Source organism: Crinia signifera, chromosome 1 (genome assembly GCF_055691185.1).
Source record: "Crinia signifera chromosome 1, ASM5569118v1, whole genome shotgun sequence".
Taxonomy (NCBI): Eukaryota; Metazoa; Chordata; class Amphibia; order Anura; family Myobatrachidae; genus Crinia; species Crinia signifera.
Window position 1 is genome coordinate 36,091,128 of NC_139217.1, and position 288,358 is coordinate 36,379,485.

Below are 288,358 nucleotides of genomic sequence, written 5' to 3' on the forward strand. Positions count from 1 at the left end.
GCGGTTTCCCGCTCGGTGGTGATCGGTGCTGTACTTAACAGCACCGATCACCACCGATCTCTGTGTTACCGAGCGGCTTAGCCGCCGGTAACACAGAAAACGCTGCAACTGGCTGTTCATGCAGATCACACTGGAGAAAATATTCCATCCATTCCACTGAGATAATAACATCGTACATCGGGTGACTATTCCTGCAATAATGTTATCTTCTTCCTGAGAGTAATTACATGTAACTGTATAATCGCTCACTACCAGGTCGGATGTAGAGTTTTGTGTCTCAGATCGGCAGAGTGTCACATACAGGACCAGCAACAAAAACACAATAAGTAAAAGATTTAGCCCCATTGTTACAGATAATCAGGTGCATGTGAGATGGTTTCTTCTCTCCCCAATCCCAGCACTGACAGCTGCATAGGAGTAGTATGGAATATGCAGGGCACAGGGTAACAGGAGCTAGTGGGAGCCTTATATATATTGCAGGTTACGCTTCTGTCATGGACTAATAAAAATACAACAGTGCAAATAGAACATTTTTTTCTAGAAATTACACCACCATGGGCTGATATACATAGAAGCTGTTTCAGGTTTTTCATATTACAATATAGTCAGTATTTTAAACAGTTGCTCATAAGGTATTTAATGTGGAATAAATAATTTACAAAGGAAACTTTATGTTGCTGCCTTACATCACCTGGTACCAATGGTTTTTGCCACTTACAGCCTTAACCAACAATACAGTTGGGGCCTCATTCTGAGCTGCACCCCAATGACCATGACACGCAGATTTATTACCTTATTCCAATGTCAGCATCTGTGCTCCTAAGGCTTAGAGTTGGCGTAGATAGTGTGTGTGTGTGTGTGTGTGTGTGTGGGGGGGGGGTAGAAATTATAGTACAGTTAATGCCATCGTACCCTAAAAAAAATCGCAATACAATGGCATGCAAAACAATGCGATAACTACGTGGGAAAAGAGCAGTGCATAAATTACTTAGTAAGATTGCATCACATCGCAGGCATCGTATGGCACTACAACGGGTCATGCATTGCGATGCGATCTCTGTACGCAGAAAGAAAACCGAAGGCTGTTTAAGCAGTAGGTGTCATAAACCACGTACCTGAGCTGCTGGCACTTTAAGTAGCAATTTGTTAGGATCTGACTTTGTAGGGATTAGCCAATCAGGGATTGGGGTGGAGCTGTCTATGCTTAAGGCAGAAGGAAGTTAAGGTGAACTTCCTCTATGATCCTGCTTTCCTAGGAGAAGGTAGTGCTGTATCATTGCTCCCTGTTCGTCCTCCATCTTGTTTTCTCTATTCACCCATTTTACGATTTCACTACTTTCTCTCCTGACTTTCTTCCTCTCTCTTTATACAGTGCCCCTCTCTGGTTAGTAGTACTGACTGGCCACGGCCTAAGTCATGCCGCGCCCCAGCCGAGTTGCCCGCCCCCTCCACGTTACCGCAATGCTGCTGTGGCCTCCCCAGCTGCTGCACCGCCGGCCCCTGGTCCTGCGACCCGCGGGCGTGGTGGTCGGCGGCGGGGGGGTACTTGGGCTGCGCGCCCCGTCTCGGCAGCTACCGATGACGCGGCACCGCGTGGCGCGGCACCGCAGCAGAGTACAGCGCGGCCTCCTCCGGCGGCTCGCAGGAGGGGGGAGGGGGTCAGGGGTCAGCCGACGGGGTGGCTAGCAGGGCTGTAAGGGGGTGTGGGGGTCAGGGGGCGGGCAACTCCAGGCCCGTCCTGGGGTTTTGAGGCTGGACACTAGCAACACGGGGGCGGAGCGTCCGTCCGGTATACCGATGCTGGCTAGGAGGGCGCTGCCGGGGCCTGTGGGTCCTGTAGTGGCTCCGATGGTGGACAACCCTGTGATTTCTCTCCCACTGCCTGCTCCTGATGCGCTGGGCATGTCCCCTCTGCGCAGGGCAAGGGTTCAGTGGCTGAGCAGAGCCAGGCGTCTGTCCCAGTGTGTGCGCAGGGTCTCTCTGTGCCTGTGGTGTCTCCCCCGGAAACGGTAGCACCGGTGGGGTCTTCCCCTCCGGATGTCAACAGACCAGGCTGGGTCTGCTGTGTTTGCTGTGCAGCGCTTAGGATGACACATACTGGCAGTGTGCGGGTTACCGAGGGCGCCATGTATATGCTGTCTGGTAGCCATTAGTTCAGTGTAATAAAGCTCCAGCAGTTTCTTGCATCTTAGTAGTGACCCCACACTGGGCTATGTACTGGCCACATGGTCCCCCTACTTGGTGACCCGCTACGAATGAGCAGCAGTAAGTACATGCTGTGGCCACTGGCAGGGGAGCAGACAGTTCTTGCTGCTGCTGTTAGGTGATGTCTCCCTGCAGCTCGCCTCCTGTGTTGTGCAGGGGGGGTGGGGGATGGGGCCTAGTGAATTGTTTTGCCCAGGGGCCCGCGCTTCTGTTAAGATGGCCCTGATATGTGTGGAACTGTGGTGGCATATCTGGCACTGGGGGCATATATGTGTGGCACTGTGGGGGCAAATATGTGTGGCACTGTGGAGGCATATGATATCTGGCACTGTGGGGGCATATTAGTAATGGGCATCAGTTGTGCGGTGCAATGAGCATTATGGTGTGGGGCATAATGTGTAACGGGCATTATGGCATGGGTCATATGTATTGGGTGTGTGATGCGTAACAGGCATTACTGTGTAAATTTTGGCCATGTGCCTTCGGCGTGCAATATTCCAGCCACTCCCCCCTAGTGTCATATGACCACACCCATGACCACACCCCTGACCACACCCATTTTTCGCCGCGTGCCTTCGGCGCGCAGCACAGTACCACTGAGTCATTTTTTCTACTTGCACCACTGCTTAGTTCTAGTGCTGTGCGTTTATAGTGGTGGCGGTGCTGCGGCTTAGGGCCTAGCTGTTGGCGGCAAAGAACCGTCTTGTATATTTGAAATCATGTGAGGATAGTGGGGTATGCTCTCCCGGCATTCGATATGTCGTCAGCACATGCACCTGGACAGGGGATGGGCTGCACCATCCGGACGGGTGGGTGTGGATGGGAGAGTTTAAACACCAGCGATGTTTGAATGGTGTGTGTGATCTTTACCCCCTCCTTTCTATGACCGTCTCTAGGGCCGCCTACCACTTAATAGTCAGATATATATAAATGTCAATTAATAAATTTGACAATATATTTTAAATGCCAGCACTCTTGTCTGTCTCTTTATTTTATTGTTAAGTTTAGTTATAAGTTAAATAAGTTTGGTTAAAGTGTGCGGCAAAAGGGTTGCCGATGGTGAGTTTAAGAAAACCGAAGGCTGTTTAAGCAGGAGGTGTCATAAACCACCGAAGGTACCTGAGCTGCTGGCACTTTAAGTAGCAAGTTGTTAGGATCTGACTTTGTAGGTATAAGCCAATTAGGGATTGGGGTGGAGCTGTCTATGCTTAAGGCAGAAGGAAGTTAAGGTGAACTACCTATATGATCCAGCTTTCCCCTCCCTCCCATCCCTATTTCTCTCCTTTTCAGGCGGCGGTAAAGAACAGTCTTGTATATTGGAAATCATGTGAGGATAGTGAGGTGCGCTCTCCCGGCATTTAATATGTCGTCAGCACATGCCCCTGGACAGGGGATGGGCTGCACCATTCGGACGGGTGGGTGTGGATGGGAGAGTTTGAACACCAGCGATGTTTGAATGGTGTGTATGAATGGTGTGTATGATCTTTACCCCCTTTTTTCTATGACCGTTCTTTAGGGCCGCCTACCACTTAATAGTCATATATATATAAACTAGGTGATTCATCGCGCCCTACGGGCGCTCTTCACACCATCGTAAGGGGCTGCGCCCCCTTAATTTGTGAACGTTTGTATATGAGAAATATGGTTAGAATTGTATGAAAGATGCCCTGTATTGCAACTTAGGTGTCCGCGAATCGCGGGAGGGGGGGTCGCGGAGGGTGCCGCGAATTGCAGGAGGGGGGGTCGCGGGGGGTGCCGCGAATTGCAGGAGGGGGGGGGGTTGTGGGGGGGTGGATGCTGCGAATCGCGGGAGGGGAGGGATTGCAGAGAATCGCGGGAGGGGGGTCGCGGGGTGTGTTGCCGCAAATCGCAGGAGGGGGTTACGGGGGCGGGGGTTGCGCGGCGAATCATGGTAGGGGGGGTCGCGGGGGATGTGCCGTGAATCACGGGAGGGGGGGTCACGGGGTGGGGTGCCGAGAATCGCGGGGGTGTGTGTGTGTGCCGTGAATCGCGGGAGTGGGGGTTGCGGGGGGGATGTGACGCGAATCGCCACAAGAAAAAATCAACACAGAAAGGTCAACACATGTAAATGTTGACATAAGTGTGGCACTTCATTGGTGTCCATGTCGACACATGAGAATGAATATGAAAACATTCAAAAAATGAAAAAAAAAATTCAAAAACTCAGGTCAACCTTTTTCATTGTCGACCATAGCCATGTCAGTGTTTTCCATGTGCAATTTAATTCTGGAGCTGCCGCGAATCACGGGGGGTGCCGCGAATTGCGGGAGGGGGGGGTCGCGGGGTTGGGTGCCGCGAATCGCGGGAGGGCGGGGTTCACAGGGGTTCCGGTGGGGGGTTGCCGCGAATTGCGGGAGGTGGGGGGTCACGGGGGGTGCCGCGAATCGCGGGAGGGGGGTTTGCGGGGGGTGTGACGCGAATCGCCACAAGAAAAACTCAACACAGAAAGGTCAACACATGTAAATGTTGACATAACTGTGCCACTTCATTGGTGTCCATGTTGACACATGACAATGAATATGAAAACATTCAAAAAATGAAATAAATCTTCAAAAACTCATGTCAACCTTTTTCATTGTCGACCATAGCCGTGCCAGTGTTTTGCATGTGCCATTTAATCCTGGGGCTGCCGCGAATCGCGGGGGGTGCCGTGATTTGCGGGAGGGGGGGGTTGCGGGGGGTGGGTGCCGCGAATCGCGGGAGAGCGGGGTTCATGGGGGTTCCGGTGGGGGGTTGCTGCGAATTGCGGGAGGGGGGGTCGCGGGGGGGTGCCGGGGTGCCGCGAATCGCCGGAGGGGGGGTTGCGGGGGGTGTGACGCGAATCGCCACAAGAAAAAAATCAACACAGAAAGGTCAACACATGTAAATGTTGACATAAGTGTGGCACTTCATTGGTGTCCATGTCGACACATGAGAATGAATATGAAAATATTCAAAAAATGACAAAAAAACTTCAAAAACTCATGTCAACCTTTTTCATTGTCGACCATAGCCATGTCAGTGTTTTTTTCATGTGCAATTTAATTCTGGAGCTGCCGCGAATCACGGGGGGGTGCCGCGAATTGCGGGAGGGGGGGTCGCGGGGGTGGGTGCCGCGAATCGCGGGAGGGCGGGGTTCACAGGGGTTCCGGTGGGGGGTTGCCGCGAATTTCGGGAGGTGGGGGGTCACGGGGGGTGCCACGAATCGCGGGAGGGGGGGTTGCGGGGGGTGTGACGCGAATCGCCACAAGAAAAAATCAACACAGAAAGGTTAACACATGTAAATGTTGACATAAGTGTGCCACTTCATTGGTGTCCATGTCGACACATGACAATGAATATGAAAAAATTAAAAAAATTAAAAATAAATCTTCAAAAACTCATGTCAACCTTTTTCATTGTCGACCATAGCCATGTCAGTGTTTTGCATGTGCCATTTAATCCTGGGGCTGCTGCGAATTGCAGGGGGGGGGGGTGCCGCGAATCGCGGGAGGGGGGTCGCAGGGGGGGTGCCGCCAATCATGCAAGGGGGGGTCGCGGGGGGGTCCTTTTTGCCGCGAATCGCGGGAGGGAGGTCGCGGGGGGGGGGTGTTTTTTTCCGCGAATCGGGGGGGGGGGGGGTCAGGGGGGAGGGTTTACAGCGATTCGCGGGAGGGGGGGGTCGCGGGGTGGTGGTTATGCCGCGAATTGCGGGAGGGGTCGTGGGGGGGTTCTTTTTGCAGCGAATCGCGGGAGGGGGGGTCGCGGGGGTGTTTTTGCTGCGAATCGCGGTAGGGAGGGTCACGGGGGAGCGGGTATTTTTGCCGCAAATCGCGGGAGGGGGGCGCACGGGGGGGGGGGGGAGGTTTTGCCGCAAATCGCGGGAGGGGGGCGCTCACCTGATGGCTGTGGAGTAGCAGTGCTGGGCAACATGGGAAGGCAGTGGGTGTCTGGCACTGTCTGTGGGCTCACTGGGCTGGTTCTCTGTCACATACCTCCCAACATGACCCTCTCCAGGAGGGACACAATGCTCTGTTTCTAGACTTCCCCTTAATGTATGATTGCCATCACCTGTTTTAAACAGGTTAATTTCTCAGAAAGGTGTTCAGCACAGATGAAGGCAATCACACATTAAGAGGAAAGTCCAGGAACAGAGCGTTATAGACACAGACACCCACTTTGAGTGACAGATGTAGCCAAATATATAGGAGATGTCAATTAATAAATTTGACAATAAATTTTAAACGCCAGCACTTGTGTCTGTCTCTTTATTTTAGTGTTAAGTTTAGTTATAAGTTAAATAAGTTTGGTTAAAGTGTGCGACAAAAGGGTTGCCGATGGTGAGTTTATAGCCCACTAAGCAAATTGCTTAGTGTGCGCCCGGGAAATACATAAGTACCCAACTGACCCCCCTCCCTTTGCAGCAACTACCTCTAACGCTGCTTTCAGACCGCATCTCTGGCTTTGACCCTGTATTTGGAAACGTTTCCAAAAACGGGTCTGCCAGATAAAACCCCTTTCACACCGCAGCACTTAAACGGTATATTACCGTTTAAGTGCCGATTTTTTGACATTTGCAGACCCGTTTTTGGAAACTTTCCAAATACAGGGTCAAAGCCAGTGCAGCCTTCAGCCCTCCCCTCCGTGCAGCTCCCCCCTCGCGCGTTTCGACGCCCCCCGCGCATGTCGACGCTCCCCCCCCCCCCCCCCCCCCCCGTCGACTTACCCCGTGCCGGTACCTCCGTTGTGGATCCCGGCACTGCAGCTCAGTATGCTCGGAAAGCACTTATGAAAAAAGTGTCTTCCAGAAAATGGCTGCCCCATAGGAAACCCTGTTTAAAAAAACTGTCTTTCGTATGGGGGCAGCCATTTTCTGAAAGACACTTTTTTCATAAGTGCTTTCCGAGCATACTGAGCTGCAGTGCCGGGAACCACAACGGAGATACCGGCACTGGGTAAGTCGACACGGGGGGGGGGGGAGCGCCGACACGCGGGGGGGCGTCGACACGCGCGCGGCGGATGTCGACGCGCGCGTGGGGGGGGCTCCAGTGCTGTGAATACTTAATGAGCGCTCATTAAGTATTCACTGTGCTGAATTTAGGACCCAGCTCATTGGCTGGGTCCTAAATACCGTTTCAGAACCGATTTTGAGCCTAAAATACCGGTTCTGAAACGGGTAGGACCCTGCATTTTAACCGGTTAGAAAAAACGTTTTTTTCTAACCGGTTAAGTGGTCCTGCACCTTTCAGACCGCACACATTACCGTTTTAAAACGGTAAAAAAACGGCAATATACCGTTTTTAAAGTGCGGTCTGAAAGGGGCATAATTCTTTGCCTACCTCCCCCCCCCTTCTGCTTTTTCCTCATCACATCTACCATCCGCAGATACATCCCCCAGACATCCATTTGAGATTCCCTTGTCTTTCCTTCGATCACCTGACAGCCCCAATATTGCAAGAGGAGGTAGAGTCAGGTATTAAACATTTAAAGCCTAACAAAGCTCCTGGTCCAGATGGTTACTGCAGTGCATTTTATAAACTCCTGTCTCTGAAAATAAGCCCGATATTAACCCAAGTGTATAATTCCCTTCTCCAAATTAATACCCCACCTCCACACTTTAACTCTGCTGTTCTTAAGATCCTACCTAAACCAGGAAGGGACCATCCCTACCTGGTTTTTATCGCCCAATTTCACTCCTCAACTTGGATTATAAAATCCTGGCAAGACTAGTAAAACAAAATTTACAAAAAAGTATACATAGGGCTTACATGTCCCCATCCAACCACACTCACTTCGATTCTTCAATTGATGCTGCATGCTCCAGATGCAGGACCACGAGAGCCGACTTCGACCACTGCCTATGGGATTGCCCGAAAATCAGACGCTTCTGGAGTAAGGTGTATATGTTTATTAATAACCACCATTTTGCAAGATTATCAGGAAAATCCACCACTCGTTCCAAATGGAAACAATGGGTCTACCCTCTTCTCCCAAACTCTCTTCCCCAGCGACGACATGGTCATATTGGCGGGAGTATATAACATCGACAGAAGGGGCATCCCTATTATTTGACATGGTCTAATTTATTGAAGAAAATACCTGGTTTATTCCTTTTATTATAATCACATCTTATTAGAATTGTAAACATAGAAACATAGAATTTGACGGCAGATAAGAACCACTTGGCCCATCTAGTCTGCCCCTTTTTTTAAACATGTTACCTCAAACCATATTTGATCCTTATTTTTTTGTAAGGATATCAATATGCTTATCCCAAGCATGTTTAAATTGTACTACTGTATTTGCATCTACCACCTCTGTTGGGAGGCTATTCCACTTATCTACTACTCTTTCTGTGATAAAATTCTTCCTCACATTTCCCCTGAATCTTCCTCCCTCTAGTTTCAGTGCATGTCCTCGTGTTCTGTTGCTCCTCTTCCTGTGAAGAATGTCTCCCACCTGTACCTTGTTAAAGCCCTTGATATATTTGAAAGTTTCTATCATGTCCCCCCTTTCCCTTCTCTGCTCTAAAGTATACATATTAAGATCTTTTAGTCTATCCTGGTACGTTTTGTGATGTAGGCCATGCACAATTTTAGTTGCTCTTCTTTGTACAGTCTCTAATGTATTTATATCCTTCTGGAGATATGGCCTCCAGAACTGAACACAATACTCTAGGTGAGGTCGTACCAATGACCTATACAGTGGCATTATTACTTCTTTCTTTCTACTGCTGATACCTCTCCCTATGCAACCAAGCATCTGACTTGCCTTCTTCATTGCTTTGTTACATTGCCTACCTGCTTTTAAGTCCCCTGAAATAGTGACACCTAGATCCCTCTCTTCCTCTGTAGTTTCCATTATAGTGCCATTTATACTATATTGAGTCTTTGGATTTCTGAGACCCAAGTGCATGATTTTGCATTTTTTGGCATTAAACTGTTGCCATTCTCTTGACCATTTCTCTAATCTGCCTAGATCCTCAATCATTTGTTTTACCCCTCCTGGTGTGTCTACCCTGTTGCATACCTTTGTGTCATCTGCAAAAAGGCACATTTTACCCTCAATTCCATTTGCAATATCACCAATAAAGATATTAAAAATCACCGGTCCAAGTACAGATCCCTGGGGTACTCCACTTGTAACCTTTCCCTCCTTTGACTGTACTCCGTTTACTACAACTCTCTGTTTTCTATATCTTAGAGCTTTCAAGTTTATTTAACAGTCTGCGATGTGGGACAGTGTCAAAAGCTTTACTAAAGTCTAGATAAGCTATATCTACAGCCCCACCTTGATCTATTACTTTAGTCACCCAGTCAAAAAAGTCAATAAGATTTGTTTGACATGATCTTCCCCCAGTAAACCCATGCTGTTTTGGATCCTGTAAATTGCTGGTTTAGAGATAATCTACAACTCTTTGTTTTAAGAGTGTTTCCATCAATTTCCCTACTACTGATGTAAGGCTCACTGGTCGATAGTTGCTTACCTCTTCCTTGCTTCCACTTTTGTGCAGTTGGACTACATTCACTGTTTTCCAGTCCTCTGGGATTACTCCAGTAGCTAGTGACTGGTTGAATAATTATGTTATTGGTTTTACCAGCTCCCCTTTAAGCTCTTTTAGTATCCTTGGATGTATCCCATCTGGCCCCATTGATTTATCCACTTTCAGTTTTGAGAGTTCTGTGAGGACTTTCTCCTCTGTAAATGTACTTGTCTCTCCCTCAGTTTTCTGACTATACTTGCAACTTAACTGTGGCCCCTTCCCCTCTCTTTCAGCAGTGAATACTGAGCAGAAATAATTATTAATATTATCTGCTATTACATTGTCCCCCTCAAGAAAACTTCCACTCTCTGTCTTCAGTCTAATTATTCCACTTTTTGTTTTTCTCCTTTCACTTATATACAGTACCTAAAAAAAAGTGTTCCCCCCTTTACCCACTGATTGGGCCATTTTCTCTTCAGCCTGTGCTTTTGCACATCTGATTACCTTCTTAGCCTTATTCTGTCTAACAAGATCTTATTGTCGACTCTGTTCACACCTTTGTATTAGGTACTATTACTAGGACTTACAATGTTTATTCTGTCTATATTTAAACCGAAGTATGTTGGATTTTGTCCCCCCCTCCCTCCCTCCCTCCTTTTGTTCTGTACCCATTTCCCCTTCCGTGTGTAACGGAACAAATCCTTTAATAAAAATTATATAAAAAAAAAAAAGAGAGGGCCATTTGTTAGGGATTCCACATAGGAGAGATTACAGCCATCCAGTCTGCAGAGGACCAAAGAGTATATTAGAGTCTTCTATATGAGAAAGGGTCTGATCTTGAAAATATTTTTTAAATAAAAGGCAGTTTTGTGAGAGGTGCTGAAAGTGTGGATTTATGATAACAGAGGAATCAAGGATTACACAGTGAACTTTTGCAGTGCCATCGTTAGAAAATTAGATTGTGGGAGGTGAGATTTTGCAGGATGGTAGGAAGAGGATCAGCTCAGTCTTAGACATGTTTAGTTTAAGAAAGTACTGGGACATCCAAGAAGAATATCAGAGAGACATTTGGAGACACAAGTAAGGAGAGCATGAGAAAGGTCAAGGAAAAAAGATAGATTTAAGTATCATCAGCGTAGAGATGATATTGGAAGTCAAAAGAGCTAAATAGTTCAACTAAAGAGGATGTATAGAGAGAGAATAGGAGAGGACCAAGAACAGAACCTTGAGGACACCTACTGTTAATAGAAGTCAGGAGGCAGGTGTTTGCCTTTTAAAAAGACCACCTGCATGATCCAGAAACTGCACCGTATCCTGGCATAAAATAACCCATCCAGATATCCGCAAAGCCCCTGAACAGGGCGCAATCCAAACCAGCACTCCTCTGAAAAGGGGACACCATTCTTCAAACTCAAGGGAAGGCACCAGAAAAGGTCAAAGTGAGTACCTCCAGCGGCCTGGTACCATCTATGCACAACCGCACACCAGTGAGGACTTCTTTGGGACCTTAGCCACACACCCTATACAAATTGAAGGTGAGATGCAATATCTAACAAATTTGATTGGTTTGAATAAGTGGACTTGGATGAGGAATTAGCCAGTCATTAGCAATTGGATCCAAGCAGAGAGTGGTTTATTTTAGTGCATTTTTTCAATTGAATGTAACAGTGTTTACAGTTCATTTTTATCATTGTATACAATAAATGTACTACATTTTCAGCCAATCCCACCCATGACATTATTATATTAGCGCTGCTTTCTTATATGCTTTTGTCTATTGTGTAATTTTGGTGGCCCACTATAGCCACATCTGTGCAGCTGCTTACCCAAACACAGTCTGAGAGACAACCCGCAATAGCGCCAGGTACACCATATCCATTGGTAAAACAATCTTGAAGTCAGGAGGATGTGGAATCATGAGTGAGGACCGAAAATAAATGATCAGAGAGGTAGAAGGACAGCCAAGAGAGGGCAGTAGCAGCCAAACCTAGGGTGTAATTGAATAGGTGGTCCACAATGTCAAAAGCAGCAGAGAAGTCTAGAATAGTAGGTAAAGAATTGTTGATCTTAGATTTTGCAGCATGGAGATCATGCAGACTTTTGTGAGTTTCAGTGGAATAGACACAAAATGGAAGCCAGACTGGGATGGGTCAATTAAAGAGTGGGAGGAGAGAAAGGAAGTTGCAGACAATATGCTCAGGGAGTTTGAAAGCAAAAGGGAGGAGATAAATGGGTCAGTGGCTGGAGAGAGAGTTTGGATCAAGGGTAGGTTTTTTAAGGGTAGGGAAGACAAGAGTATGCTTGGAGACAGAGGAGGCAATGACTGATTAGAGGGAGAGACTGAAGAGGTGGGCTAGATGGGAACAGGCAGTGGGAGAGAGGTAGGGGAAAAGGCATGAGGGGATAAGGTTAGATGGGAAGTTGGTGAGTGGGGAGGAATGGATGAGGGCCACGACTTCTTCACCAGATACTTGAGAGAAGGATGTCAGGGTTGGTAAGAGGAATGAAGGATGACTGTAAGGATAAGGAGATGGTTGGTTTCTGATGGCTTATATTGAAAAGTTGACACAGGAAAGGCCACAGGGAGTGAAATTAAAGAAAGAAAGGTCCATTAGTGACAGGCAGAAAGGTGTATTGCAATTTTTTCATTATAGATAGATATATACATAAATATTTAATGTAATGGTGTTTATTGATCTCCTAATGACAAGAATTTAATATTTTGATTTAAAGGTCTTTGTTTCCCTGCATACATGTTCTTTGCTGTTCATTTCAGGTCTCATCAGTATATTGTAGCATTTAGGGAAAAACATGCTAGCTAATATCCCAATACATGAGGCTAATATAGCAAACACCTCTACAATGACCATCTGTTTCCCCTTACTGCTCAGATAGGCTGGAATGGCACAGACCCACACACTGCAGAACACCAGCATGCTGAATGTGATGTACTTGGCCTCATTATAGATGTCCGGTAATGTCCTCACCATGAAAGCCAGAACAAAGCTCACAGCTGCCAGGAATCCCATGTAACCCAACATGAAATAAAAGGCCAGCACCAAACCCTCATTACATTGGATGATGATAGTCCCAGGATATGTGTCCATGTTGTACTCTTGAAATGGAGGAGAGACTGACAACCATATGACACCATTCAGGACCTGGACAGATGAGCAGATCACCACTAAGGAATTTGGTAATTTGACTCCAATCCATCTTCTCCAGTAACTTCCAGGTCTTGTGGCCTTAAAAGCGATGCAAACCATTATAGTCTTGGCCAGGACTGAGGACACAGCGATAGTAAATATGATTCCAAAGCAGATCTGCCGCAGCATGCAGGTTATATCCACTGGGCGACCAAGGAAGAGAAATACACAGAGTAAACTCAACTCTAGAGAGATGAGAAGAACAAAGCTGAGATTCCGGTTATTAGCTCTGACAATCTGGTTTTTGCGGAAAAATATAAATATTCCAAATATGATTACAAGTATTACAGAAAATAATACAGCTATACTAGAGAAAACCAAAGTTATAGAGTTCACTTCATATGAAAGAAACTCTTGTGATTTCGAAACGCAGATGTTTTTAGCATCATTGGGCCATTCAGTGTTGGGACATTTCACACAATTTTCATTGTCTATGGAAAAAAAATGACATAAAATATGGCATTAATCAGTTATCTCAATCTCTCTCTTTCTTACTCTTAGAGAAAATAAAGGAAAATCTTGTGGGCAGATTGTATTTGAGAGCAATGCTAGTTGCTGTTGGGTAGCATGTGGGATGAATGTGAGCGCATTCCTTGTGGGCGGGACCATATGCTGATGAACAGGTGGTGGCATTTGCATGAAAATCCACTGTCAACGTAATATGTGATAGAAATATTGTAGCAATGGTGTTGCCCTCATACTTTTTCAATTATATCCCTGTCTATATTTTCCGCTCCCCTTATTATATATTTTGGCCAATTATAGCCCCCTTTTTGCAGGCAACTCTGCAATTGCTGCAATTAATATTTTTCGCACAAAATTAACTAGACTGAAAAGTTATTGCTACTTTAAATCAAGTTGTAATAATAAAAACTATGTCCACATACTGTATGTAATGTTTTTTTTTTTTTTTTCTTAATTTTTAGATCAATGCTTATCTGTTCTGCATCCTGTCTGCACCCTTTAGTATGTCTTTTCTAGGGAAATGCTCCGACCTTGGTGTAGGAGGGGGGCTGCCGCTGGCCATGATACCGCCCCCTACTCCACTATCACCACTGTTGGTGCCCTCCGGTTCCCACTGCCACTGTTTCCACCCCCCACTGGTCCTGCCATGGTCACAGGACCGGCACATGTGGAGTACTGTAGCTTCCTCAGTATTCTATGGTCTGCACAGACTCTATGGCCTGCTTCAGCAGCAGCCCATAGAAGCTAAAATATGGTATTGGCTCCTGTACACTGCAGATGACAGGCACCGAGACCAGTGCATGCACAGTATCAGCCTCAGAACTGCGCATGTGCAGACCCCAAATTCTATGGGTTGCAGCCATAGCAGCCCATTGATGCATCCCAGGGGAAGGGAACACCTCTCAATAGTACTGACCTGGCTGAATGGCAGGTCAAACTTCAAATAGGAAGTCACTGCCAGTCACAGTGAATCTAGTGCATTCTCACAGACTGCATCTGGCTTCACTTATTCAGAGCACAGTGGCAGATTTTACCTGGAGCGACTGCAGTCATGCAGCCCATAGGTTAAAAACTACCACTGCTTTTTTATACTACTTTCTACCTTTTATTTTAATGCAGTGAATGCCTTTGTTTCCTCATATATCCTATAAGGAGTATGGGTGTGGGTCCAGTTTTCCTAAGGTGTGCCTGACTTGATTCTCAGCCTACTGCCCATGTACCAGTTAATGATTTTGTAAATCCTCCCATTTTTCTGTGGAAGCATGAAAGGGTTGACCCTTACCCAATGTTCCTTTTCTCTTGTGTGCTGAAACCTTTTTCTTCTAAGAACACATCCAGATATAATTTGCCTTAAGGGCCCCATACACTGTGCGATTTGGGTCCAGTGAATCGGGCTGAGAAATAATGTGAAATCGGCCCAAATAGCATGTGTGTGACATCTGATCTGATATGTGGTCCTATGTGCATCAGATCGGAGCCAGAGATCAGACATGCTGCATGTAAGATATTTGGGTCGGACCCTCTCCCGGCAGTAGGGAACGGGGATCCTATGCGATACATCACATGCAGAAGTACCACAGTACCTAGGGGAGGAGTTGCATACTGTATGGGGGCCTTTAAGCTGGGTAATAACATTGATAACGTTGTGTAATATGCTGATGTGGTTGCCATGGTGGTGGTTATTTGACCATGAATGAGTTCATTTCCTTGGTATTATTATTAGTAGTATTTATTATTTCCTAACTTAGGGCCTTATTCTAGTTCACTCTTTCTGACAAAATCCTTCTCAGATGGACAAAACCATACGCACTGCAGGTGGGGCAGATGTAACTTGTGCAGAGAGAATTAGATTTGGGTGGGGTTTTACTTCAAAGTGAGATCTATATTGCAGTGTAAAAATAAAGCAACCAGTATTTACCCTGCACAGAAACAAAATAACCCAAATCTAATTCCATCTGCACATTTTACATCTGCTCCCCTGCAGTACACATGGTTTTGTCCATCTAAGAAGGATTTTGACAGAAAGAGTGAACTAGAATAAGGCCCTTAGTTGCAGATAAGAGCAACTTGACTCGTTTGCCTTTTTTTAACTTATTGCATCTTTTTCGATGATAATGTCTTTAAAAAGCAATTAAAACTACTCAACTTAAAAAAAATGTCACCGGGTGCTGGATTCTAATTAAGGTTTGTTGTATGACAAATTCAATATTTATTTATTTTGTCAAAATAGCTACTTGAATGAATTAATGTGAATTCATTTTCTCCCCTTCAATTGTACTTGAAAAGCAAAATATAAAAAAATTGTATCCATATACTGTACCAGATATTTCTCCCTCTGAGCACGGCACACAATTATAGCAACATTCATGGTATCCTTCCTTTGTTGCTTTTCTGAATCCATCCAAACACTTCTCAGAACATTGCCCATGTGGCATCTATTGAAAAAAATATATTTTCCAGCAGTTTAACTGAACATTCCAACATTTCTCCATCTTTTTACATTTTGCATGTGGGAGTGATGTTTTCAGTCTGCACATGTGGGGGGCGGGTGGCTGATTACATGACGTCAACTGCTCACCCAGTCTTTGGGCAGGCACACAGTCTCCACTGATGGATTTTTGCATGGCCTGAAGAATCATTTGATGGTTGGTGTTTATAGGCAGGTTGCGCTGTGTATTACCACTTTCCATAAGAGGCATAGAAACGGCTTACCCACTTAGACTCTCATGGTGATGTCTGATATCTGGCATTGCCAAACGAAAAATGGTAAGGGCATGCCAGAGATACTGTCAGTGGCCCGAAAAATATTGGGACAGCGACTGCATGTCAATGTCAGAGGATAGAGGACCAGCAAAAATCCATTCTAGGCTATATATACACCTACAGATGGGGCATGGCTCATCTTTGCAGGGGATGGCGATGGCGACGCCAGCTGCTATCCCCCGCCAGCCACCATCTGTATAGCGAGAAGGGGACGCGTGCGCAGGAGAGGCGCGCGCGTCGCGCTTCCAGCGCTTCCCCCAGGTAACCGCCGGCTTGTTGGTGGTCACCCGGGGTCCCCGCCGCCTGCCCGCACACCCCCCTAACCCTGTCCGTCTCCCTGAAGCGGAGACGGACAGGGTTCCCGTCGCCCCGCCGACGGAGATTGAGACGCACGCGCGTCTCAGTCATAGGGCGAGCCGGGCTGCTGGCGGATCGCCAGCGGTGACGTTCTGGCGATTCTCCAGCAAAGAAGAGCCCGGCCCCATCTGTATTATATAGGAAAAGAATTAGGAATGCACCTCACTCAAGCACAGTGGTTAATGATTTCTGTTTTGTGCACGGTTCTCCAACACTTTGAACTTGTCACATATGAAGTCAGTTCAGACACTGCCAGCTTAAGTCAGGCCATTCCACTCATCAGGGTTTTGCAGAAGCAGCTGGAGAAAATGGAGGAGGAGCTAAAACAGAACAATCATGTTAAGTATGTGGGACTTGTAGAAGAAGCCGGTCATGCTCATGACAAGGATTCTAGGGTGGTCAATCTGTTAAAATCAAAACACTACATTTTGGCCACCCTGCTCAATCCTAAATTCAAAGTCTACATTGTATTTTTCTTTTCAGTGGACACAAGTCTGCAGAGGTGCAAAACTGTTAGTTTAAGTGGAGCGTGACACAGCAACAGTTCTTCCTTCATTTATCCCACAACTGGGGCTGCGGGGAAAAAGCTGCATTTTCATAGCAGGACCACTCGCAGTGATGCAGGGCAGTCAGGAGCAAGTTTGGCATTCTAGTGTAGACTGAAAGAGCTTCCTACTGTACAATTACTGACATGGCTACTGTCACTGCATATGATGTTATTACCATTGAAAGAAAAATGGAGGATTCTATCGGTGACAGTATCCAAGTGGACATTTCAGACAGTCCATATCTATACTGGCAGGAAAAAAAGAGGCCCTTGTACACACTGGCTTTATGTTACCTAAGTTTCCCCCTCTCCAGTGTGTGCTCCAAAAAAAGTTTGTAGTGCAGCCAGGAACCTTATCAGCAATCAGTGTAGGAGGTTGCTTCCAGAAAACGTGGAGAAGATGATGTTTATCAAAATGAATTACAATTTCCTCCAGATAGAACAACAATTGCCTCTGTGAGGATGAGGATGTGCACAACACTGAGGAGGAGTCTTTTTACTAGACATAGGGGGTGGGATGCAGATATAAACTATGGGCATGTAAGACAGAGTAGTAAAACTAGAGTCAGTAAGAAATCAATAGATCATCGAGATCACAACCTAGCCTTAACAGAAAAATAAACATACACTGAAATGCTTACTGGCTAATGCAAGAAGCTTACCAGGAAAAATCGGGGAACTGGAAACTGTGGTCATGAGGGACGATTATAATATCATTGGTATAACAGAAACATGGTGTAATGAGTCGCACAATTGGGCATTAAACATGGAGGGATATATTCTCTACAGAAAAGACAGGGAAAATAGAAGTGGCGGGGGTGTGTGCCTTTATGTAACAGTGTGAGAAAGATATGAGCTCAGGTATAGATGAAGATAACATGGAGGCCGCATGGGCAGAGATAACTGATAATAACAAAAAAACTAATAATAAAATCTTAATAGGGGTATGCTACAGACCACCGTATGTGAACTTAAGGGAGGAGTCTCTACTTCTCAACCAAATCAAAAAATCGTCAGATCAGGGGCAGGTACTAATTATGGGGGATTTTAACTTACCAGACATTGATTGGATAAACGAGACATGTCAGCAAAAAGCAGTGGGTTTCTAAACTTACTCAAAGATCAGTTTATCGGGGGGCAGGGCCACGGCGGTGCAGGAGTGAGGAAGTGGGAGAGCGAGCTCCCTGACATGAACTAAACCTAGTACACCTGCGGACCCGTCCAAGAATCTGATGCCCAGACAGAGTGCCTAAACCTGGGGGACAGATATACCTGGTGCCCGCGGGTCGTCCGGAGGAGTGTGGAGTCCTGAGGTGTGCTGGACGGAGCAAGTAGTGACAGCCGGCACCTGAGAGCGCGAGGCGAGAGACGGACACGCCGGGGGTGCAGGGGGGCGCAGAGGAGTGACGCAAGCAGGAAGCCGCGAGCCGGCGCATCCTCCCTCCTACCCGGCACACAGCGTGGAGCTGAGCGGCACGTGTCACCGGGAGGCAGCGTCAAACAGCAGCTAACAGGAGGGCTGAGCTGGCGCAGGCTGAGGAAGAAGCCACCTCCTCCCCAGCTCAAACAGGAGGAAGTACGGAGGTACTGGAGGCAGCGGCAGGTGCAAACAGGAGGCTGGGCAGGCGAAGGCTGTGAGAGAGCTATCCTCTCCCTGCCCGGGAACGGAGCCCTGAAACTCAGCAGCCACTTGGCAGACGCGAGAGGTGACAGACGGAGGTGTGAGCAAGCCTGGCGAGGGGTGGCATGATAGCATCCAACACAGACTCTTCACTGCCACTATATTGCAAGGCCGCCAAGTAGCCCCACAGAAGCCCAACAAAGGGGATACCTGATCTGTGCCCCTTGCCGAATGGAACACAGCCAGCAGAGAACAAGAGCAGGCGCAAGGAGGGGAATACCCCTATACAACAAATCCATAGAATTCCTCAGCAGAAAGTAAAGCGATATTTGAACCTCAATGTCCAGGAAGCAACAAGCCGGTGCAGTATAATATTTGCATTACTATTACTATCTGTGACTTTGCATGCATTATCTCTGGCTCTAAATACCTGTACAAGGGGACAGAAAGTAAAGTGATATTTTGAAATTTCAAAGCCTTAGAAGCAACAAGCTGGTGCAGTATAATATTTGCATTACTATTACTATCTGTTTACAAGCATTATTTCTGGCTCTAAATACCTGTGTGGCACATAAAAGGTAACTGAGATAGAGAAGGTCGGTGTGCCCTAAGCAGTATAAGGGGACATTTTGACAACCTGGACCTGCTCCTATATAAAATGGGAAAAACAGGTAATACATCAGCTGCTGCTCAGTTAGAGAGGTGTGCCCGCAACCAGAGCGGAAATACGGCACAAACCCCCACATCTACACCGCAGGCCACCCCAACTAAAAATAAGAGCCCAACCCCAGTACCGGAGATTACACTCCAACAGGTATTAGAGGCAATAAATAATTCTGAACAACGCTTGTCCGTACAAATCAATGAAGTGCAGCAAGATATGGCCGCAATAAAAACTGAGCTAAAGGCAACCACGGAGAGGATTAAAGAGGCAGAGGTCCGCATATCAGCACTTGAGGATACCAACAATCACTGGTCAAATAAATAAAATAAGATGGCCCTGCAAATCTCAGAAATGAGGAGCAAGATGCTGGATGTGGAGGGAAGACTTAGAAGGAACAACCTTCGTTTTGTGGGTCTGCCGGAGCATGAGGAAGGAGCAGATGCATCCAAGTTTATTGTAGAATGGCTTTGTGTAAAATTTGGGAAATCTTCATTCACTGGTCACTTTTCGGTTGAAAGGGCACACAGGGTGCCATTTCGGCCTCTACCACCCGGTGCCCCTCCTAGAACTCTGATTGCCAAGATCTTAAACTTCCAGGATCGGGACACCATATTGCGTCTGATACGCGTGAAAGGGCCTTTGGAGCACAATGGGGTTAAAATCTCAGTGTTCCCAGACTTTGCGTTGGAAGTACAAAAAGACAGAGCAAAATGTGTTGAAATAAAAAGAAGACTGCGAGAACAGGATATAAAATACTCAATGGCTTTCCCCTCTAAGTTAAGGGTAATATACAAAGACGAGACACTGTTTTTCTCCACACCCAACGAGGCGGCTAAATGGTTGGGTAAAATATCCCCAGGCGGTCGGCAGCTGGCGGACTGTTAATATACGGGACACTGCAGGGGGAAAAAAAATAGATATGTCATGTCAGGGAGCCCCCTGCAAATTGGTGGCTTTACTGGTGTAGCCCCCTAAAAAAGAGGGATTTTATTGTTCTTTCTTGTTTTTTTTGTTTTTTCTCTTTTTTTGGTTGTTGTTAGTTTTTTTTTTGGGGGGGGGTAGAGGAATAGGTATGCCTAGGGATAAAGGGTATACAGGGAGGAGGGAGGGATATATGTGGGGAGGTTTCAATGTATGTTATTTAGTCTATGTATGTTATTATGTAGGTACAAGCTCATACTCGGGGGGACACGTAAGGGGGTATATGAATGTGGGGTGGTATGGAAGAAATGATGTCTGTAATTGCCTGCCCGTACTAGAGAGCAATAAACCTCAGGAAGAGGGGCATGAGGGAAAGGGAATTAGAAAATGGAACATATGCGGGCTAAATGATAAAATAAAAAGGTCCCTTGTGTTAAACCAACTTAGGCAATACGGGGCAGACATAATGTGTCTGACAGAAACACATTTAGTGGGTCGGGAAGTTAATGGCCCTTAAAAAATTATGGGTCGGCCATATGTATCATGCCCCATTCATGTCCTCATCCAGGGGAGTCTGAGTTTTAGTAAGGAAAACCCTATCCTTTACCTGTAACAGGGTATCTATCGACCCCGGGGGATGCTATGTTTTTATTGATTGTGTGATTAATACAATGCAAATGTTATTATTGTCAATATACATTCCGCCGCCATTTGCATACAAAGTCTTGATTAAGGCCTCAGAGTTTGTGGCCCTCTCCCCACTTTCGTCAGTACTATGCATGGGTGACTTCAATAACGTCTTGAACCCCCAGCTAGACAGGTGGAGGAGTGTTTCATCGGGAGCAGACAAAGGAAATATGGGCTTCTCCAACTTTATTAAGGATATAGGATGGGTAGATCCTTGGCGAGAGCAGAATCCAAGTGCACAACAGTATTCCTGCTTCTCAGCCACCTATGTAGCATTTTCCAGGATCGACATGATGTTGGTATCCAGGGAATTCATACCATTGATTCACAGGATCGAGTACAAATCGAGGGGAACATCAGATCATTCCCCAGTATATATGGAATTCGCCGAGCCTAATGAAAGGGGGTGTAACTTTTGGAAACTCAATCCTATGTGGCTGCGAAGTATTGATCAAAACACGGATCTAGTGAGTCAGTGGCAGGAGTTCTGGGAAAGAAATCTGGGAACTGGTAGTCTGCCTATAATATGGGATACTTTCAAGGCGTTTATGAGGGGAACATTTAGAAAGCAAATACCCGAGGTTAAAAGGAAAAGTAGAGAACATATACAGGCAAAAGAGAAGGAATGTGCTGACAAGGAAATAGAATATCGCATGAAAAAGTCCAATACATCATATTTAGAGTGGCAGGAGACCCAGTCAGCCTGGCTTGAGGCTGTTAAAAAGGCCAATCTTAATAGAATGTTTCATAGAGCCATACAAAAGTACCAAAACGCTGATCGCTCAGGGAAAGACTTAGCCTACCTAGCACAGGTAGAGAACCCTCCAAATAGCATACCAATGATTAAAAATCAAGCAGGGGTAATTGTGAACACGCCTGCACAGATAGGGGGCGCCTTTGAGGCATACTTTACCCAGCTATATGAAAGTAGGTTAGAACACGATGCAAGGGAAATAAAAAGCTACCTGGGAAACATACAACTACCTAAGCTAAATGCGGAAGACTCTTTGGAGATTGACACCCCCCTAGAAATTGAAGAAGTAAGGAAAGCCATAAAGTCCCTACCCAGCGGGAAAGCCCCAGGATTGGACGGCATCCCAGCTGAGGTTTATAAAAACTATACAGAGGTACTCGCACCCATATTATATGACACTCCTAGGGGTAGCTTCGAGACGGGGGCCGTTCCGAAATCCATGACTGAGGCCAAAATAATTGTATTATTAAAACCAGGCAAGAACCCATTGGAGATGGATGCATATAGGCCTATTTCCCTCATCTCTTCCGAGGCAAAGGTATTGGCCAAAATTCTTGCAGAAAGGCTGAGCAAGCATATCTTTAAATTGATCCATACAGATCAATACCGCTAGGGTATCCGTAAACGGCTGGACGTCTCCTTCTTTCCAACTCGCCAGGGGGACAAGGTAGGGGTGTCCGCTCTCCCCTGTCTTGTTCGCCCTGGCGATCGAACCCCTAGCATGCTTGATTAGGCAATATCCAGGCGATATAGGTTTCGGGGGGGGGGGGGTAGGCCAGATGGAGAGGATCTCATTGACTTATTAATTTTCTTAAAGCAATATACAATATCTCTCCCTTTAATTCTGAAGTGGATTGAGGAATTCGGGAACTTCACCGGTTTTAGGATCAATAAGACCAAAACAATAATCTTTCCAGTAGGAGACCCAGGGAATTATCCCTTATCCTCTCCATCACCGTTACAATGGGTTACAACTTTTAAGTATCTCGGTATCTATATATCCTGGGATCCTAAAGAGTTTATTCTATTGAACATACAACCGTTTTTCAAGTGGATAGGAAAAAAAAATCTTGGAGTAAACTGCCGCTGATCGCGGCAGGAAGGGTCAATTTAGTGAAGATGACAGTTCTTCCTAAGTTTTTGTATATTTTACAACAATCAACAATACACCTCCCAAAATCACTATTTAGAAAACTTAATAGTATTATATCGTCATTCATTTGGAACGGAACCCGTCCGAAGATCCAACCTAACAACCTAATGAGGTCAAGGACAGACGAGGCATGGGGCTCCCCGACTTCAGGAGATATTATATTGCCTCACAGGCAGCGCAATTAAGATCATGGTTAAGAGAGGAGGAATATGGGAACCAAATGGCCAGAGCACTAGTAGCAGTCTCTACACCAGACATCGGCCCTCTACATAGGATTATTCAGGGCAATAAATGCCCTGGGGACCTACCCCTAGTTACACAGGCAATGAAAATATGGCAGGAAATAAATCAAAATATGGGAACAACTGATCTAGACAAGGAATATCGAATAGAATATCTTTTAACATCTAGGGAAGCTTAAGATCTACAGATTAGAGAAGTATGGGTTTCCTTTTCAGTGACCAATCTTACTCAGGTTTATGGTACAGGGGGAGTTAAAACCTTCCTGCAGCTAAAAGAGGAGTACAATTTACCAAGGACATTCTTCTTTCATTATCTCCAATTGAGAAGCACCTTAGAAGCATATTTTCCCAACTCTCCCCCCGAGTTCGGAGAATCCCCGATTAAAAAAATCATTAAATCAATAGATAAAAAAAAGTAGTGTCAAGGATTTATGGAAACTCGGGAAAAAAGAAGTATATAGATGGTTTAACATCACTAAGGGGGAAATGGGAGGAGGATCTGGGGGAACTTAGCGAAGAGGAATGGGTAGCTGCAAAAGCTGTAGTGGCTAAAGCCATGAACTCGCTTCATATCCAACAGACCCAACTACTCATCCTCCACAGATCTTACATGACAGCTACGAAACTTGCAAAATTTGCCGGGAGGGCATCGTCAAACTGCCCCAAATGTGGAATCCTTCCAGGGAAATTTATACATTTAATGTGGGAATGTGGACTGGTCGCCGAGTTTTGGGATAAAGTGATACAAGCCATAGTGGCTACTGGGATTGTGGAAGCGATTCTCCTCCCAAAGTGTTGTATGTTAGGAGTAGTTGCAGGTAGAGGCGGGCCAAACGAGAAAATGTATGTCAACAGCTTTTGCTCTATAGCGAAGGTAATGGTGGGGAGAGCATGGATGTCTAACATAGCCCCAGACTATGAGGCCTGGAAATCACGAGTAAACTATGTTATTGAACAGGAGAAACACTTAGCACACGGTCGGAATACACTAAGTAAATTTCACAAAGTCTGGAATCACTGGATACAATCACCCGTGTATAAGGAAATTAATTTACACTAATTTACACAGAAAAAAAATAAATAAATAAATAAATAAATATTTTAAAAAAATACATTCTAGCAAAATTCATCAGTAGGGCACACAAATGATTACACGTCTGTTGACATTTATAACACTAGAAAATAATTTGAATAAGAGGAAAACGAAGTGACGACCAGGCACAGAGAAAGAGCTAGGAAGAACCATCCATTGTTTATTTATCTCACACCCAATGCTAAGAGTAAAAGAGCAGGAGAATACATATGTATATGTTTGCTGAGGTAGGGAATACTGAGAGAGGAGAAAACTGGTGAATAAACGGGAGTCCCCCCATAAACCCCACAGGGCAAGCAGGGTTAAGTATAAGAACTGATAGGGCATATAAGCTGAGAAATGAAAAAGGGAAAACAACCCCTGTGAACCTCCATGTGATAGATGAGTGCATATACCTATGAATTGTGTTGGAAATAGCGAACTGATTAAGGGTAAACCCTCCCCAGTGTATCCCTTCAGGATAAGTGAGTGAATGTACCTAAGTAGTGTAATTGTATTGTAATTAAATGTACGTTTGTTATGTAATTGTTATTTTGTAAAATTAAATAAAGATGATAAAAATAAAAAAAAAAGATCAGTTTATCCCAGAAACGGTAGACGCTCCTTGGCCCTTATTCTGATCGGTGCGGCCCGATCAGAAATATGCGGTGATGTCCGTCTTGGCGAATCCCCGCCTTCCGTACGGATCGCCACCTCCGTCCGTATGCGGATATGTGGCGGTCCGCATGAATGTGGACGGGGATACGCCTCCTCCATGGTGGGAGCAGCCCCTGCATTCGATGGTCGCTGAACATCGAATGCAGGGCCGCACGCTCCACCAGGTCCCGCAACACAAGACCACACGGACACTTGTCCGTGTGAAATCTTGTATGGGGGCGGGCAGCTGACATCCGGTGATGTCAGATGCCCGCCCCGTTCCCACGCGTCATGGCCTCATTACCATGCATACGCCCCGCGTTTGCATGGGAACGCCCATGAAACGCGGGGCGTATGCATAGGGTAATGAGGCTAAGTAGCCCCTCACGCCCCTCTACGCCCCCTGTGCGGCGTATAAAGAATCCATGCGGCGAAACCGCCTGCACATGCGCAGAATGACCTCTGCACATGCGCAGACGATAAACATCGGCGGCCCGTACGCAAGCGGGAATATCCGCACCGATCAGAATAAGGGCCCTAATGAGGCACTATTGGATTTCGTATTAACAAATAACATAGATTTAGTTTCAAACACCAAAGTCATTGAACATCTAGGGAACAGTGACCACAACATGGTTTCACTGGAAATCAACTTCTGTAAACTTCAACATACAGGACCGGCAAAAATACTAAACTTCAGAAAAGCTAACTTCGAATCATTCAGGGAAGCTCTAAAAGAAATTGAGAGGGAAGCGGTATTTGAGGGGAAGAATGCAGAGGAAATGTGGGATACACTAAAAAATGTGATCAAATCACTAACAATTAAATACATACCAAAAGTCAATAAGGGTAAATTCAATAAAAAAGTCATCATGGTTGGACAAAAAAGTTAGGACAGCAATCAACAATAAAACTAGGGCATTTAAATTCTATAAAGACATTGTAAATGAGGAGGCATTCAACAAGTACAAAGACTCAAACACAATTTGTAAAGGCGTAATCAAAGTAGCTAAAAGGGAAAATGAAGAGCGCATAGCCACTGAAAGCAAAACCAATCCCAAGAAGTTTTTCAAGTATATTAATAGTAAATGAATAAATAAAGATAGCATAGGCCCATTAATCTATATCAATGGTAAAAGTGTTACAGAGGATAAGGGAAAAGCAGAACTGTTAAATGAGTTCTTCTGATTAGTGTTTACTAGATTTTGCTAAAGCTTTTGATACAGTGCCTCACAAGAGGTTGATAAATAAAATGGAGGACCTGGGATTAGGGGCAAGAATTTGTAGATGGCTAGGAAATTGGCTGTGTAATAGAGAACAAAGAGTGGTTGTGAACAGTGGCATATCAAATATGATACCAGTACTAAATGGAGTGCCACAGGTTTCGGTACTAGGGCCCATTTTATTTAACACATTTATTAATGATATTGGGCTAGGATTACTCAGCAATGTATCCATCTTTGTTGATGACAAAAAAACAATTAGAGTTATTACATCAACCGAGGAAGTCTTCGAGCTTCTGAATGATTTTAACAATCTAGATGAGTGGGCAAAAAAATGGAAGATGAGGTTGTGGATAAATGGGGGTGTGGTGTTAGGGTGCCGTGCTTTGGACTATCTAGTGTTCTAGGCTGCGGGGTGTACGTAGGTACACTACAATACCTAGATGCATAACAGTAATTGGGGTACACCCTAGGGTGTCACTCCGCGCTCTCAGTTATTATGGGTAATTTCTCCACAATGTTCAAATGATAACTCTGACTAGTAAGGTAAGTTCAATTGAATATTTGGTACTTGTTTCCTAGCACGGCCACAATCGTGAGTAATCGTGTCCCTTAATTAACACTCCCTGGTGCTGCCTGTCCTATGTGTGACATATTCTGTCTTGACAAAGATCCCTGTGGCGGATCGAAACGTCGACATACATGATGATTGATTAAACCATCTATTTCAACTTGCTCTGATCTCGTGTTGGTGAGTGCCTGCTTCCAGCAAACAGATACATATATATATATATATATATATATATATATATATATATATATATATACACACATATATATATATATATATACACATATATATATATATATATATATACATATATATATATATATATATATATATATATCATTCCAAGTGCCCGGCACTCCTGTGGATGTCTTTTAATAGTGACCCGGTGCCTTCCTTGTAGCTTAGGTAAGCTCTTGTAGATGCTGGGATGGATATAGACGGCACTCTCGGATTTAGTGAAGCAAAGAAAATTTATTGTGGCTCCAACATGTTTCGGGCGCAGCCCGTCCTCAGGGAACAATTCACACAGTGCAAGTGAACATATAAATACACAAACCAAGCAGAAAAAACCCGCCCCCCACCTCATCAGCCCACAACCACTCTCACCTGCGGACTCCCCTGCTGGCCGTCTCACCTGTCGCCAGCAGGAGAGTCCGCAGGTGAGAGTGGTTGTGGGCTGATGAGGTGGGGGGCGGGTTTTTTCTGCTTGGTTTGTGTATTTATATGTTCACTTGCACTGTGTGAATTGTTCCCTGAGGACGGGCTGCGCCCGAAACATGTTGGAGCCACAATAAATTTTCTTTGCTTCACTAAATCCGAGAGTGCCGCCTATATCCATCCCAGCATATATATATATATATATATATATATATATATATATATATATATACATACTAGGTGATTCATCGCGCCCTACGGGCGCTCTTCACACCGTCGTAAGGGGCTGCGCCCCCTTAATTTGTGAACGTTTGTATATGAGAAATATGGTTAGAATTGTATGAAAGATGCCCTGTATTGCAACTTAGGTGTCCGCGAATCGCGGGAGGGGGGGTCGCGGAGGGTGCTGCGGAGGGTGCCGCGAATTGCAGGAGGGGGGGTTGTGAGGGGGTGGATGCTGCGAATCGCGGGAGGGGAGGGATTGCAGAGAATCGCGGGAGGGGGGTCGCGGGGTGGGTTGCCGCAAATTGCGGGAGGGGGGTTACGGGGGCGGGGGTTGCGGCAAATTATGGTAGGGGGGGTCGCGGGGGGTGTGCCGTGAATCACGGGAGGGGGGGTCACGGGGTGGGGTGCCGAGAATCGCGGGGGGGTGTGTGTGTGCCGTGAATCGCGGGAGTGGGGGTTGCGGGGGGGTGGGGGGATGTGACGCGAATCGCCACAAGAAAAAATCAACACAGAAAGGTCAACACATGTAAATGTTGACATAAGTGTGGCACTTCATTGGTGTCCATGTCGACACATGAGAATGAATATGAAAACATTCAAAAAATGGAAAAAAAAACTTCAAAAACTCATGTCAACCTTTTTCATTGTCGACCATAGCCATGTCAGTGTTTTCCATGTGCAAATTAATTCTGGAGCTGCCGCGAATCACGGGGGGGTGCCGCGAATTGCGGGAGGGGGGGTCGCGTGGGTGGGTGCCGCGAATCGCGGGAGGGGGGGTTACGGGGCGGGGGTTGCGGCGAATCATGGGAGGGGGGGTCGCGGGGGTGTGCCGTGAATCACGGGAGGGGGGGTCACGGGGTTGGGTGCCGAGAATCACGGGGGAGGTGTGTGTGTGCCGTGAATCGCGGGAGTGGGGGTTGTGGGGGGGGGGGTGGGGGTGGGGTGACGCAAATCGCCACAAGAAAAAAATCAACACAGAAAGGTCAACACATGTAAATGTTGACATAAGTGTGGCACTTCATTGGTGTCCATGTCGACACATGAGAATGAATATGAAAATATTCAAAAAATGAAAAAAAAAACTTCAAAAACTCATGTCAACCTTTTTCATTGTCGACCATAGCCATGTCGGTGTTTTCCATGTGCAATTTAATTCTGGAGCTGCCGCGAATTGCGGGAGGGGGGGGTCGCGGGGTTTGGTGCCGCGAATCGCGGGTGGGCGGGGTTCACAGGGGTTCCGGTGGGGGGTTGCCACGAATTGCGGGAGGTGGGGGGTCACGGGGGGTGCCGCGAATCGCGGGAGGGGGGGTTGCGGGGGGGTGTGACGCGAATCGCCACAAGAAAAAATCAACACAGAAAGGTCAACACATGTAAATGTTGACATAAGTGTGCCACTTCATTGGTGTCCATGTTGACACATGACAATGAATATGAAAACATTCAAAAAATGAAATAAATCTTCAAAAACTCATGTCAACCTTTTTCATTGTCGACCATAGCCGTGCCAGTGTTTTGCATGTGCCATTTAATCCTGGGGCTGCCGCGAATCGCGGGGGGTGCCGCGATTTGCGGGAGGGGGGGTTGCGGGGGGTGGGTGCCACGAATCGCGGGAGAGCGGGGTTCATGGGGGTTCCGGTGGGGGGTTGCCGCGAATTGCGGGAGGGGGGGGGGGGTCGCGGGGGGGGGGGGGTGCCGGGGTGCCGCGAATCGCCGGAGGGGGGGTTGCGGGGGGTGTGACGCGAATCGCCACAAGAAAAAAATCAACACAGAAAGGTCAACACATGTAAATGTTGACATAAGTGTGCCACTTCATTGGTGTCCTGTCGACACATGAGAATGAATATGAAAATATTCAAAAAATGACAAAAAAACTTCAAAAACTCATGTCAACCTTTTTCATTGTCGACCATAGCCATGTCAGTGTTTTCCATGTGCAATTTAATTCTGGAGCTGCCGCGAATCACGGGGGGGTGCCGCGAATCGCGGGAGGGCGGGGTTCACAGGGGTTCCGGTGGGGGGTTGCCGCGAATTGCGGGAGGTGAGGTGTCACGGGGGGTGCCGCGAATCGCGGGAGGGGGGGTTGCGGGGGGTGTGACGCGAATCGCCACAAGAAAAAATCAACACAGAAAGGTCAACACATGTAAATGTTGACATAAGTGTGCCACTTCATTGGTGTCCATGTCGACACATGACAATGAATATGAAAAAATTAAAAAAAAAAACTCATGTCAACCTTTTTCATTGTCGACCATAGCCATGTCAGTGTTTTGCATGTGCCATTTAATCCTGGGGCTGCTGCGAATTGCGGGGGGGTGCCGCGAATCGCGGGAGGGGGGTCGCAGGGGGGGTGCCGCCAATCGTGCAAGGGGGGGTCGCGGGGGGTTCTTTTTGCCGCGAATCGCGGGAGGGAGGTCGCGGGGGAGGGTTTGCCGCGATTCGCGGGAGGGGGGGTCGCGGGGTGGTGGTTATGCCGCGAATTGCGGGAGGGGTCGTGGGGGGGTTCTTTTTGCAGCGAATCGTGGGAGGGGGGTCGCGGGGGTTCTTTTTGCTGCGAATCGCGGTAGGGGGGGTCGCGGGGGAGCGGGTGTTTTTGCCGCGAATCGCGGGAGGGCGCGCGTGGGGGAGGTTTTGCCGCAAATCGTGGGAGGGGGGCGCTCACCTGGTGGCTGTGGAGTAGCAGTGCTGGGCAACATGGGAAGGCAGTGGGTGTCTGGCACTGTCTGTGGGCTCACTGGGCTGGTTCTCTGTCACATACCTCCCAACATGACCCTCTCCAGGAGGGACACAATGCTCTGTTTCTAGATTTCCCCTTAATGTATGATTGCCATCACCTGTTTTAAACAGGTTAATTTCTCAGAAAGGTGTTCAGCACAGATGAAGGCAATCACACATTAAGAGGAAAGTCCAGGAACAGAGCGTTATAGACACAGACACCCACTTTGAGTGACAGATGTAGCCAAATATATAGGAGATATATACATACACATATATACATATATATATATATATATATATATATATATATATATATATATATATATATATATATATATATATTCCATTGACAAAAAACCTTACGGTTTCACATGTCCCATTAAGGCTTCTTACACATGATCTCGCATTTCTGAAACCTGTTGTAACTCTTCCACTCAAACGCCAAAAAGCAATGAAATTCTGATCATTAAGGCTGACGCCTTAATGGACGTGTTCCTTGCGCAATACAGATATGGTACGCCATCACAGCCTGTGGGTAAGTGCAGATTCAGCACTCTCACAGAGTGAGATTGCTGTCACTCACACAATGGTGGAGCTGCTAATTTACAGATTTGTGTGCTCATTGGAATACACACATGCAGTCTATGCAACTGAAGGTCTGAGCAGTTATGTGGCACACTCATCCTAATAAGTACCTGCAATCATCTAAAACTGTCTAGCCCACTGAATTACTATAGTTTTCATTCTAGCACCCGCCATCTTTGAAAACCCATGCAGTTCCTCTTCCCTGCCTGGGGTGTATCTGTCTGCTGTAGTGCTTCTAGCACAGTGTGATCTGTATATCAGCACTGCAAACCAGACCTGTGCAAGAAACACTACAGCAGACAGCAGACAGCCCAGACAGGGTAGAGGATCTGCATGGGTTTTCAAAGATAGCGAGTGCAAGAATAAACACTATTACTAGAACTATCCCACTGAGAGTCCAAAATCTCTCACACTCACTACCTATATCCATTTAATTTAGTATTCACATGCAGTTACCAGAAACATCTTTCATAATTGCAAAAACTATAATACTTCCAACTACTATGCATCTACACTTTCTTCTCCCACCTTCATGCTGCTCTGTCTTCCCCGATACCTACTGCTGTGTGTATTCACTCATCTGCACCAATGTGTCTTTCCCCATCTGCGCTGCCCTGTCTTTCCACACAGATGCCACTGGCTTCCCCTCTATTAGTGATACTCTGTCTCCCCCTCCATCCATGCTGCTCTGCCCGCCTCATCCATGACACAGTTTCCTTCCATCTCTACTGCTGTCTCCCCTCTCCATCTGTACTACTCTGTTTTCCCTTTATCCCCTTTTCTCCGAACCCCCTCCCCCATCAGTGCTGTCTTTCCTCCAACTGCTCCTCTGTTTCCCACCCAATCGCATCATTCTGCCTTACCTTCCCCAATCTGTGCCACTGTTTTCCACCCATCTGCTTCGTTAGTCCCCTATCAGTGCTGCTTAGCCTTCCTACCATCTACGCATTTCTATTCCTTCCCATCTGCACCACACTGCCTCCTACCCCAATCAACACCACTTTTACCCCATCCTCTCGGCTCTGTTTACTGCTCAGACCTTCAGTTGCATAGACTGCATGTGTGTATTCCAATGAGCACACAAATCTGTGAATTAGCAACTCCACCATTGTGTGAGTGACAGCAATCTCACTCTGTGAGAGTGCTGTGTGAAGGATGGGCATTGGCGATAAAAGTGAATTGTGACATCCTCTACTCCACAGTAATTAATGTACATTTTAGCCCTATTGTTCCCTATGTATGTCTGTATTTCCCAGGACTTTATTCATGTAAGCATTATACCATTGAGACCATTTGCCCGTGGTTACGTCACTGCCTCCAGGTAATGTTCTTAGTAAACTGTGATGGTATCATGAATAAGGGATTTGTGACTATGAAGTTAATTATGGCAGTCTTCCCAAATGCGTATTACTTAAATATTGTAACTGTGTATGTGGAGACAAATGGTCCGGCTAGAAGCGACCAAATGCTTAGATTAGAATCTGTTCAGTTTGTGTATAGTTTTTGGTTCAGGGATCAAAGGACCTCTTTATAGGCTGTTTAGTAACAGAGACAACAGGTAGTGGCAGAGACATACACTTCCCCCCCCCAAATAACAAGAGGCTAAGGATGGATAACACCAGGGTCAGTCTCCAGAGAAGAGATCTGTTTACATGAAGGTGTGAAATCCCTCACATACACAAGCTTCAAAGCCAGATGAAGGGAGTGAGTTAATCAGCCCCTGGAAAGGTAATAGGAGACCCTGTTATATTCATACAACTGCACCCAGCATAGGAAGGGTTAAGAATTCCTGAGGGAGGGGGAGAGGGGTGCCTTTGGGATGTAAGTTGGTGTTTGCAGGAAGAGAGGGGAGAGATGTGAATGAGAGCTGAAGGAGAAGAGAGGAGGAAGGAGGTTAGTCGCAGTCTTAAGGTTCAGAGGTATGCTCTACCTGGGTCTTGTGGAACGCCTCATCCTCGCTTCTGTGGAGTTGCCAGTGTTTTGTGGACTTACAGTTTTCTGCTATCACAGCTGTGTGGATAAGTGATAGTTTGCCCTGTGGAACTGATCTGGGACTGTGACTATACAAGGACTGTCTGTTTGGGCCTGCTACCTGAATATCTTTCTACTCTGCAATTTACCTTTGCCACTGTTTATTGTCTATTTGTGCGTGCTGTGGAAAATAAACCGTTCTTCTGGTTTCATCTGCTCGGTGTCTGAGTGATTGAAGAATCCCGTATCTTCACATTTGGCGGCAGCAGCGGGATCACTCAGACACCAACCTTCGAGCAACGAGTCATAAACACCTCAGGGAATGGATCCAGCACCACTATGCTACCGATACAGCAAAAAGGATCAACTGCAGGATCTGTGCCGTACGAGGCAGATTGAGTTTGAGGCATTGGACACCAGAGCAGCATTAATGGCAAAGCTGGCACAATGGGACCAAGAACACCCTGGACAGGAGGACGATGAGGACCCCGTCCTAGAGCGGAACGAGGTGCAGGGGGCCAACAGGACAAATGCTTCAGGGGCTGCGCTGCCTGTTGGAAATGCAGATCAGTTGCAGGACTTGCTGGCAGCTCTGGGACAAGGAGCCTCAGTTTTGGGAGCTGCATTGGGGTTGCAGTCCTCTATACCCACTACGGCAGCATCAGTAAGCCAGGTGGCCAGGCTGAGATATAATGACATCCCACCTTTTGATGATGCCGGTTCGGATATTGATACCCATTTGCAGATGTTTGAATCTGTTATGACTTTGCATGGAATTGAGGCAGCAGAGTGGCCTCGATTTCTGTTCCCCAGTCTGAGAGGAAGGGCTCTGGAAGCATTCCATGCCCTGAGCCCAGAGCAGGTGCTGGTATATGAGGAGGTACGGAGTGTCCTGCTTGCTAGATATGCGGTGACTGCTGAATCATACCGTGTGAAGTTTCGCACCATAACCCGAAAAGGCGATTCTTCATTTACAGAGTTTAATACCCTGTTGCGGAGGAACTGTGATAAGTGGCTGTCCGTGAAGCAGGCCCTTACTGTAAAAGATATTAAAAATGCTTTTATCTTGGAGCAGCTGCTGAACAAGATGCCTCTTGAGATCAGAGAGTGGGTAGCAGATCGGACCCCTACCACCCCCGAGAAAGCGGCACAACTAGCGGATGAGTTCACAGCTAACAGGCCTCGGTGGAGAGGGGCCAACATCGAGGAAAAGACCAATCTCCGACGGGCCCAGCCAGATCGGGATCTACCGGCGGCCCCCCAACGCCCAGCTCCACAGCCCCCCAACCCCCGGCCTTGGGGACCCGAGCTACCAGGAGCCCGTCGCTGCTACAACTGTGACAAGGTGGGTCATGTCCGCCGAGATTGCCCCCGGGGAAGAGGACCATTTCCAGGTGCCCGACATGCCTTGCCTCGAGTAGCTGTGTGCCAGGAACCATCATTTGGGGGAAGGGGAGGGGAGTACTGTCCTGATGCGCCAGAGGCGGAGGAAGTAGTATACCAGGTGGAGGTGGTAGCAGCTATTGGAAAAGCCACCCCGGATAACATGAAGCCACATCTACAGCCTGTAAAAGTTAATGGGAAGGAACTGCAGGGGTTAAGAGATTCGGGTGCCTCCATCACCCTTATCCGCCCAGAATTAATCCCCCCCTGCCAACTACTTAAGCAACGGAAAATTAAGATCTCCATGGCAGGGGGGCAGATCACTGTCATCCCCATGGCCCGGGTACACTTGGATTGGGGTCAGGACTCTGGGGAAGTGAACGTGGGACTTCTGGAAGGGCTCCCCACCCATGTTATTCTAGGAAATGATTTGGGTGGTGGATTGGCCAGTTGTTTCGTGGGAGCTATCACCCGGAGCCAGTCACAGGCTGGAGAGATAGCACCTGAGGGCCCTCTCCCGCCAGCACCAGGAATTACTGCTACAGCCCCTGAGCCACCGCCGGTGAGTAACATGGTACCAGACTTGCTTGACTGTGACGTGAATCTGGGGGAGGTAGATAGAGTGGAATTTAGGGAAGCCCAACAAACAGATCCGTCCCTAGCTAGCCTCCGCAGGGCAGCAGGACGGAGTGATTGGGGAACTCAGGAGGATCGCATTCAGTGGGAGGAGGGGAGACTGTACAGGGTGCCAGCAAAAGCAGACCCATTAGAGCCCGAAGTCCCTAGGAAACAGTTAATTGTTCCCCAGCAGTACCGTGCGCGATTGCTAGCACTTGCCCATGACATCCCCTCAGCAGGCCATTTAGGGATTCGTAAAACCCGGGCCCGACTGCTGCGGCACTTCTTCTGGCCAGGGATAAACCAGGAGGTAAGACAGTATAGAGAGTCATGTGGGGTCTGTCAACGCCTCGGGGGACCCCCACGTCGTGTCCCCCTACAACCCATGCCTGTGATCAGTGAGCCATTCAAGAGAGTGGCCATGGACATTGTTGGGCCTTTTAAGAAACCGAGCAGAACAGGAAAGAAATACATACTGACTGTGGTTGACTATGCGACTAGGTACCCAGAGGCGGTGGCGCTGGCATCCATAGATGCTGAGCATATTGCCCAGGCTCTCATGGATATCTTTAGTCGTGTGGGATTTCCCGAAGAAGTGGTCACCGACCAAGGTGCGCAATTTCAAGGGGACTTACTGCAGACCATATGGGCCAAATTTGGGGTCCATCCCTTTCGCACCACTGCCTATCACCCCCAAACAAACGGATTGTGTGAGTGATTTAATGCGACCCTTAAGCAGTTGCTACGGGCATATGCTGAATCAGAGGGGGGAGACTGGGAGAAATCCTTGCAACAGCTGCTATTCGCATACCGCGAAGTAAGGCAAGATTCTACCGGGTTCTCCCCTTTTGAGTTACTATATGCCAGAAGGGTCCGGGGTCCTCTCGACTTAGTCAGGGAAAGCTGGGAAGGATCATTCCAGGAACCGGAGGTTCCGGTCTTAGAATATGTGGCCCAAATGAGGGAGAGACTGCAAAGGCTAATGCAGCTTGCGCATGACCATATGCTGGAGGCACAGGGAAGGCAGTGCCACTATTACAACCAGCATGCACGTGAACGGGAGTTGGAAGTGGGTCAGAAAGTGATGGTACTGGTACCTGTACGAAAGCACAAGTTACAGGCGACCTGGGCAGGGCCATATACTGTAGTGGACCGACAGGGGCAGGTAGATTATATCATTGCCCTAGATCAAACCGGGAAGCGGGTGGGCACCTACCACATAAATAGATTAAAAAAATATGTCACCAGGGAAATAGGGGCTGTGGCAATCTGCTGCCCACCAATGGATGACCCAGAGACTGACCCTATCCCTGACATTCTGGCAGCAACCAAGAAGGATGTGGGGGTGGAGGCCGTGCCCATAGGCACACAGTTAACTGAAACCCAGACCCGACAAATGAGGAAGGTTTTGGAGCTAGTGGGGCCTCAGTTCACTAGCAGGCCGGGACGCACTCATGTAGCAGCCCATCATGTCGACACCGGAGCAACTCGGCCCATTAGGCAACCAGCATATCGGCTGAATCCCGAGGTGCTCAATATGATGAAAAAAGAGGTAGACGAAATGCTGGCGCTTGGGGTCATTGTGCCATCAAATAGTCCCTGGGCCTCCAGCGTGGTCTTAGTGCCCAAAAAGGATGGGAGTACACGCTTCTGCGTGGACTATAGGAAGCTGAATGAGGTGACAGTGACAGACGCATACCCCATGCCCCGGGTAGATGAGCTGTTAGACAGGTTGGGGATGGCTCGCTATGTGTCCACCCTGGACCTTAGCAAGGGGTACTGGCAGATACCCCTTACCAGAGAGGCACAGGAGAGGTCAGCGTTCAATACCCCATTTGGGCTTTTTGAATTTACTGTCATGCCCTTCGGGATGAAGAATGCCCCTGCCACCTTCCAGCGTACAGTAGATCGCATACTGACAGGGTGTCAGGAGTTTGCCCAGGCCTACCTGGATGATATAGCAATTTTTAGTGAGACCTGGGATCATCATCTGCAGCATGTAGCCCAGGTTTTAGCAGAGATTAGCCAGGCAGGGTTGACAATCAGACCGGATAAGTGTCAGATGGGGATGGCAGAGGTGCTGTACCTTGGCCACAGGGTTGGGGGAGGCCGTATTCGTCCAGAACCAGCAAAAATTGAGGCCATTCTGAAGTGGCCTCACCCCACTAACCAAAAACAGGTACGTGCCTTCCTGGGCACAGCGGGGTACTATCGTAAATTTGTTCCTCAGTACAGCACCATTGCCAAACCACTGACTGACCTAACGACCAAGAAGTACACCCGAAACATTGACTGGACCCCTGACTGCGAGCAGGCTTTCTCCCAGCTTAAGGACATCTTGTCCCGGTCCCCAGTGTTAGCCGCCCCTGACTTCCGCCGGCGGTTCATTGTGCAAACAGATGCTTCAGCTTGTGGAATAGGAGCTGTGCTAAGTCAAATAGGGGAGGATGGGTGTGAGCACCCAGTTGCCTTTATTTCCCGAAAACTAGTTGCCCGCGAGATAGCCTACGCCACCATTGAAAAGGAGTGCCTAGCCATCGTCTGGGCACTAAAGAAGTTGCAGCCCTATGTGTATGGGCGTGAGTTTTCAGTGGTAACAGATCATAACCCCCTTAGTTTTCTACAACGTACAGCCGGAGACAATGGACGGTTACTGAGGTGGAGCTTAGCCCTACAACTGTACAACTTCTCTATTTCTCACAAAAAGGGTAAAGATCATGGAAACGCCGATGGCCTATCCCGTCAGCAGGAACCAGACCCAGTGCCACCTAACACCAGGAGACCAGCCCTTGCCATTACCCAGGACACCAGGAACATGGACTAAAATGTGGGGGAGGAAATGTGAAGGATGGGCATTGGCGATAAAAGTGAATTGTGACATCCTCTACTCCACAGTAATTAATGTACATTTTAGCCCTATTGTTCCCTATGTATGTCTGTATTTCCCAGGACTTTATTCATGTAAGCATTATACCATTGAGACCATTTGCCCGTGGTTACGTCACTGCCTCCAGGTAATGTTCTTAGTAAACTGTGATGGTATCATGAATAAGGGATTTGTGACTATGAAGTTAATTATGGCAGTCTTCCCAAATGCGTATTACTTAAATATTGTAACTGTGTATGTGGAGACAAATGGTCCGGCTAGAAGCGACCAAATGCTTAGATTAGAATCTGTTCAGTTTGTGTATAGTTTTTGGTTCAGGGATCAAAGGACCTCTTTATAGGCTGTTTAGTAACAGAGACAACAGGTAGTGGCAGAGACATACACTTCCCCCCCCCAAATAACAAGAGGCTAAGGATGGATAACACCAGGGTCAGTCTCCAGAGAAGAGATCTGTTTACATGAAGGTGTGAAATCCCTCACATACACAAGCTTCAAAGCCAGATGAAGGGAGTGAGTTAATCAGCCCCTGGAAAGGTAATAGGAGACCCTGTTATATTCATACAACTGCACCCAGCATAGGAAGGGTTAAGAATTCCTGAGGGAGGGGGAGAGGGGTGCCTTTGGGATGTAAGTTGGTGTTTGCAGGAAGAGAGGGGAGAGATGTGAATGAGAGCTGAAGGAGAAGAGAGGAGGAAGGAGGTTAGTCGCAGTCTTAAGGTTCAGAGGTATGCTCTACCTGGGTCTTGTGGAACGCCTCATCCTCGCTTCTGTGGAGTTGCCAGTGTTTTGTGGACTTACAGTTTTCTGCTATCACAGCTGTGTGGATAAGTGATAGTTTGCCCTGTGGAACTGATCTGGGACTGTGACTATACAAGGACTGTCTGTTTGGGCCTGCTACCTGAATATCTTTCTACTCTGCAATTTACCTTTGCCACTGTTTATTGTCTATTTGTGCGTGCTGTGGAAAATAAACCGTTCTTCTGGTTTCATCTGCTCGGTGTCTGAGTGATTGAAGAATCCCGTATCTTCACATGCTGAATCTGCACTTACCCACAGGCTGTGATGGTGTACCATATCTGTATTGCGCAAGAAACACGTCCATTAAGGCGTCAGCCTTAATGATCAGAATTTCATTGCTTTTTGGCGTTTGAGTGGAAGAGTTACAACAGGTTTTAGAAATGCCAGATCATGTGTAAGAAGCCTTAATGGGACATGTGAAACCGTAAGGTTTTTTGTCAATGGAATTTCAAAGATTTTTTTCAATTTTTTTTTTTTTTATTCAGAAATGTAAAATTTACTGTAAGAGTAAACATTGGATTTTTAAAAATGTTTAACAATAACACACCCTTGGCAACAAGCATTACCACTGGCTACACGCATTACAAACCCCTGGCAAGGAGTATGACACCCGTCCCAGAGCATGAAAGCACTGGCAATGATGACACCCAGTGTGTAGAAGCTATACTTTAGGACATAATGTATCCTGGGCATTGCAGTGTGGAGCATATGGTGCAGGGGACATTACTGTATGGGGCTTAATATGGTGAAAAAATGTTTTTCCTGTGGTGGCAAAGGTGAGGCCATGTCCATTTTAATGAGATCACGCCCCTTGCCTGGGGCAGAGATCAAATTACAAATGATATATACATGACACGCTGACCCTACCAGGTCATGGATCAGCTGCGGGTGTGTGAGTATGTATGGATAGGCTACATATATGTGTGTGTGTGCGCGTATGTAAGAATGTATGGATAGGCTATGGGTGTGTGTGTGTCAATGATGCCTACCTATACATGACACGCTGACCCTACCAGGTCATGGAACTTTACCAGGCTGGGGGTTCCTCCCGGAGATGGGGACCAGTCTGCTCCTTCTGTCTGACTTGATGGTTCCCCTCCAGCAGTGAGTTCCAGGCAGCCGCTCCCCTCTTCCCCGGTGTCCGCAGATACTGAGCGGGAACACAGAGCCAGGTCTCCCCCTTCTGGCATGGCAGTGGTGCTGTCTCCAGAATGGATCGCCGGAGATAAGGTGAGTGTCGATGGGGTGACCAGGGCGGCAGGCTCCCTGTGGAGGGCTGCTGCGCATGTGCCTCCTCCCATGGTCCTCCCTGCAAAGGACCAGGACAGGAGCTACACATGACTCGTGCATGCTCAGCAGCCCTCCCGGGGCCATTTTGGTTTTGTGCAATGATCAAGTTTGTTTTTTGGGTACGATCAAATTCTGCTAAGAGAAATGTGACCAATTTTAGTCTAAAAAAAAGGGAAGGAGGTAATGAGTCACACCATACCTCTGGTGCTATATTGAATAAAAATAATAATAGCCAAGGAAAGCCGCATATGACAACAAGCAAACCAGCTTGTAAGAAATAAAAGATAATTGGAAAACACACACAGCATTAGCAATTATACCTTTTATTAACCCCTTCCCGACATATGACGTACATTTATGTCATATGCCGGTTGCGGGGGAATCAAGCCAGCTCACGGAGTGAGCTGGCTTGAAAGAGAGCAGGTAATGGCTGTATATTACAGCCAGGTACCTGCTCTCACGGACACGAGCGGCGAGTTCGCCGATCGTGGCCGTTTAACCCTTTAAGCACCGCGGGCAAAGCGCCCGCAGTGCTTAAATAGCTGATCGGAGGGGGGGCGCCCCCCTCCGGCGCCGATCGGGGCCCCCCGCGGCGAGATCGGAGGGTGCCGATCGGTTGCCATGGCAGCCAGGGGTCTAATGTAGACCCCTGTGCTGGCCATGTCAGCATTCCTATTACATCCTGCCTGAGGCAGGATGTAATAGGAAGTGCTGAAAATCACTATGTTCAGCCATAGAGCTCTATGGCTGAACCTAGTACAGGCGATCGCGCCCCCTAGTGGTCAAGTACACTAGGGGGCCTTGTAGTAAAAGTAAAAAAAAAAAAAATATTAAAAGTTCAAATCACCCCCCTTTCCCCATTTCACAAATAAAAATAAATAAAAAATAAAAAAATAAACATATTTGGTATCGCCGCGTTCCTAAAAGTCTGATCTATTAAAATATAACATTAGTTATCCCGCACGGTTAAAGGCGTAAACGGAAAATAATTCCCAACGCCAAAACTAAGTTTTTTGGTCGCATTGCCTACCCAAAAAAATGTAACTAAAAGAGATCAGAAAGTCGCACATATCCCATAATGGTATTAATAAAAAAGTACACTTCAGCCCGCAAAAAATGAGCCCTCACCCAGGTCCGTAGGTGGAAAAATAAAAAAGTTATAAGCCGCAGAACATGGCGACGCGACGCAAATTAGAAAAACCGTAAAATTTTCTATTTTTTTTTTAGTGGTAAAACGTAACGAAAACTATATAAGTTTGGTATCACCGGAATCGTAATGACCCATAGAATAAAGATAACCCATCATTTTAAACGAACTATGAACTCCAAAAAAACCGTAACCAGCGAAAAATTGTGGAATTGCGTTTTTTTTTCCTTTTTACCCCACATTGAATTATTTCCTGATTCCCCAGAATATTATACGGTATAGTAAATGGTACCATTAAAAAGTACAACTTGTCCCGCAAAAAAAAAGCCCTCATGTGTCTATATAGCCGGAAAATTAAAAAAGTTACGCTTATTTGAACGCGAGGAGGAAAAAAAAAAAAGTTAAGAAAAAACGCCCCGTCGGGAAGGGGTTAAAGTTGAAAACTAAATGTAATATAGGTCCCCCTTTTAAATAATGGCACAAGACTCAGTTCAATTGAAATAACAAAAATATTTTATAAACACATAAGAAAGTCATATACAAAAAGATACATAAATCACATGTAATTAATGGTAAAACAATGTAACCTAAGGTGCTGGTGTCCCAATTAATTAAAAGTAATAAACGTATCAGCAGCAGACCTCACTTGAAGCTCAGGCAGGATGGTTATGGAGCTGGTGGAAAAGAGCTGGGTCATGGTCAGAGCCCACAGCGGACAGAGGAATCCGCACTGGTGCAGGCAGGTGCAGTGCCGGGGGTGCGGGAGTAGAAGGGGGGTTAGTTGAGGTCTGATAGAGCAGGCAGTAGTAGGAAGGAAGCCACAGTGAGAGCCTAGCCGGTTTGTGCAGAACGGTTAGGGGCGGTCAGCGGTTGAGAAGCCCCCGAGCAAATGAAAGCTACCGGTCACTGGTCGGCCTCGTGAGAGGTGCGGGCAGGAGGTGTGGGGGAAGAAGGCCGCAAGGGCCAGTGAGAAGGGGACAGTGTACACATGGGGTCACTGAAGGGATAGGGGGGTCAGTATACATGGGGGCACTGAGGGGGTTATAGGCTGCGGGGTGTGTATGGTTAGGGTAATAGGCTGTGGGGGGTATGGTTAGGGTTATAGGCTGCGGGGGGTTCTATGGTTAGGGTTATAGGCAGTGGGGTGTGTGTATGGTTAGGGTTATAGGCTAAGGGGGGGGTGTATGGTTAGGGTTATAGGCTGCGGGGGGTGTGTGTGTATGGTTAGGGTTATAGGCTGCAGGGTGTTTGTATGGTTAGGGCAATAGGCTGCTGGGGGGTGTACGGTTAGGGTTATAGGCTGCGGGGTGTGTGTGTATGGGTAGGGTTATACTCTGAGGGGTGTGTATGGTTAGCAGAGGCAGAACTCTGGGAGGCAATGGAGTCATCTGCCGCCGGGCTCCTGCCCTCTAGGGGGCACCTCTCCACCACTGCCAGTTTAAATCCATTAATTGAGAGCCATCAAAATCACTTCTGTGGCTGAGTTCTGAAATATATATATGTGTTCTCTCTCTCTCTCTCTGTATATGTATATACAGTATATAATATATATTTCATAAGAGACTATATATATTTTGAATAACGTTGTGTGTGTGTGTGGGGGGGGGAGTGGCACCAATATTCATCTGGCCTCCGGGCAACTGGGACAAACTTACGCCACTGATGGTTAGGGTAATAGGCTGCGGGAATGTGTTTGTGTGTGTGTGTATGGTTAGGGTTATAGGCTGCGGGGTGTATGGGTAGGGTTTTAGGCTGCGGGGGTGGAGTGTATGGTTAGGGTTATAAGCTGGGGGGGTGTATAGTTAAGATTATATGCTGCGCGGTGTGTATGGTTAGGGTAATAGACTGCGGGGTGTGTGTATGGTTAGGGTTATAGGCTGCGGGATGTGTGTGTATGGTTAGGGTTATAGGCTGTGGGGTGTGTATGGTTAGTGTAATAGGCTGCAGGGGGAGGTGTATGTTTCGGGTTATAGGCTGCAGGCTGTGTGTTTGATTAGGGTTATAGGCTGCAGGGGCTGTGTATGGTTAGGGTTATAGGCTGCAGTGTGTGTGTGTGTGTGTGTGTGTTATGGTTAGGTTCATAGGCTGCAGGGTGTGTGTGTTTATGGTTAGGGTTATAGGCTGCAGGGTGTGTGTATGGTTAGTGTTATAGGCTGCGAGGTGTGTGTGTGTGTATGGTTAGGGTTATAGGCTGCAGGGTGTGTGTATGGTTAGTTTTATAGGCTGCGAGGTGTGTGTGTGTATGGTTAGGGTTATAGGCTGCAGGGTGTGTGTATGGTCAGGATAATAGGCTGCGGGGGGGGTGTGTATGGTTAGTGTTATTGGGGGGAGGTGTATGGTTAGGGTTATAGGCTGTGGGGTGTGTATGGTTAGGGTTATAGGCTGGGGGTGTATGGTTAGGGTTACAGGCTGCGGTGTGTGTGTGTATGTGTGGTTAGGGTTATAGGCTGCGGGGTGTGTGTGTGTGTGGTTAGGGTAAAAGGCTGCGGGGTGTGTGTATGGTTAGGGTTATAGGCTGCGGTGTGTTTATATGGTTAGGTTTATAGGCTGCAGGGTGTGTATGGTTAGTGTTATAGGCTGTGGGGTGTGTGTATGGTTAGGGTTATACAGTAGGCTGCGGGGTGTGTATGGTTAGGGTTATAGGCTGTGGGGGGTGTGCATGGTTAGGGTTATAGGCTGTGGGGGGTGTGCATGGTTAGGGTTATAGGTTGTTGGGGGTGTGCATGGTTAGGGTTATAGGCTGTGGGGGGTGTGCATGGTTAGGGTTATAGGCTGTGGGGGGTGTGCATGGTTAGGGTTATAGGTTGTTGGGGGTGTGCATGGTTAGGGTTATAGGCTGTGGGGGGTGTGTATGGTTAGGGTTAAAGGCTGCCGGGGGGGGGGGGGGGTGTATGGTTAGGGTATAGGCTGCGGGGTGTGTGTGTGTGTATGGTTAGAGTTATAGGCTGTGGGGTGTTTATGGTTAGGCTAATAGGCTTCGGGGTGTGTATGGTTAGGGTTATAGGCGGGGGGTGTATTGTTAGGGTTATAGGCTGTGGGGGGGGGGGTGTGCATGGTTAGGGTTATACTGTAGGCTGCGGGGTGTGTGTGTATTGATAGGGTTATAGGCTGCAGGGTGTGTGTATGGTTAGGGTTATAGGCTGCAGGGTGTGTGTATGGTTAGGGTTATAGGCTGCAGGGTGTGTATGGTTAGGGTTATAGGGTGTGGGGGGTGTGCATGGTTAGTGTTATAGGCTGTGGGGTGTATATGGTTAGGGTAATAGGCTGCAGGGGGGGTGTATGGTTAGGGTTTTAGGCTGCCAGTGGTGTGTATGGTTAGGGATATAGGCTGCAGGGTGCGTGTATTGTTAGTGTTATAGGCTGCAGGGTGTTTATGGTTAAGTTAATAGGCTGCAGGGGGGAGGTGTATGGTTAGTGTTATAGGCTGCAGGGTGTGTGCATGGTTAGTATCATAGGCTGCAGGGTGTTTATGGTTAAGTTAATAGGCTGTGGGTGGGGTGTGTATGGTTAGGGTAACAGGCTGCGGGGGGGGGTGTATGGTTAGGGTTACAGGCTGTGGGGTGTGTGTATGGTTAGGGTTATAGGCTGCGCGGTGTGTATGGTTAGGGTTATAGGCTGCAGGGGTGTGTGTGTCAGTGGCGTAACTATAGTCCCGCAGCCCCCGCGGTGGCGGGGAGGCGCTAGGCAGGTGTGGGCGCCTGGGGGGTCTGCAGGACTATAGTTACCACCTGGTCCCGACTCCCGACTCCTGCCCTCCCCCTCCTTACCCCATTGCCGCCGGCGCCGCTGCCTCTAACCCGACACACAGATCTGTGTCGGGTGACGGGCGGTCCCCGGCTCCAGCTGCAGTGCTAATATAATAAGAGACGCTCGGAAAATGGCTGCCCCCATAATGCTGTGTCCGAGATCTGCATGTTGGGTTAGAGGCAGAAGCGCCGGCGGGAATGGGGACGGGTAAGGAGGGAGTTAATATTTCGGGGGGGGGGGGGGGCGCCCGAAATGTCCGGCGGGGGGGAGCAAAAAAAGTAGTTACGCCTCTGGTGTGTGTGTATGGGTAGGGTTATAGGCTGTGGAATGTGTATGTAGTAGCTACTAACCTGGCCCACTGTGCTTCAAAGGAGGCTGCTTCTGGGGGACACTCTGAATGATTCACCTCTCTGCAACTCTTCATTCATCCTGTCCGGTCCTCTGGTTCCTGGTTCCCTGCAGCCTTCTTCCCCCTCAGCTCTTCAGTGCACTCTCCTGAGCTTTCTAACCTTCTGCTGCTGGCACCGCGCGGTTCTCCTCTTCTGCTCCCCTCCAGCAGCCAGGACTGGAACGGCTCAGAGCAGTGTGAAACGTGTCCTGTGCAGTAGTAGAGACATTGAAGAAATCATGATGACTTGCGCCGTGAACGCAAATCCTGGGAATCCCGCGGCTGGCTTGCAGGGGGGGGGGGTGTCCGCATACTTCCCCACTGCGTACACAGGGGGAGGGGCACAGCGTACACATGGGGGGGGCACAGCGTACACACGGGGGGCATGTCGGGCACAGAAAACACACGGGGGCACAGCGTACACACGAGGGCACAGCTTACACACGGGGGCACTGGGAGGTGGACAGTGCAAAAACGGGGGGGGCAGCATACACACGAGGGGCACAGCGTACACACGTGGGGCACTGGGGAGGGTCAACGTACACACGGGGGGCACAGCGTACACACGGGGCATAGGGTACATACAAGGACAGTGGGGGGACAGGGTACACATGAATTCTATCATGATCTCCATATCTAAATTAAGTCTGCAATATATAAAAAATTGACATAAATATGATTAGTTGGTAATTATACAGATGAGAATCAAAGGGTGAGAAAAAAATGGCGTGGGGTTCCCCCTCCTGAGCATAACCAGCCCCGGGCTCATTGAGTCGGACATTGTTCCAAAAATACAGGGGACAAAAAGTTTAGGGTTCCCCCGTATTTCTGAAACCAGCCCCGGACTCTTGGGCCGGTTCTGGTTCCAAAAATACGGGGGACTAAAGAACTGGGGGTTCCCCATTATTTTGGAACCAGCACCGGGCTCCAACAGCCTGTGGTGTCATGCCACAGCCGGGGGACACTTTTTACGTAAGGTCCCCCGGCCGTATCATGCTCATTGTGGCTGGTCAGCCCTGGATGGGTTCACTGGGGGAGATGGGACCCCCCCAATAAAGGAGTCACCCCCCCATAATAGGCTTCACCCTTCCAGGGCTGAAGCCCGGGGCTGTCCCCGGCATCCCTGAGCGGTGGACGCCGGGCTGATATGGTACAATCGCGCAAACAAAACATTGCTTTTTGCAGGTGAACTACAAGTCCCAGCAGGCATCCCCCCGCATGCTTGGACCTGGCGAACCACAAATCCCAGCATGCGGCGGGCCATTAATGGGAACCCTTGGACTTGTAGTCCACCTGCAAAAAGAATGTTGAAATAAAACAGACACAGTGAAAAGTAAAAGTTTATTGTACACACACTAATTTTACACCTCTACTTATAAATTTCAGGTTCCAGCGTTGCCTCTCTTGTCCTGCAGCAGCTCACCCCACACTGACTGGGGGGGGGGGGGGTGTGCTTTGGAAGCATTCAGCCCTGATTGGCTTTTGGTCCTTGTTACCAAAATACGGGGGACAAAATGAGTAGGGGTCCCCCGTATTTCAAGAACCAGCACGGGTCCAGCCAGAAAGCAGGGTAATGCCACAGCCGGGGGGAAACTTTTTATACAAGTCCCCCCTGCCAAAGCATTCTCCCCCTGACCGGTCAGCATGGGCAGGAATCCTGGGAAAGTGGGGACTCCCCCTCTAGAACTTACCTGCCCATGCTGTAGCCCAGGGCTGTACCCGATGGCCGTGGGCTGTGGCCATCGGGCTGATGTAAAATGTAAAAAAAGAACAAACTATTGTGTATTGCTGTGGAACTACAAGACCCAGCAAGCCTGCACCGCATGGTGGGACTTGGAGAACCACAAGTCCCACCATGCAGGGCAATAAAGGGCCCGCTGGGACTTGTAGTCCCACATCAGTACAAATAGTTAAATAAACACACACACACACACCTGAAAAATAAAACTTTAATGCATACAGAGCCCATTCATATAGACATTCCTCCCAACAGTCCCGATTTTAGCGGGACAGTCCCGATTATTAGGGCCTGCCCCGCTGTCCCACCCGCGGGTGGCAGTGTCCCGCGGTGAGGGGGGGCTGTTGGGAGTCCCCCCTGTCGGCTGCTAAGCAGCGGGGAATAAACGCTGTGCGCATGCGCACAGCGTCTATTCCCGCAGCCAGGGGGCTGGGGGCATGGCTAGAGGCTCCAAGAGCCTCTGGGTCATGCCCCCATAGCAGCAAAATGGGGGCGTGGCCTCGAAGGAGAGCTGCGGTGTAGGCCACGCCCCCTAAATTAGACCACGCCCCGGAAATTTTGGCGCACCTTCGGCGCGCAGCGGCTGTGTCCCGGGTCTGGCGCACAGAAAGTTGGGAGGTATGATTTAGATACTTACCTATGTTGCTAGTAGTTTGGTCCCCTTGTTCAGTAGTATCCAGGTGGTGTTCCTGTTGAAAGAAATCCTACTCACCAACCATCTTCATTAAATAACAAGTGTGTAACTGGAGATGGGGGTGGTGCAGGGTGAGAGAATATGCAGGGTGAGAGTAGGACGTGGGGTGGCAGAGGGTGCAGGAAGGGGGACGCAGAGTGGTGTAGGATGCGTGATGGCGGAGGATGCAGGGAGGGGGAATACAGAGTGGCGTAGGATGCAGGGAGGGGGGATGCAGGGTGGTGTAGGATGCGGGGTGGTGGATGATGCAGGGAGGGGGAATACAGAGTGGCGTAGGATGCAGAAAGGGGGGACGCAGGGTGGTGTAGGATGTGAGGTGGTGGAGGATGTGAACAATGCAGGGAGGGGGGATGCAGAGTGGCATAGGATGCGGGGTGGTGGAGGATGCAGGGAGGGGGAATACAGAGTGGCGTAGAATGCAGGGAGGGTTGACGCAGGGTGGTGTAGGATGAGGGATGGCAGAGGATGCAGGGAGGGGGAATACAGAGTGGCGTAGGATGCAGAGAGGGGGGACGCAGGGTGGTGTAGGATGCGGGGTAATGGAGGATTCAGGGAGGGGGAATAAAGAGTGGCGTAGGATGCAGTGAGGGGACGCAGAGTGGTGTAGGATGCGGGGTGGTGGAGGATGCAGGGAGGGGGGATGCAGAGTGGCGTAGGATGCAGGGAGGGGGGACGAAGAGTGCCGTAGGAGGCTGGGTAGCATAGGATGCAGGGAGGGGGAATACAGAGTGGCGTAGGATGCAGAGAGGGGGGACGCAGGGTGGTGTAGGATGCGGGGTGGTGGAGGATGCAGGGAGGGGGAATACAGAGTGGCGCAGTATGCAGGGAGGGGGGACGCAGGGTGGTGTAGGACGTGGGGTGGCGGAGGATGCAGGGAGGGAGGGAGGAGGGATGCAGGGAGGGAGGAGGGATGCAGGGAGGGAGGAGGGATTCAGGAGGGGAGGACTTTAGTGAAGTTGGGTGATGCAGGGTGGGGAGGACTTTAGTGAAGTTGGGTGATGCAGGGTGGGGTGGACTTTAGTGAAGTTGGGTGATGCAGAGTGGGGTGTACTTGTGGAAAAAATGGGAGCATTGAAGTTCAACATACTGAGCATTAATTAAAATCCTATTTACCTGGCTGGCTCCAGCGAGTCCAACAGCAGCAGGAAAGGGACACCAAACACAGGCACGTCAGGGCAGGGAAGGGACCCAGGCACACCCCACCTGGGTGCACGTTGGTGGTAGGAAGAGACCCGGGAGCACCCTGCACAGCGATTGAGGAAAGAAGCATTGTTATCAGCAGCACTGCGACCACTACATTTATACATATAGATAGATATACCTAGTATATAACACATATATAAATATACATCTAAAAAATATAAATAAATATGCCTAAATATAGACCTATAGATAAATATGCAGATACATATATATATAGCTATATAGATGTGTGTATATATATATATATATATATATAATATATATGTGTGTATATATATATATATATATATATATATATATATATACACCCCGCCGTCCCCCCTGTCCTTGCCCGTCTCCCTGAAGTGGAGATGGTCATGGACCTGCAGCGGTGCCGTCCGGAAACTGGGACCCGGGTGTGTGTGTGTGTGAGACGCACGCACGTCCCAGTCAGATGGAAAGCCTCTGCGCCGGTGATCACCAGCGGAGACATGCTGACAATCCCCGGCCAAAGAAGAGAGGCGCTCCATCTGTATATATATACATATACATACATATACCTATACATACATATTACATATACATACATATTACATATACCGAGACATACATATTACATATACCTATACATACATATTACAAATACATACATATTACATATACCTAGACATACCTATTACATATACCTATACATACATAAACATATACATCCATACATATATATATATATATATATATATATATATATATATATATATATATATATATACACGATTGTGCGGTCCGGCACTCACGCCAATAGGTCAGCTGCCCCGATGCCCATCAAACAATGGGATATTTGGGAAGAAATGACTGGCACTCCAGGGTCTTGGTAAAAAAGCAGTGTATTCACAGCAGGTGATAAACAACCAACGTTTCGAAACGTTGGTTGTTTATCACCTGCTGTGAATACACTGCTTTTTTACCAAGACCCTGGAGTGCCAGTCATTTCTTCCCAAATATATATATATATATATATATATATATATATATATATATATATATATCTAGAAGAAGGCAGAGAGAAGGCGCTTCATGGTGCAGTATTATGAGTAAATGATTTTACTGGACAATAAAAATCCAGGTACAGGTCAAAATGAACTCGTACCACAAATAAAAGCACTGTGGACTGGGTACCACAAGGTTTAAACGTAGCCAGAGGCTAGACTGCTCACGCTTAGGTGCTGGAACATGGAGCCACCGAAATCACCGCTATGCTGGTTTGCAGGGAGGCGTGTAGGGGTCACCAGGGTCCAGGCATCAGCTGTGAGGTACAATAGGAGCGTCATAGGCCACGCCCTGACGCGTTTCGTCGTGTAGACTTCGTCAGAGGGCGTGGCTACTACGAGCGCTCTATGGGTTTATATAGGCCCAAAACCTAACAGGCAAATTGATAACTATTAGCCACAATTGGCCGCCTAAAATAAAGTGGGCGTGATAAAAATAAGGCCGCTCCCCTGGGTACAGAATAGAGTCTGGCCGTAATAGGATAAGGGGACCAGAGCGTCACATGACGCGGTAGGCACGTCCGCACAAACGGACATAATAGGACGGGCGATCCAGAGCGTCAATTGACGCGAAGCGCCTCAGCGTGGCGTTGAGTAAAGCAGGCGCCTATGTATAGCGTCAAATGACGCGGGGCTGCTGTAGTGTCGCGTCCAACTCGTCATATGACGCAGCGAACGTCACACACGGCCGGGCGCACGTAGCGTCAGATGATGCGGCATGCGTCAGATGACGCGGTAGTCCTGGAGATGTAGATATGACACCAAACGTTATAAGCATGTGGGGGCGTGTGTAAATGGCACGTGATGTAAACAAAGCGCTTGTGGGATAAACTGCCCACAAGTGCAAAGAAATGCCGATATATGCAAGCACTTATGACACATATCAATAGTGTCACTATAAAAAGTATAGACAGATAATTATATATGAGGGAATGATTATATTTTTGGTATTATTGTATGAACATGATTTAAATGAATTTGTGTTTTGATGTCGACAAATGATGTCGACTCAAAGCAAAAAACATATTTTTTAATAAAAAAGTTTAAAGATAGGTTATAAAAACCTTATGTAAACCAGCCACATGGAAAAAACAATAAAATTAATTTAAAAATTGCACCATGAGTGAGCAATTTAGCCCCAGCTTTACAAAATGTATACAACAATATATAGAAAACTTTAAATGCATTAGTATGTCCAATACACATCATATATATAAAGAAATACAATTAAACAGCTGTACATCTTCATTGATCTTACATAGACACAATCTTCATTATAATAGGTGGATTATAATCCGCAGATATACTTCATAATTATAACCAATGAAGGCTACAATAAAGTAAATAAGACAAAAACGTATAAAAGAGCAGAATAAAAAAACCAGCAGAACAAAAAACAAAGAACCACACAATGTCACCTCATTGATTAATGAATGGGGTTATCTCGTAATATGACGCAGCGAACGTCACACACGTTCTCAACAAACTCTCAACAAACTTATCGAACAAGTGTTGATTACCGTTCCAAACAATGATAATGTCGTCAATATATCTTTTTATTAGAACGACATTATCAACAAGGGCCCCTGTGAGGGTATTGGTTTCCCATTCCGCCATGTATAGATTGGCCAGGCTGGGTGCACAAATAGTGCCCATAGCGGTGCCACATATTTGTAGGAACCAGTCCCCAAGGAATTCGAAGTAATTAAATTGCAGAACATACCTCAGACAATCACATATAAAAACATGGGTTGCTCAACCACAGCGTGCCCAGGCATTTTAAAGAAGCCCACAATTGTGACCCCAAATCCCTCACTTTTAAGGGTATCGAACTGGTTCATCACAGTAAAAGGGGTGGGGACCATGATAAGTTTCTACTCAAACGAGAAACGACATGGATCCTCCGCCTCAATACACTGGCCCCGGGGGGTTTGAATGAGGGTTACGAGATAACCCCATTCATTAATCAATGAGGTGACATTGTGTGGTTCTTTGTTTTTTGTTCTGCTGGTTTTTTTATTCTGCTCTTTTATACGTTTTTGTCTTATTTACTTTATTGTAGCCTTCATTGGTTATAATTATGAAGTATATCTGCGGATTATAATCCACCTATTATAATGAAGATTGTGTCTATGTAAGATCAATGAAGATGTACAGCTGTTTAATTGTATTTCTTTATATATATGATGTGTATTGGACATACTAATGCATTTAAAGTTTTCTATATATTGTTGTATACATTTTGTAAAGCTGGGGCTAAATTGCTCACTCATGGTGCAATTTTTAAATTAATTTTATTGTTTTTTCCATGTGGCTGGTTTACATAAGGTTTTTATAACCTATCTTTAAACTTTTTTATTAAAAAATATGTTTTTTGCTTTGAGTCGACATCATTTGTCGACATCAAAACACAAATTCATTTAAATCATGTTCATACAATAATACCAAAAATATAATCATTCCCTCATATATAATTATCTGTCTATACTTTTTATAGTGACACTATTGATATGTGTCATACGTGCTTGCATATATCGGCATTTCTTTGCACTTGTGGGCAGTTTATCCCACAAGCGCTTTGTTTACATCACGTGCCATTTATACACGCCCCCAATACCCTCACAGGGGCCCTTGTTGATAATGTCGTTCTAATAAAAAGATATATTGACAACATTATCATTGTTTGGAACGGTAATCAACACTTGTTCGATAAGTTTGTTGAGAGGTTGAATGATAATTGTTATAACCTAAAATTTACCTCATCCTTTAACCAGACCAAAATTAAATTCCTGGACATTGTCTTGGATGTAACTAATTTTCCATCTGAGAGGAAAATACAGACCTCCACTTTCTTCAAGGCCGTGGACGCGAACAGTTACCTAGAATATTCCAGCTGCCATCTAGGGGCATGGAAGGATAATATCCCTTATTCACAATTTTTACGGCTCCGAAGGAACTGTTCGTGTTCCACGGTCTTTGAGGAACAAGCCCTTGTGTACGTTAAAAGGTTCACTGAGAAGGGTTATCCCCTTGGTATCTTTTATCGTGCACTTCAACGTGCACGTAATCTGGATAGAAATCAGCTCTTTCAACCCAAAAGGGCTGAACAATCCCTCTATCAGAATTCAAACAATGAGGCGATGTTCATTACCCAATTTAGTACCCACGAAAAAGAACTCAGGGGTATTTTTAAAAAACATTGGGGAGTACTCCAACTTGACCCAATATTGAAGGGGCATATTTCTGAGGTACCCAAAATGGTCTTTCGAAGGGCCAGAACCATCAAACAACAAGTCTCTAAGAGCCAACTTGAGAATATTGATGTAAGGGGCCCATCTGAAACTTTTCTTGCTATCAAGGGTTCTTTTCCTTGCACTCATTGTAAGGTATGCCAGTATATGAAAAAGGGACCACATATTGAAGGGACGGATTTTAAAGTGAACGAGTTCATCAATTGTAATTCTGCCTCTGTTATATACCTTTTGACCTGTGGCTGCGGGTTAAAGTATGTGGGCAAGACCAAGAGGTGTCTCAAGATTAGAATTCTTGAGCACCTCCGAAATATAAAACATAGGTTGCTCAACCACAGCGTGCCCAGGCATTTTAAAGAAGCCCACAATTGTGACCCCAAATCCCTCACTTTTAAGGGTATCGAACTGGTTCATCACAGTAAAAGGGGTGGGGACCATGATAAGTTTCTACTCAAACGAGAAACGACATGGATCCTCCGCCTCAATACACTGGCCCCGGGGGGTTTGAATGAGGGTTACGAGATAACCCCATTCATTAATCAATGAGGTGACATTGTGTGGTTCTTTGTTTTTTGTTCTGCTGGTTTTTTTATTCTGCTCTTTTATACGTTTTTGTCTTATTTACTTTATTGTAGCCTTCATTGGTTATAATTATGAAGTATATCTGCAGGTTATAATCCACCTATTATAATGAAGATTGTGTCTATGTAAGATCAATGAAGATGTACAGCTGTTTAATTGTATTTCTTTATATATATGATGTGTATTGGACATACTAATGCATTTAAAGTTTTCTATATATTGTTGTATACATTTTGTAAAGCTGGGGCTAAATTGCTCACTCATGGTGCAATTTTTAAATTAATTTTATTGTTTTTTCCATGTGGCTGGTTTACATAAGGTTTTTATAACCTATCTTTAAACTTTTTTATTAAAAAATATGTTTTTTGCTTTAAGTCGACATCATTTGTTGACATCAAAACACAAATTCATTTAAATCATGTTCATACAATAATACCAAAAATATAATCATTCCCTCATATATAATTATCTGTCTATACTTTTTATAGTGACACTATTGATATGTGTCATACGTGCTTGCATATATCGGCATTTCTTTGCACTTGTGGGCAGTTTATCCCACAAGCGCTTTGTTTACATCACGTGCCATTTACACACGCCCCCACATGCTTATAACGTTTGGTGTCATATCTACATCTCCAGGACTACCGCGTCATCTGACGCATGCCGCATCATCTGACGCTACGTGCGCCCGGCCGTGTGTGACGTTCGCCGCGTCATATGACGAGTTGGACGCGACACTACAGCAGCCCCGCGTCATTTGACGCTATACATAGGCGCCTGCTTTACTCAACGCCACGCTGAGGCGCTTCGCGTCAATTGACGCTCTGGATCGCCCGTCCTATTATGTCCGTTTGTGCGGACGTGCCTACCGCGTCATGTGACGCTCTGGTCCCCTTATCCTATTACGGCCAGACTCTATTCTGTACCCAGGGGAGCGGCCTTATTTTTATCACGCCCACTTTATTTTAGGCGGCCAATTGTGGCTAATAGTTATCAATTTGCCTGTTAGGTTTTGGGCCTATATAAACCCATAGAGCGCTCGTAGTAGCCACGCCCTCTGACGAAGTCTACACGACGAAACGCGTCAGGGAGTGGCCTACGACGCTCCTATTGTACCTCACAGCTGATGCCTGGACCCTGGTGACCCCTACACGCCTCGGTGCCTTCGGTGGCTCCATGTTCCAGCACCTAAGCGTGAGCAGTCTAGCCTCTGGCTACGTTTAAACCTTGTGGTACCCAGTCCACAGTGCTTTTATTTGTGGTACGAGTTCATTTTGACCTGTACCTGGATTTTTATTGTCCAATAAAATCATTTACTCATAATACAGCACCATGAAGCGCCTTCTCTCTGCCTTCTTCTAGATTCCCATTTCTCTGTGGATTCCAGAGACTACACCATATAGAGAGAAGCTGCTGCAGGTCGACACATTGACTTTGGTGCTCATTTTTCCCTCATTATTAACAATTGGGGAATTCTATTCTGGTGATTTACCTGACACACACTGAGCGCAGGGGCTCACGCCTGTCTCATCCATATATATATATATATATATATATATATATATATATATATATATATATATATATATATATATACTGTATATATATATACACACACACACACACACACATATATATATATATATATACAGTGTCATTAGTAACCTGTACAGAGGGAGCAGAGGATGTTCTGGCTCCTGCTGTGTAGCTGCTCCTGTTAGGCTCCTGGTGATCGGTGGCAGCAGGTGGGGGACAGAGATTAGCTGCCTCCGGGGTCCCGGTTCTTCAATGGGCAGCCCGGTGACCGCTTCTGCTGTGGGGGACATAAACTAGCTGCCTCCGGGGGTCCTGGTTCTTCCTCAGCGCTGGAGTGATTGACGGGGCCCAGGCTGCCAGGACCTGCTGCGGGGGGGGGGGGGGGGTCAGTGGATCTGCGCCGCAGTGGGATAGGGACCAGGCTGCCGTGACCTGCTGCGGGGGGTCCTGGTTCTTCCTTAGCGCCTCAGTGGGGACGGAGACAAACTGCCGGGACCTGCTGCGCGGGGGGGTCTGCAGATCAGCGCCTCAGTGGGGACGGAGACAGGCTGCCAGGACCTGCTGCGGGGGGGGGGTCAGTGGATCAGCGCCACAGTGGGGATGGAGACAGGCTGCCGGGACCTGCTGCGAGTGTGGGGGGGTCAGTGGATAGGCGCCGCAGTGGGAGCTGCTTCCTGTTGGGAGTGCTGAGCGGCAGTGGGACAGGGGATCAGCTGCCTCTTGGGTCCTCCTGCCTGGTTCTTGTTCAGCGCTGCAGTGGGGATCATCAGCCTGCCGGGACCTGAGTGGATCAGCGCATCTATAAGGGCTGCCTCCTGTCGGGACCCGCTCCGATGCTATACTGAGCGGCAATGGCAGTGGGACAGGGGAGAGAGGGATAACGCCACTATAGCTTTGCGAAGCTATCGGGCAACAAGTTCCGAAAGAAAAATTATTTCGGAGCTTGATACATTTCAAGAGACAGCAGTTCCCATTATAAAGATGGGAACTGCGTAAAGTGTACAAATGCAAAATCTGTCACCTCATTCTTTCGAAAATACCTGCGATAGCAGGATGATATTGTCATGTCACGGTACTGCCTGTTTATCGCAAAGTTTTTCTCACTCCCCCCTTGATAAATGCGGCACCAAGTGTAATGTGCCTGGAGCGTCCAGCAGTTTTGAATTTCCCTGCAGTGCAGTGAATAAATTAATGATGTCACTCCCTCAGCTTACAGCCATATCTGGCACAGCACGGACCTTACCAAACTATATAATTACAGCCATGTCAGGGCTAATGATCACCCAGCACCCATCCTTACACCCATCCACACTCCCATGTATAACATAAACACCGCAAATTCCACTTACACAAAATAATTTCTGTTTGTGAGCAGGAGTCGGCCATCTTGGTACACCCAAGTGAAGCCACTCTGTGTACTCCCCCAGCTGATGGCTTCTGCGGCTGCGCAACAAGTTGAGCTCTCCTATCTTTATAATGGGGGACATTTCACTAAATTATAAAAAAAAACTGTAGCTATCTGAACATCCTCAACCCCAAAATGCACTCAACTGGGACAATATCAACCTAAAAAAACAAACCCCAAGTCTCAATTGTTCCTCTACCCCGAGTTATGCCTTCCCAAAAAAAACCCTCATAGACTAACATGGGTGACAAAGTGTCATTTCTCGAGTGTCAGAAAAAAACTGGCAGTTGGAAGTTTAGATCGTTCCCAATTGCTCAATATTTTGACCTGAAATTTGGCAAGCAGCACCGGTTGACGATTCTACGCGTACATGCCAAATTTCAGCTCAGTATGCCCAGTCACTTTTCAGGTGCAGTCCCTCAAACACCATGCCCCCATCCCACTAGCGTGCCCTTATAATATATATATATATATATATATATATATGACCAGACATATGCCCTCACGCCCTGGCAACACCCTTCGGGTCCACAGATAGAGGTTCCTGGTCTCACAGGACCTTGCAAATAGGGGATTCCCTGTTACCATCAGTAACCACCTGTTACTGACTGCACTCACTACGTTGTGGGCGGGGATATCGCTGCCACCACCAGACTCCTCCTACGTGGTGTCTGGAACCACAGATACGGACTCAGGCCCAAACGCTGGCACCTGAGTACTACCTGCGTCAACGCGCTGCAGACACACCCCCAACTGGCGTTGATTGGTTCCCCACTGGTCACGGACCAGACCTCTGCTTCGGTAGCAGGCAGAGCGGAACTCGGAGGAGCTGGATGCTATACCCAGAACAGCCGGACAACAGAATTATTGCCGTAATTCTGTTGGTCGCAAGATGAAAGTAGTCGTCTTGGGCAAAAGATGGTTTATTGCCAATAGATCTGAAAAGATCTCATCTCCTATCATAGGAGGCACAGCATACAGTTGTTACAGCATTCAGATACAGGCAGAAGTACAATTTTACATGCAAAACTTGTGCCTTTTTATCCAAAATCCACACAGCATACCACAGGGGGTAATTACACCCTGTTCTCCCCACCCAATCAGCATTGTGCAGGAGGTGTACATGTCGGGGACATTAACATTCATATATCAATTGGGACATTTTCCTTTCATAAATAGATCGAGATTACAGGGGAAATTTACTAACAAATATTCATGGAAAAAAATCGTATTTTCATACGAAAATACGATTTTTTGGGCGTATACGTATTTTTGACACTTACTATGCCAAAAATACGAATTTTCGTATGCGTATTGATGGGACATTCGTATTTGTATTTAAAAATACGAATGAATACACCATCGATAGAATACGACAGGAATCACCTATCAAAAGAATGGTGGTTCCGGATTTACTAAGCGGCCATATTGAAAATACGGCCGCTAATTAGCCTGAAACGGCCGCGAATGGCCGGCCAAATACGGCAGGAAAATACACTTTATTTTCCTGTCGTATTTGGCTTTAGCCTGCACGGATCAGTCAGATCCATACAGGCTTCAGTGTTAAAAAAAAGAAAATAAATAAATTAATTTAAAAAAAAAACAGTGTGGGGTCCCCCCCATAGCCGTAACCAGCATTAGGCTGAAAGAGCTGGGGCCGGTAATAAAAAATTAGGGAACCCGGCAAATAGGGGGTTCCCCGATTTTTTTAAAACCAGCCCCAGGCTCCAAGTCCGGGGCTGGTTCCCAAAATACGGGGGAGAAAATGAATAGCCCCCCTTCCCCCCGTATTTTAAGAACCAGCCCCAGGCCAAACCAGCCAGCAGGGTAATGTCACAGCCGGGGGACACTTATTATATATGGTCCCACGGCCAAAATATTAACCCTACCGACCAGTCAGCCTGGCCAGGGGTCCTGGGGGAGTGGGGATCTCCCCCAATAAAGGGGTCCCCAATCCAGGACTTACCTGACCAGGCTGAAGCATGGTGCTGTCCTCAGTGCCCCTGGGTGGTGGGTATTGAGCTGATCTTTGTGTAAAAAATAGAATAATAATTGTCTTATACTGTGGAACTATGAGTCCCAGCAAGCCTCCCCTGCATGTTGGGACTTGGAGAACCACAATTCCCAGCATGTGGGGCATTAAAGGGCCCGCTGGCACTTGTAGTTCCACAGTACAAGAAATAGTTAAATAAACACACACTGACAACCCTGAAAAATAAAAGTTTAATACATACATTACACAAACACACTGATACTCACCTATCTTGAGCCCATAGGTAGCCCTCGGTCTTGGTCCGGTGTCCTGGTCCAGGTCTTTGCAAAATAACAACATGCGAGTGTCCCAGCGGTCAGCTGTTACAGACTGAGGAGAGGCGCAGAGATGCTTCATCTTCCGCGTCTCTCCTCCGAATGATTCTATTGGCCGCCTAGCGGCCAATCAGGAGCCAATAGAATCATTCGGAGGAGAGGCATTGAAGTTGAATGGTGTACTGCAGCATCCTAGCGGGTCCAAGTGATTGGATCTGGACCCGCTAGGATGCTGAAGTGCACCACTCATCAGCGCTGACATGAGTCTGCCGGCAGACACCTTTTCCCCCAAGTTCAAGGCAAGGTACTTGGCTCATTCCAGCACCCCCATTAACCAACAGTCATCCTTGCTCCTATGTTGAGCTATACCACACATTTGGACAGCGGAACTTAATTACCAATTGGACACCTATATATTGTTTGTGCACATGTCTGTTTGCCACCCTCCCTATTGTTTGTGTATACTGGTACTAGAAGCCCTTTTTGACCCTTTGACTGTTTTTATTTTTATTTTTTAATATATATATATATATATATATATATATATATATATATATATATATATATTTTTTTTTTAATTTTTTTTTTTTATTATTATTATTTTTTACCTTTTGACCCTTAGATCATTAGATCTTTTTTAGTTTTGAGATTTTTGGATTCTTGGATAATTTCCATATCTTTTTATCGATTATATATATCACCCCCCTTTTTTTGTTTTGTTTTTAAAGGTACATTACATACGTATATTTGTACTTAATAAGTTATCATTATATAAAGAAAACCATTTTCAATTGAACTAACCTTCCTAGTCAGAGTTATCATTTGCACATTGTGGAAATATTACCCATAGTGAAAAAATTACCCATAATAACTGAGAACGCGAAGTGACACTCTAGGGTGTACCCTAATCAATGTGGATAAATGCAAGGTTATGCACCTTGGCAGACATAACCACTGTACTAGTTATAACCTAAGCAGGGAGGCATTGGGTAATTCAGTACTTGAAAAGGACCTAGGAGTCCAAATAAATAACACACTGGGATGTAGTGCTCAATGTCACATAGCAACATTAAAGGCCAACAGAATTCTAGCATGCAGTAAAAGGGGCATGGAATCTAGAGACTCAAAAGTAATTATGCCACTGTATAAAGCATTGGTTAAACCTCACCTTGAATATGGAGCCCAATTCTGGGACCCACACTATAAAAAGGACATAATAGAACTGGAAAAAAAACCCAAAGAAGAGCAACAAAGCTAATTAAGTTATTGGAGAATTTAAACTACGAGGAGATTGAGCAAATTGGGACTGTTTACACTAGAGAAGAGACATTTAAGGGGGGACATGCTCAACATGTACAAATATATCAAGGGCCAATATAAGGAACTGTCAAACACCCTTTTTACTGCTAGAAAGGATTCTAGGACACGAGGGCACGAGTTTAGATTAGAAGAAAGAAGATTTTGTTCCTTAGAAGGAAACATTTCTTTACTGTCAGAGCAGTCAAACATTGGAACTCTCTTCCTGGGGAAGTGGTGTCGGCAGACACAATAAATACATTTAAAATAAGGTTGGACGAACATTTTCTGGTTAAAAACATCCAAGGGTACAAATAAGAATCATAATCTGTCTTTAAAAATATCAGAATATACTATATAACAAGGGACAAGCTATGAAAACCTAGGTTGAACTCGATGGATGCAAGTATTTATTCAGCCTTATCTACTATGCAACTATGTAACTGAAGGGGGTGAGGAATTGGTGGATGAGAGGACTTCTTGCCTCTGTATATACATTTTGTGCAAGGAGAAAAAGTGTATTTTTTTTTTTTGTGTGGGCCCAAACAAACCAATAATTTCCGCCGCAGTCGTGATTGGTTGGGAAAATTTATACAACATTTGCTAGGGCCCAAGGGCAATTCCATCTCCACCTCTTTTGTTTGTATTATGTGCTCTTTGGGGGTTGGATTTTAAAACTGCTATCCTGTCTGCTACTGCAGTGCCACTCCTAGATTTGCAAGGTGTTTGTGCCACCCACTTGTATCGCTTAGCATAGCCATCCAGCTAACTCGGTGTAAAAACAATATTGTGAACTTTGAGGTGTTATGAATAGAGTGGAAATGATTGGTATATATATATATATATATATATATTTTTTTAATACAGAGCCAAAACCAAAACAGTGGTTTTGGCAAAACCAATCCAGATCCAAAAAATGAAAGGAGACCCAGATCCAAAACCAAAACACAAAGCACAAAAAGTGTCTGGTGCATATCTCTAATTGAAACTAATTTCCATTCAACTTACCCTCTCATTTCTCCAATGTATTTTCTGTGTCTCAATGCTTAACTTTTCATCTCCTTCAATGGATTCATCGAATTTTCCAATGTTTATGGTATATATGTAATGCCCTTTTGTTTTGTTACTTGCTATTCTATTTAAAATCTCTAAAGTTTCAGATAATTCTCCTTTTTCATTGTAAATTTGTTTATTACCATATAGATCTTTAATATAAACCTTTTTTATGTAGGTGTGAAGCTTTTATGTGAATGAGAGAGAGAGAGAGATGCAGAGAGAGCAAAAAAATATATAAAACATTACATTGACATGGATTCAAGACATAGCAATGAGAGTTAAATAAATACAGTATTAGAGAATAGTTTCCAAAATAAATTCATAAGATCTCTACTCCTTTGCTTTTCTAAATACATTAATGTTTTATGGATCTTGCACTCAAGGCACTTTTAATAATGCAATGATCTCATGTATGTATTTGATACTAAAACTGCTTTACTGTATCATACCTCCCAACTGTCCCAATTTTTTAAGGGACCTTCCCATTATTTGAGTATGGTCCCACTTTCTATCCAGGGCCGACAGTGTCTCATGGTGTGGGTTGCAATCGGGAATCACACATCGTCTATTCAGAGAGACAGAGGGGATGTGGGCATTGAGTAGGCCATGCCCCCAACGGTGGAGCAAAAAGAGCGTGGAGACCTGTGAGCACAGGCCATGCTACTGATTGCAAAGTCCTGCCCCCAAAATTTTGCAGACGTGATATAATGGAAAGTGATAAACAACAAGCCAATCAGCTCCTACATGTCATTTTTCAAACCCAGCCTGTAACATGACAGTTAGCTGGTGATAGGCTGGCTGTTTATCAGTCTCCATTTTATCACTTTTGATACATCTGGCACTTAACAAGTTAAGTGCAATGATATTTACTAATGTTACAATAAAAAATGTCAGTGTAATGTCTAGATGTAGCCAGGCTGATCACACCCACAGGTATTCACAGGTGCAACTCATTTTATGTGGTGCATATGGACAAATATATGCATGTGTCTATAGACTTTGGGCGAGATGTATTAGGGTGCGATGTTTAGTAAAGTTTTACAATTGCACAAAATTGCATGTTTTGTTAAAATTGCAAATATAATAGGGTGCAAATTTTTAGACCAGCCATGGTGGTCATGGTACTGCCGTGGGACCTTTTTCGTAAAACGTGTCCCCCTGGCTGTGGCATGACACCGCTGGCTGTTAGAGCCCGGTGCTGGTTTCAAAATGTAGGGCCCCCAATTTTTTCCCCTGGATTTTTGGAACCAGGACTGGTCCAAGAGTCTGGGGCTGGTATTAGAAATACTGGGGAACCCCTCACATTTTCCCCCTGTATTTTTGGAACCAGGTGTGGCTAAATGAGCCCAGAGCTGGTTATGCTCAGGAGGGGGACCTCATGCCATATTTTTTTCATCTAACATTTTTTACATTTTTTTAACATAACCATGCACAGATCTCACTGATCTGTGCATGTTTCTGAAAAATTGTCTGGTCTCTTTTTTTTGTTAAAGTTTACCAAAAATTACACACTATTACATTTGCAATTTTGAAACTTTTCAATGGGAAGACATTTGGATGCAAATTGATGTGTCGATATACATCTTTGCTTTTTTTCTCAGTTTGTCACATGTAAAACACGGCTTACTATAGCTGTTTTTCCAACTGTAGCAAGTACAGTAGATGGATTCTAAAAAATATTTGCAATAGTTAATTTGTATAAACTAATAGATTAGAGAAGCAAATTTTTAGAAAAATCACAAAAGCGTGACTTTTACAAAGTCCACGATTTGACAAATTGTGCCATACTGGCACAGTGAAACCAAGATGTACAGTATGTGGACACATCTGTGCGATTTCTAGATATTTAAAAATGTGTACATGAAAAAGAAATGTATGAACAACAATAGTGAAGTATGTCCAAATAGTTCCTTATTTTTCTTTCTTTAACCCAAACAATTCTTCACCCATGTGCCTGGGTCTAAGAAGCTTGTGCTGGTAACCCTTTGCCAAGATAGAAGGATTGCGTACCAAACTCACATGAACGTGGGTATAGAAAAGCCTATCAAGGTATCTTTCTCAGGCCAATATACAATTCTACAAAAAAGTGAAGGTGTTCCTCCCAAATGGCGCCCTAATAAGAAGAGAATGTCCCTATTTATAAAGGAACGGTCCTCTTCTCCGTGTGTGTGAGATAATATATAATACCACAACGTTCCTTCTGATGGAAAAGGGGTCCTCTTCTCCGTATCAAATAGACAAGCCAATGGTAATAATGATTTCCTTGGACCACCCGCAGGGGACCAAATATCCTCCCAGGTTATAGATACCGGATTAAAATGGATATCAAATGTTACATAGAATAATACCATTTATTGAACAAAACATAAAATCTCCTATATATTTGGCTACATCTGTCACTCAAAGTGGGTGTCTGTGTCTATAACGCTCTGTTCCTGGACTTTCCTCTTAATGTGTGATTGCCTTCATCTGTGCTGAACACCTTTCTGAGAAATTAACCTGTTTAAAACAGGTGATGGCAATCATACATTAAGGGGAAGTCTAGAAACAGAGCATTGTGTCCCTCCTGGAGAGGGTCATGTTGGGAGGTATGTGACAGAGAACCAGCCCAGTGAGCCCACAGACAGTGCCAGACACCCACTGCCTTCCCATGTTGCCCAGCACTGCTACTCCACAGCCACCAGGTGAGCGCCCCCCTCCCGCGATTTGCGGCAAAACCTCCCCCCCCCCCCGTGCGCCCCCCTCCCGCGATTTGCGGCAAAAATACCCGCTCCCCCGTGACCCTCCCTACCGCGATTCGCAGCAAAAACACCCCCGCGACCCCCCCTCCCGCGATTCGCTGCAAAAAGAACCCCCCCACGACCCCTCCCGCAATTCGCGGCATAACCACCACCCCGCGACCCCCCCCTCCCGCGAATCGCTGTAAACCCTCCCCCCTGACCCCCCCCCCCCGATTCGCGGAAAAAAACACCCCCCCGCGACCTCCCTCCCGCGATTCGCGGCAAAAAGGACCCCCCCGCGACCCCCCCTTGCATGATTGGCGGCACCCCCCCTGCGACCCCCCTCCCGCGATTCGCGGCACCCCCCCCCCCTGCAATTCGCAGCAGCCCCAGGATTAAATGGCACATGCAAAACACTGACATGGCTATGGTCGACAATGAAAAAGGTTGACATGAGTTTTTGAAGATTTATTTTTAATTTTTTTAATTTTTTCATATTCATTGTCATGTGTCGACATGGACACCAATGAAGTGGCACACTTATGTCAACATTTACATGTGTTAACCTTTCTGTGTTGATTTTTTCTTGTGGCGATTCGCGTCACACCCCCCGCAACCCCCCCTCCCGCGATTCGTGGCACCCCCCGTGACCCCCCACCTCCCGAAATTCGCGGCAACCCCCCACCGGAACCCCTGTGAACCCCGCCCTCCCGCGATTCGCGGCACCCACCCCCGCGACCCCCCCTCCCGCAATTCGCGGCACCCCCCCGTGATTCGCGGCAGCTCCAGAATTAAATTGCACATGGAAAACACTGACATGGCTATGGTCGACAATGAAAAAGGTTGACATGAGTTTTTGAAGTTTTTTTGTCATTTTTTGAATATTTTCATATTCATTCTCATGTGTCGACATGGACACCAATGAAGTGCCACACTTATGTCAACATTTACATGTGTTGACCTTTCTGTGTTGATTTTTTTCTTGTGGCGATTCGCGTCACACCCCCCGCAACCCCCCCTCCGGCGATTCGCGGCACCCCGGCACCCCCCCGCGACCCCCCCTCCCGCAATTCGCAGCAACCCCCCACCGGAACCCCCATGAACCCCGCTCTCCCGCAATTCGCGGCACCCACCCCCCGCAACCCCCCCTCCCGCAAATCACGGCACCCCCCGCGATTCGCGGCAGCCCCAGGATTAAATGGCACATGCAAAACACTGGCACGGCTATGGTCGACAATGAAAAAGGTTGACATGAGTTTTTGAAGATTTATTTCATTTTTTGAATGTTTTCATATTCATTGTCATGTGTCAACATGGACACCAATGAAGTGGCACAGTTATGTCAACATTTACATGTGTTGACCTTTCTGTGTTGAGTTTTTCTTGTGGCGATTCGCGTCACACCCCCCGCAAACCCCCCTCCCGCGATTCGCGGCACCCCCCGTGACCCCCCACCTCCCGCAATTCGCGGCAACCCCCCACCGGAACCCCTGTGAACCCCGCCCTCCCGCGATTCGCGGCACCCAACCCCGCGACCCCCCCCTCCCGCAATTCGCGGCACCCCCCGTGATTCGCGGCAGCTCCAGAATTAAATTGCACATGGAAAACACTGACATGGCTATGGTCGACAATGAAAAAGGTTGACCTGAGTTTTTGAATTTTTTTTTTCATTTTTTGAATGTTTTCATATTCATTCTCATGTGTCGACATGGACACCAATGAAGTGCCACACTTATGTCAACATTTACATGTGTTGACCTTTCTGTGTTGATTTTTTCTTGTGGCGATTCGCGTCACATCCCCCCCGCAACCCCCACTCCCGCGATTCACGGCACACACACACACCCCCGCGATTCTCGGCACCCCACCCCGTGACCCCCCCTCCCGTGATTCACGGCACATTCCCCCCGACCCCCCCTACCATGATTCGCCGCGCAACCCCCGCCCCCGTAACCCCCTCCTGCGATTTGCGGCAACCCACCCCGCGACCCCCCTCCCGCGATTCTCTGCAATCCCTCCCCTCCCGCGATTCGCAGCATCCACCCCCCCACAACCCCCCCCCTCCTGCAATTCGCGGCACCCCCCGCGACCCCCCCTCCTGCAATTCGCGGCACCCTCCGCGACCCCCCCTCCCGCGATTCGCGGACACCTAAGTTGCAATACATGGCATCTTTCATACAATTCTAACCATATTTCTCATATACAAACGTTCACAAATTAAGGGGGCGCAGCCCCTTACGACGGTGTGAAGAGCGCCCGTAGGGCGCGATGAATCACCTAGTATCATAATACATGAGGTAAACAATGGCCAATTACCCAGATGTTGGAGAACTAGGATAAAACAAAGTTCTCAAACGCGCATGGAAAGGAAGGTGAGTATCCGGGAACTACCTCCACGTCCAGGCCAGTAGGTAATCGGTCCAGTGTCCAATCCTCAATGACAACGACAGGCAACAGGAGCACCAAACGCGTTTTCGATCATCTACTGTGATCTTCTTCAAAGGGAGTGCTCCTGTTTGCCACTCCTTCATCTAGCTGGCACTCCTCACCACAGCACACCACCATAAATACTGAGCCTATAATTGAACTTAATTATATGATTCCTCTCTGTAACAAGCTTTTTCAAATGTATATGCTAAAAAATATATATGCTAAAATAACTGTTAGTAGATGTTATCTGTACTGCATCCTATTGATTATTTTGACACTGAACACACTTGTTGATTAAATTTTGTGGTTATTAGACTAATTAAATGATAATTAAGTGGTTACGCAGATGCCTTTAAATAGCATAGAGGTGGACATGTAGTAATGGTCTTGAAAAAGTTCCCAATTGCCTAGGGAACGAAACGCGTCAACGTCACTTCTGCTTTTGAGCCAACCCATTCCTGAGGTCATGATTCTCTGTACACGGAGCCGGTTTACCTTTTGCCTCTGCTGGGAGATTTGGAGCTTACTACAGTGCCTAAAGCCATCAGCACTAAGAATTCTACCCCACGGCATATCCATCTGCCGAACCCCACCGGAGTGCTCACTCACGGACGACACAACGTCACGTGCATCGGGTCGAGCCGCCGTGTCATCGGGCTCCCCGATCCCTCCAACATCCACTATCAAGGAGGTTAAGCATAACCTAAGGATACATTGCATTACCTGACTTTTTCCATCTGGCGTTGCATGCGCTAACAGGCTTCACGCAGCTTACTCCTTATCCCCAAGTGATTGCTCTGGCTTGTACCCTCCCCAAAGCATCTGGAATTTATCCCTTATTTGATATTCTGTGACCTCATTGGAATCGGCTATTGATATTTCCCTATTCAAGCGCTTGTCTAATATGGCAATTAAGTATATGAGAAGTTACTAATAATTTTATTGTATCTGCCTTTTTAATATACTTATATGTATGTATGTAATTTTATTAATGTGTCTTTTTTATATATAAAAGTCTAAAAGTGATATTTACAGTGTGTCCAGGTGTCCTTTTGTTCAGTATGGTTCACAGGTTACCAATCTAGACTCAGCAGTGCAAGTGCAAAACCACTCTTCCTTGTAGTCTGCACGGATCAGTCAGATCCGTGCAGGCTGCAGAGTGTAAAAAAAATAGAAAAACAAATAAAATAAACGGTGTGGGGTCTCCGCCATAGCCATAACCAGCACCAAGCTGAAAGAGCCGGGGCTGGTAATAAAAAAATCAGGGAACCTGGCAAATAGGGGTTCCCCGATTTTTTAAAACAATCCCCAGGCTCCAGGTCCGGGGCTGGTTCTCAAAATACAGGGGACAATATGAATAGGGGTCCCCCGTATTTTAAGAACCAGCCCCAGGCCAAACCAGCCAGCAGGGTAATGCCACAGCCTGGGGACACATATTATATAAGGTCCCGTGGCCAAAGCAGTAACCCTAGTGATCAGTCCGCCTAGCGGCCAATCAAGAGCCGGCCTTCTCGGCTCCTGACTGGCCTCTAGGCGGCCAATAGAATCATTCGGAGGAGAGGCGCGGAAGATGAAACGTGTCGGGTACCGCCGGAATCGCCAGTGTTTCTTATTTTCAGAAGACCAGGACTACTTCGGACAGAAGAGGACGTGATCTTCACCGGAGGACCTTGGTAAGTTGGATTTCCTTCCACAGGTCCCCCTATGGATTTATTCGGATCCAGGACCCCGGACTCTTCAGCCCTGAAGTCCCGGACCCCGGACCAGCCCCAGAACCAAGGCCCCAGACTTGGCAGCCACGGACTCGGCAGCCACGGACCCAGGAACCAAGGCACCGGACCCTGGAGCTCCGGACCCTGGAGCCCCGGTCCTGGACCATGGAAGCCCGGACCCGGGAGCACCGGACCCCAACCGACGGGCTCAAGATAGGTAAGTATCAGAATGTGTGAGCTTTGATGTATTAAAGTTTTATTTTTCTTGTGTGTCAGTGTGTCTATTTTACTATTTTTCATATTGTGGAACTACAAGTGCCAGCGTGCCCTTTAATGACCCGCATGCTGGGACTTGTAGTCCCAGCTTGCGGGGGAGGCTTGCTGGGACTCATAGTTCCACAGTATTAAACAATAGTTACATCTTTATTTTACACTGAATCAACTCGATGCCCACTACCCAGGGGAATTGAGGACAGCACCAGGCTTCCGCCTGGTCAGGTAAGTCCTGGAGGGCGGGGACCCCTTTATTGGGGGGTTCCCACTCCCCCAGGGCCCCTGGCCAGGCTGACTGGTCAGTAGGGTTAATGCTTTGGCCCCAGGACCTTATATAATAAGTGTCCCCCGGCTGCGGCATTACCCTGCTAGCTGGTTTGGCCTGGGGCTGGTTCTTAAAATACGGGGGACCCCTATTAATTTTTCCCCCTGTATTTTGGGAACCAGCCCCGGACCTGGAGCTGGTTTTAAATAATCGGGAAACACCTATTTGTCGGGTTCACTGATTTTTTATTACCGGCCCCGGCTCTTTCAACCTGATGCTGGTTACAGCTGTGGGGGGGACCCCACACTGTTTTTTTAAAAAAAATTGTTTAATTATCTATTTTTTTTACACTAAAGCCTGCATGGATCTGACTGATCCGTGCAGGCTTTTGCCAAATACGACAGGAAAATAAAGTGTATTTTCCTGACGTATTTGGCCGGCCATTCACGGCCGTTTTACGCTACTTAGCGGCCGTATTTATGTATATATATATATATATATATACTAGGTGATTCATCGCGCCCTACGGGCGCTCTTCACACCCTATTGTCGTAAGGGGCTGCGCCCCCTTAATTTGTGAACGTTTGTATATGAGAAATATGGTTAGAATTGTATGAAAGATGCCATGTATTGCAACTTAGGTGTCCGCGAATCGCGGGAGGGGGGGTCGCGGAGGGTGCCGCGAATTGCAGGAGGGGGGTCGCGGGGGGTGCCGCGAATTGCAGGAGGGGGGGGGGGGGTTGTGGGGGGGTGGATGCTGCGAATCGCGGGAGGGGAGGGATTGCAGAGAATCGCGGGAGGGGGGTCGCGGGGTGGGTTGCCGCAAATCGCAGGAGGGGGTTACGGGGGCGGGGGTTGCGCGGCGAATCATGGTAGGGGGGGTCGCGGGGGATGTGCCGTGAATCACGGGAGGGGGGGTCACGGGGTGGGGTGCCGAGAATCGCGGGGGTGTGTGTGTGTGCCGTGAATCGCGGGAGTGGGGGTTGCGGGGGGGATGTGACGCGAATCGCCACAAGAAAAAATCAACACAGAAAGGTCAACACATGTAAATGTTGACATAAGTGTGGCACTTCATTGGTGTCCATGTCGACACATGAGAATGAATATGAAAACATTCAAAAAATGAAAAAAAAAATTCAAAAACTCAGGTCAACCTTTTTCATTGTCGACCATAGCCATGTCAGTGTTTTCCATGTGCAATTTAATTCTGGAGCTGCCGCGAATCACGGGGGGTGCCGCGAATTGCGGGAGGGGGGGTCGCGGGGTTGGGTGCCGCGAATCGCGGGAGGGCGGGGTTCACAGGGGTTCCGGTGGGGGGTTGCCGCGAATTGCGGGAGGTGGGGGGTCACGGGGGGTGCCGCGAATCACGGGAGGGGGGTTTGCGGGGGGTGTGACGCGAATCGCCACAAGAAAAACTCAACACAGAAAGGTCAACACATGTAAATGTTGACATAACTGTGCCACTTCATTGGTGTCCATGTTGACACATGACAATGAATATGAAAACATTCAAAAAATGAAATAAATCTTCAAAAACTCATGTCAACCTTTTTCATTGTCGACCATAGCCGTGCCAGTGTTTTGCATGTGCCATTTAATCCTGGGGCTGCCGCGAATCGCGGGGGGTGCCGTGATTTGCGGGAGGGGGGGGTTGCGGGGGGTGGGTGCCGCGAATTGCGGGAGAGCGGGGTTCATGGGGGTTCCGGTGGGGGGTTGCTGCGAATTGCGGGAGGGGGGGGTCGCGGGGGGGTGCCGGGGTGCCGCGAATCGCCGGAGGGGGGGTTGCGGGGGGTGTGACGCGAATCGCCACAAGAAAAAAATCAACACAGAAAGGTCAACACATGTAAATGTTGACATAAGTGTGGCACTTCATTGGTGTCCATGTCGACACATGAGAATGAATATGAAAATATTCAAAAAATGACAAAAAAACTTCAAAAACTCATGTCAACCTTTTTCATTGTCGACCATAGCCATGTCAGTGTTTTCCATGTGCAATTTAATTCAGGAGCTGCCGCGAATCACGGGGGGGTGCCGCGAATTGCGGGAGGGGGGGTCGCGGGGGTGGGTGCCGCGAATCGCGGGAGGGCGGGGTTCACAGGGGTTCCGGTGGGGGGTTGCCGCGAATTTCGGGAGGTGGGGGGTCACGGGGGGTGCCACGAATCGCGGGAGGGGGGGTTGCGGGGGGTGTGACGCGAATCGCCACAAGAAAAAATCAACACAGAAAGGTTAACACATGTAAATGTTGACATAAGTGTGCCACTTCATTGGTGTCCATGTCGACACATGACAATGAATATGAAAAAATTAAAAAAATTAAAAATAAATCTTCAAAAACTCATGTCAACCTTTTTCATTGTCGACCATAGCCATGTCAGTGTTTTGCATGTGCCATTTAATCCTGGGGCTGCTGCGAATTGCAGGGGGGGGGGGTGCCGCGAATCGCGGGAGGGGGGTCGCAGGGGGGGTGCCGCCAATCATGCAAGGGGGGGTCGCGGGGGGGTCCTTTTTGCCGCGAATCGCGGGAGGGAGGTCGCGGGGGGGGTGTTTTTTTCCGCGAATCGGGGGGGGGGGGGGTCAGGGGGGAGGGTTTACAGCGATTCGCGGGAGGGGGGGGTCGCGGGGTGGTGGTTATGCCGCGAATTGCGGGAGGGGTCGTGGGGGGGTTCTTTTTGCAGCGAATCGCGGGAGGGGGGGTCGCGGGGGTGTTTTTGCTGCGAATCGCGGTAGGGAGGGTCACGGGGGAGCGGGTATTTTTGCCGCAAATCGCGGGAGGGGGGCGCACGGGGGGGGGGGAGGTTTTGCCGCAAATCGCGGGAGGGGGGCGCTCACCTGGTGGCTGTGGAGTAGCAGTGCTGGGCAACATGGGAAGGCAGTGGGTGTCTGGCACTGTCTGTGGGCTCACTGGGCTGGTTCTCTGTCACATACCTCCCAACATGACCCTCTCCAGGAGGGACACAATGCTCTGTTTCTAGACTTCCCCTTAATGTATGATTGCCATCACCTGTTTTAAACAGGTTAATTTCTCAGAAAGGTGTTCAGCACAGATGAAGGCAATCACACATTAAGAGGAAAGTCCAGGAACAGAGCGTTATAGACACAGACACCCACTTTGAGTGACAGATGTAGCCAAATATATAGGAGATATATATATATATATATATATGCAGGCTTGGACCGGCACTTTGTACATCCAGACAGCGGGGAGGTGCCTTCCACAAATAGATATAGTAGCGGTATTCACCCAAATAAATGAATGGAGACTGGAGGCGGCACTCTCAGTGAAACAGATAACTGTGTATTAAAGCATCAAATCACAGTGGAACAAATTCACAGTGACAAACGTGTCAGCATATTGTGTATATATAGCATGCAGGGGACCCGGCACTCAGATAAAAACTCCACTGGAATGGAAATATAACAGGGACTCTGGCTGTGGTGCCTTCCTATGGAGGTCCAAATAGATCCACCAAACAACAAGGAAAAGAACGAGGCGGCACTCAGCAGGCTTATAGTAGATAGGTCCTTTACTCCAACAGTTTCGGGGTCACCCCCCGTCGTCAGGGACAGACAGCATACAATTCACAAATCTTAATAGGAACTGCCACACATATAAATACCAAAACAGAGCCCGCCCCTCGCACAATTACTTACTGATGGTACTCACCTGCCGGGCGCATGGGATCAACCAAACACACAGACAGGACCGGAAGGTCCCCCAGGTAAAGGTTTCCCCCCGCCCGACAGCCGTAGAAGCAGGTTCCATATGCCGCCATTCCCGTAGTTAGCGCCAGCCGGAAGTATGGGTAAGGCGGAGAACAGCATAAACCTGTTACTGCACATCCGCCAACCACTCAGTCTGCGGTCTGCCAACCACACCCGGAAGTGCGGCGGGCGGCCAGCCAGACGTGTGGATGAGGTGGTGGACAGCCGGTGATTGCCATTAACATCCGCCAACCAACTAATCCGCGGCCTGCCAACCACACCAGGAAATGCGGCTAGAGCCAATACTTCCCCGGAGGGAGCGATACCAGTAAACTAACAAATGTTGGACAAGATAAAACAATACTGTGCAAAACATAAATAGAAAAAGTGTTATACATTTACACACAACAGTTGTAAACATTTGATGCTGAATATGGAGATTATGGTGATTCCCCGCATGTACAGATCCGCAGCGAGGTAAAATCCCCACACTGCAGCCTACACACCCGGCGACACCAATCAACCAATCAGATATCATTGGAACAAATTAATACAATGTATATATAATGTACTGTGCAATAAACATATTCCATTAGTAGAAAACCCCATAAGGACAAAAATTACAAAATAGGGACAATATATAGAAACCCGTCAGATTATAATTAATCAGACAGGCTCAGGTGGTGAAATTAGTAGAGATACCCCCAAGCTCATTAAGTTAATCAGCAGAAGAGAAATCCCTAAATCAAAGTCAAAAATACTATTCACAAGAGGGATAAAATGGCTGGAAAACTGTACAAGGATGTAACTAATACAAGAGCAGAAAAAATATTTTTAGAAAATGGCTTGATGAAAAAGTAACGGATCTACCGCCTATAGGTAACACTGCAACCCCAGTGTCTCATTGAGGCCTTTGGGGGCCAGGGTCCCCAGCATGTAGATCCATCTACTCTCTCTCTGTAATAAAGCTTTATTGCGGTTACCCCCCTCAGGGATTTGGGTACCTGGTCTATGATGATGGACCGAATTTGATTCACAGAATGGTGGTAAGCCAAGCAATGCCTGGCAAAGGGTTGGTCCGAATGACCTGTTTGTATGGCCTGGTTAATGTCTGTCCTATGCAGGGCCATGCGATCTTTAAACTGGCGCTGAGTTTTCCCCACATAGGACAGCCCACAGGGACAAGTGAGCAAATAGACAACATACATAGAACTACAGGTCAGAGGATATTTAATGGGAACCAACCTCTTAGTTTGAGGGTGTGTGAAATTTTTGCCCACCAACATAGTTTTACAATGCACACCCCAGACTGCGAAAGCACCCACTCTTCCTAGTGAGGAAGTGTGAGGGTGCCGTCTTGTCCCAACCCGTGATGTCCAGCTTCACCAGGTGGTCTTTTAAGTTGGCCTGCCTGGAGTAGCTGGGCATCAAATGAGTATTGAATAGAAGAGGAAAGTCTCTGTCTGTGGAGACAATAGGCCACCACCTCTTTGCTTGTTTAGTGGTGGCCTTGCTGTCCATGGAAAATTTGTTTACCCAAGGGAATTTACCTTTGGATTACAGTGTATCCAAATTAGATTTGGAAAGTAGGGTTTGATCCCTATTAATCCCTAACACCTTATTTTTAATGGGCAAAAGGGTAGAGCGTGTGTATCCCCTCTGGACAAATTTATCCACCATGGATTCTAAAGCCGCTGGTACTGCTGCTTCCTCTGAGGTAATCCGTCGTACCCGCAATAGTTGTGAGTACGGTAAACCTCTACGAACAGGTACAGGGTGGGAGCTATTATGGAGTAAAAGGGTGTTTCTATCAGTGCTTTTAGTAAACAGAGCGGTAACTAGTTTACCCGACTGGAGAGAGATATCCACATCCAAAAACTGCACATGTTGTACATCTAAATTGGAGGTAAATTGAATCACACCACCTGAATCATTGTGACCCTTTAGTAACTCAACCAAAGCGGCAGGACTTTTAGACCAGAATATCAACAAGTCATCAATATATCGGTAATATAAAACTACCCCATCAATTAACTTGTCTCCTTGTAAAAATAAAGATTGTTCCATACTGTACATAAACGTATTGGCGTAAGCCGGGGCCACGGCGGACCCCATGGCCACGCCCGACCGCTGTATAAAGAACTTCCCATCGTGTAGGAAATAATTCCTGGTTAGTACCAGGACCAATAACTCTAAAAACAGCTCTACAGGTGGACCAAGGTATAGTGGGTTATTAGTCAGAAGGGATCTCACAGCCTCCACACCTGCATCATGTGGGATACAGGTGTAGAGGCTAGTGACATCCGCGGTACATAGACAGGTTATAGCAGACACATCATGAGTGAGGTACAGGTCCCTCAATATCACCAACAGCGTAGTAGTGTCCTTCAGGTAGGCAGGCAGAGCCTGGACACATGGATTTAATAATGAGTCCAGAAACACAGAGATAGGATGGAAGAGGGACCCCCTGGCCGAGATGATAGGAAGACCAGGAGGGTCCCTCAAGCCCTTATGTATCTTTAGAATAGAATAAAAGAGTGGCACTCTAGGGTAATCCACTGTAAGGGCATGTTTCAGGTCTGTGGAAATGTGACCATCACGTACTGCCTGCATCAGAATCAGAATCGGGCGGGGGGGACACCTTTACCTGGGGGACCTTCCGGTCCTGTCTGTGTGTTTGGTTGATCCCATGCGCCCGGCAGGTGAGTACCATCAGTAAGTAATTGTGCGAGGGGCGGGCTCTGTTTTGGTATTTATATGTGTGGCAGTTCCTATTAAGATTTGTGAATTGTATGCTGTCTGTCCCTGACGACGGGGGTGACCCCGAAACTGTTGGAGTAAAGGACCTATAAGCCTGCTGAGTGCCGCCTCGTTCATTTCCCTATATATATATATATATATATATATATATATATATATATATATATATATATATATATATATATATATATATATATATATATATATAGTGTAGAAGACATTAATGCACACCATATCCACCAACTTCGAAGTGCTGCAGCCACATAATGGTGATGTAGTAGGTAATAAACGGAAGCAGCACATCCAATTTTCATTTGCAGAAAAAGTTTATATTCAAATATAGGGATCAATCCATACCAATGAAACAGGACTCCATGGAATAAAACCGCATCAAATCCAGACACAGGTAAACATGTACAGATCACAGGAATAGCATGCCATGGAGGTCCAGAGTGTATTTTCCTGACGTATTTGGCTGGCCATTCACGGCTGTTTTACGCTACTTAGCGGCCGTATTTATGTATATATATATATATATCCACATAAGTTGTTGGTACAACAGAGCACACTCACCAGACTTCTTCAACAGTGAAAAGTAATCCTTTAATTCATCTCAATTAAAATCCTCAAGCATGGTCGACGTTTCGAGTCTGGAATGACCCTTTGTCAAGACAGCTTATGTTGTCATAACTCCATTAGAGCAGCAGGTTGTCAAGTAGCACTCGCAAAACTCATTGATAACAACTGCTGGGGTGCATGCAAAATTTATATTCTATATATATTCTATATATATATACATATATCTATATATCTATATTAGAGATAAGCGGGTTCGGATCTAAGAGATCCGAACTCCCATGAACTTATCTGATCCGAGGCCGGATCCAGGGAGTTCGATGGTCGCCGCCATTTTTCTGAGTTCAAAAGGAGGCCGGACGTCATCTTCCCACTGTCGGATTCTCGCGAGGCCTGGGGATACATAGTTCCCGGCGGTCAGCGCCATTTTCAAACAGGCTGGTGATTTCAGACAGCACGGATGTGTCCATGCTGTCTGCTGAGCGAAGTGGGGGGATGACATGCTGGGGGGATGATTTATGCATAGGGGGCTGCTACTTCCGGGTTCTACGCTCGCCAAACTATGTAAAATAAACTAACTTAACTCCATGCCAACATGGATAGTTCATACCCCCACTATCCATGTTGGCATGGAGCTGATATTAGAAAGCGTGGCGAGCGCAGCGAGCCACCGAGCCCGCAGTGTGGGTGAGCGAAGCGAGCCCCGCAAGGGGACTCAGACACACAAGTACCAAAAAAAAAAAAAGTTTTTAAATGACTGCTGCCAGTGCACAGTATAAGTCCAGGGTGCCCGCATGTGTGTTGCATCAGTCCAGGGTGCCCGCATGTTTGCTGCCTCAGTCCAGGGTTCCCACATTTGTACTGTATCCATCCAGGGGTGCCCACATGTGTGCTGTATTTGTCCAGGGGTGCCCACATTTGTGCTGTATCAGTCCAGGGGTGCCCACATGTGTACTGTATCCATCCAGGGGTGCCCACATGTGTGCTGTATTTGTCATGGGGTGCCCACATGTGTGCTGTATCAGTCCTGGGGTGCCCACATGTGTGCCATATAATTCCATGGGTGCCCCCATGTGTCCTGTATCAGTCCTGGGGTGCCCGCATGTGTGCCGTATAATTCCAGGGGTGCCCCATGTGTCCCATATCAGACCAGGGGAGCTGCCCTTTTTTAATGAAAATAAAAATAAGGTGTTTTTTTTTTACTGCAAGGGCTGTTAAATGCGCTGTAGTCCAGGGATGAGCCAAGAGTGCTGTATAATTCATGGGGTGTTGCTAAGTAAGGTGTGCTGCTCTTTTTTATAATTAAAAGAATACATTTTTTTTTTTACTGCAGGAATTTGTCTGCCGTATAACTCCATGCATGCCGCCATGTGTGCCGTATCAGTCCAGGGGTGCCACCATCTGTGCCGTATTATTCCTGGGGTAAGCCAAGTCTGCCGTATAATTCATGGGGTGCTGCCAAGTGTGCTGTATTAGTCCAGGGGTGATGCTAAGTGTGCCGTATCAGTCCAGGGGTGATGCTAAGTGTGTCATATCAGTCCAGGGGTGAGCCAAGTCTGCCAAATAATTCCTGGGGTGAGCCAAGTCTGCCGTATAATTCATGGGGTGCTGCCAAGTGTGCTGTATTAGTCCAGGGGTGATGCTAAGCGTGCCATATCAGTCCAGGGGTGATGCTAGGTGTGCCGTTTCAGACTAGGGGGGATGCTAAGTGTGCCATATCAGTCCAGGGGTGATGCTAAATGTGCCGTATCAGTCCAGGGGTGATGCTACCTGTGCCATATCAGTCCAGGGGTAATTGTAGGTGTGCAGTATCAGCCTAGAGGGGATGCTAAGTGTGCCATATCAGTCCAGGGATGATGCTAAATGTGCCATATCAGTCCAGGGGTGATGCTACCTGTGCCATATCAGTCCAGGGGTAATTCTAGGTGTGCAGTATCAGCCTAGAGGGTATGCTAAGTGTGCCATATCAGTCTAGTGTTTGTGCCGCAAACTTGTGTGGCTTATCATAGTTATCCAGCTACCTTGTGCAACCTTTCGCCCTAAAAACAATATTGTAAGGTGCGAGCTGTTCAGAATAGACTGGAAATGAGTGGAAATGAATGTCATTGAGGTTAATATAGCTTGGGAGCAAAAAAACCCACCCAAATTCTGCGATTTAAGCCGTTTTTATGCTTTTTTAACAAAAAATCAGAACCCAAAACCCAAAAAATCCAAACACAAAACACTTAGGAGGTGTTTTGCCAAAACCCATTAGAACCCAAAACCTCAAGGTAATCAGAACCCAAAACCCGAAAAGTGGCCGGTGCACATCCCTAATCTATATAGATATATATACACACACTTAATATAAACTAAAGGAAGAAAGGTTACTTATGATTCAACATTTTTCTACTTCCAAATTGTATTGATGTGAATGACATGAGATGTCATTAGATGCACATTTCATTGAACCAGCTGATTTGTTAACCTAAAAGGTAATTGCAATTGCATTCATCTACTCTCTAGTCTGAAATACAAAATGATGAATTGGTACTTGCAGTGGCGTAAGTTCGGCCCAGTTGCCCGGAGGCAAGATAAATGTTGGTGCCCCCCCAACACATACACATACACACCTCTGTCACTCAGTAAAAACAGACACTCCTGTACAGGGGTGGATTCAGAACAAAACAGCAGGGGTAGGACCATGACAGGGGGAGGGGTTATTTGTGTGTGCTCCCAAAACAATGGGCGTGGCCTCACAACAATTTCTTGGCCTCTGAAGGCATGGTGAGGAGAAGCAGTGGTGAAAAGTGAAAAGGTGATGAGGTGGAGAAGGAAGGGAGGCAGTGATGGAGTGGGGAGTGAGAGGTACAGTAAAAGGGGAGAGTGAGAAGGAAATGTGGAGTGATTAAGAGGGTGGAGAGAGACATATTACATCTGCCCCACCTGCAGTGCACATGGTTTTGTCTATTTTGAGAACAAATTTGTACTGCGATCAGACCTGATTAAGGGCCAAAAGGCAGTGTTATATATCACACAGTGTCACTGAAATTCCATTTAGGGTATTTGTATTTGTGAACACATTCAGGAGAAAACACACAATATTCACAATTGTGACCATGAAAATGGGTCAATTATTAGGGATTTTTTTCTCCCGCCAGTCAGTCTCTTTGCACTAGGACAAGCTCGTACTCTCTTTTACTATGCTAAAGTATATTAATGAACCACTCTAAGACATCCTGACATAATTTTAACTAGATCGCAGCTTCTTCATAGGTTTAATTATTTTCACCTAAAAAGTGAAACTTTAGGTGTCTTGCCGGAACAGAAGATATTGACTTAGAGCAAAACGCTGTTGCACGTTTCTTATACAGGTCAAGTCACAACTTTTCCCCACTAGCCGATTTTAAATATCTCAATTCCAATTTTTTCACTCCGCCCTAATGGCAGCAGTGCCATTGCACTCCATAATTGTGGCCAAAGGCGTAACTACCATTGGTGCAAGGGGTGCAGCTGCTATGGGGCTCAGAGCTGCAGGGGCCCCATCTTTGCTGTTTAAGTAATATGTTTAATATATATTTATCACCATCAGTTGCTAAATAGGGGGCCCTTACAAACTTTTGCTACGGGGCCTGTGAATATCTAGTTACGCCTCTGATTGTGGCCCATTAAAGATACATCGGTACTTGTTTAGTTTCACGGCGGCAGGTGCGATATCGCATACGATGCGATTCAAAGCGATTTTGTACCTGTTCATAACCCCACTATCCACTACTCATGGAGTTGATTTTATATAGTGTGGCGAGCGTAGCGAGCCCCACGAGGGGACGCGGATTACTTTACATGTATTCCGCGTCCCCTTGCGGGGCTCGCTGCACTCGCCACAGAATACATGTAATATTATAATACAAGTAATCCGCGTCCACTCGCCATGCTTTGGGCTCAGTGGCTCGCTGCGCTCTCCACACTTTCTAAAATCAACTCCATACGTAGTGGATAGTGGGGTTATGAACAGGTACAAAATCGCTTTGAATCCCATCGTATGCGATATCGCACCTGCCACCGTGAAACTAAACAAGTACCGATGTATCTTAAATGGAATCGAATCACATGCAAATCTCATGCAAATTGCATGCAATTGCATGCAATCGATATCACATGAGATATCACATGCGATATCTGCCGCCATGAAACTAAACAAGTACGGATACATCTTACCTCCTGATCAGGGGCGGATTGGCCATTGAAGTCACCGGGAGGTTTCCCGGGAGGCCGGCCGCCCCTGAGGCCGAAAGCTGTACTGCAGGTGACTGCCCCTCTTCCTGCTTCACGCATATGCAGAGCGTGAGCAGGAGGAGGCCAGCCGGAACGAACACCAGCAGCAGCTCATCAGGTAGTGGAGCTGCTGCTGGGAAGACAGCGGGGATGCCACAGGGGGATTGGGCAAAGTATCAAAGGAGCCCCCCCTCCCCCCGTGACACACAGGACCCCCTTGCCTTGCCCCCTGCTGCTGCTGCACTCCGTGGCTGCCGCTGTCTGTCACAGTACAGGCAGCGACGCCAGCAACATCAAGCAGAGGCAGAGGCTGAGCAGTGAGCTGCGAGCTAATTCTCAGCTCTCAAGTCACAAGGCCCTCGCAACCCCCCTCACCTACATTAGTGTCACAGTCAGAGAAAAGACTGGACAGGGGGCGGAGCTACACGGGACGCGAGTGGGCGGGGCTACACCAACGAGGGGGCGGAGCTACACGGGAGAACACCAGCAGGGCTGATGAAAGGAGAGGGTGAGCTACCTGCCACACAAATTACAAGGTAAAAAAAAGTTTGTGAGAGAGAGAGTGTACTGTCATAATGGTGTGGGCATTATGTCCAGAAGGAGCCATTGTCATTGTAACTGTCCCCACCGTGCTAATCGCCTCGGTGCGCTGTGGACTCTGACATGTGTGCATCTCCAATGCCCGCCCCATTCCCGGCAAAGGACATGCTAGTGTCCGAGACGCTGGCATGTCCATGTATGCTGGTGGGCCACCTGCTTTTTTGGAGCATCTGGCGCACCAGCAGCAACAATGACGCTACTACTGTCATCAACTTTTGTGGGCATAACATATAGGCAGCACTACTACTGTCGGCAACTGGTGTGGGCACTACGTATAGGCAGCACTACTACTGTCGGCAGCTGGTGTGGGCACTACGTATATGCAGCACTACTACTGTCGGCAGCAGGTGTGGGGGCACTACGTATAGTCAGCGCTACTACTGTCTGCAACTGGCGTGGGAGTTAGGTATAAGAAGCGCTACTACTGTATGCATTCGGTGTGGGTGTTACGCATCACTACTTCTATCGGCAACTGGTGTGGGCATAACATATAGGCAGCGCTACTACTGTTAGCAACTGGTGTGGGCATAACATATAGGCAGCGCTACTACTGTCGGCATTACATATAGGCAGTGCTACTATACTTCTTTCACTTGTGTGGGCATTAGGTATAAGCAGCGCTACTACGGTCAACAACTGGTGTGGGCATAACATATAGGCAGCGCTACTACTGTTAGCAACTGGTGTGGGCATAACATATAGGCAGCGCTACTACTGTCGGCATGACGTATAGGCAGTGCTACTATACTTCTTTCACTTGTGTGGGCATTAGGTATAAGCAGCGCTACTACGGTCAACAACTGGTGTGGGCATTAGGTATAGGCAGCGCTACTACTGTCAGCAACTGGTGTGGACATTTGGTATAAGCAGCGCTACTACTGTCGGCAACTGGTGTGGGCATTAGGTATAGGCAGCGCTACTACTGTCAGCAACTGGTGTGGACATTACTTATAGGCAGCGCTACTACTGTCAGCAACTGGTGTGGGCATTAGGTAAAAGCAGCACTACTAATGTCAGCAACTGGTGTGGGCATTAGGTATAAGCAGCACTATTACTGTCAGCAACTGGTGTGGGTGCATGTATAGTCAGCGCTAAGACTTTTGGCAACTGGTGTGGGTGTTACGTATAGTTAGTGCTACTACTAAGGGGAACAGTGGACATTATATATAAGTAGGGATGTGCAGGCTCGGATAGCCCAGATCCGAGCCTGCACGAACGCCGGGGATCCGAGCGGCGTTCAGAGTTTACCGCCTGCCTCGGATCTGGGCACGCGGGCAAAACGTCATCACCCGGAGTCAGGATTCTCGCTAGATCCGGATCTCTGTATAAGTCCCGGCAGCAGCGCCATTCTTCATTCGGCATATGAAAGTCAGACAAAACGGATGTGTCCGTGCTGTCTGCAAGGAGGGTAAAACTATGGGGGACAAAGTAACTGTAATGGGGAACAAACTAAAAAAAAATATATATATATATTTTTACTGCAGGGCTGCCCGGTATCAGTCCAGCTGTCCTGCCCAGTGTCCAATATCAGTCCAGCTGTGCTGCCCAGTTTACCATATCAGTCCAGCTGTGCTGCCCAGTGTCCCGTATCAGTCCAGGGGTGCTGCCCAGTGTCCCGTATGAGTCCAATGGAGCTGCCCTCATTTTTATATTTAAATAAAAAAGGTGTTTTTTTATTACCTGCAAGGGGTGTTACGTGTCCCATATCAGTCAAGCTGTGCTGCCGTGTCCTGTATCAGTCCAGGGGTACCCACATGTGTGACATATAATTCCATGGGTGCCCCCATGTGTCCCGTATTAGTCCTGGGGTGCCTGCATGTGTGCCGTATAATTCCATGTCTGCTGCTTTGTGTGCCTTATCAGACATGGGGTGCTAGCATGTGTGACGCATAATTCCTGGGGTGAGCAAAGTGTGTCATATAATTCATGGGTTGCTGCCAAGTTGGTTGTATAATTCATGGGGTGCTGCTAAGTGTGTCGTATCAGTCCAGGGGTGCCTGCATGTGTGTTGTATAATTCCAGGGGTGAGCCAAGTCTGACGTATAATTCATGGGGTGCTGCCAAGTGTGCCATATCAGTCCAGGGGTAAGCCAAGTGTGCTGTATAATTCATGGGGTGCTGCTAAGTGTGCCGTTTCAATCTAGGGGTGCTGCAATTTTTCATTAATATAATAAAACAGTTTTTTTCTTTTTACTGCAGGAGTGTCACCATATGTGCTGTATAATTACATGTGTGCTGTATCAGTCCACGGGTTCCGCCATATGTGCCAGGTCATCATCATCAGGTCAGGGGTGCCACCATCTTTGCCGTATTATTCCTGGGATAAGGCAAGTCTGCCATATAATTCATGGGGTGCTGCCAAGTGTGCTGTATTAGTCCAGGGGTGATGCTAAGTGTGCCGTATCAGTCCAGGGGTGTGTGTCATAATGTGAAATAGGCAGTACTGTGTGGCATTACCTTGTGTGTCATAATGTGTAATGGGCATTACGGTGTTATTGTTACTGTTATGTTGCCACGCCCCTTCCCCATGAAGCCTAGTTGGAAAAGCATGCATTATTCAGCTTCAAGTTTGGCAGCCATACTGATGTAGTAACCCCGCCTACTGCTGTACTGGCCCCGCCCATTTTGTTTTGGTGCCACCCACATGAGGCCGCTTCCTGAGATTTTCCAGGGCCACTTTTGGTCCCCAATCCGCCCCTGCTCCTGATGTTCTGCTTCCCTCTAACAGTAATAGTACCCAATACGGTGCAGCCAATGAGAGATCGCAGCTGTAGAACACATTGTGGCAATGTTTGCTGGCATATTTAAATCTTTGGTTTACAGTACCGGCAGCATCTAAATCAACAGGACTTCAGATGAGGCCAGAGGACACAGCTGCTGATTTGCAGGGGGCAGAGCTCATCATGATCCAGGGGTGGAGCTTCAGGCAAACCCATGTTGGGAAAAGGGATGAGAGGAGTCAGCTCATCACTACATGGGGAAAGAGCTTCAGCTGACTCCTGGGGTGTGTGTGTGTGTGTGTGTGTGTGTGTGTGTGGAGGGGTGACTCAGCCCTAAAGGAGAGAAGGGACAGAGTTTTCCTTGGTCCGACAGGTTTCTGTACTGCATCAGAGTGGCTGCAGATCAACTAGGGGGTGGAGCTAATCATTCTCGAGGGGAGGAGTTTAGCACTGACCATGTCTAGAGACTCAGAGGACATGAAGCTAAGTGCAATGTTGTGAGCGGGCCATCAGGGCTGGGTGGGTGGACGGTACAGAGGAACTAGGTGGGTATTTTCTTGGAGGGTAATGCTTTTGGTGTGTGCTGACAGGAGAATATTTTCTCCCTGTCAACACTGGACTTCATCTGTCTGCAGGGGATGCTGTGGGCCTATTTTCAATGGAAGGCCAGGAGCTGCAGCTCCATCCGTCCCATTGTTAATCTGGCTCTGAGGCATGGAGATCCCTGCTTGGGGTGGGCGGCTGATGTCACATGACAGTCTAGACTGACTTTTATCTGCGAACGGAAAAAAAAATCATTCAATGGCAAGTGATCATTGAATCATTTTTCATCTGTGCGGCTGCAAACGAATGGATGTGTAAGCTTACATGTATGCAAAGTCGGGGATTCGTGTTTTGGGGGGTAACTTTATTTCTGCACTATATTTTCCTGGCAATGGTGCAGCAGGGCTTCAGGGATTGCCTAGCACCCAACTGATGTCACCGGGTGGCCAATTTATGTGTTTGTTGATAAAAAGAATATCCATTATAGTATATATACTCACGTGCTTTTCATTAACTTTAGTAATGTTTCTAGTTATATTGTTGTTAGAAAATAAATCCATATCATGTAGAGCTTGAGCCATAGTGGACACAGCGATGTGCACCCGGTAAGGAATACGATCTTCAGGAATATCACAGTAGTTTGAAAAATTTTCCCCAGTGCAATTTCTAAGGTTTCTTTTAAGATATTTTGTAAATCCTGAATTCTTTAACCTATTTTCAGACATGCACTGCAGTTGGGTTATCCAGAGATCTTCCAGTAATGGGTCAGTTTTATTATTTGGTTGACTAACATTACCAAGAAACGATTCCATCCCAGGTACGTTACTTACCAGAAGTGAAAACACAAGACTGCAATTAGCTGGCACACCCCAGTCACTGTGCATAAAAACCTCTACTGCAGCCGACCACAAAGCTGGAAAAATGAAAGTCTTTTTAACAATAAATTTAGATATTCTATGGAAAAAATTGGAAAAGTGAAGGGTATGTGTGCCACACATTATTATAATCTCAGCAGTAGAATGACGAATTTTCTTAATTACTGACATGTACCTAACACTTTCAATATCACCTACTGTTAACCTGAATTCAACACATATCCCGTGAGTGGATAACTGTCTGCTCAGCTGTTGAAGCTCCCGCTCTCCACTGTCATCCTCTGATGATATTAGCCCAACCCAGTTCCAGCCAAAGACTTTCAATAACTTTACAATTGCCACAAATTGCATCTGGTCATTGTAACTTGTCCGAAAAAAATGTGGATAAATCGTTCTATCACTCAGCGCAGGGTCTCTCGCTCCGTAACTGATCTACAATGAGCAATAATTTATACTTAGACTAAATAATTAATTAAAAATATGTTTTTTTATTTCTCACACATGTTTCAAAAACTGTAATATTGTTTTTTATAATTCTAATTTATTTTTTCTATATATTATGTGAATATTTAGAAAAAAATTACAAATAAATCAATGTATAACAAAACAAGAAATGTAAGATACTAGAAATTGGTAATATCTAAACAAAGCAGGTATGAGGCATTATAAAACGTATTTAAGGAGATGTTGTACTAAGCAGCCGAGTCAGAAATATACATCTGTATAAATAAGCAGTGTTGATCGAAACAATAAATTATATTAACGATTGGCTTAACTTCAGAAAATCATATATTGAAACTTTAATGTAATAGTTAAACATATTAATATTCACATCAATAAAATGACAATGCAATGGATGGTATATAGAAGTATAGAAGAAATGTACCTCAAATGGCATTCATAGTATTGACACAATATAGTTTACTTATGTCCCTATAATGCCCCTATATTTGCAAGTAAACAGTTTTTTGTATTTGTAATGTGTAACTAGTGATCTGCTCTGTCCAATCCTCGTGTAGTGATATGAGGTACACTAGTGGCATGATTACTCTACTCAACTGATCTAAAGGAGAAGAGGATGGTTTGACTGATGTAGAAAAGCCAAGTGGGTGCAAATGGAGGTGTTCTTGACACGTTTCACTGCTTTGCAAGCCAGCTTTATCAAACATAAGCTTTTTACATCAAGGCAGGCTATAAATACCTTATTGATGAGGCAAACAAGGGGCACCTATGACTGAGGTTAATCCAATCAAGTTTAATATTTGCAAAACTAATAAAAAAGGTCAAAGGAGATAAACATAATTTATAAAGTAGTGCAATTAATTACACAATTTGTTATTATAATTCCACATAACAAAATCTAAACAATAAAGTGTGGATAGATTCTTCACAGATCAGATCCACTGTTTGATTTCATATGCTTTACCAGCAGTCTTATTTGTAGGGATGTGCACCGGGAACTTTTGGTGTTTTGTGTTTTGATTTTGTATCTGGATCTTCCATCATGTAACAGATCTGGATTGGCTTTGGCAAAACCACACTTTCGAATTTGGTTTTGGATCTGTATTTTGGAAAAACAATTAAAAACAGCTAAAATCACAGAATTTGAGAGGTTTTTTTTTGTTCCTACGCTATTATTAACCTCAATAAAGTTAATTTCCACTCATTTCCAGTCTATTCTGAACACCTCACACCTCACAATATTGTTTTTAGGCCAATAGGTTACACAGAGGTAGCTGGATGACTATGCAAAGCAACACAAGTTAGCGGCACAAACACCTGGCAGGTCTAATAGTGGCACTGCAGTGACAGACAGGATGTCAGCTTTAAAAACTAGACCCCAAAGAGCACATAATGCAAATAAAAAGAGGTGCAAGATGGAATTGTCCTTGGCCCCTCCCACCAACCATTATGTTGTGTAAATAGGACATGTCGTCCTCATCCTCTGATCCCCCCCCCCTCCTTCAGTGATGTTTGTTAATGCCTCATAGATTATTAATTTATCCCCACTGGAGTGACACTACAGTGGCAGACAGGATGGGGATTTCAATTTCTAGGGCAAAAACAGCACATAGAGAAAAAATAAATAGGTGCAAGACGGAAATGCACTTGGGCCCTCCCATCAACTCTTATGTTGTATAGTAAAGAGGACATGCACACTGTCTTTAACAAGCCAATCATTTCAGTGACAGGGTTTATCACACGACTGTGGCTGAAATTATTGGATTGTTTGGGCCCCCACAAAAAAATAAAGCAACTAATCTTTCCCTGGCTCTTCAGGGACAAGATTTAGTTCTCATCCTTATCCTCCTATTCCTTGCCACTCTTCAGTGTGTATATCCTCATCCTCACATATTATCAATTCATCCCCGCTGGAAACCACCATCACAGATCCCTCTGTAGGCCCACCAAGAGAAATCCTGGGCCCCGGTACAACAACTTCCCAGGGCCCCCCTGGAGGGGGGGGTGTGACCACAGCATTTTGGGGGCATGTTTTGCACATAGGAGGACATATCTACAGTGGTTAAAGAGGAAATTTAGAAGTGGGGGTATGGAAAAGTGAAGGCTGTAATTATGTGAGCGCCGCACAAGAAAAGAGGGGTGGCCACTCAAAAGGGGGCATGTCCTTTAGTGTAGTGTACTACACCATATACCTTCTTATATATATTATGCAACTCAACGGTAAACCCCCTTATACTTGCCCCTTACACATTATTCTACATGGAATAAGACAAAAGTCACACAGAATGAGTCTAAATTCACATTATTGCACATGAAATTAGCCAAAATTCACATTATGCCACATGGGATGAGTCAAAATTCATACAAAATTAGTCAAAAGTCACATTATGCCTCACAAAATGAGCCAAAATTCACACAGAAAGAGACAAAATTCACATTATGCCAAACGAATTGAGCCAAAATTCACATTATGCCGCATGGATTGAGCCAAATTCATGGTCATTGAGAGGGATGGTGGGGATCCAGGGACAGAGATTGCTGAGACAAAGGTACAGATAGGAGGATGGTGGGATGCAGGGGCAGAGAAGGCGAAGACAAAAGTACAGAGAGAGGGATGGCGAGATGCAAGGACAGAGACGGTGGAGAGAAAAGAAAAGATAAGGGATGGCAGGGACAGAGACGAAGGTACAGAGAGGGGGATGGCGGAATGCAGGGACAGAGATGGCAGAAATAAAGGTACAGAGAGGGGAATGGTAGGATGCAGGGACAGAGTCAAAGGTACAGAGAGGGGGATGATGGGATACAGGGACCGAGACAAAGGTATACAGATGGGGGATGGTGGTATGCAGGGACAGAGACAACGGGGAGGCAGGTACAGACGACATGGACAGAGACAGTGTGGAAACAGGGACAAACGAGAAAGAGATGGCGGATCACCACAACAGGTAAGTATTTCCTCCTCACCTCATCCTAGCATACATTTGTATGACATTTCCCCCCGTAATAATAATACACCCCTCTCCAGCACCAATTAATAAAACACTCTCCATAGCACACATTACCTTGTCACCCCCCTCTGCACACATCAACATCATTTACCTGACAGGAGCAGTCGGGAGGAGCATGGAGGGAAGGGCTCTGACACAGAAGATCTTTCTGCCTGTCACGCACTGTGTGACAGGTGCAGGCTGCAGCAGCTGGCAGGAACACTACTCAGCAGATAGGATACTGATTTGCATACTCTGCTGAGCAGCCGCTACACAGCTGATCCCACTTCAGTCACGGGGCCCTGCGCAATTGCCCGTGCACCCGCCACCGCCGTCAAAAAAAGAATAAAAAATGTAGGTGCCCATATAGATTCCCCACAGTAGCATAGCTCCCAGATAGTATACACTTAATATAGCATAATATAATATAGCATCATATAATATAATATATAGCACCCCTTTACTTTGCAGTAGAAATCACACTAATTAACCATGAGTGTGGTCGGGCAATCTCACTCAGTGCGTATCTTGCCCGATGTATATTCACTTGGATCAAAAGATCCAGGGAGAATACATCTGTGTGAAATGCGTAGAGGTGACTGCTTTGGAAGCCCAAATTTCTGATCTAAAGCAGACCATTGAACCTCTGAGGGACATTGCCAAATTAGAAGAAAGCTTCCACCTCAAGGTGGAAACTTTGGAGGATCAGGGGGTTTTAGCAATAGATGAGGAGGGTGAGCCAGCTTGCTGGGTCACAGTCAAAAGGGGTTATTGGGGGAGGAAGTGGAAGGCCAGTGCTGACTTAACAAATCCCAGTAGATTCCCCAGACTGGTCGAAACTACTGCGGATGTTACAGTACTTCAATACTGGTGGGGTCGGATGTGACCGGCACCTCTAGCATCCAGAGGACTGGCACATAAGACTTAGTGGAGGCTAGGGAATCATGGACCACAAGACAGATGGTGGTGGAAGGGGACTCATACGTAAGACAGGGCAATCTGCTACCGGGACAGTGATAGTTGTATAGTCTGTTGTCTAACGGAAGCAACTAAAAATAGACATAAACTAAAATGTTTACTGGCTAATGCAAGAAGCTTAGCAGGAAAAATAGGGGAACTAGAAACTGTGGTCACGAGGGACGATTATGACATTATTGGTATAACAGAAACATGGTGTAATGAGTCGTACAACTGGGCATTAAGCACAGAGGGATATACTCTCTACAGAAAAGACAAGGGAAATAGTAGGGGGTGTGTGCCTTTATCTAAAAAATAACAACATTGTGTGAGAAAGAAATGAGCTCAGGTATAGAGGAATATAACACGGAGGCCGTGTGGGCAGAGAAAACTGATAATAACAAAAAACCTAATCAGAACATTTTAATAGGGGTATGCTACAGACCGCCGAAAGTGAACGTCTACTTTTAAACCAAATCTGTCTGACATGCCTACTTGGATACAGTCACCAATGTAATCCTCCTCCATTTTTTTTAAAGATGACAGCATCATATGCATTGATAGTAGACATGTCAGCATTTGATGGCAGGTCCTTCAGTCCAGACTAAATAATTAATAATTTATGTACAAGCAAAGGATTAGTCACCCTTAAAGTGCAGCTGCTAGCCGAACAAGATTCAGTGCGCTGATTACAAACCCATTTCTTACAGTCCAGACTAAATGTTCAAACTTGTTTCTGCCTACCCTGCATCATCACCAGCGGGTCGGTTAGGACATCTTATTTGCTTCCTCAGCCACAGTTGTATAAAAAAAAAATGAAGGAGGAGCTGTTGCAGTTCACGTTCAGCTTCAGATGACAATCTCCTGACCAGCAGGTCTTTGTTCTGCTATAGACTTGTGTCCACCGGAAACAGAGATGCCACATAGGCTTTAAACCTAGGAACAAGCATTGTGGCCAAAATGTAGTGCTCTGACTTTAACAGACTGACCACTCTTGTATCCTGGCAAAATGTATGAAGGGCTTCTTTCACAAGACCTACATAATTTGCGGAATCGCCATGCTATAGTATTTTCTTTACTTTCCACATCTGCTTCTGCAACAGCCTGATGATTGGAATGACCTGACTCAAGCTGGCAGTGTCTGAGCTCACTTCTTGTGTCAAAAAAGAGGGGAATTGGGGAATGGGGGATGGGTTCTAGGGCACTGGACAGTCTGACCTAAATGATAGAAGAAAGGCTGACTCCACACGACAAATTAGTGTATAGTATGGTCGAGGAGGTGCTCCCTGGGAGTAGGGTAAGTACAATGAGAAAAGATATGTCCAAGAGAGGACATATAGAAGTCTCCCTGTGTGGGGCACAAGCCTTATGGAAAGATATTAATTAAATAAAATTTCACTTTTAATGGATATGTATTAAAAAATTCCTCTAAATAAATGAGGAATATGGTACAATCGACATAGAACATGCAGATAGACGGACATAACGTAGACAACAACAGTTATTATTTACAATATAGTAAGAAAGCGGTGAGAATATTGGGGCTTTCTGAATCTATGGTATCCCAGGATATCCGAATGTGGTTATAACAAATGTTAAATGTTATCCTGGTTAAGATACAGTTCTAACAGTCTGGAATTCAAGTATAAGATTGGTGTGCAGGTCGGCTCATGCAGAGGGGAATCTTACATTAATAATTGCTCTAATAGCCATTTCCCTAGGATACATGAGCAAAACACACAATTTTACAAATCTGTCTGAGTCTTTTTCTGTTAATTTGTAAGCAAAGATATAGGTAAGAAATGGTAGCAAGCAATATAGGATGTCAGATTGATCTTTACTATGTTGCAAAGTGGAGAATTGCAGAGAGAGTTTCTACAATATAACAAATAATGTTGGCACAATAATGTATGCACAGTTATTGACCTCTCTAAGTGGCACTTAATTTTTTAGAGGCAGTGGTGAGTATAGCAGATACTTGAGTTGTATGTGCACCCTGGGTGGCTGCTGCCTACGCATGTGCCCAGATTGGTTCAGTGAATGCGTAGTTGAGCGGACTCAGGATGCGTCACAAGTATAGTAGTTTTGATGTAGTGTGGGTTTCTGCTGTTGCCGCTGGTGACCTCCCCTGCTCTGTTGTCGAAAGGCAGAGCAGAGCAAAAAAGGGGGGGTGGAAACCGCGGGAATGAGAGAACCTCAGAGAAGAAAAAGGGAGGGGGGGGGGGAAACGGGGACAATATAGGAAAGTTGGTTTACTGTGTTCCCTTGTAAAAAATGCTGCTGTCCCCTGTATGCGGTTGGAAGTACTCCTTCGCAGTGAACAGGGGATGAGCGATTTAGCACAGGCAGTTTAACCGGTGAAAATACAGTAGTGGCCTCTGTGGTGATTATCGGTGCCCTTTGATGTCTGTCCTGTTATCTAATTGATATTGCAGGAAAAGCGTATAAGTGGCACTGTAAGATAACACCAATTTTGAGGACAGGTAAAAGATATAGTGGTTAAGAAATATCTGGACAGATCTTTCACATCTTACCCTACTACAGGTGGAGCCGCTCTCTTTTTTTATTTTGTGAGTGGGAGGAGAGCTTACATCGTCAGGTGAAGCTGAACCAGTAGTCATGAACATAGGACAGGGCCTTTGCCATTCCTTGCCCCTCTGAGTCATAAATGTTATATTGGAAAGTTTACCTTTCTCCTCAGATGATTTAAATTAAATTTTTTTGAGTCATTTTACTGAACTTTGCCTTTTTGGATTTGACATGCCCTCTATGACATTGGGCATCGGCCTTGGGCATTTTATGACAATGATTTTATGTCATGACTAGTGGCATCAGCTTCAGCACTAGGAGGAAGTGGGGTTTGATATTTTACTATTTTATTACCCAAGTTTTTGTTCTCCATTTTTTTTCTGTAGTAAAAAAAAAAATGATGTGTCACAAAGAAATTGTCTATCACTGAGAGTGTACCCAATACACAGAGTGCACCCCTATAATGATTGTGTGTCATCCAACAGACACCAGGCAGCCCCTAAAAAAGATTTGTCACAGAGAGTGTACCCAATACACAGCAGGCAGCCCCTGTTATTAATATGTATCACAGAGAGTGTACCCAATACACACAGGATACCCTTGTAATTATTGTATGTCACAAAGAGTGTACCCAATACACACAGGGTTCCCTTGTAATTATTGTATGTCACAGAGAGTGTACCCAATACACACAGGGTACCCTTGTAATTATTGTATGTCACAGAGAGTGTACCCAATACACACAGGGTACCCTTGTAATTATTGTATGTCACAGAGAGTGTACCCAATACACACAGGGTACCCTTGTAATTATTGTATGCCACAGAGAGTGTACCCAATACACACAGGGTTCCCTTGTAATTATTGTATGCCACAGAGAGTGTACCCAATACACACAGGGTACCCTTGTAATTATTGTATGTCACAGAGAGTGTACCCAATACACACAGGGTACCCTTGTAATTATTGTATGTCACAGAGAGTGTACCCAATACACACAGGGTACCCTTGTAATTATTGTATGCCACAGAGAGTGTACCCAATACACACAGGGTTCCCTTGTAATTATTGTATGTCACAGAGAGTGTACCCAATACACACAGGGTACCCTTGTAATTATTGTATGTCACAGAGAGTGTACCCAATACACACAGGGTACCCTTGTAATTATTGTATGCCACAGAGAGTGTACCCAATACACACAGGGTTCCCTTGTAATTATTGTATGTCACAGAGAGTGTACCCAATACACACAGGGTACCCTTGTAATTATTGTATGCCACAGAGAGTGTACCCAATACACACAGGGTTCCCTTGTAATTATTGTATGTCACAGAGAGTGTACCCAATACACACAGGGCTCCCTTGTAATTATTGTATGTCACAGCCTTGTAATTATTGTGTGTCATAGAGAGCGTAACCAATACACCCCAGGTAGCCCCTAAAAAATGATGTGACACAGTCAAAGAGCATACCCCTAACACACAGGGAAGCCCCTGTCCCAATTATTTTACCTGATGGCCCAATTCCATGATTTTACTGATAAATACAGTACACCACTGCACCACTGGACTGGTCTGGATACATCAGAGCAGGTCACCCCCAGACTGATATTTTTATTATCACACTGCACCACTGGACTGGATACATCAGAGCATGTCACCCTCAGACTGATATAACACAGCACTGCAATACTGGACTGGACTACCCCCAAACTGATTTCTTAAAAGGGGGAAAAGGGGGGGAGGGTCTGCACACTATTAAGTTTGAGCCTATCAGTTTTAGGCTGGATATCCGCAATGTTGTATAATTCTGTTAGCGGGGGTGCTATCCAGAACAACCAATAATAATTGTAGAAAGGTAAAGCTGTTGCGGAAGTTGGATGCAAACCTTGATTTATTTATTTATTCTTGTTAGATTTAAAACTTGAGAAAGCCCTGTTATAGGTGAAACAAGTTTTGGGAATCTCAGAGCTTGTCTAGATGCTAATATAATATGAAATTACTGATATGATAGTTTGATGTACAGTATAATAGAGGTGCGGGGTGAGCTAAGAGACCAAACAGAGCTGTCAAACTAGACAGAAGTGACCATATACATGTCACTCAATTGATGTATGGCACACAACTGGGCAATGGTGCAGACATAGAGTGAGAGGAGTCTACACCATCTTAGACTTGCTATTTAACATGGTACAGTACATTGATTTGTGAGACACAAAATACATATTGCAAAGTTTTCCTGCCGGTCCAGGCAGAAAATGGATGCACATATTCAGCTCTCATAAAGCAACTGTATTTAAAAGTTGAAATCACTACAAAGTTACTTAGAGTAATACCAGTTCAAATAGTACATTATGTATATATAAGGCAGGGTTGCCGACTTGCAAAAAATCCTCTCCGGGAGAAGCCCGGAGAGGAAACTTTCATTACGAGTTTGGGGGCGGGGCTTAATGGTGATGTCATTAAGCCCCGCCCCAATTAAAGCAAATAGCCAAAATAACTGATCTCCATGGAGGGGGCAGCTAAAATGACACAATTGTGCCATTTCAGCTCCGCCCCCTCCTCTGAGACCCGCGGATTGCGGCATTTAAATGCCGCGATCGGGGGGGGGGGCTCAGTGGGGGTCCCCCTGATTCCAGGAGGGTTGATCACCCTTCCGGGGGGCCGGGAGACTCCCGCAAATTCCGGGAGGGTCGGCAACCCTGATATAAGGGCAAAACTAAAATCACCTAACACAATGTACACAAGAAACTGGGAAATAGTGCACATATAAAGACGCAGGATACATTCTCATGTTAGACCTGCCCAAAGTCAATATTGTATCAATTATATAACACCACTGAACTGTGAGATAAGGAATACCACAAAGTTGTGAGATAAATATTGCAAGATTTGTCTGCGGTCCAGGCAGAAAACAGATGCACATATTTATCTCTCACTAAATCAAGCTAACTACATTAAATGTACAATTGGGCCAATGAGGTACAGTACAGTACATATAAGAGCAAAAATCGACAACCCTGGGACCGTCACTCTCTCATTCCCCTCCCTCTGTTCGTATACAAGAGGGGTGAAAAGCAGAAGTGTCCCAGTCCCAAATAGGGCTGACCTTTTTCTGAATAGTGATTCCTATCATTTCAATACCAACAATAGAACCCAGGTGATTGCATGACCAATGATTCAAACATCACATGCATTCTAAATTGTTAACAAAAAAACAAGCAGAATATATATCTAGAGAGCGCAAGAAACACTGAAAGATTTAGCTGTATAAAAATACAAATTTATTTAAACATGATTATCACACATATTACATTTAATAAAAAATACAATTGTACACTGATCCCTTGAATGAGTTAATAAACATAAAAATATGTAAAAAAGACTATGTCAATTTGCCAAGGCCTGTCAATAATTAATTTCCAAGAATACTGACAGTATGAGTTCCAATAGCCGAATTATCGATGTTATTTCAGGTAATTATATCCACAGAACTTGCATATTTCCAATTAATGGATATTTATTAGCTGGAGATGGAAGGAGTCCAGAAATAGCCAACAATTGTAGTAAGGGTCACTTGATCCGTGATTATGGCTAACTCATAGGTAATGACAACAGTCAGTATTAGAGTTGCAATTTGGATAGGCACCCGTATTACTCTCACTTTAAGCCTCGCCGTATAATGACTTTATCACCGTCAGCATAAGGTATATGGAAGCGGATAACACACAGATTCACAGTTACCTTCCAGATTTAGACTGCTGAGTGGTTCCTCAACCTGACCACAGTACCGAGACCTGCTCGCTGTGTCAGGGAGCCGACCGCCTTGAGACGGACGCTGCGGGGGAACAGATGTAACAGCTGTTTGGTGGGTATAGCTACCTCAGCTCCTGGCAGGTGATTACCGGCTTGTGCCGCGCTCCAATTGTAGTGAGAGGGCGACCTGCAGTCTCTATCGCTTGGGAGAAGGTTCCTTGTTGGCGCAGTGAGAAACAGGATGGCACAAGACACGTCTTAAGCAGTTGGCATCAAGGGCATCACAGGCAGAGAGAGCTCTTGACGCGTTTCTCTGTCCTACCAATTTGACGGTTTCCTCAAAAGATACTCCCTCTGTTTCATTGTGGATATTTAAAAGGCTGTTCACCAATCAGAGCAGCGGAATTAGAAAGGGATCACCTGTATTATATTCACAATCAAGTCAGCACATACATATGTTCAAACACAATCCCATATTATTTGTATGGTGTTTTAATGGCAAGTTTATATCAACAATATATAAAGAGAGAGAAATGAATAGATTGATATCCAAGGGGCAAGAGTGTTTATAAGTAAGGAACAGCAATAGACCAGGTATATATTTTGTTTTATGGAAAAAGACAGGAACATTTGTTACCACTAATTACTATCTATTAACAACACATTGAAGTATTTGGTACTTGTTTTCTAGCACGGCCACACCGATTTACATCGGGGTGGTCGTGTCGGAAAAATTGGGTCGATCGCATTGCATGCGATTTTTGTTTCTTGCGCTCTAGATATAGATTCTGCTTGTTTTTTTGTTAACATTATTAAGCACTACAGAGAGCCTTAATTGAGAGCAGCAAGTTACACTTCCCTGTAAGATATATTGGTTGAATGACAATTTCAAACGAGCTGTGCGCCCGATTATTTGGTCCTCTCCACCCCCCTCCGGTTTGGTTCCAGGTACCGTGTTTTTAAATTCATCACACGTGCTCCGGGGATTACCGGGGAGGGCGTTTAGAGAGCCAGATTTGTGTTGTAGTTGCATTCTAAATTGGATGATGTATGTCTGGAGATATGATGGTCATTTATTTTACATTTAACTTTTTTCTCACACAAGATACAATTGGGATGAACAATTGTAAAATATTTTGCAGTGTGCAATATGTATGGTGGTCAGAATTTTAAATAAATAATAATAAAAGTTATGTTTTAGAAATAGTCATAGTACTCTTTGTTTCCTGAAATACAAGGGTGCCAACAAAGAGAGTTTCTTTTTTCTTCTCTATGGCCCTTATTCTGGTTGGTGCGGCCGGAGCCGCATATGCGGCTCCAACGCACCAGGCGAATCCCCGCCTTCCATACGGATCGCCACGGCCGTCCGTACGCGGATATGTGGCGATCCGCATGAAATTGGACGGGGATACGCCTCCTCCATGGTGGGAGCAGCCCCTGCATTCGATGGTCGCCGAACATCGAATGCAGGGCCGCACGCTCCACCAGGTCCCGCAACACAAGACCACACGGACACTTGTCCGTGTGAAATCTTGTATGGGGGCGGGCAGCTGACATCCGGCGATGTCAGATGCCCGCCCCGTACCCACGCGTCACGGCCTCATTACCATGCATACGCCCCGCGTTTGCATGGGAACGCCCATGAAACGCTGGGCGTATGCATAGGGTAATGAGGATAAGTAGACCCTCACGCCCCTCTACGCCCCCTGTGCGGCGTATAGAGAATCCTTGCGGCGAAATCGCCTGCACATGCGCAGAGTGACCTCTGCACATGCGCAGAAGATAAACATCGGCGGCCCGTACGCAAGCGGGAATTTCCGCACCAACCAGAATAAGGGCCTAAGTTCTCTCTTGAACATAGAATCACATTAAGCAATTAATATAACTCGGGGTGCACCACTGACTGGCACCTAAAGACACTAAGACGGAAGTCTAGAAGTGTTTGGTGACAAATGGGAGTAGTCAGTTTTTTTCAGGAAAACTATATTAACAATTGAATCAAATAGGAATAAGTAGTATATTTAAACTAGTGCGGTCTACCACATTCCCAATTCCCCTTCCCCATTTATTGCATGTCTCAATGTTAAGCAGATCATTGGGTTGATCATATGACTCCATTTCAGAAGTCACATGTATACATACAGTAGATGCAATAGGCGCTTTTTGTCTATAGAAACAAACAGCTGTCCTATGGCTGTGTAGGTCATAATCATGTGAATCTGCAGGGATTACATGGGGTGTACAGTATAACATAACTCTCTGCCGATTATGTGACCACATCCAATATCTAGTGCAAGTCACATGAGTTAACACAAGACAAATGGGATGTTGCTTTGGGCAATCAATCAGATACTCTCAATTATCTTCTAGAATGTGCTAAATAAATAATACGTGGATTCTGATTGGTTGCCCATAGCAACATCCCATGTAAATACAACTCCTATCTTATTACATTTCCCCAGTATATCACATGACCCCGCGCTCCGTGCCAGCCAATTCTGTCTACAGTACATTATATGAGATTATTACTAAGTGCTTACCTTTATGATATCGAGAATGAATGCAAGATATATATAAATATATATCTATAACACAATGTTATTAACAATAAAATATTTATGTGAAAACAAATATATCTGACAATTGTGTATTGAATGGAATGTGTTTTATTATAATGACACTAAGTGGTCCTGGAAATATTCACAGGAAGACCAGTGAAGTATCACTCTGGTGGAAACCTTAAAAGGCTTTAAAGAGTCTATGAGGGACGTCTATGAACCATAACTTCCTCATCTGGGACCTATGTTACTACCAGGTGATTGTAGCATATAACAGCCAGCCCATAGTTCACTGCTCACTATTATTTTTCACTTGGAACCTGTAGACACATATGCACTGACCCCCTTAATCCCAGAGCGCCAGCACTTAAGGTGTGTACAAACGGTCAGATGTGCCTTAAGATGCGATCCCCGATCGGATCGGGATCGGATCACAAGGCACATCCGATTTGCATACAAGTCTGACTATATAGTGCAGATCTGCAATATATAGTCAAGGCAGACAAGATATACGAGATATCTGAATCGTATCGGGATCGCAAGGGTTAAAACCCTTGCGATCTGCATCCGATTCCGATCCGATTTCAACATCGGAAGGCATAAAGTACTGTGTGTACACACTATTACTTTTTTATTGACTGTAGCATTCTTATTGGCCAGGGTAGGGTATGGGATTGCGTGGTAACATGGGGCATAGACATTCCAATGATGGATTGTGGGCACAGTCTATTTGTGCAAAGATGCAGGTCGCAGTCCAAGCAGGGAGTTGTGTCCCATTGCCTGCTGCTTATCCCATATTGTTTCTGTATTGTAAGTAAGTAACTTTCGCCAACAGGACTCAAGGTGCTTTACAGACATTATAACAATGCACACAATACAGAGGATGTAAGTAGTACAGTAACAGACAAGTCACAGACAAACAAAACTCTTGAGCACACAGTAAGCATAATGCAGGAGTGGTGCAGCATTTTGGGTAATAACTTCCATGGGTTGTGTACTCCACAATGATAAGGTATCAGACGCGGCAGCCATTTTATGCGCTCTGCGCAGGAATACCCTGGGTGGAATAGATTACCCCTAAAAGAAATTACCCAAATTGTGTGATTACAGTATATATTCAGGCCCATGTATTTTTCATCCCATCCACAAGTGCACAGATGAGACAGCCATGGTGGGCGCACTACAAAGCTTACACTGTAGGAGGCGAGCCATACAAGGACACAATGCATATATTGGAAAGCAAATACATGTGTAGTAGTATGATAAACCCTACGCAGAAACATCCAAGTAATCCACCTCCTGCCCGCAGAGAAACCATCTGAGGCAACCATCTGGGTACACTGCATAAGTCAGCACTGGCGGAGTGTGCAATCTGTGGAGGTACACATTACAGGAAAAGCACATGGTGGGGTAGATGTGTCCTGCAGGGGTGGGGGGGGGGGGGTTTAGGGAGAGAGAAAATACGTGAACAAACCTTTGCTGGGGACTGACAACAGGGAAATATTTTGAAATCATTTTCATAGAATCATCAATGTTCTGGTCTCATGAGAGCAGTACAGGTCGTTATGAGGCGGGGGGTACATTCAAGTATGGGAGAAGTATTGCTACTTAGGCTGGCCCTGATGCTTTTACCCCCACAGCTCCATGCTCACCATGAGGGGTAGGCGTGAGGGCAGTCCTGATGTTCTCAGCCATAGGGGTGGTGGGCCTGGTCCAGGTGTTCTCATGGCAAAGGTGAGTTGAGGCCACATGATGTTCCTGTGTTTTGTAATTATAATGCAGTTCTTCAGAATTAATGTTGGTTTGTTGTTTGCCTTCTGGTTTCCTTCAGTTTAACTCTGGTATAACGCTGCTATTAATTTAAACTCCTTGGGTGAGATTTAATAGGATGAGAGATTCAGAAAGTGAGAGATTTGGTGAGAAATCTCCAGTTTTTTTAAAGCAGCAATCATTTACACTGCAAACACCAGTTTGATTTTGAAGTGTAAATGATTGCCGCTTTAAAAAAACTGGAGATTTCTCACCAAATCTCTCACTTTCTGAAACTCTCATTCTATTAAATCTCACCCCTGATATAGTATGGCGACTCACCATGGCTGTTGTCCGTGCTGTCACACATACAGCCTAGCTCCACAGTCACAGGGAGCACGTGACTACCGGCCTGGACGAGACTCTTTTTTTTTTTTTTTTTTGAATAACATTTTTTTTGAGTTTTCAAATTTTTTTTTACAGGGAAAGACACAATATAATAATCACAATGGTCAAAAAACAATGAACATGTTAACCTTGACCTTATTGGGTCATTACAACAAAACATCAAGATCGTTTATAAAAACGGTAGGCCACATAGATGTATGAAGCTTTCCAACTACAACCATGCAATTGTGGTGTGTCGACTATTCTAGTATTAAGGAAGGGGAAAGAGAGGAGAGAGAAGGAAAGAAGGAGAAGAGGGGGGGGGATGGAGAATGTAGTATTTGAGGATGTACAAGAATAAGAAGAATATTTAATACATATATTTAGTACATATATAATAAACTTCCAAGCACATTACAACATAGACATTTTATAAGTTTTGGATGGATGGGGAGTTGTATTCCCGAAGCTCATATGTGTCTAACTTAAGCCATTGGATAAACTACGCAGTAGTAGGTGGGCTAGTCAGGGTTGACCAGTCACTAATGTCAAAAGAGGTAATGATCTTATCTTTAAGGTCCGCACTGAGTGTGGATATATATGGATTCCATTTGAGTTCAAAGGTATGTGAGGCATTTACCGTCCTCAATAGCCAGGATTTCCGATCATAATACAGGTGTTGAAGCATCATATTATGTAGCTGTAACATAGAGGGAGCGGTTTTCACCATCCAGTGTTTTAAGATGAGCTTCTTGGCAATCGTGAATAACATTGTGAACATATAAAATAGAGGTTTCGTTTTTGGAGAGCTAAACCATTCAGAATAATCTAAACATAGGCTCGCAGTAGGGGATGGGGTCAAGGTCAATGAGAAGCTGGTGTTATTAAAAAGATATACCTTATGCCAAAAACGCCTTATTTTTGGGCAATCCCATAAGCAGTGGAAGAAGTCGGCCTTCGATCTCCCACACCGGAGGCATGACGCGTCAATAGATGGATCGAAGCGAGCACGGACAGATGGAGACATATACGCTCTGTGTACAGTCTTAATACGCCGAGCCCAGTATTTTTTGTATAGATGGGAATTTGTGTATGAATTTGTCTGTTGTCGTGATAGTAGGCATATCTGCTTTCCAAGATAGTAATAAAGTGTTTAGAAACGATTTGGAAGGCGGGGTTATTAGTATGTCATATATATGTTTCAATTTGCATGGTTTTGATATCCATTTATGACATAGTCCCATAAGTTGCGATGAAGGAGGGGCTGTGGGTGTTTGTGGACGAGACTCTTAAGTCAAATGAGATGAAGTAGTGGGATGTCCTGAAGGGAATAGTGTGATGATCAGATTCCAACACGTTTCAGCCTTTCTCAAGGTTGATCAGTTCAGTCAAATCTGAGGTTTTTGTTCATTAATGGGATTAGCACACCCACAATATCTGGTGCAGTGATTGGCTGACATACTGTAGGCTGTCCATCATTGGTAGGGAATGTGTCCGTGGTTTCAGGTATTCACACACTGTTCTAGTCATCTTGTAATTAAGCAAAGGGTTCCTCTTAAATCTATTTTGTGTGGTAAGAATCATGGATTAAATGTGATATTGAATATTAATAGTTAATAATATTATCATAGTGTGTAGCTAACAATCCTCGTTTTCTATGTGTTTTGCAATTATGTGAAAACAATAGATGTTGGTATCATGGTTTATTAATTTATTGATATTTTTGATTGTTAATTGAATTAGTCTAAATTGTCTTAATACAATATTGCGGCCTTTATGTAAGTAATATTGAGTATGATATAGTATGATTTCTGAAGGATTCTGGTGAACCATAGAACTTGTTCTATGGTTCTATTCTACATTTATGTGATCAATGTTAGGAACCATTAGGATGGTTTAGTTCTGTTTTGTGTTCTGTTCTGTTTGTGTTTGGCATTTGACTCTTTGGTGGCCTCCGGTGGTCAGTCTGTGCCATTGCAGCTCGAAACTTCTGGAGTCTTGATTTATTCACAAGGCGGATTGATAATGAGTTAATTATTCCTGCTGGCAGCTTGGCTGGGGATGTCACAGGTGTGCTAATCACCTGAGTCCTTCTTAAGGCATTCTTAAGGCATTCTCCCCAGCAATGCAGAGCCGGTGATAGCTTCCTGTTTCCTGGTTTGCAATTTCCTGGTCTGGATTGTCTAGTTTTGCCAAGAATCTTGTCCTGCTGCAGTCTGGGTCCAGTCATCCTGTGCCTTATGCAGGATTCTTCCTGGGACGTGCTGCTGCTACCTTTCCTGCATGAGCTTGCTGACTCTCAAGCATCTGGGAACCACTACCTTCCATCTTATGCCTGGTGTCGTGAGTAGTCTTAGGCTACGGTTAGGTTGCACTGTTGTGCATGTCAGTTGCCCAAGAGGAGGTTGGGCATTATTCCTCCAGTTTATTTATGTGGGGTTGTTCCCCTTTAAGTTGTGCTAGGAACAACTCGTCTGTGTGTGACGAGGTTGCCTGGTGTTTGGTTGCGACAGGGTCGCTTGACTGTTGTTTTGATTGCGACAGAGTATTTTCATTATTATTTTCCATACTTGTGTCACTTCAGGGACTTGTTCTTCTGCATTATCCTCTTTAGTCAGGGTTATTAGTTTAGTCAGATTTTCCTCTTGGACCTATCCTTGGTGGTCATCATGGGCTTGTCACCACCTAACACCTGGCTGCACCGGAGCTTGGGTGGGCCTAACTCGCCCGTGGCAGCTACAGGCGAAGCCTAGGATCCCGCAGTCCATGACCACCTGTCAGGGAGGTCCAACAGAGTGAGGTTAGAGGCAGCTCCACCATACAGTCTGGGAGATTTTCAGTTACCTCAGTTACTCCCCTGAATCGTAACAGATCAATATATCTCAATAGGGGTGATCATCATTGACCATCATGATGATCAAATTCTATATTCAGGTGCTTTGGGATCATGGTTTGCAAGGGGAAGATCCAGTCAAGTTCTCTTTTGTTAAGTGTGTCTATATCAGGACTGGCCAAACCTGTCCTCGAGATCTACCAACGGTCCACGTTTTCCAAATCACCTAGATTGTGCACAGCTGTAGTCATTATTAACTGTCACATTTGCAAACATGCTGCATTCATTCCTACTATAGATCAACAGGTTGCCTGAAAAACATGAACTGTTGGTAGATCTTGAGGACAGGTTTGACCACCCCTGGTCTATATGGTTCACATCCCTCCAGTTCTTGTTAGGTGCTTCTATTGCCATAACCAAGAGATCTTTGGGATCTGACCTATGTACCTCCTTATAATGTAAGGATACACTACATTGCTCATAACCTATATGAATGTTTCTGATATGCTCCTAGATCCTACCTATTAATGGGAGAATGGTCCTACCTATATATTACAATCCAGAAAGCCTTAGTAAGTAGATGACGTTCTAATGTTCACAAGATAGTTGTTGAAAGTTGACTCAATCGTGGTGGAAGTCCATGTTTTGTTACAACCCGAGCATTTGCCACTGTAATAGAAACATTTATTGGTTTGTTTCATGACTCTTGGTTTAATGCGATTTTTGATAAGCTTTGTTTCAAATCTGGCTCCTTCCTATAAATTACTATTTGGTTTATATTTAGGAATGTCCCCTAAATCATTGTCCTTTTTCAGAATGAGCCAGTGTTCTGCTCAGCAGAGCAGCATTGGGTAGGAAGACTCCCAACTGACACCCCAACTGTGGGACACTGTCGGACATGGGTGGGGCATTGGAAAGTCACAAAAAAGGACTGTCCCACGAGAATAGGGACAGTTGGGAAGTATCATGATTTCTATGAGGTAATCCTGATGATTTTGGCCTATGGTGTATTGATGCAACGTTTGTATTCTACCATGATTTTCACTCCGATTTAAGCAAACTCTGAAGTACGTTGTGTATTGCAAATTATGCAGATGCATTTGGTGTTTGAGAATGCAATCTTGAATTAATGCGAATTATATAAAATTTACCCCTTAGACAATTACATGTCTCCCTTATAGTCATATTAAAATACATGTAACAATCCAAAACAGGTAAGTTCTTTAATCCTGCAAATTTCATACAATGAATACATTGAATTGTAATTGTGTTTTTTTTTTTTTAAATTGATAGCTCTTACCTGTGTATAACCATATCGATGCAGTATCTGTGCCATTGCGATGGTGGTGTGAGAGCTGCGATCTCCAATAAAACCAGCTACTGTACCATGTTTTCTGCATACATAATTAGGAGTCAACTGTTTATGTCCAGACAATATTCGGAAAACATCTTCCACAGCTTTAGGCTCTATTCCACAGGAATCATACAGATGATAACCCAGAGTGATATTGGGCAAAATATCTGGGTTCATATTAATTTGATTAATTGCAAAGATAAAAGCTCTGAGATGTCTGTATTCTCTGCAAGACACACTAAAATATAATAATTATTTTTATTTTAATAAATGTTTATTTTCACAAGGTTCAATATGCTTTTTCTTAATGAATACACAATTACAACATTAATTAAAATGTAACTTTTTAAAATGTAACTCACACTTAAAATAAATAATTAGTAGCTTTATGAGGCCTGGCCAAATCTGTGTCCTCTTTTTGTACACATGGGCCCTTATTCTGATTGAGTCGGATGGCTGCGTGTTCGGTCGGATGGCAATGTATTATATTTTCGCATATGCAGAGGCGTTTCTGCGCACGTGTGAATGCCTTGCACATACGAACACAACGTGAAATCTGTGCAGAAAATGATTGGTCGGAACCATCCGAACAGGGGGTGGAGAGGGGCATGAAGGGCTGTTTGGGCTCATTACCATATGAGTACGCCCTGCATTTCATGGGCGTTCCCTTTAAAACGCTGGGCATATGTATGGTAATCTGACCGTGGATGTCAGCTGCCCGCCCAATATTCCTGCTTTCACACGGAAAAATGTCCGAGTGGTCTGGAGCACTCGGGCTGCCTGACCATTTGGTCCATCATCCGATGGTCGGCGACCATCAGAGAATGGGGGAGGTTCCCACAGATGGGGGAGGTGTTCACATGAAACATCCATTCGTGGTCCATTCGTTCGGCGTCATACTGCATTCGGACGGTGTGATCCGTACTGTAGGCGGAGCTAAGAACACTCGGTGGCCATCTGAATTACGCATCCATCCGAGTCAACTAGAATAAGGGCCATGGTCTGGGCAGGTGTGACATGTGAATACAGAAATTTAGGTGGCAGGATGTATGGGATGAAATGTACAGATGTTGCGCCTCTCATCATTGCCACCAGCTCGCCGTGGCGGAGGTTCTGTCATTACAATTTTCTTCTTGCGCTCCAGTCCGCCAAGGGGCGTGGGCGCACGCCATGCAATACAATCTGCCACCACTGGTTGGCTAATGCTCCATCAATCTAACGTCGGAGTGATATACTGCAATGTGCCAATGAAACCCCACCATTCGCCAAACGAAGCGCGCTTACAATACAGTATGAGATGCTTGTGCATAATGAGATGCTCGTGCGTAATGAGATGCCTGTGAACATCACTGCGTGCAATAGGGCTGTGTAGTGTAATGATCCTATATTGTAGCCAAATATTTACCTTCATGTTACATACTGTAGTTACATAGTTACATAGTAGGTAAGGCTGAAAAAAGACTTGCGTCCATCTAGTTCAACCTGGTATAGATATCCATTGCTGATTTGTAGGTTCTGATATTTTACAGACAGATTATATTTCTTATTTGTACCCATGGATGTTTTTCTCCAGTAAATGCTTGTCCAACTTTGCCTTGAACACATTTAATGAGCCAGCCGTTACCACCTCTCTGGGAAGAGAGTTCCAGAGTTTGACTGTTCTGACCGTAAAGAAATTCTTTCTACTAGCTCAGTGGTTCCCAACCTTTTTTGTCTCCCGTACCCCTTGATTAGGCTTTTCATTTATGAGTACCCCCTCGTGAAATTTCAGGGGGCGTGGTCTAAAAGGGGTGTGGCCTCATTTGAAGGGTGTGGCTTAACAGGTGCAAGTCATACTGGCAATGAAGAGAAAAAAAAAAGTGCAACCACTTGACCACAATATAAGCTCAGCCCATTCTGCGGACAGCATATAAAATAACAGAACACTGTCAAATCTCTATTATTAAAGTAACAGACATTCCAAGGGATCACGTTAGCCTTCCAATAGTGCCAGATACACATATGCTCCAATGGTGCCAGGTATGCCCCCACAGTGCCAGAAACGGGAATGCCACCACGGTGCCAGGTATGACCCCATGGTACTGGGTATGCGCCCACAGTGCTAACAATGCCCCTACAGTGCCAGCAACAAGTATGCACCCATAGTGCCAGCAACAAGTATGCCCAACAGTGCCAACAATGCCCCACAGTGCCAGCAACAAATATGCCCCACAGTGCCAGCAATGCCCCAGTGCCAGCAACAAATATGCCCCACAGTGCCAGCAATGCCCCACAGTGCCAGTAACAAGTATGCCCCACAGTGCCAGCAATGCCCCAGTGCCAGTAACAAGTATGCCCCACAGTGCCAGCAATGCCTCACAGTGCCAGTAACAAGTATGCCCCACAGTGCCAGCAATGCCCCACAGTGCCAGTAACAAGTATGCCCCACAGTGCCAGCAATGCCCCACATTGCCAGCAATGCCCCACAGTGCCAGTAACAAGTATGCCCCACAGTGCCAGCAATGCCCCACAGTGCCAGTAACAAGTATGCCCCACAGTGACAGCAATGCCCCACAGTGCCACTAACAAGTATGCCCCACAGTGCCAGTAACAAGTATGCCCCAGTGCCAGCAATGCCTCAGTGCCAGTAACAAGTATGCCCCACAGTGCCAGCAATGCCCCACAGTGCCAGTAACAAGTATGCCCCACAGTGCCAGCAATGCCCCACAGTGCCAGTAACAAGTATGCCCCACAGTGCCAGCAATGCCCCACAGTGCCAGCAATGCCCCACAGTGCCAGTAACAAGTATGCCCCACAGTGCCAGCAACAAGTATGCCCCACAGTGCCAGCAATGCCCCACAGTGCCACTAACAAGTATGCCCCACAGTGCCAGTAACAAGTATGCCCCACAGTGCCAGCAATGCCCCACAAATGCCGGACCTGGTTATCTCTCCTGAGCTCCTACTAATTGTCCCTGGTCTCCGGTGTCATGCAAGAGTTCCCCCCCTGAGTGGGGTATACACTCTCTGGGCACTACAGGAGCACTGGACTGGAGTTTGGTACTGGTGACTTAACCCTCAGAGGAGAGGGGTTGGTGATCCCTCTGAGGTATGGGGAGGGCATGTGTAGGTGCATCTGCTGTCTGCCTGGGGTGGCGGGAAGCGCAAATACCTGTAGCCGGGAACGAGTTGCAGGCTCCTGCCCGTCGCTACTCTGTCCTTTGATGTCCGCATGGCTGGCTGTTGGGTGCCGGCCTCCTGCGCTCCAAGCTCCGTCTCCTTTTCTGCCGGGGGGCGCACTAGTGCGGGCGCCGCAGCGTTGCCGCACTCAGTCGCCCCTCCGGTCTGCCGGCTGCTGTATACGCTCTCTAATCGGGGGGGCACTGGAGTGGCACCTCACTCCCTGCCCCTCCACCATCTCTCCCCCGGCTCCGGCACTCTCTCCACGGCTGCACGCGCTGGCTCTCCAGGTTGGGAAACGCTGTACTAGCTGAATGAAATCTTTTTTCTTCTAATCCATACTCATGCCCTCGTGTCCTAGATTCCTTTCTAGTAGAAAATAGGGTGTGTGACAGTTCCTTATATTGGCCCTTGATATACTTGTACATGTACAGGGCCTTATATTGGCCCTTGATATACTTGTACATGTCTCTTTTCCAATGTAAATAGTCCCAAATTGCTTAATCTCTCCCCGTAGCTTAAATTCTCCATTCCCCTAATAAGCTTTGTTGCTCACCTTTGGACTTTTTCGGTACTTATGTATTATCTGGGCTCCCATGTTAAATGCACCCCATTTTTTCATACCCCTACTATCCAACTACGCATGGAGTTGATTTTATATAGTGTGGCGAGCGCAGCGAGCCACCGTGCCCGAAGCGTTGTTAGCGCAGCGAACCCCGCGAGGGGACGCGGTCTCATAAGAAAAACGGGAGCCCAGATATTACATAAGTACCACTTTTTCTAATTCTATGATGTCCTTTTTATAGTGTGGGGCCCAGAACTGCACTCCGTACTCGAGGTGAGGTCTCACCAATGCTTTATACAGTGGCATAATTACCCTTGAGTCCCTAGTTTCCATTCCCCTCTTAATACATGCCTGAATTTTGTTGGCTTTTTTTGTAGCTACATTACAATGGGCACTACATCCCAGTTTTCTGTCTATTTGGACTCCTAGTTCCTTTTCAAGTATGAAATTACCCAGTTCCTCTCCGCTAAGGTTGTAACTTGCACACTGGTTGTGTCTCCCAAGGTGCATAACCTTACATTTATCTACATTGAGCCTCATCTTATGTTCACATAGCCGATGCTGAATATTTTGAACTGTTGGTACTGTACAGTAGCTGTCGAGGACTGGAGTTGGCTACCACTGCATTACTCTATCTTCCATACAGATATTTAATAAAACTAGACCATTAAATGTAACAGTTTTAACAAAACTAGACAAATAAAACAGTTAATGTTTTCCAGGTCTCCTCACAGAATCATACTGTAAGTGAAGTAATTAGCTCCACCTGCCGGCTTTTTAACAACGTACAGCCGGCTGTCAGGGTCTGACACCGACCGCATCTACTTCAAAGCGCATAGGTCACGGACGTCTGCCGCCGGCAGCACACTTGCTGCAGATTATAGATACACCAACGGTCCAACTGTGCTTCACCGCTGAACAGCACAGCCCTTCTGTCAGCCCACGGACCGAACCCGCTGCAGACCCAGACGCACCGCCGGCTTGTTAACACTGCATAGCCGATTGTTACGGTCTGTCACTGACCGCATCTATCTCCAAGCGCACAGGTCATGAATTCCTGCCACCGGCAGCACACTTGTCACAGACCATAGACGCACCGACGGTTTCCTAACTTATGCACAGCCGGCTGTCACGGTCTGACATTTGAGCTCTCCCTGTCAGCCTACAGACTTTGATTGCGGACTCCCATTCTTGCCTACTCACGGACGGGCTGCCTGGGGACCACAAATGCACCCAGCTGATCATTCACCGGCCTCCGCTGAATCTGTGTTAATGCACTGTGGGATCCAGACGCCTGACCAGCACGGACTCTCCAGTCACACACCAAGGGAGTTTATGTCCGTGAGTCTTATAGCCTTTGTGGCACTACTATAGTATCACTATCCATTTTGTTAGTATACTTTTGTTACTATGGTCATGGAGGGCTAATGCGCTCTTTATGTATCACATTACTGTACCTATTCAAAAATACTGTAACGATTACTGGCTACTAGTGTCTAACAAAACCTCTATTCCCTATCCTGTGGGTAGGACTTTTCCATTTGTTACAACAAAGACCACTATACTTAATATACTATCGTACAGGAAATTAGTCCTTCCTACCTTCCACCTATAGGGATCATAGGATCTTTACAATCTATATTGTTGGACATACAGAGATTACATTGTGTGGTTTCCACCCTTCTCTGATATTACTACCTTTGCATGGTATTGTTGCAATAAATAAGTGGATCCGAAATACCATAGTGCAATCTACACTTCTTTCTGCACTTCATTGCCATGGTGTATCGCTCAACCACTGTTCACTACAACAATTTTTGTACACAGTGGACAGCAGCACACACCAGGGAATAGAGTGAAGGTGCACTCTTTACTATTCACTCATCCAATCAAGGTTCTCTCATTCCCAGGGGACCCAATACCCGACTCTGCACTGTCTTTGGATAACAGAGCTAGGCTGGTCACCCCTGGAAACAGCAGAAACCTTCTTTCTACATTCTTGTACCTGTGACGCTCTCAGGGTCCGCTCAACTGTGCATTCATTGATACCCATCATATGCACAGGTAGCAGCCACCATTTGAGTACCAATAACTCAGGTATTTCATCACCATCAAACCTTACTCTGTTGCTTTAACATCTTAGCACAATCTAAGTGGAACTCTTCAGCAGCTGCACTATTCCATGTCCGACTAGACACGTGGACACAATTGTTACAGTGATGGTTGTGTTGTCTTACAGGGGGCCTAGTTGAGATAACATATTATTAATTGATATCTATCTATTTATTTGAGACCATTTTAGTCAGTGAAGGCGTTTTTGTCTGAAATTTTTAAATTTATTGAAATTTATCCAAATATTTCTAACATTGAGGTACTCTTTGTCCTTCTTTCAGACATTTATAACAATATATTTCACCACTTTCTCCTCTTATGTACTTGTATATGTTATCTGTATGTCTTTGTCTCATGTCCGTCATTTGATCCACTGATAGGATCAATTTTAGTATTAATAAAGTTTAATCTTAACTGATACTTATTTCTTTAGAAGGCTGTGCCCCACCCGGGAGACTTTTTTGATATCCTCCCTTGGATATCACTTTCTTTCTATTACATTTACCCTACTCCCTGGGAGCACCTCCACAACTATATAACGTAATTCAATTTATTGTGTTGATTGGAGCAAACCTTCTTACCAATAATCAAATTAGCCTAGTGCCCTTGGCCTCCATCCCATTCCCTCTTTCCCTTTTTCTGCGCCTAAGTGTTTAGATCAGTTTATGCAGTTATCCATCCGAGTGGATAGACGGCTACGAGAGCGTAGGCTTGAAAGGGAGACTGCGGTTTCTGTTTTTCCAGGGGGACCTTAAGCTCAGAGGAATATTCCGAGGAACCTATGCAAATTGGGGCTACCCGCCTCTCCTCGCGTGAGTAGACGCGGAGGAAACAGCAGGGTTTGTGCTTGTACTGAGGGAATAAGGGTCTTATGGTGGCATCATGCCCAGAGAAGCCGGAAAACTTCTAGGCCTGAGGGTGATGGGAAATATCCTGTCAGGCCAGAAATCTGAATTTCCCAAGAAGACCTTTCTTATTCCGGTGACTCTGGAGATCCTCGGTCAAACTGTCAATACTGATGCCTTTGTTGACAGTGGGGCCGATGGGGTTTTCATGGACCATGAGTTTGCCATGGAACACTCTGTTACTTCAGTACCCTTGGCTTCAGAAATTGGGATCTGTGGGTTAAATGGGAAACTGTTGTCCCAGGGTAGAATTACTTCCCGAACCTGTCATATTCCTTTGTTTATTGGGACTACACACTCAGAGAATTTATCTTTTTATTTGACTGTTTGTTCTTTTGCCCCACTGGTTTTGGGGTTACCCTGGTTGAGGGCCCATAATCCTCAGTTTGATTGGGTCTCTGGGGAGATTCTTAGTTGGGGTAGTGATTGCTCCAAGGGTTGCTTGAGACTTCCAGTCAGGCTCTCGCAGCTAAGTTTACCAGGGTTGCCAGAGTGTTATGCAGAATTCGCGGATGTATTCTCAAAAAAAAATTGTAGAGGTACTACCGCCCCATCGCCCTTATGACTGTACCATTGATTTGCTGCCTGATGCTAAACTTCCCAAGAGCAGGTTATACTCTCTGTCACGTCCTTGCATTGACTTTAGGGAACTGAACCGTATCACGATTAAGAACTCGTACCCACTACCTCTTATTTCAGTTTTGTTTGACCAGCTTTGAACTGCTACCATTTTTTCGAAAATTGATTTGCGTGGTGCTTACAATCTGATCCAGATAAGAGAGGGGGATGAATGGAAGACTGCTTTTAATACCCATTCGGGGCACTATGAATATTTAGTGATGCCTTTTGGGCTTTCCAATGCCCTAGCAGTCTTCCAAGATTTCATGAACGATGTTCTCAGAGAATATCTTGATAGGTTTCTTGTGGTATACCTAGATGACATCCTAATTTTCTCCCATTCTCTGGAAGAAGAACGGAATCACATACGCTTAGTCCTCCAGAAACTCTGAGACCACCAGCTGGGGGCGAAGCTGGAGAAATGCGATTTTGAGGTTCAGCAAATAGCATTTCTGGGGTATATCATCTCTGCAGAGGGTTTCCAGATGGAGAGTTCTAAGGTGCAGGCAGTCCTGGATTGGGTGCAGCCCACTAGTTTTGAAGGCGCTCTAGCGTTTCTTGGGCTTCGCAAATTTCTATAGGCGATTTATTCCTGGATTTTTGTCTATAGTGGCACCTTTGGTGGCACTCAAAAAAAGGGAGCGGATGTAGCTCACTGGTCTTGTGAAGCCAAAGGGGCTTTTGCCCGCCTCGAAAGGGCATTTGTCTCGGCCAAGGTGCTATGACACCCAGATCCAGAGCGTCCTTTTGTGGTGGAGGTGGATGCCTCTGAGATGGGTATTGGGGCAGTACTCTCTCAGATGGGGGTATCTGATAATCGCCTTCATCCATGTACTTACTATTCCCCTAAATTTTCATCTGCTGAGATGAATTATGATGTAGGGAATCGGGAGTTGTTGGCTATAAAGGATGCACTTGAGGAGTGGAGACATTGGCTGGAGGGGGCTAAGTGTGTGGTCTCTATCCTTACCGACCATAACAATTTGGCATATCTGGAATCAGCTAAGCGGCTCAATGCCAGACAGGCATGATGGGCCTTGTTTTTTGCCCGCTTTATTTTTTTGATTATTTATCGCCCTGGGTCAAAAAATACTAAGGCTGATGCGCTCTCTCGGAGTTTTTCTCCCGTCCAAGAGACAACCGAGGAGCCACTGCCTATTTTGTCACCATCATGTATTAAAGTGGGCATTACCCAAGATTTATTGGCACTGGTCCTTCCGGTGGGTCTCTTGTTTGTGCCTTTTAAATGAAGACAGCGAGTATTCCTGGAGTTTCATGCCAAGAGGTCGGCAGGTCACCCAGGCATTGCTCGAACTCGGGAGTTGCTGTCTAGGGCTGTGTGGTGGCCTTCAGTGGCTAAGGATGTGGATCAGTGGGTTTGGGCTTGTGATGTTTGTGCCCGTAATAAGACACCTAGAGGAGTTCCTGTCGGCCCATTGCATCCACTCTCCATTCCAACCAAACCATGGACCTACATTTCCATGGATTTTGTGGTGGATTTGCCCAAATCCTCAGGAATGACCTCCATCTGGGTGGTTGTGGACAGATTTTCAAAGATGGCACATTTTGTTCCACTGGTTGGGCTGCCATCGGCCTAACGTCTGTCAGAATTGTTTATCCAGCATGTTGTGTGCCTTCATGGGTTGCCACTTGATGTGGTCTCTGACCGCGGTTCCCAGTTTGTGGCCAAATTCTGGTGAGCATTTTGTTCTGATCTCCATATTTCCGTGAGCTTGTCGTCAGGCTACCATCCGCAGTCGAATGGACAGACTGAGCGTGTGAACCAGTCCTTGAAGCAATTTCTCAGGTGTTACGTCTCCAAATGTCAGACTGACTGGGTTGCTCACCTGTCTATGGCGGAGTTTGCCTATAACAACGCGGCTCATTCGGTCACGGGGATTTCTCTTTTCTTTTGTATTTATGGATATCATCCTAAAGCCAATTCTTTTGACCCTCCAGACTCCAATCCTGGGGATTCCTCTGTGGTCTCATCTCTTAGGAGAATTTGGAGGAAGGTGAAGAGAGCCCTTGTATCTGTGTCCTCAGCGACCAAAAAGTGCTTTGACAAGCGGAAGAGGCCTTGTAACTTCAAATTAGGAGACTTTGTCTGGCTCTCCACTAAAAATCTAAAATTGAGACAGCCGTCTCATAAGTTGGGCCCCCGGTTTATCGGCCCTTATAAGATAATTAGGGTCATCAATCCGGTGGCATTTCCGTTGAAATTGCCCCGTTCTTTGGGCATCAACAAGACGTTTCATTGTTCCCTGTTGAAACCGGCCATTAACAACCCTTCTTCCAGTGGAAGATCTTCTCCTCTTCTGATACGTGGTCAGAAGGAGTTTGTGGTTAAGAAGGTTCTTGACTCCAAGATGGTGCGGGGTCAGCTGTCCTTTCTTGTGCACTGGAAGGGTTATGGCCTGGAGGAGCGATCGTGGGTGCGCAGTTGTGACCTTCATGCCCCCAGACACTCCTTCTTCTCACAGTTCCCTGATAAACCTGGTGGTAGTGGTTCTTTGACCCCTCGTCAGAGGGGGGTTACTGTTAGGCTCCCCTGCGCTCTGCGGCCACGTTGCCATGACAACCGGGAGGCAAGCTGTACACAGGCTGGAGGTGTGGCATGCTCAGCAGCAGCAGCAGCAGGGGGCCGGCCCGGCACTCTGCTTCTGGTATAAACAGGCTCCAGGTCCGGGGCTGGTTCCCAAAATACGGCGGACAAAATGACTAGGGGTCCCCCGTATTTTAAGAACCAGCCCCAGGCCAAACCAGCCAGCCACAGCCAGGGGGAGACTTTTTATACAAGTCCCCCCGGCCAAAGCATTAACCCTCTGACCAGTCAGCCTGGCCAGGGGCCCTGGGGGAGTGGGGACCCCCCCAATGAAGGGGTCCCCCCCCTCCAGGACTTACCTGACCAGGCTGAAGCCTGGTGCTGTCCCCGGTGACCCTGGGCTGTGGTCACCGGGCTGATCTTGGTGTAAAAAAAAAAGAATAAACTATTGTTTAATACTGGTGAACTATGAGTCCCAGCAAGCCTCCCCCGCAATCGGGGACTTGGAGAACCACAAGTCCCAGCCTGCGGGGCATTAAAGGGCCCGCTGGCACTTGTAGTTCCACAGTATGAAAAATAGTAAAATAAACACACTGTCACACATTTTAAATAAAACTTTAATACATCCAAAGCCCTTACATACTGATACTTACCTATCTTCATCCCGTAGATAGCCCTGGTCCTGATGTCCTGGTCTGTGTCGGCGTCTGTATCGATGTCGGCATCCCTGTTGGCGATGGCGATGGCGTCCGACGAAATCAATGGTGGAAGCTGTGGAAGGAAACTATACTCACCTGTCCCAGGGTGACGTAGTCCAAGGGGGTCTTGGCAAAATAGCAAAGCGAGAACGCGAACCAGACGAACAGCTGAGAGCCGCACTGTACTGTGTACATGTGAGGCTCCGCTCCCGAATGCCGCTAAGCGGCCAATAGCGGCATAGGTTAGTCAACCCAATAGGTTACTCAAGGCAAGAAGAATCAACTAGAAAACTTGCAGTAATAAAACTTTTACTTAAGTACGGTTTTAAAAGCACACTGCACTCGTTTCTTTTGGCACAGGAACCTATAATGAGTCTAATGATGGTGAGCAAATCACAGTGCACGGACTTCAGTTCATGCTAGGCAGCTGAGAGGTGATGCAATGGGCCAGTGGGGTCTCCCCCCAACCCCATCACACCACTTCCTCCACCTCCTCCTGCATGGCTGGGCACTTTCTGAGCGGACTATCACTTACTCTTGTGGCGCCTTTGTCAAATCTCGTAAAAACTCTTTGTCCATTGTTATTCATTAGGCTTGGTCACTTCTTTAATCTCAGATCAAACTTGATTGTCTTAATTGTGTACTCGTAGGTCCTGCTTTAGACTTTGGTCTACATCACCTGTTTCTGTTTCCATTGTTGATTCATCTGCATATGCATTTCCCATTTTTGAGCTTTCATCTCCCAGTCCATTTTTCAGTGGCTCAACATCTATTTAATTCTGACCATGTCTCCAACCAAAAAAATTCTCCATTTATGGGGTGATTGGTGCACCTCAGGAACTGTCAGATACTATGCTGCTGATGCGCCTAGACCCAGTTAGGTATTTTAGGGGGAAATTTACTAAAGGAAATTTGTAAAAAAATAGGTGTATTTGTATCCAGAAATACACTTATTTTTGACATTTACTATCCCGAAAATATGGCAATTCATATTCGTATTGATGTGCTATCAATACGAATACGAATTTCCGTATTTTCAGGATAGTAAATGTCAAAAATAAGTGTATTTCTGGATACAAATACACCTATTTTTTACAAATTTCCTTTAGTAAATTTCCCCCTTAATCTTGTTTACACAGAAAAACAAAAACTTGATGGAAAGAATCCTAGTGCGTCTGTCATTACTGACCCTGCTTGTGAGAAACTTCAAAATACCTGGAGGTGAGCATCACTTTGGTAGGAAATTGTTGTATCCTGAAACAACATGATTATGTCTAATCCTGACTAATCCTGAAACAACATAATTATGTCTAATCCTGACTAATCCTGAAACAACATAATTATGTCTAATCCTGACTAATCCTGAAACAACATAATTATGTCAGGGACTTGAAGAAAAATTACAGTTACCATTAATCACTAAGTGCCCATAGACGGTCCGTTCATCGGATCCGTTCGGTACTTAAATAGTACACATCGCATCGCATCACATGCCTTGTGCATGCATTGTGCATGCTATGCAGTGCGATGAACAGCTAGTACAAAAAGTATGTGCAGCACATACTTTTTGTACTGTACGATGAGATGCGCGGGAATCCGATACTTCAACAACAACAAGCCATGGTTCGGTAGCCAGCTCAGGAAACTCCGCTAAGCCAAGGAGGAGGCATACAGCAGTGGGGACAGGGCACAGTACAATGTAGTCAGGAACTCCTTGACTCGGGGTATCAAACTTGCAAAAAGGGAATATACAAACAAGCTGACGCACAACCTCACAGGAAAGGACCCTGCGGCAGTATGGAAAGGCATACAAACCATCAAAAATTACAAGAAACCTCGACCACAGTCTGAAAACCAGCCAGGAACTTGCAGAAGACCTGAACAAGTTCTACTGCAGATTTGAGCAGGCCATACCTCTCCCACTCCATCACAAAGACCACCACTCCCAGGCCCTCCACATGGACCAAGGCGAGGTAGAAGCAGTACTCAAAAGAATAACACTTAAGAAGGCTGCGGGACTGGATGGTGTGTCGCCATTCAGCCTTATGACCTGTTCCAGCTCAGCTTGCCCCCATCTTCACAACAATATTTAACTTCTCCTTGGACTTGTGCAAGGTTCCTGCCTGCTTCAAATGCTCTATCATCATCCCGGTCCCCAAGAAAACACCCGCGAAGGATCTAAATGACTTCAGGCCAATTGCACTAACTTCAGTGGCCATGAAAACATTCAAAAGACTAGTACTAAAGCACCTGAGAGAAGTGACCAACTCTCACCTTGACCCCATGCAGTTCACCTACTGGGTAAACAGAAGTGTAGAGGATGCGGTCAACCTTGGGCTGCACCATATTTTAGAACACCTCGACCACCCAGGCACCTATGCGAGAGTCCTATTCATGGACTTCAGCTCAGCATTTAACACTATTGTCCCCGGCATCCTGCAGCCAAAACTCCTCTCCTTAGCAATCCCAGGATCAACATGCTCATGGATAGTGGACTTTCTAACAGCAAGGGAACAGGTGGTCAAAGCCGGCGCCTTCTCGTCCAGCACATGAACAATCAGTACTGGAGCCCCCCAAGGATGCGTCCTCTCCCCTCTGCTCTTCTCTCTCTACACAAATGACTGCACCTCAGCTGAGCAGTCAGTGAAAATCATCAAATTTGTAGATGACACCATTATCATTGGCCTAATCAAGGATGGTGACGAGACCGCATACAGGCATGTAGTGGAGAAGCAGACACAGTGGTGCAGCAGCAACAACCTCGATTTAAACCCCAACAAAACAGTTGAGATGGTGGTCGACTACAGGAAAAAACCAAATGCACTGGTCCCGATAACAATAGCCAACACAGTGGTGTTGCGGGTTGAATCCTTTTAATTTCTAAGGACAACCATGTCCAGCGACCTAAAATGGGGATTAAACATAACTACAAACATCAAAAAGGCCCAACAGCGCCTGTTCTTCCTGAGGCAAATTTAACATCCCACAGGAGTTGCTGTGCATATTCTACACCGCCATTGTGGAGTCTGTGTTACGTTCCTCTATCACAATCTGGTACGGTGGTGCAAGCGAGAATGACAAAGAAAAACTGCAGAGGGTAATGAAGACTGCGGAAAGGATCATAGGGACCGACCTCTGTCGGTCCCTATGATCTGTTCTCATCCAGGGTAAGGAAACGCACTGAGAAGATCGCGAAGGACAAGCTGCATCCCGGTCACAACCTGTTCGACATCCTACCATCCGGAAGATGGTTCAGGTACATCCACACCAAAACGTCCAGATCTGCAAGAAGTTTCTTTCATTTACCCGTCCATCACCTGAACAATCCAATCAAAGCGAATACAATTCCAATATCAACAGCCAAACAATGTGACCCTACTTGGCGACCTGACCACCATAGTCATAGCTATAAATGGAATGCAAGTAATTTCTTAATGTAATGTATGTAATGTCTCATCCCCCTTCATCCCTGCTTGATGCTGCACTGTAATAATAAAAAAAAGTTCCTAGTGTGCGCAAGCATACATGGCCAATAAAGTTGATTCTATTCTATTCTAGTGATGCGGTTGGTGGGGGTGGTCAGCTGACATCAGCAGATGTCATCTGCCTGCCCTGTCCTCACACAGGGTGCCCACAGGAATGAGACACCATAGAGACACCTAAGGACAAGTCAGACAGGTTTGCCCCTTAAGCTCCCCCAGCAGCTTCCTGGGAGGCTCACTTGTGATTTGGTACTTGATGTGCCATTTTCACATGCAATAAATCCAATGCAAAGAACTCCCAGGGAGTGGGCAGTGGGGTCTGAGCAAAGGCAGGGAGTACATAGTGGCATTTGCCATTCAGCAGAGTGGGAAGCGGATACTGAATTTGAAAAAAAAAATATTTTGAAAAGACTGATAATTGGCTGAGAGAATTCTCTCAGCCAATCAGTGTACGGCCAGTCTTTTCAAAATAGACGCCTGCCTGGCAAATGCCACTACCAGCTCCACGCCGCAGCCTGGACCCCACTGCTGAACATAGGTGTGTGCCAGCAGTGCTTCACCACTGGTACACACCTACAGATGAAACCAAACACATTGTGGGTGCTAAAAAACACCTGTGATGTGCCACTGATGGGTTCGATCTGACAGCAGGTTCAATCTGTAGGGTACGACTCCAACCTGATGCACACAGGACCAAGCATTGGGTCAGATGGGATGTCAAACTCATTCAATGTGGGAAGATTTCTTGATGGATTGGTTGAAATCGGCCAAAATTGGATAAGTGTATTGGCACCTTAACTGTCTATGCAAGTAATTGTCTTTTGCAGAAACAGGACTAAACTTTGTAGGAATATAACCAAACAAGAAATAGGTGAAACTTGAAAAGGCTAGTTGATCATACTGTATAAAATAGTCATATATAAGTTCTGTTTTAGCTGCTTGGCTGGTAATGTCTTTCCTTTCTGGGTCTGTATATCGATTTTTCCCTTTTTTCGATTCGATTTTGCTTATAGAAGCAAAATTGAATCGAAACCTATTCAAAATCAAATGGTTTTTAGGACACTTTTGACCGGCATTCGATTTGATGCACGCTGCCGTTTTCTCTATCGAAAAGAAAAATATACTGTGCAGGCAAGGAAATATTGAATTCAATCCAGTAAATTGAATGTGTACACTGCACCTTGGATGTAAATCGAATTTGATATTGAATCAAATGCAAAAGTGCAGATCGAATGGAAAAATTAATGGAAAATCAAAGGAAAAATTGAAAGGTGATGCAGTATCGAAATCGAATAGAAAGCAAAAGCAAATCGATGCATCTGTATGCACCAATTAATTACTCACAACAGCCGGTGTGCTCATCTCCTGTCAGCACTAAAGATGCCCATACACGGGGAGATGAACGCTGTGCTTTTAGTACTAGATTGCATATCATCTAGAACACGCACTCTACATCTGCACAAATGCAAAAACGCGCCAGCGCATGTGCAAACGCACACCATCGGCCCTCCGTGCAAATGCACAGAGGACCGAATGGATGTGAGTAACTCCCCATGTCCGGTGCGCCGTCTTTCTGGTGATTCTATTACTTTCTTTTTGTCAAATTCTCTCTTCTGGTCTATGCTCTTACTTTGTTGTCAATTTTAAGCCTGAACTGCAATATGTCACTACAAAAAAGTATTACCATAATTTAATGAATGATATATTTTTCAGCATATTTTCAAACATTGAGACAAAACAGAGATGTCATCCCACAAGTCCCTGCTTTTGGCACATTAATTAGGAGGTATATGGGCACCTTCTGGCACCTATATTACTTTTGTATCTGCAACTTCATATTTTTCACTCCAGCCTAGTGCCCAGGCATTTGAGGCAAAGGTGCATGGCATCAGCTCCAGTCCCGATCTGACTGCTTCGATTACACCCGCCGAGTAAGTCCTGGGTTAGGCACACACCGGAAACGTCATTTGATGGTGAGTAGATTGTAAATGTCCTTGCAGCAAATCACCATGCAAAGCAATTCCCAGTCTTGTATGGGGCAGGATTTTACTCTGTTTGGGTGGCATATACTGTACCTGATCCCAGTGGACTACAGCGTAGAGAACAGGACTGAATCAGGCCAATTGTTCTGCATTATATCACAGGCGGACCTACTGATCCAGCTAAGTGAGCTCTTATACACAGAGACTAATACAGAAGCAGAGTAACTACTTAATCTGGATAATGAAATAATGAAAATACATTAATTAGCACCAATGTTCTTGTAAACTGGTGGCGCTGCTGATCCTTTAATAATAATAATAATAATAATAATAATAATAATAATAATAATAATAATAATAACAATTTTATTTATATAGAACTCAGTCTCTAATAGGACTCAAGGCACTTAACAGATAGAATGAATGTAATACAGTACAGAAACAATGAAGTACAGAAAAGCATTTCACAAACAATAAGGAACTGAAGGAAACACTTGAGTAAATAGGAAAGCCTCTAGTCTGTTTTTGAAGCATTCTAGAGTGGGGGTCTCTTGAACTGTGCGGGGAAGTGAGTTCCATAAAGTTGGAGCTGATAACACGGGAATATACTCATATCAGATATTACATAATAAGATACAAATTATAGTCAGTGTGTTACTTACCCTAGACATAATGATCTTCTCCCATAATACTGGTAATCACTTATAACCCAGTTATTTCCTGTGAATATGCCACCTATAATAATATGTCCATCTTTTAAATATTCACTTTCAGTTACATATGTATTGCTCGGAGACAGCTGACATCCAGGTGCCGGTTGTTTTGCCACAAATGTGCAGGGTGTGATGCTGGAGAAACACAACCAAATCATTTGTTAGAAGAAAATGAAATATAATATAGAATTGCAGAATATAAGTTTACATTTTGAGCGGTATGCAATGCTCTTCGTTCGCCACTTCTGATGGTAAGGATGGCCTGCTTTTGGTGAGAATGTCAGTCCTCTCGCCAAAACTGCAAATTTAATGCTTCTCGCCTTATTCTATGCTCCCAGTTTGCCATAAATGAACAGCAAGCTTTGCCCTCTTCGCCGCTGCCTACTCGCCATTGTTCTCTTATGGGAAAATTAGCATACCTCGCTGTAAGTGTATCCAATGCTAAAACTGCAAACGCTGCTCGCTGTTTTTATAATGCCTCACCGATTTGCTCTCATCATTTATTAACCCCTTCCTGACAGAGATAGTTTTTGCGTTCCTGACAGAGCCATTTTTTTCAAATCTGACATGTCTCACTTAAGTGGGGATAACTTTTTTTTGCTTTTACTTATCCCAGTGATTTTGAGACTGTTTTTTCGTGACACATTGTACTTCAAATTAGTGGTAAATTTGGGTCGATACAGTCTGTGTTTTTTTGTGAAAAATACCAAAATGTCGTGAAAAAATGGAAAATTTAGCGATTTGCAAAATGTTAAATTTTCTGCTTGTGAGACAAATAATCATACCACTCAAAATAGTTAATAACTAACATAGACCATATGTCTACTTTATGTTGCCATCATTATTTCAACTTCCTTTTAATTTTTTTGGACACTAGGAGGCTTACAATATGAATAGCAAATTCTCAAATTTTCAAGAAAATTTCAAACACTGATTTTTTTAGGGACCAGTTCAGTTCTGATATGACTTTGAAGGAATTGTATGTGAGACACCCCCATAAATGATGCCATTTCAAAAACTGCACCCCTCACAGTATTCAAAACAGCATTTTGGAAGTTTGTTAACCCTTTAGGTGTTTCACAGGAATTAAAACAAAGTGTAGGTGAAATTTCAAAATTTCATTTTTTTTGCAGATTTGCAATTTTAATACATTTTTCTAAGGAACACAGTACATTTTACTAGAGAAATGTGACTAAAAATTGATTCCCCCAATTCTTTTGTTTTCAAAAATATCCTATATGTGGCCCTAGTGTGCACGTTGACCAAACCACAGGCTTCATAATAGAAGGAGCACCTTCTTGATTTTGGAGCCTCCTTTTTATGAGATTATTTTTTAGGCATCATGTAGGTTTCTAGGCACCATAAGATGATAAAATTTAGGAACCCCCCCACAAGTGACCCCATTTTGCAAACTACACCCCTCAGGGAATTCATCTAGTGGTATAGTGTACATTTCAAACCCCCAGGGGTTTCACCAATTGTGGTACAACTGGGCAGTGAAAATGAAAAATTACATTTTTTACACAAAAATGCAGTTCTGGCTCAAAATTTTTCATTTTCACAAGGAATGAAGGAGACAAAGCACCCCAAAATCTGTGCCCCAATTTCTCCCGAGTACCGCAATGCCTCACATGTGACCAAAAAATACCAGTTGGGTGCATGGCAGGACTCAGAAGGGAAGGAGTGATTTTTGGATTTTGCAGCTCAGATTCTGGTGGAATTTTGGTGGGTGCTATGTCGCATTAGCAAGACCCCCCAAGCACCAATACAGTGGAACCCCCCCACAAGTGACCCCATTTTGCAAACTACACCCCTCAGGGAATTCATCTAGTGGTATAGTGTACATTTCAAACCCCCAGGGGTTTCACCAATTTTGATACAAGTGGGCAGTGAAAATTAAAAATTACATTTTTTTACACAAAAATGCAGTTCTGGCTCAAAATTTTTCATTTTTAGAAGGTATGAAGGAGAAAAAGCACCCCAAAATCTGTGCCCCAATTTCTCCCGAGTACGGCAATGCCTCACATGTGAACAAACAATACCAGTTGGGTGCATGGCAGGACTCAGAAGGGAAGGAGTGATTTTTGGATTTTGCAGCACAGATTTTGGTGGAATGAATGGTGGGTGCTATGTTGCACCAATACAGTGGAACCCCCCCACAAGTCACCCCATTTTGCAAAGTACACCCCTCAGGGAATTCATCTAGGGGTATAGTGTACATTTCAAACCCCCAGGGGTTTCACCAATTTTGATGCAAGTGGGCAGTGAAAATGAAAAATTACATTTTTTTACACAAAAATGCAGTTCTGGCTCAAAATTTTTCATTTTCAGAAGGTATGAAGGAGAAAAAGCACCCCAAAATCTGTGCCCCAATTTCTCCCGAGTACGGCAATGCCTCACATGTGACCAAAAAATACCAGTTGGGTGCATGGCAGGACTCAGAAGGGAAGGAGTGATTTTTGGATTTTGCAGCTCAGATTCTGGTGGAATTTTGGTGGGTGCTATGTCGCATTAGCAAGACCCCCAAAGCACCAATACAGTGGAACCCCCCCACAAGTGACCCCATTTTGCAAACTACACCCCTCAGGGAATTCATCTAGGGGTATAGTGTACATTTCAAACCCCCAGGGGTTTCACCAATTTTGATACAAGTGGGCAGTGAACATGAAAAATTACATTTTTTTACACAAAAATGCAGTTCTGGCTCAAAATTTTTCATTTTCAGAAGGTATGAAGGAGAAAAAGCACCCCAAAATCTGTGCCCCAATTTCTCCCGAGTACGGCAATGCCTCACATGTGAACAAAAAATACCAGTTGGGTGCATGGCAGGACTCAGAAGGGAAGGAGTGATTTTTGGATTTTGCAGCACAGATTTTGGTGGAATGAATGGTGGGTGCTATGTTGCACCAATACAGTGGAACCCCCCCACAAGTCACCCCATTTTGCAAAGTACACCCCTCAGGGAATTCATCTAGGGGTATAGTGTACATTTCAAACCCCCAGGGGTTTCACCAATTTTGATGCAAGTGGGCAGTGAAAATGAAAAATTACATTTTTTTACACAAAAATGCAGTTCTGGCTCAAAATTTTTCATTTTCAGAAGGTATGAAGGAGAAAAAGCACCCCAAAATCTGTGCCCCAATTTCTCCCGAGTACGGCAATGCCTCACATGTGAACAAACAATACCAGTTGGGTGCATGGCAGGACTCAGAAGGGAAGGAGTGATTTTTGGATTTTGCAGCTCAGATTCTGGTGGAATTTTGGTGGGTGCTATGTCGCATTAGCAAGACCCCCAAAGCACCAATACAGTGGAACCCCCCCACAAGTGACCCCATTTTGCAAACTACACCCCTCAGGGAATTCATCTAGGGGTATAGTGTACATTTCAAACCCCCAGGGGTTTCACCAATTTTGATACAAGTGGGCAGTGAACATGAAAAATTAAATTTTTTTACACAAAAATGCAGTTCTGGCTCAAAATTTTTCATTTTCAGAAGGTATGAAGGAGAAAAAGCACCCCAAAATCTGTGCCCCAATTTCTCCCGAGTACGGCAATGCCTCACATGTGACCAAAAAATACCAGTTGGGTGCATGGCAGGACTCAGAAGGGAAGGAGTGATTTTTGGATTTTGCAGCTCAGATTCTGGTGGAATTTTGGTGGGTGCTATGTCGCATTAGCAAGACCCCCAAAGCACCAATACAGTGGAACCCCCCCACAAGTGACCCCATTTTGCAAACTACACCCCTCAGGGAATTCATCTAGGGGTATAGTGTACATTTCAAACCCCCAGGGGTTTCACCAATTTTGATACAAGTGGGCAGTGAACATGAAAAATTACATTTTTTTACACAAAAATGCAGTTCTGGCTCAAAATTTTTCATTTTCAGAAGGTATGAAGGAGAAAAAGCACCCCAAAATCTGTGCCCCAATTTCTCCCGAGTACGGCAATGCCTCACATGTGAACAAAAAATACCAGTTGGGTGCATGGCAGGACTCAGAAGGGAAGGAGTGATTTTTGGATTTTGCAGCACAGATTTTGGTGGAATGAATGGTGGGTGCTATGTTGCACCAATACAGTGGAACCCCCCCACAAGTCACCCCATTTTGCAAAGTACACCCCTCAGGGAATTCATCTAGGGGTATAGTGTACATTTCAAACCCCCAGGGGTTTCACCAATTTTGATGCAAGTGGGCAGTGAAAATGAAAAATTACATTTTTTTACACAAAAATGCAGTTCTGGCTCAAAATTTTTCATTTTCAGAAGGTATGAAGGAGAAAAAGCACCCCAAAATCTGTGCCCCAATTTCTCCCGAGTACGGCAATGCCTCACATGTGAACAAACAATACCAGTTGGGTGCATGGCAGGACTCAGAAGGGAAGGAGTGATTTTTGGATTTTGCAGCTCAGATTCTGGTGGAATTTTGGTGGGTGCTATGTCGCATTAGCAAGACCCCCAAAGCACCAATACAGTGGAACCCCCCCACAAGTGACCCCATTTTGCAAACTACACCCCTCAGGGAATTCATCTAGGGGTATAGTGTACATTTCAAACCCCCAGGGGTTTCACCAATTTTGATACAAGTGGGCAGTGAACATGAAAAATTAAATTTTTTTACACAAAAATGCAGTTCTGGCTCAAAATTTTTCATTTTCAGAAGGTATGAAGGAGAAAAAGCACCCCAAAATCTGTGCCCCAATTTCTCCCGAGTACGGCAATGCCTCACATGTGACCAAAAAATACCAGTTGGGTGCATGGCAGGACTCAGAAGGGAAGGAGTGATTTTTGGATTTTGCAGCTCAGATTCTGGTGGAATTTTGGTGGGTGCTATGTCGCATTAGCAAGACCCCCAAAGCACCAATACAGTGGAACCCCCCCACAAGTGACCCCATTTTGCAAACTACACCCCTCAGGGAATTCATCTAGGGGTATAGTGTACATTTCAAACCCCCAGGGGTTTCACCAATTTTGATACAAGTGGGCAGTGAACATGAAAAATTACATTTTTTTACACAAAAATGCAGTTCTGGCTCAAAATTTTTCATTTTCAGAAGGTATGAAGGAGAAAAAGCACCCCAAAATCTGTGCCCCAATTTCTCCCGAGTACGGCAATGCCTCACATGTGACCAAAAAATACCAGTTGGGTGCATGGCAGGACTCAGAAGGGAAGGAGTGATTTTTGGATTTTGCAGCTCAGATTCTGGTGGAATTTTGGTGGGTGCTATGTCGCATTAGCAAGACCCCCAAAGCACCAATACAGTGGAACCCCCCCACAAGTGACCCCATTTTGCAAACTACACCCCTCAGGGAATTCATCTAGGGGTATAGTGTACATTTCAAACCCCCAGGGGTATCACCAATTTTGATACAATTGGGCAGTGAACATGAAAAATTACATTTTTTTACACAAAAATGCAGTTCTGGCTCAAAATTTTTCATTTTCAGAAGGTATGAAGGAGAAAAAGCACCCCAAAATCTGTGCCCCAATTTCTCCCGAGTACGGCAATGCCTCACATGTGAACAAAAAATACCAGTTGGGTGCATGGCAGGACTCAGAAGGGAAGGAGTGATTTTTGGATTTTGCAGCACAGATTTTGGTGGAATGAATGGTGGGTGCTATGTTGCACCAATACAGTGGAACCCCCCCACAAGTCACCCCATTTTGCGAAGTACACCCCTCAGGGAATTCATCTAGGGGTATAGTGTACATTTCAAACCCCCAGGGGTTTCACCAATTTTGATACAAGTGGGCAGTGAAAATGAAAAATTACATTTTTTTACACAAAAATGCAGTTCTGGCTCAAAATTTTTCATTTTCAGAAGGAATGAAGGAGACAAAGCACCCCAAAATCTGTGCCCCAATTTCTCCCGAGTACGGCAATGCCTCATGTGTGACCAAAAAGTGGCAGGACTCAGAAGGGAAGGAGTGATATTTGGAGTTTGCAGCACAAATTCTGGTGGAATGATGGTGGGTGCTATGTCGCATTAGCAAGACCCCCAAAGCACCAATACAGTGGAACCCCCCCACAAGTGACCCCATTTTGCAAACTACACCCCTCAGGGAATTCATCTAGGGGTATAGTGTACATTTCAAACCCCCAGGGGTTTCACCAATTTTGATAAAACTGGGCAGTGAACATGAAAAATTACATTTTTTTACACAAAAATGCAGTTCTGGCTCAAAATTTTTCATTTTCACAAGGAATGAAGGAGAAAAAGCACCCCAAAATCTGTGCCCCAATATCTCCCAAGTACGGCAATGCCTCACATGTGACCAAAAAATACCAGTTGGGTGCATGGCAGGACTCAGAAGGGAAGGAGTGATTTTTGGATTTTGCGGCTCAGATTCTGGTGGAATGAATGGTGGGTGCTATGTGGCATTAGCAAGACCCCCGAAGCACGGTGAAATTATGAACCTAATATTCCATAGATGTGTGGTATATTTTAAAACACTCCTTTATACATAGGCCGGGTTTGTCGGGGCAAGTGTCACACTGGAAAATAGTTTGCTTTCTTATTCCCTTTTTATAGCAAACTTTGCACCTTTTTTGTGTCCTGCCCTTTTTTCCAGTGGAGGGGATTTCATCAGGAAAATGCTGCCCTGGTACAATACGGGGGCCAGTACTAGAAGTACTGGGGCCCTCTGCCTGCTGGTTCCCAAATATTAGGCCCTTTATGACTTCCTCTTGAAAGTGCATAAATGTCCCCCTCTGGCCGGTAGAACGGAATAGCACGTAAGCGTTATACAGTGCCATCTGGATGATATACACGGCCACCTTCTTGTACCAGATTTTTGTTTTCCGCAGGGTACTGTACGGCTTCAGTACCTGATCTGAAAGATCCACTCCGCCCATGTACCTATTGTAATCCAGGATACAATTAGGTTTTGAGGTGTGGGTACTGGTACCTCGTACAGGGACGGAGGTGGTACTGTCTCCGTGAATTGTTGTCAGTATAAGGACATCCCTCTTGTCCTTATATTTGACCAACAACATATTTTCGTTGCATATTCCCCTGCTTTCACCCCTTCTCATTACTTGGGCAATGTGCGTTTTTGGGAGGCCTCTTTGGTTCTTGCGCACAGTACCGCAAGCTGCTGTACCTCTTGAACCAAGGGCCTTAAACAGGGGGATGCTAGTGTAAAAGTTATCCACATAGAGGTGATAACCTTTATTCAGGAAGGGGTGCACTAAATCCCAGACAATTTTCCCACTAACACCTACGAGGGAGGGGGGGCATTCTGGCGGTTCAATTCTTGAATCCTTCCCTTCATAAACCCTAAACCTGTGGGTGTACCCTGAGGTGCTTTCACACAGTTTATACATTTTTATGCCATACCTTGCCCTCTTACTGGGAAGGTACTGGCGGAATTTAACCCTTCCTTTAAAATGTATAAGGGACTCGTCGATACAAATAAATTTTTCAGGGATGTACACCTCTTCAAATTTGGCACTGAAATGATCAATGACCGGCCTGACTTTGAATAGCCGGTCAAAGCTGGGATCATCTCTGGGTGGGCACTGTGCATTATCGGTGTAATGTATAAATTTAAGAATTGTCTCAAATCGAGTCCGGGTCATGGCCATACGGTAAAATAGAGTACTGTACAGAACATCTGTACTCCAATATTGCCTAATTTCTGGCTTTTTTACTATGCCCATATGAAACACCAGACCCCAAAACGTCATCATCTCTACTGCATCTACAGGGGTCCACCTAGCAAATGATGACGTGGGGTTTTGAGCAATAAACTGCTGGGCATATAAATTAGTTTGGTCCACCATTAAATTTATAAAATCATCAGAGAAAAATAATTTGAAAAAGTCAATTTCTCTGAGACCTGTGGAATCAAATTGGATTCCTGGCATGGCCAAAAACTCAGGAACCTGGGGCTCAAAATTGTCTGGTGGTGGGGTCCATACGAGATCAATTGTTGGGGGGGGGGGGTCTCAGCTGCTCTACGGGGGCGTCTTTGAGGGGGTCCCTCATCACCAGAGGAGGAAGAGGAGCTTAAGACGAATCCTTCAAATTCCCCGCTTGCATCACTGGCTGTGTCAGAGTCAGAGGCAAGCATGGCATATGCCTCCTCCACTGAATACATTCTCCTGGATGACTGGGAGGACATTTGGGAGGACATTTGGGAGGACATTTGGGATGCCATTTTTATTTTTGTGTTACTGGTAGTGAAATGTTTCAACACGTGTATAGTGTAGGGGGGGGTACAAACTTTATTTCAACCTGGGGGGAATGTAGTGTGTAATGTGTATGTAGTGCAGAAAAAAAAAAATACTTTATACCAAAAAAAAAAATTGAAGGGGTTAAAAAAAAAAAAATTGAAGGGGTTAAAAAAAAAAATTGAAGGGGTTAAAAAAAAAAAAGGTCCTGCACCAAAAATTGAGCACAGATGTTGGTCAGTAACGTCTGTCACTGAACAGCGCTCAAAGGCAACAGGAATTTGATCAAAAAAAAAAAAAATAGATCAACCCTGTGCCGAAAAAGCTGATCAGTGATGTACGTCACTGATCAGCGCACAGTGGCCACAGGACACCCACAAAATCACAGTGTGTGTAAAAAAAAAATTAAAAAAAGACCACACAGCACCCACAAAAAAAAAAAAAGGTGATCAGTGATGCGACACTGATTACCAGTGAGGGGCAGCAGGTGCACAACCTTTGGTGCAACTGGCAGCAACTGACAGGTATATATAAAAAAAAAAACCTCTGCGCCCCCAAAAAGTTGCTGATCACCTCAGATATGGTGATCAGCACAAAAGGCGGGGGTAGCAGACACAAAATATACACTCTCTATCACTCTCTGTCACTATCTCTCTCTATCTCTCACTATCTATCACTATCTATCACTCTCTATCACACTGCAGCAGCAGCACTGACAGTTATATGTATAAAAAAAAACCTGCACCCCCAAAAAGGGGGGGTAGCAGACACAAAATATACACTCTCTATCACTCTCTGTCACTATCTCTCTCTATCTCTCTATCTCTCACTATCTATCACTATCTATCACTATGACACTGCAGCAGCAGCACTGACAGTTATATATATAAAAAAAAAACCTGCACCCCCAAAAAGGGGGGGTAGCAGACACAAATCTCTCTATCTCTCACTATCTATCACTATCTCTCACTATCTATCACTATCTATCACTATGACACTGCAGCAGCAGCGACAGTTATTTATATATAAAAAACCCCTGCACCCCCAAAAAGGGGGGGTAGCAGACACAAAATATAGCTCTCTCTGTCACTATCTCTCTATCTCTCTCTATCTCTCTCTCTCTATCTCTCTATCTCTCTATCACACTGCAGCAGCAGCAGGAAGTCTCAGGAAGTCAGATCCAGGAAGCGTCCAGCACGCTACAAGCAGTGATCAAGTGATCAGGTAAGGTATTTGCAAGGATCAGGTAAGTATTAGCAAGGATCAGGTCAGTATCACGGCAGATAGGCACGGTGACCGCTCTGCACGCTACTCCAGACCGGAATGGCGTCTGCAGCGCAGTCACCGTTAGTTTAAATGTCGCGCCTTGGCTGTGATTGGTCCGTGGGTCCCACGGACCAATCACAGCCTTGGGGGCAGGTGGGGTGAGGGTGGGGTGAGGTGTCATCGTCACCGATGACCCCCTCATGCCCCCTGACGCCCGGCGGTGATTGACACCTGTGTTACCGAGCGTCTGATTCGCTGGTAACACAGGAAAACGCTGTAATTGGCTGTTCACACTGAACAGCCAATCACAGCGATCGCCGACGGGGGGGCGACATCGCAGCCCCCCCTGGGCATGCAGGGACATGTCTGCTGTCAGGGACAGCAGACATCGTCCCTCTGTCACTGCGTCTCGAGACGCAGTGACAGTTTAAAGTCATGACGTACATTTATGCCATGTGTCGGGAAGTACATCCCGGCCATGACGTAAATGTACGTCAAATGTCGGGAAGGGGTTAAGGTGTACTGAACTTACTCACCGAGAAATAAAATGTAAGTTATTGGTTTTGTTATGTGTACAAGCATATTTTGTTTTTATTGATTTAATGATCTATATTTTTCTTTTTGAAGTGCCACATTAACATTTTTTTCTCCCCATGATGCATTTTTTTTCTCATTGTTTATTATCGTGGGTCAGAGTCTGCAGTATCAGGTAGTATTTATGCCCCAACTCCTTCGGTCACATACTCGTGCCAGTGGAATCACTTTTTTAGCGGAGACGAGGTCGAAGATGAGTATGGTAAGAACTTAGTTTCCATAGAAAAGTGAAAGTGAACCTTATGAAATACTTTAATCAAAGGGGGAGGGAGGGAGAGGTTGCTTCCATGATTGGGCTATTTTAGCCTGGGCTGCAATGCAAATACAGATGGAGACACTTCCATCTATCTATATAATAGGATTAAGTGAGTAGTTGGATTATTCTGATAATCCCCTACTCTATTGTTCTATGTATTGTATTGCAGCTGAGAACAATAGAATAGCCATGGCTAGCCATTCTGAGCCATGGCCTAAGAAAGATAGATGAGATATGTTCTTGGCCATACAGTAGGCTTAGCCTATCTGAGGTGGGAGGGAACTGTGGTTGTGAAAATATCCCTAAGGCCAGGGCGGGTCAGGACTAAGTGTTAGTTTTAAGACCGTATTAATTAGATGAAAAACCTCTTTTCAGAAACTGTGGAGAGCAGGGCACGACCAGAAGGTATAGAAAACGTGTCCCAGCGCACCACAATTCCGCCAACAGAATTTAGAGCACGAAGGCCAGAATGTGTGTAATCTATCTGGAGTTAAGTACAATTGGTGTAATAATTTTACATGGATCTCTGAGTGGTTAATATATCTAGACCAGTGGTAGCCAACTATGGTCCTCGAGAGCTACCAACAGTTCACATTTTCCAGACAACCTAGCTGCTGCAAAGGTGCACTCATTACTAGCTGAAACATTTTCAAAGATCCACTGGTGGAGCTAATTAGCTAATTATTTCACTTGTGATTCTGTGAGGAGATCTGGAAAACTTTAAATGTTGGTAGCTCTCGAGGACTGGAGTCATAGGTGCCGATTCTGTGGGTGCTTGAGGGCCTGAGCACCCACGGAAATTGATGAGCACCCACCCGCTCAGCAGCGGCACACCCGCCTGTGTCCCACTGCATTCCCGCTCCCTCGTCGCTGGCACAGGTACTTTGTTGGCATTTATGTACCTGCACTGTGGGGGCATTTATATATTTGGCACTGTGGGAACATTTATGTATTTGGCACTGTGGGGGGGGGGATTTTTGTACCTGCCAATTATCACTGTTGCCATAATTTGAGTATTGGAGACAACTGTGCAGCGTATTATAAATCAGTATTATTTTGTGGCCACGCCCCTTTCCCATGAAGCCACTCCCCTATATTTTTGGCTTGAGCACCCACCAGCAAAAACATAAATCGGCACCTATGACTGGAGTTGGCTACCCCAGATCTAGACATACTGTAACAAGTTGCATAAATATTTTCCCAATGTGAGGTTGAAAGGGATATACAGTAATCAGGTCGGTTTCCCAGCGGGACTGGGAGTTTGATTTAGTATAAGAAAATAGTTCTAAAAGGACATTGTACCAAAAGGAAATATCTCTTTTCCTGGGTTTTATAAATACAGGCTATAACGGCTTGACAGAGGGAGCACAGGGATCTTCTAGTTGGTGGTAACCAGCTAAACCAATGTTGTATTTGATAGAAATGAAACAATTCTGTATGAGGGAGGGAGAAACATGCCTGGAGATGAGAAAAGGGAAGTTAAACCAAGCTGTCTGAAAGGTTCCCTAGGGTATGGATTCCACAGGTCAGCCATCTAGAAAGATCCAGATTTGGGATCACCATCGTAATAGCCTGTAGTGACAGGGCCGAGTACTTTGGGTAGTAGCCAGGGATCCGAGATACCAATTTATCCCATACATTGACTGCTGTAGAATTAGAGGCTGGGAGCGAAACATGTGGTGGACGCATATGTCTGGGTGTCCAGATGAGGTTTGCTAAGGGGTAACCCAAACTTTGGGAGTGTTCACTGGACAACCATCTAGGGGTAGGTGACCCTGTAGTCCAGTATTTGAGTTGGGCCAAAAGGCATGCTTCTAGATAAAGGGCCAAATCAGGGAGAACCAGACCACCTTTTTTTCGGGGTAAGACCATTTTGGCATGGGCCAGTCTAGGAGGATGGTTCTTCCAAAAATATCTAAGAAGAATGGCTCTACATTTATCTAAATATTTTTTTTAGTGATATAGGTGCTTGTGCAAAAAATATACATGAGTTTAGGAAGAAGTGACATTTTAAAGGCCGCTAAACGACCCAACCATGAGATCTCAAAAGAAAGCCATGAGGTAGACAAGGACGAAAGTCGATTAAGGAGAGGGATAAAATTAACATAGAAAATAAATGTCATATCAGGGGGTATTTTAATGCTTGGTATTTAATAGATGCAGTTTGACAGTTATAAGGATAGCAAGAGTGTAAAAAGGATATAAGAGAGTTAGGTAGAGCGACAGGTAGTGCGTCAGTTTTAGTCAAGTTCAATTTGTAGTAGGAAGCAGCACTAAACTTGTCAAGTATACTGTGTAGACAGGGTAAAGAAGAGAGAGGATCAGTGACAAAGAGAAGAACGTCATCCGCAAAAAGACAAAGTTTGTGGGGGTCTTCTCCTACCTCTAGTCCCCGAAAGTCTTGGGAAGCCCGAATATTAGCAGCCAAGGGCTCTATGGCCAATACAAATATCAAAGGTCAAAGTGGACAACCCTGGTGAGTGCCATTATTAATAGGAAAGGAGTCTGATAAAAACCCATTACTAAACACACTAGCAGAGGGGCAACTATACAAAGCTAAAATGGAGGCCATAATTTGGTCACAGAAGCCAAACCTCGACCAAACACTCTACCTATACAACTAGTTCAATCTGACGAAAGCTTTCTGTGCATCAAGGGAAAGCAGTAGAAACCTCTTGTTGGAAGAGAGGGAGTCAATAAGATTGAATTCTCTATGCGTATTATCAGAGGCCTGTCTGTCTGGTACAAACCCGACCTGGTCTGGGTGGACAAGGGTCACAAGATATTTATTGATATATATGCGGCAATCAGTTTGGCAAATACTGTAGTTTGACATCTCCATTTAGTAAAGCAATGGGGCAGTATTTCTGGCAATAAGCGGGGTCTTTCCCAGGTTTAGGCAAAGTCACAACCTGAGCCTCCAATATCTCCCTTAGGAATGAACCAAAGGCAGTTACTTCATTAAACACAGCAATCGAATGAGAAGTTAACTGAGCTTGAAACACCAAATAAAAGTCATTAATCATGCTGTCCGTCGTGGGGGCTTTGTCAAGTGGGAGCATCTTTATTGCCGTTTCTATCTCTGATGCTGTCCAGGGATCATTTAAGTCCTATAATAGTACAAGCTATACAGAGTTTCGAAACAGAAAAGGTACTCCATTCCTCTTAAACGGTCCATTTCAAAAATACCCAAATGTGTACCTCTTTAAAAGTGGGAGGACCAAGAGAGAAGAAATGTGTCTCCGGCAGGGCAACTATATCTGACTTCTGTTTATAAAATGTGGCAAGGGCTAGTCTACATTTATTGTGGGAGTTTAATCCCTTAACATTTAAGGGGGAAAAAAAACATACCATGGGAAAATAGCTGATAGACAATATGGCACAATAGTAGCATTTGGTCATAGTAACATAGAGGACCCTGTAGAAGCCTTGAATGTTTAAAGTGTAAATAACACGTTAAAAAGGGGAGGGGTAGAAAAACAGGAAGGGAAAACCAAATGGACCAGCACATCGGGTCTGCATAACTAATGCAGGGGAGAGAGAAAAACTGTGCAGTAAAGTAAACTTTGGGGGAAGTAGCCTAGGTGCCACCACCCGGGGCATTGGCAATAACATAACACTACATTCATAGAAGAGTAAGTACCCGGAGAGAACAAAACCAAAATTGGTAAACGGCATATGTAGCAAACGTGCAACAGGGAACATGAAAACAATCAGAACTGACAGAAATAATATACATAAAGAGAATCATATACTGTAAAGCTAGTACATCACTACAGTATCTTACGTGACTTTGAACAAGATCCCTTCAGCGGCCAAAAAGGCAGATGGAGTCATAACAATAAGGTAAAAAAACCTATAGTCATGTAGTAGACCACTCAGAGGCCATTATTCTGGTTGGTGCGGTAATGTCAGCGTGCGGTCGGTCCGCCGATGTTTAGTGTCTGCGCATGTACAGAGGCGTCTCTGCGCATGTGCGAACGGGACGCACGTCCAAATTCCGCATGAAATGTGTACACTACGAACAGGGGGAGGAGAGGGGCGTGAAGGGCTGTTTGGGCTTTATACCATATGCATACGCCCCGCGTTTCATGGGCGTTCCCATGATAACGCTGGGCGTACGTATGGTAATGCGGTCGTGACGCACGTGCAGGAGGCGGACATATGACATTGCCGGATGTCAGCTGCCCGCCCAGATCCCTGCTTATGCACGGAGAAATGCCCGTGTGGTCTGAGGTTGCAGGAGCTGCCTGGCCATTCGGTCCTGCATTCAATGGTCTGCGACCATCGAATGATGGGGGAGGTTCCCTGAGATGGAGGAGGTATCTTCATGAGAAATACACTTGCGGTCCGTTCGGACAGCTTCTTACCGCATTCGGACGGAGTGAGCAATCCGTACGAAAGGCGGGGTTTAGGACGCACGGTCGTGCCCGCATATTCGGCTCCGTCCGCACAGACCAGAATAAGGCCCAGATTGAGGTGGCGGAATTTGTCAAATTGTAGATAGAGGCGTAGCCAAAATGTCCCAAACCGCTAGCAGTTTAGTTCTAGCCTCGAGGGATGAAATCATCATGGGTAACGGTTTACTTCACCAGGAATCAAGTATCCCTTGAGATCGAAGGGCCGCCGTGATGGGAGCCAGTACTCTACATTTGGCAATAGTGGTCGCAGAGAAATCAGGAAAGAGTTGTAAACCTCCGAGAATGTCTGAGTCACAGGCCACCCTGGCAGCTTGGAGGACAAATCCATGTGCACTGCAGGTGGGGCAGATATAACATGTGCAGAGAGATTTAGATTTGGGTGAGTTATTTTGTTTCTGTGCAGGGAAATACTGACTGCTTTATTTTTTATAATGCAATATAGATCTCACTTTGAAGTAAAACCCAACTCCAATCTAATTCTCTCTGCACAAGTTACATCTGCCCTACCTGCAGTGCACATGGATTTGTCCATTTGAGAAGGAATATGACTTTGCGAGTGAACCAGAATAAGGGCCATGATATGCTTTAGATGGGAGTGAAACATGTGAGACACTATTCTGCGCAGTGCTGTCTCCAGGCACATCATTTGCATACTATGGGTGACATTTAATAGGATGAGAGATTCAGAAAGTGAGAGATTTGGTAAGAAATCTCCAGTTTGTTTTAAAGCAACAATAGTTTACACTTCAAAAGCAGTTTGATGTTGCAGTGTAAATGATTGACGCTTTAAAAAAACTGGAGATTTCTAACCAAATCTCTAAATTTCTGAATCTCTCATCCTATTAAATCCCAATGTATCTTCTGCAATCCTAGCAGGGGCTAAGGGCATCTGATCCCCCCCCCCCCCCCCCATAAGCTAAAATTGTGTACACCGTACACGCAGGGTTGCCACATCATCCCTTTAAAACTGGAGACATATTAATTACACAGGTTCTGTGGCTGATTACAAAAATACAGTTGGAATGAAGTCTGATGGCTGTTTAAAAAAAAAACAGTTGAAATTGAGTCTTGAAGTGAGCCAGCCACAGAACCTGTGTAATTAATATTTCTCCAGTTTTAAAGGGATGAGGTGGCAACCCTACGTACGCCTGAAGGTTGGGACTCCTTCAACTTAGAGTAGCACCCTGTCCACCTGATCTGAATATTATTTTACCAGCTTGGTCCCTGGTAGTCACAGACTGCAAACTAGAGGCACAACGTAGGTAAGACCTAAAAATTGACACTTATTGCTAGTCTTGGGGATGGATTTGGTGTACAGCTCCCATTGGGTTGGTGTGGCTGTCTTGCTTTCATGGTGGAACACCCTAACATTTATTTAGAACTATTTATTTTCCACTAATATTATACTTTCTAGCGCTACACTTTTTAACCTCTAGCTTCTGCTTCTTTCTTATTAATACACTTATAGCTTAGTTTTTCACTTGTGTGCTGCCCTGGGGTGACTGGCTTATGCTGGACTTTTTTGGGTTCCGCATCCCAAATTCAAACTTTGCATTAGGGACCCACCAGAAATGAGGTCACCGTGAAGCCCTTTGGTGGGCAAATATTTATTTACCAATTAATATACCAAGAACCTCTATTATTGATTAATAATATGAAGTGTGCATCTGCACCATGTGTATTTCTTTGCAGAACAAGTCCCAGCATGATAGCACCTCATGTATACAGGGTGTGCATCCTAAGTCGTCCCCCCCCCCCCATAATCTATGGGCATCGACAAATATTTACGGCAGCCCGTAGGATCTGCGACTTCGATGCAAGGACTCTCATCATGCTTGCAGGTAAAGGACATGTGATGTGTCACTTTTTATGCGATCCTTTGCGGCAATGCATCGGAATTGCATAAAAAGTCGCCATATCACACTAGTGGATGGGGGCTTTTAGAAAGACTGTAAATTATGAATATGTCTCTGTCTTCTGCTATATAACATGCTGCAGAGATTTGGAAACATAAAATATAAAGGGGTCAGGTACAAATAAGAGACAGAGATATTCTGCCTGATATAAAACACAGAGAGATGAGAGCAGTTACTGAGAAATCATACATCCCAACAAGACCCTCTCCAGGAGGGACACATCGCTCTGTTCCTGGACTTCCCTCTTAATGTAAGATTGCCAACACCTGTGTTTAACAGGTTAATTGCTGAGAAAGGAGTTTCAACACATGTGACGGCAATCCTACATTAAGGGCTGTATTATTCAGTGTCGTGGGCGAGCTGTGATAGCGAGCAGTGTATTTAACTGACCCCCGTGCATACACTGTTTCCCCCTCGCTAGCTTTTTGGAGCGAGGGGAAATCGGCGTATGTAGCCGCTATTACAGCGAGACTCACTCATAAATGCAGGGGGCTCCCTGCATTGGCTGCGAGCCTCGTTGTTTGGGGGAATCCTCGCTGTCCTCCAACAGCGAGTATTCCCCGGGAACATTGAATACAGTGAGTGGCTGCCGCGGGGGTTTAACAGTGAGGGTCGATTGTTTTCAAAGATCCCCACCGTTTAACCCCTCGCTGGCTGCATTGAATTTGGCTGTAAGAGGTAAGTCTAGGAACAGAGCATTGTGTGCCTCCTGGAGAGGGTCATGTTGGGAGGTACAGTATGAGCAATGCACAGACGTTTTTAGGGATTCTCTGTATGAAACGTCCTTGTAATACTGCTTGCAGCATCTATTGTACTTACATCATGCAGATGACACTGAAAAAAATAATCCATCCATTCCTCTGAGATAATAACATTGTTTCTATCCCTTCAATAATATTCCTGAGAGTAATTACATGTAACTGTATAATCGCTCACTACCAGGTGACAGTCGGGTGTAGAGTTCTGTGTCTCAGATCTGCAGAATGTCACATACAGGACCAGCAGCAAAAACACAATAAAAAATAGGTCAGACCCATTGTTACAGATAATCAGGTGCATGCGAGATGGTTTCTCCTCTCCACAATCCCAGCACTGACAGCTGCACAGGAGTAGTATGGAATATGCAGGGCACAGGGTAACAGGAGCTAGTGGGAGCCTTATATACAATGCAGGTTACTCTTCTGTCATGGACTAATAAAAATACATCAGTGTAAATAGATATTTTCAGTAGAAAAGCAAATTTATTATATATTTTTTTTATATAGAAAGTAATTACGCCTCCATGGGCTGATATACATAGAAGCTGTTTTTTTCTTCAGTTTTCATAGTACAATATACAGTAGTCATTACTGTATTTTAAACAGTTGTTGATAAGTGGATTAAAGTGGAATTAAACTACATTAAAAATAATTTAAAACAAGGAAACTTTATGTTGCTGCCTTACTTCAACTGGCACTAATGGTTTTGGTCACTTACAGTCCGAACCAACAATACATTTGGTGCCTCTTTCTGAGCCGCACCCAATGGCCATAAATGAAAAAGACCATGACAGACAGATTATTATCTCATTCCAGTGTCAGCATCTGTATGGCTGTAAGTGAGAAGCTACACCTCCGACTGTTCTTCAATCAATAGCCACATACAGTATGTAATCATTAGTATCAGCACTTTCGCCAGCCCCATGCTCTGTGCCGGAGATCTATCAGATACACCCATCACTGTATCTGTGCCTCAGAGTATCACAGTACGTTAACCATGGGCCAACATTACTTCTAAAAGTCTATGGGGCAGATTTATTAAGCTTGGAGAAGAGATAAACTGGAGATAAAGCGGAGAAAAGGTAAAAGGAGATAAAGCACCAGCCAATCAAACCTTGTGTTCTTTTGTTATTTTAACACACAATTACTACATAGAAACACAATTTTCCAAACAGATACTTGTATTCATCTCTAAATAACAAAAGAAACTTGTGTAACAAGTAAATGCTGGCAATGAAAGTCACACAACAAATCAGGATTTTTGGACTTTCTATGGAATCCCGTACTTTTACCAAGGTTCCTATATTGGATTTTCGGGAAGGGATGGCACAAAAAATTAAAATGTTAATATAAAAATAAGCTTCTCCCCTACTACCACATAATGCCAGCAGTAATTTACAATAGTCTGTTAAGAAGTTGCAGTGACTTACTAAACTGTTAGAATAATAAATAGACAGCATAGCATGTCGTCAGTACCTTTGAATTTAAAGGGCTGTATTCAATCCAGGATTTTGACTGTTGGAACATACCGACTGTAGGAATCCATGGCCGTTTTAGCTCTGCTTGAGAGATACTCAACAGGCGGTATTCAATGTTCCGCTTGTCAAGTAAAGAAAAGTAGTCGTCTCAGCCAAACCACCCACAAATTGTTGAAAAACGGACGTGATTCGACAATCTGTGGGCATTTCCGACAAAACAGATCCGACTTGTTTTAAAGTTGGATTTGTTTTGTCGGAATCTGCCTTCAATGCTGTTGGAAAGGTTGAATACCCCCTAAGCATTCTTTGAGCTGGGAGGCCATAGACAAGACCCTCGATTCTACCTGAATAGATTTTTCTATAGCCTTGCACATACTGTATATTCATCTACTGAAATCGCTTAGCCAAGTTTGGTAATGAATTACGGAGGTATCATCTTGAAACCCTAATTTTGACAGGCCAAGCTCAAGTCTATGAGGCTAAAACCATTTATGATAACTACTCCAAAGGCATAAAGTGATACAGAGCTTGTGACAGCATCCAAAGCAGCAACAGTATACATGTCAGCAATTGTTGGCAGGTCCTTTAGTCCGGACCAGATGTCCAAACTCTCTCCTGCCTGCCTTGCATCCCCGCCAGTGGGTTGTGTGAGAAATTGCAGCTGTTTCCTCGCAGCCACAGGTGTGGGAGAAAATGAGGGAGGAGCTGTTGCCATGTCACGGTCCACTTCAGATGACAATCTCCTGACCAGCAGGTCTTTGCACCTTTGTAGAATTGTGTCTGCCAGAAACAGAGACACAACATACGCTATAAACTGAGGATCGAGCATGTGGCCAGAATGTATTCTTCTGACTTTAACAGCCTGACCACCCTTGCATCCTGGCAAGCCATATGGAGGGCTTCATTCACAAGAGCTACATGCTTTGCGGAATCACAATGCTTTAGCTCCTCCTTCACTTTCTCCAGTTGCTTCTGCAACAGCTTGATCAGGGAAATCACCAGACTCAAGCTGGCAGTATTGGTGGTGACTTTACCTGTGGCAAGTTCAAATGGCTGGAGAACCTTGCACAACAAGGAAATCAGCCTCCACTGTGCTTGTGGCTTGTATGGCCTTTTGCTGATCCTCCTTCCTCTGCAGCATATAGAGGGTGGAGTTCCAGTGCATCACCAACTCTTGTTTGAGGTGATGGTAGGACAGGTTGAGGAGTTTTTGATGCTGCTCCAGCCTTCGGCAGAATAGCAAAAGTGTCCAGCAATTTTGTGGGCCACAAGCAACTCCTGCATGCTCCTGTCACTTTTTAGGATAAGCTGCACCACCAAATTTATAGTGTGGGTAAAAAAATGACATGTGCTGTAAATTGCCCATTTATAATGCCTGCACAATGTTTCTGGCATTTTCCAACACCACAAATCTCTGGGAGAGTCTAAGTGGGGTAAGCCACTGCGAGATGATTTCTCTAAGAGGTTGTCGGCATTGTGCCTCTTAGTGAAACAGGTGATACACAGAGTTGCCTGCCTTGGAAGGAGTTGGCATGCAGCAGATGCTGCTGCTTTTGTTGCTATGGAAGGAGATAAATCTATCCAGTAGGCTGTCACTGTCATATAGTCCTTACTTTGTCCTGAACCACTTGTCCACATGTTCGTTGTTAAGTGGACAGTGGGTACAACCACATTTTTCAGGGCACCGAGGACACTTGTTCGGATGTCTCTGTACATCCTTGGTATCATCTGCCTAGTGAAGTGGAATCTTGACAGGATTTTGTACCGGGTACACAATACCTCCATCAACTGTCTAAATACAACTCCACTGATGGCGGACACTGGACAGACAGCTAACACTAACATAGCTGTCAAGGCTGCAGTTATCTGTTTTGCCATCGGATGACTGCTGTCATACTTCGTCTTAATGGCAAATGACTGTTGGACGGTCAATTGCTTAGTGAAAGATGTAGCAGGCCTACGACTTCCCCTCTGGGACGATGACCAACTCCAACCAGCAACAGCAGGTGGGAGTCGGTCTTACATCCGGGAGGAATCCTGGAGGGAAGAGGAGTCAGTCATGCCGATGATATGGCCTGCAGGACTACCTCTGATCCGAATGGAGGAGGAAATTGACGAGGAGTGACTTGTTGGTTTGGTGAGGTGCTTGGATACAACAGGATTCAGGTGTCCCTGGACTGCTTACGGTCCTAGCCATAGTTTGTGAACTAAACAGTGACTTATGATCTAACTTCAGGTGATGCATAAGCAAGGATTTCCCTAAGTGACCAACATCCCTACCCCTGTTTATTCCAGCTTTACATAAGCTACATATGGTGAGACAATTGTTATCCAGATCTGAATAAAAATAATTCCAGACAAAAGAGGTGGATTTTTTGGTCTTCTGCCCAGGCATGGTGATGGCCTTTTACATCCCACCGTCAACAACTGTCTCGCCCGGTGCCTCATTTAAGTAAACCACATCAGTAGCATCCTCCTTCTCATCAGCTTCAACCTCAGTGCCAGCTACATGAATTTCCTCCTCCTGTTGTACAACATTGACAACTTCAAAATCAGGAACTGGACTGTGGGTGATCCTTCCAGCATATACGGAGGGCATGCAGCAAATGGTGGATGGAGCCACCTCTTCCTGTATAGTGATGGGAAGGTCAGGCATCACAACCACCAACACCCTTGGACTCTCCTTGGGGATTTGTGATACCATGTCTTTAGATGGCTGAGTTGTTTGCTGTCTTTTGTTGACAGCTTAACTCTCTTTACATTTTTAGGGGGGGGGGAGTGGGCAGGCAGCTGACATCCGGTGATGTCGCCTGTCTGTCATGCCCACATTAGCATGAGAATGCACAGTTGAGCATTCCCATATCCTAATGGGGCTTCCCCATGAACCTCTCTGACCCCCACCTGCTGTCCTGGTCGCACCAGGGGTGCACGCTCCCTGCATTTGCACATGCGTAGAAATGCCATCAGTCCCTGTGCGAATGCAGGGTGGCAGCGAACATACCTGAATAAGGTCCTTTGAGCATCAAGTCTGCACTTGTGAATTTCTATTGCTGCATGATTAAGAGTCTTCTGACCTATGCTATTATTGTATGGTATGGGAATTCCAAGTGTTCAGATCATAGCCACTTCGATTCAGATGGAGCTTGGCTCTTCATTGCAGGGGCTGGCAATTCCATCACCAGCTGCCAGCTGTCGGAAGGGGCACGCACGCACCAGACGCTCACACACCCATTTCGACGGAGCTCCCCACAACCATCCGTAACCTCCATTGCTGGTCCCCACTGCCGCCACGAACCTCCCCTAACCGTGCCTGTCTCCCTGAAGCAGAAATGGGCAGGGTTACGCCACCCAGCCGCCGAGTGACTGGGACATGTGTGTGTGTGTGTGTGTGTGAGACGCATGCACATCCCAGTCTGATGGAGTCCCTCTCCACCAGCACTCACCAGTGGGGAGGTTCTGGCGAGTGCTGAGAGTGAATGAGAGGGTCTCCATCTGTAGGGTACTTAAGATTGTGTAGAAAATTATTGCACACACTTTGCCTTGGATGCAGTAGTTAATATAAAGTGTACCCAAATGAAAGGTAGACTATGGTTGTATGTAAAGAATATTTTAATTAAATAATATTTAATTACAGGTCATGTGTAACATTACAACTACACATAATTGCCATTGACACTGATGCACTGATCCCAGTGTGTAGGAAGGGAGTGAATGGCTTTAGGAGCTGATTCTGGTTCAATCTGGTTCAGGGTTTACACATACGCATGTGCATTTCTGTGCATATGAAAACCTTGACTGCGAGCGGCCTCGACTATTTACAATGTCAACGAGAGAGGTGGGTGGGGGAGGATGATGGGCGGCCGCACTTAAACACTGGCCATTTCCATGTGAATACAGGCAGGTATGAAGTCTGTTGGGGGTGGATGGCTGACATCACATAATCTCAGCCGCCCTCCCTTTATTTTTCCTGGCACCCGCAAAATATAAGTAAGTCTCCACTGACATATTTGTGAAGGCAGGGGAAATCATTCAATGGTCAGCAAACACATGTGAGAGGATTTCTCTTCATCACACATCCCCTTGCATGGTTGTGAGGGGAAATGGTGGTGGGGGATGGGCATGTATTTGCTGGGGTGGCACCACAAGGACTCAGTAAGAAGCAAGCTTTGCAGCTTACCAAGTCAACTAGAATCACTTCTTAGTGTAGAAACTCCTGTGTCACGACTGGGGATTTGGGACCCGGGAGTGACCTTGGTGGCTAGCTGACAACCCAATGGAAACAGGACGGAGGCAAGTGGATACAAATGAGTAAAGTTTATTGCAATGAATGAACTGGTAGGGGACATTTGAAAGTCTGTAAAAGTCTTTGGAAAGCCGGGAACTGATAACAGTTACTTGGAGGCACGTAGTAGAGGCACGGGAGCACAGGATCTGGAAAGCACAGAGTAGGTCCACTGGAGTGCAGGTGCCGGAAGCACGGAGTTGGACCACTTGAGAGCAGGTGCCGGAAGCACGGTAGGCAGTGGTGAAGGTGGTTGTGGGTGCAGGTACTGAGGCACGCAGAGGCAGGTGGACACAGGTGCAGATGCTGGAGCGTGCGGGTGCAAGTGTTCACAGGTGCAGGTAACTCGGAAGAACAGGTGCAGGAAACTCAAAAGCACAGGTGCAGGTAACTCGAAAGCACAGGTGCAGGTAACTCGAAAGCACAGGTGCAGGTAACTCGAAATGCAGGAACGGATGAACACTGGTGCAGATGAACACAGGTACAGGTGAGTCGGAAGCACAGGTGCAGGTAACTTCGGAAGGCAGGAACGGATGAACACTGGCACAGATGAACACAGGTGCAGATAACTTGGAAGCACAGGTGCAGGTAACTGGAAGCACAGGTGCAGGCGACTCGGGAACACAGGTGCAGGCGACTCGGGAACACAGGTGCAGGCGACTCGGGAACACAGGTGCTGGGACAGGAAGCAGGTACTGGATACGGGTACAAGGTAACACTGGTGCAGGTACTTGTAATGAAGGAACAGGTGAACACTGGTGCAGGGTCTTGAAGGCACACAGGTGTAGGAACGCTGGTGCAGGGTTTTGGAGGCACACAGGTGTAGGAACGCTGGTGCAGGGTGTTGGAGGCACACAGGTGTAGGAACGCTGGTGCAAGGTCTTGGAAGCTCACAGGTGTAGGAATGCTTGGAAGCAGGATACAAATGCTGGGTAACTGGAATACCACAGAGCTTAAGCAGGAACACAAGCTGAAGCTTCATCCCAAGTTATTGACAACAATGCAAAAGCAAAGCGTCTATGCAGGGCTGGGAGGATAACCCCTCAGAGCAGCACTGATTGGCCATCCGGGTGATTGGGAATGGCCACACCTGGAACAGTCTCTGGATGAGGCCAACAGGGAACTTGTATAAATCCTTTAAAGTGGTAACCACATAGTTAATGGCTGAATCAGAATCACCCAGGTGCTCATTACAAGCAAATACTCAGATCTTGCTGCAGCAGGCTGAGAAACAAGACTGACAGGCAGGTAAGACAGGACAAACACACTGAGTTCTGGCAGGATTGTGACAGTACCCCCCCTTTTCGGGTGGCCACTGGACACTTCAGGAACTTTGAAGAAAAGTCACAATTCTGCCTCATCGTCAGAACAGGTGGACCATCCATCGTCGATGTAAACGGAATTCCCGTTCCCTTGGACACGATAATGAGGATGACTTCCGTCCTGAAGGAATACTTGACTTGGACGAAGAGGACCACTGGAGAAAGACGTAGAATCAAATTCATCAGGGATAACTGAAGTATGTTTGACTGGAACTGAGAGATGAGAAGATCGGGCCCTTGAGGCTAAGGCACCACTAGGACTCAAATTAAATCTTGTTCTATATCCAGGGGCTTTCGGAGAGCCATCTGTAGCATCTAACTGAATTTTTCTCAGAGGTAAGACATGGCAAGGTGAAACAGGATTTTCAAGGAAAGGGGTAGAGTCATAATCCTCATCATACTCGGAATCAGAATCCATGTCTAAAGTTAAGACTGCCTTGCTCTGACTGGAGGTTTCTGAAGACTTGTTGGGGCAAGGTACCGTAGAAGGTTCGACTTGAGGATGAGACAGGGAAACACAGCCAACTCTTAAGCTCATGGGTACAGACCTTGAAGATGTGGGATATTCAGCAGAAAACTCGAAGGAATCTTTGCAAGGAGACAGAGCCATATAATTTAGTTCCATATCTATGGACTGAGTCTTTGGTGACGACTGTGAACCAGCATGTTTTCTGGCAGCCTGAAAATTTTTGATATATTGGTCAAGAAGAGCTTGATCTTGTTCGGGGAGTTCCATCTTGGAGGACTGAGCTAAATCTGTGTTAAAGTATAGAGTCTCTAGAGTACTAACTGTTTTTTAAACACAGTGGGAGTCGATAGAAGACAGGCTGGAATTATCAGGATCAGGTAAGTTTGGAAGAGTCTCTGGGCTGAAGGATAGTACAGACTTGGAAGTAGACAAACTTGGACCAGCTGGGACCGGAGGACATCCGATTGTACTTGAACCAGCTAGGACCGGCAGGGACTCTGGATTGACGGATGGGACCGGATGATCACTGAAGATGCTTAAACCGGCTGGGACCGGCATGGACTCAGGATTGATGGATGGCAACGGATGATCACTGAAGATACTTGAACCGGCTGGGACCGGCATGGACTCTGGACTGACGGTTAAGACCGGATGAGAACCAGAGGTGTCGGAATCGGCTGGAACCGAATGAGCCTCCTGACTGACGGCTGGAACCGGATCATCAATGGAGGTACTTGAACCGGCTGGAACCGGAGTGGACACAGGACTGCGGACCCCCTCTTGGGGCTGAGGACTGCGGACCCCCTCTTGGGGCTGAAGACTGCGGACCCCCTGTTGGGGCTGAAGACTGGGGACCCCCTCTTGGGGCTGAAGACTGGGGACCCCCTCTTGGGGCTGAAGACTGCGGACCCCCTCTTGGGACTGAAGACTGCGGACCCCCTCTTGGGGCTGAAGACTGCGGACCCCCTCTTGGGGCTGAAGACTGCGGACCCCCTCTTGGGGCTGAAGACTGGATGTGGTCAGAATCACTTTGCTCTTGGGCTTGCGGAGTGAACAATTCTCAATGAAGTGGTCTGGATTACCACAGTAGAAACATAAATGGAGAGACCTGCGTCTTTGGCGTTCAGATTCTGAAAGCTGGGACCTCCGCTTGCCCTGGACAGAAATTTCGTTCTGAAGGTTGGGAGGCCTTTCAGATTTCACAGGCACTGTCACTGAGACTCCTTTCACTTTGGAGCTGTAGCTGATGGGCTTCACAACCTCAGGAGTGTAACTGAGTAACGTAGTTATTATGGGAATTTTTTTTGCCAAAAGTTCTTGCAGCTGGATAAGTGAGTGGTGGTAGGTTCCCATTGGTATTGCTGTCAGATTTTGCATAGCCACTTTAAAGTCACTAGCCAGGTCGAGGGGCTTTTGCATACTGTCACGACTGGGGATTTGGGGGACCTGGAAATCACGCATGTACCTGCGCTACTGAGGGTGATGCACTGACCTGGTGTGATGCATATCCAGAAACTGGAAGTGCAGGGAGGATGAGGAGGATAAGGAAGTCGGGTGCCGGTTGCATGTGCAGGAGGAACCCAAGTCAGGCACCGGGTCTGAACAAGGCCAGACAGAGCCGGGCAGAAAGGAGCAGGGCAGACTTGAGCCCGGCAGAATGAACACCCAGTGGAGGGGAGTACAGGTACCTAGCGGAGGCAAGCACCAGGTAAGTAAACATAAACTGGGAGAAACCCACAGCAGGGGGTGTGGGCGCAGGGCCAAGCTTGGGGGACAAAGAAGGAGCAGGAACTAGAGGGTAATAGTGTTGGCAGGGGGGTTCTGAAAGTGTTAGGGGGGATAGGTAGCGCTGCCATTGCCAGTGTGTGCTCAGAAGAGTTTAAATCATTGTGAGGCTGCAGCAACTATGATCTGACTGGTGCTGAATTAATAAGGGAATAGTGTTAACTAGACATACTGTAGAGTGAAGGGGCACAGCTGTATTTTAAGTATATTTTGTATATACTCTCAGTCATCCTCCAGTCCTCTCAGCACTGCTGAGTCTGCGGCTATGTGGCACACCGCTTCCCTCACCCGTGGAGACAGTGTCCAGTGCTCAGCAATCTCCCTGTCTGCCACCATTGCTCCCGGCAACAAGCATGGCAACTACAAACAGTCTTTCCCACCATAGCCTGACATGGGGGCTGCCATGTTTTCCCAGTCACATGTCTTTCTAGTCCAAACCTGCTTGGAGTGATCTCCCTGTCATATCTGCCCGGCCAATCCTGGCCAAGCAGTGGGTATGAGTATGCTGGGAGTGCTCACTCCAATGCTAGTGCTTCAGTTGTCATTTCTTTATGCACGCCTGTTGGTGTTTGTCTCTCCCTGCTGCAGCGTGACTCTCCAGGTGCCCCAGTTCCTGAGCCTGTCCAGGTTTACCATCTCCTGTGACCATCCAGGTTTACCATCTCCTGTGATCATCTAGGTTACCATCTCCTGTGATTCCGTGCCAGACTCACCTGCTGGTTCCAGCCTAGCTCCAGGATTCCAATCCTGATCCTCTGTTCCATCATCATCCGATGTTCTGCCATCGATCCTGATCCGATTTTCCATCATCATCCGATGTTCTGTCATAATCCGATGTTCTGTCATCAATCCTAGTTCCGATATTATGGATTCCTTCTCTTCATCCTTCATCCAACTCCATATATCTTTTCAAGCCATCTCAAGTCCGATGTTCCACCATCGAGTCATTACCTCACATCTACAGTAACGTATTGCATTACGTGTTCCTGTTATATTGTTCAGAGACTTCCACCTTGCAAACGTTACTGCCTGTTATTTTACAACCTTCCTGCATTACAATAAACCGGTTATATTTTACCACTGACTCTTTCTTTCCTGTTTCTGGGTGCACTGTCGCGCAACGTATATGCGCGAGGGTCTTCTGCAGCCTCCCCGATTCCAGTATCGGTCCAGGCCCCCACCAGAGGTCTTAGACTCTGCGACTCAGACCCCTGGTGTGACATCCAGACATTGACTTGGCAAATGAGACGTGTAAGTCAGCAAAAGCAGTGGGTTCCTAAACTTACTCAAGAATCAGTTTATCACACAATTGTTTGAAACACCAACTCATGATGGGGCGTTATTAGATTTAGTATTGACAAACAATATAGATTTAGTCGCAAATACCAAAGTAATAGAACATCTAGGTAACAGTGACCATAATATGGTCTCACTGGAAATCAACTTTTGTAAACTACAACATACAGGACCGGCTAAAATATAAAATTTTAGGAAAGCTAACTTTGATTTATTCAGGGAATCTTTAAAAGAAATAGAGTGGGAAGTGTTATTTGAGGGGAAGAATGCAGAGGAAATGTGGGAAACACTGATAAATGGTTTGGCTTATAAACATTTCCAGTCGGCATATCTGCAGGAGGTACATTTTCGATTCTGCATAGGGCCTACATTTTGCCAGCCCAAAGGAAACATTGGGTCTCAGAAGAAACCGGTGCTTGTCACAAATGTTCTCACTCTTCATCCACATACAAACACTGTGTTTGGGAATGCGGAAAGATCAAATGTTTTTGGTATAAAGTTACATCATATATTAAAGACCTTCTACATATCGCTTCCAAGCCAGATTACCTGACATGCATATTCCTACACTTTGAAAAGTGGAACCTCAAGGGAAATGATCCTTCTCTCATTCCTCTGTTGGAAAAATCCTTACTATAGCGAAGAAAGCCATATTAATCCATCGGACTGACGCCACTTCTCTAAGCCTTAACGAAGTCAAACAAAAACTAACTCAGCTCTTCTACTTCGATAGACGGACAGTGCTCCAAAATCACAGTAACGGGAGTGTGGTCAAATTCTTAAAGCTTTGGGATACTTTCATGAACTCTCTCCCGCCGTCAATTCAATCTAATATTCAGTTGTCATTTACAGACATTTCTAGATAACTCATATGTTAGTAGGAGTGACTACTTAAAGGTGTAGTGACAAACCCATGTATCATTCTTTTTTACAAATCTACCACACCTTAATTTTAGAATTATCGTGCAGCTGGAAATACCTTAAATGATTAGCCAATCACCAGATAGTGATTTATCTGTGTAGGATAACTGTTGTTACTTGTCCTCATCCTGTTCACTCTACCCCCCCCCCCCCCCCCACACACACACACAACTTTTACCTCTTGATTGGAGTTCCTTCTATATCCCCCCCCTACCCCCAACACTTCACCCCCCCTTTCTCTCACTAGTTTGCCAAGCTCCTATCGGCATATGGATATTACTTCTCAAACTCTTCCTCTGATACCCTGACCTATGTCTAGGGTGATGCTCACTCAAAACATTCTACTGGATATCAACATTAGAAACTAGACCATTCTCAAACTGGTAGTTGCTCTGGTCTATTATGGTTTTGTTAACCTTCTTATATATGTCCTATGCTATGTTTTATTGTATTCTTGATTTATAAAACTCAATAAAAAATTATATAAAAAAAAAGAAAAAGCCATCATGGTTGGACAAAAAAGTGAAAACCGCGATTAACAATAAGACAAGAGCATTTCAATTTTACAAGAATAACGGGAATGAAAAGGTGTTCTTTAAGTACAATGAATCAAACATTTATTTTTACAATGAAGCAAAACCCATCCTAATAAATTTTTCAAATACATCAATAGTAAACATATAATTAAAGAGAACATAGGCCCATTAACCAATATTAACGGTAATAACATTAAAGAGGATACGGGAAAAGCAGAATTGTTAAATGAGTTTTTCTCATACGTGATTACTAGAGAAGAAGACCGTGGAGCATACAGGTTCCTCAATTGGGACGAGCAGGCCAGATCTTAAAATCACTTTCACGACAGAGTAGATAACATTAAGATTGAATTCTCTATGCGTATTATCAGAGGCCTGTCTGTCTGGTACAAACCCGACCTGGTCTGGGTGGACAAGGGTCACAAGATATTTATTGATATATATGCGGCAATCAGTTTGGCAAATACTGTAGTTTGACATCACCATTTAATAAAGCAATGGGGCAGTATTTCTGGCAATAAGCGGGGTCTTTCCCAGGTTTAAGCAAAGTCACCACCTGAGCCTCCAATATCTCCCTTAGGAATGAACCAAAGGCAGTTACTTCATTAAACACAGCAATCGAATGAGTAGTTAACTGAGCTTGAAACACTAAATAAAAGTCATTAATAATGCTGTCAGGCGTGGGGGCTTTGTCAAGTGGGAGCATGTTTATTGCCATTGCTATCTCCAATGCTGTCCAGGGATCATTTAAGTCCTGTAATAGTACAAACTATACAGAGTTTCGAAACAGAATAGGTACTCCATTCCTCTTAAACGGTCTATTTGAAAAATACCCAGATGTGTACCTCTTTAAAAGTGGGAGGACCAAGGGAGGAGAAATGTGTCTCCTGCAGGGCAACTATATCTGCCTTCTGTTTATAAAATGTGGCAAGGGCTAGTCTACATTTATTGTGGGAGTTTAATCCCTTAACATTTAAGGAAAAAAAAAAACCACCATGGGAAAATAGCTGATGGACAATATGGCAAAACAGTAGCATTTGGTCATAGTAACATAGAGGACCCTGTAGAAGCCTTGAGTGTTTAAAATGTAAATAACACGTTAAAAAGGGGAGGGGTAGAAAAAACAGAAGGGAAAACCAAATGGACCAGCACATCGGGTCTGCATAACTAATGCAGGGGAGAGAGAAAAACTGTGCAGTAAAGTAAACTTTGGGGGAAGTGGCCTAGGTGCCACCACCCGGGGCATAGGCAATAACTAAACACTACATTCATAGAAGAGTAAGTACCCGGAGAGAACAAAACCAAAATTGGTAAACGGCATATGTAGCAAACGTGCAACAGGGAACATGAAAACAATCAGAACTGACAGAAATAATATACATAAAGAGAATCATATACTGTAAAGCTAGTACATCACTACAGTATCTTACGTGACTTTGAACAAGATCCCTTCAGCGGCCAGAAGGGCACATGGATTCAAAACAATAAGGCAAAAAAACCTATAGTCATGTAGTAGACCACTCAGATTGAGGTGGCGGGATTTGTCAAATTGTAGATAGAGGCGTAGCCAAAATGTCCCAAACCGCTAGCAGTTTAGTTCTAGCCTCGAGGGATGAAATCATCTTGGGTAACGGTTAACTTTACCAGGAATCAAGTATCCCTTGAGATCGAAGGGCCGCCGTGATGGGAGCCAGTACTCTACATTTGGCAATAGTGGTCGCAGAGAAATCGGGAAAGAGTTGTAAACCTCCGAGAATGTCTGAGTCACAGGCCACCCTGGCAGCTTGGAGGACAAAACCATGTGCACTGCAGGTGGGGCAGATGTAACATGTGCAGAGAGATTTAGATTTGGGTGAGTTATTTTGTTTCTATGCAGGGAAATACTGACTGCTTTATTTTTTATAATGCAATATAGATCTCACTTTGAAGTAAAACCCAACTCCAATCTAATTCTCTCTGCACAAGTTACATCTGCCCTACATGCAGTGCACATGGATTTGTCCATTTGAGAAGGAATATGACTTTGCGAGTGAACCAGAATAAGGGCCATGATATGCTTTAGATGGGAGCTTTATCTAAAGGAGTGAAACATGTGAGACACTATTCTGCGCAGTGCTGTCTCCAGGCACATCTTTTGCATACTATGGGTGAAATCTAATAGCCGCCACTGCGCTGCCCGTCCCCGCTGCTGCTATGTGTAAGTACACTGCCCGGCCAGGTCAGCAGCGCTCACCGCACCCACCGCCCGCCCCCCACCACCGCTGGCCGCCGCTGCCCGCCCCCACTACTCCTCACCGCCCTGCAGCTCCCCGGGTTTTTTTTTTACATGGGATAAATCGCATGCGATTTATCCCATGTAAAAAATGGCACATCAAGTGCCAAATTGTATGAGAGCCTCCCGGGGAGCTGCCGGGCGGCTCGCAGGTAAATTGGGTCCGACTTGTCCCTAGGACAAGTCGGCCTAATGTATGGGGGCCTTTAGAGTAGCACCCCGCCGACCTGATCTGAATATTATTTTACCAGCTTGGTCCCTGGTAGCCACAGACTGCAAACTAGAGGCACAATGTAGGTAAGACCTAAAAATTGACACTAATTGCTAGTCTTGGGGATGGATTTGGTGTACAGCTCCCATTGGGTTGGTGTGGCTGTCTTGCTTTCGTGGTGGCACACCCTAACATTTATTTAGCACTATTTACTTTCCAATAATATTATGCTTTCTAGCGCTACACTTTTTAACCTCTAGCTTCTGCTTCTTTCTTATTAATACACTTATAGCTTAGTTTTTCAGTTGTGTGCTGCCCTGGGGTGACTGGCTTATGCTGGACTTTTTGGGTTCTTCATCCCAGATTCAAACTTTGCATTAGGGACCCACCAGAAATGAGGTCAACGTGAAGCCCGTTGGTGGGCAAATATTTCTTGGCCAATTAATATACCAAGAACCTCTATTATTGATTAATAATATGAAGTGTGCATCTGCACATGTGTATTTCTTTGCAGAACAAGTCCCAGCATGATAGCACCTCATGTATACAGGGTGTGCATCCTAAGTCCCCCCCCCCCCCCATAATCTATGGGCATCGACAGATATTTACGGCAGCCCGTAGGATCTGTGACTTCGATGCAAGGACTCTCATCATGCTTGCAGGTAAAGGACATGTGATGTGTCACTTTTTATGCAATCCTTTGCGGCAATGCATCGGAATTGCATAAAAAGTGGCCATATCACACTAGTGGATGGGGGCTTTTAGAAACACTGTAAATTATTAATATGTCTCTATCTTCTGCTATATAACATGCTGCAGAGATTTGGAAACATAAAATATAAAGGGGTCAGCATCTATTGTACTTACATCATAAGAGACAGAGATATTCTGCCTGATATAAAATACAGAGAGATGAGAGCAGTTACTGAGCAATCATACATCCCAACAAGACCCTCTCCAGGAGGGACACATCGCTCTGTTCCTGGACTTCCCTCTTAATGTAAGATTGCCAACACCTGTGTTTAACAGGTTCATTGCTGAGAAAGGAGTTTCAACACGTGACGGCAATCCTACATTAAGGGCTGTATTATTCAGTGTCGTGGGCGAGCTGTGATAGCGAGCAGTGTATTTAAGTGACCCCCGTGCATACACTGTTTCCCCCTCGCTAGCTTTTTGGAGCGAGGGGAAAACGGCGTATGTAGCCGCTATTACAGTGAGTGGCTGCCGCGGAGGTTTAACAGTGAGGGTCGATTGTTTTCAAAGATCCCCACCGTTTAACCCCTCGCTGGCTGCATTGAATATGGCTGTAAGAGGTAAGTCTAGGAACAGAGCATTGTGTGCCTCCTGGAGAGGGTCATGTTGGGAGGTATGAGCAATGCACAGACGTTTTTAGGGATTCTCTGTATGAAACGTCCTTGTAATACTGCTTGCAGCATCTATTGTACTTACATCATGCAGATGACACTGGAGAAAATATTCCATCCATTCCTCTGAGATAAAAACATTGTTTCTATTCCTTCAATAATGTTCCTGAGAATAATTACATGTAACTGTAAAATCGCTCACTACCAGGTGACAGTCGGGTGTAGAGTTCTGTGTCTCAGATCTGCAGAGTGTCACATACAGGACCAGCAGCAAAAACACAATAAAAAATAGGTCAGACCCATTGTTACAGATAATCAGGTGCATGCGAGATGGTTTCTCCTCTCCCCAATCCCAGCACTGACAGCTGCACAGGAGTTGTATGGAATATGCAGGGCACAGGGTAACAGGAGCTAGTGGGAGTCTTATATACATTGCAGGCTACGCTTCTGTCATGGTCTAATAAAAATACATCAGTGTAAATAGATATTTTCAGTAGAAAAGCAAATTTATTATATATTTTTTTTATATAGAAAGTAATTACGCCTCCATGGGCTGATATACATAGAAGCTGTTTTTTTCTTCAGTTTTCATAGTACAATATACAGTAGTCATTACTGTATTTTAAACAGTTGTTGATAAGTGGTTTAAAGTGGAATTAAACTACATTAAAAATAATTTAAAACAAGGAAACTTTATGTTGCTGCCTTACTTCAACTGGCACTAATGGTTTTGGTCACTTACAGTCTGAACCAACAATACATTTGGTGCCTCTTTCTGAGCCGCACCCAATGGCCATAAATGAAAAAGACCATGACAGACAGATTATTATCTTATTCCAGTGTCAGCATCTGTATGGCTGTAAGTGAGAAGCTACACCTCCAACTGTTCTTCAATCAATAGCCACATACAGTATGTAATCATTAGTATCAGCACTTTCCCCAGCCCCATGCTCTGTGCCGGAGATCTATCAGATACACCCATCACTGTATCTGTGCCTCAGAGTATCACAGTACATTAACCATGGGCCAACATTACTTCTAAAAGTCTATGGGGCAGATTTATTAAGCTTGGAGAAGAGATAAACTGGAGATAAAGCGGAGAAAAGGTAAAAGGAGATAAAGCACAGCTAATCAGCAGTGTTTGAAAAAGACAGTTGGGAGTTGATTGGCTGGTGCTTTATCTCCTTTTACCTTTTCTCCGCTTTATCTCTAGTTTATCTCTTCTCCAAGCTTAATAAATCTGCCCCTCAAACTTTGTGTTCTTTTGTTATTTTAACACACAATTACTACAAAGAAACACAATTTTCCAAACAGATACTTGTATTCATCTCTAAATAACAAAATAAACTTTTGTAACAAGTAAATGCTGGCAATGAAAGTCACACAACAAATCAGGATTTTTGGACTTTCTATGGAATCCCGTACTTTTACCAAGGTTCCTATATTGGATTTTCGGGAAGGGATGGCACAAAAAATTAAAATGTTAATATAAAAATAAGCTTCTCCCCTACTACCACATAATGCCAGCAGTAATTTACAATAGTCTGTTAAGAAGTTGCAATGATTTACTAAACTGTTAGAATAATAAATAGACAGCATAGCATGTCGTCAGTACCTTTGAAGGTAAAGGGCTGTATTCAATCCAGGATTTTGACTGTTGGAACATACCGACTGTAGGAATCCAGGGCCGTTTTAGCTCTGCTTGAGAGACACTCAACAGGCGGTATTCAATGTTCCGCTTGTCAAGTAAAGAAAAGTAGTCGTCTCAGCCAAACCACCCACAAATTGTTGAAAAACGGACGTGATTCGACAATCTGTGGGCATTTCCGACAAAACAGATCCGACTTGTTTTAAAGTTGGATTTGTTTTGTCGGAATCTGCCTTCAATGCTGTTGGAAAGGTTGAATACCCCCTAAGCATTCTTTGAGCTGGGAGGCCATAGACAAGACCCTCGATTCTACCTGAATAGATTTTTCTATAGCCTTGCACATACTGTATATTCATCTACTCTGTGAAATCGCTTAGCCAAGTTTGGTAATGAATTACGGAGGTATCATCTTGAAACCCTAATTTTGACAGGCCAAGCTCAAGCCTATGAGGCTAAAACCATTTATGATAACTACTCCAAAGGCATAAAAGCGATACAGAGCTTGTGACAGCATCCAAAGCAGCAACAGTATACATGTCAGCAATTGTTGGCAGGTCCTTTAGTCCGGACCAGATGTCCAAACTCTCTCCTGCCTGCCTTGCATCCCCGCCAGTGGGTTGTGTGAGAAATTGTAGCTGTTTCCTCGCAGCCACAAGTGTGGGAAAATATGATGGAGGAGCTGTTGCCGTATTAAGGTCCGCTTCAGATGACAATCTCCTGACCTGGTCTTTGCACCTTTGTAGAATTGTGTCTGCCAGAAACAGAGACACAACATACGCTATAAACTGAGGATCGAACCTAGTGGCCAGAATGTATTCTTCTGACTTTAACAGCCTGACCACCCTTGTATCCTGGCAAGCCATATGGAGGGCTTCATTCACAAGAGCTACATGCTTTGCGGAATCACAATGCTTTAGCTCCTACTTCACTTTCTCCAGTTGCTTCTGCAACAGCTTGATCAGGGAAATCACCAGACTCAAGCTGGCAGTATTGGTGCTGACTTTACCTGTGGCAAGTTCAAATGGCTGGAGAACCTTGCACAACAAGGAAATCAGCCTCCACTGTGCTTGTGGCTTGTATGGCCTTTTGCTGATCCTCCGTCCTCTGCAGCATATAGAGGGTGGAGTTCCAGTGCATCACCAACTCTTGTTTGAGGTGATGGTAGGACAGGTTGAGGAGTTTTTGATGCTGCTCCAGCCTTCGGCAGAATAGCAAAAGTGTCCAGCAATTTTGTGGGCCACAAGCAACTCCTGCATGCTCCTGTCACTTTTTAGGATAAGCTGCACCACCGAATTTATAGTGTGGGTAAAAAATGAAATGTGCTGTAAATTGCCCATTTATAATGCCCGCACAATGTTTCTGGCATTGTCCAACACCACAAATCTCTGGGAGAGTCTAAGTGGGGTAAGCCACTGCGAGATGATTTCTCTAAGAGGTTGTCGGCATTGTGCCTCTTAGTGAAACAGGTGATACACAGAGTTGCCTGCCTTGGAAGGAGTTGGCATGCAGCAGATGCTGCTGCTTCTGTTGCTATGGAAGGAGATAAATCTATCCAGTAGGCTGTCACTGTCATATAGTCCTTAGTTTGTTCTGAACCACTTGTCCACATGTTCGTTGTTAAGTGGACATTGGGTACAACCACATTTTTCAGGGCACCAAGGACACTTGTTCGGATGTCTCTGTACATCCTCGGTATCACCTGCCTAGTGAAGTGGAATCTTGACAGGATTTTGTACCGGGGACACAATACCTCCATTAACTGTCTAAATCCAACTCCACTGATGGCAGACACTGGGCAGACAGTTAACACTAACATAGCTGTCAAGGCTGCAGTTATCTGTTTTGCTATTGGATGACTGCTGTCATACTTCGTCCTTATGGCAAATGACTGTTGGACGGTCAATTGCTTAGTGAAAGATGTAGCAGGCCTTCGACTTCCCCACTTGGACGATGACCAACTCCAACCAGCAACAGCAGGTGGGAGTCGGTCTTACATCCGGGAGGAATCCTGGATGGAAGAGGAGTCAGTCTTGCCGATGATATGATATGGCCTGCAAGACTACCTCTGTTCCGAATGGAGGGGGAAATTGACGAGGAGTGACTTGTTGGTGCTTTTAGGTGCTTGGATACAACAGGATTTAGGTGTCCCTGGACTGCTTACGGTCCTAGCCATAGTTTGTGAACTAAACAGTGACTTATGAACTAACTTCAGGTGATGCAAAAGCAAGGATTGCCCCAAGTGACCAATGTCCCTACCCCTGCTTATTCCAGCTTTACATAAGCTACATATGGTGAGACAATTGTTGTCCAGTTCTGAATAAAAATAATTCCAGACAAAAGAGGTGGATTTTTTGGTCTTCTGTCCAGGCATGGTGATGGCCTTTTGCATCCCACCGTCAACAACTGTCTCGCCCGGTGCCTCATTTAAGAAAACCACATCAGCAGCATCCTCCTTCTCATCAACTTCAACCTCAGTGCCAGCTACATGAATTTCCTCCTCCTGTTGTACAACATTGACAACTTCAAAATCAGGAACTGGACTGTGGGTGATCCTTCCAGCATATACGGAGGGCATGCTGCAAATGGTGGATGGAGCCACCTCTTCCTGTATAGTGATGGAAAGGTCAGGCATCGCAAGCACCAACACCCTTGGACTCTCCTTGTGGATTTGTGATACCATGTCTTTAGAAGGCTGAGTTGTTTGCTGTCTTTTGTTGACAGCTTAACTCTCTTTACATTTTTAGGGGGGGGTAGAGGAGTGGGCAGGCAGCTGACATCCGGTGATGTCGCCTGTCTGTCATGCCCACATTAGCATGAGAACGCACAGTTGAGCATTCCCATATCCTAATGGGGCTTCCCCATGAACCTCTCTGACCCCCACCTGCTGTCCTGGTCGCACCAGGGGTGCACGCTCCCTGCATTTGCACATGCGTAGAAATGCCATCAGTCCCTGTGCGAATGCAGGGTGGCAGCGAACATACCTGAATAAGGTCCTTTGAGCATCAAGTCTGCACTTGTGAATTTCTATTGCTGCATGATTAAGAGTCTTCTGACCTAAGCTATTATTGTATGGTATGGGAATTCCAAGTGTTCAGATCATAGCCACTTCGATGGAGCTTGGCTCTTCATTGCAGGGGCTGGCAATTCCATCACCAGCTGCCAGCTGTCGGAAGGGGCACGCACGCACCAGACGCTCACACACCCGTTTCGACGGAGCTCCCCACAACCATCCGTAACCTCCATTGCTGGTCCCCACTGCCGCCATGAACCTCCCCTAACCCTGCCTGTCTCCCTGAAGCAGAAATGGGCAGAGTTACGCCACCCAGCCACCGAGTGACTGGGACATGTGTGTGTGTGTGTGAGAGGCATGCACATCCCAGTCTGATGGAGTCCCTCTCCACCAGCACTCACCAGTGGGGAGGTTCTGGCGAGTGCTGAAAGTGAATAAGAGGGTCTCCATCTGTAGGGTAGTTAAGATTGTGTAGAAAAATATTGCACAAACTTTGCCTTGGATACAGTAGTTAATATAAAGTGTACCCAAATGAAAGGTAGACTATGGTTGTGTGTTAAGAATACTTTAATTAAATAATATTTAATTACAGGTCATGTGTAACATTACAATTACACATAATTGCCATTGACACTGATGCACTGATCCCAGTGTGTAGGAAGGGAGTGAATGGCTTTAGGAGCTGATTCTGGTTCAATCTGGTTCAGGGTTTACACATATGCATGTGCATTTCTGTGCATATGAAAACCTTGACTGCGAGTGGCCTCGACTATTTACAATGTCAACAAGAGAGGTGAGTGGGGGAGGATGATGGGCAGCCGCACTTAACCCCTTCCCGACATTTGACGTACATTTACGTCATGGTCGGGATGTACTTCCCGACACATGGCATAAATGTACGTCATGACTGTAAACTGTCACCGCGTCTATAGACGCGGTGACAGAGGGACGATGGCTGCTGTCCCTGACAGCAGACATCTTCCCTCGTGGCCCAGGGGGGGCAGCGATGCCCCCCCCCATTGGCGATCGCTGTGATTGGCTGTTCAAATGTGAACAGCCAATTACAGCGTTTTCTGTGTACCGGCGAATAACGTTGCTCGGTAACACAGGGATCGGTGGTGATTGGTGCTGTTAAGTACAGCACCAATCACCACCGGGTGTAAAGGGGTCACTGGTGGTCACCCCACCTCACCCCACCTGCCCCCAAGGCTGTGATTGGTCCGTCGGACCGACGGACCAATCACAGCCATTACACCTCACTGAAAATAACGGAGACAGCCCTGCAGCCGCCATTCTGGTCAGGAACAGCGTGCAGAGCGGTCTCCGTGCCCATCTGTGCTCTTATACTGACCTGATCTGCGTTGTGGTGTGGTGGCATCCGTGCTGCCTGCTTCCTGGTTGCTGTTGCTTCCTGGTGCTTCTGCGACTGCTGCTGCAGCGTCATCATTGTGTCATAGAACATAATATTGTATAATATAATTTTGTCTCTGCTGCCCCCTGCTGCCCCCCTTTTGTGCTGATCAGTATAAATTAACTGATCAGCAACTTTTTTGGGGTGCAGGGTTTTTTTTATATATACCCCGTCAGGTTGCACCAAAAGTTGTGTGCCTGCTGCCCCTCACTGCTAATCAGTGTTGCATCACTAATCAGTAGGTTTTTTTTTTTTTTTTTAGGGTGATTTTGTGGGTGTCCTGTGACCGCTGAGCGCTGATCAGTGACGTACATCACTTATCAGCATTTTTGGCACAGGGTTGATCTAATTTTTTTTTTTTGGATCAAATTCCTGTTGCCTTTGACTCATCAGCAGTTTTTTTTAATTTTTTTTTTTTGGAGGGTGCTGTGGGTTTTTAAAAAAAAAAAAAATTGTACACCCACGGTGATTTTGTGGGTGTCCTGTGGCCGCTGAGCGCTGATCAGTGACGGACGTTACTGACCAACATCTGTGCTCAATTTTTGGCGCAGGAGCTTTTTTTTTTTTTCTTTTAACTTACACGTGTTAAAGCACTACATACACACTACATACCCCCCGTGTTGAAATAAAGTTTGTACCCCCCCCCTACACTATACACGTGTTGAAACACTACACTTACACAAACACAAAAATAATAAAAATGTCCAAATCATCGCAAAGACTGTTTTCAGCGGAGGAGGCATATGCCCTTATTGCCTCTGACACTGACACAGCCAGTGAAGTAAGCGATGAATTTGCATTCGTCTTAAGCTCCTCTTCCTCCTCTAGTGATGAGGGACCCCCTTTAAAGACGCCCCCGTAGAGCAGCTGAGACCCCCCCCCCCCAATGATTGATATCGTATGGACCCCACCACCAGACAATTTTGAGCCCCAGGTTCCTGAGTTTTTGGCCAACCCAGGAATCCAATTTGATACTACAGGCCTCAAAGAAATTGACTTTTTCAAAGTCTTTTTCTCTGATGATTTTATAAATTTAATGGTGGACCAAAGTAATTTATATGCCCAGCAGTTTATTGCCCAAAACCCCACGTCATCATTTGCTAGGTGGACCCCTGTAGATGCAGTAGAGATGATGACGTTTTGGGGTCTAGTGTTACATATGGGCATAGTTAAAAAGCCAGAAATTAGGCAATATTGGAGTACAGATGTTCTGTACAGCACCCCACTTCATCGTATGGCCATGACCCGGACTCGTTTTGAGACGATCCTTAAATTTTTGCATTACAACGATAATGCACAGTGCCCACCCAGAGATGATCCCACCTTTAACCGGCTATTCAAAGTCAGGCCGGTCATTGATCATTTCAGCGCCAAATTTGCTGAGATGTACATCCCCGAAAAATTAATTTGTGTAGACGAGTCACTTATACATTTTAAAGGAAGGGTTAAATTCCGCCAGTACCTTCCCAATAAGAGGGCAAGGTATGGCATAAAAATGTATAAGCTGTGCGAAAGTACCTCAGGGTACACCCACAGGTTTAGGGTATATGAAGGGAAGGACACAAGAATTGAACCGCCAGAATGCCCCCCCTCCCTCGTAGGTGTTAGTGGAATGATTGTCTGGGATTTAGTGCACCCCTTCCTGGATAAGGGTTATCACCTCTATGTGGATAACTTTTACACCAGCATCCCCCTGTTTAAGGCCCTTGGTTCAAGAGGTACAGCAGCTTGCGGTACTGTGCGCAAGAACCAAAGAGGCCTCCCAAAAACGCACGTTGCCCAATTACTGAGAAAGGGTGAAAGCAGGGCACAATCCACCGAAAATATGTTGTTGGTCAAATATAAGGACAAGAGGGATGTCCTTATACTGACAACAATTCACGGAGACAGTACCACCTCCGTCCCTGTACGAGGTACCAGGTACACCTCAAAACCTATTTGTATCCTAGATTATAATAAGTACATGGGCGGAGTGGATCTTTCAGATCAGGTACTGAAGCCGTACAGTGCCCTGCGGAAAACAAAAATATGGTATAAGAAGCTGGCCGTGTATATCATCCAGATGGCACTGTATAACGCTTACGTACTATTCCGTTCTACCAGCCAGACGGGGACATTTATGCACTTTCAAGAGGAAGTCATAAAGGGCCTAATATTTGGGAACCAGCAGGCAGAGGGCCCCAGTACTTCTAGTACTGGCCCCAGTACTTCTAGTACTGGCCCCCGTATTGTATCAGGGCAGCATTTTCCTAACGAAATCCCCTCCACTGGAAAAAAGGGCAGGACACAAAAAAGGTGCAAAGTTTGCTATAAAAAGGGAATAAGAAAGCAAACTATTTTCCACTGTGAAACTTGCCCCAACAAACCCGGCCTATGTATGAAGGAGTGTTTTAAAATATACCACACATCTATGGATTATTAGGTTCATCATTTCACCGTGCTTCGGGGGTCTTGCTAATGCAACATAGCACCCACCATTCATTCCACCAGAATCTGTGCTGCAAAATCCAAATATCACTCCTTCCCTTCGGAGTCCTGCCATGCACCCAAATGGTATTTTTTGGTCACATATGAGGCAGTGCCGTACTCGGGAGAAATTGCGGCACAGATTTTGGGGTGCTTTGTCTCCTTCATTCCTTGTGAAAATGAAAATTTTGAGCCAGAACAGCATTTTTGTGTAAAAAAATTTAATTTTTCATTTTCACAGCCCAGTTGTACCAAAATTGGTGAAACCCCTGGGGGTTTGAAATGTACACTATACCCCTAGATGAATTCCCTGAGGGGTGTAGTTTGCAAAATGGGGTCACTTGTGGGGGGGTTCCACTGTATTGGTGCTTCGGGGGTCTTGCTAATGCGACATAGCACCCACCATTCAATCCACCAGAATCTGTGCTGCAAAATCCAAATATCACTCCTTCCCTTCTGAGTCCTGCTATTTTTTGGTCACATATGAGGCATTGCCGTACTCGGGAGAAATTGCGGCACAGATTTTGGGGTGCTTTGTCTCCTTCATTCCTTGTGAAAATGAAAAATTTTGAGCCAGAACTGCATTTTTGTGTAAAAAAATGTATTTTTTCATTTTCACAGCCCAGTTGTACCAAAATTGGTGAAACCCCTGGGGGTTTGAAATGTACACTATACCCCTAGATGAATTCCCTGAGGGGTGTAGTTTGCAAAATGGGGTCACTTGTGGGGGGGTTCCACTGTATTGGTGCTTCGGGGGTCTTGCTAATGCGACATAGCACTCACCATTCATTCCACCAGAATCTGTGCTCCAAAATCCAAATATCACTCCTTCCCTTTGGAGTCCTGCCATGCACCCAAATGGTATTTTTTGGTCACATATGAGGCATTGCCATACTCGGGAGAAATTGCGGCACAGATTTTGGGGTGCTTTGTCTCCTTCATTCCTTGGGAAAATGAAAAATTTTGAGCCAGAACTGCATTTTTGTGTAAAAAAATGTAATTTTTCATTTTCACAGCCCAGTTGTACCAAAATTGGTGAAACCCCTGGGGGTTTGAAATGTACACTATACCCCTAGATGAATTCCCTGAGGGGTGTAGTTTGCAAAATGGGGTCACTTGTGGGGGGGTTCCACTGTATTGGTGCTTCGGGGGTCTTGCTAATGCGACATAGCACCCACCATTCATTCCACCAGAATCTGTGCTGCAAAATCCAAATATCACTCCTTCCCTTCTGAGTCCTGCTATTTTTTGGTCACATATGAGGCATTGCCGTACTCGGGAGAAATTGCGGCACAGATTTTGGGGTGCTTTGTCTCCTTCATTCCTTGTGAAAATGAAAAATTTTGAGCCAGAACTGCATTTTTGTGTAAAAAAAATGTATTTTTTCATTTTCACAGCCCAGTTGTACCAAAATTGGTGAAACCCCTGGGGGTTTGAAATGTACACTATACCCCTAGATGAATTCCCTAAAGGGGTGTAGTTTGCAAAATGGGGTCACTTGTGGGGGGGTTCCACTGTATTGGTGCTTCGGGGGTCTTGCTAATGCGACATAGCACTCACCATTCATTCCACCAGAATCTGTGCTCCAAAATCCAAATATCACTCCTTCCCTTTGGAGTCCTGCCATGCACCCAAATGGTATTTTTTGGTCACATATGAGGCATTGCCATACTCGGGAGAAATTGCGGCACAGATTTTGGGGTGCTTTGTCTCCTTCATTCCTTGGGAAAATGAAAAATTTTGAGCCAGAACTGCATTTTTGTGTAAAAAAATGTAATTTTTCATTTTCACAGCCCAGTTGTACCAAAATTGGTGAAACCCCTGGGGGTTTGAAATGTACACTATACCCCTAGATGAATTCCCTGAGGGGTGTAGTTTGCAAAATGGGGTCACTTGTGGCGGGGGTTCCACTGTATTGGTGCTTCGGGGGTCTTGCTAATGCGACATAGCACCCACCATTCATTCCACCAGAATCTGTGCTGCAAAATCCAAATATAACTCCTTCCCTTCTGAGTCCTGCCATGCACCCAAATGGTATTTTTTGGTCACATATGAGGCATTGCCGTACTCGGGAGAAATTGCGGCACAGATTTTGGGATGCTTTGTCTCCTTCATTCCTTGTGAAAATGAAAAATTTTGAGCCAGAACTGCATTTTTGTGTAAAAAAATTTAATTTTTCATTTTCACAGCCCAGTTTTACCAAAATTGGTGAAACCCCTGGGGGTTTGAAATGTACACTATACCCCTAGATGAATTCCCTGAGGGGTGTAGTTTGCAAAATGGGATCACTTGTGGGGGGGTTCCACTGTATTGGTGCTTCGGGGGTCTTGCTAATGCGACATAGCACCCACCAACATTCCACCAGAATCTGTGCTGCAAAATCCAAATATCACTCCTTCCCTTCTGAGTCCTGCCATGCACCCAAATGGTATTTTTTGGTCACATATGAGGCATTGCCGTACTCGGGAGAAATTGCGGCACAGATTTTAGGATGCTTTGTCTCCTTCATTCCTTGTGAAAATGAAAAATTTTGAGCCAGAACTGCATTTTTGTGTAAAAAATGTAATTTTTCATTTTCACAGCCCAGTTTTACCAAAATTGGTGAAACCCCTGGGGGTTTGAAATGTACACTATACCCCTAGATGAATTCCCTGAGGGGTGTAGTTTGCAAATTGGGGTCACTTGTGGGGGGGTTCCACTGTATTGGTGCTTCGGGGGTCTTGCTAATGCGACATAGCACCCACCATTCATTCCACCAGAATCTGTGCTGCAAAATCCAAATATCACTCCTTCCCTTCTGAGTCCTGCTATTTTTTGGTCACATATGAGGCATTGCCGTACTCGGGAGAAATTGCGGCACAGATTTTGGGGTGCTTTGTCTCCTTCATTCCTTGTGAAAATGAAAAATTTTGAGCTAGAACTGCATTTTTGTGTAAAAAAAATGTAATTTTTCATTTTCACAGCCCAGTTGTACCAAAATTGGTGAAACCCCTGGGGGTTTGAAATGTACACTATACCCCTAGATGAATTCCCTGAGGGGTGTAGTTTGCAAAATGGGGTCACTTGTGGGGGGGTTCCTAACTTTTAGCATCTTATGGTGCCTAAAAACCTACATGAGGCTCCAAAATCAAGTAGGTGCTCCTTCTATTATGAAGCCTGTGGTTTGGTCAACGTGCACACTAGGGCCACATATAGGCTATTTATGAAAACAAAAGAATTGGGGGAATCAATTTTTAGTCACATTTCTCTAGTAAAATCTACTGTGTTCCTTAGAAAAATGTATTAAAATTGAAAATCTGCAAAAAAAATGAAATTTTGAAATTTCACCTACACTTTGTTTTAATTCCTGTGAAACACCTAAAGGGTTAACAAACTTCCAAAATGCTGTTTTGAATACTGTGAGGGGTGCAGTTTTTGAAATGGCATCATTTATGGGGGTGTCTCACATACAAGTCCCTCAAAGTCACATCAGAACTGAACTGGTCCCTAAAAAAATCAGTGTTTGAAATTTTCTTGAAAATTTGAGAATTTGCTATTCATATTTTAAGCCTCCTAGTGTCCAAAAAAATTAAAAGGAGGTTTAAATAATGATGGCAACATAAAGTAGACATATGGTCTTTGTTAGTTATTAACTATTTTGAGTGTTATGATTATTTGTCTCACAAGCAGAAAATTTAACATTTTGCAAATTGCAAAATTTTCAATTTTTTTTACGACATTTTGGTATTTTTCACAAAAAAACACAGACTGTATCGACCAAAATTTACCACTAACTTGAAGTACAATGTGTCACGAGAAAACAGTCTCAAAATCACTGGGATAAGTAAAAGCAAAAAAAAGTTATCCCCACATAAAGTGATACATGTCAGATTTGAAAAAAAGGGCTCACAGGCTGCGGCAGTAAGGGGTTAAACACTGGCCATTTCCATGTGAATAATGGCAGGTATGAAGTCTGTTGGGGACGGATGGCTGACATCACATAATCTCAGCCGCACTCCCTTTATTTGTCCTGGCACCCGCAAAATATAAGTAAGTCTCCACTGACATATTTGTGAAGGCAGGGGAAATCATTCAATGGTCAGCAAAGACATGTGAGAGGATTTCTCTTCATCACACATCCCCTTGCATGGTTGTGAGGGGAAATGGTGGTGGGGGATGGGCATGTATTTGCTGGGGTGGCTCCACAAGGACTCAGTAAGAAGCAAGCTTTGCAGCTTACCAAGTCAACTAGAATCACTTCTTAGTGTAGAAACTCCTGGATGGCTGATGGAGCCAGGTTTTCACAGTGTCCTGCACCTCCTTGTCATAGGTGAACCATTGACCTTCCAGTGAGTTGTCTAAGGGCTGGGGATATGGGAGTTACATGGGAAGATATCGGGGCTGTATGGAGGATGAGAGGTTTAAAGAGGGTTTCCCTACTACAATGGCAGAATTTTTTTTTTCTTGTGTTATGTTTCAAGGGTTAGGAGCTTGTTTATAAGACAAGTTGTGGGTTCTAATACATGGTGTGTCACTTGCAAAAAAATGATGTGAGGAGGGGTAGCCAGCTGCAGAAGCAATATTGATGGCTTTCAATGGACTAATTTAAACTCACACGGGAGGAGAGGTTCCCCCTTGAAAGCAGGAGCCCTGTGGCAGATGACTTCATTGCATCCCAGAGTTACACCTCTGCTCCTATCCCATTCAACATTTATGTTATGCATCATTAAGGTGTATGCGTTAATGAGGAGTCTTGGACCCAAGGCAATTATTTCATGCCCATTTGGTAAAACGGTGTCTATGACTGCATATTTTTTTATCAATATATCTGTGTTTATATGTATGCCTTATTTTGTGCATGTTGTTAGTCCCCTTCTGATTAAAAGTACATTTTTATAACATCATTAAGAGTGCCCCGGCACAAAGAGTTTTCTTTTCCCTCTTTAAAGTAATTTATCATGCACTGTCCATTACTAGAGCCAGTGCAGGCCATCCGCAGCACCTACTTATGAAAACCAGAGGTGTCAGTGGTCCTGTCCTCTAGGTACAGTATGACTTAATTTTGGGCCTCTTTCAAAAGCAAATTTTCTATCTAATGGACAAAACCATGTGCACCATGGGGCAGATGCAACATGTGCAGGGGGCGACCTGAGGCTCTGTTGGGTATCAGGAAGTTGATTGATGTACGCACAGCTCTATCCTGGGTCTACATAAATTGTGAGTGTTTTCTTTTCATTTGTATGCTGGTCTTTATAAAAGCACTCCAGAGATGAAACTTTGAACTACAAGATGTTGTAAGACTATTCATTTAAAGTCATGAGTGCCACCGTCATTCCTCTGCTGTACATCACTGTACTGCTGCAGCAGCATGCTCTATGGAAGGCACAAGGCCAGAAACACTTTATCCAGAATGCCGGGATCACTGCAAACTATATATACCAGGCTGAACCACAGACACCTTTTAGTAAATGTGGCAAGAGCCCTTCTCACAAGGCACCGGAACCTTCTACAATTATTATCAGTTCACCAAGGACACCAGTCACTGCTTTTACAGCAGTGTTAATCACTGGGAGTTTTCTATTAAAAAGGCACTTTTTTAAGGCACAGGTGTGACAGTGATATGAGCACAGGAACACACTTTCGACATTTAATCCACTAATGCCAGTACTACAGGCATTATACATCAAAGAGTGGTCCTAACACCAGGAGCCACCTTTAGTTTTTCTGAATCAGAGGCAGAGAACTTTCTCTTTAAAGAGACAGCAGGGGGCCATGGAGTCCCTGAAACCCCTCTAGATATGTACAAGGAATTATTAAATTTGAGAAAACCAGAACAGGACTTTTTCTTTCACGGGCTAACCATGTCAAATTATTATCGGGACAAAAAAATGCCTAGGGGTTCAAGAATACAAAACACCCACAGGATTGAGAGATACAACCTCAATTTTTCTGTGAAATAGACATATACTCTGAATCACTGTTCACTAGATCTACTACTATTGGTGATCAAAGAAGCCAAAAGAAAAATGGAAGTACTGTAACAAAATCAAAAATCAAGAACCTGGAAATCACGCATGTACCTGCGCTACTGAGGGTGATGCACTGACCTGGTGTGATGCATATCCAGAAAACGGAAGTGCAGGGAGGATGAGGAGGATGAGAAAGCCGGGTGCCGGTTGAATGTGCAGGAGAAGTGTGCAGGAGGAACCCAAGTCAGGCACCGGGGCTGAACAAGGCCAGACAGAGCCGGGCAGAACGGAGCGGGGCAGACTTGAGCCCGGCAGAGTGAACGCCGGCCAGGGCACCCAGCAGAGGGGAGTACAGGTACCTAGCGGAGGCAAGCACCGGGTAAGTAAACATAAACTGGGAGAAACTTACAGCAGGGGGTGTGGGCGCAGGGCCAAGCTTGGGGGACAAAGAAGGAGCAGGAACTAGAGGGTAATAGTGTTGGCAGGGGGGTTCTGAAAGTGTGAGGGGGGATAGGTAGCGCTACCATTGCCAGTGTGTGCTCAGAAGAGTTTAAATCATTGTGAGGCTGCAGCAACTATGATCTGACTGGTGCTGAATTAATAAGGGAATAGTGTTAACTACACATAGAGTGAAGGGGCACAGCTGTATTTTAAGTATATTTTGTCTATACTCTCAGTCATCCTCCAGTCCTCTCAGCACTGCTGAGTCTGCGGCTATGTGGCACACCGCTTCCCTCACAAGTGGAGACAGTGTCCAGTGCTCAGCAATCTCCCTGTCTGCCACCATTGCTCCCGGCCACAAGCATGGCAACTACAAACAGTCTTTCCCACCATAGCCTGACATGGGGGCTGCCATGTTTTCCCAGTCACATGTCTTTCTTGTCCAAACCTGCTTGGAGTGATCTCCCTGTTATACCTGCCTGGCCAATCCTGGCCAAGCAGTGGGTATGAGTATGCTGGGAGTGCTCACTCCAATGCTAGTGCTACAGTTGGTGTTTGTCTCTCCCTGCTGCAGCGTGACTCTCCAGGTGCCCCAGTTCCTGATCCTGTCCAGGTTTACCATCTCCTGTGATCATCCAGGTTACCATCTCCTGTGATTCCGTGTCTGCTGCCAGACTCACCTGCTGGTTCCAGCCTAGCTCCAGGATTCCAATCCTGATCCTCTGTTCCGTCATCCGATGTTCCGCCATCGATCCTGATCCGATGTTCCATCATCATCCGATGTTCTGTCATAATCCGATGTTCTGTCATCAATCCTAGTTCCGATATTATGGATTGCTTCTCTTCATCCTTCATCCAACTCCATATATCTTTTCAAGCCATCTCAAGTCCGATGTTCCACCATCGAGTCATTACCTCACATCTACAGTAACGTATTGCATTACGTGTTCCTGTTATATTGTTCAGAGACTTCCACCTTGCAAACGTTACTGCCTGTTATTTTACAACCTTCCTGCATTACAATAAACCGGTTGTATTTTACCACTGACTCTTTCTTTCCTGTTTCTGGGTGCACTGTCGCGCAACATATATGTGCGAGGGTCTTCTGCAGCCTCCCCGATTCCAGTATTGGTCCAGGCCCTCACCAGAGGTCTTAGACTCTGCAACTCAGACCCCTGGTGTGACATCCAGACTTTGGCCCTTATTCTGGTTGGTGCGGTCAGAGCCGCACACGGGGCTCCGACCGCACAAACCAAGGGCCGCCCACCCGACGGATCGCCACGGCCGTCCGTACACGGACGGCTGGCGATCCGCACAAAAATGGTGGAGGCGTACGCCTCCACCATGGTGGGAGCTGCCCCCTGCATTCGATGGTCGTCGACCATCGAAGGCAGGGCCGCACGCCGCGGCAGCTCCCGCAAGCTGAGACCACACGGACAATCGTCCGTGTGGTAGCTTGTATGGGGGCTGAAAGCTGACATCCGGCGACGTCAGCTTTCCGCCCCCATGTCATGGTAATGAGGGCGTCATGCCCTCATTACCATGCATACGCCCCGCGTTTGCATGGGAACGCCCATGAAACGCGGGGCGTACACATAGGGAAATGAGGGGATGAAGCCCCTCACGCCCCTATCCGCCCCCTTTGCGGCGGACGAAATCCGTCTGCGGCGAAGGGGGCTGCACATGCGCAGAATGACCTCTGCGCATGTGCAGACCACAAACATCGGCGGTACGGCCGCACGCGGGCCGTACCGTGCCGATCTGAATAAGGGCCATTGACTTGGCAAATGAGACATGTAAGTCAGCAAAAAGCAGTGGGTTCCTAAACTTACTCAAGAATCAGTTTATCACACAATTGTTTGAAACACCAACTCATGATGGGGCGTTATTAGATTTAGTATTGACAAACAATATAGATTTAGTCTCAAATACCAAAGTAATAGAACATCTAGGTAACAGTGACCATAATATGGTCTCACTGGAAATCAACTTTGGTAAACTACAACATACAGGACCTGCTAAAATATAACATTTTAGGAAAGCTAACTTTGATTTATTCAGGGAATCTTTAAAAGAAATAGAGTGGGAAGTGTTATTTGAGGGGAAGAATGCAGAGGAAATGTGGGAAACACTGATAAATGGTTTGGCTTATAAACATTTCCAGTCGGCCTATCTGCAGGAGGTACATTTTCGATTCTGCACAGGGCCTACATTTTGCCAGCCCAAAGGAAACATTGGGTCTCAGAAGAAACCGGTGCTTGTCACAAATGTTCTCACTCTTCATCCACATACAAACACTGTGTTTGGGAATGCAGAAAGATCAAATGTTTTTGGTATAAAGTTACATCATATATTAATGACCTTCTACATATCGCTTCCAAGCCTGATTACCTGACATGCATATTCCTACACTTTAAAAAGTGGAACCTCAAGGGAAATGATCCTTCTCTCATTCCTCTGTTGGAAAAATCCTTACTATAGCGAAGAAAGCCATATTAATCCATCGGACTGACGCCACTTCTCTAAGCCTTAACGAAGTCAAACAAAAACTAACTCAGCTCTTCTACTTCGATAGACGGACAGTGCTCCAAAACCACAGTAATGGGAGTGTGGTCAAATTCTTAAAGCTTTGGGATACTTTCCTGAACTCTCTCCTGCCGTCAATTCAATATAATATTCAGTTGTCATTTACAGACATTTCTAGATAACTCCATATGTTAGTAGGTGTGACTACTTAAAGGTGTAGTGACAAACCCATGTATCATTCTTTTTTACGAATCTACGACACCTTAATTTTAGAATTTTCGTGCAGCTGGAAATACCTTAAATGATTAGCCAATCACCAGATGGTGATTTATCTGTGTAGGATAACTGTTGTTACTTGTCCTCATCCTGTTCACTCTACCCCCCCCCCCACACACACACACACACAACTTTTACCTCTTGATTGGAGTTCCTTCTATATTGCATCCCCCCCCCCCTACCCCTACCCCCAACCCTCTACCCCCCGCCCTTTCTCTCACTAGTTTGCCAAGCTCCTATTGGCATATGGATATTCCTTCTAAAACTCTTCCTCTGATTCCCTGACCTATGTTTAGGGTGATGCTCACTCAAAACATTCTACTGGATATCAACATTAGAAAATAGACCATTCTCAAACTGGTAGTTGCTCTGGTCTATTATGGTTTCGTTAACCTTCTTATATATGTCCTATGCTATGTTTTATTGTATTCTTGATTTATAAAACTCAATAAAAAATTATATAAAAAAAAAAAGAAAAAGCCATCATGGTTGGACAAAAAAGTGAGAACCGCGATTAAAAATAAGACAAGAGCATTTCAATTTTACAAGAATAACGGGAATGAAAAGGTGTTCTTTAAGTACAATGAATCAAACAAAATTTGTAAAGGGGTAATCAAAATAGCTAAAAGGGAAAATGAAAAACGCATAGCCACGGAGAGCAAAACCCATCCTAATAAATTTTTCAAATACATCAATAGTAAACATATAATTAAAGAGAACATAGGCCCATTAACCAATATTAACAGTAATAACATTAAAGAGGATATGGGAAAAGCAGAATTGTTAAATGAGTTTTTCTCATAAGTGTTTACTAGAGAAGAAGACCGTGGAGCATACAGGTTCCTCAATTGGGACGAGCAGGCCAGATCTTAAAATCACTTTCACAACAGAGTAGATAACATTACGGCAGAGTAGATTAAATTAAGATTGGATTCTCTATGCGTATTATGAGAGGCCTGTCTGTCTGGTACAAACCCGACCTGGTCTGGGTAGACAAGGGTCACAAGATATTTATTGATATATATGCGGCAATCAGTTTGGCAAATACTGTAGTTTGACATCTCCATTTAATAAAGCAATGGGGCAGTATTTCTGGTCTTTCCCAGGTTTAGGCAAAGTCACCACCTGAGCCTCCAATATCTCCCTTAGGAATGAACCAAAGTCAGTTACTTCATTAAACACAGCAATCGAATGAGTAGTTAACTGAGCTTGAAACACCAAATAAAAGTCATTAATAATGCTGTCAGGCGTGGGGGCTTTGTCAAGTGGGAGCATCTTTATTGCCATCGCTATCTCCAATGCTGTCCAGGGATCATTTAAGCCCCGTAATAGTACAAACTATACAGAGTTTCGAAACAGAATAGGTACTCCATTCCTCTTAAACGGTCCATTTGAAAAATACCCAGATTTGTACCTCTTTAAAAGTGGGAGGACCAAGGGAGGAGAAATGTGTCTCCTGCAGGGCAACTATATCTGCCTTCTGTTTATAAAATGTGGCAAGGGCTAGTCTACATTTATTGTGGGAGTTTAATCCCTTAACATTTAAGGAAAAAAAAAACACCATGGGAAAATAGCTGATGGACAATATGGCACAACAGTAGCATTTGGTCATAGTAACATAGAGGACCCTGTAGAAGCCTTGAGTTTTTAAAGTGTAAATAACACATTAAAAAGGGGAGGGGTAGAAAAACAGGAAGGGAATACCAAATGGACCAGCACATCGGGTCTGCATAACTAATGCAGGGGAGAGAGAAAAACTGTGCAGTAAAGTAAACTTTGGGGGAAGTGGCCTAGGTGCCACCACTTGGGGCATAGGCAATAACATAACACTACATTCATAGAAGAGTAAGTACCCAGAGAGAACAAAACCAAAATTGGTAAACGGCATATGTAGCAAACGTGCAACAGGGAACATGAAAACAATCAGAACTGACAGAAATAATATACATAAAGAGAATCATATACTGTAAAGCTAGTACATCACTACAGTATCTTACGTGACTTTGAACAAGATCCCTTCAGCGGCCAAAAGGGCACATGGAGTCAAAACAATAAGACAAAAAACCTATAGTCATGTAGTAGACCACTCAGAGGCCCTTATTCTGGTTGGTGCGGTAATGTCCGTGTGCGGTCGGTCCGCCGATGTTTAGTGTCTGCGCATGTGCAGAGGCGTCTCTGCGCATGTGCGAACAGGACGCACGTCCAAATTCCACATGAAATGTGTACACTACGAACAGGGGGTGGAGAGGGGCGTGAAGGGCTGTTTGGGCTCATTAACATATGCATACGCCCCGCGTTTCAAGGGCGTTCCCATGAAAACACTGGGCGTACGTATGGTAATGCGGTCGTGACGCACGTGCAGGGGGCGGACATATGACATTGCCGGATGTCAGCTGCCCGCCCAGATCCCTGCTTTTGCACGGAGAAATGCCGGTGTGGTCTGAGGTTGCAGGAGCTGCCTGGCCATTCGGTCCTGCATTTAATGGTCTGCGACCATCGAATGATGGGGGAGGTTCCCTGAGATGGAGGAGGTGTATTCATGAGAAATACACTTGCGGTCCGTTCGGACAGCTTCTTACCGCATTAGGACGGAGTGAGCAATCCGTACGAAAGGCGGGGTTTAGGACGCACGGTCGTGCCCGCATATTCGGCTCCGTTGTAAAATTGTAGATAGAGGCGTAGCCAAAATGTCCCAAACCGCTAGCAGTTTAGTTCTAGCCTTGAGGGATGAAATCATCATGGGTAACGGTTAACTTCACCAGGAATCAAGTATCCCTTGAGATCGAAGGGCCGCCGTGATGGGAGCCAGTACTCTACATTTGGCAATAGTGGTCGCAGAGAAATAGGGAAAGAGTTGTAAACCTCAGAGAATGTCTGAGTCACAGGCCACCCTGGCAGCTTGGAGGACAAAACCATGTGCACTGCAGGTGGGGCAGATGTAACATGTGCAGAGAGATTTAGATTTGGGTGAGTTATTTTGTTTCTGTGCAGGGAAATACTGACTGCTTTATTTTTTATAATGCAATATAGATTTCACTTTGAAGTAAAACCCAACTCCAATCTAATTCTCTCTGCACATGTTACATCTGCCCTACCTGCAGTGCACATGGATTTGTCCATTTGAGAAGGAATATGACTTTGCGAGTGAACCAGAATAAGGGCCATGATATGCTTTAGATGGAAGCTTTATCTAAAGGAGTGAAACATGTGAGACACTATTCTGCGCAGTGCTGTCTCCAGGCACATCTTTTGCATACTATGGGTGAAATTTAATAGGATGAGAGATTCAGAAAGTGAGAGATTTGGTAAGAAATCTCCAGTTTGTTTTAAAACAACAATAGTTTACACTTCAAAACCAGTTTGATGTTGTAGTGTAAATGATTGACGCTTTAAAAAAAACTGGAGATTTCTTACCAAATCTCTCAATTTCTGAATCTCTCATCCTATTAAATCTCACCCAATGTATCTTCTGCAATCTTAGCAGGGGCTATGGACATCTGATCCCCCCCCCCCTATAAGCTAAAATTGTGTACACCGTACACCCAGGGTTGCCACATCATCCCTTTAAAACTGGAGACATATTAATTACACAGGTTCTTTGGCTGATTAAAAAAATACAGTTGGAATGAAGTCTGATGGCTGTTTAAAAAAAAAAACAGTTGAAATTGAGTCTTGAAGTGAGCCAGGCAAAGAACCTGTGTAATTAATATTTCTCCAGTTTTAAAGGGATGAGGTGGCAACCCTACGTACACCTGAAGGTTGGGACTCCTTCAACTTAGAGTAGCACCCCGCCCACCTGATCTGAATATTATTTTACCAGCTTGGTCCCTGGTAGCCACAGACTGCAAACTAGAGGCACAATGTAGGTAAGACCTAAAAACTGACACTAATTGCTAGTCTTGGTGATGGATTTGGTGTACAGCTCCCATTGGGTTGGTGTGGCTGTCTTGCTTTCATGGTGGCACACAATAACATTTATTTAGCACTATTTATTTTCCACTAATATTATACTTTCTAGCGCTACACTTTTTAACCTCTAGCTTCTGCTTCTTTCCTATTAATACACTTATAGCTTAGTTTTTCACTTGTGTGCTGCCCTGGGGTGACTGGCTTATGCTGGACTTTTTTGGGTTCCACATCCCAGATTCAAACTTTGCATTAGGGACCCACCAGAAATGAGGTCACCGTGAAGCCCGTTGGTGGGCAAATATTTCTTGGCCAATTAATATACCAAGAACCTCTATTATTGATTAATAATATGAAGTGTGCATCTGCACCATGCATATTTCTTTGCAGAACAAGTCCAGCATGATAGCACCTCATGTATACAGGGTGTGCATCCTAAGTCCCCACCCCCCCCCCATAATCTATGGGCATCGACAAATATTTAAGGCAGCCCGTAGGATCTGCGACTTCGATGCAAGGACTCTCATCATGCTTGCAGGTAAAGGACATGTGATGTGTCACTTTTTATGCGATCCTTTGCGGCAATGCATCGGAATTGCATAAAAAGTGGCCATATCACACTAGTGGATGGGGGCTTTTAGAAACACTGTAAATTATGAATATGTCTCTGTCTTCTGCTATATAACATGCTGCAGAGATTTGGAAACATAAAATATAAAGGGGTCAGGTACAAATAAGAGACAGAGATATTCTGTCTGATATAAAATACAGAGAGATGAGAGCAGTTACTGAGAAATCATACATCCCAACAAGACCCTCTCCAGGAGGGACACATCGCTCTGTTCCTGGACTTCCCTCTTAATGTAAGATTGCCAACACCTGTGTTTAACATTTTAATTGCTGAGAAAGGAGTTTCAACACATGTGACGGCAATCATACATTAAGGGCTGTATTCAGTGTCGTGGGCGAGCTGTGATAGCGAGCAGTGTATTTAACTGACCCCCGTGCATACACTGTTTCCCCCTCGCTAGCTTTTTGGAGCGAGGGGAAAACGGCGTATGTAGCCGCGATTACAGCGAGACTCACTGCTAAATGCAGGGGGCTCCCTGCAGTGGCTGCGAGCCTCGCTGTTTGGGGGGATCCTCGCTGTCCTCCAACAGCGAGTATTCCCCGGGAACATTGAATACAGTGAGTGACTGCCGCGGGGGTTTAACAGTGAGGGTCGATTGTTTTCAAAGATCCCCACCGTTTAACCCCTCGCTGGCTGCATTAAATTTGGCTGTAAGAGGTAAGTCTAGGAACAGAGCATTGTGTGCCTCCTGGAGAGGGTCATGTTGGGAGGTATGAGCAATGCACAGACGTTTTTAGGGATTCTCTGTATGAAACGTCCTTGTAATACTGCTTGCAGCATCTATTGTACTTACATCATGCAGATGACACTGAAGAAAATATTCCATCCATTCCTCTGAGATAATAACATTGTTTCTAATTCTTCAATAATGTTCCTGAGAATAATTACATGTAACTGTAAAATCGCTCACTACCAGGTAACAGCCGGGTGTAGAGTTCTGTGTCTCAGATCTGCAGAGTGTCACATACAGGACCAGCAGCAAAAACACAATAAAAAATAGGTCAGACCCATTGTTACAGATAATCAGGTGCATGCGAGATGGTTTCTCCTCTCCCCAATCCCAGCACTGACAGCTGCACAGGAGTAGTATGGAATATGCAGGGCACAGGGTAACAGGAGCTAGTGGGAGCCTTATATACATTGCAGGTTACTCTTCTGTCATGGACTAATAAAAATACATCAGTGTAAATAGATATTTTCAGTAGAAAAGCAAATTTATTATATATTTTTTTATATAGAAAGTAATTATGCCTCCATGGGCTGATATACATAGAAGCTGTTTTTTTTTTCAGTTTTCATAGTACAATAGTCATTACTGTATTTTAAACAGTTGTTGATAAGTGGTTTAAAGTGGAATTAAACTACATTCAAAATAATTTAAAACAAGGAAACTTTATGTTGCTGCCTTACTTCAACTGGCACTAATGGTTTTGGTCACTTACAGTCTGAACCAACAATACATTTGGTGCCTCTTTCTGAGCCGCACCCAATGGCCATAAATGAAAAAGACCATGACAGACAGATTATTATCTTATTCCAGTGTCAGCATCTGTATGGCTGTAAGTGAGAAGCTACACCTCCGACTGTTCTTCAATCAATAGCCACATACAGTATGTAATCATTAGTATCAGCAATTTCCCCAGCCCCATGCTCTGTGCCGGAGATCTATCAGATACACCCATCACGATATCTGTGCCTCAGAGTATCACAGTACGTTAACCATGCAGAGGCGTAGCTAGGGTGGAGCCGGCGGAGCACCAGCTCCAGGCGCCAACATGTCACCTGGCGCCGGAGCTCTGCCGCCGGCTCCCCCGCCCTGCTCGCCCGTTCCCCGCTGTGCCCGGCATCAGTCTGCGCGGCGAGACAGCTCCCTGCTCTGTCTTCCTTCTCCCTGCTGCTGCGGCTGCCTGAGGTAGAGATACAGCCGCTGGCAGGCAGGGGGAGCACCTCTCAGGCTGATGTCGAAAGTGAAACTACAGCCTGAGAGGGGAGAGAGACAGAGGAGCACAACAGCAGCGCCGTGGACAGGCTTTCTGAAGTGAGTGGGGGCTGGGGCAGCCAGCACTGGTCTGTCAATGTATACCTGGGCATAATTATTGATCCATACACTGGCAGGCGTGGGGGAGTAAATTTCACTGCATGATGTGCCTAGGCTGTGCTGGAGGGGATCTGTGAATATGTGACACATGCCTGCTTATGGGTGTGTGTGTGTGTGGGGGGGGGGTCTGTGACTGTTACTGCTACTGCATGTCTGCATTAGACTCACTGTTACAAGTCAGATCCCCTTCCAGCTCAACCCCCCCATAAGCAGACATGTCACATATTCAGATCCCCCAACCCCCCCTCAGATTCTGAATATGTCTAATATGTCTGCCTAGGGGGGGGGGGTATCCCACCTACTACAAATAGGGGGGTGCCACCTACTACAAATTGGGGGGGGTGAAACATGCTCTTGCTCCAGGCACCGTGGTACCTAGCTACACCACTGTAACCATGGGTCAATATTACTTCTAAAAGTCTATGGGGCAGATTTATTAAGCTTGGAGAAGAGATAAACTGGAGATAAAGCGGAGAAAAGGTAAAAGGAGATAAAGCACAGCCAATCAGCTGTGTTTGAAAAAGACAGTTGGGAGCTGATTGGCTGTGCTTTATCTCCTTTTACCTTTTCTCCGCTTTATCTCCAGTTTATCTCTTCTCCAAGCTTGAATAATCTGCCCCTCAAACCTTGTGTTCTTTTGTCATTTTAACACACAATTACTACATAGAAACACAATTTTCCAAACAGATACTTGTATTCATCTCTAAATAACAAAAGAAACTTGTGTAACAAGTAAATGCTGACAAAGAAAGTCACACAACAAATCAGGATTTTTGGACTTTCTATGGAATCCCGTACTTTTACCAAGGTTCCTATATTGGATTTTCGGGAAGGGATGGCACAAAAAATTTAAATGTTAATATAAAAATAAGCTTCTCCCTTACTACCACATAATGCCAGCAGTAATTTACAATAGTCTGTTAAGAAGTTACAGTGACTTACTAAACTGTTAGAATAATAAAAAGACAGCATAGCATGTCGTCAGTACCTTTGAAGGTAAAGAGCTGTATTCAATCCAGGATTTTGACTGTTGGAACATACCGACTATAGGAATCCAGGGCCGTTTTAGCTCTGCTTGAGAGATACTCAACAGGCGGTATTCAATGTTCCGCTTGTCAAGTAAAGAAAAGTAGTCGTCTCAGCCAAACCACCCACAAATTGTTGAAAAATGGACGTGATTCGACAATCTGTGGGCATTTCCGACAAAACAGATCCGACTTGTTTTAAAGTTGGATTTGTTTTGTCGGAATCTGCCTTCAATGCTGTTGGAAAGGTTGAATACCCCCTAAGCATTCTTTGAGCTGGGAGGCCATAGACAAGACCCTCGATTCTACCTGAATATATTTTTCTATAGCCTTGCACATACTGTATATTCATCTACTCTGTGAAATCGCTTAGCCAAATTTGGTAATGAATTACGGAGGTATCATCTTGAAACCCTAATTTTGACAGGCCAAGCTCAAGCTTATGAGGCTAAAACCATTTATGATAACTACTCCAAAGGCATAAAAGTGATACAGAGCTTGTGACAGCATCCAAAGCAGCAACAGTATACATGTCAGCAATTGTTGGCAGGTCCTTTAGTCCGGACCAGATGTCCAAACTCCCTCCTGCCTGCCTTGCATCCCCGCCAGTGGGTTGTGTGAGAAATTGCAGCTGTTTCCTCGCAGCCACAGATGTGGGAGAAAATGAAGGAGGAGCTGGGGCCGTGTCATGGTCCCCTTCAGATGACAATCTCCTGACCAGCAGGTCTTTGCACCTTTGTAGAATTGTGTCTGCCAGAAACAGAGACACAACATACGCTATAAACTGAGGATCGAGCTTGGTGGCCAGAATGTATTCTTCTGACTTTAACAGCCTGACCACCCTTGTATCCTGGCAAGCCATATGGAGGGCTTCATTCACAAGAGCTACATGCTTTGGGGAATCACAATGCTTTAGCTCCTTCTTCACTTTCTTCAGTTGCTTCTGCAACAGCTTGATCAGGGAAATCACCAGACTCAAGCTGGCTGTATTGGTGCTGACTTCACCTGTGGCAAGTTCAAATGGCTGGAGAACCTTGCACAACAAAGAAATCAGCCTCCACTGTGCTTGTGGCTTGTATGGCCTTTTGCTGATCCTCCTTCCTCTGCAGCATATAGAGGGTGGAGTTCCAGCGTGTCACCAACTCTTGTTTGAGGTGATGGTAGGGCAGGTTGAGGAGTTTTTGATGCTGCTCCAGACCTTCGGCAGGCAGTGGCAGAATAGCAAAAGTGTCCAGCAATTTTGTGGGCCACAAGCAACTCCTGCATGCTCCTGTCACTTTTTAGGAAATGCTGCACCACCAAATTTATAGTGTGGGTAAAAAATGACATGTGCTGTAAATTGCCCATTTATAATCCCCGCACAATGTTTCTGGCATTGTCCAACACCACAAATCTCTGGTAGAGTCTAAGTGGGGTAAGCCACTGCGAGATGATTTCCCTCAGTTTCTCTAAGAGGTTGACGGCATTGTGCCTCTTAGTGAAACAGGTGATACACAGAGTTGTCTGCCTTGGATGGAGTTTTCATGCAGGAGATGCTGCTGCTTCTGTTGCTATGGAAGGAGATAAATCTATCCAGTAGGCTGTCACTGTCATATAGTCCTTAGTTTGTCCTGAACCACTTGTCCACATGTTCGTTGTTAAGTGGACAGTGGGTATAACCACATTTTTCAGAGCACCGAGGACACTTGTTCGGATGTCTCTGTACATCCTCGGTATCACCTGCCTAGTGAAGTGGAATCATGACAGGATTTTGTACCGGGGACACAATACCTCCATCAACTGTCTAAATCCAACTCCATTGATGGCGGACACTGGACAGACAGTTAACACTAACATAGCTGTCAAGGCTGCAGTTATCTGTTTTGCCATTGGATGACTGCTGTCATACTTCGTCCTTATGGCAAATGACTGTTGGACGGTCAATTGCTTAGTGAAAGATGTAGCAGGCCTTCGACTTCCCCACTTGGACGATGACCAACTCCAACCAGCAACAGCAGTTGGGAGTCGGTCTTACATCCGGGAGGAATCTTGGATGGAAGAGGAGTCAGTCATGCCGATGATATGGCCTGCAGGACTACCTCTGTTCCAAATGGAGGGGGAAATTGAGGAGGAGTGACTTGTTGGTGCTTTTAGGTGCTTGGATACAACAGGATTTAGGTGTCCCTGGACTGCTTACGGTCCTAGCCATAGTTTGTGAACTAAACAGTGACTTATGATCTAACTTCAGGTGATGCATAAGCAAGGATTTCCCTAAGTGACCAACGTCCCTACCCCTGCTTATTCCAGCTTTATATGAGCTACATATGGTGAGACAATTGTTGTCCAGATCTGAATAAAAATAATTCCAGACAAAAGAGGTGGATTTTTTGGTCTTCTGCCCAGGCATGGTGATGGCCTTTTGCATCCCACCGTCAACAACTGTCTCGCCCGGTGCCTCATTTAAGAAAACCACATCAGCAGCATCCTCCTTCTCATCAACTTCAACCTCAGTGCCAGCTACATGAATTTCCTCCTCCTGTTGTACAATATTGACAACTTCAAAATCAGGAACTGGACTGTGGGTGATCCTTCCAGCATATACGGAGGGCATGCTGCAAATGGTGGATGGAGCCACCTTTTCCTGTATAGTGATGGAAAGGTCAGGCATCGCAACCACCAACACCCTTGTACTCTCCTTGGGGATTTGTGATACCATGGGATGAGATAAATGTGCATTTTTTTATCTCGCACCACATCGCCGCTATTCGCACTTTTTTAATTCACATTTTTTGTTAATAAATCGCATATTTAATGGGATGCGATTTGGAGGCTGAAAAGTGCGATGTAGTGCGATTTGCGGCGAAGTGGTGCGAATTTATGACACAAAAAAGTGTGATTTCTTCCGCCGGTCATGTGCGAGTTTTGGACCAACCGGAGTGCAATTTACAAAACTGTCTCCGCATGACTAAGAACCCCCTAACCTATTGGCCCACCTCTGTCCCCTTCATTATGCATCACACCCCCTATATAAAGGGGCACTGGCGCCATTTCACTCTTTGATAGGAAGTAAGGAGCATGGAGAGGAGCAGTGGCAGTGTGAGCAGAGGAAAAGGTGTTGGTGGCAGAGTGAGCAGTGGCAGAGTGAGCAGTGGCAGAGGGAGCAGTGGCAGAGGGAGCAGTGGCAGCAGCCAGCCAAGTGGGAGAGGCAGCAGAGGACTGCTAAGGTCGTCCTCCATTACAGGGAGTGGCAGCAGTGTGGCAGTAGTAGTAGTAGTACGTTTATTTATAAGGTGCCACAAAGTGTCCGCAGCGCCGTACATAGCAAACAAAAAAAAAAAAAAAATTACAAGGTAACGTACAGGGTGTGTAGAAAGATACAGTATAAATAGGGGTATAGCTGGTAGAACTAAAATCAGCATCAGTTCAGAAGTAGGTGTCAAAATAGTCAAGGAGACCGAAGATGAAGTAGAGGAAGGGAAGAACAGGACAGGAGCACAGGTGAGGTAATGAGGTAGGGTGAGTACGTGAGGAAGGAGGGCCCTGCTCATAAGAGTTAACATACTAAAAATAGGTGGGTGGACGAACGAAATACAATAGGATAAGTAGGAACGGAGGGGAACGGAGGCAGGATAGGAGGATCAAAAGAGGTTAGGAGGAGGGATAGGCTAGTCGAAAAAAGTGGGTTTTGAGGGAGCGCTTGAAGGAGGTAAGGGAATCAGATAGCCTGATGGGTGGCGGGAGGTTGTTCCAGTGCAGGGGGGCAGCGCGAGAGAAATCTTGGACACGGGAGTGGGAGGAGGTGATTAGGTGAGAGGTCAGTCGGCGGTCAGCGATGGAGCGAAGAGGACGGGAGGGAGTGTGGATAGAGATCAGTGAAGAGAGGTAGGAAGCTGTGGAGGAGGAGAGAGCCTTGTAGGTGGTGGTGAGGAGTTTAAAGAGAACTCGGAAAGGAATGGGGAGCCAGTGAAGAGATAAACAGAGGGGGGAGGCGGAGGTAGAGCGGCGGGAGAGGAAGATAAGCCCTAGCAGCAGCGTTAAGAATGGATTGGAGAGGTGCGAGGCGGGTGAGAGGTAGCCCAGAGAGAAGGATGTTGCAGTAGTCAAGGCGGGAGATGAGAAGAGAGTGAATGAGAATTTTGGTTGCGTCAGTGGAGAGGAATGGTCTGATGCGTGAGATGTTGCGTAGGTGAAAGCGGCAAGACTGTGAGAGAGCACGAATGTGGGGGGTGAAAGAGAGGGAGGAGTCAATGATGACACCGAGGCAGCGCGTTTGGTCGGTAGACGTGATCTCGGTTTCACCAATGCTGATGGAGATAGTGGGAGAAGAGGGGATGTTCGGGGGATGGAAGATTAGAAGTTCAGTTTTAGCCATGTTTAGTTTCAGGAAGCATTGGGTCATCCAGGCTGAGATGGCCGTGAGGCATTCGGAGACCTTGGACAGAAGTGATGGGGATAAGTCGGGGGAGGAGAGATAGATTAGGGTATCATCAGCATAAAGGTGGTAATGAAAACCATAGGAGCTGATGAGGGTGCCCAGAGAGGTGGTGTAGAGGGAGAAGAGGAGAGGGCCAAGGACTGACCCTTGGGGAACACCGACTGGCTGGGGGGTAGTAGGAGAGGAGGAGCTCGGAGTGGAGACGGAGAAGGAGCGATCGGAGAGGTATGAGGTGAACCAGGAGAAGACCGTGCCAGTGATGCCAAAGGAGCGGAGGGTGTTGAGCAGGAGAGGGTGGTCAACAGTGTCAAAGGCAGCCGACAGATCAAGCTGGATGAGGATAGAGAAGAGGCCTTTGGATTTAGCCGATAGTAGATCGTTAGTGACTTTGGTCAGGGCAGTTTCAGTGGAATGTAAAGGGCGGAACCCGGATTGGAGGGGGTCTAGAATGGAGTTAGCAGTAAGGTGGCTTAGGAGACGATTATAGGTCAGACGTTCTAGGAGTTTGGAGGCAAAAGGGAGGAGGGAGATGGGCCTGTAGTTGGATGGAGAGTTGGGGTCCAGATTTGTTTTTTTGAGAATTGGGGAGACAAGAGCGTGTTTGAAGGAGGAAGGGAAGATCCCAGAGGATAGGGAAAGATTAAAGAGGTGAGCAAGGTGAGAGCAGACTGATGGACTGAGACGACGGATAATATTGGAGGGGATAGGATCAAGCGGGCAGGTGGAGGGAGAAGCGGATTGAAGGATAGAGTGGACTTCAGCAGCAGTGGTGGGGTAAAATGAGGACAGGGGTTGGAAGGAGGGGAGTGGAGATGTAGGAGGGGAGGAGGGAGAGGGTGAGGTCATGGCAGCAGTGATGGCAGTCCTGAGAGAGGAGATTTTGGTTGAAAAGTAGGTAGCAAAATCAGCGGCTACGATGGAGGACGGAAGAGCTGGAGGAGGGGGGGAGAGCAAGGAGTTGAAGGTGGCGAAGAGCCTGCGGGGATTGGATGATTGGGAAAGGATGAGGGACTTAAAGTAGGATTCCTTGGCCAGAGCAAGGGCAGAGCTGAAGGAGGAAAGAATGAATTTGAAATGGAGATAATCCGCAAGGGAGCGTGATTTCTTCCAGAAGCGCTCAGCAGTGCGAGAGCACTTTTTAAGGAATCGGGTGATAGGTGAGTGCCACGGTTGGGGGTTGGAGCATCGAAGAGGGATAGAGGAGGGAGGGCAGGCAGAGTCCAATGCCGAAGATAGGGTGTCATTATAGAGGGAGGCAGCGAGGTTCGGGCAGGACATGAGGGCGATTGGGGCGAGAAGAGGACACAGCGTGTTTGAGAAGGCAGCAAGATCAAGTGTGTTGACGTTATGCCGTGAGACAATGCGCTTGGGAGGGGGGGTGGGAGAGGGGGAAGCAGTGAGGGAGAAGGAGATGAGGTGATGGTCAGAAAGAGGAAAAGCTGAGATAGTGTAGTCAGTAAGGGAACAAGAGCGAGAGAAGACGAGATCGAGGGAGTGTCCTTGGATGTGGGTGGGAGAGGTAGTCCACTGAGATAGGCCAAGAGAGGAGCAGAGAGAGAGAGGAGTTTGGAGGTGCCAGGATCAGCGGGGTTATCCAAGGGGATGTTAAAGTCACCAAGAATGACAGATGGCAGGTCAGAGGAGAGGAAGTGTGGAAGCCAGGCGGCGAAGTTGTCAAGAAATTGGGAGATAGGGCCAGGGGGGCGGTAGATTGCAGCGACACGGAGGTGGTAGGGGTACTATAGACGGATAGAGTGAGACTCAAAGGAGGAGAAAAGGAGAGAGGGTTCAGGGTGAATGACACTGTGGGTGCATGAGGCTGAGAGGAGAAAACCCACACCGCCACCTTGGCGACCGTCAGGCCTGGGAGTGTGAGAGAAAGAGAGGCCACCGTGGGAGAGAGCAGCTGGAGAGACAGAATCAGAGGTGGAGAGCCAGGTCTCGGTGATAGCAAGGAGGTGGAATGCTCTAGAGATGAATAGGTCATGGATGGCAGGGAGTTTGTTGCAGATGGATCTGGCGTTCCATAGTGCACAGGAAAGAGGGGGGGTGGGTTGTGTATTTATGTGGATAAGGTTTTTGGGATTGCAGAAGCGAGGGGGGGTCATTGGGAGGGTGGGGGTGCGGGGGCGAGTGGTCAGGATAGGTATGGGATGGGAGGGGGGAGGAGCAGTTGGAGAAAGTGAAGTTGAGAGATAAACAGCCATGAGGAACCGAAGGTGAGAGGGTAGGTTAGTGAAAGCAGACAGAGGGATTTGGGAGGACAGACAGCGTCTGTAGTAAATTTGGTAGAAAACAGAGTGAGAGAGAAGGTAACAGGCAAGGAACTACTGTCAGAGAGGAGACCAGTGGGTAAAATCAGGTTGATTGAGTAATCCAATTAAGTATGAAACAACAACAAGTGAGAGGATGAAGGGAACAGAGAAGGTCAGAAGTGAGGCAAATGTGAGCAGGCGTGAAGAGGGAAACAGTGCAATAAATGTGTGGCAAAGATAAGAGAAAATAATAGTGAATGAGTAAAAATGACATACAATGTTGGAAAAATATAGATACAATGAATTAAATGTCAAAATTGAGCAACAGGTTACAATAGGATAGAAAGAAGATGAATCTATTACAATAAAACAGAATATGAAAATTTAGACTGTGTTCAAACTCACCTTTTTCAGTATTCTAACTCACCTGCTTCAGTTTCCAACTCACTTAAGTAATCAAGCTTCACTTTAGTAATGCAAGCTTTCCTCTCAATGATGCAGGCAGCATGGCCACAGCAAGGCCAGCCCCAGACCAGGCCCTGGCGGACCAGCCCCAGCAGGAGGAGGTGGAGGATCCGCTGGCATCCCCATCCTATACCCAGGACCTATTCCATACCCCAGAGCAGCTGCAGGAGGGCCACATGTCAGAGGTGGAGGAAGATGGAGGTGAGGAGGAGGAAGACACTGGCATGGAGGAGGAGGGGTACATGTCTGGAATAGAAAATGAGGAGGAGGAGGTAGAAGCTGGCCGCACAAAAAGTGGCCGAAAGGTCAGATTCTCCTACGAGGAAAATGCTGCGCTTGTCCGGGCTATCATACCCGTGTTTGACCTGTTACTGAGGAAAAGTCACCACAAGAGCACTGCACAGTGGAAAAGGGCTATGTGGAAGGACAGGCGGTGAACGCTGTAAGCCAGCACAAGCGTCTGGTCACAAATGTCAAGAAGAGGTTCAACGACATCAAGAGACAGCTCAAAAGTAAAATAACCATGGAGTTGGAGGAGGCCACCAAGACTGGCGGAGGAAGCCCCACCACTGTTTGCTACACGACCTATGAGGTCAAGCTCAAAAGAATCATACCCCCTGAGGTCCTGCCTGGCATGCACATCACGGATACCGATAGGCCGCCAACGCCATCCAGAGCTGGTAAGTGTGACCACATGCAATCTTAAACATACATGCCAATGTTTACAAACTGTAATGTTCACTTGTATTGTTATGCTAAGTAAAGTGCTGCTGTGGAAATACATAGCCCAGCAAGGTCAACCACCAAAAAATTGCCTGCTCCTACTTTAAAATTGGTCATAATGCTGGGCCTTGTAGTTCCACAACTGCTGATATTGATCAACACTTTAACATTCTTTCTAGCAGCTTAACATGTATGTGGGCCAAAAAACATTTGTGTACTGGTGGTTTAGCTGCCATGCCTACATACCACAGATTATCCACCAGTTGTAATTTGTCCAATAGTTTAATAATAATCTAACTAAAAATTCAGGTGAAAAACATATGTCAAATAATGTGGGGACTAAATAATGTAGTCCTTAACCAAAGGAAGTATTGTCCAGTAATGTCATTTCAATGCATTTTTGCCATAAAGGCTTATCCATTGCAAGGTACATAATGGCTGCCCATCTTTCCTTTCACAGATTGTCCGTCCCGAAGTGCTTACGCATCAAAGAAAAGAAGGCCCGTTGCTGCAGAATCTGTGGAAGCAGGTAAATGAACAAAAAACAGGCCATTACACATACAGTACACACACCCATATCACATCAACAATATCTCACACTACATTCATCTCCTGCTGCTACATTGCAATGGAAATGAATGTAATCTGACCTAGCCATCTCACTTATTATTATCTCACGAAATTTTCGGGGGCGTGGCCTAATTTGGGGGCGTGGCCTATACGCGCGGCTCCCCCACGAGGCCACGCCCCCATTTTGCCGCTATGGGGGCATGACCCAGAGGCTCTGTGAGCCTCTAGCCATGCCCCCAACCCCCTGGCTGCGGGAATAGACGCTGTGCGCATGCGCACAGCGTTTATTCCCCGCTGTTTAGCAGCTGACGGGGGGACTCCCAACAGCCCCCCCCCCACACCGCGGGACACTGCCGCCCGCGGGTGGGACATCGGGACAGGCCCTGACAATCGGGACTGTCCCGATAAAATCGGGACTGTTGGGCGGTATGTAATACCCCTAGGTATGTGCATTCAGCATCTCAAGCCCTTTCAAAAACAGTACTGAAGAGAGACTGGCCTATATATGCATCAGTACTTACCTCTTCATCTGTATCCACAGGTACTGTACAACTAGGAACACAACCAACAGAATCTTCTATGATGATGTTGGACGAAATGGACATCATTCTCGAACCCGTGGAGACCTTTGCGGCTGAGGAAGAAAAACAGACGTCATCACAGAGTGATCTTCCCCCAAGTGGGGTGACTCCCAACCCACCCCCACCCACAAACACACCCCATACAGCAGCTTCTGCTGCACAAGTAGCTAACTCCTTGGTAAATTTCAAGGAGAAACAAATTGAATTTATGGCCTCCCAAAGCCTGCAAATAGGGAACATCCAGGGGTACATGTGTCACACTTTTCTTCAATTAAGAAAAATTTCAAGGAGTGTACATGTTGGTGTAGGTACTCATGTGCGCATTGCTAATAGCATTGACACCCGTTTTGCAGATCTTACTTCTGCTGTAAGGGAACAGAATAGCCATATTGGCAGCCTTGCGCAAAGTATAGCTGCACTTAGCCAATCATGCACAGCGCAGACCAATGCCTTAATAGGTATGCAGGCCCAACTTCAGCAGATGGAAGGCATAGTCATAGGTGCAGCAGCATCTACACTGAGTAGTGTATCTAGCACCCCAGTAAGTGGCTCCCCCACTTCCCCACCCCGTCGGAGTATTAGGACCCGGGGTGGCCTGGGTTCAGCTTCAAGAAGTGGTTTAGGGTGGCCTGATGGTGGGAGAAAATAGGTCATATTTTTTATTCATTTTTAATTTGCATCGAATATGCAATATATCTTGTTACAGCCCCGAAAGTTTGAATGTTTGAGTGACAAAAATGCAGGTTGTTTATGACATACTATACTGCAGTAAAAATGTCTAAATGCATACCATTTTGTCTGTGTATTATTTTTAAAGCAATTGTTGTGTGAAATATGACATGGTGTAATGGTATATGACAATGGGATTGCTGAAAAGTAGTGTTGGGTAACTTCTAGCCCGTCAAAGGTTGTGGAAATACATATTCCAGCAAGCTCTGGCACTCCTTGTTTGGACTGTAATGGTTATTGTGTGTCAGGGCATGCTGGCAGGTGTAGTTCCACACCACCAGGTGAGCCATGTTTTAGAGCAAACTTAATTCATACATGTTACAAATGTACTTACAAGGTTGATTACAGCAAGGGATAGGTCAGCACCACCAGCTGCATCTGTTGGGCTCTGTGTATTAGGCTAAATGTGGGTGGAAACAGATGGTATTGCAAAATAATTTGTTTATGAGTACACTTACAGCAAAGGTACATGTTGGAATACAGGGCACATGTGCTTACCAGAAAAGTAACGCCTGATGATTTGTGTACGCACCAGATTCCCCCTCTGCGTACCCCTCACTACCCGAGGTGTGGTAGGTTGGGCTTCCTGCACCACTGCTGCATGTTCCTCCTCCACATAGGCAGGTTGGGACAGGGCTATGTTGTGTAACATGCAGCAAGCCTGGACGATCATCACTACTTTTGCAGGGTGGTAAAGCAGCGTACCCGATGACCGGTCCAAACACCGGAATCTACTTTTCAATACGCCAAATGTACGCTCCACCACATTGCGGGTTGCAATATGGGCTTCATTATACCGGTGCTGTGTAGGGCGCTCTGGGGAGCGCAAAGGTGTCATGAGCCAGGAAACACACCCATATCCTGAGTCACCTAAAACACAGATAGGAAGTTATTGCCTTATATGGTAAGGTATGTGCATTGTGCAAACAGGAGACACTGGGACAACAGCAATATGCTTGTGAAACTGGAAACACACACATTTGAGCAGGTACAAATAAGGACAGAGAGGGTAATATGTAAAAATGTACTTACCAAGTAGCCAGCCCTCTGGCATTTGTTGTTGGGTAAATCGGTTCCAGAGACCGGAGTGTCTCAGAATATAGGCGTCATGGCAGTTCCCAGGAAAGCCTGCGACAACACTTAGGATTTTCAGATGAGCATCACATACAACCTGCACGTTCAGGGAGTGCCGCCCACGCCTATTGACATAGACGTGGCCCCGCACGTGCGGTGCCCTAATCCCAATGTGTGTAGTGTCTATAGCTCCCAGCACGTGAGGGAATGCTGAGGGTCTATAGAAAGCCACCTTGTGGTCCTGCCACTCCAACTCAGAACGTGGGAATCTGATGTATGTCCGCCACAACTTCTTTAAAGCAAGTAACACTTGAGTAAAATGCTTAGAGAAAGTGGGCTGTGATACCCCGAAGGACCATGAGGTCACAGACTGAGTGGAGCCTGTGGCCAAATAGTAGAGTGTACACATTAATTTCTGCAGCCCAGACACTGCATAGTTGCCTCCCCCGAAAGGGTCCAAATCATCTCTCACCTGCTCATATAAGTCCAACAGGTTATTGCGGTTCAGCCTAAACATCGCCACAACCTGTTGATCCGAGAGGGAGTCCAGGTACAGCCGAGCACGATACATACATGGGGTACGCAGTAGTCGGGAGGCTACCTGGATCTGGTGTGAAGCTTCCTCCCTCCTGCGCAGCTCCTCCAAATGGGCCACATCACAAATGAGCAACTCCAAACCACTCTGCAAAATCTCCATGTCTCAAACCCTCACAGGTGTCCTTAATGATGTTGGGGTATATGTAGGGGTGTTTCTGAGTGAAATTGAGGGCACCTGTGCTGAAATTAACCATTTGTGCACTTGACCAAAGTGAGTTCTGGGCCAAATCGCCCAACAGAACCTGGTCTGAAAAAAGTGCGATTATTAGACACCTTAAAAGTGCGATTTGCGAAAACTCATCCCATTAAATAAGCGATTTGTATACTTTTCTGTACGAAAACATCTGGATGCGATAAAAATGCAAATTTTTTCACACACTTTTGGTCCACATGAGTTATCGCACATAATATGCGATATCCGTCCCTTAGCGCATCCTATTAAATATGCGATTTCAAGGAAAAATGCGATGTCGCCATTTTTTTTACTAATATTTGCCAAAAAACACAAATCTCATCCCATAGAATGTCACTCCATGTCTTTAGAAGGCTGAGTTGTTTGCTGTCTTTTTGTTGACAGCTTAACTCTCTTTACATTTTTAGGGGGGGGGAGAGGAGTGGGCAGGCAGCTGACATCCGGTGATGTCGCCTGTCTGTCATGCCCACATTAGCATGAGAACGCACAGTTGAGCATTCCCAAATCCTAATGGGGCTGCCCCATGAACCTCTCTGGCCCCCACCTGCTGTCCTGGTCGCACCATGGGTGCACGCTCCCTGCATTTGCACATGCGTAGAAATGCCATCAGTCCCTGTGCAAATGCAGGGTGGCAGCGAACATACCTGAATAAGGTCCTTTGAGCATCAAGTCTGCACTTGTGAATTTCTATTGCTGCATGATTAAGAGTCTTCTGACCTAAGCTATTATTGTATGGTACGGGAATTCCAAGTGTTCAGATCATAGCCACTTCGATTCAGATGGAGCTTGGCTCTTTATTGCAGGGGCTGGCAACTCCATCACCAGCTGCCAGCTGTCGGAAGGGGCACGCACGCACCAGACGCTCACACAACCCGTTTCGACGGAGCTCCCCACAACCATCCGTAACCTCCATTGCTGGTCCCCACTGCCGCCACGAACCTCCCCTAACCCTGTCTGTCTCCCTGAAGCAGAAATAGGCAGGGTTACGCCACCCAGCCGCTGAGTGACTGGGACATGTGTGTGTGTGTGTGTGTGTGTGTGTGAGACGCATGCGCGTCCCAGTTTAATGGAGTCCCTCTCCACCAGCACTCACCAGTGGGGAGGTTCTGGCGAGTGCTGAGAGTGAATGAGAGGGTCTCCATCTGTAGGGTAGTTAAGATTGTGTAGAAAATTATTGCACAAACTTTGCCTTGGATACAGTAGAGAATATAAAGTGTACCCAAATGAAAGGTAGACTATGGTTGTATGTAAAGAATATTTTAATTAAATAATATTTATATACAACTACACATAATTGTCATTGGCACTGATGCAATGAACCCATTTAGGAACAGAGTGAATGGCTTTAGGGGCTGATTCCGGTTCAATCTTAGTGAACCAAATTCATCCCCTTCCCCGATAGTCAGGGTTTACACATACGCATGAGCATATCTGCGCGTATGAAAACTCTGACTGGCCTCGACTATTTACAATGTCAGGGAGAGAGGTGGGTGGGGGATGATGATGGGCGGCCGCACTTAAACACTGGCCATTTCCATGTGAATGCAGGCAGGTATGAAGTCTGTTGGGGGCGGATGGCTGACATCACATAATCTCAGCCACCCTCCCTATATTTGTCCTGGCGCCCACAAAATATAAGACAGTCTCCACTGACATATTTGCGATGGCAAGGGAAATCATCCAATGGTCGGCGAGCACACGTGAGAGGATTTCTCTTCATCACACATCCCCTTGCATGGTTGTGAGGGGAAATGGTGGTGGGGGATGGGCATGTATTTGCTGGGGTGGCACCACAAGGACTCAGTAAGAAGAAAGCTTTACAGCTTACCAAGTCAACTAGAATCACTTCTTAGTGTAGAAACTCCTGGATGGCTGATGGATCCAGGTTTTCACAGTGTCCTGCACCTCCTTGTCATAGGTGAACCATTGACCTTGCAGTGAGTTGTCTAAGGGCTGGGCATATGGGAGTTACATGGGAAGATATCGGGGCTGTATGGAGGATGAGAGGTTTAAAGAGGGTTTCCCAGCAGCACCCTTAAAATGTTCCCTACTACAATGGCAGACTTTTTTTTTCTTGTGTTATGTTTCAAGGGTTAGGAGCTTGTTTATAAGACAAGTTGTGGGTTCTAATACATGGTGTGTCACTTGCAAAAAATGATGCGAGGAGGGGTAGCCAGCTGCAGAAGCAATATTGATGGCTTTCAATGGACTAATTTAAACTCACAGAAGGAGAGGTTCCCCCTTGGGAGCAGGAGCCCTGTGGAAGATGACTTCATTGCATCCCAGAGTAACACCTCTGCTCCTATCCCATTCAACATCTATGTTATGCATCATTAAGGGGTATGCATTAATGAGGAGTCTTGGACCCAAGGCAATTATTTCATGCCCATTTGGTAAAACTGTGTCTATGACTGCATATTTTTTTTTATCAATATCTGTGTTTATATGTATGCCTTATTTTGTGCATGTTGTTAGTCCCCTTCTGATTAAAAGTTAATTTTTATAACATCATTAAGAGTGCCCCAGCACAAAGAGTTTTTTTTTTCCTCTTTAAAGTAATTTATCATGTGGTGTCCATTACTAGAGCCAGTGCAGGCCATCCACAGCACCTACGTTTGAAAACCAGAGGTGTCAGTGGTCTTGTCCTCTAGGTATGACTTAATTTTGGTCCTCTATCTAATGGACAAAACCATGTGCACCGTGGGGCAGATGCAACATGTGCAGGGGGCGACCTGAGGCTCTGTCGGGTATCAGGAAGTTGATTGAGGTGCGCAGAGCTCCATCCTGGGTCTACATAAATGGCGAGTATTTTCTTTTCATTTTTATGCCGGTCTTGATAAAAGCACTCAAGCGATGTAACTTTGAACTACAAGATCTAAGACTATTCATTTAAAGTCCTGAGTGTCACCATCATCCCTCTGCTGTACATCGCTGTACTGCTGCTGCAGCAGCATGCTCTATGGAAGGCACCAGGCCAGAAACACTTTATCCAGAGTGCCGGGATCACTGCAAACTGTATATACCAGGCTGAACCACAGACACCTTTTAGTTAGTGTGGCAAAAGCCCTTCTCACAAGGCACCGGAACCTTCTACAATTATTATCAGTTCACCAAGGACACCAGGCACTACTTTAACAGCAGTGCTAATCACTGGGAGTTTTCTATTAAAAACCCATTTTTTTAAGGCACAAGTGTGACAGTGATATGAGCACAGGAACACACTTTCGACATGTAATCCACTAATGCCAGTACTACAGGCATTATACATCAAAGAGTGGTCCTAACTCCAGGAGCCACCTTTAGTTTTTCTGAATCAGTGGCAGAGAACTTTCTCTTTAAAGAGACAGCAGGGGGCCATGGAGTCCCTGAAACCCCTCTAGATATGTACAAGGAATTATTAAATTTGAGAAAACCAGAACAGGACTTTTTCTTTCACGGGCTAACCATGTCAAATTATTATCGGGACAAAAAACTGCCTAGGGGTTCCAGAATACAAAACACCCACAGGATTGAGAGATACAACCTCAATTTTTCTGTGAATAGACATCTACTCTGAATCACTGTTCACTAGATCTACTACTATTGGTGATCAAAGAAGCCAAAAGAAAAATGGAAGTACTGTAACAAAATAAAAAAATCAAGAACCTGGAAATCACGCATGTACCTGCACTACTGAGGGTGATGCACTGACCTGGTGTGATGCATATACAGAAACTTGAATTGCAGGGAGGATGAGGAGGATGAGGAAGCCGGGTGCCGGTTGCATGTGCAGGAGAAGTGTGAAGGAGGAACCCAAGTCCGGCACCAGGGCTGAACAAGGCCAGACAGAGCCGGGCAGAATGGAGTGGGGCAGACTTGAGCCCGGCAGAGTGAACGCCGGCCAGGGCACCCAGCGGAGGGGAGTACAGGTACCTAGTGGAGGCAAGCACCGGGTAAGTAAACATAAACTGGGAGAAACCCACAGCAGGGGGTGCGGGCACAGGGCCAAGCTTGGGGGACAAAGAATTAGCAGGAACTAGAGGGTAATAGTGTTGGCAGGGGGGTTCTGAAAGTGTGGGATAGGTAGCGCTGCCATTGCCAGTGTGTGCTCAGAAGAGTTTAAATCATTGTGAGGCTGCAGCAACTATGATCTGACTGGTGCTGAATTAATAAGGGAATAGTGTTAACTACACATAGAGTGAAGGGGCACAGCTGTATTTTAAGTATATTTTGTATATACTCTCAGTCATCCTCCAGTACTCTCAGCACTGCTGAGTCTGCGGCTATGTGGCACACTGCTTCCCTCACCCGTGGAGACAGTGTCCAGTGCTCTGCAATCTCCCTGTCTGCCACCATTGCTCCCGGCCACAAGCATGGCAACTACAAACAGTCTTTCCCACCATAGCCTGACATCGGGGATGCCATGTTTTCCCAGTCACATGTCTTTCTTGTCCAAACCTGCTTGGAGTGATCTCCCTGTCATACCTGCCCGGCCAATCCTGGCCAAGCAGTGGGTATGAGTATGCTGGGAGTGCTCACTCCAATGCTAGTGCTTCAGTTGTCATTTATTTATGCAAGCCTGTTGGTGTTTGTCTTTCCCTGCTGCAGCGTGACTCTCCAGGTGCCCCAGTTCCTGAGCCTGTCCAGGTTTACCATCTCCTGTGACCATCCAGGTTTACCATCTCCTGTGATCATCCAGGTTACCATCTCCTGTGATTCCGTGTCTGCTGCCAGACTCACCTGCTGGTTCCAGCCTAGCTCCAGGATTTCAATCCTGATCCTCTGTTCCGTCATCATCCGATGTTCCGCCATCGATCCTGATCCGATGTTTCATCATCATCCGATGTTCTATCATAATCCGATGTTCTGTCATCAATCCTAGTTCCGATATTATGGATTCCTTCTCTTCATCCTTCATCCAACTCCATATATCTTTTCAAGCCATCTCAAGTCCAATGTTCCACCATCGAGTCATTACCTCACATCTACAGTAACGTATTGCATTATGTGTTCCTGTTATATTGTTCAGAGAATTCCACCTTGCAAACGTTACTGCCTGTTATTTTACAACCTTCCTGCATTACAATAAACCAGTTGTATTTTACCATTGACTCTTTCTTTCCTATTTCTGGGTGCACTGTCGCGCAACATATATGCGCAAGGGTCTTCTGCAGCCTCCCCGATTCCAGTATCGGTCCAGGCCCCCACCAGAGGTCTTAGACTCTGCGACTCAGACCCCTGGTTTGACATCCAGACATTGACTTGGCAAATGAGACATGTAAGTCAGCAAAAAGCAGTGGGTTCCTAAACTTACTCAAGAATCAGTTTATCACACAATTGTTTGAAACACCAACTCATGATGGGGCGTTATTAGATTTAGTATTGACAAACAATATAGATTTAGTCTCAAATACCAAAGTAATAGAACATCTAGGTAACAGTGACCATAATATGGTCTCACTTGAAATAAACTTTTGTAAACTACAACATACAGGACCGGCTAAAATATAAAATTTTAGGAAAGCTAACTTTGATTTATTCAGGGAATCTTTAAAAGAAATAGAGTGGGAAGTGTTATTTGAGGGGAAGAGTGCAGAGGAAATGTGGGAAACACTGATAAATGGTTTGGCTTATAAACATTTCCAGTCGGCCTATCTGCAGGAGGTACATTTTCGATTCTGCACAGGGCCTACATTTTGGCAGCCCAAAGGAAACATTGGGTCTCAGAAGAAACCAGTGCTTGTCACAAATGTTCTCACTCTTCATCCACATACAAACACTGTGTTTGGGAATGCGGAAAGATCAAATGTTTTTGGTATAAAGTTACATCATATATTAATGACCTTCTACATATCGCTTCCAAGCCAGATTACCTGACATGCATATTCCTACACTTTGAAAAGTGGAACCTCAAGGGAAATGATCCTTCTCTCATTCCTCTGTTGGAAAAATCCTTACTATAGTGAAGAAAGCCATATTTATCCATCGGACTGACGCCACTTCTCTCTGCCTTAACGAAGTCAAACAAAAACTAACTCAGCTCTTCTACTTCGATAGACGGACAGTGCTCCAAAATCACAGTAACGGGAGTGTGGTCAAATTCTTAAAGCTTTGGGATACTTTCCTGAACTCTCTCCCGCCGTCAATTCAATCTAATATTCAGTTGTCATTTACAGACATTTCTAGATAACTCATATGTTAGTAGGTGTGACTACTTAAAGGTGAAGTGACAAACCCATGTATCATTCTTTTTTACGAATCTACCACACCTTAATTTTAGAATTTTCGTGCAGCTGGAAATACCTTAAATGATTAGCCAATCACCAGATGGTGATTTATCTGTGTAGGATAACTGTTGTTACTTGTCCTCATCCTGTTCAAAACCCATCCTAATAAATTTTTCAAATACATCAATAGTAAACATATAATTAAAGAGAACATAGGCCCATTAACCAATATTAACGGTAATAACATTAATGAGGATACGGGAAAAGCAGAATTGTTAAATGAGTTTTTCTCATAAGTGTTTACTAGAGAAGAAAACCGTGGAGCATACAGGTTCCTCAATTAGGACGAGCAGGTCAGATCTTAAAATCACTTTCATGACAGATTAGATAACATTACGGCTCAGCAAAATCAAAACAAACAAATCCCCAGGACAAGGCGGGATTCATCCTAGGGTACTAATGGAATTAAGGGAAGAATTAGCAACCCCTCTGTATTACGTTTTTGAAAACTCTTTTCATCCGGTAAGGTACCAAAAGACTGGAGAATAGCGGAGGTAGTACCAATATTCAAAAAAGGAAAAAAGGGATGACCCATCTAATACAGACCTGTGAGCTTAACATCAATAGTGGGTAAATTATTTGAGGGATTTTTAAGGGATGGTATCCAAAAATATTTCACAGTCTAATCCGTATTAACGAACATGGGTTTGTGAAGAATCGATCATGCCAAACAAATTTAATAGGCTTTTAGGAGAATGTCAGCAACAACCTTTATAATGGAAATGCAGTAGAGGTGGTCTTCCTAGATTTTGAAGTTTCACATAAGAGGTTGATAAATAAAATGGAAGATCTGGGATTAGGGGTAAGAATTTGTAGATGGGTAAGGAACTGTCTGCGAAATATAGAACAGAGAGTAGTTGTAAACGGAGCAATATTTAATATGAAACAAGTACTAAGTTGAGTGCCACAGGGGTTGGTGCTAGGGTCTCTTTTATTTAATATATTTATTATTGATATTGAGGGAGGGGTATACTCAGCAAAGTTTCCATCTTCGCTGATGACAGAAAACTGAGCAGAGTAATTAGATCAACTGAGGATCTCTCCACGCTTCAGACCGATCTTAATAAATTAGACGGATGGGCAAAAAATTGCATAAAATTGGGAATGAAGACTAGGAACTCAAATTTAAATATGTCACTGTGCAAAGCATTGGTTAGACAATGTCTGGAATATGGAGTACAATTCTGGGCCCCACACTATAAAAAAGGACATCATAGAACTGGGAAAAGTCCAAAGAAAGAGCAACAAAACTAGTAAAGGGAATGGAGATTTTGAGCTATGAAGATAGATTGAACCATTTAGGATTGTTTACACTGGAAAAGAGACGTTTAAGGGGGGACATGCTTAATATGTACAAATATATCAGGGGCCAATATAAGGAGCTGTCAGACGCCCTTTTTTCTGTAAGGAAGGACTCAAGAACACAAGGACAACAGTTTATATTAGAGGAAAGAAGATTTTATTCCCTTAGAAGAAAACATTTTTTACAGTAAGGGCAGCCAAATTATGGAACTCTCTTCCTGGAGATGTGGTGTCGGCAGACACAATAAATACATTTAAAATAAGGATGGATTAAAATCTATTGGTTAAAAAATACAGGGGTACAAGCAATAATCATGGTCTGTCCTTGAATATATCAGCACTGCATATAGCAAGGGAGGAAGCTAATACACCAAGGTTGAACTGGATGGACGTGAGTCTTTATTCAGCCTTAAATATTATGTAACTACAGTATAAACTTGCTAGCACAGATGTCACGGCCCAATGGCGGACCGATGGTGGTCATGCTTACTCACCCCACCACCAGTTGTGGTCTCCGTCAGGTGTACATCTTAGGCAGGGGTCCGGGCTCAGCGCATCCGGCAGCCGGGACTGGGTGACACTGTGTCATGTGACCAGTAGGCTGGGTTTCTCTTATCCATTCTGCTGAGAGTCGAAGCCTATCCCTGTCCTGTAGGTGGAATAAATCCTAGCAGCTGGAGTTCCTCTGAGCTGGTGAAACTCTTAAGTTGTGGCTCAGTGGAAGCACTTTGTTCAGACTGCTTGTCAGCATTTGTGTTTGCACTTCTGCCAGTACAGACCCAGCTATTTTGGTCCTAAGTTTCCCAGCCTGTACCGATACCTCTAGCTACCTTGCCAGCCTAGTTCTGGTTCTTATACCAGCGCCAGATACCCCGTTCCTGCGTACTTAATTGCAATGCCAAGTCGGCCCTTTAAATTAACCTTATTAGCCTTTTGAGTTCCAGTCTCCATTTCCGACCTACCTCCTGTTTACCAGTTACGCTATCCCTTGCCATCAGTGAATTCTCCTAGCGAGGGGTCGCAACCTGCTGTCCAGACACAGCAAAGACCAAACACCCTTGCAGGGGTCCCTGGCAAAGAACGCTGGGCAGTTAGACTCTGCGCCCCCACCAAGAAGCCCTGCCAATACTCATGGCGAGTTTATGCATAGGTCTTATATTCTATCTGCTAAGCTCACAGCACCCCAAGGGCAGCCTGTCCAAGGATTTAGCCTGAGACTGATCCTCTATCAGCACCCAGCATGGCAGTTTGCACCAGCCACATGGATTTTGTCTCAGGTTCAGACTTTGGAGCTGAGTTGCTTCAGAGAATTGCCTCCCACTTAGAGGGCTAAGAGGCCTCGCAGAGACAATTGGCTCAAGGCCTGCAAGATATATCTCACCGGCAAGACTTGCTTCAAGCATCTTTAACTAAGACTTCATCACCTCCATGGCAGACTCCAGAGACAGTCAGGGCTCAACCTAGCTCAGGCTCCTCCCCTGGACAGCTACACCTTTTGACCCAAGCAAAATTGATAGCTCTCCGAATATATGTTGAGAGTTCCTCAATCAGTGTGATGTCCATTTCATGATTAAACCTAGAACTTTTCCTATGGACAAAACACAGGTGGCCTACATTGTCTCCCTGCTCTCAGGTTGAGCATTGGACTGGGTATTGCCATTGTGGGAAAGATATGATCCACTTTTATCAAATTATCCAGGTTTTATTGTACAGTTTAGGAGGATCTTCAATGAGGCTGGATGTCATCTTCATAAGCCATGGAGATTTTTCTTATACAACAGGGGAACCGTTCTCTCACCCAGTATGTCATCCAATTTCAGACCCTAGCTTCGGAGGTGAAATGGAACGTGGAGGCGCTCTTATCAGCATTCTGGGGCTGCTTCTCTAAAAGAATTAAGGACGATCTGGTGGAGTGATCTCACTTGGTAACAAAGTTGATCTTTGGTACCAGGAGAGACAGGCCAAGAAAACCAGAGGAGATCAGATCTGTGGCTTCTCACTATCTTGTGCTCCAACATCTCTCACAGTCCACACCGAAGAACCTATGTAGATTAAATGAGCTCATATTACAGTCGAAGAGCAACAATGTTGCCCTCGAGAGAACCTATGCCTGTATTGTGGGGAGTCGGGCCATTTGATTGCAAAATGCCCTCGCTGTCCGGGAAACCCCTGGTCCTAATGGGTTGTGGAGAGGCCCAATTAGCACAAGATAATGCCTCTCCAACCTTCTACGAATCCTCACTCATGGTTCAATCCAGAATCTATGACAAGATTATCAATGCTAAAGCTTTATTCGACTCCGGGGCAGCCGGGAAATTAATCTCGGCCGAATTGGTTCAACAACATTATATTCCCATCAGGAATCTTGAACATGTGGTTCATCTGTCAGCAGTGGATGTCAGTTATCTTCCTAATGGTCATATTACCTGCTCCACTGAACCATTAAACATGAACTTTGTGGTGCTACACCGTGAAAAATTGGAATTTCTTTCCAGTCATTTTAGGGTTCCTGTGGTTACAAAAACATAGCCCACATGTAGAATAGTCATCTATGCAGATCTTGTCTTGGGTCTGACCTGTTTATAGTGGTGCCTCTTCGTGCTTCTGAATCGGGTTGTTTTGATAAGAAGAAAGGTGGATCACTCTGACCCTGTATAGATTACTGAGGTCTTACTGGAAGTACAATAAAAAATTGCTACCCTGCCTCTCATTCCAAAACTTTTCGACCGCATCAAAGGAGCCAATATCTTTTCAAAATTAGACTTACGTGGGGCATATAACTTGATCCAGATACACAAGGGAGATGAATGGAAGATGGCACTCAATACCAGGGATGGGCACTATGAGTAACTGGTAATGCCGTTTGGTCGGAGTAATGCCCCTGCCATCTTCCAGAATTTTTTTGAATTAAATCTTTCAGGACCTCCTTTACTCCTTTGTGGTTGTCTATTTAGATAATATTCTTATATTCTCCTGAGATCTAACCTCTCATTGGATCCAATTTAAAGAGGTTCTCCATCATCTCAGAGAAAACAAACTTTATTGTAAGCTCGCAAAGTGTATTTTCGAGAAAACATCAGTTCCTTTCTTAGGGTACATCATAAATGGAGACAGCCTACAAATGGATCCTGAGAAAGTAAGTGCCATTCTGAATTGGAGCATTTGTGAGCAGTGCAAAATTTCCTGGGATTTGCAAACTTCTACCTGAAGTTTATGTGAGGATTTTCATCCATAGTATCGCCCATTGCTGTTCTCACGAGAAAAGGATCTAATCCTGCTCATTGGTCTCCGGAAGTTAATTCGGCTTTCCATTTACTAAAACAGGCTTTCACTTCAGCCCCGGTACTTTGTCAACGCGATGTCTCACACCCATTAATTCTTGAGGTGGATGCCACATCGGAATCTGTAAGGACAATTCTCTCCCAATGTGGGGATGATGGGAATCTTCATCCCTGCATTTTTTTCTAAATTTCTACCAGCCGAACGAAACTATTCCATCGAGGAACAGGAACTACTAGCGATCAAGTTAGCCCTAGAGGAGTGGCGATATCATCTGGAAGGAGCACAGTATCCTATTACGATATTCACGGACCATAACTTTTTTGATCTTCGCACTGCCCAATGCCTAAACCCATGGTTGGCTCATAGTAGGTACAGTCTCAGGAAATATCAAACTAAAAGTGACAGGTACTACACCCACAAACACATCCCAGACAATGCCCCGTTCATGCCCACATTCACGCCCCTATTGATATGTACTGGAGATGCTTTGATATCATTTCATATTAAAAGATGGCTGTTTTGAATCGCGTGTCACGGAACACCACGCATCAAAATAAGAACCTGAAAGAGTACTATTACGACGTATTAAAACCAGGTAATTATAGTGGTATTGATAAATATTATGAAGCGGTTAAAAATAAATTGAAAAGAAACGATGTAAGAAAATGCTTACAAGAGCAAGATGCATACACATTTCACAAGCCAGCGAGAAAAAAATATAAAAGGAATATGATCTGCGTATCAGAGATAAATCAACAATTGCAATGCGATTTGGTTTCACTTATTGACCTGTCAAAGCACAACAACGGTATTAAATATATATTAACTATCATCAATATATTCAGTAAGAGGGCCTGGGCCGTAAGTCTGCCCGCTAAGAACGCTACAACTGTCGCTAAGGCTTTTGAAAAAAATATTCCAACTGGGGGACGTGCCTATGAAACTGCAAATCTATAAAAGTAAATACTTCCTAAACAAAGTCCTAAAAAGTTGTTAGAAAAATTTGGAATTCAACATTTCACAACCAATAATGATGTGAAAGCCGCTGTTATAGAGCGTTTCAATAGGACTTTAAAAACGCGAATGTGTCGTTATTTCACGGCAAAGAATACCTACAGATATATAGATTTTTTACAAGATTTCATAACCATTTATAATAGCACTTATCATAGAACGATTAAGTGCGTGCCAAGTTCCGTGAATGACTCTAACGTGCTGAGGGTCTTCAAGGCAACGTACATCGATTACTTTAGAAATAAGAAAGCACCCGTTTGTTTAGCGATCTGTGACCACATCCGTTTTTCCAAATATAAGGACATATTTCAGAAAGGTTACGAACAGAATTTTTCTTAGGAAATATTTGTAATGTGCGGCGTAAACACTAAAGGGGTTAAGCCGCTTTACAAGCTGGAGGACCTATACGGAGAGACTATAACCGCTAGTTTATAGAGGAGTTACAAAGCATACAAAAAAATTATAATAGGGTTTAAAAAGTGGAAAAGATTTTAAAAAATAAGATGGTCAGAGGCCGGAAATTCGCGCTAGTTAAGTGGCGCGGATACCCCACAAAATTTAACAGTTGGGTTGCAGCATCGGAGATAAAGGATATATAAACAAAGGTAAAGATGGATGACAAACCGTTCTACATAACGTTGCCGAGTAACGCATCAGCCAACACATTTCCACAAAATAAGATTTCAGCGTTTACGACTCAACTGTGAGAATACTAGGCTGACACAGCCTGGCTGACTATTTAAAGCTGACTATGGATATTTTGTCAGCTTTTAAAGTAGGAAGCTTTTTAAGTAGGGAGAGAAAAGTTACATAGATTAAAGTCTGGACTTAGACTGGAACGACTGTGATGTAACGCGTGTCTTCTTCTTATCCATCTCATTACAGGTATTTAACCTTACATGCCATTGCCAGTATTGAGTCTCCATCACTCTGCCTCGCATATTGCATTATTATAGGTTTTTAACCTTACATGCCATTGCCAGTATTAAATCTCCATCACTCTGCCTCGCATATTGCATTATTATAGGTATTTGTGCATTTGTGTTAAGAATTAAAGTGAGTTAGAATGTATTAGTGGCTAGGATGGTATGTAACCTCTTACATTTGTTTATCTTAGTTTTATTGCTAGTGTGAGAGGGGCTCTGGCTGGGTGGGGTCTCAATCAATTACCTTAGAAACAGCTTTTAGTATTTAGTGAGTATACTAGGCTGACACAGCCTGGCTGACTATTGAAAGCTGACTATTGATATTTTGTCAGATTTTAAAGTAGGAAGATTTTTAAGTAGGGAGAAAAAGTTACAAAGCTTAAAGTCTGGACTTAGACTGGACTTAAACTGGACAGAAACTGCCAACCAACTTGACATCTTGATATCAAAGTGATTCAGAAAAACAGAAAACTACAGCAACTCAGAAAACCAAGGGACTGCTTTGAGTGAGCTCACTTCATACTCACAACACGCTACTCCTGGCTATCTGACTATTCACCCAGCTTATCACCATTTCTGCAACTGCTAAAACTTTGAATATCACTCTTTATGCTTGTATTTGCACTGTCTGTTTTGAAAATGCCCACCTGTCCTGCTCTTCCATTGATAGTAGGTGTCCCCCAACATTTTATTCTTGCCTCTCTTCTTCTCTATCTCATTACGTCCTCCCTGGGTGAGCTTATTTGCTCACTTAACTTCCACTATCACCTCTATGCTGATAATACTAAAATATACCGCTCCTTTCCTGATCTCTCTCCCTCCATCCTCACTCATATCTCCTACTTTCTCTCTGCTATCTACTCCTGGATGACCCAGCACTTTTTTAGACTTAAAATATCAAAGAATAAGCTAACCTCTTCCCACCCTCCAGCATAAAACCTGACCATCTCTCATCCTAACCTGTTTATGCTCACTTCTTCCCCTTCTGTGTCACCCCTGTCTGTCTAACCCACTCCTCTTAGAATGTAAGCTCTCACGGGCAGGGCCCTCTGTCCTCATGTGCATTTCTTAGAATGTATAAACCTCTGACACCCTGATAATTGCTTCAGTGTCCTGTCCCCTGATGCAACTATCCGTATTAACCATGTACTTGTCCTAAACTGTCTTGTGATGTAATTTGGTATGTGTTTTTGCTCATAACTATGCTCTGTAAAGCGCTGCGGAATCTGTGTGTGCTATATAAGAAACTGTTAATAGATAAAATAAATAACTGGTGAAGCCGATAGACTTAAATGGTGAATGGGAAGTAGCTCTTACAGAAATACAATTCCCCCATACCTGGAATACAATCGATATACATGATTGCGTGCTGAAAATAACAAGGTAGGATGTCTTGAGCGGGTCAGCTACGAGGGTATGCATCAAACCGGGGTTTTATGACACTATGGAAGCAATAATTGATGCAGTCAATGCTGAAATAAGCAGACATAAACTGGATGGCGGGTTAAAACTATAGTACGAACCGCTTGACCGATTCGTATTCTTCGACAATAAGCCTATGTACCATATCACAGTCAGCCCTAAACTGATGCGGATACTGGGATTACAACCTAAAACTAATTCTTTAAAACCGTGCGCAGACTTTAATGGTGGGCAATATACGCTGCTAGTGTACACAGATATTATCGAATATCAGAGGTGATAGTTATGTACTGCTGCTGCGGACTGTTGAAATAAAGGGGCGTAACAACGAGATGGTAACTATACGCTACGAGAAGCCCGATTACGTACCGTTGTGCAAAATGCATTTTGACACTATAGCCATAGAGATAAATAACGACTAGAACGAGAACATTTCATTTAAGTTTGGGAAAGTGAACGTGAAACTACACTTCAGATGACGCAAATCCGAATTTTATTAAATAGCATGGTCACCGTAAAAAAAAGATGGCAATCTGGCGCTCTACACTCAATATTATAAAACTCAAGCCGGCAGCGGTTTACCAGGCTTTCACGGCAGTGCATATATGTAGGGATGCGGGTTAGGCGGTATTTTCCAAAGCCTATTCAGAAAAGTAGTGCCTCTTTTTCGAAGAGGTCTGGAGTTGGCAAAACCTCACGTGAAGAATGCAGCACGCAATATAGCAAAAGACGTCATAGGACAAGCCACAAAGGCCGTTGTGAACAGATTACATGAAGCGAATCAAGTGAAGCAAGATGGATCCGGTTTAGTTTATACGAAGAAAGGGCCGGTTAAAAGAAAATGGAAGTGCTCAGCACAACCTTCGCCTTGGTGCACGCCCCTTTTAAACAAAAAACAGAGCAAGCGCAACTTAGATAAAAAGGAAGCCGAAGAGAAGGGCTGGCAATATTTTTTAAAAATGTCTTTCATACACAACGATAGTTCCACCTTTAGCTGCATTATCCGAGACGGCTCTGTTAGAATTCTACATAGCTGCCAGCGGCGAACACTACTACCACCTGAATAACACGTTGCTGTACGTGACATGTAAGATCGTACGGGCCGATAACACGGCAATACCGCAAGTGGCATGGGTCGCCCTTATTAATTATCCCGTAGCGACTTTATTCAGCCTAGTGGATGTTTCTTTGGGCGATAGACTCATATCACAATCCAATAATCTTTACGCCTATAGAGCGTACATCGAGACCATTTTAAATTATAGCTCAGACGCTTTATCCACAAAACACACAACAGGATTGTTTTACAAAGATGTGGCTGGAGAACACAACAACAGAACCCTGGATGGTATAAATATAGGGTTTATAAAAAGAGCTTGAGCAACAGCGCAAAGTCGAACAGTGGAACTACTGAGCCCGCTACACTGCAATCTTTTTCATCAACATAAGTTGATCTTAAACACGGTTGATTTGAAGATAAAACTAAACACAAACAAATACTCTTTCTGTTTAATGTCCATGGAAGCAGACCCCTTTAAATTCAGATTGTAGCCATGTCCCTGTTTGTGAAAAGAGTCCAGGTCTCACCGGCCGCCCGGATCGGCCAAGCTTAGGCCTTGTTAAGCGAAAATGCTAAATACGCCATCAACAGGGTTGGCATGAAGATATATAGTGTGCCTGCCGGTAGTAGGGTGCTTAATTTAGAAAATCTGTTTTTAGATCAAGTACCAAAAACGGTTATAGCCGTGTTTGTAGACAATGAAGCAATTTCTATGAGAGGAACCCTCTACGTTTTGAACATAAAAACGTAAACATTGCATCCCTTAACCTGGATGGAACACCGCATTCAGCTAAGCCGTTTCAACCAGACTTTGAACATGGCAATGCGGTTCTTGAGTACATGTCGCTCATACAGATCACAAATAAACAGAAATCAGATTCAGGCATACTAATCGACCGTGAAGAGTGCCTCATTGGCTACACGTTATTCACTTTTGATCTGTCGCCTGAGCAGGAATTCGCAGAACACCTATCGCTAATCAGAACAGGAAATCTACGTGCTGAATTCCCTTTTGCTGAAGCGCTAGACCAGACAGTCAATGTGATCATTTATGCTTTATTTGATAATATCATCGAAATTAATCAAATACGTGATGTACTGTATGATTATCTATAAATGAAATAAATAACTTTAATATTTTTCATATATTTTAACAACCGCCATTACACAGCAACAAGATGAACACAATGCAGATAAATTGCATTCTGTACGCAGACCCAACAACGTGATTATACTTTAAAGAGAGACTTATCCATATGATATGCTACCTAACTATAAACTGCCGCAATACCCCTGTGCATTTTTAATCAATACGCATAACAGCAGACAACCGGGGTTGCCTCTTTAGTTTAACGAAAGACGAATGTTACTTTATTTATTCTTACGGCCTAGCACCTGACAGCGCCCTATTCCCAAAGCCTATAATACAGTTTGTATATGTGAATTCAAAAAGTATTTACCATCAAATTAGTCAGTTGCAGGATGTTAACAGCACCGTTTGCGGCCACTATTGTATATACTTTATATTTTACATGTGTAAAAATTACAAATATTCGAATGTACTGGCCCGTTTTACCGGTGATACAAAATGTAATGATCGTTTAGTTTCAAACTTTGTAAGACGTCTACCACAAAGCCATTGTTTGAGTCATTACACATTTAAATATGTACAGGCTTGTGTAACTTGTAACCAACGTTGTGTTTAAAGCATTTTATGTACAATGCTTCATAAATATGGTGATTATAATAAACAACGTTGTTTTTAACTTTATAATGTGTGATTGTGTAATTCTTACATCTACGTTTATTAGAAACAAAGACCAAAACCCTGAATTTCTAAATCAGAAATACATTTTATTGGATCATGAAAAACAAATTACAGTGGAATAAACGTTGTAACAAATATTGCGCATAACGCATTTTATGTACAACAAATCATAACTATATTGATTCTAGTAAACAACATTGTTTTTAAACCTGATACATAAGTTACATTTAGAGAGCATTTGTGTTGTAATATAATTTAAATAGCACATGAGGAAGGCTTGTCACCATACAAACATCATAATACAAAATATTCACACAAAAGTTAATGTATAAAACAACAGAATTCATTTATAAGTTATAGGTTCAACCACTATGCTTCCTGAAAATAAATTCACGGATCTTTTCCTAGGTAACAAGTATCAAGAAAGGTTTGTTTTGGGGTGTCGGTGATTAAAGAATCATCAGAGTCAGCGAAGGCCGCTGCTTTCAAGCTGCAGTCTATTTGAGGCATTACCAACGACTGTGGATGGTACAGTATATTCAATTCAGCCATAGTGCGCATAAACTTGGGCCAACCGTTGCATCTTATGAATCGATACGCTGTGATTTTGTGTGATGCCTCTTATGAAATCTATCATGTTGGAATCGGGTACAATGTATACCTTTATACAAAAACACGCCTTTATCATCCCAATTTGTAATGTGTTTAGCGCGAGCCATCTAGCTCATTAGTATTTCACAGGTTTTTTTATACCTAGCATTAACACCATTCAAAACATCTTGATAAACTGTGTCGGCTGCATCAGTTTGCACGGCATTAAATGATTCAGTATTTGCACCGGGTGATAAAAGCGTTGAAGTTGACATTTCTCTATCAGTCTGTTCAATCAACACCAGATATTTCTGTAAAGCGGCAGTGTATTGTTTCGCCTTTTCGTATTCTGATAATGCATTATTATGTAGTATACTTATGATCTCCGCATCTAGACCTTGCGTGGCTGTTTTACGTATATCGTCGTTACTCGGTTTGTTGTGTAAACTGTCTATCTGCTGCTGAGGCACCAGATACATTTTCTCAGCAAATTCCATCAACGATTAGATAGCAGCCCTGTTTCTGACGGAATAGCAAAACCAAGCAGCGATCCAATAAAGCCACCCGACTGATTCACCAGACGTTTCGGTACTTGTTTCCTAGCACGGCCACAATCGCGTCCATCGTGTACCTTAATTAAGGTACACGATGGACGCGATGGACCCAATTTCCTTTGAAATCAGGTCCATTTTGCCGGCAAAGGCAAAATTGAGGGCATTGCGTCGGTCGCGAGCATTAACATGTCCCCCCGACGCGATGCCATAGGCTTCAATGTTAAAATATTTTTAACATTGAAATCGGGAGCATCGTGTCGGTCTTGTGCCATTATAAGGGCACAAGATGAGATGGACTTGATTAAGTCCATTTTACATAGGAAGCCAATATGACCCATTTCACATTGTTTATGGCCCCGTCATGGTGTAAAAGTAACGCAACCCCATTGTGAGCGTCACCCCACGATTGACGTCAACCTGAAGCATGGTAAGCGCAGCAAGCCCGCGAGGGGCGGCGGTGAGCGTCCTCGGACCTTTTCATACCCCTACTATCCACGTCGGCGTGGAGTTGAGAATATAAAGTGTGGCGAGCCCCGCGAGGGGATGTGTATACCTGTGAAGTTATACGCGTGCGCTCGCCACACTTTATATTCTCAACTCCACGCTGACGTGGATAGTAGGGGTATGAAAAGGTCGGAGGACGCGCACCGCCGCCCCTCGCGGGCTCGCTGCGCTCGCCATGCTTCGGGTTGGCATCAATCTTGGCGTGACGTTGAGGGGGTAAAATTGGGGGTCTGGGGAATACTTTACATTGAATCCAATGTAAAATAGGGTCCCAGGGGCCCTATTCACATTTGATTCAATGTAAAAATCGCGTCGATCGCATCGCATGCGATTTGGTCGCATGCGATGCGACCAACGCAATTTTTCTGACACGATCACCCCGATACAAATCGGTGTGGCAGTCCTAGGAAACAAGTACCAACGTTTCTTTTTGCCAATGGCGCATTTCTTATTACAAAGTGATTTTATAAGGCCCTTCTTCTTTTTAAGATAGTTCAGTTGGCTTTGTGACAAGGGTATTTTACCTTTTAGCGTTTTGAGCTCAATCTCACAGATAGCAGTCACCAAATCATTTGAAGCGTTGGATAAAATAGCATTTCTTTGGGACAGCTTCGCTTTTATCAGCGTTTTTAAAAGCGCCCAATTGCGTTGCATCCGGGCCGACATGTTCACCTTTGTTAGAACAATGATGAATGACTAAAGGTTGTACGCTTATAGCTATTTAGAACTGCGTTTCTTAATGACATAAGCAACCAGTTTGTCGGGTGGGAATAAGCCGCTTCGTAAACGATAATCGTCAAGAGCGATGTCTAAAATCAACCAGTAAATAGCCATAAGAGGGTTCCGTTGCAGATTCAAATGCTTCGATAAAAAATGTCTCGACGGATATATTTGCCTAGCCAGAATACCCACCTGCATTTTATCCCTGTTTTTTTTTTTTTAACAGGACCATATATTTTGTGTTGAAATGTTTAGTCCTGCTCTTTTTACCTTGACAAAATATGTTTTGCACAAGGTAAATGATGCTGATATTACGATGGTGTACATACTTTGTGAAAGCTTTCTCAACCTCAGAATTATTACTAGCCACCTCCATCAGATCATCAACCACAGCTAAATTAATCTTATCAGGTGGAAAAAGCTGGTCGTCGTTAAAAGACTCGGGTAAACCTTTTATAAAACGCATACTGGGTAAATCATGCAGAAGTTGGTCATATGTAGGTTGCCAACAGGTGTAAAACCAAACAATATTATCAGGTACATGCGTCATATGCGTGGTGGCGTGCAGCAACAGGGTTTTCACAAAATAACTTTTCCCCAAACTAGATGGGCCTGCTAAAATACAGGAGAGGGGGTGCTGAAATCTGGTGTCCATCTTAATAACCAAACGGCAGGGTTGTGAAGTTGTTTGTATGCGTCCGTTTAGTGTAAACAAACTTTTGAGTTTTCTGCAGCATGCAAGTCTCAATCTTTTTCACACGCATTATACCGGGTTGACGGATCACAATTTTTTTCTGGTCCTCACCTTTGGGGTTTAAAGGGTAATCTAAGACCAGGTCTTTCAGGCTGTCAAAGTTAATACACTGAGCATTAGCGATATTAGGTGTTATCCATTTTACTTTTATGCACGTCTTCCCGTTGTTTAGTCGATAACCTTATGACTTGGGTCTGGCTGAGACAAACTCGGTTATATGGGTGCCCGAATGTAGTTCGCTAGTTAATTCGCCTAGATAATCACCCAAGGGCGGATTCCAATCACCGGGTCTGCTGACAAAAATCACAGAGTCTGTGTCTTGATACAGGCAACAACCTTGTAATTTGTCCAACAGGTTGTACAATTCAATGCATGCGTGGGCCGTAGTAAAAGCGTTGATAATTATATTTGTATTTACCGCTCTGGCGTAATTTTCTTTGGCGTGCTTCCAGTTCACCATAACCGTACTGTCATCTATAAAGTCTAAAGCGGACACTTCGTAGTGGGGCAGAAATGCAAAAACTTTGTCAGGGTTAGTGACTAGAGACGTATTGGTCAGATTGCTACGCTGGCCAAACTTACTAAACAAATTTAAAAACAATTTAGAAATTTGCCTTTTTGCAGGGTTAATTTCTATGTGATCGGGTTGTAAAGACACCCCTTCATTTTTTTATATTCATCTATATACTCTTGTCGTTTCACAGAGTCTGTACACCAATCTGGATAACCAGAAGCCTCTTGTTTACCCCTGAGGTGCATTTTAATGTATCCTGGAAACAAATCATCAGTTCGTTCATCAAAATGACACAACTCGTAAATTTTACAAAATTTGTAACCCTTTTCTATAGCCAGATTTAACTCCACCATACACCAAGTGCCCATGAGTGATCGCTTTTCATCAACGTGAGTGCAAGGCATTGCCTGGCCAGACTCTGCGCATGTGCAACACAATGGAAACATTAGCTTGCCGCACATTTTAACCGGTAGAACCGGAAAGAAAAGGCTGCGAGGTGGATACACTTTCACTTTGACAAAATAAAATACTTTGTGACATCGCCAAAATCCTTATAAATTATGCACGGGTGCTTTATAGGATACAGTTTTGTTTTGTTGACAAATGGGTACAGGCTGGTAAAGTCAAAATAGTGAATTAACTCATCAGCTGCTGCTTTGTGGTACAACTTTATGGCATTAGTACGGCCACCGTAAAGAGCCGCACCTGGATCCAATGGTTCGGGTAATTCTTTACCCTTCAGAAAAGACTGTAGATCCATGTCAACCTCTAACATATTCTTCCACTGACATTCCCAAATTGTGTGAATCTGAATACCGCACCGCTTTAGGAAATGCATTCTCACCTGCGTATTGTGCTGTAATTGGCCATAAGTTGTTTTCGTCAACTTGTTTACATCATCTGCGTTGTAGCAACCGTGATAAAAACAACCTTGGAATTCAAAGGCTGTGGGCACACCATTAATCACGGCATAACCATCCAGACTATACTTGTCGACTTTCTTTTCACCCCCTTGTAAAGCGTGTTTTATGCTAACCCCTTATTTGTGGTTAATATACATTAACCATTGTATGGCTGGTGTTGAGTAACGCTTCTGGGTCTTGTGATAATTATCGCCCGGCATAAGGGCCAAGGTGTTTTCCCGTAGAAACTTACAACAGTACATAGCCATGCAAACCGATGCCAAAGTTGTCAGTTGAAAAGGATCAACATGCCTTTTAACGAATCTGGGTCCATCTTCACCAGTTATTAGAACCTCTGTCATGGCAATAACCGCATCTCTAAATTAACTACAGGCTTTTTGTAGAATCTTTACATCCTCCTTACAATAGCAGATAAGCTCGGTCTGAAAGTTAAAGGTCATGTGCTTGTTTTTTTTTTTCGTACCAATCTATAAACGCCGTTTTATCATCCGACATCATGTATTCTAGGCCAAAATAATCTATCAATGGCATTGGGCCTATGTAATATTGGTTAGCTGCTGTGTTAAAAAAACGCGGGAAGTGACCTTTGGAGCAGTTAAACCCCATGGCTTATGGGAGCCGACTGAGTTTCATTGGTAAAAAATTTGGAGAATCGATTAATCGAATCTTCAAATCGTTAACGGTTATACACATAATGTTGCCACCGTGAGCTAAGAGTTTTAATTTCAGGCGTTCTGTAATCAATTGGCGCAAAACAAAGTATGCATCATAACGCCCTGCATTATGTGCTATGAATGTGTAATGCTCAAATTTAGGCCTCATGGACGTCTTTACAAAGTCTTTGATACAAGCAACGCCCTTAAACTCCCAACTTCTCTCATCCACTAGTGTTAGAGCGTAACAGTAGTTTGGTATGTGCACCCCTGTCTCCTGCATACTTTCAAAGCCGTAAAATATGTATTTTGGTACTTGTGTACTATCTTGTGTCAGTTGACAATGGCTGCCTCTTCTCTGCATCGGTATGTCTGTTTAGCCGGTACTTGTTTCCTAGAACGGCCACACCGATGTTGATCGGGCGGAAAAATTGCGTCAGTCGCATCGCATGTGGGTGTTCGGCGGAATATCCAGGGAAACTGGTGAATGCTTTATGACCCCTGTGTCGCAACGGTACGCTTCTACACTTATGGCGGCAATCATTGCCAATATAGAGCCCAGCACCACCATCTTCAGTGACTGCTGGCGTGCGTACAGCACAGAAGAACTGGAGCGCGTTGGATACAACCACGCGCGTGTCAACCATCAATATAATTTTATTGATCCACAGAGTGGAGCTCACACTCAAAACATTGAGCGTCTATGGGGATGCGCGAAATGGCGTAACAAGCGCCAGCGGGGTACAGCTCGCCAGAACCTCAATTTCTACATGCAGGAGTTCGTATGGCGGAAATGCCTGGCACGCGACACCCCGTTCAAATGCATCTTACATGCATTGACTCTACTTGCTAAGTAAAATTGACTGTTGGTGATTTTTAATGAGATTTATTGTTGAATTTAATCGTTATCTTTCTATTTATCTTTCTTTATCTTTATTGTTCCTGGTATATTTATTGTAATTTAATTGGCCTGTATTTGCCATTGCTATTGTTCTTTTTAAATTATATTTATTGTTCTATTTAATCATTATATAATTAATACAGTTTATCGTTAACACCTGTTGTCATTACTGTGTCAGATGAATGATATTGGTGGTGTGAATGTGTCCACAAGGCCCACAACCAACACACTATCAATGGCAACCAAAAGTGTGCAAGCACAGCGAGCCAGCGATGGGCCGCAGTACGCGTCCTCCGACCTTTTCATACCCCCACTATCCACGTCGGTGTGGAGTTGATTTTAGATAGTGTGGCGAGCCCGAAGCGTGGTGAGCGGACGCGGAATAAGAGCCTGAAGCGTGGCGAGTGGACGCGGAACTTGTGTAAAGTAATACGCGTCCCCTCGCAGGGCTTGCTGTGCTCACCATGCTTCGAGCTCATATTCAGCGTCCGCTCGCCATGTTTCGGGCTCGGTGGCTCACTGCGCTTGCCACACTATCTAAAATCAACTCCACACGACGTGGATAGTGGGGGTATGAAAAGGTCGGAGGACGCGTACCGCCGCCCCTCGCGGGCTCTCTGCTCTCGCCACGCTTCGGGTTGCCGTTGATACCGGGGTGCCGTTAACAATGGGGGGGGGGGCATTTCACATAGTAATTACCCATCAGGGTGCCTGTACAATTAAAAATCGGTTCACATTGCATCGAATGCGATATGATCGCATGCGATGCGACCAATTTTTGGTTGTACTATGCCCTACGATGAAAATGTTGGGTGCCCAGATAATACACAAGTACCTGTATTTCTTATTAAGTTCCTCTGGTTTGATCGCTTGTATAGGCCCTGGCACTTATGAATTGGTTGGCGACAGAGACAACACCTGTCACAATAAACATGTTAAAGACAGGGTATTTTGTTATCCAGCGCTAAAGATTCATGCATCTCTAAACAGGCTGTTGAACGACAAAAGATCCTACAAACCAAACACCTTAGTATTGATGAACCGCCATCGATACAATCTTGCCTGTGACACGCCTTACAAAAGAAAACACAATCGTGATTGTGTATATGATGGAAGCAACTGTGGCACCGGAAGCAATACAATTTTGCGCCATGAAAAGCTTTGATATCTTTGATTCCATAATAATGATGGTCGTGATATAGCACAAACACTGTGTGGTCGTTGAATCTGCTGACTGTAAAGAAATAATGCATGTGACCATTGTTAAAATATAAAATCTTGATTTCCTTATCAAGCGGAAGATTCAAAGCCTTATGCAACTGTATCACTCTGTCTTGAATCACATGGTCAGTGGCATCACTTTTATCCAGAAGTTTGCAGATACAAGCCGCTAGACACAATTTAGACCCGAAGTTCTTGAAATCATACAAGTGATGCCTACACCTTTCAATGATTAGGCTGAGGGGTATTATTCTATGGCCATGCCCCGTTAGGGCCCTGCCCGCTCTATTTCTAAAATCACTGATCACAAACCTTAAACTGTCTGATAATAAAAATTCAGCATTACCTTGAAGCGTATTTGTAATCTGATTAAAAAAAACTGACAGCGTCTAATGTCTCTTGCGGCTTTCGATGTGAATAGATGGCGTTGTGTAAACCACCACCCTCAAACCTTGACTCATGCATAGTCATGTATCTGTCTCAACAATTCCTGGGAAATGGTAAATATTAGCCCTTACAAAATCCCCTGTGTATGCATTCCGCTCAAGAATTTGCGCTGTTACATCGATATAACGGTTAATAATGCTGTTGAGAATATTTTTTTACCCTGCGGCTGATTTTCATATTCGCCCATTAACTCCTTTCCAAATTCAGCCATGTCTTTTGTTATTTTCTCCATGAATCTGATAAATGAACAAAGCCGGCCTATCAATGCATAATATTGTAATTCACCCGCTGAGTGTAGTTGATCAGCATTTTCCTGTCCGACCGTTATAGCATTTGTTAGCGGGACAACATCGGGCGAGGCCCTATTCGATGGCGTTCCGCTAACAGATGCCTCAAGATCAATAGTACACTGCATTATCAAAAGACTATCCATTGTAAACACAATGGCATATATTCAATGCCGTGGGCGAGCGGTGACTGCGAGCAGGACTTTTTGCTTGCAGTCACCGCTCACCCTGTCAGTATTCAACTGACCCCCCCTCATTCGCAAATTCCCCCTCGCTCCGTTTTTTGAGCAAGGGGGAATTTGCGAAGGTGCCTCCAAAAGCTGCGAGAGCCGAGGCTAATTACAGCGAGTTTGCTGCACTAGCCGCGGCTCTCGCAGTTTAGGGGAATCCTCGCCGTTCTGTGACTGCGAGGATTCCCCCGGAACGTTGTATAGTGCGAGCGGCCGGCGCGGGGGTTAAACTGCGAGGATCACCGGCATTGAATACTGCACAGTGAGTATTCCTGAAACCACAACAGAGTTCTCAACAATACTATTCTCAGTGCCGTTAATTGTTGACTCTACAACCGGTGTAAAAAACTCTTGAGCATTCATTATGTTTAACGAAGCATAGCTAGGCATGTAATGTGTAGCAGGCCTTTCCGGCGTATTGGGAATTAGGATTGTCTCAGTCTGTGGCATGGGTGCAACCTTGTTCACATTGCTTCTTCTTGAGACTTTGCAGTTTCTCTTACATGTTGGCAGTTCTCCAGAGGGCTACAGGTACAAGACGTTTGCAGATCTTCAAGGGCAGCAGCTCTAGTGTATCAAACAAGGGACAGAGTTTGGTTAACTACTAGTAATCTCTGCCTCAAAGTACAAACTATGAAGATGGCTCCTCGATTCATTGGTCCTTACATCATTCATTGGTCCTTACATCAATCCAGCAGTGGTTCATCTAAAGCTTCCCCCATCTTTGATGCACTCTAATACATTTCATGTGTCCCTACTAAAACCTTTGATTTTCAACCAATTCCGGAGGAATGCACATAGAAATAAGGAGCATTGAGTTGAGTTTAAAGTTCAAAAAATTCTGGATGCCCATCAGATCTGAGGCAAACTTCAGTTCCTAGTTGATTGGAAGGGTTATGGACACAAGGAATGGTCCTGGGTATCAGCACAGATTTTAATTCACCTGTCCTGCTTAAAGAAAATCTTTTTTGAAGAACCCATCTAAGTGTCCAGAGGAGACTGCTTAAGGAGGGGGAACTGTCACGGCCTGATGGTGGACTGGTGGTGGGTTTGGTTATTCACCCTACCAGGTGCTGCGGTCCCTGCACCTTCTGGGGCTGCGGCTGGGGGGCTGCGGCGGGTGTCCATCTCGGGCAGGGGTCTGGGCTATGGCAGATTCAGCAGCGGCTCCCAGGACTTGGCACCGCCATCTTAGCCGCGTCATGTGACCGGTGGGTGGGGTCTTATCCCCTCTGCTGGGAGTCCCAGCCTATCCCTGCACTGCAGGTGGAATAAATCCCAGCAGCTGGAGTGCCTCTGAGCTGGTTCAATCCTTAAATTGTGGCTCAGTGGAAGCACTGTGTTCAGACTGCTTGTCAGCATTTGTGTTTGCACTTCTGCTACAGACCCAGCTATTTTGGTCCTAAGTTTCCAAGCCTGTACCGATACTTCTAGCTACCTTGCCGGACCAGTACTGGTTCTCATACCAGCTAGGACCAGCTTGTCTTTCCGGAGCCATATACCCTGATCCTGCATACTTAATTTCAACATCAAGTTGGCCCTGTAAGTTAACCTTATAACCTGAGTTCCAGTTCGTCCAACCCAAGTAGGCCTTTTGAGTTCCAGTCTCTATTTCAACGTTAAGTTGGCCATCTTCAGTTCATCGCTGTCTTCGGTCTAGTCCTGTGTTTCCTGAGTTTTGACCTACCTCCTGTTTTCCAGTTATGCTATCCCTCACCATCAGTGAGTTCTAGCGAGTGGCCATGACCTGCTGTCCAGATGCAGTAGTGACCAAACTCCCTTGCAGGGGTCCCTGGTGAAGACTGCTGGGCAGTTAGACTCTGTGCCCTCGCCAAGGAGTCCCGCCAATACTCATGGTGAGTTTATCACTCGATTCTCCACACGCCCGCTGTTAAGGACGAATGTCACTTAGAGACAGAAGGTGGAACGTACAACGTCCCACATAGCCGGAACCTGACCCGGAAGCTCCCCATGGACTGCAGGGAACACTCGGCACACATAACCGGGACCTGAACCAGAAGTCCTACTTGGAACGCAAAATGGGACGCATGGCATTCCCAGAGTTGTGATTAATTAGATTTTAATCCATTTGCAGTGCTTTTTCTCCTTTAATATGGTCATTAGCCCCAAGAGCTAGTAGGGCATGCTTTATTTATGGTAAAGTTGAATTTGAAACTTAGCTCTAAATCTAGTTGTGGCACTTGCAGATTTTCTTTAGAATTTCTAAACAGGAAACAGGAAGTGAGGTCACATTTCAAATAGGGTATATATAAACCGACTAACCTCACCTCAGTTTATCTTGGCTCCCAGACTGGAAAGGCAGACTTTTCTCTATCTCTGGGTAGGTTGCACTACTTTGGTCCCATATATGTATGCATCTTGAACTATATGTAACTTATTGTAATTTTTTAAATACCACAAAATCTTTTTTGTTGCATCCTCTGTGTGAATTGTATATGTAATTCATCATTTGTAGACTTTTCTGCTGGGTACAAATTAACTGGAGAATTCCTCCCAAACCTGAGTGTATACCCATGTCCCGACATTAGGTATGTGACAATCCAATATTCAGCTTAGAATACAATGCGACTATCTGGTACATAGGGCCTTATTCTACTTCAATCTTTCTGACAAAATCCTTCTTAGATGGACAAAACCATGTGCACTGCAGGTGGGGCAGATGTTACTTGTGCAGAGATAATAAGATTTTGGCTGGGTTTTAATTAAAAGTGAGATCTATATCACAGTGTAAAAATAAAGCAGCCAGTATTTACCCTGCACAGAAACAAAATAACTCACCCAAATCGAATTATCTCTACCCCCTGCAGTGCACATGGTTTTGTCCATCTAAGAAGGATTTTTTTTTAGAAAGAGTGAACTAGAATAAGGCCCATAGTCTAAATGAAAATACCTAGTTCCACATGTATGAGTTGCATTGCAATATGTATGTCTATAGATGAATCTTATATCATGTATTATGATAAAAATGAATATTTAAATGAAATGTCGGTCTATGAGTTACATTGTAATATGACAATGTACAGACAAATTATATATCATGTATTATGGTAGAGATAAATTATGAATTATATAAAATGAATATATTAATATAATCTACAATTATGTATATAAATTGACCTATCATGCGATTATCAATTGAAAATGAATGAATTATGGTATACAGATGAAGCAGGGCTTGTCTTTTTCCGGCGCTCGCCAGATCCCTTGCGCTGGTGGCGCCGGCGATAGAGACTGGGACGCACGTGCATCTCACACGCACGCACGTCCTAGTATCGCGACAGCTCGGCAGCGTCTCCCTGCTCGTCTCCACTTCGGGGAGACGCTGCCCAGTTTGGGGGGGGGGGGTCGGGTGGCGAGGGGGACTGGCGGGGGATGCGACGGGGACCGGTGGCAGGCTCCGTTTGCCAATGGGTGAGCGAGCGTCCATATGCGGTAGCCGGCTGCTGGCGATAGAATCGCCAGCCCTTCAAAGTTAAAGCCAGCTCCATCTGTAGGTGGAAGCCAGCATTTATTCCTTTTGGTTGTTAACGGAGGGGGAGACCCCTCCTTAGTACCAGATAAGATAAACTTATCTACTGATTGCTTATTAACTCTTCATGGGTTTTATAGTAATATGAGAACAATTGTCTAAACTCAGACCAGCTATATGTATCTGCATTAGTACTTAAAGAGGTTAAACTATGTAAATCTTGTATAAAGTGCAAATCACAGACTTTTGTGCCTAAATACTGCTGTTACACCCAGAAGGATATCTCTATGTAGGATTGACTACTAATCGTAGGTGACAATGCCAGAAGTATCATTCTCTGAATAGAACTGTAACATTCCTTGGTTAAACTCACCAAGCAATCGAACCGTCAAACTCTCCTTTCAGTATGATGCAGATAATTCTACTTAAATAGAGAGGGTAATTTATACAAAAGTGTATTGTGGAATCTTCAGTGATTACCTCTTGAATCTATATAACTATGTTGCAGATAGAGAGATACAATACAGGTCGAGTATCCTGTATCCGGGCATCCATTATCCAAATTATTCCAAAAAACGTGGTTTTTGGAATCATTCGAATATTTTTTTCCCCTAACCCTCTTTTCACACTTACCAAGTCCCGGGCATCCACAGCAGGCCTCCGGCATCTTCTCCAGGGTCTCCAGCGGTCCCAGGAATGCATTGCGCGAGTGTGCGCGCGCCGGTGACGTCACCGGTGCGCGCGCACACCCTCGCAATGCATTTCTGGGACCGCTGGAGACCCAGAGAAGATGCCGGAGGCCTGCTGTGGATGCCCGGGGACTGCGTGGACGCCGAGGGACCACCGGACACCATCAGGGGACAGGTAAGTATGGCAAAAAAAATGTATTCCAAAAACCGAAAAATTCCCCTATCCGGAATGCTCGTGGTCCCGAGCATTTCGGATAGGGGATACTCAACCTGTACCAACAGTGTGACTATATAATTTGTATATCACAGGTCTTTTCTACCGAGTTATAGCTCCTGGTCTTTGTGTTTCTGAAATAGGAACACAACAGCTGTATACACCTAGCTTTGGGTTTGTGGGTCTTTTTGTAAATATGTGTTTATGTGTGTCAAAAATTCCTTTTAAAAATTAATTATTAAAAGGTTAGTATTATATTAACCCAAGCAGGGAACTAAACCTTTCACAAAAGACTTAGAACTTGTATAAGTTACCAAGTTTCTGGATCCTCAAATGTCCATAGTTTCACACATTCATACACAGACCATTTATTTCAATAAAATATACAATCCATTTTCAAAGAGTGCCCTTGCTTAAAATGTATAATTTACTCTCAAGTGTGCACCTGCACACCATCTATTATATAATGAGAAGAATCTCAAAACATTTGTCATATTTGTGGACCATATATACAAAAAAAAAACCAATAACCTGTGCACTGGTTTTTCCCCCTTCCCTTTTTTTTCCCTTAAACATAGGAGAAAGATGTCAGAGTTGGTAAGAGGAAGGAGGGATGACTGTAAAAGTGCGTACACACGGAACAATATGTCGCTGGCAATATATTGCTAGCAATATATTGCTCAGCAATCATATTGCTCAGTGTCCCGTTTTTATCTGCGACCAGAGATGGTCGCAGATGAAAATGTCACACTGCAGGGAGAAGAGGCAGTGGAAGTCGCTGGTCGGAGGAGCATGTGTAATGAGCGCAGTGCATATGTAATGAGCCGCTCATTACATATGCGCACATGTAATGAGCGTGTGCATATGAATGAGCCACTCATTACATATGCACAGCACTCATTACATATGCGCATATGTAATGAGTGACTCATTACATATGCACTGCACACATTACATATGTGCATATGTAATGAGCGGCTAATTACATATGCTCTGCACTCTCATAGCTATTGTCTGAGTCCTATATACCTGTTCAGGGCTGTTCACACTGCATAAAAAATGGGTCTGAACCGTGTAGGACTCTGCTTTTTACCCATTTGCAAATACCAGTTATTTGTAACCGGTAAATGCAGACTGGTGCTTTCACACTACAGCTCTAACCATTTTAAAAGGCTAAAAAATCGGCAATATACCGGTTAAGAGCTGCAGTGTGAAAGGGGTTTAAGATTGTCATTGAAGGTCACTGAGAGAAGTGTAAACACAACAGACAGGGAGCAAGGTGTATTGTCATTTACTAATAAGAGAGAGAGAGAGAGAGAGACAGAGACAGAGACAGAGACAGAGACAGAGATATGCAATGGTTATTATTGATCTCCTAATGATAATAATTTCATATTTTTATTAAAATCTATTCTTGCCCCTAAATAAATGTTCTTTGCTGTTCAATTCAGGTTTCATCATTATGTTGTAGCATTTAGGGAAAAACATACAGCCTAATATCCCAATACACGAGGCTAATATAGCAAACACCTCTACAATGACCATCTGTTTCCCCTTACTGCTCAGATAAGCCGGGATGGCACAGACCCACACACTGCAGAATACCAGCATGCTGAATGTGATGTACTTGGCCTCATTATAGATGTCAGGTAATGTCCTCACCATGAAAGCCAGAACAAAGCTCACAGCTGCCAGAAATCCCATGTAACCCAACATGAAATAAAAGGCCAGCACAGAACCCTCATTACATTGGATGATGATTGTCCCAGGATATGTGTCCATGTTATACTCTAGATAAGGAGGAGAGACTGACAACCAGATGACACCATTCAGGACCTGGACAGATAAGCAGATCACCACTAAGGAATTCGGTAGTTTGACTCCCATCCATTTTCTCCAGTAGCTTCCAGGTCTTGTGGCCTTAAAAGCGATGCAAACCATTATAGTCTTGGCCAGGACTGAGGACACAGCGATAGTAAATATGATTCCAAAGCAGATCTGCTGCAGCATGCAGGTTATATCCACTGGGCGACCAAGGAAGAGAAATACACAGAGTAAACTCAACTCTAGAGAGATGAGGAGAATAAAGCTGAGATTCTGGTTATTGGCTCTGACAATCTGGTTGTTATGGAAAAATATAAATATTGCAAATATGAGGACTATTATTACAGAAAATAATACAGCTATGCCAGAGAAACACAAAGTTATAAAGTCCAGTTCATAAGAAAGAAAGTCTTGTGACTTGGAAATACAGATGATTTTAGCATTATTGGGCCATTCAGTGTCGGAACATTTGACACAATTTTCATTGTCTATGGAAAAAAAAATGACATAAAATATGGTATTAATCAGTTACCTCTCTCTCTCTCTCTCTTTTGCTCATAGAGACTGTAAGAGCGATGCTAGTACATACTGGGTGGCATGTGATGGAGAAGCTGAAGAGCAGTGGGATGAATGTGAGAGTATTCTTTGTGGGTGGTACCATGAGTTGATGGCAGGTGGTGGCACTTGCAAGAAAATCCACTGACCAATGTAATATGTGATAGATATATTATAGCAATTGTGTTGTCCTCAAACTTTTTCAATTATGTCCCTGTCTTTATTTTCCCCTCCCCTTATTTTATATATTCTGGCCAAACATTATAGCTCACTCTTTGCAGGCAACTGTGCAATTGCTGCAATTTATACTTTGCAAACAAAATCATCTGGACTGAAGAGTTATTGCCACTTTTAATCAAGGTGCATCTCATTGTGATCACAACTACAGTATGTCCACATATGTAATGATTTTTTAACATTATTATCACTACTCAGTTCTGCATCCTCTGTAGCCTCTAGTACTTTTTTCTAGTGGCTTCTCCTACCCTGGTGTAGGAAGGGGGCTTCCGCTTGCCATGATGCCACCCCCCACTTCACGCTGCTGGTGCCTCTACAGTAGCTTCCTCGGTACTGCACATGCACTGGCCCCCAGCTTATTTGGGCTGCTTCAGCAGCAGCCCATAGAAGCTAAAATATGGTCCCGGCACCTGTACACAGATGACAGGCATCAGGGCTGGTGCATGCGCAGTATTGGCCTTGGAACTGCACATGTGTAGCCCCCGAATTCTATGGGCTGCAGCCATAGCAGCCCATCGAAGCATCCCATTGGGAGGGAACCGCTCCCAATGGGACTGCCTTGGGTGATTGGCAGGTCGGACATCCAATAGGGAGTCACTGTCAGTCACGGTGAAGCCAGTGCAGTCTCATAGAGTGCATCTGGCTTCAGTTATTCAGAGCACAGTGGGCCTTATTCTAGTTCACTCTTTCTGACAAAATCCTTCTTAGATGGACAAAACCATGTGCACTGCAGGGGGGGGGGGGTGATATAAAATGTGCAGAGAAAATTAGATTTGGGTGAGTTATTTTGTTTCTGTGCAGGGTATATACTGGCTGCTTTATTTTTACACTGCAATATAGATTTCACTTTGAAGTAAAACCCCACCCAAATCTAATTCTCTCTGCACAAGTAACATCTGCCCCAACTGCAGTGCACATGGTTTTGTCCATCTAAGAAGGATTTTGTCAGAAAGAGTGAACTAGAATAACCACCTCTGTCACGATCCAGGTAAAACAAACACTATTTTTACCTTTAAAGTGTCTCTCCAGAATGTCACTGTGCTCCAGGTCTGGATATCCTCAGTGTTGTTTGTGTTTGTGTGCAGATCACAGCACAGACTCCCAGTCTCTCCAGTGATTACCTGATGCTGCAGCTGTGCAGCAAATCCTGCAGTCATGCCTAATGCTTTAGCCCACTACAGTTGCAGTCATTACTACTTTTGTTGAAGCCCTCAGCCATGCAGCAAGCAAACATAGACAAACATGGGTTCAGCCATGTTTACCAGTGTCACATGGACTTTCCCAGCCGATCCGATGCAGCTGCCCTCCTGGTTATTGGCCAGCCATTCCTCCTCCCACCTGTAGGTATAAGAGTGCTGGGAGGACTCCTGCACTCTGTCAGAGCTTCCATTGTCAAACTTGAGTTGGATGTTCCTGTTTCCTAGTGCTAATTCCAGCTCCAGCACAGCCTGACTCCTTACAGTGCTCTTGCATTACCTCCGGCTGCTTCCAGGCAGTTTCCAAGCCAGCTGTTTCCAGTCAGCATCCATTCCTGCTGCCCCGGTCAGCTTCCACTACTGCTGCCTTCAAGCCATCTCCACGTCATTCATCTGGTTCCAGTTTATTCTTCAAGTATGGTTCCAGTTTGTTCTTCAAGTTCAGTTCCAGTTTGTTCTCCAAGTCCATCTCCCGTGTTGTTCTCCACAGTCACAATCTTCAGTTCATCGTTAAAGTACCACTGTCTTCGTGTTTACTTCAATAAAGACTTTTTATTTAATTTACCTTCTTGTCCTGGTCACGCCTTTGGGCCCTCCTTCATGTGTGAGTGCATGTCTAAGACCCTTGACGGGCTCCCAGGTTCTAATACACCTGCCTTTTCACCTGAGGCTTCCCAGGGTCAACCCCCACCCTCAAGCGTGACACACAATGGCAGATTTTACATTGAGGGATAAAAACCTCCAATGTTTTTTTTTTCTATTACTGATTACATTTTACTTTTATGCTGTGAAAACCTTCATTACTTCCCATGTCCCATGAAGAGTTTGGGTGTGGGCCCAGTATTCCTGCGGTGGGAGCAGTTTCTTTATGCTAGGCCTACTGCCCATGTACCTGTTAATGATTTTGTTAATCACCCCTATTTCCTGTGGAAGCAGGCAGGGTTACCTGTTATCCATGGTCCTTTTCTCTTTTTTGCTAAAACCTTTGGCATGTCTTCTAAGAAGACACCCAGAAATCATTTCACCAGATTCTTTTGGATCGGGTTGGGAAAATGTGTAAAATCAGCCCAAATAGCATGTGTGTGACATCTTATCTGATGTGCAGTCTTTTGTGCATCATATTGAAGCCAGTGACCATACATGCTGCATGTAAGATCTCCAGGTCCGACCCCTTACTGGTGTCAAGGAACAGGGATCGTATGTGATACATCGCATGCAGAAGTACCGCATGTGATGAATTGCATGCACTAATGCTGCCTAGGTAAGTCCAGAGTGGCTTGGGAAAGATTAGAAGTGAGAAGTCACCTAGTGTATTGGGGCCTTTAAGCTGGGTAATAACATTGATACTGTTGCATAATATGCTGATGTTATAATTTCATCATGATTATGTGGTTGTCATGGCGGTGGTTCTTCAACCATGAGTGAGTTAATCCCTTTTTGTAAGATATGTGTGTATTGGCCACACATTGATATTCTTGGTATGTTAGGTTATACTACCACATTCTACACTACTTGTAGTATTTGTCTCCTCAATTTCTGTGAAACGTACAGATGGAACCGCGCTTATTTATTCGGCCAGCGTGCCACTGCTTTCCATCTCAGCCCATGTCCCCAGAGAAGGGGACATGTGAGCACCTCACAGGTATGCCTGGCCCATTCTCGTCAATGGAGCGCCAAGACGTAAAGCTGTGGCACGTCAGGTGAATAAATGAGCAATGCTCCACCTGTATGAGGCCTTGCTCCCCTTAGATTATTCATTATATTAGTCATTATGTGATTCCTTTTCTGTAGGTATTTTACTACTATACTTCCACATATTGTTACATAATTAAACACTTGATTTTTTTTACCAGTGAGATTTTGACTCTAATATCTCATTTCATCTTTGTCCTAACTTAAACATATTAACATAGAATTTGAATAATTTCTTTAAAAAGCAATAAAAACGACTCAATTTAAAAAAAAAAATAATTGTCGTTTGTTGTATGGCAAATTAACTATTTACTTTGGTTTTCAAAATATCGATTTAATGAATAGTTAATGAATTGATGCAAATTAATTTTCTCTTCCCTTCAATTGTACTTCAAAAGCAAAATATATAAAAAATAATATCCATATACTGTACCAGATATTTCTCCCTCTGAACACGGCACACAGTCATAGCAACATGCATGGGATCCTTCCTTTGTTGCTTTTCTGAATCCATCAAAACACTTCTCAGAACATTGTCCATGTGGCATCTATTGACAAAACAAGTTATTTTTCAGCAGTTTAACTGAACATTCCAACATTTCTCCATTTTTTTTAGTCTACAGATTAGGATCAGTATACAGAAACCAATCTACAGCTATACCGGCAAGCTGAAAGTTATCTAACAAATAAAATGTTCTAAATAATCAGTTGCATTAATAAAGCCTTTATTTTCATAGCCTTGGGGCAGAGGTATTAAGCCTGGAGAAGAGATAAATTGACGATAAAGTGAAAGAAGATAACGCACCAGCCAATCAACTCCCAACTGTATTTTTAAACAGAGTTCATTGGCTGGTACTTTATCTCCTTTCACTTTATCTCCATGTTATCTCCAGTTTATCTCTTCTCCAGGCTTAATACATCTGTCCCATTGTATTTAAAACGTTAGACATCTGTAGCTAAAGGTGCCCATACATGTTGCAATGTTCTTTGTACTTTTTGTACTAGATGCAATGTGATCTAGTACATAAAGTTTGTGCCGCACATACTTATGTTAGGTGCGATATGATGTGTATGGGAGCACGCATTGCATCACACCCGAACATCGCCCCGTGTATAGGTGGCATAAGAGCTAAAGAAAAGTTACCCATGAGATATGACATACTGTACTTCAAAATCATTTTTATATCTGTGGCATAAATATTTCAGTGACTTTGCTCTTATTTGTGTGCTACTGTATTTATATTTCATTTTACTAAAAGCAGTGGATGCTCTCTTAATAGAGATTGGATGTGGGAAAAAAAAAATATATACTTTATAAAAATATAAAGGTTATTTTGCCTTTAGTTTAGAGCCCCTGTCTGAGATCCCATATAAACAGTAAGTCCAGTAGTGCTGCCCTGTGCTGCTGTATATAAGACCAGTGGTGCTGTGTGTTGATAGAGAAATAGAGGACATACAATTTAAAGACCAGGAACCAGATCCTAATACTAGAGCTAAAGCTGCTGCCACCAGTCATGACATTGATGATGCAAGTCCATCAACATCATCTGCTAAGACCGAAGACCAATGTCATAGAGGGCCTATAAAAACAAATGAAAAATAACTAACACTGATAAAAAAAGAATCAAAGTCAGTTAGTGAGAAACGTAAAATCGTCAATTTGCCATTTGCCACACAAAGTGGCAATGAAAGGCTAAGGTCTTGGCCTATGTTCATGACTGGTGGTTTAGCTTCTCATGAAGCTGGAAGAACTCATCCCACTCGAAAAATAAAACTTGTTAAAGCACAGATATCACAAATCCCCAAGGAAAGTCAAAGTGTGTCTGCAGTTGCGATGTCTAGGCCTGACCTTCACAACACTGTATGGGAAGAGTAGACTCCGTCCACCATTTGCACGCCCTCTGAAAGTGTTGGGAGGAGCACCGCCAGTCCAGTTGCTGACATTGAGGATGTAACTATAGAAGTACACCAGGATGAGGAGGATATTGGTGTATCTGGAGCTAAAGATGAAGTTTACAATGAAGCTTCTGATGGTGATGTGGTTTGTTTGAATCAGGCACTGGTGGAGACAGTTGTTGGATGAAAAAAAAAACATTATCATACCTCAGTAAAAAGACCAAAAAAATCCACCTCCACAGTCTGAAATTATTTATATCCAAATCCAGACAACAACTGTCTCACCACATGTAGTCTTTGTAAAAAAAAAAGCATAATAAGTAGAGGTAAAGATGCTATCCACCTAGGAACATTCTCCCTTATGTCCCCTGCATCACAGTCATCATAAGTCCTTGTCAAATTCAAAAACTTTGGCTAAAAGTGTAGGAAATACAGTGACACCTTAATTGTTTTTTTGTTGTTGTATCCAAGCGCTTACAATCCACACCACCAACTCTCTCATTGTCAATTTCCTCTCGATCAGGATCGGAAGTAGTCCTGCAGACCATGAACTGCCTGGACCGACTCCTCTCCTATCCAAGATTTCTCCAGAGGATCCTAGAGTGGTATACCTGCTGTTGCTGCTGTGAGTTGAGCATTATCCTAGAGAGAAAGTCGGAAGACCACTTCTACTACTTTAACTAAGAAATTGATTGTCTATCAGTATTTTGCGAGGAAGTTGAAGTATGACAGCAATCACTGTGCTGCAAAGCAGATTACTGAGACCACGACAACTATGCTGGTGTTAGACATACATATAGTATCTGCCATCAGTGCAGTGTGATTTAGACAGTTGATGGGTGTACTGTGTCCTCGGTAACAAATCCAGTCTAGGTTCCACTTCACTAGCGATTCCCAGACTGTCATTAGTGTCTTTAAAAAGCCATTGTACCCACTGTTCACTTAACATGGACATGTGGACAAGTGGAACAGTATAAACTCAGCACTATGTGACTGTGACAGCCCACTGGGTAGATGTATTACCTTAAACAGAAACAACAGCAGCGGCACCAGTAGCAGCATCTCACTAATGCCTACTCATTCAAAGACAGGCTGTGTATCACCAGTTTCAATGGTTTCCCGTAAGAGGCAGATCACTAAGAACCTCTTAGATAAATAGATCATGGCACAATAGCTTATACTCTACTGGGGATTTTTGATATTTGACAATGCCACCAATATTTTGTGTGCATTACATCTGGGCAAATTACAGCACATACCAGGTTTTGCTTACACAATTTGTGGGGCAAAATGTTTTGAAACATGACACAGGCAGGGCCGTTTCTAGAGGCAGACAAGCCATGCAGCAGCCCGGGGCACCGCATGGCTTGTCCGCCTCTGTAAACAGCCAGGGCGCCCGGCAGCTCCCCCCCAAACACCGATGCACACGCTGCCGCCACCTGCCGTGCCTTCTTCCCCCTCTCCCCGGCCGCCGGAGCACAGCCCCTGGGGAGGGGAGGAGAGCGGAGCGCATTGCCCGTCTCTCCTTCCCCTCGGTCACTGGGCTGTCAGCCAATCAGAGCTTGCCTCTTGGGCCGGCAGCCAATCAGGAGCCAGCCCGCGAGGTATGAATGGCTGACGGCTCAGGTAGTGGTACACACAGTGAAGGGGAAAGGAAGGAGAGACGCTCCGCTCCCCTCCCCAGGAAAGAAGAAGAAGCAGAAGCAGCACCACCAGCGATGGCAGCGGCGGGGGACTTGAGGGGGAGACCCATGGCCACAGTGAGTTGTGCTGCTACTGGCACTTTGGGGGCATATGTGTGGCACTGTAGGGACATATCTGTGGCACTGTAGGGGCATATCTGTGGCACTGTAGGGGCATATCTGTGGCACTGTGGGGGCATATCTGTGGCACTGTGGGGGCATATTTGTGGCACTGTGGGGGCATATTTGGCACTGTGTGGGGCATATATGGCCCTGTAGGGGCATATGTGTGGCACTGTGAAGGCATATCTGTGGCACTGTGGGGTCATATTTTGCACTGTGGGGGCATATTTTGCACTGTGGGGGCATTTATGTGGCACTGTGGAGGCATATGGCAGCGGCGCGGGACTGGAGGGGGAGACCTAGGGCCAGAGACAGTGAGTTGTGCTGCTTGTGGCACTGTGGGGGCATATGTGTGGCACTGTGGGGGCATATGTGTGATGTGTGGCACTCTGGGGGCATATATGTATGGCACTGTGGGGGCATATCTGGCACTGTGGGGGCATAGTAGTAAAGGTATCAGTTGTACGGCAGCGGCGTGTGGGGCATAATGTGTAATAGGCATTCGTGTGGGGAGTATTGTGTAAATGCCATCACAGTGTGGGTGTAATTGGCATCACAGTGTGGGGTCTAATGGACATTATGGTGTGCGACATAATGTGTAATTGTCATCATGGTGTGCGGCGTAATATGTAATTGTCATCACAGTGTGCGGCGTAATGTGTAATTGTCATCACAGTGTGCGACATAATGTGTAATTGTCATCACGGTGTGCGACATAATGTGTAATTGTCATCATGGTGTGCGGCGTAACATGTAATTGTCATCACAGTGTGCGGCGTAATGTGTAATTGTCATCACAGTGTGCGGCGTAATGTGTAATTGGCATCACGGATAAAAAGTGTATAATGATTTAAGTAGCCTGTCATTTTTTGGCCTTGATCTGTGAGGCGTACTAGGTCACTGTGTGGGCCTTTATATTTTTATGTCACTGTGTGGCTTTCAGCCCGCCAACTTAAATGCAGGAGGACAATGATAATTCCTGCGGTAACCAATGTCTGGACATGCAGGTTGCAAAAGTGAGATGTAAGGTACTTGTTTTCCTGCTAGACCATGCCCTTATATTAAGCCACGCCCCTTTAAAAATAAACCACGCCCCTATTTCACCGCGCCTTCGGCACGCGCAATTTCTTATGTATAGATTTTTTTTTTGGGGGGGGGGGCGCATTTCTTATTTCTTTGCCCTGGTAGCTAAATTGTCTAGAAACGGCCCTGGACACAGGTATTCAGAAGATGCTGTTGTTAGCCGGAAACAAAATGTCAGAATACTTTTGACAATCAAAGATGAGCTCCAGCAAACCCTCTTGAACCTGCACTACCGTTACCTAAAGCAAGAGGTAGTAACGAGGTGGAATTCTACCCTCTGTATGATTTAGCGGTTGGAGGAGCAGCAAAAGGCCATTCAAATCTATATGTCCACCTATGACATAGGCAAAGAAGGGTGAATGCACCTGACATAAGCGCAGTGGAGAATGATTTCTGTGTTATGCAAAGTTCTCCAAATCTTCTAACTTGCCACAAGTGAAGTCAGTTCAGACACTGCCAGCTTCAGTCAAGTCATTCCACTCATCAGGTTTTGCAGAAACAGCTGGAGAAAGTGAAGGAGGAGCTAAAACTGAGTGTTTCCGCTAAGTAACTTGTGGATGGAGCCCTTCATTCTCATAGCCAGAATACAAGGGTGGTCAATCTGTTTAAATAAGAACACTACAATTTTGGTGACTGTTCTCACAAGTCTGCAGAGGTGCAAAGACCTACTGGTGAGAAAATTCTCAGTTTAAGCAGAACTTGAAAATTGACAGCTTAAGCAGAGCTTGACATGGCAACAGCTCCTCCTTTAATTACTCCTGCAAGGAGTAGGTGGTTGTTTCCACAAAATGTGTAGAAGAGGATGTTCATCAAAATTAATTATAAATTCCTCCAGGAAGACCAGCAATAGCCTCCAGAAAGTACAGAGGGACCTGTGATGGTGGATTCCAGCATATTTTTTAAATGGTCAACTTGTATTTATTTTTGTGTTGTTTATTTTATCAACCTTTTATTGTAATAGGTATATCTGTTAAGTTATTTTTTATACATTTTATTGGTGTAGATATGTTTTCCATAATGCCAGGATATGTGCATATTAGCAAAATATGTATGTTTAAAATAATACCTGGTTTAAAGTACCCTAGCATCAACAAGCACTCTCCACTGTCTGCAAGACGGTCAGCAGAAATGATGCTTGTAGTCCACTGCCTAACTTGCATTCCAGCCAGGACTTCCGGCTTTTGCTGCAAACTGCCCAGCTGTATACTGAAAGCAGATCTGCGGCTAATTTGAATTCTCCTGCTGGACCACGAGCCAGTAAGAGCTCACGGTCCGGCAGCCAATAAGGAGCCACCACTTCCGCTCCTTATTGGCTGCTGGACCCGCAGTAGCACTCAAAATAGCCGCAGACCTGCTTTGTGTATACAGCTATGCAGCATGCAGCTCTCTGCCTGGCTGAAACAGCTGCTTACAGTACCTTGTACGCGTCTGCGGCATTCCTTAGCAAACGGTTCTGCAGAACCGATCGTATATTAGGTATCGGTTATGCAGAACCAGTGAGAACCGGCTGAATCCCACCTCTGCCTGTAACTGTGCTCTCTTGGATACCTGGCCAGCAGCTTATTGCCCATACACCTCTTCCTCAGGTATCTACAGTATGTTGATTCCAACCCAGTTTGTTATGCATTTTAGCTCGCTCATTGAGAGGAAAGCTTGCATTACTAAAGTGAAGCTTGATTACTTAAGTGAGTTGGAAACTGAAGCAGGTGAGTTATCTTGCATTCTGTCTGTCTTGTATTCTTTATCTGTCTTTCTATATAGAGACTGTAATTTTGAGGGAGAAATCTGAGTGTGATTTTGGTTGTGCCTGTATCTGTATAGTGTATTGTTACTAGGTGTGAACAGATACTAGGAGGAGGAGCTAAATCTAGGTGTCAAGGAAGATTAGGGGGAGGAGCTGAGTGTAACAGGGGCCTGACATACTATATAAGGAGGGGCAGAGCTCATTTGGGAGCTCGCTCATTGAGAGGAAAGCTTGCATTACTAAAGTGAAGCTTGATTACTTAAGTGAGTTGGAAACTGAAGCAGGTGAGTTATCTTGCATTCTGTCTGTCTTGTATTCTTTATCTGTCTTTCTATATAGAGACTGTAATTTTGAGGGAGAAATCTGAGTGTGATTTTGGTTGTGCCTGTATCTGTATAGTGTATTGTTACTAGGTGTGAACAGATACTAGGAGGAGGAGCTAAATCTAGGTGTCAAGGAAGATTAGGGGGAGGAGCTGAGTGTAACAGGGGCCTGACATACTATATAAGGAGGGGCAGAGCTCATTTGGGAGCTCGCTCATTGAGAGGAAAGCTTGCATTACTAAAGTGAAGCTTGATTACTTAAGTGAGTTGGAAACTGAAGCAGGTGAGTTAGAATACTGAAAAAGGTGAGTTTGAACACAGTCTAAATTTTCATATTCTGTTTTATTGTAATAGATTCATCTTCTTTCTATCCTATTGTAACCTGTTGCTCAATTTTGACACTTAATTCATTGTATCTATATTTTTCCAACATTATATGTCATTTTTACTCATTCACTATTATTATCTCTTATCTTTGCCACACATTTATTGCACTCTGTTTCCCTCTTCACGCCTGCTCACATTTCCCCCACTTCTGACCTTCTCTGTTCCCTTCATCCTCTCACTTGTTGTTGTTTCATACTTAATTGGATTACTCAATCAACCTGATTTTACCCACTGGTCTCCTCTCTGACAGTAGTTCCTTGCCTGTTACCTTCTCTCTCACTCTGTTTTCTAACAAATTTACTACAGACGCTGTCTGTCCTCCCAAATCCCTCTGTCTGCTTTCACTAACCTACCCTCTCACCTTCGGTTCCTCATGGCTGTTAATCTCTCAACTTCACTTTCTCCAACTGCTCCTCCCCCCTCCCATCCCATACCTATCCTGACCACTCGCCCCCGCACCCTCACCCTCCCAATGACCCCCCCTCGCTTCTGCAATCCCAAAAACCTTATCCACATAAATACACAACCCACCCCCCCTCTCTCCTGTGCACTATGGAACGCCAGATCCATCTGCAACAAACTCCCTGCCATCCATGACCTATTCATCTCTAGAGCATTCCACCTCCTTGCTATCACCGAGACCTGGCTCTCCACCTCTGATTCTGTCTCTCCAGCTGCTCTCTCCCACGGTGGCCTCTCTTTCTCTCACACTCCCAGGCCTGACGGTCGCCAAGGTGGCGGTGTGGGTTTTCTCCTCTCAGCCTCATGCACCCACAGTGTCATTCACCCTGAACCCTCTCTCCTTTTCTCCTCCTTTGAGTCTCACTCTATCCATCTATACTACCCCTACCACCTCCGTGTCGCTGCAATCTACCGCCCCCCTGGCCCTATCTCCCAATTTCTTGACAACTTCGCCGCCTGGCTTCCACACTTCCTCTCCTCTGACCTGCCATCTGTCATTCTTGGTGACTTTAACATCCCCTTGGATAACCCCGCTGATCCTTGCACCTCCAAACTCCTCTCTCTCTGCTCCTCTCTTGGCCTATCTCAGTGGACTACCTCTCCCACCCACATCCAAGGACACTCCCTCGATCTCGTCTTCTCTCGCTCTTGTTCCCTTACTGACTACACTATCTCAGCTTTTCCTCTTTCTGACCATCACCTCATCTCCTTCTCCCTCACTGCTTCCCCCTCTCCCACCCCCCCTCCCAAGCGCATTGTCTCACGGCATAACGTCAACACACTTGATCTTGCTGCCTTCTCAAACACGCTGTGTCCTCTTCTCGCCCCAATCGCCCTCATGTCCTGCCCAAACCTCGCTGCCTCCCTCTATAATGACACCCTATCTTCGGCATTGGACTCTGCCTGCCCTCCCTCCTCTATCCCCCTTCGATGCTCCAACCCCCAACCGTGGCACTCACCTATCACCCGATTCCTTAAAAAGTGCTCTCGCACTGCTGAGCGCTTCTGGAAGAAATCACGCTCCCTTGCGGATTATCTCCATTTCAAATTCATTCTTTCCTCCTTCAGCTCTGCCCTTGCTCTGGCCAAGGAATCCTACTTTAAATCCCTCATCCTTTCCCAATCATCCAATCCCCGCAGGCTCTTCGCCACCTTCAACTCCTTGCTCTCCCCCCCTCCTCCAGCTCTTCCGTCCTCCATCGTAGCCGCTGATTTTGCTACCTACTTTTCAACCAAAATCTCCTCTCTCAGGACTGCCATCACTGCTGCCATGACCTAACCCTCTCCCTCCTCCCCTCCTACATCTCCACTCCCCTCCTTCCAACCCCTGTCCTCATTTTACCCCACCACTGCTGCTGAAGTCCACTCTATCCTTCAATCCGCTTCTCCCTCCACCTGCCCGCTTGATCCTATCCCCTCCAATATTATCCGTCGTCTCAGTCCATCAGTCTGCTCTCACCTGGCTCACCTCTTTAATCTTTCCCTATCCTCTGGGATCTTCCCTTCCTCCTTCAAACACGCTCTTGTCTCCCCAATTCTCAAAAAAACAAATCTGGACCCCAACTCTCCATCCAACTACAGGCCCATCTCCCTCCTCCCTTTTGCCTCCAAACTCCTAGAACGTCTGACCTATAATCGTCTCCTAAGCCACCTTACTGCTAACTCCATTCTAGACCCCCTCCAATCCGGGTTCCGCCCTTTACATTCCACTGAAACTGCCCTGACCAAAGTCACTAACGATCTACTATCGGCTAAATCCAAAGGCCTCTTCTCTATCCTCATCCAGCTTGATCTGTCGGCTGCCTTTGACACTGTTGACCACCCTCTCCTGCTCAACACCCTCCGCTCCTTTGGCATCACTGGCACGGTCTTCTCCTGGTTCACCTCATACCTCTCCGATCGCTCCTTCTCCGTCTCCACTCCGAGCTCCTCCTCTCCTACTACCCCCCAGCCAGTCGGTGTTCCCCAAGGGTCAGTCCTTGGCCCTCTCCTCTTCTCCCTCTACACCACCTCTCTGGGCACCCTCATCAGCTCCTATGGTTTTCATTACCACCTTTATGCTGATGATACCCTAATCTATCTCTCCTCCCCCGACTTATCCCCATCACTTCTGTCCAAGGTCTCCGAATGCCTCACGGCCATCTCAGCCTGGATGACCCAACGCTTCCTGAAACTAAACATGGCTAAAACTGAACTTCTAATCTTCCATCCCCCGAACATCCCCTCTTCTCCCACTATCTCCATCAGCATTGGTGAAACCGAGATCACGTCCACCGACCAAACGCGCTGCCTCGGTGTCATCATTGACTCCTCCCTCTCTATCACCCCCCACATTCGTGCTCTCTCACAGTCTTGCCGCTTTCACCTACGCAACATCTCACGCATCAGACCATTCCTCTCCACTGACGCGACCAAAATTCTCATTCACTCTCTTGTCATCTCCCGCCTTGACTACTGCAACATCCTTCTCTCTGGGCTACCTCTCACCCGCCTCACACCTCTCCAATCCATTCTTAACGCTGCTGCTAGGCTCATCTTCCTCTCCCGCCGCTCTACCTCCGCCTCCCCCCTCTGTTTATCTCTTCACTGGCTCCCCATTCCTTTCCGAGTTCTCTTTAAACTCCTCACCACCACCTACAAGGCTCTCTCCTCCTCCACAGCTCCCTACCTCTCTTCACTGATCTCTATCCACACTCCCTCCCGTCCTCTTCGCTCCATCGCTGACCGCCGACTGACCTCTCACCTAATCACCTCCTCCCACTCCCGTGTCCAAGATTTCTCTCGCGCTGCCCCCCTGCACTGGAACAACCTCCCGCCACCCATCAGGCTATCTGATTCCCTTACCTCCTTCAAGCGCTCCCTCAAAACCCACTTTTTTCGACTAGCCTATCCCTCCTCCTAACCTCTTTTGATCCTCCTATCCTGCCTCCGTTCCCCTCCGTTCCTACTTATCCTATTGTATTTCGTTCGTCCACCCACCTATTTTTAGTATGTTAACTCTTATGAGCAGGGCCCTCCTTCCTCACGTACTCACCCTACCTCATTACCTCACCTGTGCTCCTGTCCTGTTCTTCCCTTCCTCTACTTCATCTTCGGTCTCCTTGACTATTTTGACACCTACTTCTGAACTGATGCTGATTTTAGTTCTACCAGCTATACCCCTATTTATACTGTATCTTTCTACACACCCTGTACGTTACCTTGTAATTTGTTTTTTTTTTGTTTGCTATGTACGGCGCTGCGGACACTTTGTGGCGCCTTATAAATAAACGTACTACTACTACTACTACTACTACTACCCCAAAATATATATATATTTTTTAGAAACATTTTTTTTTTATTTATGTACTGCTGCCTATCAGCTAAGTCCCATGATTTTGGGGATTGTTGGATGATTATTCCATGTATACCTTTATCTGAAAGTTTCATCATACAACACTGTGAGTATGGTATGAGTTATCTCCATATTAAGCTTGTGGTGACCACGGTGATGGGAATATCCCTGCATATGAAAGGTGACCCCGTAAAGATACCTTTACACAAGTATCCACTGTCCAAAAAGTGTGAGTAAGGGTACACAGCCACTACTCTAGAGCTTTAAACCAGTGGCATTTAAAGTTTCCTGACTCATTCAGTGTTTGTTGTCCTTCTGTTTCCCTATTGCCCCTCATGTGCATCACTTGATTATCATCCTTGGTCAGCTCAGGAGGACGGCTAATGAGCCATTGATGTGCTTACAGTTTTCCAGCACCTTCACCAACATTGTTTCACATTTGATTTGTCTGTTGGAGGACTTTGTGGTGGTCCACATTTGAATTTTTAACTGCAGGAAATAGGGTTGCACGTTGGGTCTATTTTATTCTCTTGATTGTTAGTTATCAAGCTACCTCGGTGGCCAAAAACAACATTGTAAGGTGTGAGGCATTCAGAATAGACTGGAAATTAGTGGAAATAAATGTTGTCGAGGTTAGTAATAGTGTAAGAATCCAAAAGGTTGGGTTTGGCAAAACCAATCCAGATCCAAAACACTAAGGGAGATCCATATCCAAAACACAAAACAAGAAAAGTGTCCAGTGCACATCTCTAGTTGAAACTAATTTCCATTTTAAACATTTATGTCAGTATTACAAATTACCCTCTCATTTATCCAATGTATTTTCCATGTCTCAATGTATAACTTCTTATCTCCTTTAATGGATTCATTAAACTTTCCAATGTTTATGGTATATATGCTATTCATTTTTGTTTTGTCATTTGTTATCCGATTTAAAAGCTCTAAAGTTGTAGATAATTCTCCTTTTTCATTATAAGTTTTTTTATTACCGTATTCATCTATATAATAAACCTTTCTTATGTAGGTGTGAAGCTTTTAAATTAAAAGAGAGAAAGAGCGCAATAAATATAAGAATTTCCAAATGTAGTAAAATAAAACATTACATTGATGTGGATTCAAGACAAAGCAATGATGGATAATTGCGTACAGTATTAGCATATAGAAAAGTTTCCAATTTATATTTAAATTCATCAGATCTCTTCTCCTTTGGTTTTTAAGTAGATAATTGTATTATGGGTACTTGCACTTGTCAGTTTTAATAATGCAATGATCGCATGTATTTATTTGATACTTCCAGTCACTAGCTACTGGAGTAATCCCAGAAGACTGTAAAACAGCGAATGTAGTCCCACTGCACAAAAGTGGAAGCTACTATCAACCAGTGAGCCTTAAATCAGTAGTAGGGAAATTGATGGAAACACTCTTAAAACAAAGAGTTGTAGAATATCTCAAAACCAGCAACTTACAGGATCCAAAACAGCATGTGTTCACTGGGGGAAGATCATGTTAAACTAATCTTATTGACTTTTTTCACTGGGTGAATAAAGTAATAGATCAAGGTGGGGCTGTAGATGTAGCTTATCTAGACTTTAGTAAGGCTTTTGACACTGTCCCAAATTGCAAACTGCAAGCTTATTAACTTATAAGCTTGGGATTAGATACTAAAATGGTTGTTGAATGGATAAGATCAGGGTTGCAGGACAGAAAACATAGAGTTTTAGAGTACCGTCAAGAGAGGGAAAGGTTAAAAGTGGAGTACCCCAGGGATCTGTACTTGCACCAGTGCTTTTCAATATCTTTATTGGTGATATCTCAAATGGAATGTGCATTTTTGCAGATGACACAAAGGTATGCAACAGGGTAGACACATCAGGAGGGGTAAAACAAATGGCTGAAGATCTAGGTAGATTAGAGGAATGGTCAAGAGCATGGCAACTACAGTTTAATGCCAAAAAATACAAAATCATACACTTGGGTCTCAAAAATCAAAAGACTAAATATAGTATAAATGGCACTATAATGGAAACTACTGAGGAAGAGAGTGATCTAGTTGTCACTATTTCAGGGGAATTAAAGGCAGGTAGGCAATGTAACAAATCAATGAAGAAGGCAAGTCAGATGCATAGGTCATTGGTACAACCTCATCTAGAGTACTGTGTTCAGTTCTGGAGGCCATATCTCCAGAAGTATATAAATACATCAGAGACTGTACAAATATGGGGCAACCAAAATGATGCATGGCCTACATCACAAAACATACCAGGAACGACTAAAATATCTTAATATATATAGTTCAGAGCAGAGAATGGAGAGAGGAGACATGATAGAAACTTTCAAATAGGGAAAATAGGGTTTTAACAAGGTACAAGTGGGGGACAATCTTCACAGGAAGAGGAGCAACAGAACACGAGGACATGCACTGAAACTAGAGGGAAAGTTGAGGAAGAATGACTTCACAGAAAGAGTAGTAGATAAGTGGAATAGCCTCCCATCAGAGGTGGTAGAGGCAAATACAGTAGTACAATTTAAACATGCTTGGGATAGGCATATTGATATCCTTACAAAGAAATAAGGATCAAATATGGTTTGAGGTTACATGTTTAATAAAGGGGCAGGTTCCGGTTCCGGCTTGATGGAGTAGGGAGCTCCGTCCCTCAGCTCCGTTCACCGCCTCACATTTGGGCTCAATTACACGGCTCCTGGAGCCTCTTTTGCTGCCATACACCCTCCCCACATCACCCCAGACACCCGCCGAGCTGATGGACCGCACGCCGAACCAGACGGGACTATGCGCCTCAGCATGCCCAGCAGCCGTGCCCAGAACACCGCAGGACTGCGGAAGACATGGCGCCTGCAGACAAGGGAGACAGAACAACTCCGGCGCATAAGAGAGCGGCGGGAGGAGACGCTCAACCCAGAAGCCAAGTGAGTTTGGGGTCAGAGGGCCCTGTAACATACCACGATGTAGTGGAAGCCATTAATGCCGCCATGACACCTCTGCTTAACAAAGCGGTCATAGACAATACACAACAGCTTCAGCAGCTCACTCACAGAGTGGTAGCCACTGAACAACAAATAGGTGCTGTCACACATGATGTTTATGACATGCAGAAAGATATAAAGAGGCTCAACACTGAAAATCACCAGCTGTGGAACAGAGTGGAGGACCTGGAGAACAGGTCGCGCAGACACAATATAAGACTGGTGGGGCTACCTGAATCAGTTAAGGGGCCGGCACTGGCCCACTTTGTTAGGAACACTCTACCTGCTTTACTTCAGATAGAAGCAGCGTGTCAGGATATGGTGGTAGAAAGGGAACACAGTAGCCCCCCACCCACCCCCTCCAGACCAAGACCCAGAGTCACACTATTCAAATGCATGAACTACCTCCACAAGGTAGAAATTTGGGCAGCCTCCAGAAAGATAAAAGACCTTGCCTGGGAAGGAAACAGACTTCATGTGTTTCAGGACTACTCTGCGGAGTTATCCAAGATGAGGAAAGCCTTCTCACCCCTATGTTCCAGATTAGCTACTGAAGGTCGGAGATTTGGTCTAATGTATCCTGCAAAGCTACGTATATACGACGGCACCAGCTTTAAAGATTTTTCCACGCCCAAAGATGCCGAGGCATATATGCGGGAACTATCTCGCGCAAAAGCAGCGGAAGACATCACTGACATTGCCCCCTGAAGTTACGGCCCTCCCCCCTACACTTCGAGTTCAACTTCCAGACGTCACCTCAGATCCTGATATCCCTGATGTGACAGCACAATTGATCCCTGAAAACAACCCCTTCAAATGGAGGAGCCTCAGTTTCCTGAGATTGGTTTTGCTGGACAAGGGTCTACTTAGTTTAGAAGGCGCCATACATATGTTGCCCCGAGGAGTTCTAACCGTCACTGCCGGCCGTAACCCCAAGCCTCAGAATGCTTACCACAGGACTTGACATCACCTTTCGTCTGAGGCCTGGCAACTCCAGCATCACATGTGACGTATTTGCAGATCCTAGGCGTTAATACAAAGACGTTGAGGATGCTACACAGCCTCCTCTCCCTACCTCCCATCCACACTCCCCCCCCCCTCACACTTTAGCCATTTGTTATAGTACTCGTTGGTATTTTACCTTCTACACCTCCACACCCCCCCTCCCCTCCGCTCTCCCACCCCCCCTCCCTCCCCCTCTCAGCAGAGCCGGGTGTGGGGCGGATGGACGGAGCGAGACGCCGGTCATTAGTCCTATTACGCTTTATCACTATCATTGTACGGAAGTTTACTCTGGGGCACTCGCCCTTAGAGCAATTATATTTTGTTAGTATGTGGATATATGTCTACATGTCTTTTCTATCTCTCTCTTTTCTGACCCTTCTTTTCTACCCTTCCTCCCTCTCTCCCCCATCCCACGTTAAGCTAATGTATATGGCAAATAAGATTTATGTTGTGCTTTCTAGGCTCTCTAGGTGTCTATTAATACTTATAACTACCCATAAGGTGGGACGGGGTCGTGACCCCACATTCACATTCTGCGCTGAGCCATGCCAGACCTGACCATATGTACGTGGAACGTGGGTGGCATCAACTCTCCCATGAAGCGGAGAAAAATTCTAATCTATCTAAACAAAAATAACATAGATTTAGCTTTCTTACAGGAAACACACCTTACCCTGGCAGAAACCTCAAAGCTGCAAATGCTGGGCTGGGTCGTGGTCGCATCCTCCCCCTACACTTCAAAAGCCCGAGGAGTAGTGATTTTGGCTAAACGAAATCTCCCACTGGAAATACTGCCAGCAAAAAATACACCCTGGTCAACATATATGCACCCACTCCGTACTCAAAACAGTTTATAAGATCAATGCTAGCCCTCCTAACACCCCATATAAATGAGAACCTAATTATAGGGGGAGATTTCAACATGGTACTGTCCCCCATGTTAGACAGATCCTCAGGTAAACATTCATTCTCTAACACACCAAAAGTTGGTCTAACTTTATTGCAAGACTCCTTACAGGTGGTAGATGTGTGGAGAGCACATCACCCCACAGAAAGGGACTATACATGCCTCTCCTCCGCGCATGGGTCCCTATCCCGCATCGATTATATATTTGTCTCACTCACAATTTTCCCACTCTCGACCAAGTCTAGTATTGGACCCATAGCTCTCTCGGATCACGCCATGGTGACGACGCACATCCAATTGCCCGATGAATCTGGCTGTAATAAATTATGGAGATTCCCCTCTAGATTCACCACATCCCCAAAATGTAGGGCCCTCGTAGAGAAAGCGATTAAAAACTACTGCACAGACAATAAAGAAGTGGGAGAATCGGACCCCACTTTATTCTGGATGGCCCTAAAACCAGTGGTAAGAGGATCAATAGTATCCTTTACTGCAGCCACAAATAGGATCTACTCTAAAAAATATATCTCACTACAAGAGGAATAAACTACCGCATTTTCCACTTTCAAAACCTCCTCCACCCCTGCACACAAACAGGCTTACCTCCTAGCGAAGACACACTTTGATGAATATTTGGCGGATATGGGTGACAGGTACCTTTTCACAGTGAACTATAAATTTCATCGGTTTGGTAACAAAGTGGGAACTCTACTGTCCAATTTATTAAAAGGCTCCTATAAACCTGCGATAGTCCACCCACTTCGTAAACCCGATGGTTCAATGACCGAGTCAAATACCCAGATTGCCGAGACCATGCAGCAATTCTATAAGGATCTCTATGCCTCCTCCATCCCTGACGCTACTACCCCAGCACCACAAGAAGGGACAGAATCTCACACCCCCCTTATGCCCCAGAATGGGAAGCCCTACAATACCCTACCCTCACATCAGAAATGTCTAACTCGTTAATAGCTAAAATCACAGAGGCAGAAGTTGCGGAAGCAATTAAGTACATAAAGCCGAACAAGGCCCCGGGCCCGGACTGCTATAGCGGCGAATTTTATAAACTCCTAGCTCCCACTATAATCCCCATACTCACAAAGGCCTTCAACGACATGATCACCAAACAAAACCCTCCGATGCATTTCAACTCCGCTACTCTCAAAATCCTCCCAAAACCTGATAGGGACCTATCCCTACCTGGATCATACCGCCCAATATCATTACTGAACTTAGACTACAAGCTACTAGCCAAAATTGTATCAAATAGACTAAAGGTTATAATGCCGCAGATAATTCATGCCGACCAGATGGGATTTATAACAGGGAGGCACTCTGTAGTCAATGTTAGGAAGGTAATGGCAGTCTTGGCGGCCTCTCAAAAATCCCCTCCACACATTCATAATGCTATCCTCTCACTAGACGCCGAGAAGGCCTTTGACCCTATAGAGTGGTCCAACCTTTATAATACATTATCAAAATTTAAGTTCCCCGAGGCCTTCATCGGCATTATTAAATTACTATACCACAATCCTCAAACCCGAGTAGCATGTAACGGGTTTCTATCTGACCCCTTCATCATAGAAAAGGGTACGAGACAGGGATGTCCTCTCTCACCCTTACTGTTCGCCATAGCGTTGGAACCCTTGGCAATGATGCTGGGGACATCAGACAGATATAGGGGCATAGGGGTGGGAGATGTGGAGGTGAAAATAGCATTGTTCGCCGACGACATGCTCCTATTCTTATCAGACCCCCAAAACTCCATCCCTGAAATCCTTCGCCTTATCACCCTATTTGGTAGCAGGGCAGGATACAAAATCAATATTACTAAATCGGAGCTTTTACCTCTTAACATACCGCATAATGACATTCAAGTATTGTCCACGACTACACACCTAAAAATCGCCCAGTCTCACTTTAAATACCTCGGCATATTGATCCCCAAATCACCCCGTGATATCTATCAGCTAAACCTAACAAAAACCATATCCACCATACTTACAAAACTAGACGGATGGCAGGATCTCCCGATCTCATTGGTTGGGCGAATAGCTGTGATAAAAAATATAATTTTCCCTAAAATATTTTATGTATTACAATTACTTCCCTTTGTCATAACCAAAAAAAGACAATCAAAAACTAAGAAGTGCCATTCTACGCTTTATATGGCAGGGGAAAAAAACAAAAATAGCATTTTCTAAACTTGCCATGACCAGGGAGGAAGGGGGGTCAGGCATCCCAGACATATACTCTTATTCCCTAGCCATCCTCATGAGATATGCAGCAGACTGGATGCTAGAACAAAGCAACTACACGAGTTTGGAATTGGACAGATGTGCCTTTCACTCATATTCGCCAAACGCCCTACTTCATACCAGGAAGAATCTTATCCCTATAGAAATTCTGAATCACCCATTATTTCATGACACATATCTAGGATGGACCCTGCTAAATAAAAAACTTAAAGGACGACATGATGCTACACCTTATGTGAATATATGGGGTAATCCAGCATTTGTTCCCTCACTACACAATGCTATCTTTCTGCGTTGGAGGGAAAAAGGCCTGACTTCAGCCAATCAAATGTTTGATCCGGGCGGTGCTCTTGTCCAGTTTAGTGATCTGAGAGAACGATTTCTATTGCCCAACTCCAATTTCTTTATGTACCTACAAGTATGTCACTATGTACAATCCTTACAACTCACACAATCCCAATCTCAACCAACAGATGTAATCCTTAGAACACTGAAAAAATGGGAAACCCAAGCTTACAAACTGAAGCATATATATACACATTTAGCCAACATACCTGCTGAAACATGCATGACCAAGCTGGCAGACAGATGGCACCATGATATCGAGGGGATCCGGGCCCCTATAGATCTGGTGGGGGGATTTGTGGCCACGATGAAAGCCCTGCACTCAGCTTATCTACAGGAAGTCCACCTGAAAACAGTACATAGAGCTTATATGTCTCCCAATATAAGAGCTCACTTTATTACAGATGACGAAGGGCGATGCCCAAAATGTGGGGTTGTAGCACCCACACTCTTTCATTGCTTCTGGGAGTGCTCCAAGATTAGAAGGTACTGGAACAAATTATTTATGTTTATTAACTCACAGCTCCATGTTAAAGTTGCGCCGAACCCCAAGGCATGCCTTTGCATCAACTTTGATGGTTGGCTGGACATGGCTCTGCATAGAGAGGTGATTCCACTGCTTGCGATCATGTTTACGATTTCCAAAAAACTAATACTCAAGCACTGGATCGCCAAGACCAGCCCGAGACTAGCCGACCTACATAGGATGACACTTCAACAAATGTACTATGACCGAAAATACTTGTCAGATGCATCCCCTTCCGGTGACTCTCGCTTCCGCAGAAAATGGGAGAGATACATACTTACTCTCGATGATGACACTCAATCGAAAATATACCTTTATGCGGAACATCAGTCTTGGTCCCTTGCAAAACATAACACCAGCCCACAGAGTCTCGCGATTCAGAATACTGTAAGTGAGCTAAGCCCAGCCCCATTGACTTAGCCACAAAGGACCACCTCACCCTGAAACATTGAGGCCCTCTCCTCCCATCCAGGTTGCAGGAACAGGCAAGCTGATACCTAATGGCCCCACCAAAGATTGGGACTTAGAAGAGCCAACAGGCATTGTAACATTACTCCTCCTCCCATATATTTGCCCTCCTCCCCCCCCCCCCTATCTCTTCTTAACTTTCTCTTTCTTTCTATTGTTAGGTATAGATATAGGGTTTGTGATTGTGTTTGGAGGGTGGATGGGTCCGACCAGTAGGATATACCCCATGAACCACTGACCAGAACCTTGGGAATCCCAAACTGCCCTACAATAGGATGTATTGTATAAGGTTAACCCACATCCGTTGATTTTGGTTGATAACTCAATATGAGGTTATGTGGGGTAATTGTAAGGCAAGACGTATTGTACAAACGTATTGTATGTTACTTTACTCAGCACTGCCCTGATACATACCGGACTCCAAGCCAATTTAAGCTTTCAATTGTTTACCCGATTGCATTCACTATTGTATACATGTTATTACTTGCGTTGAAAATAAAGAAAACATTTATTAAAAAAAAAATAAAGGGGCAGACTAGATGGGCCAAATGGTTCTTATCTGACGTCAAATTCTATGTTTCTATGTTTCCTAATAGTGCTTTACTGTATCATACCTCTCAACTGTCCAAATTCTGCCCAGGGCCGACAGTGTCTGATGGTGGTTGTGGGTGGGGATGTGCCGCCACATTGGTCTGCTATTAAAGCAGCCCTGGAAGGGAAAGATATAGACCAGCCGGTGGCCAAACATTTTAAGGAATTTCACCACTAACTGTCCCATTTCAGGTTTAAGATCATTGACCACATTCCTCCCTTAGCCCGTGGTGGAGATCAAAATAAATTATTAACACAAAGAGAGTCTGAATGGATCTTCAAACTTAACACCCTAGCCCCCAACGGGTTAAATGAAAAAATCTTGTGGGGAGCTTTCATGTAATTGAGATGTCCTTTGAGAATAGAGAATTAGTCGTCAGGAACGGGTCATGGCTAACAAGACATAACAGTAAATGCCAATGGGCCCTATAAGTTTTAATTCTAATAGACGTGTATTAGATACGTAGTAGCCGTTAAGATCATGTTTCCATTTGTTCAGATTGTTTCTTTTTGTGTATAATGTTTATTCTCTGTATGTATATATGTTGTAGCGTGGTTGCACTGTTTGGTGTGACCTTTATGCAAGTCTTTTTAAATAAGTTTACACTAAAGTTTTTCACATTTTTTCATCCAATGTATTCACATTGGTCATGTTGTATTCACAGCATGGAATCCCCCGGTGTAGACACCCCAGCCGGGTTGCGAGATCAGCTGGAGACGTAAGTGTAAGATGGCCCACCAATGGAGGTGCGGCCTGACGTCACTGGGAGTCCGAGGCTGAGACACTTCCCCCGAAGTGAGGCGCACTGGTACCGGGGAACCGCAGCTACAGGTTATACCTCTGGCATATAAGGTCCGCACTTACATGTATTCTGGTTATTCTTTTTGCACAATCACTATTGCACTTTATGAGTGTCCGTCTTAAAGAAAAGGCTATAAGGCCTTCAAACGTTGACTGTATGTGACAACTTTCTTCTACACTACTAAAAAGTTTACTTCAAAGTCCAGCGAGTGCCGCTCATCATTCCTGGGGGTAACCTTGGGACACGTATTCTACATTCACTCATAGTGAAGGCACCCTGGCAAATTGACAGATTGTCCGAGAGTGCCAAACTTTAACCTTGCTATATATATATATATATATATATATATATATATATATATATATATTTTTTTTTTAAATATTCACTATATATACTGTATATACACTTACGTGATTTACATTAACTTTAGTAATGTTTCTAGTTATATTGTTGTTAGAATATAAATCCATATCATGCAGAGCTTGAGCCATAGTGGACACAGCGATGTACACCAGGGAAGGAACACGATCTTCAGGAAAATTATAATATTTTGTAAGATTTACACCAGTGCAATTTCTAAGCTTTATGTTCAGAAACAATTTAAAAATGGAATCCTTAAACTTATTTTTTGAATTGCAATGCAGTTGAGTTATCCAGAGATCCTCCAGTAATGGGTCAGTATTATTTGGTTTAATAACATTATCAAGAACGGATTCCATACCAGAGATGTTACTTACAGGAAGTGAAAACACAAGACTGCAATTAGCTGCTACACCCCTGTTACTGGGCAGAGAAATCTCTAATGCAGCCGACCAAGAAGCTGGAAGAATTAAAGTCTTATTAACAGTAAATCGAGCTATTTTGTGGATAAAAAGGGAAAAATGCATGGAATATGTACCACAAATTATTATAATCTCAGCAGTGAAACGATGAATGTTCTCAATTACTGCCTTTTCCCGAATACTATTAGTTTCAAATACTTTTAACTTGAACTCAACACATATCCCGTGAGTGGATAACTCTCTGCTCAGCTGTTGGAGCTCCCGCTCTCCACTGTCATCATCTGATGATATTAGACCAATCCAGTTCCAGCCAAAGACTTTCAGTAACTTTACAATTGCCGCAAATTGCATCTGGTCATTGTAATTTGTCCGAAAAAAATGTGGATAAATTGTTCTGTCACTCAGCGCAGGGTCTCTCGCTCCGTAACTGATCTACAATGACCATTATTTATAGTTAACAAAATCAATTTAAAAAGTGTTTTCATTTAACAAACATGTTTCAAAACTGTGATATTGTTTATTAAATCAGGATGCGTTTGGTTGGCCGATCTAAAGATGGTTGACAATCATTAGGTCGACACCACTCAACATACTACAAGGTCGACATGGGTCTAGGTCGATATGGGACAAGGTTGAGAGGTCATTAGGTCAACACAAACAGTACAGATGGAGCGCCTCTCAGCCAACGCTGGGGCTCGCCAGAACTCCATTTGACTGGGACGCGCAATCGTCCCACAGGCACGTGCTTTCCAGAATTCAGAACAATATGGGGGAAATTTACTAATATGAAAACCCTAGTTTTTCGTGTTAGTATTTTCCCTATGACTGCATACGACTGTTTCAGTCGTATGCAAAGTCGTGTTCCGGAGGGGAAATTACTAAGCAGTCATATACGACTGCTTTGTAACCCTCCGATGTCGTATTCATTCGTATTAGCTGGCCATATATACGGCCGCTAATACTAATTTTTCTGGCAGTCTGCACAGATCAGTCAGATCCGTGCAGGCTGCAATGTGTAAAAAAAAATAGAAAAAAAGAAATAAATATTAAAAAAAAAACGGCGTGGGGTCCCCCCCACAGCTGTAACCAGCACCAGGCTGAAAGAGCCGGGCCGGTAATTAAAAATCAGGGATCCCGACAAATAGGGGTTCCCCGATTTTTAACAACCAGCCCCAGGCTCCAGGTCCGGGGCTGGTTCCCAAAATACGTGGGACAAAATGACTAGGGGTCCCCCGTATTTTAAGAACCAGCCCCAGGCCAAACTAGCCAGCAGGATAATGCCACAGCCGGGGGGAGACTTTTTATACAAGTCCCCCCCGGCCAAAGCATTCAGCCCTACCGACCAGTCAGCCTGGGCAGGGGCCCTGGGGGAGTGGGGACCCCCCAAATAAAGGGGTCCCCCCCCTCCTGGACTTATCTGACCAGGCTGAAGCCTGGTGCTGTCCCCGGTGGCCCTGTGCGGTGGCCACCGGGCTGATCTTGGTGTAAAAAATAGAACAATAAACTATTGTTTTAAACTGTGGAACTATGAGTCCAAGCAAGCCTCCCCTGCAAGCTGGGACTTGGTGAACCACAAGTCCCAGCCTGCGGGGCATTAAAGGGCCCGCTGGGTCTTGTAGTTCCACAGTGAAAAAAAAAATGTTAAATAAATACACACTGACACCTGAAAAATAAAAGTTTAATACATACATTACACACACACTGATACTTACCTATCTTGATCCCGTAGGTAGGTCACAGAGTCTTTATCCAGATCATGTCGTCTTACTTCACCATGTCGATCTTCATCTCGGCGTCAGCATCCGGTCCGGGTCCGAAGAAATCCATGGTGGACCTGTGGAAGGAAATCCAACTCACCCAGGTCCTCCATGGAAGTTCTTCTGGCTTGGTCCGACGTGGTCCAGGCATTCTTCCATCTTCTGCCATCTTCTGGCTTCTTTTTCAAGCTGCCGGGCGACTCCGGCAGCTCCCCGACTGTCAGAGCCGCAGAGATGTTTCCTCCTCGGCGTCTGGACTAAGAATGAATTCTGGCCAATCAGGAGCCGCCTAGCGGCCAATCAGGAGCCTGGAAAGTCACACACCAAGGACTATTGGGTGTCCACCTCCATGAACACTTGTACCCTTGATTAAGCTTGTGTGTGTCCATGCAGTACACCTTCTGAGAAAGCCACACCTTACCCCCAATACATTTTCATATACATTGTGAAGGATACAAATGGCAAAGAACAACAATGTAATGACCTTAACACTACATAGATTACTGCAGAGGTTTTTCCTGTTTCCCCCAGCCACAAGGCTAGGCCAGCTTTGCCTACATACATTCTGATTAGAAGGCACAAGGGATACAATTGATAAACTAGACATCTGTGTATGTCTCCATCATCCTAGTTTTTAACATGTTGACAGCAGGCCCCTCTTCAATCCTGTATAGAAATGACTGTTGGGTTCATTGCTCAATTCAAGCATCTTTAGTATGACAATTGTAACGTGTTTTAAATTAACAACACTAATTCACTACAACATTTCTCATGCCAAGAGCACAGCTGACCCAAGTTCAGCGTGCGGTGCAAGATACCCTTGCAAGACTGAGTCACCATCTCCTAATGGCTGCTGAAGAATGTGCAAATCTCCAGGATTTATTATATATTATATTATATATTTATTATATTTATAAAATAGGTACATATACACGTGTAATGTAAACATTGGTAACAGCAGACACTGCTTTCAAAAACACATATACACATACAGCTGGAGCCCTCCTCATTTAGCCTTTTAATTGGATTAAGTGAGTAATAGGATTACTCTGCTAATCCCCTACTGTATTGTTCTATGTATTGTATTGCTGCTGAGAACAATAGGATAGCCGTGGCTAGCCATGGTGAGCCACAACCTAAGGAACAAAGTTGACAGGGGCTCCAACTGCACACATTTGAGTAAAATTCAGACAGCATTGCATAACACAATATTTGAATACTCAAAAATGGGAGACAGTGATTTGTGTCAAATATTAGATGTAGTAAGGCACAAGTACATTACATAGTGGGTACACCACATTAACATTTATACACATTTAATCAGTCTGGAATGACCATCATCTGTTAGTGGTGGAAAGTATAAATAGACTAATTTGTGTGACCATGTTTTCTTAATGTTTGTTTGTGACAAATACATATTGATTGGTAGTTGAAAGATGAATGGGGAATTGTAATAGTCTGCAAGATGCAGGATTGTAAAGTGCAATTGAATTTGTTGCACTATACAAGAAACTGTTAATAAATAAAAATCAGTATGACTGCACTTTTTATAAGTTTTTCCATGTTAATTATTAATATTTAAAAAAAAAAACTCAATTGATTCATCTCATTACCTAATAATTTCCTTACATACAGATGGGGCCAGGCTCTTCTTTGCTGGCGAATCGCCAGAACATCACCGCTGACGATCCGCCAGCAGCCCGGCTCGCCATCTGACTGAGACGCACGCTCGTCTCAATCTCCGTCTGCAGGGTGATGGGAACCCTGTTCGTCTCCGCTTCAGGGAGACGGACAGGGTTGGGGGGGGGTGCGGGCAGGCAGCGGGGACCCCGGGTGACCGCCGACAAGCCGGCAGTCACCCGGGGGAAGCGCTGGAAGCGGGACACGCGCACCTTTCATGCGCGCGCGTCCCCTTCTCGCTATACAGATGGCGGCTGGCGGGGGATGGCGGCTGGCATCGCCATCGCCATCACCTGCAAAGATGAGCCATGCCCCATCTGTATTAATATATGTAACATTTTTTTTTTTATCTAGCAACTTTAATACATATAATAAACTTGATTGCATTAAAGTTTAAAAAATATTTGATAGCACTTACCTGTGTATACCCATATACATTGAGTATTTGTGCCATTGGGATGGTGGTGTGAGAGTTAAGATCTCCAATAAAACCAGCTACTGTGCCATGCTTCATACACTTGTAATTAGGAATTAACTTTTTGTGTCCAGATAATATCCAGAAAACATCTTCCACAGCTTTAACCTCACTTCCACAGCAATCGTACAGATGATAACCCAGAGTAATATTGGGCAGAATGTCTATGTTCATGTTAATTTCATTAATGGCAAAGATAAAAGCTCTGATATGTCTGTATTCTCTGTAGGTTACACTTAAAAATATGTGTAATTACTATTGTTATTATTTATTTAAAATGTTTATTTTCTCAAGGTTTTTTTTTTCAAATGATTATACTTTGACAACATTTTTGGGATCTATTTAGGATAGCGGGTATCCTGCTAGGAAGCCAAGGTGCTCATCTACGGCCTGGTGGGTACCAAGATCCTGTGGATGGGTCCGGCGTACGTTACATCATGACCATAGGCAAATCTAGGGGGTGGTCCGGGGGTGCACCGGACCACCCATTAGACTGCCTGGCGTCTTTTCCTTTATTAATTTTTTAAGTGCCGCCGCGCCACTGCCTAAACATTTTTTAAGAGTAATGAAACATGGCCACAGTGACAGGACGGGAGGGCTGCGTGCATGCGGAGAATGAGCAGTGCACCCTGGGTGGTGCTCTGCTCACGTGTCCTCCTCCACCGCAGCAGCAGCACTCCGTCCTCCTCCTCCACATGCGGCTAGAATGCGTGACATTGCAGCGCAGCCAGCACAGCAGGGATCACGCAGCGGGGGTCCCAACTCGGAGACTGACTCCTCTTTCTTATTCTTCCAACGGAGTAGGGTAGGAATTTGCTGCCTGGTTGCTGGTGATTTTTGAGTGGGGGTAAAAGAATTATGGTCCGCCTGGAATACCTTTGATTTCTACCTCCTGATTTTTCTACCTCCTGCCCTGTCCTAGTGCCCTGTCAGGCATGATTCATGCCTGGCAGGGCACTAGGGCAGGACTCAGGTAGAAATCAGGAGGTAGAAATAAATCACATTATCTCATATAATTGGAGAGCCTTGTGTGTATGCGTTTGCAGTGTTTATGAGTCTTAAATTCTGACTCATAAACGCTGCAAACGCATAAACACAAGGCTATCCAATTACCAGCAAAGCTGTCTTTGGGAATTTACTTTTTTTTTTTAAAGTGGCCATATTTACTATTTAATATTGCTATTATAACTGGGATTATAATGGCTGCTGCAGAAACTCAAGGGGTTCTGCAGCAGCTGAGCTTATCACCTGATTTGCCAACTACAGTAGGTGACCCTATAAATACAATATGCCATCATAGCTTCTGTATGTCTATAGTAGGCTATATAGACATAAACAACAAAGCACAGCTAGATGTACACAGGCACAGCACAGCCTATTCCCTGCCTGGGGTGTTGCTGTCTGCTGTAGTGCTACTAGCACAGTGTGGTCTGTATGTCAGCATTAATATGAGAGCCAGATGAAGGTGATGAAGGACTGAGTAAGGTGATGAGGGACTGAGGAATGTGATGAAGGACTGAGGAAGGTGATGAGGGCCAGAGGAATGTGATGAAGGACTGAGGAAGGTGATGAGGGCCAGAGGAAGGTTATGAGGGCCAGAGGAAGGTGATGAGGGACTCAGGAAGGTGATGAGGGACTGAGGAATGTGATGAAGGACTGAGGAAGGTGATGAGGGCCAGAGGAAGGTGATGAGGGCCAGAGGAAGGTGATGAGGGCCAGAGGAAGGTGATGAGGGCCAGAGGAAGGTGATGAGGGACTCAGGAAGGTGATGAGGGACTCAGGAAGGTGATGAGGGACTGAGGAATGTGATGAGGGCCAGAGGAAGGTGATGAGGGCCAGAGGAAGGTTGTGAGGGCCAGAGGAAGGTGATGAAGGACTGAGGAAGGTGATGAGGGACTGAAAAAGGTGATGAAGGACTGAGGAATGTGATGAAGGACTGAGGAAGGTAATAAGGGCAAGAGGAAGGTGACGAATGACTGAGGATAGTGACAAAGGACTGAGGAATGTGGCGAAGGGCTGAGGAAGGTGACAAGGACTGGTAGTGGTGCAACTGTGGAATATTTCATGTTTAATGCATAACAGTAATATTTTATATTGCTTCTTTCTTCTTGCACCATAAACATACACTTTTTGTGTCTCTTTCCTTGTTAATATTTTGTTGACAATGGTTGCACCTTACCTTTGGAAAATAGTTATAATAATTATTATATATCTGAATACCTAAATATATCCTGGGGACAGAAGATCAATCCTGTCTTAAATTTAAAATTTATAGTAAATTTATATAAAGAGTACAGATATTTATGGTTTAAAAATAAATAATTTCTACACACTATGATGATAATATATTGTGCAATGTTTGTTCCGTTATATGCTATTTAACATATAAAAAATGTTTTGGATGTTCATTAAACTTTGTATGTGTCATACAAAAATAAAAAAACACCATTGAATTTGAAAATGTTGTCTGTTATCAATTAAATATCTTAAGTGCAAGGTTATTGTCATTTTAGTTTAGGCTTTTCCAGTTCTAATGCAATTTTGAAAAAATGTTCAAAGCAATAATAAATTAATCTGTGGACATGGCAAGCCATCACAAAGCCCTAAACATGCCCTCATAGCAGTTAGAAAATCAGGGAGTGACTTTTTAGCCCCTATTAAGCCACAGCCCCTGAAATTAGACCACGCCCCCTTTTTTGGGCGCAAAACCATTGTATATATTCTGGGACCACCCATTAGCATATTTCTAGATTCACCTATGATCATGACGTCACCGCACCCTGGACCCCCCAGTACCCTGAGAGAACTGCCATAGTGGGATGGCAGAAATGCTTTGTGGGCATCTAAATACTCCCTGAAATGTCGATGCAAAAACACTTCAAAGGTCATGTCTGTCTCCCGGGAACTAAACCAATTTGTGCATTTAAAACCCCCATCTTTGGGTCCCAGGTCATTAATTAGCAGTTAATAGGCATTCTCTTGCCAGCTTTGGCAAGGAAAATAGGGGGTGTTCTTTCCCCGGTTCAGAAATTAGGGTACTTGTTTCCTCGAACGGTGCCCACGATATTGATCTTAGGCATCGTAAGGAAAAAAATTGCGTCGGTCGCATTGCATGTGGCCAAAAAATCGCATGCGATGCGACCGCGATTACTGGGATTTTACATAGGGAACAATGTTAAATGGCCCAATTGACCCGATTTCACATAGGGAACAATGTTAAATGGCCCACAGACCCCAAAAAGCCACCCTGAAGTGTGAAATGGCCCCCCCAATTGTTAACGCCACCCCATGGTCAACGTCAACCCGAAGCGTGGCGAACGCAGCGGTGCGCGTCCTCCGACCTTTTCATACCCCCACTATCCACGTCGGCGTGGAGTTGAGAACAGAAGGTGTGGCGAGTGCAGCGAGCCACCGTGCCCGAAGCGTGGCGAGCGGACGCGGATACCTTCACAGCTATACGCGTCCCCTTGCGGGCTTCACAGGTATCCGTGTCCCCTCGCCACGCTTCGGGCTCGGTGGCTCGCTGCGCTTGCCACACTTTCTATTCTCAACTCCATGCCGACGTGGATAGTGGGGGTATGAAAAGGTCGGAGGACGCATACCGCCGCCCCTCGCGGGCTCCCTGCGCTCGCCACGCTTGGGGTGACGTTGATCGTGGGGTGACGTTAACAATTGGGGGGGCCATTTCACACTTCAGGGTGGCTATTTGGGGTCTGTGGGCCATTTAACATTGTTCCCTATGTGAAATCGGGTCAATTGGGCCATTTAACATTGTTCCCTATGTAAAATCGGTAATCGCGTCGGTCGCATCGCATGCTATTTTTTGGCCGCATGCGATGCGACCGAAGCGATTAAAATTTTACCATGCATTTCTATGTAAAATCGCGGACATCGCATCGGTCGCATCGCATGCCATTATAATGGCATGCGATGTACATGCGATGCCAGCGATGGGTGCCGTTCTAGAAAACAAGTACCGAAATTAGAGATCTCTTGGCAAGGATAACGCTAGAAACAGTTTAAAATAAAAATGTCAGTGGTGAAGGGGGCAGGGCACAGAAGGCAAAACATAATTTATTGTAGACTGGCTTCCTACTACAATGCAGAAAGAGACAGTACTTTCCTGTGCTATCATGTTTAGGATATACAAAAACATTTTTAATTTGACGCAGATCTTTTAACTTTCTTGCTGTGACATTATATCCACTTGCAAGTCAGCTGCAGTCAATTTCCTATGGACTTTTGGCTCTGATCTGACCACCATACATGGATCTTGGCTGTCACTAATATAAATAAAATCAGAGTATGGTGAATGCAAGTATCTGTAACTATAAAATACTCTGTAAGTGGGAAACATCACTTAAATGGTAGAGGCAGAGGCATATATTCCACAACGCAACCTAGGCACATGCTGGGGCCGTGAAAGTCCCAGTAGCCCCATAAAGATATACTGTCTATCCAATACGTTCCCAGAGATGCATTGCGTTACTACCACATTAAATCATGACATCACACGGACCTTCCTGCACTACCTAAATCTCTTTGATGTTCCTTGATAGGATTAAAAATGTTTGGACACACAAAATGGTTTCATTAACTGTATGTCGGCAGCCATTTTACTTTCAATGTGACACAGACATTAAGCCTTATTACAAAAGACCTAGAGCATGATTCATATTTGTATATAAAGCTGATGATTGTGTAACTGAGCATCTATCGGTAGACTGTGCATTTGACAATCTGCTCGATGCTTCCTGAAATCAAAAGAAACATATAGTGCTATGGATTGTTTTTAGGGAGGGGGCCCCAAACCGGTATCTTTCCTAGGGCCTACTGTGGGCTAAATCTGGATCTATTAATAAAGTGGCTGCAAATGGGGGAGAAAGCGCTACGTGCTTTTGTGACCTCGGCTGAGAAATACTGAAACAGGCGAATGGTATGCCTTTCCCATTTGAGGGTGGGAATTTTCCTGGAGGCTCTCCATAATGTTAGCTTGTGGGTGTAGCTGAGGTATTTAAAAATAGTTACCCTGGGGCAGATTTCAGTAGGTCGTGGAGGTTGTCCTAGTCTATGAACTCTTTCAATGGTCATAGTAGTACATTCGTCTTGTACGCCAAGTAGTTGTGGCATGGTATGTCCCATGAATTGTTCCAAGGCAGGCCCTTTACGTGTTTCAGGAAGGCCAATTACACAAACATTGTTTCTCCTAGACCTATTTTCAATCTCCTCCAATCTATTGATAATATCATAATTTTCTGTTTCTAGCCGTTTAATTTCGCATTGTGCAATAGCTAGATTATGCAATGTGGTGCCGACATTATTTTCTATTATGTCAACACGTTGTGTCAACTTTTGTAATTGAGTAGTTATGTCACTCACCGCTTTAGCAAGAAGTGGCGCCATGGTGGTCGATATGGCGTCGACCATGTCATCATATGTCAGCGGGTATGTTTGGTAGGAGTGAGAGGTATCCCAATCTTCTCCCAGCACCTCTGTAGCAGATTTCTTAGCTGCTAGGATAGGAGCAGGCGTGTCAATGTCTGGCGCTGAACTAGATGCGGGGCCTCTCTTCACCTGCCGCCCAGTTTGCTGCTGGGAGGGCGGCGGCTGCAGGGTGGTGAAGAATTTATCTATGCCGGTGTCCAGAAGGGGCTGAGGTGCGGCAGTCGGGCAGGATGGAGGCGAGTTTCGCCATGTAAATATCATAATCGCCGGGAACAGAGCGGAGCTGCGCAACTTGCGGCTCACTCCATGCACCCGGAAGCCGCACTATGCAATATTTTTAAACGATTTACAAGCTAATTATATCATTACCAATATTATCGTGGATAGTCTATTGTGTACGCACTATATCATTACTGTTTCTCATTAACAACCCTCCTTGTTGTCTGAACATGCAGTCAAATCTGTATCATCAATGACTGCATGTTAAGCAGGAGGGGTGTGCGTGTGTGATATCGTTAATGAGATCGTTCATTAATGACTTCGTATAGTGTGTGCCCAGCATAATAAAGGAGTCAACTGTCAAAATAACAAAAAATGATAATGCAAAAAAATAACACCTGTGTTCTTATGTTGCTGGTGACTTTTCTTTTAACAACAGATGAATATACTCACACCTGATTTTACAACATCAGTGCATAATACTGTATGGAAAAAGGGATTGACCCAGTGCGCCCTTAATTACGATATCCACCACCAGATCAACAATAAAATACAGTTGTGGTACTGTACAGAAACATTTAATACAAATAGTTTAAAATTACAATAAAACACTTTTCATCTGTGTAGTCAGAAATTCAATTTGGTCAATGTATGGAAAAACCCAACGCGTTTCGTCGGCAAGGCGACTTCCTCAGGGGTTAATTTTATCCAAATTTAGCTCAAAAGTGTACATAGAGCCTTCAGATGTAAGACTTCAGACTTGGTATAGAAAGGATAAGTCCTTATAAGGTCTTTAATCCTAAAATGTAGTGTAGTTTTCAATTTCCAGATGATGCCTTTTTTAAATAAGTAAAAAAAGGGGAAGGGACTCAAGATGATTCAATCAAATCTTCTGGTTTCTTAGGTGATGAATCACACAGCCGTCTTTCACTGGACCAAACTGCAGGTGCAAACTGCAAAATGCACCTGCAGTTTGGTCCAGTGAAAGACGGCTGTGTGATTCATCACCTAAGGAACCAGAAGATTCGATTGAATCATCTTGAGTCCCTTCTACTTTTTTTACTTATTTAAAAGGCATCATCTGGAAATTGAAAACTACACTACATTTTAGGATTAAAGACCTTATAAGGACTTATCCTTTCTATACCAAGTCTGAAATTTACATCTGAAGGCTCTATGTACACTTTTGAGCTAAATTTGGATAAAACTAACCCCTGAGGAAGTCGCCTTGTCGACGAAACGCGTTGGTTTCTTCCATAAATTGACCGAATTGAATTTCTGACTACACAGATGAAAAGTGTTTTATTGTAATTTTAAACTATTTGTATTAAATGTTTCTGTACAGTACCACAACTGTATTTTATTGTTGATCTGGTGGTGGATATCGTAATTAAGGGCGCACTGGGTCAATCCCTTTTTCCATTTTCTGTCTCCATCCCCTACTAACAGAGGGGACATACCTGGTTGCTGCCCACCTTTATATCTCTAAGCGCATTGAAGGGGTACCTCTCTTTTCATAATACTGTATATTCAGTTTCTTACCCTAGACACACTGCTTGTCTACAAAAATCCTCTGTAGAAGCTGTAACCCAGCTGTGGGCTGTGAATTTTCCACCTATAATGATATGTCCTCTTTTTGAATATTTGCTTTCAAACAAATATTTATTAATTGCGTCAAGATGACATCCAGGTGCCGGCTTCTGTGCCTCACATGTGCAGGGTGTGATGTTGAGGACACACAATAAAATCATGTGGTAGAAGTAAATGAAACATAATATTGAATAGCAGAAATGTAAGTTAAATGTTGTCCTCTTCTTTATATCTCCCCACTGACAGCTGCATGATTGGAAAAAAAACAACCAACACACAGTAAAGTCAGTGAGGCACTTAGAGGTTAATTTACAGTCAATTTGTGTAAGACAAATGCAATTTGACATTTCTGAGCTATTATTTCTGGGGTCTTATTATTTAGGCTATTATTATTAGATCGGCACCACTAACGGAGTGTCTGAAGAAATAGTTACCGGATAATAAACCAGGGCCGTCTTAATGATTGGGCTTAAAAGGCAGTTGCCCAAGGGTCCCGCAATCCTAGGGGCCCAAGCCCAAGCCTTCCATCCCCATTGGAAGCCGCAACGCACTCTGATAGCCGCCAGCACCCACCAACATGGGCTGGCCCGACCATTACACGGGTTACGCGGCCACTTACAGTGCCAAAGTGTGTAGGGCGATGCAGGGATTCAGCTGTCAGAGGCACCTGGCAGGGCAGAGAAGCAGGAACAGTGGTATCATGGGAACTGTAGTTTATATTTTACTGCTCAGACTTTGAGCAGGTAATGATAAAACTACAAATCCAATGAGGCCATGCTTTGCACTGGCAGGAAGTATCACAGGTTAACTTGAAGACTGTAGAACTGTGCTGGTATGGTTGTAGCTAGTTCCCCTTCGCTATAAGGACCTGGTTAGGAGAGGGGATGGGGAGAGGAGGAGCAAGGTCAGAACAAGGGACCCAAACGGACCCTCGCAGGCCACACTTTGGGCATGTAGGGCTTGTTCCTTTCCTATCAACACCCCCACTGGTTGCCTCTAGTAACCAGGTGGCGAGCAAAGTGGAACAGAGCGAGCCACAGTGCCCAAAGTGTGGTGAGTGAAGTGAGCCAACAAGGGTCTGTTTGGGTCACTTGTTCTGACCTTGCTCCTCCTCTCCTCGCCCACTCTCCTCCTCGGGTCCTTACGGCGAAGGGGAACTAGTCACAACCGTGCTGGCATGCCTGCAGAGTGCAGTTGCGATAAGGCTGTTCTATAGGAGGGAGACCGCTCTGCTGTTTTATCCTTTCCCCCTACCTTCTCTGTGTTTACCTAAGCAACAGGGTCAGCAGCGTCAGAAAGAGGACTTTTCCATGTACAATACAGTATGTGCTTCATCACAGACAGGGTAAAGAAGATCCTTTTTGGTGTCTTGTAGATACTGTAAATTCATTTAATTGGCTGGTTATATTGTCTTTTACTATTTATTTCACATCCTGCAAACAAACTGGTATACACGGGGGTTACATGTTTATTGCCATGGGTTTCATGCTTGTTGCCAGGTGTTTTGCGCTCATTGCCATAGGGTAAATGCTCTTTTCCTGGGGTAGTGTGCTCTTTTCCATGGCATTATGTGCTCTTTTCCATGGCATTATGTGCTCATTGCCAGGGGTAATGTAGTTGTTGCCAAGGGTAACATGCCCATTGCCAGGGGGTGACATGCTCATTGCCAGGGGTTATGTGCTTATTGCCAGGGGTTGCATGCTCATTGCCAGAAGTTTATAAATAGTTGCCAGTGGGGTTTCTTGCTTGTTCTGAAGGGGTTTCTTGCTCATTTCCATGGGTTACATACTCATTGCAGCGCAATTACACAGAGCGCACTAGTGCATTTCCATGTATTGCTGTATGCGCTGCCTCCCCCTGGCACATGGCAGAGCTTAAGAAGGACCCCTAGCATCTGTCTCCTAGAAGGTGGTAGATTTCATGCTTTCTACATGAAAAATGCAGAGACCTGGCCCCCCTGTGGTACAGCTCTCCCCTGTCACTGCTTGGTCTGCGGTGGCACCTTTATTCCAATGATTCCCACCATGCTACTCCCACTCTCTCTGTGTGCTGCATCTGCGGTTCAGGAGTAGGATGTGGCATTTAAGTGCATCTCTCCAGCCTGGCCGTGGCTCTCTTTGATGTGATGTGATTAGTATAAATATTGTATTGCAAGTTTAATCAATAATTTCACTTCATAATTGCGATTACATCCATGTGAGGGACTACATGTGGCGTAATGTGAGTAAGATTGTGCCCACACTGATCCGTATCCAATGTATTATATGCTGGATATGATACGGCACTATGAAGTGCCCCCTCTGCTGCCCTTGTCATCCTCTTTCTGTTACCCACTGTTGTGTTGCATATTGTGAACTTGGGTTGGGGTGGAGGAAAGCCCAAATTATATTTTGTCACCTGGTCTCACCTCCCAGAATGCCACCACTGAGGGGCCCCTCTGCACTGCTCTTTTTCCCGGGGGAATATAATGTTAAGATAGCCCTGCAATAAAATATGGTCTAGTGGAGGCTCTCTGGCAGGATTTATGGCATGCCTTTAGTGCAGAGGCTGTATTTCAGACTCCTGATTTCAAACAGTCACTTACTGTACAGATGGAGCCCTCCTCATCTAGCCCTTCAATAGGATTGAGTGAGCAATGGGACTACTCTGCTAATCCCCTACTATAATGTTCTATGTATTGTATTGCAGCTGAGAACAATAGGCCTTGGTTAGCCATGGCTCATCATGGCTATCCAGAGATGGCTTGATGAGGATGGCTCCATCTGTTTATTGCCTCTGGGACAGGGTTAGAGGCAGTCCTTTCCCAAGAGATAGATGGGTATGAGAAACCCATCCTTTACCTAAGCCGGAAATTACTGCCCAGAGTACACAAATACTCTACTGTGAAAAAGCAGTAGAATCGCTAAGATATTATTTGCTAGGGAGAGCATTATAGACCATGCACACTTAAAATGGAAGCACATGAACAAGGAAGTAAATGCCCTTATGAGTTATTGGTTTTTGGATTTGCAGCCATTTAAGTTTGAAGTGCACTGCAGCATAACCCTGGGAAGAAACACTTAAATGCAGATGCCCTCTCCAGAAAGTTTGTGGGTCCTGGTATTCCTCACAACCCTGTGGAGAAGCTAATGGGAGGAGGAAGAAGAGAGTGAAGAAGAGGAACTCTGAAGGACGGTGAAAGGGAGTTGTTCCCAGGTGGATGGCACAAATAGAGAAAGGTGAGGTAAATAGCTCACCTGAAAATGTGTTGATTGGTGGCACCTGTTAGACTCCTTTTAAGAATGTTTTCTGAATTATGTAAGACACTCCTTCCGCCAGACAATACGGACAGGCAATAGGCTGGGGGTCTGGGATTACTGTAGGCGTCATTGGACTGTTAACCAGTATTGTAACTCTGACTGTGGAATGCAATGATGTAACCTGTAACTGCTGATATCCATGTGAATGTCCTAACTATTGGCAAAGAAATAAAGGTGGTGTTTGAAAATTTACCCAGTCTGTGTGATCCTTTTAAGCAGTTACAGGTTACATCATTACATATATATCCTGTGTGTGTGTGTGTGCACACACACACAAAATTCACAATTTTTTGATTCACCAAAAACACCTCCTATATATATATATACAGGTTGAGTATCCCTTATCCAAAATGCTCGGGACCAGGAGGATTTTGGATAATGGATTATTCCGTATTTTGGAATATTTTAATATTTCAATGATGTATTTTGAAGTATCTTGCATTTATGCTGTATAAACACATAATATACACACAAATATATTTTATTACCACATAAAATACACACAAATATATATTTAATTGTTCAAAAAACAAGGTTTCAAAACGTGAAACAAAATGTGTGTACTATCTCAGCACTGAATTTGAATGCCAAGCAATCATTGTCTTGCACATATATAGTGCCAGTTACATATCATGTCCCCAGTGATGCTGTTACAAATATCCCCAGTGAGTTTTTAGCAAAAAAAAAAAAAAAATGTCACTTTCTGGAATGTCTGTATTTCGGAATAATTCGGATAACAGATATTCGGATACGGGATACTCAACCTGTATATATATATTGTTTTGTAGTATGCCCCGCTGGTGAAGTGTGCCAGTGCCTGTCAGCCTGCCAGATGAAATGGCTGTTGGGTCGGCCGGCAAACTTGTAAATATGGCTTGTTTTTTAAATACATTTCATGTTAGAAACGGAGGTTGAGAGGTGATATGATTAGTATGTTCAAATAAAGGAATGGGAATCATATGGAACTGGGAGATGATTTGTTAACAAATAGGCCTATACTTAGGACATGCGGGCATCTACTGAGGTTCGAGGAAAATAAATTCCAAACTGAATTAAGAAGAGGATTCTTCACCATTAGAGCAGTAACATTCTGGAACTTATTGCCGGTGGGGGTGGTTACAGCAACCACTGTTAATGAATTTCAATCTAAACTGGATACATTTTTGGCAAATAAGCGAATCCTATAGATTTGACTCTTACTCAAGTCAATAGTTACAACAAAAACAGACAAAGAAAAAAGAAAGCGCACTGGTGAAGGTAATTAAAAAAGTACCAGTTAGAGTATTTAAAATTTAAGTTTTATAGACATAATCAAAATCTAATTTAATAAATAATCGCACACAACAATTAGACAGGTACCGGCCGATACCAAAACATACAATGAATTCTAAAAAATGTAATTTAAGAAAACCTCATCAATGCAAAAATATGAGGTTAATGTAAAAATAAAAAGATGAAAAATTACTTGATGTATATTAGTTCTGTGAGGCATCAGCCATTAGTAGGGATTAGTATATGAATCCAAATATGTGAATAGTCTGTAATATTAATCTTGCACACTTTTACTTATCCGATTAGTAAGATTAGTCAATGATTGTATTAATTGTATATCCGCTTTAAAAATATAGCATTCATATAGCTGCCATTCACAGACCTTTTATAGTAGTTAGATGTTAATTTTCAGCGGAAAAGATAGCCAACTATCCTGAGTGGCTGGAGACGATTCTCAAAGTGCAGTACAGTATGCTGTAGGGAGCTGGCCGGCATTACCTTCTAGTGTAGAAAAAAGATTAGGGAACTGATGCGTTTCTCCGCCGGCTTTCTCAAAGATCAAGTGGTTTCTTATAATTAGTTTTCTATTATTATTACCCGTTATTAGCGCTACATTGCTTCTTCTTTCAATAGTTACAAGTCAGATAGGTTGAATTCGATGGACTAACGTCTTTTTTCAGCCTTAGTTACTTTGTTACTATGTTAAAGTGACATGAATAACAACTTTTAACAAATTATTTTTATTCACACATTTTTATTCAAGATTTCCCTCTTTTGATAGTTTTATTAAGAATAATAAATAAAAGGTATATTTAAAAAAATACATGATCCATTTATCGATATTTCACTTCTTTTTGTGCACCACAAAAAAGACAATTTGTTCTTTCCCGTTTATGGAAAAAGAAAAAAATTGATTGCTCTAATACATTTGTTAAATCATACAGCTTTATCCAATTTATATGAGCAAATATTACCCATTTTCCAGTGTTTGGGAGCAAATAGTTGATTGTCCTTTGCTTTATAATTGCTAATAATTAATAGTTAATTATGAAATTGCAACCCCTCCTCTGACCACTATGGGGATTAAGGGTTACTAATTTACTATGTCTTGAATATGATACTCATCCTAATCCTTCGGTTAAAGGGTTTTTGCCTTTCTATGTCAGTGCCTCCACCCAAGTAATTGTATATTATAATGGATCTACCTGAGAAAACTCATAGTGGTGTTGGATAAATGACATTGATAGAAATTATAACACTACCTACAATTATATATTTTGTTAGAATGCCTCATTAACACTGCTCACAGGTAAACAACAGTTGGAATACTTTTATTGGAAGAGATAATAAAGTTACTTAACATCCAGTTATAGATATAGTTTAAAATATGAGCTCTAAATATCTTTTTAAGGGACATTATAATAATGAATTAATTAGCTTATAATAAAAATATAAATATATAAACTTAACAGGTTTACACCCATACTCCTCACTTCCCATTCCAAATACTGACCTCATTACAGATCCAATGTATGTATACCCATTAGGGTTGTACGCAGCAGTGTAGCTAGGTGCAATGGTGCCCGGAGCAAGGTCATATCCCCCCCCCGGTAATGAATTGGGGGCGTGGCTAACATGTGTTGGCATGTTACATTTGAAATATATGACACTGCGGCAGAATCTGCTGCGCTATATAAGACGCTGTAACGGAATCTGCTGCGCTATATAAGACACTGTAACGGAATCTTCTGCGATATATAAGACACTGTAACGGAATCTGCTGCGCTATATAAGATGCTGTAACGGAATCTGCTGCGCTATATAAGACACTGTGACGGAATCTGCTGCGCTATATAAGACACTGTAACAGAATCTGCTGCGCTATATAAGACACTGTAACGGAATCTGCTGCGCTATATAAAACACTGTAACGGAATCTGCTGCGCTATATAAGACACTGTAACAGAATCTGCTGCGCTATATAAGACACTGTAACAGAATCTGCTGTGCTATATAAGACACTGTAACGGAATCGGCTGCGCTATATAAGACACTGTAACGGAATCTGCTGCGCTATATAAGACACTGTAACGGAATCTGCTGCGCTATTTAAGACATTGTAACGGAATCTGCTGCGCTATATAAGACACTGTAACGGAATCTGCTATATAAGACGCTGGGTACTTGTGTAGTTTCACGGCGCCAGCATGGCGCCATGCGTCTGAGTCCCCTTCGCTCGCCCATGCTGCGGGCTCGGTGGCTCGCTACGCTCCCCACGCTATTTAAAATCAACTCCATGCCAACATGGATAGTGGAGGTATGAACTATCCATGTTGGCATGGAGTTAAATTACTTTTTTGGACATATTTCGTGGCGAGCAAACACCCGGAAACTACACAAGTACCAGACGCTGTAACGGAATCTGTTGCGCTATATAAGCCACTGTAACGGAATCTTGCTGCGCTATATTAGACACATATAAGAGAGATTCACCCCCCTCCCCCACAAATCCCCCAAACCCCATGATTATTCCCATAATTATTTATCTTTAGTAAAAAACTAAAATCCACCTTGAGAAGAGCAGGGCGGCAGCAGAAACTAGAGAGATCCCCCTCCAACCCCCCTCCCCGGACCCCACCAATCCCCCAAACCCCATGATTATTCCCTTAATTCTTTATCTTTATTTTTAAAAAAAATGAAAAAATCCACCTTGAGGAGCACAGCACAGACATTCTGGGGGAAATTTACTAAAGGAAATTTGTAAAAAAAATAGGTGTATTTGTATCCAGAAATACACTTATTTTTGACATTTACTATCACGAAAATACAGCAATTCGTAGTCGTATTGATGTGCTATCAATATGGATATGAATTGCCGTATTTTCGGGATAGTAAATGTCAAAAATAAGTGTATTTCTGGATACAAATACACCTATTTTTTACAAATTTCCTTTAGTAAATTTCCCCCTCTGTGTAGATGCAGGGGACTGGGAGGAGTCTTCAGCAGCTTGGTTAGGGACTGGAGCAGTGAGTCACGTGACCCCATCATTTTCGCGGTGGCAGGCCGGAACCAGGTGAGCAGGGCAGACAGGGGCAGGCGCTGGGCAGGGCAGCCGCCGGCGCACGCTGCCCTGCGTGTGTGAAATTAAATATTGCAGTGCAGCAGGACTCCACCTCATTTGCAGAGGGGGGGCAGCGCCTTGTGCCCCAACGGCACCCGGAACGTGGGCTCCGGTAGCTGCGCCCTCCCTACGCCTCTGGTTGTACGACATGCTTCACTCTTCTCACTACCTGGACAATGCATTGGAGTCCCAGTGAAGTTCCAGATTTCTATACATTTCTATTGACAATATGTAAATAATATATAATTTTGTAAATAACATCAAACCATTATACTGCAGTATAATCATATAAATATTTGGTCTACATATGAGTAGTCAATAGCAAAGCGCTCGGTGGTGCACATGTTGGAGCCTTTCCTTAGAAGTCTTGAAAGTATGGAGGTTCCTTTAACATATCTTAGCCTGTTTAGCAGATTTGTACATAGGAGAAATAGACTCTTGGTCTATGAGTACTGCATATAAAAGTCTGTGGCTACAATTGTATCAGGTCACAAGCAGCAAAGCAGACTTGGCAGTTTCGCTCACAAATGTTACCATTATATTGATGTAGTCTCAGCAAATCTCTGAATGAATGTATCTCTCTCTATGAATGTATCAACACCACTGGCAATTTGGTACATATACCATGCTGTCTTCTGGATCCCCCTGAGCTTTACTCCATTAGGTATACTGGCACATTCTTAGGACTGTTAGGATAATGTCTCTGCCATTGCTGGCTGACATAGATTTGTAGCACAGTCGAATACCAGGTAGCTGGCTTATTTAAGAAACTGGTTTCATTTTGTCTGTACTGCCTTTGTCGAAGTACTTGTCTTGTCTATGCATCTTTTCTCTGCTGGCTTGCTAGGTCGGTGATCTGACAGTGAGCAACCCACTGGCTAAAGTATGTCATAGTCATTTACTTAACCATAAGGTGTGTGTAGATGGTGAAATGTCTTGGGGATCTCACCAATCATGGCCACTGACACTACCCTGCCAGCTTTGGGGATTGTCAGCTGTAAAGGTGTGAGGGGATTCCAGAACTTTCTTTACTACACTTGCCACCACTGTTTAACACCTATTTCTTGTATTGAATACACACATATGTCTTATCCCCTCCACCACCAATGTGTATATAACAGCAAATGTTGTTTAAATACAGAAATGTAATATGGTATTAAATCAGTGGCGTAACTATAGCCCCGCAGCCCCCGCGGTGGCAGGGAGGCACTTAGTAAGTGAGGGCGCCGGGGGTGGGGGTGGGGGGGCTGCGGGGCTATTGTTAGCGGGTGCTGCCAAAATGTGCGGTGGGGATGCTTAATTAATAGTTACGCCACTGTATTAAATATATAGATTCACTTTATAGTATACATATATGAATTATACATACATTGATACACATAACTTATTTTACCTGTGTGTAAATATATGAAGGCTTTTTACCTCAACAATGTGCATATATGTATCAACTACAGACCCTACATAAGTATTTGGTTTATTAACCATTTAACATGGTTACAAAATATTAATGTTAATATTAATAGTAAATAGTATAGCCTACAAATATTATTTTTATGTATTGACATTTACTGCTTCATTCAAAGTAACATTACTTATGTTTTCAAAGATTATAACATTATATACATTTGCTACACTGATGGCTGCAAAGAGTTTGTTCTAGAATTATTATTTCTGATTCATATAGCACAAAAAAAAAAAGACCTTACTCCTGAGCCAGTGAAGCTTACAATCTAATTTCTCTACCAGAGGCACATAAACATCTGAGGCAATTTGTTCTGAAGAAAATTCATGTGAAAAAGGGGAGAGGGACTCACATAAACTTTGATCATTGCACAAAACAATGGTATAATGATCAGATGTCAGCCCAGCGGCTCAACATTAACAGTTGGTAACGATAATCACCTCCCAACTAATTAGGCTCTTATGGAAACAGAAAACCCATAGGAGAATCAGATAACTGGTAACCAATAAAGCACATTATAGTATCAGCATAGTGGGGGTTATTCTGGTTCACTCCTTCTGGCAAATTCCTTCTCAAATGGACAAAACCATGTGCACTGCAGTTGGGGCAGATGTAACTTGTGCAGAGAGAGTCAGATTTGGGTAGGAATTTACTTCAAAGTGAGATCTATATTGCAGTGTAAAAATAAAACATTCAGTATTTTTCCTGCACAGAAACAAAATAGCTCACCCAAATCTAATTCTCTCTGCACATTTTACATCTGCCCCACCTGCAGTGCACATGGTTTTGTCCATCTAAGAATGAATTTGCCAGAGTGAACCAGAATAACCCCCAGTATTTTAGTTGTCATCTTTGATTACTAAAAGGAATTAATATTTATACTGTATTAAATACAAATAGAGCGACTCTCAGCCAGTGCCCGGGCTTGCCAGATTGCCACTGCTGGTGATATGGACCTCCATCTGACTGGAACGCTCGAACATCCCACACGAACGCACGTCCCAGGAAACATGCGGCCGGGGAAGCGAACCCTGACCACCTCCGCTTCAGGGAGACGGGCAGGGTTAGGAGGGAGTGGGGAGGTGGGGGACCGCATTGGGGACCGGCAGTGAGGTGGCGGGGAGCTCCGTTAGAAGGGAATGCACGTGCATCTCAGAGGCTGGCAGAGGCTGGCGATTGGCAAAACAATCGCCAGCCCCCAGATGGAAGAGGAGTGCTCCATCTGTATTGTAAGTCTACTGTTGGGTTTTCGTACAAATAAATAATTGTTATCGTCAAGTGATTTAATGTTGGGTAGACACTGGCCAATAAATATTGGCTGTTCAATTGAACTGCCGATACGTCACTCGGCCATCAGCCAGAGTGTACCAGAGATATGTCTGTGATTGACGTGGTTCACAGATATATTGTGTCAGCTGTGCGACACAGATGACAGCTGGACCATCATGCTGTGGGGGTGATTCGGGACCTCTTTCTAAGCAGCGGCCTTTCACTGCTTAGTGAGCAGCTTGACACCACCCGCCGTTTGTCCTAGCGAATGCCCTCCCCCTGCCATTGAAACACATCCCCTCACATTCGGCCGAAGGGGAGGGAAATCATACAATGGTTGCCCACCATCAAATTATTTCTCTCCCCTTTGAAAATAGAAGTCAGTCTAAACTGATTTTTATTGCTGTTGGAGTCCACCGAAGAGGGGGCAGGCGATGACCTCATGTGACAAGTTGCCCACCCCCGGAAGGCATTGGCCCACCTGCTTTCCCAGGAGAAAACCAAGTGTTTGCATGGTGATGCCTGTAAAACACTGGGTGTTCCTCTGCAACAGTCCTGTGTTTGCCCCGCCCTCTATGGAGCAAGCGGCTTGGCATGTGCAGACCCTGCACCATCAGATAATTACTGCATCACCCCCTGTGTGTATACATGTGATCCACTGACCAGCCATACACTAGCACCAGCGGTGATTGACCATTAAATGGGCGGACACATTTAAATGCACCCACCCATTTGTGATGTCAGTTCCGATAGATCGTGCAGTGAGTGTGGAGAACATGCTGCTCAAATACTTTGCAGATACAGATGAAGCTGGCCTTAACTTTGCAGGGCTGCCGTTTCTAACGCCAGCCCCGCCAAAGGCCGGCTCCCGCCAGGGGCGCGTGCACAATACGCTCGCGCGCCCGTGGCAACGGACCTTTTCCCGAATCCCCGCTGCCTCCCCTGCCGCCACCCCCGGTGCCCCTCTCCACCCCGCCGTCCCCCCTAACCCTGCTCATCTCCCTGAAGATCTGGGAAGATCGTGGCAGACAAACTCCACCCTGGCCATAACTTGTTTGATATTCTCCCATCAGGTAGATGCTTCAGGTCCATCCCTGCCAAGTCGTCAAGATCCGCAAAAAGCTTCTTCTCGACAGCTATTCAGCTATTGAACAATGTATTCTAAGATACTGCTAATCTAACCACCTGACTGCTCTGTCTGACCTTGCAAATCATAACATGTGAATTGTCATTTGTATGCACAACTGATGCAATGTATGTATGTCCTGTTATCCCTCTTGTACCATGCTTGAAGCTGCACTGTATCCACAAAAAAATCCTAATATACGAGAGTATTCATGGTCAATAAAGTGATTCTGATTCTGATTTACGAATCGTATTTTGCCAGGAATACAGCCATAGCCTGTTGTATTCATTTGTATTATAAATCGTATTCTTAGTAAATTTCCCCCATTGTCATACACTAATCCATGCTTAACACATTATACAGTGAGGACATATTCTAAACCATGGTGGACATTCTTTTCTTGCAATGAACACAATGAAATTAAGCTGGGTTGCCTACCCTCCCGAAACTGCCGGGAGGGTCCCGGAAATCGTGTCCCCCTCCCAGCCCCCCAGAAAGAGAGGCAACCCTCCCGGAAAGCTGCCTGGCTTCCACACTCCCCCCTATGGGTCAGATGACATGAATCGTGCCATTTTAGCCCCACCCACTGCAGTGCAATGCCTGCAGTTGGGGGACATGGCTAAAATAACAGGATCGCTCTGGCCATGCTCCCAAATGAGTAGCCACTCATGTGGCTATGCCCTTTTTCACTCCCGGTAACCCCCTCCGAGCTGGCTGCCCTCTCCCGGAAAGGGCGGCCAGAAAGTAGGTAAGTATGACCTAAGAATGTAATTAAATATAGTGATCAGAATGGGTTGACTGCATGTGCATGCATATGGTTAGATTTGTGAATGAAATCAAACACAGAAGATGTTGCATGAGAACGTATCAACCAGAATAAGGTCCTTGGTCTATTTGATTTGCAATTTTTTGTTAACCTTTACCAAAAATTGCACCCTATTACATTTGCAATTTGAATACTTTATAGTGGGAAAACATCTGGATGCGAATTGAAGTGTGTCAAAAAATCTGGTGCTTGAAGGAATGACAGACAGTCGGGATTCTGCCATTATACCAACATCGGAATCCCAACTTTTTAAAACCCCAACACTTGGGATCCCGACGGGCATGTGGCTATTCTCCTTCATGGGGGTACATGATGCCCATAAATAGGTGGTGAGCGTAGCGAGCCAGTGTGCCTACAGCGTGGTGAGTATAGCGAGCCCGCAAGGGGAGTCGTTGCACTCGCTCTACTGAGTACCGGCAGTTGGGATTCCGATGTTGGGCTAATGACTGTCCGAATCCCGACTGACAGTGTGCTATATCACACTCAATAAATCAACAGGTCAAAATGTGCGAATCGCGCTGCAAAAAGTACAATTTTTTCCACAAATTGCATCCTATTAAATGTGCGATTTTTGCAAAACATGCAAAATTGGCCGTTTTTTGACCAAAAATCACACGTTTAAAAACCCTATTACATTTCACCCTAGATATTTACAAAGGAAATGACCACAATAACATTACATTGGGACTAAACCTATACCCTTTCACATTGCACCTAATTACCGGGTAGAAGCCAGTTTCTTGCCAGTTCAACCCGGTAATTAGTGCAATAGCAACATGGCAATCCAAAATGGCTAAAAAGCAGAGTTCTTACCGGTTCATTGCTGTGTGCAATGTGAACGGGTTAAACGGGTCGAGCGACCTGTTTCCCGTTCACACTATGGAGGAGGCAGCGCATAGAGCAGTGCCAGCTCTGAGTGCTGCCTCCTCCCCCAGCCCCGATGGCGTGACGACACTCTGCAATGCCCCCACATGACTGATGCAGTGTGAACGGACTGCAAATGCAGGGTTGCACCGGGACAGAACCATTTCAAAGTCCCGGTATAGTACCAAAAGATTGGAGAATAGCAGAGGTAGTGCCAATATTAAAAAAAGGGAAAAAGGAAGATCCTGCTAATTACAGACCCGTTAGTTTAACATCAATTGTGGGTTAACTATTTGAAGGATTTTTAAGGGATAGGATCCAGGAATATTTAAACCATCACTGTCTACTCAGTACTAACCAACATGGGTTCGTGAAAAATTGTTCAATGCCAAACTTATCTACTAGGGTTCTATGAAGAGGTTAGCAAAAACCTTGATAATGGAAATGCTGTAGATGTGATTTTCCTAGATTTCGCTAAAGCATTTGATACTGTCCCACACAAGAGATTGATTAATAAAATGGAGAACCTAGAATTGGGTGAAAATATCTGCAGATGGGTAGGGAATTGGTTATGTAATAGAGAACAAAGAGTGGTTGTGAATGGTGCCGTATCAGATATGATACCGGTACTAAGTGGAGTGGCCCCAGGGTTCGGTTTTGGGGCCCATTTTGTTTAACATTTTTATTACCAATATTGGGATAGGGTTACTCAGCAATGTATCCATCTTTGCGGACTATACAAAACTTAGCAAAGTCATCAAATCATCAGAAGATGTCACCATGCTTCAAAATGATCTTGCAATTCTAGATGAGTGGGCAAAAAAATGGAAGATGAGGTTCAATGTAGATAAATGTAAGGTTATGCACCTTGGGAGACACAACCAGTGTGCAAGTTACAACCTTAGCGGAGAGGAACTGGGTAATTCCATACTTGAAAAGGATCTAGGTGTCCAAATAGACAGCAAACTGGGATGTAGTGCCCATTGTAATGTAGCTACAAAAAAGGCCAACAAAATTCTGGCATGTATTAAGAGGGGAATGGAAACTAGGGACCCAAAGGTAATTATGCCACTATATAAAGCATTGGTGAGACCTCACCTAGAGTACGGAGTACAGTTCTGGGCCCCACACTATAAAAAGGACATCATAGAATTAGAAAAAGTCCAAAGGCGAGCAACAAAGCTTATTAGGGGAATGGAGAATTTAAGCTACAGGGAGAGATTAAGCAATTTGGGACTATTTACATTAGAAAATAGGCGTTTAAGGGGGGACATGCTCAATATGTACAAGTATATCAAGGGCCAATATAAGGAACTGTCATACACCCTCTTTTCTACTAGAAAGGAATCTAGGACGCGAGGGCATGAGTATAGATTAGAAGAAAAAAGATTTCATTCAGCTAGTAGAAAGAATTTCTTTACGGTCAGAACAGTCAAACTCTGGAACTCTCTTCCCAGAGAGGTGGTAACGGCTGGCTCATTAAATGGGTTCAAGGCAAAGTTGGACAAACATTTACTGGAGAAAAACATCCATGGGTACAAATAAGAAATATAATCTGTCTGTAAAATACCAGAACCTACCAAATCAGCAATGGATATCTATACCAGGTTGAACTAGATGGACGCAAGTCTTTTTTCAGCCTTACCTACTATGTAACCCTGTATTTGTGATCTGAACTCAGTATTACTTTATTGTTATAATTCACAGAAACACTGTACATTAGGAATATGTCTCTGTCTTCTGCAATATAACATCCTGTCGATATTTAGAAATATAAAAGATAAAGTGGCCAGGAACAAATGGTAGACAACAATGTTCTGCCTGATATAAGGGCCCTGATTCTGGTTTACTCTCTCCCCTGTGCATTCTCACAGGGGAGTGATGTTTAGCGACTGCACATGCACATAAACATTTATGCGCATGTGCAGCAACTCTGTTCGAGCGGGTGTGGCAAATTGCTTATTCGCCCATCCGCTTGCACCTAGCAGTGTGTGCAGGGGCGTGGGGCGATGGCGAGGGGTTGCACCCATGGGAATGCCCAGTGTTTCACGAGCATCCCCATGAAAATCTGGGGCATTCCCATGCTAATGCGGTCATGACGCAGTTGTAGGGGGCAGGCAGTGATGTCAGTGGATGTCAGCTGCTCACACACTTCCCGTACAGGGATACGTAAGATCTAAGTCACCAGACAGGAGTCTGAGGTCTGCGAGCGCTTAAAACATCATTCTATGGCTGGTGACCATCGAATGATTTTGCCCCCGCACGCAAGGCAGCGTATGGATGTTTATGCTTGCCGGTACAATCGGCGTGTGAAGGGTGGGTGTTCGTGCGGCCGGTGTTTAGATGACACGCAAATTTTGCAGCTTTGTGGGTCAACCAGAATGACCTCCAAGACACAGAGAGATGTGAGCAGTTACTGAGCAATGCACAGAAGTTATTAGGGATTCCCTGTATGACATGTCCCTGTAATACTGCTTGCAGCATCTATTGTACTTACATCATGCAGATGGCACTGGAGAAAATATTCCATCCATGCCACTGAGATAATAACATTGTACACTGGGTGACTATTCCTCCAATAATGTTACCTTCTTCCTGAGAGTAATTACATGTAACTGTATAATCGCTCACTACCAGGTGACAGCCGGGTGTGGAGTTCTGTGTCTCAGATCTGCAGAATGTCACACACAGGACCAGTAACCAAGACATAATATATAAAATATTTAGCCCCATTGTTACAGATAATCAGGTGCATGTGAGATGGTTTCTCCTCTGCCCAATCCAAGCACTGACAGCTGCACAGATGTAGTATGGGATATGTCGGGCACAGGGTAAGAGGAAATAGTGGAAGCCTTTTATACATTGCAGGTTACTCTTCTGTCATGGAATAATAAAAATATAACAGAACAATGCTGCATTTAAACATTGAATAATAATAGAAAATGCAACACCAGACACCACTATACATAGATACTGATTTATGTTTTTTCACAGGAGTGCTCATAAGGGGATTAAAGTGAAATGAAACATAAATGACAAATTAAAACCTTACTGTAAGCTGACTTAGTTAACCTGATACTAATATACATAGGTTTAGCGTGTGTGCTATGGCTCCCCCTCCACCCCAGGAATGCATGTGGTGTTAAATTAAACTAGGGGAAGTATTCAGGGGCATAACTAAAATCTTAAACATCCCTCCCCCTTTTCCTGCTGTATGAGAGAAATGTGACCTGAGAGATAGACGAATAAGATATCTGTGAAAAAAAGTGACAGGGAGAAAAAGTGACAGCATTAGGGAGGGAAGAGCATCAGGGATAGAGACAGCATCAGGGAGAGAGAGTATCAGGGAGAGATAGTAACCACAACAGAGAGAGGAGAGTAACAACATCAGGAAGAGAGAGCATCAGGTATATAGAGTAGCATTGTAAGGGAGAGTGAAAGCTTCTGGAAGAGAGCATCAGAGAGTGAAAGCTTTAGGGAGAGAGATAGTGAGAGAGCTTCAGGGAGATTAATACCATCAGTGTGAGAGAGCTTCAGAGAGAGCAATAGGGAGAAAGTGACATCATCTGGGATAGAGAGAGAGAGATCACATCAGTTTGAGAGATTGACAGTATCATGAAAAGAGAGAGGGATAGAGAATATCAGGGCGAGTGATACCATCAGTTAGAGAGAACGTCAAGCAGACAGAGAGGGAGATTGGGCCCCATGGCAAAATCCTGAGTGCCCCCCTCTTTCCTACTGTAGAAGAATTAAATGAACATAGTTATAGACAAATTGGATGTCTGTGAGAGAGAGTTTCAGGGAGAAAAAGTGACAGTATCAGGGAGGGTATAGAATGGAAGGGAGAGTGTGTGACAGCATCAGGGAGAGAGGGAGAAAGAGTGACAGCATCAGGGAGAGAGAGAAATCATCAAGGAGAGAGTTACAACATCATGTAGAGCGTCTGGAACAGAAAGCACCAGGGAGTGGCAGATTCACAGAGGGGGAGAGAGCATCAAGAAGAGAGACAGCATCAGAAAGAGTGTGCATCAGGTAGAGAGATGCAGCATCAGGTAGAGAGTGACAACTTCAGGGAGAGATAGCATAAGGGAGTTAGAGGGAGAGAGTATCAGGGATAGTGATACCATCAGTGAGAGATAGTGTAATGGAGAGGGAGAGCATTAGAGAGAGAGAGAGGAAGAGCAACCAGGGGAGAGAGTGACAGCATCAGGAAGAGAGGGAGAGTGGACCCCATAGCAAAATCTTGAATACCTCTCTCTCTTTTCTACTGTAGTCAGAATAAATTGAATACAGTGATAGACAAATAGGATGTCTAAGAGAGAGAACATCAGGGAGAATAAGTGACAGCATAAGGGAGTTGAGGGCATGTAATGGAAATGGAGTGACAGCATCAGGGAGAGAGGGAGAAAGAGTGATAGTGTCAGGGAGAGAGAGGGAGATTACGCATCAGGAAAAGAGAGTAAGCATCTGGGAGAGTGTCAGGGAGGAAAAGCATCAGGGTTAGAGAGTGACAGCATCAGATAGAAAGAGAGGGAGAGATAGCATCAAGGAGAGAGAGTGACAGCACCAGAAAGAGAAAGTGATAGCTTTAGTGAGAGAAAGCATCAGTGATTAAGTCAGTGAGAATTCTCACTTCCGGTGGGGCCGGGGATGGTTGCATGCAGGAGAGCTACGGTGTCCATCCACGGAGCTCCCATCCCCGGCCCATGGAGAAGGTGCGGGTGACGGCGGGGGGGACGGGGGAGACGGAGACAGCACTGATCGCTGAGTTCCTTCGGCGATGTGATCCCCCGGTGTTGGTCGCGGCGTTCCCCGGCTGGAGAGCAAGGAGGGGGGAGATGGATGGCGCCCACAGTCACGGCGCCCAGATGACCATGCTATGCCGCCGGCATGAGGCCCTGCTGCCGGTCCCTCGTGCCAGCGGGACCCCCAGCCGCCGCAGCAGAGATGGAGTCCCGGCCCCAGTGGAGGATCCGGGCCTACAGAAGAGGACCCTGGCCTGCAGTGCGGAGACTCCAGGCAGACCCTGGCTGTGACCCCTAGGATGCACTGGGAAGCCCGTCCAGCCCCATGGATCTCTGGATCTCTGGATGAACTTGGCTGCCTGGGAGAAGGTATGGCTCCAGAGAAAGGGCCTAGCCTTGGCCACAGGCCTCACTGTCTATCCCAGGCTCCTGGCCTCACTGACTCTTCCCCCCCAGCCCCCCCAGCCTCATGGACTCTCTCTCTCTCCCCCTCCCCCGGCAGCTGCCTGCACTGACTCTCCCTACAGGAAGATGGCCTGGTGAGGCCTTCAAGATGGCGCCGCAAATGGCTGCCTAGGATCTGTGCTCAGCAATATGTATCCCGTGTCTCATGTGTGATAACTGTACTGTCCCTTCTACAACTGTACTGTCTCTGCTCATACTGTCACCTGCCCGGCTGCCTCAATGACCAGTGGCACCGCGGATGGCTGCCTAGGCGCTGTGCAGCTTGGCGAGTGTGTGTTCCCTGTGTGATAACTGTACTGTCTCTGCTTCTATTATTACCTACCCGGCTGCTGCAATGACCAGTGGTGCCGCTGATGGCTGCCTAGGCACTGTGCAGCTCGGCAGGTATGTGTTCCCTGTGTGATAACTGTACTGTCTCTGCTTCTATTATTACCTACCCAGCTGCTGCAATGACAGTGGCGCCGCTGATGGCTGCCTAGGCGCTGTGCAGCTCGGCAGGTATGTGATCCCTGTGTGATAACTGTACTGTCTCTGCTTCTATTATTACCTACCCGGCTGCTGCAATGACCAGTGGTGCTGCTGATGGCTGCCTAGGCGCTGTGCAGCTCGGCGGGTATGTGTTCCCTGTGCGATAACTGTACTGTCCCTGTTTATATTGTTACCTACCTGGCTGCTGCAATGACCAGTGGCGCCGCTGATGGCTGCCTAGTCGCTGTGCAGCTCGGCGGGCATGTGAATCCCCGCAAGTAATGTCTAAATGCTCTTAATGTAACGTGTATAATTGTCTCAATGGAATGTATGTAATGTCTCCCCACCCCATTTCATCCCTGCTTGATGCTGCACTGTAATCCACAAAAAATTCCTAGTGTGCGCAAGCACAAATGGCCAATAAAGTTGATTCTGATTCTGAGAGGGTGTCAGGGAGAGTGAGGGAGAACATTAGGGGAAGGGTTTGACAGCATTAGGGAGAGAGAGCATCATAGAGATAGTGTGATAGCATCAGGGAGAGAGTAATAGCATCATGGAGAGAGCATCAGGAAGATAGAGGGAGAGCATCAGGGAAAGAGAGAGGGAGAGCATCAGGGAAAGATAGTAACAGCATCAGGAGAGAAAGAATCATAGAGAGAGAGAGTGACAACATAAGGTAGAGAAAGAGAGAGCAGCAGAGAGAGTGACAGCATCATGAAGAGAGAGTGACAGCATCAGGAAGAGAGAGTGAAAGCATCACACATAGAGAGAGAAGGAGAGAGCATTGGGGAGAGAGAGTGACAGCAACAGGGATAGAGAGTGATAGCATCAGGGAAAGAGAGAGGGAGAGCATAAGGGAAAGACAGTGAAAGCATCAGGGAGACCATCGGGGAGAGAAAGCAACTGGGAGAGAGAGAGAGAGAGCATCACGAAGAGTTATAGCATCAGAGAGAAAAAAGGGAGAGATTGCATTACAGAAATAGGGAATGACCGTGTCAAATGAGAGAGATAAGTAGAGAGAGCTTCAGGCAGATAGAGTGTTTCTGTCAGAGAGAGAGAGAGAATGTGTAAGGGAGAGATTGTGACAGCATTAGGGAGAAAGGGGTAGAGAGCATCAAGAGGAGAGAATGGGACAGCATCAGGGTGAATGATAGCATTATGAAGAGCAAGCATCAGGAAGAGAGAGTGACAGTATCAGTGAAAGAAATAGGGAGATAATCAGGAGAAGTTAGTAACAGCATCAGGTAGAGCATCAGAAAGCATCAGGGAGAGAGAGAGAGCATCAGGGAGAGAGTGACAGCATAAGGAAGAGTGACAGCATCAGCCAGAGAGAGTGCCAGCATCATGGAGAGAGGGAGAGAGAGGCTCAGGTAGAGAGAGTGACAGCAACAGGGAAAGAGAGAGCATCAGGGAAAGATAGTAACAGCATTAGGTAGACCATCAGGGAGAGAAAGCAGCTGGGAGATAGTTACAGTATCATTAAGAGAGAGAGAGAGAGAGAGAGACCATAAGGGTGAGAGTGAAAGCTTCAGGAAGAGAAAGTGACAGCATCAGGAAGAGAGCATCAAACTAGCAATACATGGCAACTGTGGCAGTACTAGCCCCAAGCCAAATAGACTTTACTGGCAAGGCAATTTTGACATAACCACCACACAAAGGCCCTTATTGTAGTTGAATCGGACGGATGCGTATTTCAGACAGGAACCGAGTGGGCTTAGCCCCACCTACCATACAGATCGCTCACACTGTCTGAATGCGGTAAGACACTGACCATAAGGACCACGGGTGGATGTTTCATATGAACACCTGGTCCATCTGTGGGAACCTCCCCTATCCTCCGATGGACATCGACCATCGAAGGATGAGCTGAGTGGTCAGGCAGCACCGAGTGCTCCTGACCATTCGGACATTTTCCCATATGAAAGCAGGGATATGGGCGGGCAGCTGACATCCGGCTATTTCAGCTCTCCACCCCCCACACGTGCGTCATGGCCGCATTACCATATGTACGCCCAGCGTTTTCATCGGAATGCCCATGAAACCCAGGGCGTACGCATATGGCAATGAGCCCAAACAGCCCTTCACGCCCCTCACCACCCCCTGCTCGGATGGTTCCGTACGATCCTTTTCTGCATGGACCTCACGCCGTGGTTGTACCATCAGCTCTCCGTCTGCACTCGGACCCATCCGACTCAATCAGAATAAGGGCCAAAGTGTGTTTGGTGTACGTGACTGGGGAGGGAATCCATCTATCTCTGGAGGATAAACTCCGTCATGATTTTGACTATGGCATACTGATAGTTTTATTTTGTCAAGAATTGCATGCTCCTTTGTCAATGCAAGGTAAATGTCACTGGACAGGGGTGCCTTGTGGGAGGACATAAGCAGCAGTTAATCTACATGCAAAGCTGTGAAATTCGCAGTTCTGTGTGTGCACCAGAATAAGGTCCTACTGTATGTCTGAGAATTTGATAATGTAGTAAGTAATACACTTTTTGGTGGTGACAGTTGAAAGAATAGTTTTGATCCATAGGATGTAGAATATCCTTCAAGTGTCAATCACCTGTTGATCATGAAAAACCACCAAACTTGATGTTACTGTATCTATTGGAAATGTTGAGCATGGGATCTACTGTAAGTTATTTTTTTCTGGGATTCCCTATATAGGGGCAGATGTATTAAGCCTTAACAAGAGGTAAATTCACGTGTGATAAGGAGAGATAAACATCCAGCCAATCAGCTCCTTACTGACTTTTTTCAAACACAGCCTGTAACATGGCAGTTGGCAGGTGATTGGCTGGACGTTTATCTCTCCTTATCACACTTGCATTTATCTCTTGTTAAGGCTTAATACATCTACCCCATAGTACCTTGAGAAATAAATGAGTTAATAATTCAACTGATGGAAATCAGATTAAAATAATGAAATTAGTAATATTTATATTGTAGATTGTATATTGTAGGTAACAATTGATATAATACCGAAGCCCATAAAAAAATTGGTAGCTCCCTCACACAATCCATATAAATGATAAGCAACAGTTATTTAGTTATCAGAATGGAGTTTAAATGCCCCCATACAGTACGCGATTTGGGCCTGATTTCACCTGATTCCAGCAGATCGGGCTGAGAGATTGGGTGAATTCAGCCCAAACCGCAAGTGTATGACATCTGATCATATCCGATGCACAGCCCCATGCACATCAGAGTTGGAGGTCGGAGGGGCCATTAGAGGCACTTCATGGATAAGCACCCCCAATGTATTGCATCCAAGACAGTACGGCGAGCAGGGTGTGGTGGGCGAGGTCCAGCAAGAAAGGTATGGTGAGTGGGGTGTAGTAGGCGGGAGCGGGGTCCGGTGAGCAGAGTGTGGGGTCCAGCGAGCGGGATCAGGTGGGCAGGCGGGGAGCAGTGGTGCGGCGGGATTATAGAAAATCCTATTCATAAGACATGATGGCCTCTGCTTGGCTGAATAGGATATTTTAATTCTGCTGACCCCGGCCTGCAGCTCCTCGGGCTTACTGTACATGTGATAAATCGCATGCATGTATTATTGTGGTACAATTGATATATCTTATAGGGGTACTTATATGTTAGTTGGGCACCCACTATAGTTAGTACGCTCATACCCCCACTATCCATGTCAGCATGGAGTTGATTTTATATAGTGTGGCGAGCGCAGTACAGTATAGCAGAAAAGACAAAAATAAAGATTGTAAAGGATATAGACAAGATATTGGCTCAATTGTATCTGCTCTGTATATATAATGATTGTATCTTACTGCACTCAGTGGACCTTATTCTGGTTCACACGCATTGCTGCATGTGATTTTAAGTCAGCCCACCACTCGCATTGTCTATGATACGCTGGGCGTCCCCATGGGAGCATCCCCCGGCTTGCCTCGCATCCATACTGTTCTGTGTGAGGTGCTCCTTTCACGCTCAGGACCCATCACTGTGGACCCTCTGCCCCCTTGCATGTAGGGGTCCTTGGTTATAGAGATGGGCAAAGTGACTCACCAAAGAGAGCGGGGAATCAAATGAGCACTCAGTGAAAAGATCCGGTGCTTTTGGGTGTCTCACTGGCTCAATTTGAAAAAAAAAAATGCTTTTTTACGGTTTGAGTGTACTAAGTGTAGTGTCTGTTCATTTACATTTCAATTGATTCTAGTAATGTAAAGCGAATTTCATACATTAATCTCACAGGTGGTTATTTTCACTTATTTTTCTATTTATCCTGCTAAACACCGATAAGATCCCATACGCCGCCGGACCCACTTGTCCGATAAAGCCACTAAAATGATTATCTCCACAGCGTCAGGCCTCAATGTGTTCAACACCACACACAAGTGTGTAAATTAAGCCAGACAGGGGGGAGCGTGTGATACCAGACAATGATGTAGCACATGACTCTTAGTGGTAACTGGTGTAATAAAGGTGTCATACACCAGGAAGTAAAGCAAGTGGGAGACCCAGGCAGATGGGGCACAGCTCACTGGGGTCCAGGTGCACTAAGCTTTAAAAGTGATAAAATGGAGAGTGATAAACCAACAGCCAATCAGCTCCTACGTGACATGTCACAGAATGAAAAATTTGAAGCTTAGTGCATCTGGCCCATGATCTTTACTTCATGAATCTGGTGCTGTAAAATGAAAGTTAAAAGTACTACACAGCCCAGCAAACAGATTTAATAAATAAAATAAAAGCACATGCACTGCCTAGCCAAAGTATTTCTGTCTGTGAGTGCGAATGTGTGGTCATGCTACACACCTCTCTGTGATACTATGCTGCTTCTGATACTGGGTACACTCCTGTGAGCAGCATCAAATCCTGTGGTGCTTCCAGATTGTTCTGCAGCAGCCCTGTTTCAGCAGCAGCACTCTGCAGCTCCGCCTCCACTGCAATACTCTCCAGATTTAGTACATCTCAGCTGCCACAGGTGGCAGTGCTGAGCTCAGACATGGTGTGGATTGCACTCTGCGGAGCAGTGACGTGCGGTGAGGACATTGCCTGGGGAGGCACTCACCTCACCGCGGGCACCGGCAGCAGGGGGTACTTGCGTCAGCCTTCCCCCCCTCCCCGTCCCTGTCCCCGCACTGCCACGGTCGGGCACAGGCAGCAGGGGGTACATGCGGGAGCCTACTCCCCCCCCCCCTGCACTGCCGCGGTCGGGCACAGGCAGCAGGGGGTACATGCGGGAGCCTACCCCCCCCCTGCACTGCCGCGGTCGGGCACAGGCAGCAGGGGGTACATGCGGGAGCCTACTCCCCCCGTACTGCCACGGTCGGGCATGGCAGAGCACAGGCCTCTTCCCCCCCCCTCTCCCCTCCCCTCCCGGGCGGACTCACCTGTCCTCTCGGCTGTGACTTTCTCCCAGCAGCGCCGGACTCCCCGCTGCCCGCGCTGCTGCATCCTCTGCCCTGCATGTGTGTGATAGGACAGCGGATCCAGCACTTGCTGGATCCGCTGGCCCAATCACATCTGGGGGCGTGCATTCATACTGGTGCCCCTGTCATTGCGGCACCAGTATGAATGCCGCTTCCCCATTCATTTTCAATGGGCTTTTACAGCCCATTGCTGCACCCTGCCCCCTGCCCTCCCCTACCCGCCCCCCGCATTAGTTTTAATGTTAACAGCGGGAGGCACCTCTCCCGCTGCCTCCCACCCTCACATGCAGCAGTGTAAGAGGGTGGGAGGCAGCCAGAGAGGGAGAAATGATGAAAATAATAAAAGAAGATATATTTCTCTTTTTATTATTTTCATCATTATGACAGGGGAGGCTCTGCCTCCCCTGCCTCCCCTGACTGCACGTCCCTGCTGCGGAGCTGGATGAACTACAGCCCTGAGTCAGTCAGTACAGTTACTTCAAGCTACCATGTGTGGCACTGCTGTGCTTAGGCAAATGCATTAACCATGTTAACTATTTATACATTCATTAATAAATATGTAAAAAATATCTCAAACACCTACCTAAAGTATTGTGATAGGGTTGTGGATATAGTAGTTGATGTGGTATAATTACTGCATTTACAAAAAAGTACAGTGAAGTACAGTATATCAAATAAGGTATGGAGATTTTGAAATGCATTGTGTATTAATCAGACATAGGCATAGTTCTAATTTATGTAAATTAATGCCAAAGCAGAACTATAGAGAAATGTATTAAAATTGTTTTAAAAGCCCTTGTGATAGGTCGCCTCTTATTTCTAGGTGGATCCTTTCAAGATCAAAAGCCATTAGACCAGGGGTGGCCAAACCGGTCCTCGAGATCTACCAACGGTCCATGTTTTCCAGATCACCTAGCTGGTGCACAGCTGTAGTCAATACTATCGGTCACATTTTCAAACCTGCTGCATTCATTCCTACTATAGATCCACAGGTTGCTTGGAAAACATGCACAGTTGGTAGATCTTGAGGACAGGTTTGGCCAAACCTGCCTTAGACTGTCTCCCTGAGTCTAGTGACCATGGTAAGTTGTTTCATCTTCTTGGTTTCCTTCAAGGATACATTGTTTCAAAGGTCTTGTTGTCATAACTACGTATCTCTCTCTACATTTGCATTCAGTACAATATATGATTCCTTTTAAGTTGCAAATTTTAAAGTCCCTTATCTTCATGATTTTACCATGATGGCACAATATATCTGTCTTTATTGTCATATGAACACATCCATAGCATTTGTCCCTTACCTTCATGATGCCTTCACTTGCTGCCTAGAGAGCGGGTCACAGATGGCTACCCGCATTCCCTCACTAGATGCGAAGGGATATGTCCGAGAACACATCCCCTCGCATGCGGTCGAAGAAGTCAGAAAGCCTTCGATGGTCCCGACCATCTAATGATTTCTCTCCCCTTAGACAATAAAAGTCAGTCAGAACTGACTTTTATTTCTGTTGGAGATTGAAAAGGGGGCGGGCGCTGATGTCATGTGACATCAGCTGATGCTCCAAACAGGGAATGCTACCCCTGTGTTCCTAGGGGAGCGCCCAGCATTTTCATGGGGATGCCCATAAAACACAGGGTGTTCCCTTGATACCGCCCCTGGTCCACATCCCCCCCCCCCCTCCACATCCATGAGAACACCTCAGCGAGTATGACACCTGCTGAAGACATTCATACAGGGGGACTGCACATGCACAAAGGTGAAGACCCCCCACCATAGGAACATGGCCAGATTTGGCCACATCCAATCAAACCAGAAATATGCCCAAAGAATATTAGTGTAGTGCAGTGGTCAGGGAACTCGGTCCTCATTACCCCACAAAGTGCATGTTTTGCCGGTAACCCAGCAGGCGCACAGGTGTACTAATTACTCACAGACACATTTTGTAAGGTCCGCAGGTGGAGTTAATTATTTCACTTGTGATTCTGTGAGGAGACCTGCAAAACATGCACTGCATGGGGTAATGAGGACCGAGTTCCCTGACCACTGGTGTAGTGGTTTTATAATAAAATCTTTAAACTCACTGTGTTCTTCCATTCCTAGGAAATATGGGGAACAAAAAATATAGTGCTTGAGGCTCTGAAAACATTAATGAACAAATCAGAACACAGAAGATACTGAGCTGCAAGAAGATATCAACCTCTTACCCCTAAATATATCTGCACAGAAGTTAAAGTTACATAGTTACATACTGTAGTAGGTAAGGCTGAAAAAAGACTTGCGTCCATCTAGTTCAACCTGGTATAGATATCCATTGCTGATTTGGTAGGTTCTTATTTGTACCCATGGATGTTTTTCTCCAGTAAATGTTTGTCCAACTTTGCCTTGAACGCATTTAATGAGCCAGCCATTACCACCTCTCTGGGAAGAGAGTTCCAGAGTTTGACTGTTCTGACCGTAAAGAAATTCTTTCTACTAGCTGAATGAAATCTTTTTTCTTCTAATCTATACTCATGCCCTCGTGTCCTAGATTCCTTTCTAGTAGAAAAGAGGGTGCGTGACAGTTCCTTATATTGGCCCTTGATACACTTGTACATGTTGAGCATGTCCCCCCTTAAACGTCTCTTTTCTAATGTAAATAGTCCCAAATTGCTTAATCTCTCCCGGTAGCTTAAATTCTCCATTCCCCTAATAAGCTTTGTTGCTCGCCTTTGGACTTTTTCTAATTCTATGATGTCCTTTTTATAGTGTGGGGCCCAGAACTGTACTCCGTACTCTAGGTGAGGTCTCACCAATGCTTTATATAGTGGCATAATTACCCTCGAGTCCCTAGTTTCCATTCCCCTCTTAATACATGCCAGAATTTTGTTGGCCTTTTTTGTAGCTACATTACAATGGGCACTACATCCTAGTTTGCTGTCTATTTGGACTCCTAGATCCTTTTCAAGTATGGAATTACCCAGTTCCTCTCCGCTAAGGTTGTAACTTGCACACTGGTTGTGTCTCCCAAGGTGCATAACCTTACATTTATCTACATTGAACCTCATCTTCCATTTTTTATGCCCACTCATCTAGAATTGCAAGATCATTTTGAAGCATGGTGACATCTTCTGATGATTTGATGACTTTGCTAAGTTTTGTAACCACTCTTTGTTCTCTATTACATAGCCAATTCCCTACCCATCTGCAGATATTTTCACCCAATCCTAGGTTCTCCATTTTATTAATCAATCTCTTGTGTGGGACAGTATCAAATGCTTTAGCGAAATCTAGGAAAATCACATCTACAGCATTTCCATTATCGAGGTTTTTGCTAACCTCTTCATAGAACCCTAGTAGATTAGTTTGGCATGAACGATTTTTCACTAACCCATGTTGGTTAGCACTGAGTAGACGGTGATGATCTAAATATTTCTGGATACCATCCCTTAAAAATCCTTCAAATAGTTTACCCACAATTGATGTTAAACTAACGGGTCTGTAATTAGCGGGATCTTCCTTTTTTGAATATTGGCTCTACCTGCTATTCTCCAATCTTTTGGTACTATACCTGACGATAGTGACTTGCTAAAGATATAATGTAGGGGGGTAGCTAGTTCATCCCTTAATTCCATTAATACCCTCGGATGAATCCCATCTGGCCCTGGTGATTTATTTGTTTTGAGTTTGCTTAGCCCCAGTATTATTTCCTTCGGCGTGAAATCCACAATGAGATCTGGCTTATTTGTCCCGTTTGTGGTAAATGTTCGTTCCACAGTCTGCTCTCCCTTAGTAAATACTGATGAGAAGAACTCATTTAACAGTTTTGCTTTTCCCTTGTCCTCAGTAACATTTTTTCCACTAGTATCAGTTAGTGGGCCTATGTTTTCCTTAATTAAACGTTTACTATTTATGTATTTAAAAAACTTCTTTGGGTTGGTTTTGCTTTCAGTGGCTATGCACTCTTCATATAATATTTTAGCTGCTTTGATTACCACTTTACAAGTTTTGTTTGATTCTTTGTATTTTGCGAACGCCTCCTCATTCAAGTTATTTTTATAGAATTTAAAGGCTCTGGTTTTATTGTTGATAGCTGACCTTACTTCTTTGTCCAACCATGGTGGCTTTTTTTTGTTGAATTTACCTTTAGTTACTTTAGGAATGTATTCAATAGTTAGTGAATCAAGCACCTTTTTTAGAGTATCCCACATTTCCTCTGCATTTTTTCCCTCCATAACCGTTTCCCACCCAATTCCTGTTAGGGCTTCCCTGAATAATTCAAAGTTCGCTTTTCTGAAGTTTAGTATTTTTGCAGATCCTTTTTGATGTAATTTACTGAAGTTGATTTCCAGTGAAACCATATTGTTATCACTGTTCCCTAATTGTTCAATTACTTTTGTGTTTGAAACTAAGTCTGTGTTATTTGTTAAAACTAAGTCCAAGAGTGACTCATCACGAGATGGAGTTTCCACCGTTTGTGTAATAAACTGGTCTTTAAGTAAGCTTAAGAACCCATTGCTTCTTGCTGATTTACCTGTTTCGTTTTCCCAATCAATGTCGGGTAAATTAAAATCCCCCATAATTAATACCTGACCCTGATTTGATGCTTGTTTGATTTGGTTTAAAAGAAGAGACTCTTCCCTTTCGTTTATATTTGGTGGTCTATAGCATACCCCTATTATAAATTTGTTTTTGTTTTTTTTATTATTGTCGGTTATCTCTGCCCACACTGTCTCCGAGTTGTCGTCTTCCAGGTCTGTGCTCATATTTTTCTCACATGATGTTAAGTTATTATTTACATATAGG

At 45.0% G+C, this 288,358-nt stretch overlaps 2 protein-coding genes across 4 annotated transcripts; both read right to left on the bottom strand.

The window, feature by feature from the left end:
* Nucleotides 1-11,304: 11,304 nt before the first annotated feature.
* On the bottom strand, nucleotides 11,305-177,350 carry LOC146078403 (vomeronasal type-2 receptor 26-like). 3 transcript variants are annotated; one of them, XM_083186115.1, is made up of 4 exons: nucleotides 177,240-177,350; nucleotides 120,812-120,997; nucleotides 15,659-15,773; nucleotides 11,305-13,304 (listed from the first exon to the last, which is right to left on the bottom strand). In XM_083186115.1, exons 2-4 carry the CDS (start codon nucleotides 120,818-120,820, stop codon nucleotides 12,382-12,384), a joined length of 1,047 nt encoding a protein of 348 aa, XP_083042241.1. In that variant the 5' UTR covers nucleotides 120,821-120,997; nucleotides 177,240-177,350; the 3' UTR covers nucleotides 11,305-12,381. The 3 variants fall into 3 exon arrangements, with proteins under 3 accessions (XP_083042241.1, XP_083042234.1, XP_083042250.1); XM_083186108.1 differs by lacking the exon at nucleotides 177,240-177,350 and adding an exon at nucleotides 154,269-154,457; XM_083186124.1 differs by lacking the exons at nucleotides 120,812-120,997; nucleotides 177,240-177,350 and adding an exon at nucleotides 16,620-22,765.
* Nucleotides 177,351-222,303: 44,953 nt separating this feature from the next.
* On the bottom strand, nucleotides 222,304-224,675 carry LOC146072865 (vomeronasal type-2 receptor 26-like). Its single transcript, XM_083180081.1, has 2 exons — nucleotides 224,640-224,675; nucleotides 222,304-223,020 (listed from the first exon to the last, which is right to left on the bottom strand). The coding sequence occupies exons 1-2, from the start codon at nucleotides 224,673-224,675 to the stop codon at nucleotides 222,304-222,306; spliced, it is 753 nt and encodes a 250-aa protein (XP_083036207.1).
* Between the last annotated feature and the right edge of the window lie 63,683 nt (nucleotides 224,676-288,358).

Coding starts and splice junctions, on each gene's coding strand:
- LOC146078403 (XM_083186115.1), bottom strand. Junction 13,305..15,658: donor CTCAGAGGGAGAAATATCTG/GTACAGTATATG, acceptor TTTTTTCCATAG/ACAATGAAAATTGTGTGAAA.
- LOC146072865 (XM_083180081.1), bottom strand. CDS start 224,675: ATGACTGCAGGATTTGCTGCACAGCTGCAGCATCAG. Junction 223,021..224,639: donor CTGCACAGCTGCAGCATCAG/GTAATCACTGGA, acceptor CATAACAACCAG/ATTGTCAGAGCCAATAACCA.